The 288358-nt window shown below is 40.1% G+C and overlaps 6 protein-coding genes and 1 long non-coding RNA gene across 16 annotated transcripts in view; 4 read left to right on the top strand and 3 right to left on the bottom strand.

Annotated features, from left to right (window-relative positions):
• Nucleotides 1-20933, top strand: part of FAM162A (family with sequence similarity 162 member A) — a 28242-nt gene extending 7309 nt beyond the window's left edge. For both annotated transcript variants that reach the window (XM_047735295.1, XM_047735294.1), the window contains 4 exons: nt 11839-11961; nt 14345-14453; nt 17980-18088; nt 20672-20933. In XM_047735295.1, coding sequence (XP_047591251.1) covers nt 11839-11961; nt 14345-14453; nt 17980-18088; nt 20672-20764 — 434 coding nt within the window. In that variant the 3' untranslated portion in view covers nt 20765-20933. The remainder of the gene's footprint in view (nt 1-11838; nt 11962-14344; nt 14454-17979; nt 18089-20671) is intronic.
• Nucleotides 20934-23693: 2760 nt separating this feature from the next.
• Nucleotides 23694-26770, bottom strand: WDR5B (WD repeat domain 5B). Of its 2 annotated transcripts, none has more exons than XM_047735293.1 (2): nt 25120-26770; nt 23694-24789 (listed from the first exon to the last, which is right to left on the bottom strand). In XM_047735293.1, exon 2 carries the CDS (start codon nt 24717-24719, stop codon nt 23724-23726), a length of 996 nt encoding a protein of 331 aa, XP_047591249.1. In that variant the 5' UTR covers nt 24720-24789; nt 25120-26770; the 3' UTR covers nt 23694-23723. The 2 variants fall into 2 exon arrangements, with proteins under 2 accessions (XP_047591249.1, XP_047591248.1); XM_047735292.1 differs by having other exon boundaries at nt 23694-24790; nt 25124-26770.
• Nucleotides 25430-52515, top strand: LOC125103606 (uncharacterized). Of its 2 annotated transcripts, none has more exons than XR_007128449.1 (2): nt 25430-25477; nt 49664-52515. It is a non-coding gene; the product is annotated as an uncharacterized LOC125103606 (long non-coding RNA). The 2 variants fall into 2 exon arrangements; XR_007128450.1 differs by lacking the exon at nt 25430-25477 and adding an exon at nt 45073-45315.
• KPNA1 (karyopherin subunit alpha 1) lies at nt 32336-99175 on the bottom strand. Its single transcript, XM_047735291.1, has 14 exons — nt 98990-99175; nt 75177-75310; nt 60502-60609; nt 58745-58844; nt 56700-56794; nt 49789-49920; nt 48416-48504; nt 47981-48080; nt 47215-47378; nt 46371-46449; nt 42418-42543; nt 40629-40756; nt 36219-36397; nt 32336-34919 (listed from the first exon to the last, which is right to left on the bottom strand). Exons 2-14 carry the CDS (start codon nt 75303-75305, stop codon nt 34732-34734), a joined length of 1617 nt encoding a protein of 538 aa, XP_047591247.1. The 5' UTR covers nt 75306-75310; nt 98990-99175; the 3' UTR covers nt 32336-34731.
• Nucleotides 99176-113093: 13918 nt separating this feature from the next.
• On the bottom strand, nt 113094-144148 carry PARP9 (poly(ADP-ribose) polymerase family member 9). 2 transcript variants are annotated; one of them, XM_047735287.1, is made up of 11 exons: nt 143981-144148; nt 141449-141550; nt 140391-140427; nt 137910-138760; nt 135269-135493; nt 133948-134166; nt 131086-131146; nt 126082-126471; nt 120187-120323; nt 119365-119539; nt 113094-113897 (listed from the first exon to the last, which is right to left on the bottom strand). In XM_047735287.1, exons 1-11 carry the CDS (start codon nt 144146-144148, stop codon nt 113518-113520), a joined length of 2745 nt encoding a protein of 914 aa, XP_047591243.1. In that variant the 3' UTR covers nt 113094-113517. The 2 variants fall into 2 exon arrangements, with proteins under 2 accessions (XP_047591243.1, XP_047591244.1); XM_047735288.1 differs by having other exon boundaries at nt 126082-126462.
• DTX3L (deltex E3 ubiquitin ligase 3L) lies at nt 144147-154724 on the top strand. Of its 2 annotated transcripts, none has more exons than XM_047735289.1 (5): nt 144147-144330; nt 145811-146022; nt 148450-150003; nt 150967-151184; nt 154501-154724. In XM_047735289.1, exons 1-5 carry the CDS (start codon nt 144147-144149, stop codon nt 154568-154570), a joined length of 2238 nt encoding a protein of 745 aa, XP_047591245.1. In that variant the 3' UTR covers nt 154571-154724. The 2 variants fall into 2 exon arrangements, with proteins under 2 accessions (XP_047591245.1, XP_047591246.1); XM_047735290.1 differs by having other exon boundaries at nt 144204-144330; nt 145894-146022.
• A 5040-nt stretch (nt 154725-159764) lies between these two features.
• LOC125103429 (protein mono-ADP-ribosyltransferase PARP14-like) lies at nt 159765-287766 on the top strand. 5 transcript variants are annotated; one of them, XM_047735282.1, is made up of 17 exons: nt 235770-236003; nt 240960-241093; nt 241840-241873; nt 253480-253722; nt 256216-256452; nt 260496-262798; nt 263684-263920; nt 264446-264667; nt 266788-266866; nt 270219-270368; nt 270677-270739; nt 271077-271244; nt 274752-274958; nt 278110-278709; nt 279989-280122; nt 283575-283749; nt 284647-287766. In XM_047735282.1, exons 1-17 carry the CDS (start codon nt 235817-235819, stop codon nt 284934-284936), a joined length of 5463 nt encoding a protein of 1820 aa, XP_047591238.1. In that variant the 5' UTR covers nt 235770-235816; the 3' UTR covers nt 284937-287766. The 5 variants fall into 5 exon arrangements, with proteins under 5 accessions (XP_047591239.1, XP_047591240.1, XP_047591241.1 ...); XM_047735283.1 differs by lacking the exons at nt 235770-236003; nt 240960-241093; nt 241840-241873; ... (3 more) ...; nt 263684-263920; nt 264446-264667 and adding exons at nt 159765-160007; nt 171503-171634; nt 172717-172952; ... (1 more) ...; nt 184503-184739; nt 185700-185921; XM_047735284.1 differs by lacking the exons at nt 235770-236003; nt 240960-241093; nt 241840-241873; ... (3 more) ...; nt 263684-263920; nt 264446-264667 and adding exons at nt 159767-160007; nt 182338-182454; nt 184503-184739; nt 185700-185921.
• The last annotated feature ends 592 nt before the right edge of the window (nt 287767-288358 follow it).

Raw genomic sequence — 288358 nt, 5'->3', positions numbered from 1 at the left:
AAAAAAATTAAAAAAAAAAAAATCTTTCCATAGGACATGAAAAGGGAACATTCATTGTTCCCCAGAACCAAGCTGTTTCTCCCAGCCAGGGTCATGGTAGTTCCTGGCCTTCTGGTACACTAGGAAAAGAGAAGGTGGTTGGGCAAACAGTCTCATAGCAGCATAGTAGGATCAACCTGGTGGGCTCTGATCATTCATTGTGAGATAGTCAGATAGTGGTCTTTTACCCATGAGGGGTAGTCAGCTGCTGTGGAAGCTGGAGGAGGGATGTGAAATAGAGCCTTTTCCAAAGGGGATGAGGAGGTAAGTCAACTGTAGAACAATTGACAGTGCATGTCGTTAAGTACTGAGTAGTGTAGAAGTCTACATGCTCTCGTAAAATCTGAAAGTTGGGTATACAACTCTACGGAGATTCCAAACTTGGAATGTAGTGAGTTATATGTTATTGATCTGTAGAAGTTAGAAATAAAACAGAACTTCTTTTCAGTAAATGAGTTGTTGAAAAGAGGGATTTTGAACTCTGCCAGAGACCAGTATTGAGTTCTGGAGGTACCCTGGTCATCCATGTGACCTGTGCTCCAACAGGGACTTCCACTGATTGTGTTGAAGAGCAGTGATTCTCAAACATGGCAGCACATTAGAATCACTTGGAGAATTTTAAAAAATATTTATGCCAGACTCCTACTCCCAGACACTGGGATTTAATTGGATGGCCTTGTGCATTTTTAAAAATTTTTTTTTAATTTTTAAAAGAATATTTTTAGGGGCGCCTGGGTGGCTCAGTGGTTAAAGCCTCTGCCTTCGGCTCAGGTCATGATCCAGGGTCCGGGATCCAGCCCCGCATTGGGCTCTCTGCTCACAGCAGGGAGCCGCTTCCCCATCTCTCCCTGCCTGCCTCTCTGCCTACTTGTGATCTCGTCTGTCAAATAAATAAAATCTTAAAAAAAAAAAAAAAGAATATTAAAAAAATTTTTTTTTAATTTTAAATTTAAAAAAATTTTTAAAGCTACTTTGGTGATTCTTCTATGCACAATTTGAAATTCACTTTTCTAGAACTTTGGTGATTCTTTTATGCACGATTTGAAATTCACTTTTCTAGAACACTGCTGCTTAAACTTTAGTATGCATAAGCATCAGCTTATTAAAACATTTCCCTAGGCCATACTCCAGGAGATTCTGAAGGTTTGGTGTGGGGTCCGAGAACTTGAATTACTAAGAAGCTCCCAGCTGAGGCTGAATAAATAGTACTGTTCTAGACTTTAGAATATGTGGTATTAGTCTCCACGTTTCTGGCACATAGTGAGTACTTGTTAACTGTTGAATGAATATGGGTATCTATTTGCTTCTCAAAATTTAATGTTCATATGAGTCATTTGAATGTCTCACTAAAGGGTGTATGAGCTTTGCAATTGTCAGGATAAGCATACCTTTAGCTTTGTCCTCCTGAGACTTACAACTGTTCTGATTCTCAAAACAAAAGTAAAAAATACAGACTCAGATTTTGTATGTCTGGGGTGGGGGCCAAGAATCTGCATTTCTAACAAGCTCCCAGGCAATGTCAGCCACATTTGAGAATAGCGAGGTGTGACAAGATACATACCAACATGTATAATTTTCTCATCTCCTTTCTACCAGTGCACATTAGTCAGATGACCTTCATTTTCGTCTACCTTGGATTGGGCACATTCCCAACTATACCCTATTTTTTTCTTTTTCTGTCTCATTCCAAAAGCATATTGGAGTGCAAGTGAGTGAGAATGACATTTTAATAGAGATAACATCAAATTCTTGCTAATTTTAAAAAAGAATAAATATCAAGTAAATAATAAAATATTTATAAAACATGTAAAAAGTAAAAACAAGATATACTAAATAGTCAAGTACTCATGTTGTTTTTTTTTAAAGATTTTATTTATTTTATTTGACAGATAGAAATCACAAGTAGGCAGAGAGGCAGGCAGAGAGAGAGAGGAGGAAGCAGGCTCCCCGCCGAGCAGAGAGCCCGATGCGGGGCTCGATCCCAGGATCCTGGGATCATGACCTGAGCCGAAGGCAGAGGCTTAACCCACTGAGCCACCCAGGCATCCCAGTACTCATGTTTTTAAAAATATTTTTATTGGGGCGCCTGGGTGGCTCAGTGGGTTAAAGCCTCTGCCTTCGGCTCGGGTCATGATCCCAGGGTCCTGGGATCGAGCCCCACATCGGGCTCTCTGCTCAGCGGGGAGTCTGCTTCCTCCTTTCTCTCTGCCTGCCTCTCTGCCTACTTGTGATTTCTGTCTGTCAAATAAATAAATAAATAAATAAAATTTAAAAATAAAAATAAATATTTTTATTTTGGAATAATTTTAATTTACAGAAAAGTTGCAAAGATAGTACAAGAGTTTTGTATATTTCTCACCCAGTTGCCCCTAATGTTAACATCTTGTAAAACTATAGTGTATTTGTCAGAACTAAAAAATTAACATTGGTATATTACTGTCAGCTAAAGGACAGACTTTATTCGGGTCTCACTGGTTATTGTACTGATATCCCATTTTCTGTTCCAGGATGCCACATCACATTCAGTTGTTATGTCTCTTTAGCCTCCTCTGATCTGTGACAGCTTCACATTTGATTGTCATGATCGTGATACTTTTGAAGAATACAAGTCAGATATTTTGTAGAATGTCTCTCAGTTTGGGTTTGATGCTTTCTCATGACGAGACTAGGGTTATGGGTTTGACGACAGAATAACTAGCACAGAGGTCAAGTGTCTTTCCGACGGTACACAGTATCCAAATGATTTATGACTGGTGATTTTAACCTTGGTCAGTTTGTTCCTTCCTTGTAAAGTTACTGTTTTTCTCTTCCCATACTCTGTTCTTTGGAAACAAGTCCCAAAGTCCAACTCGTACTTGCCCACAAGGGGAAAGGAATCCAGGAGGAAAGAGAATCTACTTGTATTTGGGATTTTTTCCCAAAAGACAAGATTTGTCCCTTCTCCCCTCATTATTTATTCAGTTATTATTTATATTAATATGGATTTGTATCTTTTATACCTTAAGTTGTAATCTATTACTACATTATTTTGTTGCTAAAATTATTCCAGGTTAGGCTGTATCAGATCAGCTCTTATGTCCCTTTGCATGCCCCTATCCAAAAACATTCTTGTGTTTTTTGAATATTTCCTTTCTGGCATTACAGGGTATTCTAGATTCATCTCATATTCTCTCTGCTTCAGCCTAGAACCAGCCATTTTTCTCCAAGGAGCCCTAGTTCCCTTTATTAGATAATGGTATTTAGAAATCAAGATCTGGGCACTGAGTGTGCTTGTTCCCACTGAAGTGTCACTGATTCCAGGCCCTCCCACTGGGTAGAGCTAGGAAATACATGTATGTATACTAACCCATGTGTACACACATACTTAGGATTATGTCTGTATCTGTCTTACATTTATCAACTCTCTATACACATACATACATACAAATAACATGTAACCTATAAATAAATATGTTTATATATGTTAATAAACAGCAGTGTAAAACTGTTTATTCTGAATTCTCTGACTGATCCAGTGCCTCATTCATTCTAGCCTTCTCCCCTTGCTTTTAGAACTTCTTTCTCTGGGCTGCCATTATCTACCACTTACTTACTTATTTGTTCAGTCCTGGAATACTTGTAAAGTAGTTTCAGATTGTTAACCCATACTCCTATAAGAAGCAGATTGCCACCTAGAGTGCAGTGTTTATGTATAGTTCTTTTTTTCTTTAGTCTTAAAGTTTCTGGTCAAAAGGATGTTTCCAAAGTTAACTTAGGTCAGCTTCTTTTTTCCCACCTTAAAGGTTGTGGGGTTAGGTCCTGTTATACATTTCTAGTACAGTTTGATACATTTGTCACAATCTGTACTCCATTCTGGGATTCTCCCAACATCCTGCTTGATACTTAAAAATTTGCATATGTTAAAGCTGTCTGTGATATACAGTTTTATGAGTTTTGACAAATGCCATGATTTTATTTTTAAGCAGATCATTAGGGCCTTCATAGTTAGCAATGTACTTAAAACACACTAGGCAACTGGTCTTCACACAGGTTATAAAACACTAAATTAGATCATCTAAAAGCCTCTTTCTCCCATAGCATTCATTGAACCTTGATTTATCAATTCTAAGGTCACATCACTGATGATTCTCTCCAGGAGTGTTGAAAGATTCTGAGAAAAAAAGCATCTCCACCTCTCTGCACTGTCCATCATGAGGTTGGAAAGGCTTTTTATGGAAAGGAGGGGGCAACAAGGCAAAAGCCAGTACTTGAACCAGACTCATCCCATTTCAGTCTCCAGCTACTGGGAAAACCTGTAAGATACTGGTTTTCAAATTGTGAGGCCCCAGAACAATAGTAGCAGCATCACCTGGGAAACTGTTAAAAATAGGAATTCTCAGGTTCCAGCCATACTCACTGAATCAAAAAATCTGGAACTGGATTCTGGTAATCTATTACAAGTCCTCTGGGTGATTCTGAGGCACAATAAAGTTTGAGAATCTCTACACTAGGTTAACCAGACATTCCTCAGTCACATCCTTAGAGGCAGGAGTGAGGGTTCGTCTTGACTTCCTGTTAGGGCCCTGGGCGATCCAGAACCAGTCAGCCTGGGGCAGGCTGCAAGTGCAGCCATAGGGTTAAAGGGCTGTTTCTCTTTTGGTTTGTATGTTTGTTCTTAATTGTGATCCACCAAGGATGGAAAATTTCTGTCTTGGATGTCTGAAGGGCAGGATATTTCTTTGAGACAGAAAAAGGAAGTCCTTAATGATACTAAAACTTTTATGTGCTTTTATTTTTTTGTAATTGCAAAATAACTGAAATCACAAAGTACTTCACAATTTTCTTAGTGATTTCAGTTTTTTTAATTATTTTTTACATTTGTTATTTCTAATATATATAATATGACTATATTTGCATGTTTAAATTAACCTTTATTCTTTAGGGAGGTAAAAATTATTGGCATCCAGTATGAAGTTGTAGTAAGAAAAAAGTTGGGAGATATTTCTGATCTAGGTAAACCCCTCATGCCTTCAAGTCCTTAATTTCACCTCTACTCCAGATACTTCAATGACTTCAAATCTTACTCCCCTTACTCTGTTCCAGTCACACTGGCCTCCTCTTTGTGATTCCTAAAATATACTGTAGGGCCTTCGCACTTAACAGTTGTTTCTGTTTGGAATATCCTGCCACCAGGTATCTGCATAGCTAGTTCCCTCACTTCCTTTGACAGTGGCATTCTCAAAGAGAGCTCACCCTGCTAGTCTACCTAAAATCTCATACACACACCCCATTCCAAGCACACAAACTCTTCTGCATGTCACGTTCCCAGTGTTCATTTTCTCTCTCGGTCATTTATTGTCTAACTGTGTGTGTGTGTGTGTGTGTCTGTGCATATATGTATATATGCATGTATGTGTGCATATGTATGTATATTTTCTCTCCAGTAGAAAACTTAAGTTTTACTAGCATAGATTTTTATCTTTTTGTATATTGTTTAGAACAATGTCTGATACATAATAGGTACTCAGTTATTATTTGTTGAATGAGTATCTCCAAACATGCATTTATGTGACTGATAGTAATTAGGGGTACACGATAGCATTTTTGCCTTGTCAGTATTACCCAAACTGACCTGAGAGGCATCTTGTCTTCTCTCCTCCTAAGCTGTCTCTGTTCTAATTAAGGGGGATGGAGAAGGGCAATACCTAAGGAAATAATTCCTGATTCTTCTTGCTTCCTGTGGACCTTGCAGTTCACTGCCAGTTAACCTTATACCTTTCTGTCTCAGTGCCTGCAGGAAGGGAATGGGGCAGGCTGGTGCAAGATGGGGACTTGTAGGTCACAGTAAATACAGGGTTCTCTGGGGAGGATGAAAAAGTCCTGGAGATGGATGGTGGTGATGGTGTACAACAGTGTGAATATACTTAATGCCACAGAACTGTACACTTAAAAATGGTAAAAATGGTAAATTTTTTGTTATGTATATTTTACCACAATTAAAAAAAAAAACAAACGGGGGCACCTGGGTGGCTCAGTGGGTTAAAGCCTCTGCCTTCGGCTAAGGTCATGATCTCGGGGTCCTGGGATCGAGCCCCGTGTTGGGCTCTCTGCTCAGCGGGGAGCCTGCTTCCTCCTCTCTCTCTCTCTCTCTCTCTGCCTACCTCTCTGCCTGCTTGTGATTTGTTTGTCAAATAAATAAAATATTAAAAAAAAAAAAAACGAAACATAGTGGTTCTGAAAGGGTAGTATCAAATCATTAGTAGCGGCTTCACCTAGGAACTTGTTAGAAATCCAGATTCCCAGCCTCCACCCCAGAACTGTTGATTCTGAACAAGCCATTCAGGTGGTTCTGGCACACACTGACGTTTGAGACTCACAACATTATAGCATTTTGTTTTAATCCCAAGAGTTATGAAGAACTGTTGTAAAGTTTTATAGAATATCTTCATGCCCTGGTAATTGCATAAAATTACCTTGGTGAGAAATTCTGACCACTCTAAAGGTAAAATTGAAAAGTGCTATGGAAATGTTTTGAAAATTACTGGTTTAAGTCATGCTTCAAAAACAAACTGAAAATATAGAGGACCTGCCGTGTTTTAAGCATCTTGCCAAATGCTCTCACAGTTGTTTTTCCAGTTATCCCTCAGATCAGTGCTGGAGCAGTAAATACTACATTATCCACATTTAAAATGAGGAAGGAATCAGAGATGATTACACTGCGATTCATCTACTTTCTTCCTGGTGCACACTTAGTCACTAGGTGGCAGTGGTGGCGTGGTTACCCAGACTGGGGTAAGGCCTTCTGGGATTACAGACTTAGAAAATGAAATAAATGTAGCCCTTTATGAAAGAAATCAGATGACAGATAACCACAATCTTTATAAACGTGTTCCAATTTCCAGTATGTAAGAGGACCTCTGAAAATCCACTCCTATATAAAAACAATGAGGGGTACCTAAGTGGCTCAGTCGGTGAAGTGTCTGACTTTTGATTTCAGCTCAGGTCATGATCTCAGGGTCGTGGGATAGAGCCCTGTATAGGCTCGGTGCCGAGAGCGGAATCTGTTTCTCCCTCTGCTCCTCCCCTGCTCACACACACACGCTCTCTCTCTCACACTCTCTCTCTTACTCTCCAGTAAACAAATCTTAAAAAAGTAAAATCAATGAAAACACTGCCAAAAATCCTTAAAATCAAATTTTTTCAGAACTAGGAAATAACCAGAGGCTTGACAATCTGAGTAGCATTTACCCCAGAAAAATGACTTAATCATGGTAAGAATAGCAAAATTTATAATAGCTTTAACAGTTTCTGTCACCTGTCAGCTTCCCAGTAGCTTGAAAATGAATAGCCTCTCAATGAAAACCTGCAGTTCTAGCAGGCACTGAAGAGGGCAGAATGGATTTGGAGCTCCCTAAAGTCCCCCGCCCCCAAGAATTGTTACAATTAGCTTGTCTGGCACTTCCCTGGAAATTCCCACTCCCCGGGCTTGCCTGTTTTTCACCTGACTCAGCTAATTGAGTGGAAACAGCTTCTCCCCGACCCACCCCAGAGCATGCTACAACAGGCACATGAAGCCCTTTGGCAAAGGCTGGCAAACTTCTTGGTGGAAAGCATCAGAGGACATCTCTGTCCAATGACTAGGTAACCACTAAGCTAATACATCATAGAATAGAAGGGAATATAGATTAATGGAACAGAATTGAGAGTCCAGAAATAAACCCTCACATTTATGGTCTGTTGATTTTTCTGTATTGTACCAAAATAATTCAACAGGGAGAAGAATCGTTTGTTTTTTTTTTTAACCAATGATGATAGGAAAACTGAATTTTGAAAACCTGCAAAAGAATGGAGGTGGATCCTTACATAATATACCAATATTAGCTCAAAATCGATCAGATCTAAATGTTAATAATAAAACAATAACATTCTAAGAAGATAACATAGAGGTAAGGTTTTGTGACCTTGTGTAAGACACCAAAAGCTCAAGCAACAAAAGAAAAAAATGGTTAAGTTGGACCTTGTCAAAATTTGGAACATCTTTCTGGGATGATGAGAATCTTTTGGAATTAGATGGTGGTGATCAGTACACAATTTTGTGATTAAGCTAAAAATCACTCAATTGTATACTTTAAAAGGACGAATTTGGGATGCCTGGGTGGCTCAGTCGATTAAGCATCCAACCCTTGGTTTCAGCTGAGGTCATGATCTTAGGGTCACAGGGAGTCTGCTTTAGATTCTCTCTTTGCCTCTCCCTCTGTCCCCCCCCCAATTAAATAAATAAATCTTTTTTTTTTTTTTTAATGAATTTTAGGGGTGCCTGGGTGGCTCAGTGGGCTAAGCCTCTGCCTTCAGCTCAGGTCATGATCTCAGGATCCTGGGATCGAGCCCCACATTGGGCTCTCTGCTCAGCAGGGAGCCTGCTCCCCCCCGCCACCGCCTGCCTCTGCCTGTTTGTGATCTCTGTCTGCCAAATAAATAAAATCTTTTAAAAAATGAATTTTATGATACAGAGTTACATATCTATAAGTTATTTTAATCTTTATACAAATATAAACATATGTCCATATAAAGTCTATAGAAATATCTTTTAAATTGAAAAAAAGTGAAGAAATCATGTTTCTCACCAGCTTTGGGAAGTCTACCTCTAACCATATTTTATTCCTATTCCCCTTTTGCCTCCCTTTATTACTCTAACTCTGAAGCTACAAAGATAATCCAAGTTGGAGTTTGGAACTGCAAAGGTACAGACTATTTGTCTATTAACAAATGGATTTCAAAAACTACTTGAACTTTCCTGTGAGCTTTTATCCACATAGCTGTGAGAGCACATTCTTGTTGCATTGAAGGCAAGTCTTGGGCATTCCTTTTTTGGTTACACGGAACATCAGGCAGTGCCAGGACAGTAATCAGATTTATCACTGGTGCCTTTCCAACTTTCTTTTCTGTTCCATTGTACTTCATAGCGCTCCACTTTTTCCATATTCTAGGATTGTAGGGCAATTCTGATTCTGAATCCTATACCAGCCTTGGTCTCTCCGTACCATGACTCCCATACTTAGAATCCCCCCCCCCTGCTTTTCTCTCATCCTCATCCAAACTATTTTTGGCTGTCTGTGCTTTGAAATCTGATTAATTATGACTGATTTAAAATTTTTTATGCTAAGGCTGAAGGTGAAAATGGCTAACAGAAACTAAATTTTTTTTTAAACATTTATTTTTATTTTAGAGAGCATGAGCAGGAGGGTCAGAGAGAGGGGGAGGAGAGAATCTCAAGCAGACTCCAAGCTGAGTGCAGAGCCCAACACAGGGCTCAATCTCATGACCGTGGGCCAAAACTGAGAGTTGGATGCTTAACTGACTGTGCCCCATAGCCCCCGAAACTAAGTTCTTAAGCATACCTTTGTTTTAAGAATGAATTAATTTCCTAGTTTTGCTCACTGAGAAGGCATGGAAACAATGACAAACTCACTAATAATGAGCCTTCCTAAGGCACCTCTAAAAATACTTCCTCTTTAAAGGAACCAGAGCACACTAAAGGAATGTCTGATTCCAAATCAGGGGCAAGAAGCATTCAAAATGAATCTGGAATGTCATGTCAGAAAGTAAGGAAGGTATCAATGATCACTGAGCACATGTTGAAAGTACTCAGGAGCCAACATAGAAGGGTCCCTAGTGACTAAAAATGGGATTATCTGAGCATCAAAAATAAAAATGACTCAAATGTGCTGGGGAACATGTGTTAAAAATGCAAGAGTTCCTTTTGTTGTTGTTATTTGTTTTCTTTAAAGATTTCTCCACTTAATCCGAGAGAGCACGCATGTACAAGCTCATGTATAGTAGTGGGGGGAGGGGCAGAGGGAGAGAATCTTCAAGCAGACCCATCCTTTGCTGAGCATTGAGTTGGACATGGGGCTCAATCCCACAGCCCATGAGATCATGACCTAAGCCAAAACCAAGAGTTGGAACCTCAACCAATTGAGCCACCCAGGCCCCCCACCTTTATCTTATTTTTAAACAAATTATCACCTGTGGAGGTTACAAGGAAAGCAATCCATTAATTTGAAAACTGGCAAATTGGAAGAACCAAGCATTTATTCCACATTTATTGTGGACTTTTACCTTAGGATAATCAAATAGTTAATGTAGAATATGACCATTTTACAGTCCATTTTGAAATAATAGATCTAGGTAACATCATCAATGTCTGCTAAAAACATCAAATGAAAGGTCAACAGTGGTGGTGGTCTTTATAAGGTATGAGGAGTCAGACTAATACAGTTGGATCAGTACAGTAGGATACAGTAGGAATACACAGTACTGCCTATGGCATAGTCTTGCTAAAAATTCAAAATCTGATGAAGCCTCAAAAATCTGTTTATAAGGAAAAGAATTTAGAAGAATATGTTGAACAACATCAAGGGGACACCATCAGCAAAATCCCAAAAGAGAGAAATTCTGTAGAACTAATGACCTAGCTTCTTCAACAAATGACAGGAAAGGAGGGGGAGACCTACACGGGACACATCGACCATATTCAGTGTGCACCTATTTAGAGTAAGCCAACTATTAAAAAAAATTATAAGCCCATTGGGGAAATTTATTATTTGATCATCACATGCTAATATCAAGGATGTAATATTTTTAATTAAGCTAATGTATTCTGGATAATGGTTTTTTGAAAAGTTGATGTTTTGAGATGCATACTGAAGTATTTTTAGGTGAACTAATGGGATATTTGGGATTTGCTCTAAAATAATTCATAAAAGGTTGCCTGGGTGGTTCAGTCAGTTGAGTGTCCAGCTCTTGACTTTGGCTCAGGTCATGATCTCAGGGTCGTGAGATTGAGTCCTGGGTTGGGCTGTGTGCTCAGCACAGAGTCTGAGGATTCTCTCTCTTCCTCTCCCTCCCTCTCTCCCGACTCTCTCTCTCTCTCTCAAAAATAAATAAATCTTTAAAAATAAAATAATCTAGTTGGGAGTTAGGGGGTTCAGATGAAACCATATTTATTGGCTTAATTGTTGACACTGGGCGGTAAGTACATGGAGATTTATAATACTGATCCCTATGTGTATTTAGATTTTCAAAATTTATACACACACACACACACACACACAGTTTTATACAATTTTAAATATATAGTTTTAAAATTTTACACAATTCATGACTACACCTAAAGTTGATTTCCAGTTGGAGAATTACAGCTTGGGTGGAAGAAGGCTTTCTAGAGCCATTTGCTGGCCATTACAGGCTACCCAGAGTTTACCAGAGTAGTACTGGCATCTTGGCATCTGGTTTAACTGCCCAGGGCTATAATATGTAATATTTCCACCAGAACCATTGTCATGACAAGATACATGTGAGAAGTACTTTTATAAAACTTACAGCTGATAAAATGTTTATAGTATAAATTGCTAACGTATAATATAAACATGTATAGTTTAAAACAGCACCAAGTATCATATCTTAAATATGTTTGTCTTACATAGAGAGTAGTATATTCACGTTTTAAATGAGTTAATTTTTTTTTTTTTTTAAAGATTTATTTATTTATTTATTTGACAGAGAGATCACAAGTAGGCAGAGAGGCAGGCAGAGAGAGAGGAGGAAGCAGGCTCCCTGCCGAGCAGAGAGCCCGATGCGGGGCTCGATCCCAGGACTCTGAGATCATGACCTGAGCCGAAGGCAGCGGCTTAACCCACTGAGCCACCCAGGCGCCCCTAAATGAGTTAATTTTTTTAAGTGAAATATATATTCTGTAGGCATTTTTCATTTTGAGACATTAGATTTTCTTTCTCTGAAACATTTCTTTGTCTTTTCTAGGAAGTTATTTTAGGTTATATGAAAGAGGTGCTTCCTCATCTCTAAGACTTACCAGAAACTCTGATTTGAAGAGAATAAATGGATATTGTGCCAAGCCACAAGAAAGTCCAAAAGCTCCAGCCTGTAAGTTTTTATTCATTTTTCCAGATATGGATGAAGCAGTTCCCAAAGAGTGAAACAACTTGGAATCAAAAGACCCTAAAAGACAGGTTGTTCCAGGGGTTCCTACGTCCTTCCCTATCTTGTAGTCCATGCCTCCCAGATTGTACTTACATTGGCTCACGTGAAGCAGTGCTGTCTTCATTTTCCTCGTCTGTCATTTTTACCTCTTATTTCCAGGGTTAGATTGGAGCTTTTTGTTGGAGAATAGATGCACCAAAGTAAATAGAGATCTCGAAATGGTCTTTTAAGGAACCCCAAAGATGAATCAAATTGGGAAACGGTATTTTAGGTACAGTAAAACTAGGGCTAGCCTCTGGGTTGGGCATTAATTTCAGCCATCATTAGTCTTATTCTTAAACACTTGTCACTGTCCACTGTGGAAACAAGGAGTATTATATATATACTGTAGGGTCCCATGAGCTATTTGCTTATTACTTCTTCATGGGAGTATACTAGCGTCAGGCAGGTCTTGGTAAACAGAAAAGAACTGTTCTCAAAGAATATTTATCAAGAGCTTAAAAATGTTTATACCCTTCAACCTGGTATTTCATTTCTGGGGATCTGTTTTCAGGAATAATCCCTATATATGGAAAAAAGCTCTGAATATAAAGCTGTTCCCATATTTTATATATAATAGGAAAATGAGAACTGATCAAAATGTCAGATAATCTGGGAATGATTAATCCGTATGTTAGATCTACTTGATGAGATTGTGCAGCTGTAGGAAATGGTGCTTATAAATACCATGTACTGGCATGGGAATGTTTGTCATAATGTCAGTGAACAAATCAGGATACAGACTTCTATATCGTGTGTAAGCGTAGCATGATAGCCATATAAATATGTAGATTTATATAAAGAGACCTATAAACCCCCATACTTATGGGGCTAAGACTTAGGAAACACTACCAAAATAAAAATACAGTGATTCTGCTATGGCAGGAGAATTAGGGATAGTTTTTATCGTCTTTCTTTTACATCTGTACTTTCCAAATTGTCTTTAATGTACTTAAAATGAAAACAAAAAACAATAACTATAGAGCTGTGCTAAGTGCTGGAAGGGTTAAAAGATAAAACTAGAGCAATACTATTTCTATACTTTTAAACCTCTTTTCTCACGTTCAGTTTTTTATGGATTTTTCTCCTAGGGACTTTCCAGCTCCTTTGCTGTTGCCTTCTGATTAAACAAAAAGAACAGCACAAGCAAAGGTGTGGAGGTGGGCATGAGTGTGTCATGTAGGCAGCAAAGTCAAGGAGATGGTCTGTCTGCAGAAGATGTAGGCAGTACATGGAAGTTGGATGAAATTATCTTCAGGGTCCCTTCTAATGCTAACATTCTGTGACTCCCTAACTTTTTCTTTTCCTTCAGTGACATCTCCTTTTTTTGAAAGACTTTCTCTTACAGTCTGTGGTTGTGTGCCTTTCTTATTCATCTCCCTCTTTTGCCACTGCATTTTCCTCTGCTGCCCCTTTTTCCTGTCCCCTCTCTTGGGTCTTTATCACCTTCACTGGCTCTCCCTTTGCACCATTGATTATCTCGACTCTGACTTCATTAATGAGACCTATTCAGATGGCATAAATTTAGACTCAATATTATATAAAAAGACATACATGCTTTTTCCTTTCTCTAACTGGTTCTTTCACAGTCTCTTTATCTTGGTTAACAGTACTGCTGTTGTCTTATTCACGTTTGAGGTTCTTCTTTGATTCCTTCCTGGTCTTAATTTAATCAGCCTCCAAACCCTTTCAGTCATCTTCAGATAGACTTTTTTGTCTCTGTTCCTACCGTTACAACTTCAGTTCAGAACATATCACCTCATTCTCTTTACAGCTTCCCATTTGAACTTGTTGCCCACTCTATTCTATCCTTCTTTTCTCTCTTCCGTCTATTATGCAGATTAATCTTCTAAAACATTAACTTCTTCCTTGCTTCAAAGTGTACAGTGGTTCCCAAATCAGGTTTAAAAAGCGTAGCCTGGCATTCAAGGACTCTTGTGATCTTATTTTACCTTATAACCTTTCTCTTTTTCTACTGAAGTCAAATAAGCTTCTCATTTTTCCCTTCTTAGTTCATCTTTACCTTTACGTTTGTTTCTGGTGTTCTTTCAACTTTCAATGGCTAGGAAATATTTTTATTTTACCTCAGTCCCCACAGAATTTTGGAACCTCATTTGAGAAATGAGGCATCCTAAGAAATCCCATTTGAATAAAGCTCAAATTAGCTCAAGGTTTCTCAATGTTTCTGTTTCACGAATAGCTAAAAAAGCACAAATAGCATTTTTTAATTGCTAAATTTGAGAGTCATAACCTCAAATAAGATACCTTGTCTTGTTTTTTCTCATAGACACTTATAGCCACAGAGTGCCATTACACAAACCTACAAACTGGGAGAGGAAGATCCTGATATGGTCAGGCCGCTTCAAAAAGGAGGATGATATCCCAGAGACTATCTCGTGAGTGCTGAACATAGGGGTTATAAGCAGCTTTTCTTCCTTGCTGATTTCAAAGGCAAAACATTTCCTTTGAATTTGACTAAGAACTTTCACCAAATTTTAGAACAGTTGTCACATCTCAAAATGTTTCCTCTTTGGCAAGTACCTGCAATAAAAACAGTGCTGGAAGATCTTGTATCTCATTGATACGCTGTGTTGTGCCTACTGGAGAGCTGTCGGGTACTCTGAAGTCAATTGACTGATTTCTTTCCTGAGCTACAGGAATGTGACTAAGCAGTGATGTTCACTGTTCTTAGCTTATTTTTAATCTGGGTGTATCAGGTGCCATTGACAATAATTAATAGTTATATTCTATAAAATCCACTCAGGTATTCGACAATACTTGAATAAAAGGTTATTTTTTTATTCATAATAGCATAAAAGTATTTAAGAGTAACATATTCTCTTACTGAGATCCCAGAAAGCATGCTTTCCTGTCCCTCTCACCAACTTCCTTAAACCCAGCCCTCCCAGGATCCTGGACTTTTTCAGAGTCTGTGGACGAGTTTAGATTCCTCAAACCCAGGGTTTCTCAACCCCAGTGCTATCAGCATTTTGGGCCAGATAGTCTTAGTTGGTGGGTGCTGTTGTGTACATGGTAGGATGTTTAGTAGCACCTCGCTTGGCCTTTTCATTTCCCAGATGCCAGTAACACTTAGTGAAAAAGGTCTCCAAACTTTGTCAAATGTCCAGTTGGAGGACAGAAAAAAAAAACCTGATTAAGAACCATTGCTCCAGCCTGATGTTAAAGACCCTGACTGGTTTGCATCTTGGCCAAGAGAGATTCTGAGAAGCAGGTGCCATCTCCCCTGTGGGGCACCATCCTCTTCGGAGATAGGGACTTGGGACAAAGCTCCTAGACATTTCCTTCTGGTAAGAACCTATTCCTTGAACTTCTGGCTTCTGGTTTCAAGGCATGATTTTAGATGATCTGAGTTCTTTCAGGGTTATCTTTTCCCAGGAAGAGAAGTGTTAATTGCTTTTTTTGTTTACAATGGCTTTAACAGCCATTCTACTTCTGCCGGTCAAAATGACAGTGTACTCTCCTGGAAAATAAGAGCAAGCTGGAAATAACAATGATATTAAGGTGTTTTTTTTTTTTTTAATATTATTTATTCATTTGAGACGGAGGTACAGAGAGAGAGAGCAGGAGCAGGGGAAGAGGCAGAGGAAGAGGGAGAAGCAGACTCGCTGCTGAGCAGGGAGCAGGACTTGGGGCTCCATCCCAGGACCCTGAGATCATGAGCTGAGCTAAAGGCAGATGCTCAGCCAACTGAGCCACCCAGGCACCCCTGATATTAAGTTCTTGCCTGTGCTTAATTTCTTCCTCAGTATTCCAGGAAAAGACAAACTGCTGCATACCCATGGCCCTAATAGGTGCTATATAGATTTTTGCCACGGAATACCTTCCTCAGTCTGCCTTACGGGTGGTTCCAGGATCCCCCTCAAGCCTAACATATTACCTACTGAGTCACCCTAGAATGTTCTGCTGTGAGCCTGGGCAAGTGTTCATCCTTATGCCGGTAGTTCTGAACAGGCACTGCTTAACTTGCCCATTCTGATTGCTTCCTATAGAATGGAGGGCAATCTCATGACCTTATTTAAATGTATTTTACTTTTATAATGTAAAATATTTTTAATGTATAATACTTAAAAAAAAAGATTTATTTGACAGAGATCACAAGTAGGCAGAGAGGCAGGCGGGCAGGGAGTGGGGACAGGGAGCAGGCGCCCCACTGAGCAGAGAGCCCAACACAGGGTTCCATCCCAGCACCCTGAGATCATGACCTGAGCCAAAGGTAGAGGCTTAACCCACTGAGCCACCCAGATGCCCCTAATACTTATTTGTTTAAATTTTTTAGAGAGAGAGCACGCTGGCGTAAGAGCAGGTTGGGGAGGGGCAAAGGGAGAGAGAGAATCCCAAACAGCTTCCAAGTTCTGCGAGGAGTCCAACTCAGGGCTTGATCCCACAACCCTGAGCTCATGACCTGAGCCAAAATCAAGAGTTGGCTGCTTAACCGAATGAGCCACCAGGTGCCCCTGAATGTAAAATTTCTAATGAAAAGTAAAATATATTACTTTTCAGGAATATCGCAGCACTTTAGTTGGAAATGCCAGTTCACATAAAATACTGTCAACGTGGATAGTTTGTGGTTGGTGGACTCTCAGATGCTCTTAATAGAGCAATCCATTGTCCTTAGCAATTGTCCCTGGTTCCTCTCACCCTGCTGCAGGCCCAGATTCAGTGCCTGGAGAACATGGCTGCCTCCCTGGGTCCCCTCTTAACATCACAACATCTATCCTTTCAGGCTTCTCCTACCACCTGCAATGCCTGGACCCTGTACCTCCTTCCAAGCAATTTTAAAGTACTTTTTCCCTCCTGATTTGAAAAGTATTGTGTGTTAAAAATCTTGGGGTAAAAAGAAAGAAGGAAGTTAGCACTTTAATCCCATCATCTCGAGACAATCACTTCCTATCCACACCCTTACTGAGTAGGCTGGTGCTCTCTCAAGGGTCCATTTGGAGGATCTGCCCTGAGGATCTGCAAGACTCGTGTAACAGAACCACAACTCACTGGCTACAGACCAACTCACAAGGGTGCAGTGGCCTTCCCTTTAGACTCTCCCTTGGTGGACCTCTTGACTTCCACACAAGAACAATAATCCAACCCTCAATTTTCTGTTAGGGCACACGGGTCTCTATTCAGTGGGCAGGTTCAAAGAGGAACTTTCCAAAGAACACAGCCTCAAGTTCACTGTCATGCAATTTCAGCAAAATGTAGTTAAAAGGTAAACACTGAGGAAGTATTGCTTAAAGAATCTTTTTGCTGTTTCAGATAGTCTCTGGAATCTATACCTGGTTCTAAATTTAAGTATTAGATTTAGATTATTAAAACTATTCCTATTCCTGCTTCAAGGCAGAGAGCGAAAAGTTAGGTATAAAGATCATATTGTTTGACTTACTCCCACATTTGTTTTCTGAACTGTGATTTGTGTTGAAATGTACAAAACTCATGAAGTTCATTGCAGTATCTCTTATTATTAAACAATCACTGTATCATGTAGCATCTTCTTAAGAACCCCCCCGGGAGAAACAGCTCCTGTTTTCACCTTAGCATTGGCTGCTAGTGTGAAACTTGGAAGCCAAAATTGGCTTCCAAGCCAATAGCAAGCATAGAGTAATACCCCTTGCCTTTTTTCCCCCTTTGTTCCTCGATCCACTTCCTGTCTTCATGCTTTCTTCTCTTTTTCTTTAAGTTTGTGCTATCTTACTGGATTTTATTAATAAGTTTAAGTGAGTTGTGAAAATGCCTCATCTTCCCCCTCACATTCCCCCAAATCCTGCAAGATTTCCAGGCCTGCATCTTTTTTTTTCTATTTGTGGTACCACTCCATTTCTGATTTGTGCTACACAGAGTTTTATTTCCTACTGGCAACTTCAGAAAGAGAAAAGTTAACTTTCCTTCATAATCTCATTGTGTTATTAGGTTTGAGATGCTTGATGCTGCAAAGAACAAGATCCGAGTGAAGGTCAGCTATGCAATGATTGCCCTGACAGTGGCAGGGTGCATCTGGATGGTTATTGAGGGCAAGAAGGTGAGCACGGACTTCCTCTCTGCCGCTGTTTTCTACAAAGGATCTACAGGAAATCGGGGGTTGACCCTTTTATTTATTCTCTTGAGAAGAGAGGGCTACTTTCTACATGAGAAATGATAAGAAACAAACAGTGATAAGAAATGAGGCACAGGAGGGGCAAACCTGGGATGTCATGCCTGGGGATAAATAGCAAATCCTAATTTTGGCAAGATAAAGGACTAAATTAGTTTCACACAAAGTAAAAAGAAAGTGTTTAGTTATCACAGATGTCGTAAGTAATGTGAAACCAGAAAAATGTCCGTGGTGTATCTAATGATGACACCGGCATGTCTGTACAGCACTCCCAGTAAGTGAGCGTCTTTATCCACGCTCCAGCTGCCTTAGCCCTGGTGAGCATTCTAGTCACTGCTCTGGACTTGAAGCTTGGCCGCACTGGGCCATATGTGTAAGGACAATAGCTCCTAAACAAGTACATAGGCATTCAAGTCTAGAAATCTTTGTTTTAACCTATCATTAATTGAATACTCACTGTCTTCTAAGCACTTGGCTTTTCTTTCATTTGAACCTCACAGCAGCATGACAAAATAGGTACTATTATTAGGACCTCATTTATAGATGAGGAAACATAGCTAAGAAAGCGCTGCTAATTTGCCCAAGGCCACACATCTCAACGGCAAAGCCGCAGTTTGAAACTAGACCTAACTGAGGTGATAGTAAAATTGCTCCCACTTATCAAGGGCTCATTATACAGCAGGCACTGTTAAACTCACCACAGTATCCTAAGAACCTAAGCAGTAGGTTCTCTTATTATCCATACTTTATAAAAGAGGAAACTGAAGCTTAGAGATACTAAGTCATTTTCCCAAAGTTACATAGCTGGATAAGTGGCAGGATAAAAATTTAGAGCCAGGGACGCCTGGGTGGCTCAGTTGGTTGGACGACTGCCTTCGGCTCGGGTCATGATCCCCGGGTCCCGGGATCGAGTCCCACATCGGGCTCCCAGCTCCATGGGGAGTCTGCTTCTCCCTCTGACCTTCTCCTCGCTCATGCTCTCTCTCTCAAATAAATAAATAAAATCTTTAAAAAAAAAAATTTAGAGCCAAGTTTGCAAGTTCCCAAACTCTCATAATATCTTGTGCTTAAAATATAGGGGTTTTTTATATGCAGCAGCAATGGTCAAACCCTTATTTCAATACCATGTCTAATTTTATATGTCACAGCTTCCATGTGCAAAGAGATGTCTTGTGTCTATTATCAGATATTAAAAAGGTTCTACCAACCTAGCAGTAACTGACTTCCCTTATCTCCAGTGAGTGCAGAGTAAAAGGAAATGAACTTCTGGCTCTCTTCAGACTTCAGGAGTGGAAAATACTGACCAGTTAGACTGACCTTTTGGGAGCATGAAAGACAAGTGTGCAGGACGGGGTGAAGCTCTTTTGACATCTCTATTCTCCCGCACTTCAGATTTTCTTCTGGCTTCCTCTTTGACTTCTCATGCTTAGTTCTCAGACTGAAACTTACAGAAGCATGTGGACAGGACATAGGGACTTCTAGAGTTCCAAGAAGTCTGCATTGCTTTTGTATACCTGATTATACTAATCTGAGTCTAAATACTCTAGAAACGAGTTACCCCTTGGGAATTCTAGCCTTATCTAATGGTATATACCATGAACTTTAAGAGAGTTTCTCTCCTTTACATGCCAGGAAACCATCTCATTTGTTTGACGTGGAACTATCCATTCCTTACAAGTTGGGAAATGCTACTAGAGTGGAGAACTTTTAGACTTAGTGCTATTTAAAAGAGAGGAATTAGCCATTGTATGTTTTGTCCTCACCATCAACTTACCATTCCCTTTCTCCTCTCCCTTCCCATACCTAATTCTTTATATGTAAAATTACACAGATATAAGAAAATCCCACCTTATATATAGGGTGCTAGTTTCATTTATTCGGTATGAAACTTTGGAAACTGGTCTGCTTATGTAAGCTTTACAAGCATGTAACAGGTCACATGGAGGGAAACAAGGGAAGAGGATGGTTGGCTCTCCCCCACTGCAGTTTACTGTCAAAGAATGGAGTAGTGCGATATAGATACTGCGGAGACTCATTAATCACAGTATTTGGTAAAGTCTGGGATCCCAAAGCTGAATATTTTTGGTAAAAGAGGAATAAGGAGTTAGAAGGGTATGAAAGTATACAAATGAGTTGGGGAAGGAGAAATGGTAGCAATAAAGAACAGGGAAAGGGAAAAAAAAAAGGATAGAAATGGAAACAAAAAGGTATTCAATACTAAAGAGCGGAAAAGGGAAAAGATAAGGGAAGAAATTATAAGGGAAGAAGCTAGATTTAAAGAAATAGGCCAGAAAAAAAGGTAGAGGGTATGGCATTTCTCTTGTGCTTGACTGGATGGGCTATTGGACTGTGAAGTTCTAGAGGAAGCAGAAGGCACACAGAGGGGGCTTCCGTGCTCAGTGTGCCCACAGCAGAGCATTTTGGGACTGCACTGGCTTAGTTAATCTGCTGACATCAGTGTGGGGTAATGATATCCTCCCCAAACCCTTTTTCAAATTTGTTTCATTTTAGGCTGTCAAAAGAAACGAGTCTTTAACAAGCCTGAACTTAGAAAAAAAAGCTCGCCTGAGAGAAGAAGCAACTCTGAAGGCCAAAACAGAGTAGCAGAGGTATATGTGTTGGCTGGATTTTGAAATTGCAGGAATAATGTTGCAGCAATTAGCCTGTATTTAAAAATACGGTATGAGGATCCATTTCATGAAAGTATGGTTTGCACAGATTTGTAATTTCCCCATTCCTGATATAGTGGGACAAATAAATTTCTTTAAAGAAACAACTTGTCTATATTTTTGTGGCTGTGATCTAGGTTAAATGCAGCCTTTCAGCTTTTTGGAGGAAATGAATGAAAAATGGGGCAAATTATTTAAACCTTAGTATTAGCTCTTTAGAGAGTCAGATACCATATCTTTAATTTCCATTACCAAAGTGATTTTCTCTGCAGAAGCTAAATGGCTTGTAGTTCTATATTTCTGTGTATTCATTTCTAGAGAGATAAGGAAGGCCGGCTGCGTACACTGCCTAGGTGCATCTTGTAGAGCTAACCTCCCCAAATGTGGTGGTGCTTCTGAGAGTCCTGCAAAGCAGCCTGGTCAGACTCTTCCATCTTTGGGCATGCTGACAGACAGAGGCTTGTCAGAGAGCAGTCTTGTAAAAGGTTCCTGTAAGGTGATGAGAGTGGTCTGGCCACAAGTTTCTGAGAACTCTGAAATCCCAGCACCATGAAGTTGCTTGGGGCCATCAGTCACCTTTTCTACTCCATAGCTTAGAATTCCCAATTGGTCCTTTTCCTTTTGCCTTTACACTGAATTTCTCAATGATGAATATCTTTCAAATACATTTTCTTACAAGTTTTGAAAGATAAGCATTTGCACGTGGTTATATACTTCATTTACATTTTGGGATGCCAAGCCATTTCATTTTAGATATTGGATGCTGGATTCTATTTTAAGTATTTCATATATTCTCACATGCCTCATATTAATGGATGACATGGACAAGTTTGCATAGCCATCCCAACCTGTCAGTTGTCTCCAGAGGAGTATAACCGATAGAAAGTAATATATGCATCTGCATTGGAACTTGACTTAATAAACTACTAAGTGAAATGGAATATACCACATTTGATTTCATTATCAGATGATGTTGGTGATGTCTCTTGATACACTTTTAGAGTAATTGGACCTTAGCTTTCTAGATACCAACTTCTTTGATTTTAACCTATTTCTTTTAAAAATAAGTACTTTTTCTTCATAGAACACTATCATTTTTAACTTCTAAATAAATATTTTAAAGTGTTATCTTGGAGATTTATTGTAAAAAAAAAAGTTTCATTAAACCAAATGTTACTGTACAGCAAGAATTTTCAGGATCATTTTTCATTTTGTCTCATTCTCCTACTCAGTTACTTAGAATAACTACTTCTTTATGGGTTAAATATAAATTTCTTGGCCAGAATTTTGGACTTGTCTCTGTCCAATCCAAGTTTTCTCACTACCGTCACATAATACCTTCTTGACAGTCATTCCTTATTAATAACTCTAATACCTTATATTCCTCAGAACTTGTGAAGCAAATCAGACTTAATGAGTGCTATTTTAAGATACTAAAGAATACAAAAAAAAAGGCAGTTTACCCGTTACTTTCAATTATCATTTTACTATTTTTTGCTTAATTTCTATATTTTTTTCACGTTTATCATGTCTCTGTAGGTAAAGTGGGCAGAAACCATTCCCCACTTTTTATTTCCCACTATAAGCCCTGTCTGAATAAAGTTAATACACAAGCCTATGGTCAGATACTTTTTTAATAAACAAAAATAGTATGGGGACATGATTCCAAACGTTTATTGAAAGTAGGCAAGGAATGAATATAATTCATTGTCATTCATCAAACATTACCTTAATCCCTTATATATATAAATACTGAGAATACAAAATGAGTAAAACATACTTCTTTACAGAGATCATAATTTATGGAAACATAGCCCATGAAACGGCTACAATACAAACTGGTAAAAGATATATTCTGAACTTTATATAACAGTCGCTATAGAAAGAAAACCTAACTCAGCTGTCAGTTGTGGTTCCAGTCAAGCAGGCAGTGCTGGTCCACAAAGTGGTGATTTCTGTTTGAAGCATGGAGTTACTAGGAGTTACTAGGTCAGACACATGGTGAAAGAGAATAGCCACACCATTTAGACATTTAGTTTGCTTGATAATCATGAGGCACAGTCTGACCGGGGTAGTGAGAAGTCCCTCAGCAAAATGCCATTTATAATGTTTTGGTTTACTTTCAGTTTTTATCTCGATACAAAATTTAAGATGTTAACAGAATGAACCAATGACTTATTTTTCCCAGTTTGTGGACTTGATTTCATGGAACCATTTCATGTGTGAGTAGCATCTGCCATATATCTCCATTCCATCACTATCCCAGGATTATGTTCTTAACTCATCTGATCTCCCAAATCAGGAGCACTCGAGTTATGCCAAACCCCTCACTTAATCAGTCATCCTGTTTTGTAAACCTTACTTTCAAATATTTCTCAAATACACTCAGAGGAACAGAGTGGGAACCTATTCAGGAATAGACATGAGTTAATACCAGACCTGAAGATTAAAAGTCAGAAGCCCTAAGTTCTAGACTTGCTTTTCCAGTTGTCTTGCTTTGTAAATTTAGGTTATAGGTCTGAAATCTTTTAATCTAAGACAATGGGTTTTTTGGTTGTTTTTAAGATTTCATTTATTTGTCAGAGAGAGAACATGTGAGTGAGCACAAGCTGGCTCCCTGCCGAGCAAGAAGCCCAATGCGGGACTTGATCCCAGGACTCTGGGATCATGACCTGAGCCGAAGGGAGGCACTTAATTGACTGAGCCACCCAGGCATTCCACCACAACCCCCCCCCCTTTTTTTAAAGATTTTATTTCTTTATTTGTCAGAGAGAGTAAGACAATGTTAAAAAGAAACACAAAACCATACCAAAATTAAGAGAAACCATCTTTTTAAATACCTTTTTTTTTTTTTTTTTTGCCAATTTGGCTCTACTAGTTGATTTCTAAAGGGTTTAGTAGTTACTCATCCACAGTTTAATTGTTTTGTCATTTCCTAATGCTGCTGATGCAATGATGTTTTCTGTAGGATGACAAGCTGCTGAGATTACAACATCTGTATGACCTTGTAATTTCTGTACAATCTCTTTAGTCTGAAGGTTCCAAATGTAAACCAGATTATCTTCTGATCCAGACACAATCCATTTTCCACCAGTAACTGAAAAATTGGCAAATATGCAGTATTTCTCATTCTTATGACCAGTGTATGTTTTCAGACATCGACCTCTGCTATAATCCCACAGTTTAAGAGTATTGTCCAAAGTTGCAATTAGAAGATATCTTCCGTTTGGAGAAAATTTTACAAAAGAGATAGGAGGGTTATCATCATCAACAAGTGTTTTTAAACACTGACCTGATGCAGCATCCCAAATTCTACAGACACCATCATAGCTACCTGACACAATCAAAGACCCACTACAATTAAAATGAACAGCAGAAACTGGGTCAGAATGAGCAGACAAAGTCTTAAGGCACTTTCCTGTTTTCACCTCCCATATTTTCACACTCTCATCAAAAGATCCTGAAATGATGAGATTGGATGGTGGATTGAAATTACAGCAAAAAACATAATTACTATGCCCCTTCAGCGTTTTCAAACATTTTCCAGATCTCACATCCCAAATCTTTAGCGTCTTATCATCTGAGGCAGAAACAAGACGACTGGAGTCTGATGACCAGGCAACATCTGATATTTCCAGATTGTGACCATGAAGTGTTTTCTCATACTTTCCATCATAGGCTCCCCAAATTATAATTACTTTGTCAGCAGAAGAACTTGCTAGCCATTCTCCATTAGGACTAAACTTAACCGATGATACTGCTTCCGTATGTCCCACGAGAGTAAATTTAAGAGCATAGTTTGGTTTTTCAGACATTTGCTTGTTCGGGTTGGCTGATGAGGGAAGGCCCAACTCTGCTGCTCTAGCATCCCCTGCCTCCTTTGTCCCCATGGTTCTGAAGCTCCCAAGTCAGTAGGTTAGGTAAGCGTCCGGCCCTGAATCAGGAAGCTCGATATTCTTTCTGCCCAGCAAAATGAAGATAAAAACATCAGCCTCAAAAATTAATAGCCTTTTAGTGATTATAATTTCCGGACTGTCTTTAAACTTCTCTATACAATGATTCAGCAGCACGGCTTGGACCTCTTTTTTCTCACTTCCTCCTTTGTGAACAAATACTTGATAAAAACATTAAAAGGGTCCAATGCGCTGTCGGCAAGTGAGGTATGTTCTGGGTATTTTGTGAACGTATAAAGCCGTGCAAAGTGAAGAGAGGCGTAGGTGACCTACAGGAAGTATTTTCTCACTTCCCCTCCCCCTACCCCGAAACGTTTAGAACACTAAGCAAGCCTACCGTAAGTCAGAGAGACTTTCGGTACTTGAGCATGAATGAATCACCGGCTTAAACAAACGATTTCAGAAGGTTAAAAAAAATAATAACGACAAACAAAAAAACCTGCGTAAGCATCATGAACTGTGGTCCGGCGGGCCGGTGGGCTGCAGCCGGAAGATAAACACTGGAGCACACGTCCGCGTCAATCCTACCCAACCGGCAGAACAGCGGAGCGCAGGGGCACGCCAACTTCGAGCTGAGATGACCAATGGGAGAGGTCGGCCTGCGCTTGCGCAAAGGAAGGCGCTGGCGTTCCTTCCGGTCTTCTTCGCCGGAGGCTGCCGCACGCAAACGCAGGACTTCCTTGTTTGGCCTGTGGGTAGGTTGACTGGTCTTATCCCAGACCTGACTGACTAGCGTCAGTAGCAGTGAATGTTTCAAAGAACATTCATTTCTTTTTGGAAGCCGTGTCACAAGAAATAACTGAATTTTCCGATTCCGTTAGTGGAAAGTTAGCTCACATTTGGCACTAGCTAGTCGTCGAGTCCCCCTCCCCAGGCGCCGGTGACTGAGCATCGGCTTCACGGGCGGCTTCTGCTCCTCTCCACTCTTGTGGTACAGAGCTGGTGGCGTGTACTTGAGATTGCAGATAGGCAAGGGGCAGCTTGACTGAATTTATGCCCAGATTGTAAAGCTTCTGGTTTAAAAGTTTGGGGTAAACATTTCGGGAAGGAATGTGTTGTGGGCCTCCAGAAGCCAGTGCTTAGGACGTGGTAGTGCCGGGGAAACGAGCAAACGTTTGTTTTAGCATTTCCTTGCGCTTTCTTAAACTTTTTAAGAGAACAGGTCAAATCTGCATAGGTGCTTGAGACCGAAAAAGAGAAGTTGGTGGGACGTGGTTGAGAAATGTGTAAAGTTATCTCGTAATTGGCTGTAGAGAGTCTGAAGTTTTAAGACCTGTTTAATGGCCCTGAGAGTGCTATGTAAAGATGTATGCTTTTCAGATATTAAGTTACGGTCTTTAAACAAGAATAGGTTTACTGCGGTGTCTGGTTCGGTCCCTAGAGCATGCAACTCTTGATCTCCGAGTCTCGATTTCAAGCCCCACCGTGGGCGAAGAGCTAACTTAAAAAAAAAAAAAAAAAAAGTTTACCAAAAACATTGGAAGCCTGATGAATTTCTACTTACTTGTAATTGCTCAATAAAGAGTGCTCAAGAATGTTGTTGTTTATAAGGTTTCCCCTTTCGCTGAGCTAAAGTCTAGAGGCAAGTATCTCTTTTGCTTTTTTTTTTTTTTTTTCCTTTTTAACGTAAGCTCAAGAGTTAACGTGCTATACCACTTAGCCAGCCAGGCGCCCCGCCGCAAGTATCTCTTAATGATGTTTTCTGTTAGCCAGCAGTTAAAAGCATTTGGGAACGAATTCTCTTAGCCTATATTTATTAGGGATAATTGAAAGTCTGGCCTTTAAATGAGGCACAACGACATAATTAAATCACCTATACCAATCGTATAATAGTATAACCTCATTACCTTAAGACCCTACTACTCTAGTTTGGAATTTGGACAGGAATTGGACAAAAGCTTCAGTCTTAGGTAGTCCAAATTAACGGTGTAATAACGAGATGCTGGAAGTAGGAAGAGGATCTTTTAAGTGGTTTGGAACATCCATTTATATACATTAAATTAGGATTCTTCTTAGATTTTTTTTTTTTTTTTTTAATTTGACAGATAGAGATCACAGGTAGGCAGCGAGGCAGGCAGAGAGAGAGAGGAGGAAGCGGGCTCCCTGCCGAGCAGAGAGCCCGATGCGGGGCTCCATCCCAGGACCCTGGAATCATGACCTGAGCTGAAGGCAGAGCCTTTAACCCACTGAGCCACCCAGGCGCCCCTTCTTAGATCTTTTTTTAAGGCAAGGCCACCATGGACCTTTCCCTCTAACATTTGAAAAAGAACTTTTCCCTTTTATGTATCTCAAAGGTCAGTTGTTACTAAACTCTGCCATTTCCCTCTCCTTTCTTCCTGTTAGCCTGAATTGGTATGATTTTTACTAGGAAGCTTAGAAACACTCTAAAATTCTGCATCAGTTGAGACTATTTTCATTTTTATTGACTATTAAAAAATAAGGGCGCCTGGGTTGGCTCAGTGGGTTAAAGCCTCTGCCTTTGGCTCAGGTCATGATCCCAGAGTCCTGGGATGGAGCCCCGCATCGGGCTCTCTGCTCAGCAGGGAGCCTGCTTCCCTGCCTACTTGTCACCTTTTCTGTCAAATAAATAAATAAAATCTTTAAAAAGAAAAATGAAAGTGCTATAGAGAACAAAGTGTAGGCTTTGTTTCAAAGATTTTAATTTGTATTTTTCCAATAACTGTTCTATACAGGAGAGTAAAGAAGGAAATTAGACAATTTGTGATGTGAGGGCTAGGACGGGGTGTTGGTGCTGGGGTATGTTTTAGTAACCCACTAGAAATATCACACGAATGAGAGGAACAGTCAAGAATGTCTTGGTAGGTGGCGCTTGGCTGGCTCAGTCAGTACAGCATGCCACTCTTGATCTAAGAATGGTGAGCTCAAGCCCACATTAGGGGTAGAGTTTACTTTACAAAAAAAAAAAAGTGTTGATAGGAATAACTAAAACTTTTTCTCCAGATTTTCCCAGAATGTGAAGAAATTTCCACTATTAAAATCCATTTCTAGATGTCAGAATTTTTTGTTTACAAATAGCATCAGGAATTTGTGTAAAGAAATTAAAGCTCTGAATATAAAATCTTTTTATCGTGTTCTAATATGTAGTCCTGATACTGTAGTCCTTATAAATTGGGCCTAAGAATTTTGTGGCATAGTCCTTGGGAGGAGGGGAACATCAGCAATGTGGAGTGCATAGGAGTAGGAAATACTGGTATGAGTAAACCTAAAGTGGCAGAAACCATAATTAGAGCTTTGCATTTGCTGCTCTCAAGCAGAGTTCCTCACACGGTCCTGTTTTTAACTATTTCTATTTTTGCTGTTCCTAATCTTCACCAGATAGGTGATTTGGAAGTTTCCCTCTTTGTAGAAACCAATTTGTTTTCTTTAGATTTCCCACAAAACTTTTAGAACTTAAAGTCTCAATGGTTGAAAGGTTTATTTCCCTTCCCCTCAGTCAAGTCTGCAGATATTATAAATAGAAATGCCACAAGTTTAGGTCATTTTGGTTTTTAATTTTTTTGTAATGTATGTCAGGACTGAGATTAAGTCCTATTTTAAGGACTGTCTTGACTGACTCCTTTCATTGCAATTTCAGTTACCAAATACAGTCCTCAAAAATCAAGCACAACAGAACGATGTATAGTTGCTTAGGACCATTAGCAATTTAAATCTATATAAATCTAGTTGGACTAAATACGGAGTGGTGCAGAATTTATCTAAACTGAGACCTTTCTAAAGTGAAGGGGGAGACACTAAAATAATCAGCTGATGTTAATTGATCTAAAACCCGGGACTATACCTAGCAAACCAGTATAATCACTGACTTTTGGAGGCCTCTCCTCAAATCACAACTTAATTTTGGAAAATTCTACACTCTTTATATGGTGATAACCCTGTGCTCTTTCCCCACCACTGTAGTCTCCTGGGTTTCTATTTTCTCCTCACCCAACACTAAATAATGCTAGGCACAAGTGGTTTAGATAAGGCAGTGATCCAAACTGTGGATTTCCATGGGCTTCCTCAGGTGAAATGGGTATATAAAGGAATTTAGAGAGTAATTCTATTCTCTGGAGAAACATTCAAGATCACAGATAGGACCATATATTGACTTTAAAATCAAAAAAAAAAAAAAAAAAAAAAAAAAAAAAAAAAAAACTTTTTCAAATTGGCAAATGAAAAAAAGGGCAACAGTCATCTATGCTAGCTTTAATAAATTTGTAAACTCAGCCATTCTGTACTATAGATGGCAGTGTAGTCTGCAGGAACTAATTCTATTTTAAGATTCTCTTTTCAGAAAAAGTACCTGGCCAGTAGAATCAGCAATACATACAATAGTAAAAATGTTTAAAAAAAAAAAAGGAAAACACACCCTATTTAATAGCCTAAGGCAACCACTGCTTCCACATAAGTTGGATATAATTGACAAAGTTGTTTTTCTTAACTTTAGGATAGGTCAGAAGAGATTAATGTGCTATTTTTGATAATACAAACACATGGGGTTGATTATATAAGTTATCCTGTAAAATATATCCATAACTTTTCACAGAAGGCGTAAGGTTTTTTGTTTTTATATAATGAATTGCTATGACAGTGTCTTGCTTTTGTAAACTAAAGGTCAAATTAATGTCCTCCTGAAAGATAAGCACATATAAAACGTAAGTTGAGACACTAAGTCTAAGAGCTGTTAATTTCTGGCTTCAAACAGCAGCATAAAAGAATTCCTTTGAATTGTCTTTTGTAACCAAGTACCCTTTACTGATATCACATCGATGCATATTCCTTCAGTCATTTAGTATTTATTGAATAGTCTACTATGTGCAAGGCACTCACCCATGGCCTGACAGACCACATTCAAGTACAAAGAATCATCAGGTCCATTCCAAATCAAAGCGTTAAGAACACTTTGAACAACAACATAGAGTGGTCATAATGATGAAGTAAGCAGAACATACTCAACATACATTAAAAGGTGATCTTTCTATCTTTTGATTTTCCTGGGGACAGTACTCCTTTAGGAAGTCAGCTGTGTTAAATTCACGTCCATGGATGGCACTGCTTTCTAAGGCAGAATTCTTCATTCCAAAGCCTTTCTTTCACTTTGTCAGTACCTTCTACATTTGAGTTTGTTGAATGGAAACATGTTTACCCATTATGCTACTAAACTCAAAATCTATCATTTGCATATATTTTTTTTTGACTTCTGTTGTTTTGTCAGGTTATATACAGAATTTTAGCACCACAGAAGGGAAAAAGAAGTTTGGGCTGAGAAGCTCTACTTTACCAAATTATGTAACCTAAAAGCAACTTCATACCTTAGTTATTTTAAGGGTGCTCTTGAGAAAGAGCCAGAAAGACTGGTCTGACAAAAAGCTGAACCAGCTCTGGCTGTTGTGTAAGTCTAGTTCTGGGAGTTCCTGGCCCAGAACACCACCTCCACCGTGACTGCTGCTTTCTTCCAGACACAAACTGCATAGCTCTGTCCCACCACTAGACAGTGTCTGAGGTTATGACCTTGGGGCAAAGTAAACTCTCTTAAGTCTTGACTCTGTCACCTGTAGTGACAGTTATCCACCTCAAAGGCAGCTGGAGGATTAAAAGAGAAAAAATGGAAGCCCTTACCCAGGCACCTGGCAGAAAGACTAGATGCCTTTTTGACCTATGGCAGTCTACCCATAATCTTTTCTTCTTGCCCCACACTTCCAAATTTTATACCCAGTAGCAATTTGATATTGTTAAAATTAGCATATATTTGCTTTATACTTCATGACACATTTCTGTGATGTCCTGGTACTCACTGCTATTACCTATCCTTTTCTGAAATAAAGCATATTACAGAATACTCTCTACGTTAGCGTAGACTTATGGTACTGGTGTCCCATCTGGCCTTCCACTAGTTGAACTTTAAAAAATATATATATATATATATATATATTTTTTTTTAAGGAATCTCTATTCCCAACATGGGGCTCAAACTCATGACCCTAAGATCAAGAGTTGCATGCTATACTGACTGAGCCAGCCAAGCACCCCATGAGAAAGCAATTTTTTTTTGTCCATCTTTTTCATTTTTAAATTGTTTTTAAAGTAAGATAACTTTTGAGTAGGCGCCACACCCAGCGTGGGACTGGAACTCAGGACCCTGAGATCAGGAGTCACATGCTCTACCCACTGACCCTCCAGGTGCCTGATAAAAACTTTAACTTTTGATAGAGAAATGTAGCCAAAAATATTTCCCAGGTTGGCAGATACGTACTTACTCTTCTCACCTAACAACAGATGAAAGTGACTGTTAGTTTCAGGTAGCAAAAAATTCAGATTCGAGACTTCATATATAGATAAGTACACCTGTTTCTCAAATGAGCAAATTTTGGAATGTAGGAGGTAGAACATAGTATATAAATATGAAAAGCAAACAATGCCCCTTTCTAAAAGTGGATCCCTTTTCTTCACTGAAAAATTCTTACACATCAAGATTTCATATATATATATATATATATATATATATATATATATGTATCCACAAGCCCTAAAACATCAACATGCAATGACTTGCCTATTGATAGAAAAAATGTCACAAAACTAATTAAGCAAGAAAGAAAAATCTTTCAACTTGAGAAAAACCCTTTTATAATGCAAATTGTAATGCAAATTAATTGAGGGATTATAAATAAATGTTTGTTTGGCACTGGAAAGTAAATTCAAAGTTGCCTGTGAGTGGCCACATAAAACAGGATTTAACTGACAAAATTTGGTTTCTAAAATATGTTACATACTTTTTTCCTCATGCAAAATCAGCAACAATCTGGAATAATAATTCAAATTTGCTATGGGGTAATTGTCATTGCTTGTATTTGTGACAGTATGAAAAAGTGGCTCAGAGCCCATTTAGCTTTATCTGGCACAAGACAATCCTAGGGCAGTAATTTTCAGAAACAGTGTAGCTGACAAAGGTTTAAAAAGGCGCCCTACGTAGTGACAAGAAGAGGAGTTAAAATGTTCCACAGAAAACTCTCTCCTTAATCTCTTTTCCTTTTCTGGTATTTCTCAATCTAACCATATCTACCCTGCTGGTCCTTCAAATACAGGGTGCCTTTATATCCTAAATGCTTTCAGTGCCTTTTTTCCTCCACCTAAGTTTTCATTTCAAAGAATATACTTTGAAAATGTGGAGGAGGAAAAAGGGAGGGGGTGGATAATCAAGCTACTTTCCCCCCAGATTAGTATATATTGCAGAAGAGTTTTCTTGTGTTGAAATTAACACAGTTCTGTAATAGCTAACATCTTAGTGATAGGGTTTCAGTAAATGCAGTGTAAATTAATAGAATCTGCCAGCCAGAGAACTAAACTTAGGACTCAGTTACCTCCTAAAGTCTCATTTCTGTAAACAAAAGGGCTGCTTTATCAGTTCAAACTGTTATGCTGGGATTTAACTTTCAGTTAATTCCAATTTTTATATTAAGAATATTTTATTGCAAAAAAAATTTAGCTAATCTCTCATGAACTTCCAGGACAGGAACAAGATAAATTCCTGTTTTCAATAGAAAACAGACCAAAATAGTTAAATGGACTTTAATGCATTCACTGAGACACCTGCAAATGCAAAACTCCCGATGTACACTCTTCTTACTAACCCAGGGAAACAACTTGGTGTGCTTTATCCTTTTTCCATTCAAATTGGTTTACCAAAAATGAATTTTTAAAATTATCCAGCAGAAGGTACATAATTTAAAACATCCTAGAGAAATGATGTGTTACCAGTGATGTACAGGTTAAAAAAACTCAGCCACAAGAAAAATCAAAGCTAAAAACAAGATTTTTACTATGAATCAGTGCTTCTATTACCCTTCTGAAAGAAGTTATATTTTAATGTGATGTAAAGGCAAAATTTAAAGTCTTTCTTTAAATTAACCACCTAATTTGTCCCTAAAATTACAAAGAATCAAAGTCTTTTACAGGTCAAGTGCAGTAAACTAAAATGTCCTTTCAGCACAAAGCAGCACTAGAAAAAGTTATAGATGGGAGTTGACTAGTTTTGCAGTGGCTGCTCCATCAGTAACAGGCAGACGGTATCCATCCAGAGCACAGACACAACTACAGACTAGATGCGAAGAATGCGTCACACACTTGGCTGATAAACGTGCTTTGTCTTTGTATCTTTCTACTTTGAATGAAGTGGACTTTTTTAAAGTTTAAATCAGGTCACCTAAGTTGGCTGTTTAAATAACAACATGATGAGGTATGAAAGCTCTGAATATCCCTAACATTCAGCAGGATTTACCAGAGATGCTTAATAACCTGTCAGGGGAACTTCCAAAGAGTTACATTTTGGGGTTATAATGAATTCTAGAAGAGGACAAGATTAAAGAGGCTTAAAAGGATATTTCTCTGAAACAGAAGTGAGCAACTTTTCCTTCAGAATTCATTTTGAACAGCATATCAACAAAAAAATCTTCTCTGATAGTGTGTCCCAACATTGAGCCAAGATGGCCAACTAGCACCAAGAAGTCGTATTGAACTCAGTTGCAGTTCTCTTGGCAATTAAGCTTATATTTTCATTCCAGTCCAAGCACAAATGTGGATCACTGAAGACAGTACTGGAAGCGCCATTTGCAGATACATTGCAGTTATCATTAAATGAGCCAGAAGGTAGAAACTTTTCATTTTATGGGGCAACTTCACTGGGCAGTGCTAGTAGATGAAATGATTAGGGAACAATGAGGTTATTTAAAAAAAAAAAAAAATCCCTGCCCTTATTTGGGTTGAACAGGTCATGTTGAGAAGATGTTTATTTGTTTAAGAAAGGATGCTACATTAAAAGGATCATGTGTGTAGCATGAATACATTAGAATCAAGCTGCACTGGGCTATGAAAAAAGGTTTCCCTAACTAACCTTTAAAAGTATGTGTTATCTGCCAGTCACAGTGGGGAAAAGCACCTAGGGTGAACTCCAATTTAATGAGGACCTTAATCAGGACCACAAAGCCTGAAACATTTGTTTTAATGCAGAAACACAGCCTCTAGTCACACTGGTTGAGTCTGGGGAAATTGGAGGGATTTTTTGTTTTTGTTTTTGTTTTTTTACCTTTTTACTGAATTACAGGATATTGTTTTGATTACTAAGGATTCTAAATCTTCATACCAGAATTAAAACTGAACCACTTCCAAATCTTAAGACACATAAGACCAAAGAGAAGCAATAGCCATACAAATTAATGTGCCCCTCTCCTTTCTGCTCTAAGGGAATCTTCAAACCAGTATCACATTTAAGAGTCAAAGTGTTAATTCTTCAGCATTCCTGACAACTAGAAAGCACATTCACTGAAGGCTGAAGGTGAGGGAGCGGATGGTTTAACTTTAATATCTGTGAAGAATGGCGCCAATAGAGGAAAGAAAACCATCCAGTCTCAGTAAGGATTAATGCAAATTTGGCTAGAAAAGCCACCAGGTAATCCAAGGGTTCACTGTGGAAGAACTCACGAGAAGTACTCTGAAGTGTACACAACAGGTCTAAACATCTCCCCTTGTTGCAAGTAGTTGTGTGAAATTCAAGATAAAGGTTTAGTCTCATCTTTTAATATCAGTGTTTTTCCCCACTTTAAAGGGAATGAGGAGGAGTCCTCTTTTTCCCCCACAAAGACAGGGAGCCACATTAATATGTGTATAATCCCATGACTCTTATAATATATAAGTGCGGATCTCCAAAGCCTAGGGATTTTCCGTGAGAGTGGGCCGTTCTGGTTACCCTTTTTATTAGAAGGGTATTCCACCACAGAGAGCCAGAGGTTTTCCAGATGTGTGTAAGAGAGCAGGTGCGCAAGGCAAGCAAATGAGCGCAAACAGTATTATGGAAAACATTTGAGAAGTTAGCTCCATGAGGACTGTAGGCTCCACAAGAGGACTTGACTGGGTAGCCTGGTCTGACACAGGAACATGAAAGCAGAGTATTGCTTCAAAGCTGGAAACCTTCCATAGGAGCCTCACACTGCTGGAAGATGTACTGCTGCTGACTAAGGTCAACCTGGGGCGCAATGCTGCTGTCCTCATCCTCGGTCCCAAAGTAATGCTCGATAAGATCAAAGGCCTTCTGGTAGATCTCCTGGTTTTCATGACTCTGTAAGAACTCAATTTTATCCAGACCTAGAATGAAGAATAAAGAAGAATCTGTGTCTGTGTACATATTTATTTTTTGTATGTATCTGTTGGAAATGCCAATGAAACTGTATTTTGCCATGCCTCCTTATTGTAAAGGAAGATTTTCTTCTCTATATCTTGTGAGTATTTTGTAACAGCATAGAAAGTGTCAATGGGATTATATCTGAATGCTCGTATTACAAAATGACATCTTAAACAATGCAAGCAACAATCAGTCCCCAGAAGCAGCAATTTCTCTAACAGTCTTCACACATCATCCAGTGGCTAAGGCCAGTAGCAGAAGTGTTCCTTTTGACCTGTATCTATGACCTAATTAATTCTTGGCTCTAATCCTAAATTCTGAGCTATCCAGTATGTCAGCAAATGTATATAATACCCTTAAAATAGCCAGAGTCAATTTCTACTGCTTAAACTAAGAAGTCCAACTAGAACAACTAGCCAACATATTCCCTTTACTAAGTTTAAGCCCATCTGAGCTAGGTTTTTCTTTTACTTAAGTAAGCAGCCATAAGCAACCTAATCACTATAGCCATACTGGAAATAAATGTTAATATTGCTCAAAGAAAAAAATACATATTCATACACATCGCCATGTTAAAAAATATATATACTTCAAAAAATTAAGTTATTTCTGTGGAGAAATATCTGCAGGTAGAGGAACTGTAAGGTTTTTTTTTAATGGTAATTTGTTAGAAATCACTTTGATACAATCAGTTCTGTATTATCTGATAAACGGGAAGACAAACATACCCTATGATCCCTAATTCCAACGTTAGGAATAAACAAACTCTAGAGTAGTGGTTTTCAACCCTAGGTATTAAAATCACTTAGGGAACTAAAACCTACATAAGTAAACAAGTAACCAAGTTAACACTGAGACTGGAAGAATGAAGAAACCAAAAGGCAAATAGTGACTCTTCAAAATGAGACCTCTAAACCTTACAAGAGAAAAGGAGTAGAATCCGGCATCATCTACAGTAGATGCAGATGTTCTTGAGGCTCAGATGGACTAGTAAGAATATAAGAGCACCCACAAGGGCAAGCAGAGTCTAGGAACTGGGAATATCCTTTAAAGCTCAGTGTAAAAATGGCTAAACTGAAGGGTACTCACTTCTCTGTACAATTAATGCATATTCTTTTCTAATCATTCTACCTACTAAATGTTATTATTCATAAGAGAATAAATTTTTCATATGAGTTTGTGCTCATGGACAGATACGGACAAGTCAGAAAACCAAGAAGAAAAATATAATTTCAGGACATCTACTAAACACTCTATCTTACCATATGCTTCTTCAATCAAAGCACAGTAAGGGTTAATGCCAGTGCCGTTCCTTTTGGCTTCTTGTTCTCCAAGCCTCAGGATATTTTCCAAGCCATTCAGGGCAACCTGTACAATCTTAGAGTCCATGACCGTGAGGAGATCACAAAGTGGCTTGATACAACCAAGTTCTACGAGGTACCTAAATTAATACAAAGAACAATTTAGTCAAACAAAGCATTCAATTTCATAAAACTTTAATGAAGTAAGTGGGTCATCCTCAAACTGGAGAGATAAAAATAAGCATCCATTCAACCATATAGGCCACATCTTACCACAAAGCTACCAATAAATGAAACAAAACCAATTCTCTAACACCATCTCCACTTTTCCCCCTCCACAATTACTGGATTCCAAGAAACTGAATACCCTCTTACTCTGAATATGAGCAACTCATCAAAACAGTATACTTCTGACTAATTTCATCTTTGTTTCTGTAGAACCACACCTCTGAAACAGGGGCTAAAGGCACGAGAGGCCCAACAGGCCAATTCTATTTTGTACAAAGATCTCTTAAAACTCCAAGAAAACAAATAACTCAATTTAAAAATGGGCAAAGGATATGAACATACATTTCACCAAAGATCTGATGGCAAATTAAATATGAAAAGATGCTCAACATCATTAATAAATGTCATCAGGGGACTGCAAATTAAAACAGTGATACCACACCTATTAAAATGGCTAAAATGCAAAACAATGGACAATACCAACAGCTGACAAGAATGAGGGGCAACAGGAACTCTCATTTTCTTGCTGGTGGGAATGTGACATGGGATAATCACTTTTGAAGACAGCTTGGCAGGTTTTTTTTATAAAGCTTTCTGTATAATCCAGCAATCATACTGTGGACATTCACCCAATTGAGATGAAAACTTAGGTACACACCAAAACCTATACACAGATATTTATAACAGATTTATTTGTAACTGCCAAAAAACCAGAAGCAACCAAGATGTTCTTAAACAGGCTAATGGATAAACTGTAGTATATCCAGACAATGGACTATTAGTCAGTGATAAAAAGAAATGCACTATCAAGCCATGAAAAGACATGAAAGAAAACTTAAGGACATGCTAAGTGTATGAAGGAGCAGTCTGAAAAGACTCCACACTATATGATTCCAAACACATGACATTCTGGAAAAGACAAACTTTTATAAAGACAATAAAAAGTGGGGTCCCTGGGTGGCTCAGTTGGTTAAACATCTGACTCTTGATTTCAGCTCAGTCCTGTGCCGGCTCCACCCTTGGCATGGAACCTGCTTAAGATTTTTTCTCAGCCTCACCCCCTGCCCCTCTCCCTTAAAAAAACAAACAAACAAACAAACAAAAAAGTATAGTGGTTGCCAGAGATAATGAGCTGTGGGGGTAGAGGACTAGTGAGAAACAGGTGAAGCTGACGGAATCATACTGTAGAACTATTCTTTTTTTTTTTTTTTTTTTTTTTTAAAGTAGAACTATTCTGGGGCGCCTGGGTGGTTCAGTGGGTTAAGCCTCTGCCTTCTGCTCTGGTCATGATCCCAGAGTCCTGGGATCAAGCCCCAAGTCGGGCTCTCTGCTCAGCAGGGAGCTTGCTTCCTCCTCTCTCTCTGCCTGCCTGTCTGCCTACTTGTGATCTGTCTGTCAAATAAATAAATAAATAAATCTTAAAAAAAAAAAAGTATAGTAGAACTATTCTGTAGAATGCTACAACGGTCCTATTTCTACCATTCCAATACCTATAGAATTAAACAACACAAAAACTGTATACAACACAAAAAGTTTTCAGCTCTCATCATGATCTCAGGATCCTGGGATCAAGCTCTGCACTCAGTGGGGCATCTGCTTCTCTGCCCCTCTCTACCTTCTGCCCCTCCCCTTACTCGCACTCACTCTCTCTCTCACATAAATAAATCTTTAAAAAAAAACAAAAACCAAGCCTATTTTACGATTATAAATGTTAGTTACAGATTTGAAAAACAGAAAAGCATAAAGGAAAAGTACACAGAGATTAACCACCACTATTATATCCTACTATTGCTTCCTCTGTGTCCTAATTAAATACACCTACCATTTTCCCTAGTTACCTTGGACCTTCCTTTTCCTTGCTACTTAAAGCCTGCCAGCAAGTCCTGCAGATCCTTCTTTCCTGTACTGAGACTTGTTATCTCATGCTACAACTATTACGTTAATCCTGGCCATACACTAACTACTGTAATGGCATCTTAATTGCTCTTTCCTCCTCCAAAATATTATGTTCTTCATATTACTCTCAAGGCTAAAGACACTGAGTCTTCCCAATACTCAAGTCGAAGGCCTTCTGGGGCGCCTGGCTGGCTCAGCGGTTAAGCTTCTGCCTTCGGCTCAGGTCATGATCCCAGGATTCTGGGACTGAGCCCCCATCAGGCTCACTGCTCAGCAGGAGGCCTGCTTTCCCTCTACTACTCCCCCTACTTGTGTTCCTGCTCTCGGTCTCTCTCTCTCTCTCTGTCAAATAAATAAATAAAAATCTTAAAAAGAAAAAAAAAAAAAAGACTAAGGCCTTCATCCCAGTTTCCAAAGCCCATCAATTACTTAATTCCTCATCTTGCAAAAGAACAATTTATAGTAGGGTGCCTGGGTGGCCCAGTTGGTTGAACATCTGCCTTCATTTCTGGTCATGATCTCAGGGCCCTGGGAAAAAGCCCCACGATGCGCTCTCCACTCAGCAGGGCATCTGCTTGTCCCTGTCCCTCTCCCTCTGTGATAGCTCTCTCTCTCGAATAAATAAAATCTTTTTTAAAAAAATTCTTTTTTTAAAAAAGCTTTAAATCTTTAGGCTAAATATAATCAAATGCTAATCTACAGGTTCTTAAGAATGACATTTATTCTTTAACCTAAAATTATACTTAACCTAAAATTATGAATATTGCCTAAGTTACTCTAGTTGGTTCTTGGATTTAAGTCTTGTCTACTCAATAAGAATAAGCAAATCCACACAGATGTCTTTTATCACTGATAAAGTCAGTTTATTTTCTATAATTTGGACTGTAATTTTTTGTAATATTTTTCAAGATAACTCTTCATCTGGTTAAGAAGAAACTGCTAGGAGATTGATAATGAACTTCATTAATATAAACAGCTATGCTGAATTTTAAAAAGGAATAGTGAAGGAGCCTTTCTGTTCTTCTCTAACAAAGCAAAATACCCCTGAACACTTTCTGATGAAATCTACCACAGTATTTTAAAAATGTTTTAAAAATATGTGTATAGTTTAACCACTTCAGTTAAGAAACCATATTATAACTTCTACAGTACTTCTACTACCATTACTGGGATAAATGTCATTACCAGTGATGGCATAATCATAGTACCCCAGAACCAGAATCTTAGGAGGTTAAAAAAGACCTTAATCTCATACAAAATGCCTCTGAAGACCACTTAGTCTTCCTTGAAAACCTGTCCATGATGAACTTTACTAAAACAGCTATCTGCAGTGTTAATTTATTATTTTAGGTACACAGTTACCTTCTCTACCTAATCAACTTCTGAAATGTTAGGACTACCTTTTACATTCCTACAGAGACCTAAAAATTAGTATTGGTTAATTAGTACCAACACTTAACCCACAAAGCAACAATACAAGAAGCAGCTGTATCGTTCTGATAGTATATATAAAGAAAGGGTTATAACTTCATGTTCATTTAAAAGCACCTTCCCCTCATCTGAATTCCCCATAAAGAAAGTTAAGGCAGGCTAAGAAGAGTCTAAGTTCCATTTTTTCTCTTCATCATTAATCTTTTAATTGAAAAACTGAATGTCCATAGTTTAACATTTAATAAGTATATGATGTTTTCTTTGAGGAACTGATTCCTATCCATATTTATGCCTTCTCTAGCCATTAAGATTATAAACCACCCAAGGGGCCATTTAAGTCTCAAGCTACTACAGCTCTCTCCCTTTACTGAACATTACAGGAATTTAGGATCCACTGACTCTAGTGAATTTGGCATTTTATTCTCAGATATACCTCTCTTACAAAGTCTGATCGAAATCTATTAAGACATCTAAACTAAAATAGCAAAAGTTAAATACCAAAGTTGGACTCTAAGGACTCTACTAACCTTCTAGACTACCCAAGATTTTTCTGATCAAAAAGCTCCAGATTAGGCTAAAGCCACCCCATCAATACTTCTTTTCTCTCAAACCTCAACTGTGCCTTACTTCTATTACCTTGGAATTTATAGTAGGAATTATTTCAGCAGGAAGGAATGGGAGAAAAATTAAATACACATTTGAGTCTAGTTATGAAACTCAGAACAATCTTCTAAGAGGTTAGAGAACTGAGCATTCGTTAACTAGCAGACCTGATTTTTCCTTTAATTTACAAGATGCTACCTAACTAGTACTTACTTGATCTGTTCAGCTGATCCTCCAGAAGTTGCATTTGTGATGGCCCAAGCTGCTTCTTTCCTTGTCCGAAACTCAGCAGTCTGTAATATACTAATGAGGGCTGGAAAAATGTTGGCATCTATCACAGTCTGAAATTAAATGCAAAGGGAAATTACAAATTTCAAAAATGTTCATGATGCTAATTATAACTTTATAGCTGGCTTCACTAATGACACCCCTCCCCCTGTTAAAAATTAACTGGAAGGAGTTAAATTCGCTTACCCATAACCTTTCAACCATACTTGGTATCACTGGTAACACTCCCTGGAGTCTGGGATCTTATAATCTCTTAGTTTTTCCTTGAGTTCTTTTCTCTTTGATTGTCCTCTCTTGTTCCACCCACAGTAATAAATTATAAAAGTTCAATTTTCTGTTCCTCTGCTAGTGTCATTTCTTTCACAGCATCCAACTCTGACACATGTATTGTAACCCTCCAGTCCTCACTTTTGGGTGCCCCAGCCCATGGTGGCCAACAGCTTGCTTTAGATCTGCTAACCACTTTAAACCTCATCCACCATCTACATAAGGTCTCCTCTCAAACCTCTTTTTGTATTTACAAAGGCTCTTTCTGTATTTACTTATTCTAAATATTATCAGTCACTAAGTCTCCTTTACATTCTATATTTAAAACATCCGGATCCTATTCCAACCTACCACCTCCCACCCAGATTACCAGCATAGCCTGTAGTTGGACAGAGTACTTTCACTCACTTCCCCCTCGTATATGAATACTAAACCAATCTGCCTCATTTTTCTCCTAAGTTCAAAACCTAAAATGGGTTTTGTATCATTTCCTCTACCAAGAAACTGAGAAATTCTACATGAGAGCCTGATAGTAGCAGGCAATCAACTATAGCTTAAACCACCTCGTATGTACTGTTAATAGCTACCAATCTCAGTCCCTGGCAGCATTCTGGGGATGACTAACCATGCTTTTTTTGTTTTGTTTCCAGTTTTTATTTAAATTCTAGTTAGTTAACATATAGTGTAATATTGGTTTCAGGAGTAGAATTTAATGATTCATCAACCACGGTTTCCTGATCAAGAACTCTGTTATACTGGTAAAGAAAGTCAGCAAAGTTAGTGGAAAGATACTTCATCTCGATCCTGTCATTTACTAGGGGTGTCCTTGAGCAAATCACTTTCTCTGATCCTCAGTTTCATCCTTAAAAGAGAATACTGGAAGAGATAACCTCTCTGATTCCACTCAGCTCAAAGTCCCATAGGTCTGTGTTTTATCTTTCATAACCAGTTGTTTAGCCTTTCTTAGGACCTATGGTGACCTTCAGCCCACTGCTGGCTTTATCTTCCACTGGGGTTACTTTCCCACCTAAAAGAAGAATAAAATGAAAAGGCAGATAACCATTTAGAGAAAAATGGGTCCCCAAAGGTTTTATAAAAAACTGAAATTGCCCAATACATGGGTCTACTAGAAAAAAAATCTTATTTGGCAAGAGTAAAGTCAAGCTGTTTAGCATAAACATCATCAAAACCTTTCGAAAATGTAAGACACTATCTGTTGGGTCTCGGCAAATCATCAAATATTGAAGGCAAAGGGAAAAAACCAAAGTTTCAAAAGTCTGAACTTTTGTAAGGTAGGTTAAAATTTTAAAAAAAAGTAAACAAGACAACAGTGTTGGAAGTTCATGGTCTCCAAGGTAGTAACGAAAAAAAAATTTAAGGCTAACTGAAAAAAACCTAAAACCTAAAAATAAAAATAGAAGAAAAAAGACAGATGCTATGGGATTACCTGAATCTGTGCTCTATTTCCAGCTGTGATATTAGATATTGTCCAACATGCTTCCTTTTTGATAGATTCCTTTGGGCTACTCAGCAAATGCAATAAACTCTGCAGAGCTGAGCAATTCAAAATTACCTAAACAGAAAAGTTTGAAGCTTACTCTCTATTGACCAAACAGAGGTAAATTTTTAAGAATAATATAAGCAAAGAAATAATGTCTCCCCTTGAAATTTTAGTAAGAAATAACTTTATACATGTAAAAAAGTATTGGTGCCAATAAGTATTAGTTTCTAAGATTATCAAAGCAGTTTTGTTATACACATTACAATAGTATAACTGCTACCTCATAAGGCATAATAATGTATTAATCCTTCACCTTCCTATCCTCATAGGAATGAAAAAGTCTTTTGGGTGGGTGAATAGATCAAGTGGCCAGAAATTCAGAAGTGGTCTCAGATTTTTAAGTCTTCTGGTAACACTCTACCTGGTCGTCAATCAACAAATACCCACTTACTAAAGTACACCAAGTGCTTCAGAGGACAGAAAGGCAGGATATGTCTCCAGCTTTCAAACAGCTTACAAAGGGGAGGGAGAGTAAGACAAAGACACATGAAGGAGATCTAGTCTACCAAAACTAAACTCGTTAAGTTACAATGACTGAAGGAGTACATGGTAGGCTCAAGAATCAATCACTGAGTAACAGTAAAAGAACAGGCATCTAGTCCAGAAACTAATGCAGGTCTTTATAAGGAATTAAATATATAATAAAGTTCCTCCAGAGGTTAACTAGTTGAAAGACATTCTTTATTTTTAAAAAGTACTTTTTAGAAAGTCCAATTCTTAACCCATTACCAAAATAAACCCACAACTAATTTAAAGAGTACACATACAAACACACCAAAAAACAAAGAAATACCAGTAAATAACTGGTTTGGGGATAGTAAAGGACTTTACAAGCATAAAAACAATGGATGAAATTACAGGGGAAAATAAAACTTCATCAAATATTTGCATGTCAAAAAAAAAATTAAAACGCACACTACATAATGTAAAAAAAATTTTCAACAGATAAAAGGATTGCTGTCTTTAATATGTAAACTGTTAAAAGAAACAATTTTAATAGATTACCTCCCTCACAAGTAATGAAAGAAATGCAAATTAAATGAAGCCATTTCTGCCTAATACAGCTCAAAAAATAATAAAACATGTGGTTAAAGAAACACAATTTTAACAGTATAAAATATATCACAAAGCAATTTTTTAAATGCCAAAGATGTGATTTAGAAAATACACATGCCAAAAAAATAATAATAAACCTGTCACCAGTTAAAGACAATACCCTCGGAGTGATCAGGAAAAAAGACTTTGTGGGGTTGGGGGAAGTGCCTTGAAACACAGATAGGATTTCATAAACAAAGAAGAGGGAGGACACAGCAGATAAGAAAGGCTGGCAATGAAAAAGTGCTGAGACAAGCTACCACAAAGTACCAAAATAAGGAAAGAATAGAGCAGTAAGGCTTGATTAAGGAAGAGTTCATTGACCCCAAAATTAACAGTAGGCTACAAGAAAGAGGTTAATATCCTGAAGTACAAATCCTTTTGTCTTTCAAGATTCTTTATCCCATAATCATTAAAGAAGTTCACTGTTTTCAGAAGGTAATGTGAACAAGGTTGTTGTAGGAAGGATTAAACTATTACTAGGAAGAGTCAAATGAGAGGGGTAAATGCTGGGGAGACTAGGAAGATAAATCAGGTAGGTAAGCAGTGACCCTTGTGTGTGAGAAAACATAGACCAAACTAAGGTAATTAGATGAAGATATTGAGACACTAAGAATCAACGAGAGATGGAGACACCATATATGAATGCAAAGTTTCAAAGGCGGGGGCAGTTGAATAGTTACCTCATTAACTGAAATGGGAAAAAAAAAAAAAAAAAAAAAAAAAGACTTGGAACCAGACTTCTGGGGGGGAAGAAGATAAACTGTGAGAGATACAAATGTGAGACACACAAGCAGAAATATCTAATAGGCTATTGGAGATCCAGAAGCAGTACTTGAGGGACATCAGAACTGGATGTATAGATACAGAACTTCCTTCATTCAGTAATTTTTGAGTCCTTCTATATTGTGCCAGGAACTATTAAGACTACAGAAGGACAAAAATGAACGAGACTGACACCACTCCCTCTCTAGAAGCTCACAATCTAATAATTAGGCAGTTAGGATACAGTGTGGCATGTGCTATGACGGATGAAACAAAAGAAGGCACACCTACCTTAAGAGTCTGGTAGCAAACAAAGCCTCTCAGAGAAAATAATATTAATGGGAAGACCTGAAGAATGAGAGGACATTAGTGGCAGAGTGTGGATTCATGTGCGGGAGTGGTTAAGAGCAGGGATGGGGATGCAAGCCTATGTTTGGTGCAGAGGGAAGCAAGTGTGTGTTAAAACTTAGGGCTGAGTATAGTCCTAGTGAATTCAAGGAATAAACATGGCAAAAGCACAGAGCAAGGTATGGGGAGGGAAAGACAAACTTTTTATGAGTAGCAAATAAAGGACTACAGAGGCAAAAGCTTCCTTTCCATTCCTGTACCCCAGCAACCCAGGTCTCCACAGAGACAACCAATGTTATCAGTTTCCTGCCAGAGAAATTTTATGCAAATATAATCAAGGATATATGTTGGGTTTTTTCTCTTCTCCTCCCTGCCTCCTTTTATATAAATAGTAACAGATTCTATACACTTTCTGCCTATTTTTCTTTTTAAATGATGTAACCTAGAGATATCTCTGTATCAGTGCTTAAGAGCTTCCTCATTCTGTTGCACAGCATTCCATTAAACAGGTGTGCCACATTTTAAGGGATCTCAAACACCCTCAAAGGACAATAGGGGACCATAAAAAGATTTTAGGTAAGAGAATGACCTGATGAAGTTTGCATTTTGCAAGCATCCTTCTGGTGATACAAGAATGGAACAAGAAATGTCTGAACTAAGCATTGCAAAGGATGAGGAGGGATGGCACTTAATGACTAATGAGAGAGCTAATGTACAGGTTTTGGACATGGTCAACTGTTGGTGTCCTCATTCACTGAGGGCGGTAACATAAATAAGCAGAGGTCCAGATATACCAGGGAAAATAATGAGTTCCCTTCTGGACAGCATAAATTTAAAGTAAGTATTAGAACTGGAAGACACCTTCAAGTACAAATCAAAATTTTAGGGATTAGAAAAGTGCAGGCATTAAATTGCCTTCCTGCGAGTCAGGACTGGCTAAGCGCTAAGGCGAAAACCTGAGTCTGAGTTCTCAATCAAGCTGCACCAGGGGGATGGCTGAAGTTATAAATAAGATCAATGAATATCCCCTTCAGGGGATAATCCCACAAACAAGAAAGAACAGGAAAAGGAGCTTACTAAGGAGAAATGGTCAGTGAAGCAGGAGACCCAAAACACTTAAACACCATGGAAGCCTAGGAAAAGAATGTTAAAGACAAGGCCAAAGCATATGAGGGATAAAGAAAAATACTTAGAAAAATCCACTGTGAATATATCTTGATACAAAAGCTGAATGGAGTGGGGAGGGGTGACATTAAGAACAAGGAAGACTCCTCATCACATTGGAGATTTACCATGTGCAGAGAAAAGGAAGATATTAAAGACGAAATGAAGATGACAGAGAAAAGATGTTACTCAAGGCTCTGACAAGAACCACTTCAAGTAGAAGCAGTAGTGGGAAATAAACTGAATAACCAAAGGGGAACCCAAAACTGCTGTAATAGCAATAGGTCAAAATAGAGCCAGTGAGGGTACTGAAAGTAGCCAAGGCAACCTTTTTAACAAACATTAATGAAACAGTGTCAATTCTCCCTAATAACATGGAGTTAAATACTCTTAATAGTAACATAACCATGGGGTTCAATGTACCGTTTCTGAAAGAAAAAAAAAAAAAAGTTACCATTTATTCATACCTGCGTCTGAATATCATCACCTGTGACAATGTTTCCCACAGCCCGCAAAGCAGGAGAAACCACCTTATAATCATTATGCCTGCAACCATAAAAAGAAATATTAATCCAACAGTTCTATCCTTAGTCTCTTTTCTTTAGGGCTGAAATCTAAACCAAATAATACGACGTAACTTTAAAGCACAAAGTTACCTGTCTGTGGTGGTTCTCAAGGGAACCCTGAGAGGATGGGTTTGGTATTCCCTGGGAGAGCTCTCTCTGCCTTTATTATTTTTGGATAAAAACTACAAATCTTAATAATCTTTCCCAAGTATTCTATCACCTGGATTATAAGATTTTCCTCTCATTAATGTAGTTTTCACTTCCTCTTTACTTTAATTTAAACGGGGAAGGGCAGCAGAGGGTGAGGGAGAGAAAACTTCAGCAGCCTCCATGCCCAGTGCACAGCTCAACGCAGGGCTCATCTAAACACCTTCAGATCGTGACCTATGCCCAAATCAAGAGTTAGACATTTAACTGACTGAGCCACCCAGGTGCTTCAGGATCGACTCTTTTAAGTGGCAATATGCCTTTTGCTATCTATCCTGAGGCTGGGCTCAGGTCATTAAACATTAATTACACAGATGAGAGTTTTCCAAATGTTCCTGCTGAAAGACTGTTCACAGCAAAAGAAAGAGCTGTTCTTTATATAAGCCTCAAAACAAACAGACTAGATATCAATATAAGTAACAAAAGAGAGCAGCCCAAAGCACAGTAAATCAGTATAACGTATTAATATTTATCAGTATCTAGAAAACTAATAAACTAATACAAGGACAAAAGAAGAGACACGCTTTAGATATCTTACATCAACAGCTCCACAAGTCTCCTACATACTCCAGCATCAATGACGGCTTGGATTTTATCATTAGGTCCATCCGATAGATATGAGAGGGCCCAGCAGGCATCAGCCAGTACATCAGTGTCACTGACAAATAATAGCCAGGAAAGCACATTCAGACAGGGGGAAACCTGTAAGGGAAGATGATATGATAATGAAATTTAGCAGAATAAAAGCTAGAAGTGAGGAGAGAAACTCCAAAAGGCAATCAGGCACACAGATGGTAACTTCTGGGGTGATTAATACTTCTAGAAATGAAGTAGCAAATGGCCAAGTGGCATTTCCATCTTTGGGAATGCTGTCAGTGCCTTGCAATTTACTTTGATGAGGTAGTCAGAGACTAAGGAAAATAATCTCAAAGACTGAAGTATATACCAATTTTCAGAGTGAAGTTCCTTGTTGAAACACACTCTTTCTGGACCAAAGAGGTAAAGAAACTTTCACAAGTGGTAGAGCTAAAAAAATTTTTTAGATACTTTGCTATAAATAAAAAATGCTAGGTTTTAAGATTAATTTAGAGCTTTTTATGGTCAGTGAAAATTTATCCCAAATTAACACCAAAAAAAAACAAAAACAAAAACAACAAAAAGCCCTATTTCTCCAGAAACAGATAAAATTCTAACATTTTAGATTTTATGAAAAATTATCATCTCTTTCTGTTCACATTAATATTCACTGCTACATTCTTTTAATTGTACTTTTTCTGCTCATTTCCCACAAGCATAATCCTTACCTTTGCAAATTCTGGAGGTGGACTTTTCCCTCTACAGAGATTAGACAAAGCCCATACTGCATTCCGGGTCATGGTCAGGCGGTTTTGCTTTGAAAATAACCTATAAGTATAATACAATGGTAAACTATATAATGGACATTAATTTTCTCCTAGCATACGATAAATATTAGAGCTACTGATCAACACATGTCTTTAAATAGCTTTTCTCTAGAACAATAAAGCTGAATTAATTTTAACAGCACTAATCCAGAATTTTGGCACTGGAGTAAGACAGAATGCCTGAAGAAATGATCTGAACAAGTTAGTAAGAAAGTATCTGTAATAAAAAAATAACAACAGAAAATCCAAAATTATTTCTAAAGATGCACTACTTTCTGAGAAACTTCCATATTTTTACTACTCAAAAAATAGTAATAATAATAGAAATAAACTTACTGTAGAAGAGGGGGAAGAATATTGCAGTCTAAGACATAGTCCCTGCACATGGTACTATCTCCAGCAATGTTGCCAAGAGCCCAGACTGCCTGCGAAAGAATTGTTCATTAATGATAGGTTGTGTAGTATAATTCTCTCAGAAAAGATGTCAAAACCACCACAATAACTCTTTACAAAATTATATAGTAATTAATCAACATACACATAAGCACTATAAATACTTCTAATAGAAGTTCATTATCAGGGAATCAAATGAAATAGTTGTGGGACTGAGGGAAGAAGATCAATCATATTATAAACTGTATATTTGACCAGTCATGGTATAAACTTATTAAAGGGAGGAACCAGTTCTTATATACTCAGCTGATTAAAAATGTATTTTAAGCTTGCTTACAAAAGAAAACAGTGAACAGAGATTTTAAAAGCAATCAAAATGCGGAAAGCTGTCAAACTTCTGGGGGTAATGGATATATATCTTGAATATGATGATGGTTTTACAGGTATATACATACGTCAAAACTTATCAAATTGTACTTTTTAAATAAATGCAGTTTTCTGTAAATTATACCTCAAGCTGCAGAAGAAAATCATACTCATTTAGCAATGATTTATATTTATGAATTTGACAAAGTTTGCAATAATAAAAAATTCATGTTTTCCAGGTCCTTTTCTACTCAAATGTGGCAAAGACCTGCTCCTTCCATCAACACTAGAGATCCCCACAAGTAAATGCTCAGTAACTGCTTATATGATCTAAAAAGTATATAGGGCTGGGGTGCCTAGGTGACTCAGTCAGTTAAGCATCTGACTCTTGATTTCAGCTCAGGTCCTGATCTCAGGGTCTTGGAATCCAGCCTTTCATCAGGCTCCACATTCAGCAGGGAGTCTCTGCCTGGGATTCTCTCTCTGTCCCCCCACCACCCCCACCTTTCCTCCAACCCCTGCCCTTGCTCATGTGCTCTCTCACTCTAAAATAAATAAATCTTTAAAAAAATAAAAAGTATATAGGGCTCGGGGTGGCTGGCTGGCTCAGTGAGTGGAGCATGCAAGTGCTGATCTCATGAGTTCAAGCCCCACACTGGGTATATAGAATACTTAAAAAATAAAATCTTTAAAAATAATAATAAAATTAAAATAAAAAGTATATAGGAATTTTTTTAAAATTCAGGGTTGGAAGGGGAAAACGGTTTTATGTTTCCAGAAGAGATTCTGCCTACATTCACTATGAAATTTTCCATTTTGGTTTAGATTTCTAGAATACTCCCTGTGATGAATCATGGATTATCAAGGCCAGGTGGTGAAAGAGGCCCTGAATGTAAGACCAAAGGAAAAAATGGTATTCTTTCATCTGCTTCTCTGCTTCATTTTTTTACCTGCTCCTGGACATCTTCAAACTCTGAGCTGAGCAACTCTATGAAGATAGGCACAGCTCCTGCCTGAATTACAATCCGCGTCTGAAGAGAATTTCCTGAAGCAATATTTGTCAATACCCAAGCTGATTCAAACTATAAAGATAAAAATAATTTTATTATATTATGAGCATTTAATAGCTTGTTTTTAGCTATAACAATAAGGTTTTCTGTATGTGAAGAAAAGAATCTGAAATCAGTATTTACACACAATCTATCAGATGGATTCTGTATCAATTTTAAATGGAGAATTCCCAGTACAAAAACCTTGACCTAGAATATTCAGTCTAAAATTTGGCCTAAAATTTCAGACCAAAGTAGAGCTGACATAATACATAAAAAAAGAATGAGGGACTGCTTCATATGCTGCCATAAATGATCTCCCAAGAAACAAATGAAAAAAAGGAAAAAAAAAAAAAAAGCCTAATAGTGTACATTAAGATAGGATCATACTGTATTTTCTAAAAGGGTTAAGAAGGAATATATGCATTAATTTACTTATGGTACAGAATATCTCTGGCACGAGTCATAAGAAACTGTAAATACTTGTTAACTACATGGAAAGGTAAGGGTGAATGGGAAAGAAAATCTTATGTATCATTTTGGCCTTAAACCATGTATATTATCTAATTTAAAAAAAGTAAATAATTTCTATAAGATGGACAGAGAAAAGTGGAGAGGATCTTAATGGAAAATGTGTAAGACACAAGGACAGTGAAAAAGGCCAAAGATATTTTAAATGATAAGTGAGCCAAAAGGAGCTAACTGGCATTCAAATAGAAATGGCAACATTAGAGCATAAGAGCTGCTGACAAATGAGAGGGCTCCAAACTAAAGTACAGAGGTAAGATTTTTTTTAAATTATTTTTATTAACATATAATGTATTATTTGCCCCAGGGGTACAGGTCTGTGAACTGTCAGGCTTACACACTTCACAGCACTCACCATAGCATATACCCTCCCCAATGTCCACCACCCAACCACCCTCTCCATACCGGAGATAAGATTTTTTAAAAAGAGCATTCTTTAAGGCTGATAAACTGGTAAACAGAAAGTATGAAAGAAATCATGGCCAACAAAAAGTACAGCATTTTACTAATCTGTCCATCTGTGCAGTAATTTGACTCTACCCTAAAATGGAGAAATCCAAGAATGAACTCATAAATTCTATTTACTTAAAAGAGTTCTTATTCTTACTAAACTTTAGTTTTGTTTCCTTATTCTGTTCTATTTAGCATTTAATAAAGCACATACACAGAAAAAAATTCAGTGGCATGTCCCTTGAATGAGAGATCAGTAAAAAGTCACTGAAAGAGCTGTGACTCTTCTAAAAGAACTTTTGTGTCAACTGAAAGGCAGCTGTCATATGGAAAACTAAATAATCAATCATTGGATTCGGGGGAAGGAAAGCAGAAGACATGGAAAGACAATCTGATTATCATAATCCAAAGCATGTGAATGATAGCAAATTCACAATAGTAGATGCCTAAAGAAGGGGACGTTCCAAGAAACCTATGAAAGTGATAAATACAAATGAGTACAGAGGTTAGGCAGCCTAACTGGACAATGATATTACAGTAGCAAGGAGGTCCAAACCAGGAGCACCACAGTTAAAGGGAAAATATTTTCTTTTTGATAAGTTTGTTAAAAGAGAAGTTCAAGAGACTTCTAAACACTGAATATCATAAAATAAAAATTCTATTACATACCATGTTCATAACTGAATCACTCCTGAAACCCATGCTCAAAGCCTTTTCAATCTGTCTGAATTGAAACCTTACATTTGTTCAGTACTTTGTATTTTCAAAGCATTACTCACATATGTTTCTCACAACATCCCAGAGAAGTCTGGCTTTGGTAGTTTATGAATGAGGAAACTATCAGAAAAAGGGCCAATAATCTATTTATGTTATGAAGCCATTCAGAGAACTAGATTACAGCCTCCCAATAGAGTATGCTTATGAAGCCCAGCCACAGTCTCGTCTCAGACACACACCTGTAACATTGACAAGAATCTTTCAATTCCTTGAGTTTTGCTATCTACGCAAGAAATTTCAAATAATGATATGCGGATTATTTAGGGGATGCTAAAAAGAAAACAGTTTACCTAAAATGCAGTTTCTTTTGCTTTCTAGGAAAACTAACTAGCAGAGTTAAAACTTGGAGACAGATGATGTGAATACAAAAGCAAACCTTCCTACCAGACGGCAGGCTCCAAGTTGAACAAAGAGTCATGAGATACTGCAGAGACCAAGTCAAAGAAATGACAACTGTGAGGAAAAGCTGTGTATGAAGAATGAGTGAGATGGGCATACATACCAGTCTCTGTCAAAGAGAAAACAGACTGCGATGAGATTCTAATGTAAATGAAATGACAACAATAACCTGCATGGATAAAGGCTTATTAAAGAATTACCAATGAGATAAAATTAGAATAGTCATTGCTGTCAGGAGAGTTGAAGCTGCTCTCTGTCTTATGAGATTTAGTACCAGGAGTCTCACAGGAAGTGAGAGGGAATTCCAGATGCTACTTAAGAGAATGAAATGGAAAAGCAAAACAGAGTGAAAATGAGTAAGAAAACAGAGAGTAAGTGAACAGGGATGGAAGAAAAAGGGAAATTAGGCTATCTCAGCAAAAGAAGAATGTACCAGAGTCATGTTTATTACTAAGAAGTACATAGTGATGATAATCTCCGAAAGCAAGATTCAAGGCCTCCCCTGGTAAGAACAGAAATCAGAAAGCATCAGGGACAGAAACAGATGAGTACCTTATAACCAGAGAGCCACTGAAAATCATATTCATGCATGAATAAGGCATTCTCTCTTTCACACGCACACACACACACACACACACACACACACACACACACAGTGTTTACTTTGATGTTTACCCTGTAAAAACTCATCAAGCTGTACTTGTGCAATTTTCTATGCCCATCTGTGTATTTATGTAAAATGTACATATGTAGACAGGAGAGAGGAGAGAGGGAGGAAGAAAACTATCCCCCCCCCATCATACAGGCCCCTGTTAATAAAGTGCTAAAAGAAATAACTTTCGAATGTTGTTTAATATGGATGTTTTTTAAAAACAGGATGTACTTCAAACTAACCTCTCTTTCAGACTATTGCCGTCATTGTGTTGTTAATGTTTCGGTCTTGGGTCCCAGATTTGAATTTAACATGCAAGAGAGCTAGGAAATGTGAAAGTCCAGAATTTGACAGCAAAAACGACTGCATAAGGTTATGAGAGAAATGGCCAGAAAAAGTAATTTAAGTAACCATGAGACTCAAAAAATTGGTAACATGATGAATAAAGCCTAAGAAATGGCATCACCTGAAGTAAATAAATGGCAGCCAAAATTACTATGATCCTTACTTCCTCTTTTTTGTTTCAAACTACTATGTTTTTTAATGTTCCAAGAATGGTACCATGCAAGGAAAACAACCTGTCATGCTGTGATTACTTATAAATTGTAACTCCACTATTATTTTTCACTGTCCAGACTTGCTAAAGAAGGCTACAGTTGAAATCTGAAGGTCACACTGAAGATTTGAATTTTCTCTCTTCCCTTTCTTAGTCTCTACCTTCTGGTGCTCAGTTCCTTAAATAAGGAAAATGAGAATCCAAAGCTGAAGTACTTCTGACCTCCTATCAAGTTTCCCACTCCAGGTTGAGGTACGCCTGGTTCCCTTTCTCCATTTGGATCAGGACTCTGTTGCTGGCCACTTTGCCGGGTCCACTCTGGCTCCTAGCAAATGCCAGGCTCACCTGGAGAGCAAGTGAAAAGAGAGGCTCACATCAGAAAAATAAACCCAGATATCAAACTCTGCAGAGAACATTGCCTGAGTCATCTGAGCAACCTTTCAAGAAAGGCAGAGGGATCAATGAGGATGGGAAAAGGCACAGGAGGATGAAGGCTTACTGCAGTTTATCACATTAAGCTTTTATATGGGACAAGAAAGGCAAGAATGGGGAAACTACGCCAATTTAATCTAAATTTACAATTTTAAGAGTACCTAATGAATGGAACTAGGATGCAATTTACTTACTTCTAGCTATTTTCATAATAAGCTTCCATAAGAAGGTGTGAGAATGCAACATCTCAGCACTACAAAGGACAGTACAAACACGCAGGGCCTAGACTCCAAAACAACAACAACAACAACAACAAAGCAGGCCCAGGGAATACACCATAAGGCAGACCAATGTCATATTAAAGGTTGAATTTGTCTGAGGCCTACATGTCACTGAACTTGAGAATGCTCTTAGCTAGATGACATTATTTGCTGCCAAAATCCTAGATTCCACCCCTGTTCATCTCATTTGAAGGCAAATGAGCAAAACAGGCATCATCTCCCTATTGTGAGGTACCTCACTGATTCAGGCATAAAGAGAGCCAGAACATAAGTGAAGTGAGCCTTCACTAGGATTCACAGTTTTTTATCTATGGAATGAAGGGATTGAGTTTGTCCACAGGATTTATCAATGAGATAAGCATAAGCTATTATTATGACTATATATTATTACACTCTTTCTGAAAGAGAATTGGCAAAAGCCCCATTCCAAAAACACACTATTCATATTTCTAGTAAGCAGGTAGGAGAGTATCAGGAACAGCTTACATCCTAGTGCTCTCCAAAAAGATAGAGGAAGGAGTGCCCTCCAAGCTTCCCAGAGCATGTCTAATTATGTGGCACAAAGCCGCCTGGTTCTCCCTCAATATATGTGTTCCTTCTGTTTCTGGAGTGGTTGACGTTAGCCACTAATCACACTGGAGAAAGAATACCATGTTGTACTTGAAATGTACGCAAGAAGAAAAGCTGGAGATGATGACCTTTAGATAATAAACAGACTGGGTATTTCTCAGTCTTTGGAGAACTAAGTTGAAAATCATAAGATGCTCACTTCCAGAGGAATCTTTTCTCAATCTTTCAGCCTAATTATTAGTTTACACAAGGGTGGAATCTGAGAATTTAGATAGAAGCAAATTAGAGATTTCCAAAGGCTTTCACCTTCAGAAGATCCAAGTTCTAAGATTACAGAACCAAAAAGATGTAAAAGTTACATGTGTAGCCAGGAGAGGGCACTGTCTGAGAAAACATACTGCACTCTTTGGGGTGCACTGGAAAATGCAGAGATGGGGAAAAGCCCATTTCTCCTTTTTCATTTTAGGCCAGCGAGGTTATACCATCATTCTTTAAGAGATTAAGGAACTGGACCTCTGTGACCACCTATTAGAAACTGCTAGATCCAGGAGTAAATTCAGTATCACTCAAGTACTCTCATTGTCAGAGATAGGATACAAACGTATTTTCACATGACCAAAATGGTAATTTTCCCTACCTCCCTCTTCCTACAAAGCTTTTCAAATGATAAACTGCAGTAAGGCTCTTCATTTGGTCCCTCTGGTTCTCTTGGCAGGTTGCTTAGGGCTCAGGCTCAGTACTCTGCAGTGTTGGTTGTCTGGATTTCCTTTTTTTTTTTTTTTTTTCCTGATAAAAGTCTCTTTCCTTGCTCTCTAGGTGAGCCTGATTATTTTTCAGGTGTCCGACGATCCTGGCCTTAGATGGGGACCAGAATCACAATCCAAGAGGCAGCTAGCAAAACAGAATCTTAATTCAAATGAACTTGGGGATTAGTAAATGTCAAGCTGGAGAAGAAAAACTGATGGGACTTTGAAGTACTCTACCTTTTCTGGATTTCTTGTTTTTCTTCTGGAAAGAACTCATCACCGCAACAAAGAGAGTAAAAGGAGGAAAAAGGTGGGATGGGAGGAAAGGAGAGAAAATATCAAGACAAAGCATCAGGTCTTATGAATCATCTGCAATCCTCTGGACAGTAAAGAACCTGGGAAGAGGGGTTATTACCATTTACAAAAATGCCCCACTCCCTACAGCCTTAGAGAGTAAGGCAAAAAAGAACAAGAAGGTCAAAAGTTATCTTTAGGATTAACTTGTTATTGGCAAATTTACTTGGAAAGCTAACCTCATTTGTGATCTATCCTGCACCTAACCCATTTTTATAGTTACAGTCTCTCTCCAAAGGGCCTGAGCCCTTCAGATTAGATCCTACAGTAAGTGAGAATTTAGATATCACTGGTACTGGTTAAAGAATAACGCTGAAACTGATACAACGGGTTACTCCAAGGAAGCATAGCTCCTGAAAAATTACCAGTTTACTAAAAATCCAACTTTATTCAGGAGAAAAACAAAACCAAACCGTATTTTAAAATTTCTAGGTAACCACTAGGATGAGTCAAGTTGACAGCTGGTTCTTTTTACTATGAAAATTATACAATCCAGAAGTTGCAGAATTTCCTCCTAGAAACCCTATATAATACAGTACTGACAGACTAAATTTACCTAGCACCGATCACCAATATTCACGACAAAGCTATCTGCTTGTCAGCTCTTGCGGGGAAGGGGAAGGACTGAATTAGGACCAGGTTTGGGGATTAGTGAGTCTCTAACCTAGCCCATGTTACAAAGCCTTGCAAAGCCAACAAATACAATCTAAAAATTCTTCAATACCAAATTTTACATAACCCACACTTAGGTTCTACCTGTAAGGACTCCTCTACCACACACAATTACCTATTAAATAAGTATTATCCACAATCACCATAAAATAATCTTTCTCGTGACTAAAAATGACAAGAATTCTGAAGAGTAAAACCAGGGCCTAGATGTTAACAAAGCTACCAAAGCTGCTTGCAATGTGGTTGTCAGGAACACCATATCAAAAATGAGCCCCCCCATGTCAAGAATGAACTCCTTGTATAAATTAATATAAGTAACAAATCTGTATATAAATTTATATACAAGCTTGCAAAGGGAATTAAAATAGGAGGCAAGAATTGAAAATAGTTCGCACCTGCAGTGTACAGTTCTCTTTTCGTTTGAGGAACTCCACAAACCTGGCCACTACTCCTGGTGTGCTGATGACTTCATCAATAGGAGGATTAGGTTCTGTCTCCCCATAAGATGAAAGGAAAGAAGAAAGAAGAAAAAAAATCTGGTTCAACGTTTTTATCAACCATTCAGAAAACACAACAAATAAATTTAATGATGGTAATAAAGATGAAGTAGTTAAAATGCCGGATTACAGAAATAACTTATAGGAAGAACAATAACCTGAAGTTGGCAGGGACAGAGCAGGATTGAGCAACTGAATTTTTTAAAAAGCAATTTTAAAAAATTTACAAGACTTTACAGACAAAACCTAAAAACAGTACATGAAGAGAAGTTCTAGGGAGCTAATTGGGTGCAAATATAGTGAACCATTACTGTGCCATGACTAACAAAATAAGCAATGCTATCTTAGAGTGCACTCCTGGAATGTGTAGTCTCAGGACCAGGAAGGCAACCTCTCCCCACACCTTACAGTAGTAAGAAAACATCTGAAGTACTGTATTTTAGTTATCATATTTTTAAGAGGAATGGCTGGCAAACAACCCAGGCAGAAAAGCAGTAGAGAGCAATGGAAGGTCCTAAAAAGCCCCATGGTGTGAGAAAGGCAGTAGACTCAGCATGCTGAAAAGAGACAAGGGGAATGGGGAAGCTGTACATGATAATGGCCTTCAAATGATTAACTTGTCTCACAAAAAATATAATTGTTATGTCACACACAATTTTATTATGTCTATATGTTATAGAGTTTCTTATTCCAGGTCCCTCAAGGGATATATTACCACTTATGAGTCCAAAAAACAATACCTGTGTGTGCGTTGTTAATTTAATGTCAATATTTACTATTGACATTTTAATGTGGTTCAGAGTTCCACAGTTCTTTTTACTTGTCCAGAATGGCAAAGTTATCATATTCTAGTCTACCCCTAATTATACCAAAAAGAAAAAAAAAGGTAATTACCCTGACCACCAATAAATCCATTCTTAAATTTCATGATAAAATGACAACATTAAAACCAACAATTACTGATCTTTCAACTGATATTTTATAAGTTTTCCTTGGGGCACCTGGCTGGCTCAGTTGGTAGAGCGTGTGACCCTTGATCTCAGGATTATGAGTTCAAGCCCCATGCTGGGTACAGAGATTACTTAAAAATAATAAAATCTGGGGTGCCTCGGTGGCTCAGTGGGTTAAAGCCTCTGCCTTCGGCTCGGGTCATGATCCCAGAGTCCTGGGATCAGGTCCCACATCAGGCTCTCTGCTTGGCGGGGAGCCTTGCTTCCTCCTCTCTCTCTGCCTGCCTTTCTGCCTGCTTGTGATCTCTGTCTGACAAATAAATAAAATTAAAAAATAAAAATAAAATCTTTAAAAAAAACAACAAAAAAAGTTTTTCTTAAAAAAAAAGTTTCTTTATCTGAATTAATATGAAATACTGACTCCTGTTCTTATCACTTTAAAGGTCTTTTCTAAAATAGCCCAGAAATGAAAAGAATGCTGCTTTCTGGTCCTGGTAAGATTGCATAAAGAAATTCAGAAGTTAGCCATGGCTCATAATTACATATGTCTTTATGTGTCCTTTTATTTTGTTGATAGACACATTCCAAAGCAATTTATTTGTGATATGAAAAATAGATTATGGGAAAGTAGTATTTTTTTAACTAAATGAAAAGAGACACAGTTGACCTCTGAACAATACAAAGGTTGGGGTGCCAATCCCTGCACAGTCAAAAATTCTTGTATAATTTTTGACTTCTCCAAATCCTAGCTACTAATAGCCTACTGTTGACAGGAACCCTCACCAATAACATAAACAGGCAATTAGTACATATTTTGTATGTCTAGTATTATATACTGTATTCTTACAATAAAGTAAGCTAGAGAAAAGAAAATTATTAAGAAAATCATAAAGAAGAGAAAATACACTTATAGTACTATACTGAATTTAATGAAAAAGACCTTCAGCCCTGTCACTCAGGGGCCAACTGTACTTTAAGATACTTAGAACTCACCTTTTGAAAGCAATTTTCTGAATTTCTGTGTTGCTGAAAGCTGTTGCTCTGGACTATTGGAAAATATCATTTCAATCATGTCAGAAGTAATAACACCACCCTGGGAACACAAACAAAAGCAAATTTATAAAATTTTAACTTTAATTCAAAGGAAAACAAAGACAGTATAGTTGTGGCCACATTATTAAGTTAATCATATTTATCTAGAGGAGTTACACAAAGGTAAGATAATCTTTACACGAAGAAAATGTCTGAGATGATTAATAATGTGATGAAGCCAAGTACTTTGTCTATCATTAAGAAGCTCATGACAGGGACGCCTGGGTGGCTCAGTTGGTTAAGCGGCTGCCTTCGGCTCAGGTCATGATCCCAGCGTCCTGGGATCGAGTCCCACATCGGGCTCCTTGCTGGGCAGGGAACCTGCTTCTCCCTCTGCCTCTGCCTGCCTCTCTGTCTGCCTGTGCTCGCTCGCTCTCACTCCCTCTGTCCCTGACAAATAAATAAATAAAATCTTTAAAAAAAAAAAAAAGAAGAAGAAGCTCATGACAATAAGAAAGTAATCTTAGTAGTAAATATTAAGACAAGGCATTTACTACTCTTCCACCCTTGTTCATCACTCACTTGGTTGGTCCTTGTCATTCAGGTTCTGAAAGGCGGCTCCTTAAGACCTCTAAATCTACAGTAGCAGTTCCATCTCTATATCACCCTACTTTAATCCTGTCCCAGCCCTTTTCACTATCAGATATTTTTTCTCAGTTATGTGTTTAAGGCCCAGGCTCCTCCAGTATAATTTAAGCTTCTTGAAAGCCGAAGACCCAGCCCATCTTCCCATTCTATCACTGATGGTTGGCATATAGCAGATGCTCAACAAGTATTTACTGAGTGAATATAGAATAGTCTTGTATGAATCACAGATTCTAGCTACTATCAAATTCTACTGACTCAAATTTATTTAAAATTTCTATTTTCTTTATTAAAACTTTTCAGTTTTCCACTATTTTCTTGCTTTGTTAGAACTTTTCCATTTTCTACAACCCATCTCCAGTATTAGTAGTTAACCTTCTAGGTTAACCTTCAGGGTGACTTGTCATAATGAAATAAAGTTCTTATCATTTCATGAAGGGTTAAAGTCAACAAGATGGACTGTTACAAAATGGGTTATAATAGAAAACTCCAACAGCTGTGATGTGGAATCAATTTTTTAAATCATACAAACATGCCCAATTTGATAAATGAATAGCAAACTGGAATTTCCTTTAAAGTATCCCTTGTTATTTAACTTTTAAGGATTAATTTTGTAATTATATTTTTTAAGTTTTAATAGCTGAATTAATCTTCATAATTTAGTTAATTCTGTTTAATTGCATGTTATTCAAACTATAACAAACATCTAATGAACCATGAGATTAAGTATATGGCTTCTTTTTAAAAATGAAATGCCGAGGCGCCTAGGTGGCTCAGTGGGTTAAAGCCTCTGCCTTCGGCTCAGGTCATGATCCCAGGGTCCTGGGATTGAGCCCCGCATTGAGCTCTCTGCTCAGCAGGGAGCCTGCTTCCCTTCCTCTCTCTCTCTCTCTCTGCCTACTTGTGATCTCTGTCAAATAAATAAAATCTTAAAAAAAAAAAAAAAATGAAATGCCAAGTACTTTCTATAACCATCTACTAACACCTTTTTAAAAAACCAAAGTAGCAAGCTACACCTCCTTGTCTTCTTCAGAAAAACACTAAAAAAGAGTTCTTTTCATTATCTTACTTACTGGTGCCATCTCCATGTTATTAATCTGAGCCTCATGGAAGCCTCCATCTGACATAACTTCTTCTTCTGTTTCTTCCTCTGCTGTAGCAACATTTCTTCGCTTGAATAACTGAAAAACAAAAGACTGTGACTCAAGTATTCTAATACAAAGAAGTCCAACATGCAAACACTAGGAACCCCATTTAAAAGGCAGGAAGGATGGAGTTTTTTGAAAATCATTTTAAAACTTCTAAAGGCTGTGCCACCTTTGACCTTTCCTGATGAGGAACTATTTCACAATTCTCCAATCTTATAATCTAAAGAAATTAACTATCACAATATGCTGTTACCAACATTTGATGTGATAAAATTACTAAGAGAAGCCTGACACTGCATGACACATAAAAAGGGTAAGGTTGAAAAAGGAGTTAGGGTATGCCTGGCCATTCCCCTCTTTCCTCTATGTTAAGTTGGTGATAGTATAGTCTTACCAATACATTACGGGAAATGATAAAAATGATGTCAAAATGACTTAATACTCCCTCTTAACCCTCAAAGATTATGAACTGAGACTTCCCGACCTTTCCAACCTGCCCAGCAACGAGTAATAACAAGTGACCACTGCGTGAACACTACCTTTAAAGCATCTATTAATTTGTGTAGGCAAAGAATAGTCCCTTCCAAAGGCAGCCCACTAAGGTGCCTTCACTCTATCTTTAAATAGAAACAGTTCACTTTTTCAAGCAATGATGGAGTAACAATAATTTATCCTCTCATCCTACACAACTCTAAAAGCAGACAAAATCTATTAAATACTGGGTTTTAGCTAATAGGTAACAGGCAGCCCAGGCAGTGATCCTTCAGAAAAGAAAAGAAATAAGACTGGCCCTAAGATTAGCTCAGATTATTGCCTGGACAGAGTTTCCAGGCTGTAGCATAGGGAGGGGAAAACCCAAGCAAGGCCTACAGGCTCCCTCAGCTGAAGAGACAGAGTTTAGAAATGAGGAGGCCAAGGCACCTAGAATCCATAGGTAAAGTAATGAAGAGAAGAGATCAACACAGAAAGAACTCTTAAGGCTCAGCAGAAAATTCCCCATGAGTATTTAGCTTCTTACTACAAGCACAGGTGTATAAGGGAAATACAGCTGGGAAAGGAACCACCTCCAACAAACATGCAGAATAATTTTGGAAGTTATATGGGTCAAGTATTATTCATGTTTCAACCATACAATAAAAAAGACTTCCTAATATATATAGGGCATTTAGTAGAATACTCAGAAGGATACTGATTCAGAAGTGAGGCTCAATTAGCTCTAGGTTAAAGGGTATTAAAAATCCAGCCCAATGAAACATAAAAACAAACTGGTTACAAGTAATTTACTAAATCCAAAGATAAATTCAGAATTACATATATATTAAAAGATATAAGAACTCTAACAATAAGCAAGGTAAAATTCACAATGCTTGGAATTAAACTGGAAACTACCAAGCATTAAAAAGCAGAAAAGACTATCCATGAGGAAGGAAAAATAAATAAATAATCAACCAATCAAAATCACCTAGAAATGACAAAAACGGTAGAAATAGAAAAGAACACTAAAATTGTTGTTATAAATATATTCCACATGTTCAAAAAGTAGAAGTATAAACACCAGGAGAGACAGGAAGAGATAAAAGGACTGAGCGAATACCTAGATGTGAAAAATACAATTTTTCAGGTGAAAAGTACACTGGGTAGGATTAACAGCAGATTATATATTGCAGAAGAAAAGATTACTGAATTTAAAGACATAGCAATATAAACACTCCAAAATTAAAGACATGTTGGAAAAAAGGTGAGAAAATAGGTACAAAATGTAAGTCAGCTGTGGGACATCAAGTGACCTACTATACAGGTACTGGAGCCCTAAAACTGGGGTGGGGGAAATATATTTGGAAAATGGCCAAAAGTTTGTTGTTTTTTTAGTTTCAAGTTTTTATTTACATTTCAGTTAGCTAACATATAGTGTAATGTAGCTTCAAGAGTAGAATTTAGTGATTGATCACATATAACACCCAGTGATCAACACAAGTGCCCTCCTTAATACCCATCACGCATTTAACCCATCCCTCCCTCACCTCCCTCCATCAACCCGTTTGTTCTCTATAGTTAAGTGTGTTTTATGGTTTACCTCTCGTTTTCCTATGTTCACCCATTTCGTTTCTTAAATTCCATATGAGTGAAATCATATGGTACTTATCTCTTTTTTAAAGATTTTACTTATTTATCAGAGAAAGAGAGAGCATGAGAGCATGGGCAGGGGAAGCGGCAAAGAGAGGGGGAGAAGCTGACTCCCCGCTTAGCACAGAGCCTGACACAGGGGCTCAATCCCAGGACCCTGAAATCATGACCCGAGCAGAAGCCAGACACTTAACCCACTGAGCCACCCAGGTGCCCAGTATTTATCTTTGACTGGCTTATTTTGATTAGCATAATACACCCTAGCTCCATCCACATCATGCAAATGGAAAGATTTCATTATTATGGCTAATAGTCCATTGTATAGAAATACTAGTACTTTTTCCATAGGCTCTTTCCATCACTTGGCTATTGCTGATAACGCTGCTATAAACATCAGGGTGCATGTATCCCTTCTGATCAGTATTTTTGTATCCTTTGGGTAAATACCTAATGATGCAATTGGTAGATCCTAGGAAACTCCACACTGTTTTCCAAAATGGCTGCACCAGTTTGCTTTCCTACGGTGTAAGAGGATTCCCCTTTCTCACATCCTCACTAATATCTGTTGTTTCCTCCGTTACTAATTTTAGCCATTTTGACAGATGTGAGGTGATATCTCATTGTAGTTTTGATTTGTCTTTCCGTGATGATAAGTGATACTGGGCTTCTTTTTGTGTGTCTGTTAGTCATCTGGATTTAGATGTCTTCTTTGGAAAAATGTCTATTCAAGTCTTCTGTCCATTTCTTAACAGGACTGTTTTCTGGGTGTTGAGTTTATAAGTTCTTTACAGATTATGCATACTAACCCTGTACCATACATGTCATTTGCAAATATCTTCTCCCATTCTGTAGGTTGCTCATTGTTCCCTTTGCTGTGCAGAAGCTTTTTATCTTGAAGTCCCAATACTTCATTTTTGCTTTTGTGGGAATTCCCTTACCTCCAGAGACATGTCTAGTAAGAAGTTGCTACGACCAAGGTCAAAGAGGTTGCTGCCTGTGTTCTCCTTTAGGATTTTAGTGGTTTCCTGTCTCACATTTAGGTCTTTCAACCATTTTGAATTTATTTTTGGGAATGGGGTAAGAAAGTGATCCAGTTTCATTCTTTTTGAATGCTGCTGTCCAGTTTTCCTAACACCATTCGTTGAAAGGACTTTTTTCCATTAGATATTTTTTCCTGCTTTGTAGAAGATTAGTTGACCACAGAGTTGTGGGTCCATTTCTGGGTTTTCTATTCTGTTCCACTGATCTACTATCTTTTTTTTTTTTAAGATTTTATTTATTTGTCAGAGAGAGAGAGAGAGCGTGCACACAAGCAGGAGTAGCAGGCAGAGGGAGAAGCAGGTTCCCCACTGAGCAGGGAGCCCAATGCAAGACTCAATCCCAGGACCCTGGGATCATGGCCTGAGCCGAAGGCAGGCACTTAACAGACTAAGCCACACAGGCATCCCAGTATCATACAATCTTGATCACTACAGCTTTATAATATAACCTAAAGTCCACAACTCTGATGCATACAGTTTTGCTTTTCTTTTTCAAGACTGCTGTGGCTATTCAGGGTTTTTTTGTGGTTCCATACAAATTTTAGGATTGATTGTTCTACCTCTGTGAAAAATGCTGGTAGTATTTTTTTTTAAATATTTTATTTATTTATTTGACAGACAGAGATCACAAGTAGGCAGAGAGGCAGAAGCAGGCTCCCTGCCAGGCAGAGAGCCCGATGTGGGTCTCGATCCCAGGACCCTGGGATTGTGACTTGAGCCGAAGGCAAAGGCTTTAACCCACTGAGCCACGCAGGCGCACCAATGCTGGTGGTATTTTGATAGGAATTGCACTAAATGTGTACATCGCTTTGGGTAGTATAGACTTTTTTTTTTTTTTTTGGTAGTATAGACATTTTAACAGCATTTGTTCTCCTAATCCATGTGCATGGAATGTCATTCCATTTCTTTGTGTCCTCTTCAATTTCTTTCAAAAGTGTTCTATAGTTTTCAGAGTACAGATTTTTTTTTTTACCTCTTTGGTTAGATTTATTCCTAGGTATCCTATGGTTTTTGGTGCAATTGTAGACGGGATCAATTCCTTGATTTCTGCTGCTTCACTGTTGGTATATAGCAATGCAACAAATTTTTGTACGTGGGATTTTATATCCTGCGACTTTACTGAATTTGTGTATCAGTTCTAGCATTTTGGTGGACTCTCTGGGTTTTCCACATAAAGTATCATGCTGTCTGCAAATAGTGAAAGTTTGTCTTTTTCCTTGCCAATCTGGATGCCTTTTATTTCTTTCTGCTATCTGACTACTGAGACTAGGACTTCCAGTCCTATGTTAAATAACAGTGATGTGAATGGACATCGCAGGTCTCATTCCTAACCACAGAGTAAAAGCTCTCAATTTTTTCCATTGAGAATATTAGCCACAGGTCTTCTGTATATGACCTTCTGTATATGATGCTGAGGTATATTCCTTCTACCCCTACTTTGTTAAGGGTTTTTATCATTTTACTTTGTCAAATGCTTTTTCTGAATCAATATTGAGAGAATCATATAGCTCTTATCCTTCCTTTTGTTAATACTGTGTACTGCATTGATTGATTTGTGAATACTGAACCACCCTTGCAGCCCGGGAACAAATCACCACTTAATTGTGGTGAATGATTCTTTTAATGTATAGTTGGATTTGATTTGCTGGTATTTTGTTGAGAATATCTGCATCCATGTTCACCGTGATATTGACCTGTAATTGTCTTTTTTAGTGGGGTCTTTACTGGTTTTGAAGTTAAAGTAATGCTGGCCTTGAAGAAGGAGTCTGGAAGTTTTCCTTTCATTTCTATTTTTTGAAACAGTTTGAGAAGAATAGGTACTAACTCTTCTTTAAATGTTTGATAAAATTCCCCTGGGAAGCCATCTGGCCCTGGACTTGTGTTTGTTAGGAGATTTTTGATAACTGATTCAATTCTTTGCTGGCTATCAGTCTGTCAAGTTTTCTATTTCCTCCTGTTTCAGTTTTTGTACTTTATATGTTTCTAGGAATTTATCCCTTTCTTCCAGATTGCCTAATCTGTTGGCATATAATTTTTCATAACATTCTCTTGTAAGTATTTGTATTTCTGTGGTGTTAGTTCTGATCTCCTCTCTTATTCATGATTTTATTTGGGTCCTTTCTCTTCTGGATAAATCTGGCTAGGGGTCTATCAAGTTTATTAATTTTTTCAAAGAACCAGCTCCTGGTTTCAATGATCTGTTGTACTATTTTATTTCTACATCATTTATTTCTGCTCTACTCTTTATTATTTCCCTTCTTCTGCTGGCTTTAGGCTTCACTTGTTGCTCTTTTCCTAGCTGAAAAAAGCAGGGAAAAGTTAGATTGTGTATTTGAAATTTTTCTGCTTCTTGAGGTAGGCCTGTATTGCTACATAGGTCCCTCTTCTGATCCCTTTTACTGCATCCCATAGTTTTCGGACTGTCATGTTTTCATTTTAATTTGTTTCCACATAGTTTTAATTTCTTAAGTTTCTGGTTGACCCACTCATTCTTTAGCAAGATGTTCTTTAGCCTCTTATGTATTCGTGGTCTTTCCAAATTTTTTCTTGTAGTTGACTTCAAGTTTCAGAACACTGTAGTCAGAAAATATGCATGGCATGATCTCAATCTTTGTGTACTTGCCGAGGCCTGATTTCTGACCTAGTATGTGATCTCTTCTGGATAATGTCCCATGTGCACTAGAAAAGAATGTGTACTATACCACTTTGGGATGAAATGTTCTGAATATATCTGTTAAGTCTATCTGGTCTAGTGTGTCATTCAAAGTCATTCTTCGTTTCCTTGTTCATTTTCTACTTAGATGATGTGTCCTTTGACATAAGTGGGGTGTTAGAGTCCCCTACTATTCCCGTGTAATTATCAATGAGTTCTTTTATGTTTGTTACTGTTTTATATGTTTGGGTGCTCTGAAGTTGAGGGCATAAATATTTACAATTGTTAGACCTTCCTGTTGGATAGACCCCTTTATTATGATACAGTGATCCTCTTCATTTCTCTTATAAGCAACATGTAGATGGGTCTTGTTTTTTTAATCCATTCTGACACCCTATGTCTTTTGATTGGAGCATTTAGTCCATTTACATTCAGAGTAATTATTGATAGATAAGAATTTAGTGCCATTTTATTACTTGTTTTGTCATTGTTTCAGGAGATTTTCTCTGTTCCTTTCTAATCTTAGTTGACTTTGATCTTTCTTTCCCAAAGAGTCCCCTTTAAAATTTCTTGCAAAGCTGATTTAGTTGTCACAAACTGCTTTAGTTTTTGTCTGTCCGGGAAACTATCTCTTCTTCTACTCTGAATGACACAACCTTGCTGGATAAAGTATTGCTGGCTGCAGATTTTTCTCATTCAGCATGTTGAATATATCATACCACTTGCTTCTGGCCTGCCAAGTTTCTGAAGACAGATCTGCTGCTAGCCTTATTTGTCTTCCCTTGTAAATTAGGGACTTCTTCTGTCTTAGCGTTTTAGGACTTTTTTCCTTACCTCTGTGTTTTGCAAATTTAACTACGATATGTCTTGGTATTGGCCTGCTTTTGTTGATTTTGATGGGAGTTGTCTGTGCCTCCTGGATTTAGATGTCTATTTCCACATTAGGAAAGTTTTCAGCTATAATTTCCTCAAATAAACCTTCTGCTCCCCACCCCCACTTACCCTCTCTACTTCTGGGACTCCTATGATACAAACATTATTACACTTTACGGAATCACTGAGTTCCCTAAGTCTACATTCGTGATGTAATATTTTTCTTTCCCTCTTCCTTTTAACTTCATTAATTTCTATAATCTCTCTATCACTTATTCATAGCCCTGCTTCTTCCATCCTTGTGGTCATTACATCCAGTTGGCTTCAAATCTCCATTATTACATTTTTCATTTCAGCCTAATTTTGGGGGGCTTCTATCTCTATAGTAAGGAACTTCCTAGAGTCTTCTATGCTTTTCTCAAGCCCAGCTAACATCCTTATGATTCTTCCTTCCAATTCTAAATCAGACATACTATTTCTATCTGTATTGATTAGATCCCTGGCCATAACTTTTTCTTGTTCTTTCTTTTAGGATGAATTCCTCTGCCTTGGCATTTTGTGTAGGTCTTTGTTTTCTGTGTGTTAGGAAAGCCTGTCATGTTTCCTGCTCCTATAAGTAATGACTTTATGTAGAAGAGGTCATATACTGTCCAGAGCCTGGCACTTAGAAGTGTCTCTGGTATATGCTGTGTACACTCTGCTGCTGTGTTTTGGCTGCTCTTTTCCTCAGGTCAGTCCTCTGCAGTTTCTCCTTGCCTGCAGTGGGGAGTGTTTGGACCTTGGCCAGAGTGTGGTGAGTTTTAACTAGATGCGGTCTAGTCTGGTCTGCTTGTTAAAGACACTTAATGCTATTTCCACTAGAGCCGAAGCTTTGCAGAACTCTATGGTCAGCAGACATGTTGTGTGCAGGGGTGTGTGCTGGTCTTCTGGAGGAGGGGCCTGCTACTCTAGGGCTTGGTGTAAGCAGTTTAGGCCACTATTGTTGGCCTGTGCTGCTTACTGAAGTGAGTTTATGCTAAGTGAAGAGGGAGGAAAATGGCGTCACCCAGCTCCCTAGTCCCCAGAGAGGAGAGTCTGCATATACCACTATCCAGGAAGCCATCCCAGAAGAGCAAACAATCTCCCCTCATATGTCCCAGGCATCCCTCAGCTTGCTGCTTTCACCCTGTGTGTGTTCCAGCCATCTGTCTGTCTGGACGGCAGTGCACCTTGTAGTCTATCCCAAGCAGGCAGTACTGAGTTTTGAAACTCCAAACTTTAGGGACCTGGCATGGCATGGGCCTGTGCTGGTCTTCAAGGGGAGGGTCTCACTGCACCGGGACTGATGCGGGTTTGTCCCAGAAGGGCAGTCTGCACCAAAGTGCAGGTGCATGGAGTTTGAAATAAAGCACAGTAAAAAGCCAGTGTCCAGGTTAGTCACCCTCAGCAGGTGTCTCTGCACCTATGATGAGGGGTAAGGGAAGGAAATGGTGCCCACTGACTCTTTTGTCCCTGTCACCGCTCCCAGATGAGCTCCAAGATTGGGGAACCATCTCTCCCGGTGAGTCCCAGGGGATTCTAAATATTAACAATGAACAATCAAAAACTGAAATCCAAAAGATACCATTTGCAATAGCATCAAAACTACACAATACTTAGGAAGCAAATCTCACAAGAAAAACTGCAAATCAGGGCACCAAGGGTAGCCCAGTCAGTTAAGCGTCTGACTCTTAGTTTTGGCTCGGGTCCTGATTGTAGAGTCATGAGACTGAACACCATGTCAGGCTCCATACTCAGCAAATAGTCTGCTTGAGATTCGCTCTCTCCCTCTGCACCTCCTTTCTCTCTCTCTAATAAATAAATCTTTTTAAAAAAGCAAACCTACAAATCCCTGAGAGATGATACAGGTCTAAATAAATGGAGATGTGGTGCTTATGTATGTATGTGCTCACAAGAGGAGCAAATCAAAGTCTCATACACTGCTGATGTGCAGATAAAGTAGTATAACCCATTTTAGCAAACAGCTGAATAGTGTACACACCTACTATACAACCCAGCCATTCTCCTCCTAGATATCCATCCTGGAGAAATGGAAATATACATCCATACAAAGAGCTGTCCATGAATGTTCAGAGCAGCTTTACTGATAATCACCCAAATCTGGAAACTATCGGAACTGCCATCAACAGGTGAATGAATAAACCAATCGTGGTTTTATCTTTACAAGATAGCTACTCAACAAGAACACGAATGAACTACTGATACACACAACATAAATGAATCTCAAAATGATTAAGCTGACTGAAAGAAGCCAGACAAAATAGAATATATATTGTAACAGTCATTTATGCAAAGTAATCAGTGGTTACTGAAAACAGAATAGAAATTGTTTGGAGATAGGTGAGGGGTGGGGAAAAGGTACTACAAAGATATACCAGAAAAAATTTGAGAGCAATAAATATGTTCACTATCTTAATTATGGTGATGGTACATATATCAAAATTTAACAAACTGTACACTCTATTGTATGTCAACTAAACAGCCATAATGTTTAAAAACATTAAAAAAAACAGCTGAAATAAACTGCAATACATCTATTTTAACACTATGAATTCCTAATAATTGCAATACATCTATTTTAACACTATGAATTCCTAATAATATTAAAATACACACATTCCTGTTCCCTTTGGAGGATGCTAAGAAACCAACTCATTATTTTGAAAATGAGGAAATAAAGAAATTCAAGTATTTCTTTTTCCTCATATGATTACTAATTAAGAAAAACTAAAAACTGCAGTTTGATCAACCTCTTGGATCTTGCTTTTATGCTGTCAGGGAGGTCTAGAGCAGTAGTTTGTCTATGGCTAATTAATATCCACTACTGAAGCAAGAGTCTCCTGAATACACTACCTAATGTCCTGTGGAAGATGACTTTTTCCAGTTTGGCTAGAAGAACAGGCACTATTCTCAGCACTGTGCAAGGGCCAGGCAGTGTTCCCTCTAATCTATCATCTGTGGAGGGCGGTTTCTCTAGCCTTGTGCAGTCTCCTCAAGCACATCTGCTGGTCAGTGCTCTGCTGAATATTCAAAGAAAAACTCTGAAGATCTCCAGGCTTCTTTCTCTATATACAGTTCTCTCCCTTTTAGTATCCCCTCCTGTGAATGGATGACTTGATCTCGTCTGACTCTCAGCTCTGTCTCTTCAACTCAGGAAGGCTGTGTTCTTTAGTTCCCTTCCCTTGTGTTGCGACTTGGAAACTCTCTTGGGCAGTAAGGGGTTAACAATCATAGGGCTCTTCTCATTGGTTTCCTATCTCTAGAGATCATTGTCCTTCACTGGTTAATGTCTTGAACTGCTGTTTCATGCATTTTGTCTGATTATTTCTAGTTTGTTTCAGGTAGCACGGTAAATCTGGGCCCTGCTATTCCACTTTGACTGGAAGCAGAAGTCCTCCAAGTGCCCTTTCTAATACTCAATATATCCCACTTACGGCTAATGGGAGCCTGTTCAAGCTATCTCCTGAGTCTATTCAACATAAGCTTTGATAATCTTAAACCTCCTTGCTCTATGTTATGAAAAAATACTACACATTCACCTTGACTATTCCCTATCTCTAATCGAGAATCAGTTGTTTTTTCCAAGAAGCCTTGATCCCTTGAGAGAAAAATTCTCTAATGGCCAATATCTCAGGGTGCTCAAAGTGCTCAGTGGTGTAAGGTATTTTGCTATTTCTAAGCCTTTCTAGGACAGAACTGGGTTTTGTGTGTGTATGTGTATTTCAAGAAAATACCTCATGAATCCCTATTGATATTACCTATTCAAATTTATCTAACTTCTTTGATTTTATACTTTTATTCTTTCTTAACCTAAAAATCTAGGTTCCTAATATTAACATAGTTATTTGCTATATCCATATACAAATATACATGGTTTCTGGGGCGCCTGGGTGGCTCAGTGGGTTAAAGCCTCTGCCTTCGGCTCAGGTCATGATCCCAGGATCCTGGGATCCAGCCCCGCATCGGGCTCTCTGCTCAGCAGGGAGCCTGCTTCCTCCTCTCTCTCTGCCTACTTCTCTGCCTACTTGTGATCTCTGTCAAATTAAAAAAAAAAAAAAAAATCTTAAGAAAAAAAAAACAAATATACATGGTTCAGAATCAAAATCAATCTTATATGATTACTAAAGCAGTTGAAGATTTGTTTATACTTCTTTTTGTCCTTAAAATACTGCCCAGTAGAGAAAATTAATTATTTGCCACATTTTAAAGTGTATTAAAGTATTGCCTCTCTGTGTGGTTTAGCCACAAGCATGACACACAGGGCCATTTAATTCCTCGTTTATTTTTAAGGATTTCTTCCTTCATTATTACTTCTTTTTGTTTCACAATTACTTAAAAGCATTTGCATGACTCCAAAATCACACCTAGTAACTAAAATTACATCCCCTGTATTGCAAAATTTACATCCATAAGTAGTGGTCTTTAATACGGCAGGATACAATTATGATCTGTAATACAACTGCTGATCAACAACTAGAATTTGAAATTGGAAACACCATACCACGTACCTTATAAGGATGATGACATGGTAAGACCTGAGAAATACTCAGCAGAGGGAAGTCCTAAGACTACAGCTATCCAGCCAGAACAGAGGATTAACGATTCTGACTGGTGCAAGAGGACAAAAAATGTAGGGTGTAGGTCTCCAGCAGAAAAAACATAGAACTGAGAAATTATCTGAGAAGTTTAACCACACAGAAAATTAGATAAAAATTATTTGAAAGAGCTGTAGAAGAGAATTGAAAAAACAAACAAACAAAAAAGACAGCTAGGAATATGAAGCCAAGCAGGTAAAAAAATCAGACAACTCCAGTAAAAACAAAGTATAAAGAAAGGAAATGTAACCACAGTATGCTATTCAGTTCAGCAATAATACTTATGTACTGTAGTATAACTATACTGAGAATACAAGCAAGGGAAAAGTAGTGTAAGAGCTTAAATCTTCACCTACCATAATAGAACATCAATAGGTAATATTTTAAATTCATAAATAAATAGTCAAGAGATTGAAAGTGGTTTACCTTGGGAATGAGACCAGGAACACTGGTGGTTTGGTTTCAAGTACTACAGTAGTATTTAATTGTTTCAACTGTGCATGTCTTACTCAGAGAAAAATAGGTTTTTTGTTTTGTTTTGTTTTGTTTTTTTAAAGATTTTTATTTATTTGTCAGAGAGAGAGGAGAGCGAGCGAGCACAGGCAGACAGAATGGCAGGCAGAGGCAGAGGGAGAAGCAGGCTCCCCGCCAAGCAAGGAGCCCGATGCGGGACTCGATCCCAGGACGCCGGGACCATGACCCGAGCCGAAGGCAGCTGCTTAACCAACTGAGCCACCCAGGCGTCCCAAAAATAGGTTTTAAAAAAGAAAAAACTGGGGCACCTGGGTGGCTCAGTCGGTTAAGCAGCTGCCTTCAGCTTGGGTCATGATCCCAGAGTCCTGGGATTGAGTCTTGCATTGGGCTCCCTCCTCAGCGGAGGGTCTGCTTCTCCCTTTCCCTTTGCTTGTGCTCTAATAAATAAAATCTTTAAAAATAATAATAAAAAAGAAAAATCTGCCAAAACAATCATGATCTATACACCTTAACTACAGGCTACATGTTAAGTGAACTTGTCAACCAAGTTAATAAATGTGGAAAGTTGCCTGTCCACAAGTTTATCAACTTGCGCACTTCACAAAATATTTCTTTTAACTAAAAACATCAAGCAAACCTCCATTCATCATCATAATGGGTTTTATGAATTTTTCAGCAGCACTAGGTTACCTATTCACTCTGAATTAACAAGAGTCTGCTTAATGCAAATTTACAAGTACTGGCTTAATCAGAATGACACCAACTAGTATAATTTTTGCCAAAAATAAATTTTAGATTGGTCTGTAAGGGCCAAATGGATAGAGGTCATTTATCCTCTATCCATTAAGTGCTCTATCCTATAAATGTTGCCTAGATATAACAAAAATTAAATGCTAGTCTGATAAAAGGACAGCCCTCAAAGATGCAGTTAGTTATCTTTTGAGCACTTGGCAACATCAACTCCTGTGCTACCCTCACATCTAGCTTGTCAGCTGGCTTAAGCCTGTGACTTTTCCCGATAAATGACAAAGCAACGTGAAAGATAAACAGTACCTAAATGAATCTATATTTTACTAATATTTACTATTTTACAAATGAGGCATCAAATAAGTACAGTTATGTTATTAAGAAGCCTGACTACTTTTACCAGTTCTCTCTATATAATAAAGGTTGAAATAAAAAAATTAAGATTTGAAATAGAGCAATATTCCAGAAACTTATCACAGAAACTTATTAAAGCCATAGTATAATTTCAGATCTCATACAATGAACACGATAGAATTTCAACTACAAATATTTTCAGTTCAATATATGGGGCCATACTTGCCAGTTGATATATTAAGGATACAGAGCATTTGTCTTCAGGTAAGTAAGTGAATACGAAAAATTTATTTTATTCATATAACATGACATCACCTATCACCAAGAAGACAATAAAATGAACACTGTTAATAGCAGAGGGTCATTATTACATCTTCAAATGGCTTTATGCCAAATATGATGCATAAGCTGGTGGTTATATTCAGACCTACACTTGGGCTCATGTGTATATATTCATGTATTCACATATGGGAATATGAATATGTAACAATGTTATTATGATTTCTGAAGTTTACCTCCACAATAGAAGCTACTACAAAAGTTCAATGAAAGGTTCCACTTCAAATAAGACATAGAGATGAAAAAAGAGATAGTAAGAAACCCAGAGAAACTCATCCTTTTATGAATAAGTGATAACTCTTAATTTACCACTTAATATAAACTCCATTATAATGTTATAAATTCTTTGCCCCAAAAATAATAGTATAATGACAGTGTTTGAGTCAAACATCTAGAGCCCTAACAAAAAAAACACTGGGGTTGTAATGTACTCTTGGACTTTAACTAACTGGATTCTGCAGTGCAGTGTTACCCAAAAGAACAGTGTATTTTGAGACCAGCTCACTATAAATGCAAAATATTTATGACAGATTACTTTATTTCTCATGTATGAAAAATTCTGACTCATTCATTTGTCTTTTATGGAGCTTTTGTAGCATGGGGATCAAATGGTCCTTCCAAGTTCAAAAGTCTCTCCTTATGGGAGAAAAAAAAAAAAGTAACCTAAGTGTCTTTAAATTTCTTTGCCAAAAGGGATATACCATTCATTCTAGGCATTTTAGGAGGAAGGTAAAGTGACAGTGACTCCCAAATCCTCCTGTAGATGTTCAGATATTGTCAGTTAAAAATGACCAAAAATGTTTTAAAAATAAACAAATCAATGTCCTAATGAATCATACAGAATTAATTTAGGGGTAAAAAGACATATTCCTTGAGATTTTTGTTTTAAAATACTACATAATAAATGTAAAGACAGACACGAAGCAAGCAGAACAAAATACTGACAATTACTGATTGCAAAGGAGAATTTATGAAGTTCACTATTAATTTTGTATGTTTACAAATTTTCATATTAAAGATGATAATGAAAAATAGCATTTTACTGATTACTTGAGAATTCATTAACAAACATGCACATAAAACTTAAGCAAGTTGTAACTTTAAAAAAATAAAATACACTAAAAACAAACAGGCTGAAATATTAAACAGTGGTTGTATTGGAAATATGAGAACCTGAGAGATTTCTTTATTCTTGACTTTTCATCACTTCCTCTTCCCCATTCCCCAAACACGTTGATTTTATGACAGGGACATATATCTACACACATATACATATCTAACAAAATCAAAATTGAAGTAGTTTCAGGCTTAAAATGGAAAATTTAGTTCTTTAAAATAAATTAATAAGGATAAAGGATTTACCTGCTCTTCTCTTTTCTGCTTGCGTAACTGCAATCCCTCTTCCTCCCTCCTTCTGCGCATCTCATCAGGATTCAGGGACTTATTTTTATAACTTTTCAAGCGAAAGTTCTCTTTTCCTGGGGTAGTCATGATTTCTACAAAAATGAGAAAAAGGAAAAGAACAAATGAGCTTGGCTTATGGTAAAGAGTTCTGTTATTCTAACAGCACAGCTGAATCGTTACTTTTTTTTAGGAGATTTATTAAAGTGTGCATGTCAATAGCTTTCGTATTTTCACATCTATGTGCAAACCATTACCACAGTCAATTTTTTAACGTTTTCATCACCTCAGAAAGAAACTGTGTACCACTTGGCTATCACTCCTCTCCAGGACATTTCATACAAACAGAATCATACACATTATCTTCCGTGCCTTGCTTCTTTCACTTAGCGTATTTTTAAAGTTCATCTATGTTGCAACATCTATCAGTAGTTTATTCCTTTTTATGACTGAATACTACCCCATCATATGGATATACCCCATTATATTTTATATCTACTCATCAACTGATAGACATTTGGTTCTTTCCACTTTTTGGCTATTATGAATAATGCTTCCATAAACATCTCTGGACAGGTTTTTCTGTAGATAAATGCTTTTATTTTTCTCAGGCATATACCTAGGAATCAAACTGTTAGGTCACATGGTAACTCTGTTTAATCATTTGAGGAACTGTCAAACTATTTTTCCAAAGTGCTGCGCTACTTTACATTCCTACTAGCAGTGTAAGGGGGCTGCCATTTCTCTATTATCACAATTTTTGATGTCTGCTGTCCTTTCACATATTTTCTAACTGTATATCCTCCATAAAAAGTCAATTCAGATTCTTTGCCCATTTTTAAATTGTCTTTTTTTTCTTTTATCATTAAGGTTATAAAAATCCTTTATATATTCTAGACTGAAGTTCCTTATCAGAGTGGTGCCTGAGTGGCTCAGTTGGTTGAGCATCTAACTCCTGGTTTCAGCTCCTATCATGATTTCAGGGTCACGGAATCAAGCCCTGCATCAGGCTCCCTGCTCAATGTGGAGTCTGCTTCCCCTTTCCCTCTCAAGTGCTCTCTCTTTAAAAATAATGGACTGCTTTTAAAAAAAAAAAAAAAAGTCCCTTATCAGATATACAGTCTTTAAATATTTTCTTCCACTCTACGGGTTTTCTTTTCACTTTCTTAATGGTGTCCTTTGAATGGTGTCCTTTGAAGGAAAACAGAAGTTTTTCCTTTTGATGATGTACAAATTAATCTATTTTTGCCGTTGCTCATGCTTTTAGTGTCATACTTTGGGATTCTTAACCCTAAATTTCCTTCTAAGAGTTTTAAAGTTTTAGCTCTTACATTTAGGTCTGTCATCTACTTTGAGTTAATTATTATTTATGGTATGTGGTAAGGGTCCAACTACATTATTTCACATATGGCTACGCATTTGTTCCAGGTACCATTTGTTGAAAAGACTATTCTTTCTCCATTGAATGGTCTTGATACCCTTGTTGAAAGACAAATTAACCACATCTATGTGGTTTTATTTCTCAACTCAATTATATTCCATTGATCTCAACTCAATTATATTCCATTCCAACTCAATTATATTCCATTGATTCCACAGATATATCTGTATGTATATCTCTGTGCTGATTCCACACAATCTTGACTACCATTTTTGTAGTAAGTTTTGAAATCCCGAAGTATAAGTCCTCCTATCTTAGTCAAGATTATTTTGGCTCTTCTAGACACCCTGCAATTCCATATGATTTTAGGATCAGTTTGTCAGTTTCTATAAAGAAGCAAGCTGGGATTCTGACAAGGACTACACTGAATCTGTAGGTCAACGTGAGGAGTACTGCCATCTTAATGTTAAATCTTCCAATCCACAGACAGGATATTTTTCTCTTAGATCTTCTCTAGTTTCTTTCAACAAATATTTTATAGTTTTCAGTGTTTTATAATTATTTTGTTAAATTTTTTTCTATTTTAATTTTTTTGATGCTATTGTAAATGGAATCTTTTTTCTTGATTTCACTTTTGGATTGTTCATGACAAGTCTATAGAAATACAATACATTTTTGTATACCAATTTTGTATTCTGCAACTCTGCTAAACTTGTGTATTAGTATTCTAGTATTTTTTAGTGGATTCCTTAGGATTTTCTAAGTCATTTCATACAAAATCATATCATCTGCCAGAGACAGTTTTCTTTCTTTCCAATCTTGAGGTCTTTGTGTATTTTTCTTTCTTTTCTTTTCTTTTTTTTTTCTCCAAAATTGCCATAGCTAGGACCTCTAGGTAGAAATGGAGAAAGCAGGCACTCTTGTCTTATTCCTGATTGTAGAGGAAAAGTGTTCAGTTTTCCCCATTAAGTATGATGTTGTCTTTGAGTATTTCCTAGGTGTCTTTATTCATGTTGAAGAAGTTCCGTTCTAGCCCTTGTTCTTTGGGTGTTTTTTATCATGAAAGGGTGTTAGATTTCATCAAATTTATTTTGTGTCTATTATGAGAACAATGTGACTTTTGTTTATTTCCTGATATATGTTATATTAATTGGTTTGTGCACTTCACACTAACCTTGCATTTCTGGAATATTACGCCACTTCGTTGTGGTGTAAAATTCTTTTTATATGCAATGAATTAGGCTTGCTAGTATTTTGAGGATTTTTGTGTTCATCTTTATAAGGTAAAATCTGTAGTCTTCTTGTGATGTCTCTGGTATCAGGGTAACATTAATACTAGCTTCATAAAATAAACTGGGAACTTTTCCCCCTCTCAGTTTTTAGGAAGAGTTAGCATTAATTCTTCTTTAAATGTTTGGTAGAATTTAGCAGTGAAGCCATATGGGTCTGTGCTTTTCTCTGTGGGTAGCTTTATGATTAATCCAATCTCTTCACTTGCTATATAGGTCTATTCGGTCTGTCTATATAAGTCAGTTTCAGCAGCCATCTTTCTAAAAATTTGTCCATTTGGGGGGCGCCTGGGTAACTCAGACAGTTGGGTGTCCAACTCTTGGTTTTGTTTCAGGTCTCATGATCTCAGAGCTGTGAGCTCGAATTCTGTGACAGGCTCCATAGCAGGAAGTCTGCTTGAGATTCCCTTTCTCTCCTCCTACCTCTGTCCCTCCCTCCCCCTTGTGCTCGCTCTCTCAAAAATAAATAAATAAATCTTTTTCTTTTTTTTAAGATTTTATTTATTTATTTGACAGAGAGATCACAGGTAGGCAGAGAGGCAGGCAGAGAGAGAGGAGGAAGCAGGCTCCCTGCCGAGCAGAGAGCCCGATGCGGGGCTCGATCCCAGGACTCTGAGATCATGACCTGAGCCGAAGGCAGCGGCTTAACCCACTGAGCCACCCAGGTGCCCCTAAATAAATCTTTTAAAAATTGCCCATTTTATCTAAGCTATGTAATTTATTGCCATGCAGTTGTGCACAGTATTCCTTTATAACCCTTTCCATTTTTGTAATCCCAGTAGTAATGTTCCATCTGTTATTTGTACTTCAAGTAATTTAAGTCCTCTTTTTCTCTATGTAAGTCTGGCTAAAGGCCTACCAATTCTGTTAATCTTTTCAAAGAACCAGTTTTTGTTTCCTTAATCTTCTCTATTTTTTTCTATTTTCTAGTTCGTTAATTTCTACTCTCTTATTTCCCTCCTTCTGCTTGTTTTAGGTTTACTTTGCTCTTCTTTCTCCAGTGACTTAAGGTGGACGGTTAGTTATTGATTTGAGATCTTCTTTCTTTATATAAGCATTTATTACTTGTGTTAGTTCCCCTCTAAGCACTGCTTTAGCTGTATTCCATGTTTTCTTAAGTGGTAACTTCATTTTTACTTATCTCAAACTATTTTTTGATTTCTCTTTTCATTTGTTCTTTGACCTACTGGTTATTTGGAAGTATGTTAATTTCCACATATTTGTGAGTTCCCCAAAGTTTTGTTAGTGATTTCTAGTTTCTTTCCACTGTAGCCAGAGGACAACTTTTGTATTATTTCAATCCTTTTAAGATGTTTTGTGGCCTAGCAATGGTTTATCCTGAAAATGTCCCACATTCACTTGAGAAGAATATATATTCTATTGTGGCTGGGTGCTGGTGGTGTTCTACAGATGTCTCCTAGCTCTAGCTGGCTTGTGGTGTGGTTTCTTTGGTGATCTTATGCCTAGTTGTTTTGTACATTACTAAAAGTGGCATAGTGTAGTCTCCCAACCATTACTGCTAAATTGTCTATTTTTCTCTTCATTTCTGTCAGGCTTTGCTTCTTGTATTTTGGTGCTGTTACTAGAGCCATATATATTTAAAACTTTTACCTTTCTAATGGATCGGCTCTTTCATCCCTTTCTCTCTAGTGACATTTTTTTGTTTTAAGGTCTACTTTTTCTGATATTAGTATAGCCACTTCAGGTTTCTTGTGGTTTTTGTTTGAATAGATATATTTTCATCCTTATACTTACAATGTATTTGTATCTTTAAACTTAAAGTATATCTATCTCTCGTAGAGAGCATATAGTTGGACACTCTGACATCTCTGACTTATATTATACAGTTTAATCAATTCATGTTTAATATTACTTACATAGTTGATTTATGACTGTTTTTTCATTTTCTATGTGTCTCATGTCTTTTTTGTCCCTTTACCACTCTTTGACTGTTTTCTTTTGCATTAAGTGACTATTTTCTAATGCAGCACTTAAATTTCTTTAATGACCTTTTCACTGTATTTTTTTGTTTTGTTTTTTTCCCCCTAGGGGCTGCTCAAGGGCTTACGATACACATTTTAACTTTAGACTTACAGCAGCTTCAGACTTATACTAGCTTAATTCCAGAAAGATATAGAAATGTTGTGCTATATAGTTCTATTGCCTTTTCCTCCATTTGACAGCATTGTTGTGATATATATTACATTTAATGTTACAAATCCAACAATGCATTATAATTATGACTTTAACACCTATAGTCATTTTCTTAGTTTTACATAGCCTTGCCTCCACTCACCTCCTATGTGCTGCTATTGACAGATACATTACAAATACACTACGTTTCTACACCTTACAGGCCCAAGAACACATTATACATATTTTATTTTATACAACTTTTCTTAAAAGATTTATTTATTTATTTTAGTGAGAGAGAAAGAGAGCAAAAGCTAGCACAAGCACAAGTGGCATGGGGAGAGAGAGAATCTAAACCAGACTCCATGTGAAGCACAAGCCCAACACAAGACTCCATCTCATGACCCTGATTGTGACCTGAGCATAACCAAGAGTCACACACCTAAACAACTGCACCATCTACACACCCCCAAAACTGCTTTTTAAATCAGTTTAAAGTAAAAAGAAGAAAAAGATACTATATTCTTTTATTCTTATATTCGTATTCTTATATTCTTTTAAAATTACTTTTACTGGTACTCTTTCCTCATATGGATTCAAATTACCATCTGGGATCACCTGCTTTCAGCCTAAAGAACTTCCTTTAGCATTCTTGCAAGGGTCTGCTAGTAATAAACTCTCTCAGTTCCTGTTTATCTGGGAAAATCTTCATTTCACTGTCATTTTAAAAAGAGAGCTTCGCTGGATATACAGAATTTTTGGTTGACTGTATCTGTCTTTGAGTGGTTGGAATATATTATTACACTGCCTCTGGCCTCCACTGTTTCTGCTGAGAAGTCAGCTATTACTCTTATCTGGGCTCCCTGATAAGTCAATTCCTTGAAGAGATTAAGAGCTATTTTCTGACAGGCTTTTCCCCCTAACTACCCAACCAAATCTCTGAACCAGAACCCCAACGTAGGAGTCCAGACAACAGCACACTTCTCTGAGAGCTACCCCCCTATAGGAATGGAGTTAATTTGTTTAGGGTAGGCGGCAGCCTGAGGTCTTACCAGCTTGTCTCTTCTGACGTGGAATCACCACCTTAGAAAATAGAAAAGATATCTATTCCCCAGTACTCCCACCAGCTCTGCACCCAGGTAGAGCCTCTGTTCCACAGTGGGGACTGGACAGAAGACAGTCCTCTGCCTCTCCACCACATATACCCAGAACTTAGCCTAAGCACCAGGCAGCTAGGGGTAGGACAAGAAATCCTGATATCCTGCTCCTCCCAAGAAAACCTTCTCTCCAACTGGAAGCTCTTCATTTACTGTATGCCCTAGGATCACTTCTAGACGATTTTAATAGTTGTTTTTCAAGTTTCCCCCAATTTTACTAGGGAGTGAGGCTGTAGAGCTCCCTGTACTGTCGGGCTGGAATTCATAAAACAATTATTTTTAAGATGATTTTACTGCAAGCCTGGATTGAGAATCATTTGATTTATAACGTGCTATGTTGCAACATCTATTTTACCTGAATCTATTAACAAACATACAAGGCAAAATTATTCTCATCCTTTACAGTTAAGGATTCAGGATGCTAAAAAAGGTTAAGTGACTCGGCCAAGGTTACACACTTAATACAAGACACAGCAAGGATATGAACCTAGGTTCCTGATTATAAACCTGATGCTCTACTGTTATGGACTGAACTGTGCTCCCTCCTACCAACTATGTATTGAAGCCCTAAATTCCATAATGACTACATTTGGATACATGGCTTTTAGGGAGGTAAGTAAGGTTAAATGGGTTTATAACAGTGGGGTCCTGATCCAGCAGGATTACTGTCTTTACAAGAAGAGAAAAAGACACAAAGCAATATCTTCCCCCATCTCCCCCTGCCATGTATACACAAAAAAAGGACATGTGAGGAAAGATGGAGAAGGTAGTCATCCACACGTAAGGAAGATAAGCCCCACCAGAAACCAACCCTGTTGGCACCTTGATCTTGGACTTCTAGGCTCCAGAACCGGGATAAAATGAATTCTGTTGTTTAAGCCACCCAATCTGTGTTATTTTTTATGGCTGCCCAAGCAGACTAATATATACACTTAGTGGTATTTTGTCAGATTGAGCTTTATCAGACTGAAAGGCAGAGGAAATGCAGATGAAAATTTGAAAATAATTATGAAGGAATCATTTAATAGTGCTGAGAAATGATCTAGAGAAAGAAGCTAGATTCCTGAAGAAAGCAGTATTTTGGCTCTGAAGTATCACAGTATAGCATTATAGTAGCAGTGTGACAATGATGACCCAAGTTCAAGAATCAGAAGTTTTAGGTCAAAGAAAGGAGAAAGACTATGGCAACAGGGCAAGACCTAGATAAAGTTTAACAATACCAAAAACAACTGGGCTTCAGTAACTGCAAACCTGTACTCAACATGGAGCGGGAAGGGCACACAATTAAGGGAAGGCAATGTCAGGAATACACATATACAGAGAGAAAGAGTAAATGATAAAACAGATGGAGTTAAACGTAAAATGAACAACTGAGGAGTGGGGGTGAAGGGTAAAAAGAGGACCTTTGTACACTTCTTGAAACTCCTATAAGCTTGAAATTACCGCAAAAAAAATTTTTAACTAAAAAAAATTTAAAAGGAAAGAAATGCTCATAAAAAACTACTATTTACTTGCTTCCTTTTATTACAGTGACATAAGAAGCTAGCCCAGAGAAGAGGGCTGGCCTCGAAGTCCTGTTTTCAAATTTACTTCTCAGCACAGTGATGTAGAAAAAATACTAAATTCTGTGAGCCTTGGTTTCCTCATTTGCACAATGGGGATATTACCTTCTAAGGTGAAGAGAAGATGAAAGCATACTCCCACTGTCCAGCCCATACATAGCTCACACCTGATATTTGTGTAATGAAGAAATGGCTATAAATAGCTCTAAAGGTTCAAAAAAAAAAATCTCTTCTGACTAAAGTGATGGGGTATAGCTCCATAAAGGAGATGGTGTTTCAGCTAGGTTGTGAAGGATAAATAAAATTTCAGCAGTTGAAGTTAAAAGAGAAAGACCCACAAAATGTGAGTACAAATTAAAGGACAGACATTAGAAAATACAACTGATGAAGAATAGCAGTAAGTTGATTTGATTAGAAAAAATGCTCTTCAAAAGTACACAAACATGAGAAAAACAAGCACCTATTTTCTTTCTCTTTTTGCTAAACTGCAGTATCCAAGAACTCACAAATGACTCTAATGCTCAAACTAATAATTTCTATCATCCATATAGTGCATTGGTGCCTTTGAAATATTCTTCCCTTTTAAATTACAGAAAGGCTCACGTTAAAAAAACAATACGGAAGGGTAGAAACAGATAAATGAAAATGTACCCCCGCCTAAAGGTAACCACCATCAAGCTCTCTGCATAGCCTTTCAAAAACTGGTTATACTACTATAAAACCTTTTGGTTTTTGTTGTACACTGATGGGAAATTATAAACACAATTCTGCATTTTTGCTTTAACTCTGGACAATCTTCCATATAATGCCTATAGAGTTAAATTACTTTTAATATACTAATTTTTATACCAAAATGACCAGACCCTAAACATCACTGACCTTTAAGCTTGTCTCCAATTTTCTATTACAAACAATGCTGTAACCAGTATTCTCCTTCGTGTATTTGTACATATTCTGCAATTATATCCAATAATGAATTCTAAACAGTGGAACCTAAGATCTAAAGTATGTGCACTAAAAATTTTGGCAGTCCAAGTATGCCATAAAACAATGTGTTTAGTGTGCCAATGTACACCAGTGAATATGAGTGCATCAGTTCCCCACCACCATCACTGTTAACTCAAGACTGATTCAAACTTTTCCACATTTGACTGTATCATACGTGAAAAAATGCTTCTCATGAAAACTACTTTCATAATACTAAGATGTTATATATGCTTTTTTTTTACTTTCACGCCTAAGCTTTTCAGAAGCTTTACTACATGATGACTTCATCACTCTGACACCTAATAGAATGTGTGCTGTGTATTTCTGTTCTAAAATTTTGTTTTAATTTCTAATACAGTAAATAGTAACAAATACAAAAGAGCAACATAAACAAAAGTTCTCTGGGGTCCTCAGTAAATTAAGAGTGTAAACAAGTTCCCAGGCCAAAAACTTTAAGAACCCTTAATCCAGTCATTTTTGGTTTTTTGAAAGATTTATTTGTCAGAGACAGAAAGAAAGAGAGCACGCACGCATAAGCAGGGGAAGCAGCAGGCAAAAGGAGAAGCAGGTTCCTCGCCAGGCAAGGAGTCTGATTCAGGACTCGATCCCAGGACTAGGGGATCATAACCTGAACTGAAAGCAGACACTTAACTGACTGAGCCACCCAAGCGTCCCCAATCATATTTGTCTTAAGGAAAAAATAGTCATTAGAGATTCAGATAACATTCTAATCATAGAGTGAGGAAACTCAACATCTTTAAAATACTGTCTTCTTGGTCAGGAATTAAACATGTATTTACACTTATCTTTTTTATTGCAATGATAAATGTGAAATTTCCTTCCAATATATTCTAATTGGCTACTGTCTATATATGAAAAAATTACTATACATAAATTTTTTAATCCAGCCAGTGAATTAAATCAGCTACTGAATTCTGTTTCTGATATTTTCAGCTGACACTCTCAATATTTAATATCTCTAAATAATTGTAACTTCTGCCTCCTCCATTCTAAAGTTAGTATTCCATTTCACTTCCTATTTAAAAATATTTAACTAGTACTTCCAGGACAAAGTTACAATGTTAATTAAGCAACAAAGGCTAGAGCAGGCAATTTTATCTCATTTCTGGCTTTGATCTATGTCTAATATTTTGTTAACTAAACATGATACTAGGGTATTTTTTAAAAGTCAGGTTTACTAAGGTATTATTTATAATTTACATAAAGTAAAACAACATTTAAGTAAATACCACCACAAACAGAGAATATTTTCTTTACTATGAAAAGTTCTATCAGGTCTCCTTCTAGTAAATCCACTCCCTCTCCAACCCCAGGCACTTAGTGATTTATTTTTGTCCCTACAGTTTTGCATTTTCCAGAAAGTAAAATAAATGGAACCATCCAATATGTAACCTTTTGAGTGTGGCTTCTTTTAGTCAGTATCAACTAATTTAATATTCATAATGTTGTTTTATCTAGCAGTAATTCATTCTTTTTATTGCTGAATTGTATTCCACTGTATTCCACACTTTATTCACCACTTGATAGACATTTGGGTTGTTTGCATTTTCTGGTGATTATGAATATGCCACTATAAACTTCAAATACGGTTTTTGTATGAACAAGTATTTTCATTTTTCTTGGTAACAACCTGCGATGACACTGCTGGGTCATATGGTAACAATATGCTTACTTTTGTAAGACTGTCATACTGTTTCTCAAAATGGCTGTACCACCATGCATCCCTACCAGCAACCCATGAGCTCCAGTTGTGTTGCACTGCTGTTCTGAGATACTTTAAAAAAAAAAAATGACATCTACAGACAAAGGGCTGATATCAAGATCTATAAAGAACTTCTCAAACGCAACAGTCACAAAACAGATAAACACATCAAAAAATGGGCAGAAGACATAAACAGACACTTCTCCAAAGAAAACATACAAATGACTAACAGACATATGAAAAAATGTTCATCATTAGCCATCAGGGAAATTCAAATCAAAACCACATTGAGATACCACCTCACACCAGTTAGAATGGCCAAAATTAACAAGACACAAGTGTTGGAGAGGATGTGGAGAAAGGTGAACCTTCTTACACTATTGGTAGGAATGCAAGTTGGTGCAGCCACTTTGGACAACAGTGTGGAGATTCCTTAAGAAATTAAAAATAGAGCTACCCTATGACCCTGCAATTGTACTACTGGGTATTTACCCCAAAGATACAGATGTAGTGAAAAGAAGGGCCATCTGTACCCTAACGTTGATAGCAGCAATGGCCATATCGCCAAACTGTGGAAAGAGTCAAGATGCCCTTCAAAAGACCATGGATAAAGAAGATATGATCCATCTATACAATGGAGTATTATGCCTCCATCAGAAAGGATGAATACCCAACTTTTGTATCAACATGGAGAGGACTGGAGGAGATTATGCTGAGTGAAATAAGTCAAACAGAGAAAGTCAATTATCATATGGTTTAACTTACTTGTGGAGCATAAGGAATAACACAGAGGACATGAGAGGAAGAGAGAAGTGAGTTGGGGGAAATCGGAGGGGGAGATGAGATGAGAGACTATGGACTCTGAGAAACAAACTGAGGGTTTTGGAGGGGAGGCGAGTGGGGGGTTGAGTGAGCCTGGTGGTGGGTATTAAGGAGGGCATATATTGCATAGAGCACTGGGTGTGGTGCATAAACCAATGAATCTTGGAACACTGAAAAAAAAATTAAATTGAAACAAAAAATGACATCTAAGTACCAGCCATCCATACCTATTTTACTAGGTTTTTAGAAGATTTTATTTATTTGACAGAGACACACACAGCAAGAGAGAACACAGCAGGGGCAGTGGGAGAGGGAGAAGCAGATTCCCCACTGAGCAGGGAGCCCAATGCAGGGCTCAATCCCAGGACCCCGGGATCATGGCCTGAGCTGAAGGCAGATACTTAATGACTGAGCCATCCAGATGTCCCTATTTTACTAATTTTTAAAAGCTGAAATGTGTGTTGAATTTTATCAAATCACTTTTTGGTGGTTATTAAAATGATCAAGTTTATCTACTCTGACATATTAAATATGGTGAGATATTAATAGATTTCTTGATATTGAAAGACTGATTCTTTAAATAAACACACTTGGTCATGGTGTATCATCCTTTTAAGCTCCGTATTAATATTTTCTTAAAAACTTCTACACCACAAATCAAAATCACAATGAAATATTACCTAACACCTGTCAAATTTGTATCAAAAAGATAAGAAATATCAAGTGTTGGAGAGGATGTGGAGAAAAAGGAACCCTCATGCACTGTTGGTGCAAATTCAAACTGGTGTAGCCACTATAGAAAACAGTATGGAGGTTCCTCAAAAATTAAAAATAGAATCACCAAATGATCCAATAATTCCACAATGGGGTATTTACCCCCAAAAAAGGAAACACTCATTTGAAAAGATATATGCACCTGTATGTTTATTGCAGCATTGTTTACAACAGTCAAGATATGGAAGGAACCTGAATGTCCACCAATGAATGAATTAAAAAGACATGGTGTATATATACACAATGGAATATTACTCTGCCACAAAAAAAAGAATCTTGCCACTTTGCAACAACATGGATGTACCTAGAGAGTATTACACTAAGTGAAATAACTCAAAGACAAATACCCTATGATTTTACTTATATGAGGAACCTAAAAAACAAGCAAAAAAGCAAAACCAATCCAAGAATATAAAAAACAAACTGGCGGTTTGCCAGAGGGAAGGGGAGCAGGGGGATGGGCAAAAGAAGTTAAGGGGAGCGGGAAACACAGGCCTTCAGTTATAGAATGAGTAAGTCACAGGGATGAAAGTACAGCACCCTTCTACAGAATATAGACAATGGTACTCTAATAATGTTATAAGGTGACATATAGTAGCTACACTTAAGAGCACTGTACAGGTATAAAATTATAGAATCACTACGTTGTATACCTGAAACTAATGTAACATTGTGTGAACTATACTTCAATTTTTTAAAAACCCATAAAAGAAAAATTTCTAGTATCCATAATTTCCAGGAAAAAGAAAAATTTCCAGTATTCACAAATGAGATTGATTATGTAAAATAACACCCTCCTCCCCACCTTTTTGTGGAGGACAGGGTATCTGTCACATTGAGGATGTTTTGAAAAAACATGTGGGTATGATTCCAATTATATGACATTCTCAAAAGGCAAAACTATGTAAACTGTTAAAAGATCAGTGGTTGCCAAGTGTTTATAGTGGGAGGGATGAAAAGCAGAGCAGAAAAGATTTTTAGGGCACTGAGAAACTATTCTGCATGATACTCTAATGGTGGATACCTGTCACAATATATTTGTCAAAACCCATAGATGTACAACATGAAGAATGAATATAAACTTAATGTAAACTATGGACTCTGGATGATAACAATGTATCAGTGTTGGTTCCATTAAAACAATTGTACCAAGCTGATGCATATGTTGATGATGGGGAAGATAGTGGGATACATGGGAACTCTACTTTCCACTCAATTTTGTTATGAACCTAAAAGTGCTTGAAAATAGAAAGCCTATATTAAAAAATCTTAAATATGTATTTACTCATATTGTAACCAAGATTGGTTGGTTCCCCTCCTTGTGGGTTCAAGAGGGGATTTGATCTGTCACGTGGGAGAGCTTTTTAAAAAACAGACACCTCAACTGTCCTTCCAAAGAATTTGATTAGTAAGCCCGAGGCACATACTAGGTCTCTGGTGTTTTTTCTTTCAAAGATTCCCAAATAAATTCTGATATACATCTGCAATTGAAAAATCCTATAGGGGTGCCTGGGTGGCTCAGTGGGTTACAGCCTCTGCCTTCGGCTCAGGTCATGATCCCAGGGTCCTGGGATCGAGCCCCACTTCGGGCTCTCTGCTTAGCGGGGAGCCTGCTTCCTCCTCTCTCTCTGCCTACTTGTAATCTCTGTCAAATAAATAGATAAAATCTTAAAAAAAAAGAAAGAAAGAAAGAAAAGAAAAACACTATAAAGGAGCAAAATCTTTACCGAAAAATAACGCAAGATACAGCTGAAATGTGGGCTTAAACTGGATTGAAAGGAACTTTGGTAACAAAGAAATGAAACAAAATCTACAGAGGATTACAGGAGAAATAACAAAGTAATAGTATGAAAATTTTCCTAATCAAATATTTTTATATTATCACTTAGACAATTAAAAATCCTAAATTTCTGTTAATAACTTTTCAAAATACCTTCTCAAGAACAATGGCTTCTCTAAAGCCATTATGCCTAATTTTCCATGTTTTCTAGGGAAATAAAGCCAAGAAAGCAAAATATTAAAAGCCAGATGCAAACTTGGTGGTAAATATAAATGCATTTCTCTTCCGAAATGAAATCTTCCACTTCCTCCTTCATGTTCATTTAGTTATCAAATTTTCCTTATTAGTCTATCCAAAGTGTTTGACTTTATCTGCTCCTGTGTATTCTCACTGCCACCAGTCTAGTCTGGGTCCTTGTCAACCCTATATCCACAGAACTGCAAGAATTCTAACCCACCCTTCCTTAACCTCTGGCTCTCTGCTCTTCAAGCCATCCTTCACACAGCTCTCTATTAATCTCAACACCTTTTTCACTGTATTACTTCAATGCCTAAGGATCTAGGAATGAATCTTTAGCACATCTTAAATCAAATTTGAACTTCTTTGTCCTACAAGATCCCTTGGCCTTGACTGAGTCAATAAATACTCTCTCCATTCTACATCAATCTATACCCAACACACTGAATGTATATCTTTTTATATTTTATTATATTCAAGATGGTACATATTTAGGGTGCTGAGTCAATCCACCCAGTCCGTAAATCACAAACACACACTAAAAATTCTGAATATTTAACATTCAACATATTCTTTGTGAAACACCATGAAACGCTAATACAGTTAATTTACTTAATCATATAAACCAAGCATAACTGTATTAGAAAACATGACCACAAGAAAGTATGACTACAAAATAAGTTATGGACCTATAAATATAAGCATAAATAAATTTAAGTATAAAAAGGTTTTAATATCATTTGTGACCATTAATTACTCATTTGCCACCAACTTTTTTTTTTTCAAAGATTTATTTATTTATTTATCTGACCGAGAGAGATAACAAGTAGACAGAGAGGCAGGCAGAGAGAGAGAGAGAGAGAGAGAAGCAGGTTCCCTGCTGAGCAGAGAGCCCGATGTGGTACTCGATCCCAGGATCCTGAGATCATGACCCGAGCCGAAGGCAGCGGCTTAACCCACTGAGCCACCCAGGCGCCCCGCCACCAACTTCTAATCAAATGGTAGCAGGTCCTTTTAAAAGATTTTAATAAATTAGAGAAGAAAAGTAAAATTGAAAATATCCAACCCATTTTCTTTCCTATAAAATAATTCAAAGAGTTCCTTTATTTTAGTGACATTCTAGTGGGGGCAAAGTCTGAAAAACATTGCCTTAAGTCTCTCCTATAAGACATCAATGCTGCAGACATGATTCACTGTACCATCTCTGGTTACATCTTAGAGCTCTAACCCCACTAATCTAATAGAAATACCTACTTTCTTTCAAGTCCCAGCTTCAAACTTTCTTCCACTGAAAAACTGGCTATAACCTCTGACCCTAATATTGACCTCACCTTCCAGTATCTCTAGGTTCCTAACTTGCAGTGTTCTCCAAAGACCTTCTCAATAGCAAAACATTTAAGGGTAAATATTTACTAAGGATTTTAGAAACCCATACCCTAGGATTCAGTAATTCCACTTTTGGAATATATCAAAATGAAATAAAATTAGCAGTAAGTATAAGACTGTTCACTGCACTATAATTATTAGTGAAAAATTGTAAACCTAAAAATTCCAAAATGAGGATTAAGGAAATGACATACTGAGAAATGAGAAAAATAATACAAACATATGAAAAATCTGGATGTTGGGAACAAAAACCCAACTTATATTATTCTCTATATCTTTAAAAACACTCATAATTTAAAGTGGTATATAAAAATTTCAAGAGCAAGTTACTATTTTTCTCTATCTTCCAAATTTTCTACAGTAAGCAATATACTATTTATACAATAAGAAATACTTTCAAACAGTAGAACTGAAAGCATATTATTTACTACAGTGAAGCTTCCCAGCCTACCTAAAACACTGAAAACTGTGTTCTTCACTTTTGGCTAGAATTTTATCAACTCAATGTTTTGCTATTTCATCAAAGTTCTGATTGAACACTTTAGGTCTTAAAAAAAAAAAAAAAACTACCTCTTCCTTTATATGTAGTTGGATTTTTTTATTTTTATTTTTTAATTTTTCTTTAAAGATTTATTTATTTAAGAGAGAGAAGAGCACATGGATGGCTCAGTAGGTTAAGCATCTGCCTTCAACTCAGGTCATGATCCCGGGGCCTGGATCTGGCCACTTCAGGTTCCTTGCTCAGGGGTGAGTCTGCTTCTCCCTCTTCCCTTCCTCATGCTGTCTCTCTCCCTCAAATAAATAAAAATCTTTAAAAAGAGACCCCACAACTGCATGCCCAGGGGGGCCAGAGGAAGGTAAAGGACAGAAGGAGAGAATCCTGGAGAGAGCAGACTCCTCTCTGAGTGCAGAGCCTGAAGCGGAGCTTGATCCCAGGACCCTGAGATCACGACCTGAGCCAAAATCAAGAGTCTAACACTCCACTCACTGACTGAGCCACCCAGGACCCCGTGGATTTTTTTTTAATAAATCTTTCCCCAAAATGGTGTAATGCGTGTAAAGCGTTCCTTCATGTGAAAAAAGAAAAACTGCAAACTTGCCTTAATCCAATTCATATTCATTACTGAAATTAATAAGTTCTGTAATATATCTATCACATGGGCACTTATGAGGGTTTTCACATTTCAAATTAAGCAGCACATACAGGATGTAACTTTCTTCCTAAAATATATTAACTCAGAAATACATTAACAAAGCTCAGAAATTTTAATTTGTTAAGATTTTAATTTTAAGGGATGCCTAGGTGGCTCAGTCGGTTAAACAGCTGCCTTCGGCTCAGGTCATGATTCCAGGGTCCTGGGATCGAGTCCCACAACAAGCTCCTTGCTCAGCAGGGAACCTACTTCTCTCTCTCCCTCTGCCTGCCACTCTGCCTGCTTATGCTGTCTCTCTCTGTCAAATAAATAAATAAAATCTTAAAAAAAAAAATTTTTATTTTTAAGTAATCTCTACACCCAACATGGGACTTGAACCCACAACCCTCCAAAAAGCTGCACATTCCACCAAGCAAGCCAGCCAGGTGCCCCCCAGAAATTTTAAATTTTAATCTTCAATATTAAGCATAGGACTAGGCATATAGCAGTCCCTCAAATGTTATGAAAAGAATGAACATTCCAGAATATAAAGTTTATGTATTAATGTAGTATTGTGTTTCAAATAACTCAAATTTAAAAAAAAAAAAAGTCTATATAAAGAAATAAAACGGTAAATATGGTAGACCGATCAACACTAAAATTTTAACTTTTTTTTTAAAGGAATGACCCACGGGATAGAAAAGGAAACAATCACATATAAGATGTCAAAACCTTGTCAGAAACTATAAAACAGATGGTCAAGTGATATTATACTAGCAAAGTGGAGAACTCTAAAGCCTAAGCACCTGCAAAGAAGCTGATTCACACTGTCCACAAGCAGGAGTCCTCATAGGCACCTCTGAAGGGTTAGGGAGGACAAAAACCAGAAGGTTAGCTGGAAGCCTACAAAACAGTCATCACAGCCAGATTTCCTCCCCCACTTCTCCAAAGTAGGCAACCATCCCTCCTCTAACCCTACAATTGTGGAGCTTACTCTGAAGAAACCAAACTAAAGAGACTTCAAAATGGAGGTCTCCAGTACAGGTAAATTGGGAGTGATATGCCACAGAGAAAACAGGATTACAAGAACACAATGAACAGCGAGATCTCCAGCTCCTTTTCTAAGATAAGTTCTCAAAACATAGCAGCCAGGTGTACATAACCTCCCCTCAAGGGACTGGAGGCTCTCTTTCTCAAGGAAACTGACCAGCCCAAGAAAAAGACCTAATAGTGTCCCCTCCTCCCATAAATGACCATCTTTAATAAGCCGCACCTACAGAATTTTCAGTTCAGTTTTTGGCACTTCACTCTTAAATATGAATGGACAGCCATATAAGATTATGGCTGGGGAAAACCTCTATAGAGAAAAGACCGCAAGAGAAACAACAAAAAAAGGAACTTAGAAGAAACAGAGCAAAGAGGGAAGAAAAAACAAAACTTAAAAAAAAAAAAAAACTATCATTAAAATCTTCAAAAGGATTATAGTGTCCATGAAACAATATAAAGATACTATAACAGAATGAGCTCTAAAAAACAAAATGTAGATAGAAATCAAAAACTCAATAGAAAGGTTGGAACATAACACTGAGGAAATTTCTTAGGAAGCAGAACAAAAAGACTAAGTGATGGAAAGAAAGAGGGGGGAAAAAGAAAATTAAAAGAACAACCTATGAAGGGTGCCTGGGTGGCTCAGTCAGTTAAGCATCTGCCTTCAGCTTAGGTCACGATCCCAGGGTCCTAGGATCAAGTCCCCCATCAAGTTCTCTGCTCAGCAGGGTGTCTGCTTCTTCCTCTCCCTGCCCTTCCCCCTGCTCGTACTCTTTCTCTCCCTGTCTAATAAATAAAATCTTTTTAAAAGATTTAAAAAAAATAAAAGAACAACCTATGAGTTCCAATACCCAAATAATACAAATTCCAACAGAGAACAAAAGAACTGATGAAGAACATACTATCAAAGAAACAAGGTATCAAATTTAGAATATCCATTCAATGAAAGAAACTACAGACAAAATTAACAGAGACAATATCTTAGAGAAGATATTTTCCAAGCCTAAAATCAACAGACCACTCAAATTTAACCTCCACAAGGAACTTCTGCAAACCAAAAAGAAAGACAGCAACCCAAAGGAAAAAGAAACTAAGGGCAAAACAGTTTTCAAAAGGGAAAACCTGAATGAATCTAAGAGGTGCTCAAACTCATTAGTAATCAGAGAAGGTAAACTGAAGCAATGAGACACCTACTTTATATCCATCAGACTGGCAAATACTATAAAGTTGAATAAAACCAAGTACTGACAAAGATGTGGGCAAACAACACCCTCCTGTAGTTCTAGTGAGCACGTAAATTAGTGCTCCCTTTCTATGACCCAGGAATTCCACTCCTAGGTATATACCCCAGAGAACTTTTCACACAGGTCCATAATAATATACAACTAAGAGTATACTTACTACAGTGTATTTCTGATGCCAGCAAGGTGGGACAGAAAAAAATGTGGTAGATGCATATTATGGAATTATATACAACTATATGTACACAAAACAGAACAGAAAGAAAAAAAAAAACAAACAAAAAACAGAAAGGTCTCCAAAACAATGTTGAATAAAAAAAATAAGAAACAGAACAAGGTCTACAATACATAAACTAAATACATACACACAGACACAAAACACAACATATTTCACAATGATTCAATGATTCACATATAATCAAGAAATGGATCAATCACAATGCAGTGGATACCTGCTAAAAAGGGCAATGGGGAAGTAGGGCTTAGAAATGGAAGGAAAATTTAAAGAACCCTGTACAGCCTCATGATAGTACATCAAGAACTGAGAAGCATAATTAACTTTAAAACCCTTTTTACCTAAAGTCCAAAAAATAATAAAAAATGTTTTTCCAGAACTAAAGGACATAAGCTTCCAATTTGTAAGCATCCATGGAGTTCCCTTAAATTAAACAAAATAAAACCAAAAAACCCTACCTAGGCACATTATCATTCAATTTCAGGGGTTAAAAATAATATCCGAAAAGTTTCTAGAAGATGGCAAGGTCACAAACAAATAATCAGAATAGTTTTAGATTTCAACAGCAACAATGGAATGCAAGAAAACAAGCTATGACTTCCAAACTTTTTAAGCCTACCATTTTATACCTAGCCAAATTATTGATGAAATGGTAAGAGAGAATGGAGATTTATTTCAATCATGCATTCAGAAAGTTTTTACTTCCCAGGTATCCTTTCTCAGGAGGCTAAGAAAATATGGGAAATAGAAGACCCATTATAGAAGAGAGGCAAAGAGAATTTTAAGAGTGATGTAAAGAGAAGTTCCAGGGTAACAGGTGGCAAGTAGGCCTAGAAAATAACCAGTCCAGACAGCAATAAAAGCACGGCAAGTTCCAGGACAGCTATCTCGGGAAATGAAGGGAGGGTAAAAAAGGTATTAACTCTTGGAAAAACACCAACTGGTTAACAGAAGAAATGACATCCTAATAAAGTACATGGTGCAACTATGAATATTTACATGGCTATAATACTGTAAACATTTTGAATATTGACTTAATAAAGAACTATGCCAATTATATTGGGAGGATGGGAGAGGCAATGTGTACAGAGGAGAGTCAACAGGTAACGCCTGAAATTGCTATATCAAGAAAAAAAACAGAAGCAAATTATTAATATGAAAGTAAACAGCTTAAAAAAAAAAAAAGAGAGAGAGGAAGGGCACCTGTGTGGCTCAATCATTTAAGCATCTGACTCTTGATCTCAGGGTCATGAGTTCAAGCCCTGCATAGAGTTCCACACTGGGCATTGAGCCTACTTTTTTAAAAAAGGGGCTGGCGGGGAGGGTAGGCTCTAAAAGTGCAGGGGCTGGGACAAGGGACAGTTGTTTTTCATATAGTATTCTAATTAAAAACCTGCATTTTTTTAATGGCAATATGGCAAGGACTTGAACAGTCTTTCCTCCCCTGTTAGCAAATTAGATCTTCACAGTATCATTTCCTGATGCTAAAAGAACTACACCTAGTTTGTTCTGCTCTGGAGAGTGAACTGCAAACTAAAACAAAAATCAAGCTTCAATGGTTGATGTGAACATAGTACAAATAGCCCTGTCTGAATTCCAGCTCCATCACATACTATGTGAAATAGGGCAAGTTACCTAACCACCCTGTACATGAAACTACCTCCTCAAAGTGGTTTTGCAAGGATAATTAAGTGAAAATACTTAATGTAATGCCTGATCCATCAATAGATGTTAGTCCCTCATGCTTGTCTTTCTGTTCCCTAGCTACAAGCCCCCATTCTGGCCCCAAGCTGCCTTGTTGGTCAGAATACAGAGACTCATGGACAACTCAGCACATATCCCTCCTCACGCTGGAAAATCAATCACGATGAGTAAGCAGACTTATCTTTGTATATGAAGGGCAGCATTATTCTTGTTATGTGAAGAAGATTATCCCTATTATCCACATTCTGGATTACTGCCTGCTTTCAAGAACGGTCCTAATTAATCTACTACACTAGGTCAGAAACATTTTATCACCTCACAGTCCTTTGTGGAGTTGTAACAGCTTAAAAACAAAAACAAAAAACAGAACAGTAGGTCCCATCAGTCTTCATCCCTGCTCTTCCACTGCAGGGTCTCAAAATTTTCTAATGCAGGCCCCGCATTGGCCAGGGGCCACCTCCTGCTTATCGCAGCAAGAACAGAATGAAATCAGCCCCAATCAGCTAATTGAATTGTTTACCATGTCCAACGTTTTCTTCCATTATTATGGCTGAATTCATAATACCTGCAAAGTACAGCGATCTTATAACAAAGACTTTGAGTAACAGGGAATTCCCTTTATCACTAGGTCAGTCACTTTTACTTGCATGACCCAAAGTCTTAAAACTGATTTTATACAAAGTATTCTCACATATTTCTAAAAACAATCTGACAGACTTAACACAAACATCATAAATCATCATGACAATCATTAATTTAACAAATACTATGCTAAAACAACTGAAGCTAAAAACAAGGTATAATCCTTAATCTCAAATGAAAAGGGAAAAGGTAGAAACTAAATTGAGAGCAACAGAGAACAAAGAAAATAGTCCAGGAAACAACTGACAGAAATTCCAAACTATCTGGTATAGTTTATAACAGTTGAGGCTAAAGAAAATTATAAAAACAGGGGCGCCTGGGTGGCTCAGTCATTAAGCATCTGCCGTGGGTTCAGATCATGATCCCAGGGTCCTGGGATCAAGCCCCACATGGAGCCCTACATTGGGCTCTCTCTCTCTCTCTGTCAAATAAATAATATCTTAGAAAAAAGAAGAAAGAAAATTATAAAAATTGGACACAGCTCTGAACCGCCTGATAGCCAAAGTGTAAAGAGCAAGAGGAGGGCTTACAAAACACAAATGACCTAATAAAATCAGTCACTTGTTTAAAATAAAAAAAGTGTATCAATCTGTCTTAAAAAGAATTTGTCTCTAACTTATCTACTTTATAAAGACCAATAAATAAATGAGAAAGTGTCCTGGATGGCAATGAAAATTTTTTTTTGTCCTTTATTCTGTACCAATCCTAGATAAAAGCCAATGCCGGTAATATTAAATCACAGGTCTATGAAGAGGACCTAAGTAACAAAATGCAAGATACTGACCAGGTGAGGTTTTTACTTCTGTCATTTAGTTTATTCTATGTTTTTATATGTTTTGTTTCTCTACTAGACTGTAAATTCCTCAAGGCTCATGTCTCATTCCATCTGAACTTCCTCTGCTGTATACTAGAGTAAATTACAGTTTCTGCTCAATTATAAAGACTGATAAAATGCCATGCAGTTAATACATATATTCATTACATTAGATTATCATTTCCATGACATAGTAAAGTGTTTTGACCAGGTCTGTGTCCCTAGTCTCAGCACACACTCAGTAAGTATTCACTGAATGAACATTAACAAAAAAAAAAAAAAAAAAAAGAACAAAACATGAAAGAAGAGGAGAAATTTTTATTTATTTAAGGAATAATTCTTAAAATGGCAGTAATCTTCGGTTCTAAGGCTGGTTCCAACAAGAGCTACATAACCTTATGTAAGTTACTTCTTTTCTGGCCTTCAAAGTTTTATCGGTAGAATCAAATAAATTAACATCTACTTCAAAGTTACCATGAGGATTAGATGTTTTACTATACCTAAGGGATTCAGCACAGTATCTGGAAAGGAGGGCAAATGTTCATTCCTTTCTCTCAAGTCCTCCATCTTACAATCAGGTATACACAGTGCCCTCCAAGAATAAATGATTTCAGTAAAACTACAGCAGACTTCATTATCACTTTCCTTTGAAAAGTTAAAATTAAAAAAAAAAAGTTAAAATTTCATCTCCTCAATTTTTAAGGGGAAATAACTCCTGGACCCGTTTCAAAATATTACAAACACAAGAACAAGTTACTGTCAAGAAAGAGCCTTGAAGCAACAAGAGAGGGGAAAATCACTTACTCATCTACTGAGAAATAGGGGTTTTGAAGGAACTGTTTCTTAAAGGAAGAGGGGACGGGGAAAGTTAAGAATAGAATTTATTAGCATGTTCTAGAAAAATAACTTCAAAATTGTTTATTCCGAATTTAAAACCTAAAAAACCCACGATTCTGAAATCTTTCCCTGAAAAGTGGCACATTAAATACTTTCCTTCCAAACGACTTCCCTGACTCCAGTCATCCTTGGGTTTTCTCCTCCCATTTTGCGCTTCATCTCATACTTCGCTGTTTCCCTCGCATCACCTCTTACACTCTGAGCAGACGAAGTTCAGTCATTCCTATAATTACCACACCCCGGTCAGCCGCTTCAGGCCCATGTTGTTATGACATCTGTAAACTGCAGTCGTCCCTCTCCACCCCCGCCCTTCTCCCTCCCAAGCACCGGCTCCGGCTCGGGCTCTAACTTGTGAATTCCCGAGACCGTCCCTTCCAGCCTCGATCAGGATTTCAACCCGCGTCCCCCGCTCCCTCCTGCCTTAGTCCCAGCACTCTGAGCTGCCCACCCCCGCCCCCCGCCCGCTCACGCCCGGCCGCGGCGCAGACTCAGCGCTCGCCTCCTCTCCGCCCCGCTGCCTCGGCGCCCCGCAGTCCCCAACGCCGCTTCCAGCCCCGCCGCCGCCCCGCCCCGCCTCGCCTCGACCGGCGTTCCCGAGGGCGAACACACCAGCGCCCCCCACCCCCACCCTCCCCTCCGCCGGCCGCGCGGCCGTTAGGACAGCCGGGCCCGTGACGCACCGACGAGCCGCGAGCGCTCGGGCCCTGGGACCCGAGCTCGAGCCGACCGGCGCCCGCCCTCGCCCCGGGGCCTCTCCCGGGTCCCGCCGAGGACTGCCGGATCCGCCAGCGGGAGGGGGAGGGGCCGGAGCCACGGGGCCCCGCACTCACCAGGCTCAAGGCAACCGATCCCGGTGCCGATGCTGGGGTGAGGCGCTCGCTCGCTTGCCGGCCCGCCGTACCTCTCCCGCGCACAAGCTCCAACAGCCGGCCAGCGCCGGTGCTCACCAGGCCTCGCTCTCCGCCGTCGCGCACCCAGCAGTGAGACCCAGCTCAGCGGGCGTTCGCAGAGCGCCTGCGCGCGGGGGTGCGCCCGCACGCCTGCGCGTTTTCTTCTGCTGCCCTGCTGCAGAGGCTGCCGGGAGATGTAGTTTTCCACCCGTCTTTCACTGGAAATCCTAGAGGCTAGGGGGAACCAGTGAACAACCGGGGATCGGAGGAGCTTCACAGTCAACGGCAAAGGTTGCAGAAACACGGTGGAGTGACCACAGGACGGTCCTTAGGTTGAATTGCAAAGTTATGTCTACAAATCTGTCTTCACAGCTCTTCCTAGGTGAATTGATCCTCGCCTCACCTGCCTATAACTAGCCTCTAACAGAGCTTGTACCTAGTACACGTTTATTGAGTGAATGATGGAATAAATGAAGGCTGAGGGAGTATTGCAAAAGGTCAAAAGTCAATGCCTCGTGTCTAAGGCATTCACAGGCAGCACGTGTGAAGAGGCTTCTGGGTATTTTGTTGTTGTTGTTCTCTCCCTTCCCTTTTGCCTGATAATGTATGAGAAGTATCAAAAATAATTAAGAAATTAAATAAAACATAAATCGTTGCTTCACTCACAAGTGCTCGCAAACAAATTTTGAGCAAATAATTGTTACCGTTAAATTTGATGGAATTCTTTTTGAACACTGCTTTCCAAAGAAGAAGGACTGAAGCCAACCAAACAGAGGTCACAGAATAGAAAGTCTCACATGTGACATGGTTTATCAGATTGATTTAAAATACTGTCGGAGAAGCAACGTGAAAGAAATCTGGTAGCTTAATTCATTTACAAGTGTGGGAGGGAGGACCACTCACTACCTGAATCCTAGGCTATGAAATATTCATTTGTCCTGCATCTCTTCCTGCAGCATCAGCATTCTCCATTGGTGGATGGTATGTTTTTTAGGATGAATTGAGTGTGAGCAAGGGGACTGGGGAAAGGCAAGGTGTTCTAAGGGAGAAACCTGGGGGCAAGTATACCTGACCACAGCTAAACCGGAGAGATCACTTTATTCCAGTCAGAACTAGGATTATTCAGAGCTGGGCTTTGGTCTTTGTGAAAACTAGTTTCTTTCCAGTTCACCTTTACTCCTAGCTGGGGGCCTTCTTCCTTGGCCCCACCTCTCTTTCTGGGCCCAGCTTCCTCAGCCCCATGAGACAGCCAAAAGCTCTACTCAGTTTTTCAGCCACTGCTTTCAGACTTAACAATCACCTCAGGTGGAAAAGTGATGCAAATGTCAGGCTTTCCTCTTATGGTTTCTGTTTTCTTCCAGATCTGGGACACACAAGTTCTCGCTGCCTTGGTGGCTCCTCCATGCCTTAGTGTTTTTATATTTTGTCCAGTTATTCTCAGTGCTGGGAGGATTTGCTCGACAACAGTAGGCCACTGATGAAGCAAAATTCTTATATATATGTTACTTCTACAAAAATGTTATCATACCGCACAACATTTTATTAGTGAATATTTCTCTGACTTTATCTTTTTGTAGTTTGAGAAATTTTAAAATTGTAGAAGAATAACTTTGCTCTTACAAACAATACTACTATGAACATTTTTGTACACATTTTTGTGTGTATAAAGAAACTGTTAGATCCTAGGATACTACATCTTTAATTTCACTAGCCGTGGTAGGCAGAATTCTAAGATGGCCCCCATGATCTTTGTCCCCTAGTGTTGTGGTATTAATCCCTACCCCTCAAGTGTGAGTGGGACCTTTGACTTAATTCCAACCAATAGAACATGGCAAAGATAATCGGATGTCAGTCCCATGATTACATTTCATCTTCTCAGACTGGGACTAGACATGCTCCTACTGGGCTTGAAGAAGTGAGCTGTTATGCTGTGAGCTGCCTAAGAAGAGGGTCACATGGCAGGGAACTACTGATGGCTTCTGGGACCCGAGTGCCTCCAGCTGACAGCCAGTAAGAAGCCAGGACCGTCGGTCCTACAACCAGGAGGAAATGAATTCTGTCAACAACCTTAGAGAGTTTGGAAGCTACTCTTCCCCAGGCAAGCCTCCAGAAGACAGCCTGACTTATACCTTGATTGCAGCTTTGTGAGACCCTGAGCAGATGAAACAGTCAAGCTGTGCCTAGACTCCTAGGACACAGAAACTGTGAGATAAGATGTTTTAAGCACTAGGTTTCCGGTAATTTGTTACACAACAGTAGAAGACTAATATACTAATTACTGCTAGATGATTTTACAAGGTGGCTTTCTCAATTTATACCCCACAAGCAATATATTAAGATTCTCTTCTCTAAACATCTTGCTAACATTTGGAAATGTCTGGCTTTTAAAAAATTTTTCGTCAATCTGATAGATGTAAAAACAAATAATAGTATAATTATACATATATGTTATTACTTTAATATAAAAACATGTATTTACTTGAATTTATATATACTGTTATATTTCTTTTCTGAAGCATTAATGCTGTCACTTAAAATAGCAATAGGACTAGGTGAAAGTGGCAACTAGTAATAACAGGAAGACTAAATATAGTCAAGCAAATATCATATGTGAGAAAATTAAAACAATTTTTGAAAGAGGGGGAGGGGCAGAGGGAGCGAGAGAGAATCTTAACCAGGCTCCATGCCCAGTGCAGAATAGGACATGAGGCTTGATCTCACAATCTTGAGATCATTATCTGAGCTGAAATCAAGAGTTGGGCATTTAAAACTTTTCTGACTTTTTTTTTTTTTTTAAGATTTTGTGTATTCATTTGAGAGAGAGAGAGAGCACATGCACAGCACAAGTTAGGGTAGGGGGCAGAGGGAGAGAGAGAAGCAGACTCCACTGAGCAGGGAGCCTGACACAGGGGTTGATCTCAGGACCCTTGGATCACGACCTGAAGGCAGACACTTAACCAACTGCGCGACCCAGGCACCCCAATATTTTTATAACATGATATCTTTATGTTCTTTTCTGTCCTCTGATACAGCAATTTATTTTAACTGTTTTAACTCTTTTTTGCATATTTAAATTTTGTGGGCTATATTATTCTATATTCTTTTTATTTCTTTTCAGTGTAACAGTATTCATTGTATTATTCTATATTCTTAAGGTACATAAATGTAAGAATTTTTTAAAGGAGAATGTAATAGAACAATAGAACTAATTAAACAGGTATTACCTATATTAAATAAAAAATAACAATTTTTTTTCTGTTCTAGGATACAATGGGAGTTTTTTATTCTTTATTTCCTTTACAATTAATACTTCTCTGAACTGCCGGGAGCCTTTAGGAATCTTTCTTTTTTTACATAATAGTTAAAGTGAATACGTATTCTCTCAATGAAAGCGTTTGAACACAGAATACTTAGGATTTTATTTATTAGCACAGCACATTTCTAAATTGTAAGGTTTTGTTTCCAGCTCCCTAAAGTGTCTACCTACTTCATATCTACAGACTTGCTTTGGTAAGCCAGATGTTTGTCAGTGAGATTCTTTGCCTCTTTAAATCAACCATGTAAGTTATCCCTATCCAAAATGCTCATTGTTCTAAAAACATTCTGAAGCACATTTTATGTCATCATAAGTTAAACCTCTCTTTCCTAGGGAAAATTATTTTGAAACACAAAAGTAATTTAAACTTGTGAAATTGAAGTTAGCTTCCAAGTAAGTTTACAGTTTCAGTAAAGACATTCCAAACGTTCTGCTAAACTTGGTTGCCTTTTTTTAGGGACTTCTTTTTTCCTCTAAGATTTACTTGTTTATTTTAAAGAGAGAGAGAGAGTGTGTGTGTGCAAGCAAGGAGGACGAGAAAAGGGGAAGGGAGAGAGAGTCCAAGCTGACTCCTCCCAACAGGGCACAGAGCCAGACACAGGGCTCCATCTCAGGACCCTGAGATCATGACCTGAGAGGAAAGAAAGAGTTGGGTGCTTAATCAACTGTGCCATTCAGGTGCCCCTCTTTAGGGACTTCTTAAAAAGTTCTGAAATAATTTATTTCCCCCAAAATTCATCTTTTTCTTTTTATCTGTTGGAGTTTTGACTCAATCTAACATAACACTGAATAACTCAGGTGCAGTTGGTTCATCTTTTACTAGATTCCTCGTGCCCTCTTCAAGGATTGTCAGACAGTTTTAAAGAACCAGCATGTTTATTTCTGTTTCACTGTAGTTCTCTCCATTCTCATCCTCAACATATTTCCAAATTGAAGCAATACATTCTTCTTGTTTCATACTTTGAAAATATGATTTTATGGCAGGCCATGATTTTAACATGTTTTCTATGGCTAGCAACAATGATAGTCATCTTTTATATATACATATATTATATATATATATGTATTCGTATATATGTGTGTATATGTATACATATATATGCACATATATATGTATGCATGTATAAAATGTGGTTTTATTTATTTACTGACTTATTTTTTTAAGTAATCTCTATACCCACCTTGGGGCTTGAACTCACAACCCTGAGATTAAAGTCATGTGCTCTACCGACCAACCCAGCCAGGCACCCCCCATTGACAATCATCTTGTGGGCCCATGTTTCAGGTAGCTATCTCCTTCCATTTCTATAAAGTCAAAATTTAATTAAATGCTTCTGCACATTTTGAGGAAACTGAAATGACCAACTACTTCCATTATGGAAACCTCTGTATCCCAGGTAAGAAAACCACACCTTTTTTCTTTCTTTCTTTTTTTTTTTTTTTCCTGGTAGTGTTGTGTATAAGGTGTTATGCAGATGAGATTGTTTCATTTTCTTTGGAAGTTTAGAGACTGAATAGAATTTGTCAAAATTAACATTTGTACTGAAAACAGATAAATGAGCCAAGTCTACTTTGTCTTTGGACAAAATAGAACACCCTTTGTTTTGTGTGTGTATGGTTTCATTTAAAATCTTAATCAACATTAGGAAGCCAATTTGAAACTCCCATTTTTCAGGTCAAATTGCCTTAGGAGCTAGAGGGGAGTTTTATATTGCTTTGAATCAGGAAATGTAACCTTATTCAGTTCCATAGAGCAGTCAAAGGTACCATACATGCGTGCGCACTGGTTCATGGGACACCCCACGTTGATTCCGCAGCTGCTATTTTCAGCTGAGCATTGGTGTCTTTGAGAAGCTAAAAACTTTTGACTGATTCTGGAGTCCTTGTCTCTCTTTTCCCAGATTTGGAAGATGCGGTCTCCATATGCGCTTTCACATCCTCTTCTCCAGAAGTGCCAATCCGAAATTCTTCTCTGCGTAGTGTGCAGTATGCCCTATTTCTGTTTGTTCCCTCCCTAATCCAGTTATACTGTCTTCCAATGGTCATCAACATTACAGAGTTGTTTAGCTTTCTTTTGCAGTGATGTCTGGGTCACGCTGCTGCCGCTATAACCATTCTCATCTTCACTGTGGCCGCCCTTATAAAACATGGTCACTACATTGACAATGTTTAAAAAAAATTCATCTTGTATGAGGCACAGCAGTTAACCTACAGGCAAAGCCAAAGATAGACTGCTGATGCTTCTGATTACAGTGCACTTAAACTGCACCCTTAACTCAGATCCCTCAGAATGATTTAACAGTGGATGACGAGGGGTGCCTGGGTGGCTCAGTGGATTAAGCCGCTGCCTTCGGCTCAAGTCATGATCTCAGGGTCCTGGGATCGAGTCCCGCATCGGGCTCTCTGCTCAGCGGGGTGCCTGCTTCCCTCTCTCTCTCTCTCTGCCTGCCTCTCCGTCTACTTGTGATCTCTCTCTGTCAAATAAATAAATAAAATCTTAAAAAAAAAAAAAAAAACAGTGGATGACGATTATCATAAACTGCAAACCATGGTTACCAGTATCAATGGCCAGGGGGAAAAACACCAGCAGTAACTACAGACGTCAGAGAATCTATGCTTTATCTATTTGACACTCAAAGCAGGGTGGTTGCTTTCAGGCCCTATTTTTTGGGCTGTCGTACGGATGGGTTTTGTACTTTCCCCCCAATCTTCCACACCCATCATAGATGAGGATTCTTTGTGTGTCCTGCAAGGGTTTCCCAGGATGTGGGAATTTTTGGAACCAAAACCTGGAAAGACAGGTAAATCAGGACACTTGTCACTCTTCCCTACCTGTATTGAAGTCAAACGAATTCACTTCATCTAGCTGGTATCCCCATTCCCCAACCTGATATGAGTACTGGCAGATAACTTTCATCTGCTCCCTTTTCTGAAGAAGTATAGTCCTCACAGGAGCCAGCTTGCTAGAAGGCTCCTACTCCTACCCCCCAAGGATGGAGGGAGGCCAATAATTGACATCACTTCAAAAGACCAGCTGTTGTTACAGTGTTCAACTTAGTTTAACGGTGCAGTTTATGCCCTAGTGATTTCCTTCGGGATTATACTGAAGCTCATCTTCAGCTAAAACCATACTTCTGCTAGCTTTCCCCCTTGCCCTTTGCTGCCTTTAACCCCCTATTTCTGAAAGCAGTCCCCCAATAAGTCACTTGAACAAGAATCCCCATCTTAGGCCCTGTCTAGACCTAGAACAAGATCCAAATTTATGGTTTTCCATGTTCTTAACCAGTTGTCTAAGACCATTTATTGAGATTGGTCCATTGTTTTCCCAGAAATCCATAGTTTTTACCTCTGTCATTCATATATCTACACACTCTCAGAGCTCTATACTGAGAAAAGTATGTATGTAGTCACATGATACTCAGAAAGTGAGAAGAACTAGTGAGCAAAAATGTTAGCATCAATTAGCCAGTTTGACTTGACATGGAAAACTTGGATAAGAAATCAACTGTAGGGGCGCCTGGGTGGCTCAGTGGGTTAAGCCGCTGCCTTCGGCTCAGGTCATGATCTCAGGGTCCTGGGATCGAGCCCCGCATTGGGCTCTCTGCTCGGCAGGGAGCCTGCTTCCTCCTCTCTGTCTGCCTGCCTCTCTGCCTGCTTGTGAACTCTCTCCGTCAAATAAATAAATAAAAAAAATCTTAAAAAAAAAAAAAAAGAAAGAAAGCAACTGTATTCTGTATCATGTGAATTCTGACTTTTGAAGATTTTTTTTTATTTGTTTGTCAGAGAGAGTGAGAGCACAAGCAGGGGGAGTGTCAGGCAAAAGGGGAAGCAGCATCCTGGCTGAGCAAGGAGCCTGATTCAGAACTCGATCCCAGGACCCTGGGATCATGATCTGAGCCAAAGGCAGATGCTTAACTGACTGAGTCACTCGGGCTGAGTTCTGACTTTTATTTTATTTATTTTTATTTTTTTAAAGATTTTATTTATTTATTTGACAGAGAGAGAGATCACAAGTAGGCAGAGAGGCAGGCAGAGAGAGAGAGGAGGAAGCAGGCTCCCTGCTGAGCAGAGAGCCTGATGTGGGGCTCGATCCCAGGACTCTGAGATCATGACCTGAGTTGAAGGCAGCGGCTTAATCCACTGAGCCACCCAGGCGCCCTGAGTTCTGACTTTTAAATGGCACTTAGCTTCTAATTGAAAATATCTGCTGCAAAATTTTATAAATGTACCATAAAAATATTGACACCATCAAACCTGCAATGTGAAAAGTTACGTCATTGGGGCGCCTGGGTGGCTCAGTGGGTTAAGCCGCTGCCTTCGGCTCAGGTCATGATCCTCAGAGTCCTGGGATCGAGCCCCGCATCAGGCTCTCTGCTCGGCAGGGAGCCTGCTTCCTCCTCTCTCTCTGCCTGCCTCTCTGCCTACTTGTGATCTCTCTGTCAAATAAATAAGTAAAATCTTTAAAAAAAAAAAAGTTACGTCATAAATATTACAGAATATATAATTTTAATAGTATATAATATAGTATATATCTATAGTATATAATTTTTGTAATATACAAACTTGAGAGATATATTTCTCAAATAAACATATTTATAAATTTATATGTATTTTATATGTATTAAACTAATATCTATTAGACAGAGAGAGATATATTTGAGATATATATGTATGTGTATATATATCCAAGTATTCTCAAGTTTCTACATGGACATAGGTCTGTTTTGGAGCTTTCTATTCTAGCCAGTTGGTCTGTTTGCCTATTCCTCCACCAATAACACATCATAATTACTATAGATGTATACAAGTCATGATATGTTATAGTCAAATGACCTCTACTTTGTTTTTCTTCTTTAAAATTACCTTGGCTCTTCTTGAGCCTTTAGATTTAAGATAAATTTTAAAATTGCTCCATCAATTTCTGTGAAGAAAATGTTATGGTTTTGATTGAAAGTGTATTGATAAGATTTATTTTTGGAGAATAGAGATCTTTATTATATTGAGTCTTCTTTTTGATGACAATATAGTAGAGCTCTCCTTTTATTTAGGTCTTCTTTAATGCCTTTGAATAACATTTTGTGATTTTTTTAACGGAAGTTTTATACATCTTTTGTTAAACTTATTTCTAGCCCCTCTATTTTTTTGATATTGCTATTGTAATGGTAAAAAAGTCATTATATTTATTCTCATGTATAAGGATGAAATTGACTTATTTAAAACTTCTATTTATAACCTTACAGAATGCTCTCGTTCATCCTAATAATTTGTCTCCAGATTTCCTTGGATTTTCTATAGACAATCATATTTCTTGTGATTAATGACATTTTTATTTTACCACCACTAGTTATGTTTTTCATTTGTTCTTCTTTACTGTGTCGAATATGTGTCCTAACTCATTGCGGAAGGTTAGTGGTGATAGAAAACATCTGTTGTCTCACTCCTGATTTTGTAGGGAATCATTCTAATGTTTTACCATGAAATATGATGCTTGCTCTAGGTTTTCAATATCCTTTTATGAATTGCTTATTAAGTGACTTTTCTCTGTATATTGAAGAGAGCATACTCTTTAATACACTTATATGGTTCTTAAATAATCATTGCATTTTTGAAATAAACCCAACTTGACCATGATTTACTTATTTATACAGAACTGAATTATATTTATTAATAGTTTGAGATTTGAGCTTTGTGCATCTATTTACATAAATGAATCAGTCTGTATTTTTCTTATAGACACTGGTTGTCTATTTTTGCTATCAAGTTTAAACTAGCCTTGAAAAATTCACTGGGGAATGTTCTCTCTTATTTATTAAAATTTCCCATGAAGATTTAAGATTTTATATGAAATTGGAATTATCTTTTCTTTGAAGATTTGGTAGAAGTCACTAGCAAAATCATCTTAGCCTGTTGTTTTGTTTACTTGGTAGGTAAAACTTTAATTGCTAATTCAACTTTTTTTTAAAAGATTTTATTTATTTATTTGACACACAGAGAGAGATCACAAATAAGCAGAGAGGCAGGCAGAGAGAGAGGAGGAAGCAGGCTCCCTGCTGAGCAGAGAGCCCAGTGCGGGACTCGATTCCGGGACCCTGAGATCATGACCTGAGCGGAAGACAGAGGCTTAACCCACTGAGCCACCCAGGTGCCCTGATTCAACTTATTTAATAGACATTAGAAAATTCAGGATTTCTAGGGGCGCCTGGGTGGCTCAGAGGGTTAAAGCCTCTGCCTTCAGCTCAGGTCATGATCCCAGGGTCCTGGGATCGAGCCCCACATGGGGCTCTTTCCTTGGTGGGGAGCCTGCTTCCTCCTCTCTCTCTCTGCCTGCCTCTCTGCCTACTTGTGATCTCTCTCTGTCCAATAAACAAATAAAATCTTAAAAAAAAAAAAAAGAAAATTCAGGATTTCTAGGTCCTCAGTCAATTGTGGCAGCTTGTATTTTTTTAACAAAATCTCTATTTTTTCTAAATTTTCAACTTATTAGCACGAAATTATTTCTAGTATTATCTGTTATCTTATTACCTTTAGATCTCTAATGTAGTTTAGTTGCATCCTTTTTTTATTCTTCAAATTCTTTACTTGACCTTTTGTTTTTCTTTACCAATCTTACCAAAGATTTGTCTATTTTTAAGAATCTTTACAAAGAGACAGCTATCGACTTTTTTATTTCTCTCTGTTGTATGTTTTTGTGTCTATTTCATTATTTTCTGTTTTTAACCTTTCAAATTTACTCTGACTTTCTTAAGTTGGATGCTTAGCTAATAATTTCTACCTTTATTTTTTCTTAATACAAGCTTTAAGTTTATAGATAATTTAAACACTATTTTAGCTTTATGTCACAAACTCACCCACAGGCATGTGACCAACTCAGCCTTCATGTCTAAGCTCCATCCCTGCAAACAGTCACCCTTTGGCCATTCTTGATGCAGACTGTGGGATAATCCACCTCAAGAGGACAGACCCAAGAAAGGGACTCAATTTAGGCCATGGAAATAGACTTGGAGCTGTTTAGGCAGGAAATTGGGGGGTTCCAGCTACCTAGTAGGTGGTTTAGAAGTGAAGTATGCAGGCTTCAAATGGATATATTCTCTTGACCCTATAGACTACTCACTTTGTAAAGATGAGAAAACCTGGAGGAAGGCCAGAGTGGGGTCCTCTCAAACTAGAGGTTCAGGTCAGGGCCTCTTGTCCATATCCAAAGACAGTACTGTATAAGACAGGAAGCAAGCTTTTTTCAAGAGGAAGAATGCTGCCACAGAAATCAAATAAGAAAAAGAAATAAAAGTTATCCAAATTGGTAAGGAAGAAGTAAAACTTCAACTATTCACAGATGATATGATATTATATATAGAAAACCCTAAAGACTCCACTAAAAAACTATTAGAACTGATAAATGAATTCAGTAAGATTGCAGGATACAAACTAAATACACAGAAATTCACCTAATTTCTATACACTAATAATGAAGTATCAGAAAGAGAAATCAAGAAAACAATCCCATTTGCACTTGCATCAAAAAGAGTAAAATATTGGGATACCTGGGTGGCTCAGTGAATTGAGCCTCTGCCTTTGGCTCAGGTCATGGTCTTGGGGTCTTGGGATCGGGCCCCTCATCCGGTTCTCTGCTCTGTGGGGGCCTGCTTCCCCCTCTCCCTCTGCCTGCCTACTTGTGATCTCTCTCTCTGTCAAATAGATAAATAAAATCTTTTTTTTAAAAAAAGCAAAATACCTAGGAATAAATTAAACCTAGGAGGTGAAAAACCTCCATTCTGAAAACTATAAAACGCTGATGAAAGAAATTGAAGATGACGCAAACAAATGGAAAGATATTCCATGCTCGTAGATTGGAAGAACAAATACTGTTAAAATGTTCATACTCTCCAATGCAACCTACATATTTAGCAATCCCTATCAAAGTACCAACAGCATTTTTCACAGAACTGGAACAAATAGCCCTAAAATTTGTATGGAACAACAAAAGATCCTGAGTAGCCAAAGCGATCTTGAAAAAAAAGAGCAAAACTGGAAGTATCACAATCGCAGATTTCAAGATATACTACGAAGCTATAGTAATCAAACCAATATAGTACTGGCACAAGAATAGACACATAGATCGATGGAAGTGAGTAGAGAGCCCAGAAATAAGCCCACAATTATAAGGTCAATTGATCTTCCATAAAGGAGGCAAGAATATACAATGGGGAAAAGTCTCTTCAACAAATGGTGATGGGAAATACTGGACAGCAAAATGCAAACAAATAAAACTGGACTGCTTTCTTCTAGCATACACAAAAATAAACTCAAAATGGATTAAGGACCTAAATGTGAGACCTGGAACCTTAAAAATCCTAGAAGAAAGCATAGGCAGTAATTTCTCTGACATTTTTCTAGATATGTTTCCTCAGGTAAGGGAAATGAGGGCAAAAATAACCTACTGAGACTACTTCAACATTAGATGCTTCTGAGCAGCTAAGACGGTGGCATAGTAGGAGGACCCTATGCTCTTCTTGTTCCTAGAGCACAACCAGATGACTACTTTAGAATATCTGTAAAAATGACAGAACAAATTGCACAACTAGAGGGAGAGAAGAGGCCACATCGAGGAAAGTATGAAGTGCAGGGACATGGTGTGGGAGAGAAACAAAATAAAAAGCTTCTGCATGGCAAAGGTAACAACCAACAAAACTTAAAGGCAACCTACAGAAAGGGAGAAGATATTTGCAAATGACACATCTGATACCAACTCAGGATCTAAAATATATAAAGTTGCAAATATATACAACTTAACATCCAATAAAGCAAATAATCCAATTTAAAAATGGGCAGAAGTCATAAACAGACATTTTCCAAAGAAGACATACAGATGACCAACAAACACATGAAAAGATGCTCAACATCACTTCTCTGGGAAGTGCAAATCAAAATCACAATCAGCTATCATTTGTATCTGTTAGAGTGGCTAAAATCAAAAACACAAGAAACAATTTGTACACCTGAAAGTCATATTATATGGTATGTTAACTAACTGAAATTTAAGTAAAAACTTAAAAAAAATTTTTTTAAAAACACAAGAAACAACAATTGTTAGCAAGGACGTGGAGAAAATGTACCCTCATGCAACGCAAATTGGTACAATCACTGTGGAAAACAGTATGGAGAACAAAAAAAGATAACAGTATGAAGGTTCCTCAGAAGATTAAATATATAATTGTCAAATGATCCAGTAATTCCACTATTGCCAAAGAATACAAAAACACCAATTTGAAAAGATATATGCACGCCTAGGGGCGCCTGGGTGGCTCAGTGGGTTAAGCCGCTGCCTTCGGCTCAGGTCATGATCTTAGGGTCCTGGGATCGAGTCCCGCATCGGGCTCTCTGCTCGGCAGGGAGCCTGCTTCCCTCTCTCTCTCTCTCTCTGACTGCCTCTCTGTCTACTTGTGATCTCTCTCTGTCAAATAAATAAATAAAATCTTAAAAAAAAAAGATATATGCACGCCTATGTTCACTGCAACATTATTTACAATAGTCAAATTATGGAAGCAGCCCAGGTGTCCATTGATATAGATGAATGGATAAAGAAGATGTGGTGTATATATATACACAATGGAATATTACTCAGCCCCCCAAAATAATGAAACCTTGCCATTTGCAACAACATGAATGGAGCTAGAGAGTATAATGCTAAGTGAAAGTCAGTAGGAGAAAGACAAATACCATATGATTTCACCTATATGTGGAATTTAAAAAACAAAACAAAACAAAACAAAAAACCAATAGAAACCAAGAAACAGACTATATCACTATACAGAATAAACATGGTTACCAGAGGGGAGGTAGGTGGGGTTGGGAAATAGGTGAAGGGGATTTAAAAAAAAAAAAAAAAAAAAGGAGAAAGAACACTGGTTACAGTAAGATAAGGCAGAAGAAGTATTCTATGCAAAGAGAAGAGGGTCAGGAAATTTGGGGAATATAGAGAAATATGGGTTTCAGAATAGGCAAGAAATACCTGGTGAGATTTGCTGGCCTCTATATTGTAGAACTTTGATGTAAAATTTGGGCAAAGTCACAGAGGATTCAGCCTTTATAGTACTATTCTCTGCATCTCTCATTCACATAACTCTTATAAATACTTTAGGTCTCAGCTAGAGTTTCACTTTCTCTTCTTCCTCCCAACCCTTGATTAATTTATCCCCTCCCTCTTATATTTTTCCAAAGAATCTGTACTTTCTCTTTTGTTATACTCAATCACATAGCTGTCTTTCTGATGATTCAGGCTGAAAGCTTTCTGAAGACATTTGTCTTGTCCTGCATCATATCCCCAGCATCCAGAAAGTGACTGAAACTCATCTAGTGATCAAGAAATATTTGATGAATTAATAAGTTGGCCTTGGGGCACCTGGGTGGCTCAGTTGGTTGAGCGTCCGACTTGATTCCAGCTCAGGTCTTGATCTCCTGGTCCTGGGACTGAGCCCCACGTCAGGCTCCATACTCAGGGAGGAAAACACTTGAGATTTTTTCCCTCTGCCCACCCCCTCGCACTCATACACACACACTCTCTCTCTCAACAATAAATATATCTTAAAAAATAAATAATTTGGCCTCATGATGCTTGAGTGGTTTTTCCTGATATGGTCGAATCCAAATAGGGTATCAGTAGAATATCAGCCTTTTGCTGTCCTTCCACTTGGAATAATGTCATTTTACGCAGAAATTTTCAAAGCCAGTTACTCAGACAAAGGTTGTGTATTTTAATATCTAAAATGCTATATAAGATTTTCTGGAAAATCTAAAATCACCCAAGTGTTACACTATCATTTGAAAAAGCTTGGATTATATACTAGAAATTCCCCCTTCATCATATGTAAAACATTTTTGCTGTTACCTATAGTAAAACAGATGAAAGGACAATTTGAAGGAGAGCGAACAGACCTGAGAGTGTTTGGGTTGGGATCTACCCACCCCAATCCCAAGAGGTAAAGACAAAGATGAAAGAACCAAGATGCTAGTTTGTGCTGGGTCTCTTCAATAACCCAATTGGTCCATACAGACAACCCATCTGACCTATTCAAACCACTCTGTGACTCACTACTGGTCATTATTTGGAGAGTTCCTCCAAAGCAAGCACATGGCACTTGTTTAAATGATGTGGAATTTAGTCAACAGAGCTACTCCTTGAGAATCTTGCTCTAGGCTGCTGTGAAGACAGCATCCTTGGTCTTGACGAGTAATCCCGTGGCTGTACACAATCCTGGCTACAAGTCCACAAATACTGGGGTATAGCCTGAGTGTTACTAAAGATAACAAAGGTTTCGGGGCTGGAGACATTGTCAACCACACTGTCATGGCAGTCTGTGTTCCCAGGACTCAATGGTGGGGGAGTGATCTGTAACTGATGACCCTGACAGAAGGAGCCTGTGAGTACTTCAGCTTCAAACACGTATATCAGTTCGTCTGTGGCCGATGTTTCCTTGACCCGGTATGCTAGGTTTTTCAGGCTCTTGGTAAAGTATATACCAACTCCATATTTTGGGTCTGAGAAGAGAAAAAAAGTTAAAAGATTATTAGGATCTGATGAATCGTATTGCCTATGTGGGTACTACTATGTAATCTCTCTCTAGTCCTCTAAATAATCACCACCTCCTGGTCTCAAGTCCCTGTCTGCAGCAAAGACACCTAAAGTTGTCCTACTGAGACAAATTATCATTGATATCATCAGCCTAATAACAGCTTACATTTATATACCTACTTCCTTTTTTATTTCCCTTCCTCCCTATTTTTTTCTTTATATTTACTTCGGATTTAACCGAATATTGTTGCAGACTCACGAGCAGCACTAAACAACAAAAGTTCAATGTAAGTAGATATGTAATTTTAAATTTTCTAGTAGCCACATAAAAAAGTAAAAAGGAACAGGTAAAATTAATTTAGTAATTTTTATTTAATCTGTGTTATCCAATATGTTACCATTTCAACTTGTAATCAATATAAAAAATTATTAAGGAGATATTTTACATTCTTTCCTTGGGTAGTGGTCTTTAGAATCAGCGTATATTTTGCATTTACAGTCTATCTCAATTCAGATTAACCATGTTTTAGGTGCTCAATAGCCACATGTGGCCAATGGCTACCAGTTGGACAATTCAGCTCTCGGGCTTCTAGAATAACTAAGACATGATCCCTGTTCTCAAAAATTCACAAAGGGAAATCCCCACATGTAAACAGGTAAAGTACAGCACAGTTTTATGTGGAGAGAAAATATTTTGAGATAAAAATCAAAGATTTCTTTCCTGGAATTTTCATCTTGCTCTTGGTTTCTCTACCCATTGAGTTCTTGCTACTCATTATATTGGGGCAAAAAAGATAAAGCTTATAACAAAGTCAACTGAATACACACACACACACACACACACACACATTCAATTATATAATTTTTAAAAAACTTTATTTTAGTACAACAGAGGGAGGAGCAGAGGAAGAGGGAGAGAGAGGCAGAGAAGGAGACTCCCTGCTGAGCACAGAACCCAGGATCATGGTGGGGGGAGGGCTCGATCCCAGGATCCTAAGCTTGTCAGATGAGCCAAAACGAAGAGTCAGAGACTCAACTGACTGAGCCACCCGGGCACCCCAGATATCATATATAATTATTATTTTTTTTTAAAGATTTTATTTATTTATTTTGACAGAGAGAGATCACAAATAGATGGAGAGGCAGGCAGAGAGAGAGAGAGAGGGAAGCAGGCTCCCTGCTGAGCAGAGAGCCCGATGCGGGCCTCGATCCCAGGACCCTGAGATCATGATCTGAGCCGAAGGCAGCGGCTTAACCCACTGAGCCACCCAGGCGCCCATATATAATTATTTTTAATCAAAGCATAGATTATGGTCTTGAAAGGTTTTCTGGGAGAGGAAAAGGGTTTTCTGAACCAGAAGTCTAAAAAACTAAAGGATTCAGAGCGTGGAGTTTATGCCATATGTAACAGAGGAGAGAAGGATAAAAGATATTCTTAGAATAGTTTTCTCACTTCAAAATAAGTAAAACTTCTTCCTTCCACCTGGTGGAAAGATAAGAATCAGAGAGGACATGACTAGAACTGTTGGGGATTCTGAGAAGGGACTCACTTCACTGCCCCACTCCCTCAAGAGAGCCTTAGGAGTCAAGATAGGGCAGAACAACAAGAATCTCAGAAAAACAGGGAGTAGGGGACTTCCAGAGTAGAAGGAACCATTGCCTGCTTCTACTGGGTGCAGCCCCCTCAGCCAGTCAGGCTGCTAAATGGAAAGCAGCGATGGCCAGGGAAGATGTCCACAACACGTGAGGACTGCCACACAAGACCTTGCATTTCAGCTTGGAGGATGTGCACACTCAAACATTTCCCGCTTTGCAGGAGGGGCACAGACAATGGCCCTTGATATGAAAACCGGAGTGCCCTGTGAAGACATTGAGAACAAAGGGCACCATAAATTTAAACATAGGAGGGCGCTAATGACCAAACCCCAGGGTGGTTTTTCTAGCAGAGGACATCAGGGGACAGAGAACAGACAGATGCAGAACCAGACCATTCTCTCCACAATGCCTGTCCCATCCTCTGAAGCACTCTTAGAAGAGAAGAAGGAAAAAAAAAAAAAACTTGCAGGAACTGAGTTTAAACCCCCAAAGGACTGAGAAAACTGAAAATGACTGATTTCATCTTGAGCTGTCAAGATGGGATTTTTCCACATCTGTGGACATGGGGGCAGGAAAGATAGGTAAAATTCCATTTTAGAGCTAATAAGGAAGATAGACTCCATAGCTGAGTTGTGTGGAACTATAGATTTTTGTACCTGTTGGAGTTACAGATGCGGTAACAAGGGAATGTAGGACATGTGGGAGCAGAAAGCGACTCCCTGGGTGCTGGCGTGAGGGAACGTGTCAACCAGGAGATGCCATTTCAGCTGTGTCTGGAAAAAGGAATAGGACTTTGCAAGGCTAAAAAAGGGTGAGGGGGGAAGGCATTCCACATGCAAAGGCATAGAGGCATGAAATATCCAGCACATTTAGGAAACTCTAAGCAGTTCCTGGCTGACATGTGGATGAACACAGTGAGTGATGAGGGGGAAAATGATGGGGGAGCAGGGGAGCCTAGGTCCTTACATGCTCTGCCAATGGGGTTGGAGTTTTACCTCGCAGGCAGCTAGGTAGGTAGATATTAAACAGGCATGTATGTTTTTAGCACGACAATTCTGAAAGCAGAGAAAAGGATAGGTTGGATAGGGTTGTGGTTTTGAGGCAAGAAAGGACCTGGTCATCTTCTGGGCCCAGGGGAAGAAGAACAAAGGCAACAGGAATAGAGAGGTGAGGCTGGGCTGAGAATGTTTCAAGAGGGAACCAGCAGGGCTGTGTGACTGCCTGAACCTAGAGTAAGAGGAAGGAGGAATGGAAGAAGATAACGTTTCCAGCTAGGAGACCTCATATATAGATGGTGATGGTATTAGCCAGGATAGGCGGTATGGCGGGGGGAGGGTAAGGAAAAAGCACCTATTTCTTAGGGAAAAGTATGGCCAAGGAAAAAGTTCAGCCCAAGGTGCTTATGGAACATCTAGGCAGAAATATTCAAAAGATGGTTGGAGATATGGACTTGCAGGTCAGGAGAGAAGAAGGGGCTTCAAGTTACAGGGCCTGACTTACAGAATGTGCTCAAGAATGAATGAATGAATGAATGAACCCAATAAAACACATTGCAAGCATGGAGGCTCCTTCTTGCTACATTTGGGCAAATTCTGCAAGCAAGAGATGAAATCAGAACTGGCTGGAATGTAAGCCAAGACAGAAAAAATATATATAAAGCTTCATTCATAGAAGCCCACTTTGCCTATAGTTAGCCGTCTAAATTGACCGAGAATCCCATAATTGGGAAACTTGCAGGGGTAAAAAAGAAATAAATAAATAAGGCCAAGAACCTTTGTATTTCAAATGAAAACTAGGTTAAAAAAGAAGAGTTGCAAAATAACTTCAGCGGTGATAAAATGTCTCCTGGGTTTCTCAAGCACCTTTGGTTACGCACTCTCACCAGTCATGTTGGCTCAAGTCCCATTATGGACAATATCTCCCCAGTGAATCTATTATCTGAATCGCCTCAGGTAGCGGCTTTAAGCTAAGAGCTAGGGATGTGGACAGAGCACTGAGGCCAGTAGGTAAAAGACCAGAATCTTGAGGCTTAAAGACTAGATGGAGACAAGACCTTTGGCTGGGCTTTGAAGACACAAACTTGACCAGCAGTAAACAGGCTTCATGCCTGCTAAGGTTTTAAAGGAACTGTATTGCTGAAGAAAACTGTAAGCCTGGCTGTCAGTAGCCTGAGAGCATTCTAGTCCCTGAGGCAATCCACGGACCCCTGATAGGCCACAGGCTCCAGTGGGTCCAGAAATGACCAAAGATGGCAACGTATAGGGAAGATTCTTCCCAGAGTGCCAAACAAGGGTGTTAATCCACTCCCAGAATACGGTCTTCACTATCCCTGTCCAGCGACATGGGGTTAGTGGTATGGACCATGACTTTCCTTCTCCCCTATAGAAATGGGAGTGTTTTTGGTTTTGTTTTTAAAGCGCTTATTTATTTTTTGACAGAGCGAGAGAGTACAAGCAGGGGGAGTGGTAGGCAGAAGGGGAGGAAGAAGCATGTGAAGCTTCCTCCCAGGACTCTGGGATCATGACCTGAGCAGAAGATAGACACAACCCTCTGAGCCACATAGGCATCCCTAGAAATGGGAGTTTTTCATTGCAGTTTTCCTGCTCTTCCTATCATTATATAATGACTGGGTTAGGGCAATTACCTTGCTTTTAAGCTTTAAAAGAGGACTTTCTGGACTCGAGGCTGATGAGATAGGATGAGACTTTGGGGCTGTCTTCCTTGGGAGGTGATGTGTGTGCCTTTTAGGAAGAAAGATGCGTGCAGATGTCAGGCAATTTGCAGCATCTGCCACAGGACTGAAAAGAAGGCACTACTGGATTTGATAAATAGGAGGACAGTGATGGTCTTAGTGAGAGTAGTTTACATAGGGATGGGAGCAGGGAGTGCAGAGAAGAAGCCAGTTACGACGGGTTTGGGAGCAAACAGAAGTTGTGAATTTTTAAGACTTTAACCAATATCACTCTTCTGGCTACACTCAAAGACTTCTTTTCTTGGTAGGGATCCATTTAAAAATTTTTTACCCCTAGGAACTTCCCACGTTCAGTTTTTACTCCAGGTATTGTTTCTCTCTGGGGGCAAAGAGATGATTTCCAGACCCGTTGCTTTCTAGAAATCAAGACCTGGAATTGGCTTCACAGCAAGGATCATGCTACATATTTTGAAAGGTAAAAATCAAGAACAGAATCAATGGATCAGGCAAAATCAAGCTGTATGGCTAGTATCCTCCATGATTATTACTAAACTTCTTTGCCTCCTTTGGAGAGATCTAGAGGGGGCAATACAGCAATTAAGTATGCAGTATTGTTGTACAACTGAAAAGAGATATGGAAGCTACACACAGTAGAACTCCCATAGCTGAAAAGGATCTTAAAGGATGGTTTACTTCACCTGCCAGATGCTATCTAATTCATTCACTAGCAGGCTACAGGAAATGAAGAAGATGGAAGAGAAAAGAGCAACTTTATTAAGCTTAGGAAAATGCCCTTTTAATTAAGGGATGAGGTTTGGTAGTGTTGATAATTATTTTGTGGAGCTAAAAAAAAAAAAAAGCTTCAGGGTGCTTTTGGTAGATAAGACACATAACCACAGAAAAGAGAAAAACAGTGAACTGTACATCTTACCGCAAAAGCTTTCATCAGCATTAAAACCATCAGCAACAAAACAAGAAGGACAAACAAAAATTATGACCCTTTCCAAATGACTCAATCACTATATCCCAGTTGCCAGAGTTCCCCTCACCAAAGCAACAAATACCACAAATGGTGAGTAATCTGCTACGGTCTGCTCACCACTCCCCACATACAGAGACCCCGAAGATGAGGAGCTGACACCTACCGCAGGGTACCGAGTACATTCTTTGAAAGCCAACTCTGCATACATCTTCGCAGAACTGGAAAGGAATTTGCTGAAACAGCCTGTGGCTCACAGGCTTCCCCTGTGTTCTCTCTCCCATCATTTTCTTCTTTTTTTGGAAGACAGCCATGAGAACCTCATTGTCTATTTTCTCCACCTATGACCCAAGGATATGAAAAACTGAAAAAAAACTGGGAAAAAAAGTGAGAAGCGCAATGTATGTTGCTTGATACTCTGCTTCAAAGAGAAAGGTGTGTGTATTACTAGGCATGCAACTTGCTTTTCATATAAAGTGTTTTAAGAGTCCTCCTGGCTCCCACCCCTCTCCTACTTTGACTTCTGGCTCTTCAAAATTCCCTGTCCCTTCTTTGATAAATCCATGTAATAAAAATTCACTGAGTGAATCCCTACGTGCCAGGCACTGGTAACAAAAGGGTCAACAGTGTAGACAGTCTTTGCCTTCTTAAAAGTTCATGGTTTAACAAGAGGTAAAAAGTAGGTGAACAATTATAATACAGTGTAATAAATGCTATTCTATTTTTTTTTTCATACTGCTTCGAGATAGGCAGACAAGTTTATCCCTGAGGCTTGATGGGTGCTTCTGTACCTCCTACCATCATTCCTATCTCCTGATTCCAACTATACACTTTGTGTCTGCCCACCCCTGCCTGACTTTCAGTCTTAATCCTCCAGGTCCAGGTCAATGAGCAGCTGGCCTAGAGTCCTCAGCAGCTGAGTTTTTCTCTCAGTTACAGAACCAAATGATAGCAAGATGAGTAGAATCCTTCCCTCAATTAAGTATACCTTTATAACCTGCAAACCACAGCTCTCAAACTGTTTCTTCTGAGCCTGAATTTCCTCCGTTGAAAGCTTTAGGCATTTCAGAAATGTATTCTTTTTCATTTCATCCTGGTTTGGGGGTTGCCAATTAGTCCACTGCCCTAAAAATGAATAACATAAAACTTTGTCTCAATGCTCTGCGAGAGGAAAAAGAAATTATAAAGAAATTTAATAAAACAAATTAAAGAAATTTAAAGAAATGGATTAGCCAGTTTAAATTGTATGCCTTATATGTTTAGGACATGAAAGGAGAGTACAGTATAACAAGAAGGCATGGGATAGAAGAGGGGGTTAATAAATTTGTCTTCACGTGATTTAGATCACAAGAAAAAAGAGCATTAGTATATACTTCCCCCATCGATGTTGTAAGATAATGTATAAGTATGTTGCTAATAGGAAATGCTTATATTTCTGGCCAGGATGCTCATCAACAAAAATACACAGGCATAATAAAACATTAAGGAATGATGAAAAATAGTATGACATTTATATAAAACTTAAAGATTTTCAAGAAGATTTCATATCTCAACTTCATTTGACTATTACAACACTGCCACTGAAATAACTAACATACCTTGACAAAAAAACAAAATTAAAACTCAGAGAAGGGGCGCCTGGGTGGCTCAGTGGGTTAAAGCCTCTGCCTTTGGCTTAGGTCATCATCCCAGGGTCCTGGGATCGAGCCCTGCATCAGGCTCTCTGCTCAGCAGGGAGCCTGCTCCCCACCCCCACCCCGCCTCTCTCTCTGCTTGCCTCTCTGCCTACTTGTGATCTCTGTCTGTCAAATAAATAAATAAAATCTTAAAAAAAAAAAAACTCGGAGAAGTTAAGTGACTTGGCTGATATCACACAGCTAATATAAACCTGGTTTTCACCAGCGCGCTCTGCAAGTGGAAAGGCAGAATATTTGGTACATACATCACTCACATGCACCCAACCACAAAAAGCAAACTTTGGAGGTTAAGAGTTCATGTTCTGTCTTTCCTCCCTTCCTTCCTTTCTTCCTTCCTTTGTTCCTTCTTCCGTAACTTTCCTACCTTCCTTTTTAAATTCAAGGGACAACCTGTTATTGCCTACCAACTGCTTGTTGGAATAAATAGACACATGTGTGAACAAACACAAAACCCCAAAAAGACTTATTTTCTTTCAGTTTCTTTTCTTTTCTTTTCTTTTTTTTTTAAAGATTTTATTTATTTGGGGGAGAGAGAACATGCTCACATGAGCAGGGGGGAAGGGCTGAGGGAGACTGATGCAGCACTGGATAAACCAATGGAGCCACCCAGGCACCTCTCAGTTTATTTTCAGTTTGACTTAAACTCAAGTAAACAAAAATGACATAATCCCCAGCACATTATTTAATTGAACGTGCTCAATCTAACCACAGAAAGCAGATGATAAATCCAAAGAAATTCACTAGAGGGGAAAAGCTGTAAATCTGGAAAGCAGGGGGAACAAAATTCCATAACAGAGAAATTTCAGAGGCAGAAAATTTCAAAGGAGGAGATTATAAATTAAATCTCAAGAGCAACAGCCGACATATATAAGATATAGTAATAGAGTTCAGCTCACTTGAGTTCAGCAACCATTCGCTGAGCTCCTATTACCTGCTGGCACTGGGTTGGGCACCTGGGTTGAGCACTGCAGACTCAAAGATCCATAAACTCCTGCTGTCAGAAGTGCTCCCCAGGAAGGATTACAATAGCAGCATAGAAGAGGAAACTCCTAACTTCCATATTTAAATTTTATCGCCCTGATGGATAGCTGACATTCCTTGTAGTAATAACTCACTGAAAATGTATCTGTTTTACAAAAGACCTCAACATGAGGCACAAATCTATCAAAATCCTAAAGGAGAGCATAGGCTGTAAGCTCTTCGACATCGGCCACAGCAACTTCTTTCAAGATGTGTCTCCAAAGGCAAAAGAAACAAAAGCAAAAATGAACTTTTGGGACTTCATCAAGATCAAAAGCTTCTTCACAGCAAAGGAAACAGTCAATAAAACCAAGAGGCAACCCACAGAATGGGAGAAGATATTCGCAAATGACACTACAGACAAAGGGCTGATATCCAAGATCTATAAAGAACCCAAACTCAACACTCACAAAACAGATAATCACATCAAAAAATGGGCAGAAGACATGAACAGAACACTTCTCCAAAGAAGACATACAAATGGCTAACAGACACATGAAAATATGTTCATCATCACTAGCCATCAGGCAAATTCAAATCAAAACCACATTGAGATACCACCTCACACCAGTTAGAATGGCCAAAATTAACAAGACAAGAAACAACAAGTGTTGGAGAGGATGTGGAGAAAGTGGAACCCTCTTACACTATAGGTGGGAATGTAAGTTGGTCCAGCCACTTTGGAAAACAGTGTGGAGATTCCTTAAGGAATTAAAAATAGAGCTACCCTATGACCCTGCAGTTGTACTACTGGGTATTTACCCCAAAGATACAGATGTAGTGAAAAGAATGGCCATCTGTACCCCAATATTCACAGCAGCAATGGCCACAGTCGCCAAACTGTGGAAAGGGACAATATGCCCTACAACAGATGAATGGATTAAGAAGATATGACCCATATATACTATGGAATATTATGTCTCCATCAGAAAGGATGAATACCCAACTTTTGTGTCAACATGGATGGGACTGGAGGAGATTATGCTGAGTGAAATAAGTCAAACAGAGAAAGTCAATTATCATATGGTTTCACTTACTTGTGGAGCATAAGGAATAACACATTGGGAGAAGGAAAGGAAAAGTGATTTGGGGGAAATCGGAGCGGGAGACGAACCATGAGAGACTGGACTCTGAGAAACAAACTGAGGGTTTTGGAGGGGAGAAGGGTGGGAAGTTGGGTGAGCCTGGTGCTAGGTATTAAGGAGGGCACGTATTACATGGAGCATTGGGTGTGATGCATAAACAATGAATCTTGGAACACTGAAAAAATAAAATTAATTTAAAAAAAAAAGAAGAAAAAAGAAAATGTATCAATTTTGTTAACTAAGGTCCCAATCTGGTTGAGAGAGAGTAAGCGTGTAGGAGCCTCTGAAACACAGCTGTGGAATTATATGCTTAGTCATCGACTATCAACAGTGCCATCTTGCACCAGAACCAGGTACTTAACAGGACTAACTGTCAATAGCTGGGAGAATAGGTCAACCCTATGAATGCAGTTAGTTTAAAGCAATGCCACAAGATTTACAGAACAGTGTTTCTTTGTCTCTTGTTCTCTTGGGAAGTGTACTCTTGTGTCCGTTTAAATATCCATAGTCATTACCTTTCAAAGCTAAGTAGAAATCATAATCTTTGGTCTCATTCTTGTGTATTACTTTTGAATACTATTTCTTTATGTTCAATGTTTTTAATTTTTTTAAAATGTTTTTTATTTATTTGAGAGAGAGAATGTGTGTGTGTGTGTGTGTGTGAGAGAGAGAGAGAGAGTCCATTTTTTTAAAGGTTTTATTTATTTATTTGACAGAGAGAGATCACAAGTAGGCAGAGGCAGGCAGAGAGAGAGGAGGAAGCAGGCTCCCTGCTGAGCAGAGAGCCTGATGTAGGACTAGATCCCAGGACCCTGAGATCATGACCTGAGCCGAAGGCAGAGGCTTTAACCCACTGAGCCACCCAGGCGCCCTATCCATTTTTTTTACTGTTTTTTTTTTTTTTGTCACCCAGGTGCCCCTCTTGTGTTTTATTTTTGTCCATTATTTTACTTACTGTAAACTCCCACTCACTTTGACCATGTCTGCCTGAATTATTTTTACAAACACAAGGTGAAAATGAGGTGTCCTTTGAAAATTTGCATCTGAATTTTTGTACCAAATCCATGATGTTACAGTGAAACTGACCTTATCTTTGCTAAAATCTTTCAAGGCTCTCCCTTGTTTCAAGAAAAACTCTGAAATCTCATGGAATTTATTAAGTCTTTCCTAATCTAGACCCTGCCATGGTCTGATTGCTTGAAAGTATCTTTACTTTACTAATTTCTTTCTATTCTTCATTCTCCATTTATGACGCCTCTTCTGAGAAGGCTCCCCTTGACCTCCCAAGTCTGGGTTAGGTGTCTAAACTGGTATTCTAAGACCCAATTCCAATGTCTGTGTGGGTAGGAGGGTTTCCCATGTATGCAACCAAGCCATTCTGCTACTATCTACCCAAGGATAGAATCAGATTTCTCAGGTTAAGAGTTCAGTCCTACAGGACTGCTCTCTCTCTCTCTCTCTCTCTCTCTCTTTCACACACACACACACACACACACACACACACACACACTTCAGACACCAGTCAAAAACCAGGTTATTACCTGTGCTTCTGGCTGACTAGCTACAAACTGAAGGTTCCAATGACCTTCTCCTTGGATTTCAGACACTGGTTGCAAGTTCAGGTTGTTACCTGTACTTTTGACTGGCTGACTATACATCAGAGGATCCCATGATCTCCTCCTCGGATTCAATTTATTTGCTAGAGCAGCTCACAGAACTCAGAGGAACATTTTACTTACCTGATTACTGGTTTGTTATACAGGTGTATTACTCAGGAACAGCCAGACTGAAAAGATGTATAAGGCAAGGAAGGAATGGGGAAAAGGTGTGGAGTTTCTGTGCTCTCTCCCAGCAAATCACACTCTCTAGCTCTCCACATGCTCACCAACCTGAAAGCTCTCTGAACCTGTCCTTCTGGATTTTTATGGAGGTATGTTACCTAGTCACAGCTGACTAAATCATTGGCCATTGGCAACTGATTCAACCTCCAGCCCCCTCCCCAGAGGTTGCACTGGGGGATACCAAAAGTTCCAATCCTCCAATCACAGGTCGAGTTTCCTGGTAACCAGTCCCCATCCTTAGGTGCTTTCCAAAGTCACCTCCTCAATGTAACAAAAGACAACTTTATCACTCTCCACACTTAGGAAATCCACGGGGTTTGAGAGCTATAAGCCAGGAATGTGGAGGAAGACCAAATATATATAACAAATATGTTTGGATCATATGAATGAAGAAATATATATTCTAAATCGCAACATCACAGTGCCTGTCCGAGATGCTCCCACAGAACATTTTCACCCTCTTTCATAGCTAACCTGCTCAGTATCCTCAATTAGATTTTGAGTGGAAACAATGTCCACCTTATGAGTGTATCTCCAGCACCCACCACATGCTTGACAGATATCATGGATACAATATACATTAGTCAAGTAAATAAATGAAATAAGCTTCTGTTTCCCAAGCCGACATTTGCAACAGTGTAATTTTCCTAGTTAGCTTTAGGGCCATGTCGAAAAGACTTCTCCAGACCCAAATTCCCAGTCATTGTGATGATTTTTGCCCCACTGAATGGGAGATACTTGAGTGTACTTCACACCATGAATGAATAATTTACTGTGATGAGAGAGCTCAAAGGAATTTCAAGATTCCTAATGCTGCCAGCAACAAATACGTAAATGCAATAAAACTCAAAGAAATGAATTGATCAAGTGGAACGTGTCTATATTTGAACGATCCATTTGTGGAATTAGAGATGTACATTTTTCCCCAGAGCCTGGGCTTGTGTAGCTGGAGGCTTTCCATTTAATTGCCTCTTAGGCAATCCATGTCATCATAAGTAAATCCAATCACGTGCGTGCACGTGAGTGTGTGCATTGTGTGTGTGTGTGTGTTTTCATTTACTAATTAACCTTGCTGGTAGAAAGACAGCCAAAAAACGGTTATAAAAGGTTACAGCTTAACACAGAACCAGCATGGTCCGCTCTCTTTTCCATGCTATCTCTGACCCACATGCATGCAGACGTCCTCACACCCATAAGGAATAGTTTGCAAGAGCTGACTTTTCAACTTAAAGTCACTCACCTGACAAGCTCCAAAGGGCTAGTTCCTTTTTTCTTGCCACTTCCTCTTGAACTTCACACAGCATATGTTCAATGTTCATAACGGCCTCAATGACGTCAGCCTGGGCTCCTTTAATCTCTAAAATTGCCTTTTCTGGACTGATAATCTCTGAGATAGAGACCCTCAAGGTATTCTGAAGCCGAGTCAAAATGTCATGTTCTTTTTTCCCAAGATAGAGGATAATATTATTCTCAATGATATGGTGGTCCTGGGGGGTCAGTATCCTTTGGATCCATGCTTGGGCCTCCTTCATCTTTTCCAGGTTGGATCCCATCAGACTGATGGCAGGAGACTTAGCTTGGAGCCCATTTTCTCTTTTCTCCTCTCTGGCCAACTGGGGGACTGAAAAGACTCTCATAAACATCCACAGAAGGCAGGTGGGTTTTAAACCAGGGCTGAACAAAACACCAAGGCCAATGTTTGTCCAGAGGACATTATGACCATTGCCAGCGGCAGCAGCTTCAATGAAATGCCTAGCTCTGATTGCTGTGTCAGATATGAAGGAAATCTAAATGTATGGTTTACAGTCTCCTTGAGAGCAGAATTTAGCCTGTGAGGGGTTGGTTTTATCATGCCTCGCCCCTGCTATGTTGCATTTGTCAGTTCACAGATGAGCTCACCTTGTGATATCACCATGGATGTTAACAACAATTATAGGCATGCCTCAGAGATGCAGGTCGGGTTCCACACCACCGCAATCAAGTGACTGTTGCAATAAGGCAAGTCAAATGCATGTCTTGGTTTCCTAGTGCATATAAAATTTGTGTCTACACTATACCGTGGTCTACTAGGGGTGCAATAACAATATGTCTAAAAACCAATGTACCTACCTTAATTTAAAAACACTCTGTTGCTAAAAAAAAAAATGCTATCATCTGAACTTTCCATGAGTCATAATTACTGAACACAGATCACCATAACAAATACAGTAATAATGAAGAAGACTGAAATATTCCAAGAATCATCAAAATGTGATATAGAGACATAAAGTGAGCAAAGGCTGTTGGTAAAATGGCACTAGTTGGCTTGGTTAACGCCGGGTTGCCGCAAACCTTCAATTTGGAAAAACAAAACAAAACAAAAAAACCCAGTGGTATCTGTGAAGCACAATAAAACAACGTACAATAAAATGAGGTATGCCTTTGTGTCCTGCTGAGATTTTCCTCAACCTCTTGCTACTATCGAGTTTGAAATCAAACATCTCTGAAAGCCATAGAGCTTAAAGGGCAAAAATTCCTTTTGAAAAATATGTACTTCTGATTATAAAAATAATACATTTATTTTGGAAAAATTAGAAAATTATCCAAGTTTAATGAAAAGAAGAAATACCCATAACCTCATTACCTGGGATTCCTTTTGATTTCATATCTGTATGTAACAGGACAATTTACGTCTCCACAGAATTTGCAGCTTAGCAGCTTCTACTACTTGACATGGTATATCCCAGCAGAACAGGCCATGGAAATTGTTTCCAACCCACCCATGTGTATAAGGAGCAAAGATATATATAAAGAATTAGAATCTCTGATGGATTAGGGTAACTCTCAACTCAAATTGCAAAAAAAAAAAGAAAAGAAAAGAAAAGAAGAAAGAAAGAAAGAAATTGGGGGGACTAGCTGAGAGGAAATTCATAGGTGAAGTAGTATCCAGAATATATAAAGAATTCTCTCGAATTATCAGGAAAAAGGAAGAACCTAATACTCAGCTGGACAAAAGATTTCATAGAAAAGGAAATACAAATGGCCCAGATATGTGTGAGGAGATGCTCATCTTCATTGACAATCAGGGATATGAAAAATTATCCAACAGATCAGCAAAAAATAAGTCTAACAATATTAAGTGTTGTGGAGGATATAGAGGAATTGGAACTTCTGTATGTATTTATGATGGGTGTAAAACTGGAACAACTACTCCCATAATTATGTTCTGTAAAGAAATTTTTGTATGTGTGCATCAGGAGATATATACAAGAAAATTCACCTTCTCCTTTAACAGCAAAACCCACTGGAAACAACCCAAATGTCTTTCAGCATTGGAATATTTTTAAAGCAATGAAAAGGAGTGAACTTTAGCTATTTGGATGAATCTCAAAAACATAAGTATACGGGGATATACAACATAAGGGGAAAAGTAAATTGAACACCTACTATATTCTAGGCATTTCTAAATGCTTCACATAAATTATTCTGTTCACTCCTCACAACCTTATAAGTACTATTAACAGCCTCATCTTACAAATGAGGAAACTTATTTAAAGTTATTAAGTAACTTGCCCATGGTTAAAGGCCTAGTAAATAGGAGCCGTGGAGCTACTAGGTATGGGCAATCTGACTCTAGTACTCACATAATTCTGCCTCCCCATAAATGATCTGAGGTTAGTAGTGGTAATTAGCATCTTTTCCCCGATGGAATAGTTGGGTGGTACCAGGAACTCTGAAACAGTACCAGCAGAGAGACAGAAGGAAGAGGGTCTGAGTTTAAAAAAAAAAAAAGCCAATGTTTTGGACAATGAAGTGACAAGAGTTTTTAAACTGGAGACATAGGGATTTTGTTTATGTTTATTTTTTAACCCTTGTTCTCCCTGGGAGTTTAATATTACTTTTTAGGAGAAAAGAGAAGCAATACATGGTGATACTTCATTTACCCATCATTACCGGGGGGAAAAATTGTTCCTCTGGGAAACTAATTTTTCAGATCACTAGGGATACACTTCTAGCACCAAATACCTTAGTTAAATATTTATGAGTTAGATTACTTAGTTTATTAGTTAAATATTTATTAAATATTTCTCTTTTTTTAGATTATTTATTTATTTATTTATTCATTTGACAGATAGAGATCACAAGTAGGCAGGGGCAGACAGAGAGAGAGGAGGAAGCAGGCTCCTGGCCGAGCAGAGAGCCAGACGTAGGGCTCGATCCCAGGACCCTGGGATCATGACCTGAGCTGAAGGCGGAGGCTTTAACCCACTGAGCCACCCAGGAGCCCCTATTAGTTAAATATTTCTAATGAAAACACATTTCCCTGCCTTCCTAAATAGTTCAGCTCTTCCTTGATAATCTGAGATCATTACCATTAACCATCATTAAGGTCAATTATTGTCCTGTGCTATAATTATAATTCCATTACAGATGTTCTTTAAAATGACCAAAGTAAATGGTAACACGTGGCACTATTATTTGGACTAAAAACAGAGACATTCGGGGTGCCTGGGTGGCTCAGTGGGTTAAAGCCTCTGCCTTCGGCTCAGGTCATGATCCCAGGGTCCTGGGATCGAGCCCCACATCGGGCTCTCTGCTCAGCGGGGAGCCTGCTTCCTCCTCTCTCTCTCTGCCTGTCTCTCTACCTACTTGTGATCTCTATCTGTCAAATGAATAAATAAAAAAAAAAATCTTTAAAAAAAAAATAAAATAAAAACAGAGACATTTGTGTGTTCTTTTTCCGTATTAGCCTCACCTAAAACTCCTGTCTACCTTCCCTTGGTTCAGTGTGGTTCCCCCCACATGCACCGCATTTGTTTGCTTCTAGGCATTTTCTTCACATTGGGTGCCCCACCGCAGCAGCTTGAGCCACTGAAAATCTGCCATCCTCAATAAAGCCCAACTTAGACCCACTTGTCCAGGAAGCTACTCTCGATCTTTTTAGGTCAGAAGGACTCTGCCTCTTCTGGGTAGTTTGTCCAGGTAGTTTCTTCCCCGGGGTAGTTTGTCCATCCTCTCACTCATTATTCTTTGGCCTTCATTCAAGCTTTTGCAACAGAACATTTTTACATACATAATCTCTATTTATGCTGACAAAAGTCTGTCTTTATCATCATTTTACGGATAAATAAAGAGGTTCATAAGAGGCACAGTGACAGACCACAGTTCTCCAAGTAACCCCTCCTTTGTTTCCAGCACTGCTGGACCATGGCCCATCTATAAGTGAACTGTTCTGTTAAAGGGTATAAGCAAATCATTGTGACCCTAGTGGGAAATACCCCAACAGTTTCTATTCCTCACTGAATGTCTAGTGTTCTTGACATTTATAGACTACTGTAGATCAAAAGACCACTTCACAAGTACACATCCTTGTTGTCATGAAGCAATTACAACTCCATCAACTCCAACTCCACTAAAGGAAAGGAGTTACATGACACAGTTCATCTTTCTCCCACATTGGCCATGGTTAGTTAAGTCCAGGGATCCCCGAACCTAGCTCGACAGCAAAACTGACTAGGAGCTACTGAAAAATACACATGCTTGGCCCAGATCCAGAGGTCCTGAGTCAGAATATGTAGAGTTGGGGGCCATACATATTTTTGTTTGTTTATTTGTTTGAAGTTTCTATTATGATCCTAGTGATTCTCAGGTTTGGGTAGCATCAGGTGAATCCATTTATTATTATCTGGTATGACTGAGATGTGTTTTCTAAAATGACTCATTTAGATGTGACCCTATTCAGAGCAGAAAGAGTAACTGGCTCAGTCAGCTTATGAAGGACAGAACTTTTTCTTAAAGAAAAATTATAGAGAGCTATCTGTGAAGTAAATAGCCACACTGTGGATTACCCACTGCGGCTTAGCCTCTCTCTATTCATATCATGAAACTGGACTGGGCAAAAACAGAATGATGTTCAGACGCCAAGCAGGTTAGTATCCGAACAGGAGAAAATATATTGGGCTTAGTTCTTCCTTTTGCCCCTTCTATTAGTTAAGATGATGAAGAGGATGAGCTTCTGGTGAGCAGACTCTACTTCTATTTTTTTTTAATTTTTAAAGATTTTATTTATTTATTTGTCAGAGAGAGAGCACAAGCAGGCAGAGGCAGAGAGAGAAGCAGGCTCCCTGCGGGACAAGGAGCTCCATGCGGTACTCGATCCCAGGACCCTGGGATCAAGACCTGAGCCGAAGGCAGTGGCTTAACTGACTGAGCCACCCAGGCATCCCACAGACTCTACTTCTAGACCCGGGAATTTCTTACTCACCATTGTAGTTACTGAAACCACATAGCTTGAATTTAGTCTTTTCCATTTCAGTGCTGAAAGCCTATAAGAAGCAAAACAGAGCAGAGTCATAAGTGGGGCTTTTAGCCATAGTCCTCAAAATCCCTCTTCCTACCTGCACAAACCACACCTGGCCTCATCCACTCTGTCAGTCTCCATCCCCATTGCCACAAATCTATAGCAGTCTTTTGGAAAGTCCTAAGAAACAGCGATCACAGCACCAAATCGTGTAGTACCACGATCTATTAGAACACCTAGGGGAAACAAGTATAGAAAAACCAGACAGAAAACCGAAATCTGGTCTTAAAATAAAGAGAATATATATGTATATTCCAAGGCAAAATATAATCATTCATTCATTCCACAAACATTAATGCTCTGGTTATTGCCTGTGAGGCACTGAACCAAGTCTGCAGCCACTTCACTGGAGAAGACAAAACTAGGCAGGTGCTCTTGTAGTTAATAAAATGGAAATTCATTTGAAAAAGATTGTTCTGCAGCTTCGCCTTAGCCCAGGGCCTAGTTGATGCAACACACAGCACCTGTTTTTGTTATCATTGCCTAGGGGAGCCCTCAGATTGTGGTTGATCTTTCTATGTTTTTTGAACTGCCACGTACATTTTTGTTTGTGTATTGAAGAGAATGAACCTTCTTTTCTACAGGCAGTTCATTCCCCTTGTAGGAAGATGGTCCTTCCTGAGCTGTTCTGGAATGTGCCCGGAGCACCTACCTGGGCCCACCGATCGATTGATCGATTGAGCTCTGCTTTAGGGAGAACTTCATTTGCAAGACTGGATGATTCCCTGTGTCTGGAAAGTGAGCTACTTTACGGGGTAACTGGCTTATAAGTCTGTGGGAGAGACACCCTGGTGTCCTGGAGCTGGCTGACATGGGCTAATGAGAGCTCACTGTGGGCATCTCTTCCCAACTCCAACTCCAGAAATGTCAGCAATGAATATCAGCAAATGCTACAAACTTCCTTGTGCCTAGTCAAGCAGCAAAAGGAAAAAGAACCTTAATACTTGTTCCAGGAGAGAGCAAGCTGGAACAAGAATAAGTTCGTTTTCTTGTTGGGAGAGAGAAAATGGCAACCATCCACCTGGAGACAGGCTGCAAGGTGGAAGAGAAAGCAGTCAGAGGACTATTGTTCAGAGCCACTCTCTGCCAGGCACCGAGGAAGGCTCTTTATACCCGATACCTGGACCCACGCCTGGGAGGCTGTGCTAGCACTTGGATGTTGCTATTGGCAGAATCAGAAACCTGTCCTGAAAATTTGTTTTAAGTCACTGTATCTTATTTCATTTCCTTTTTAATTGTTCCTTAACATCAGAACAAGTTCCTTCTCGAAGTGCCAGTTAAGTGAGCATAAAGCCCAGAGATGGTACGTTAAAGGCAGAACTTCACAGCACTCTATACTAATTATGCTGAATATATCAGGGTCCTTTTCACATGTTAGAAACTCAACTTAATCTGCCCACTCTAAAGCAAAAAGCTGAGATGAACTGAAAACTAAAGCAGCTGGACACACAGATCTCTGCATTCAGACACATGGACACACGCCCCTACACACTGGTCCCTCCCTTTTGTATCAGACCACAACTGACCTCCCTCTGCGGTCACCCACAGAGAAGTTAAACAATAGATTGAATTTGGGGGCAGTACTGGGGACATGGCAAAAGTAGTAAAAAATAACTCTGCTGTGAAATAATTAATAATCTAATTAGGAAGAAAAGATAACAAACGGGTCACTTGGTTTCCGCTTTAGGTCAGCACTCTGTGAATTACAATTCATTATAGCTGATGCAACAGCTAACCCTGACGGAGGGCTTCCCTGCATGCCTGGTACTGTTCTAAGTGTTTTATGTGTATTAACTCATTTAATGCTCACAACAGCTCCATAGGATGGTAGTTATTATCCTCACTTTATTCTACTTTTTTTTTTTTTCCAAATAAGCTCTGTGCCTAAAGTGGGGCTTGAACTCATGACCCTGACATCAAGAGTTTCGTACTCTACTGACTGAGCCAGCCAAGCTTCCCTACTATCCCACTTTAAAGATGAAGAAACTGGAGCACGGAAAAGTATATTAACTTGCCCCAAGAAGTTGATCAATCAGAGAGGAGAAGACAAAGAATTTGTTTTAAATATGTTGGTCTAAAGATGACAATGGGATAACCAAGTGGAAATGAGACAGGATTAAGTGTATGGGTCTGAAGGTGGCTCAGAAGACAGGACTTTGAAGAAATTGTCAGAATACTTGTGTTCTCAGAGCAGGAGAGAAGACAGAGGAGCAGAGGACCCCCACACTGAAATGAGAAGGTTGCTTATCTTTGAGGAGCAGAGGGGAGAATAAAGGCCAACAAAGGAAAAGACAGAATTTAGGGAGCAGGGTGACATGGCTGTTTTAATGACATTCTTCACTAGGTCAGAGGTGAGCAATTAAAAAAACATTAAATTCACCAAGTTAGAACATCACTGTGCTGTACAGTGCTTAGCTCATGTCTTACATTGGAGATACTACACAGATGTTATGGAATGAATGAATGAATAAATGGGACATTCCTTTCCTTTTTTTTTTTTTTTTAAAGATGGATAGGTAACAGAATGCCACCTTTCTTTTTTTTTTTTTAAAGATTTTATTTATTTATTTATTTGTCAGAGAGAGAGAGAGAGCACACGCAAGCAGGCAGAGGTGGAGAGGGAAGCAGGCTCCCCGCCAAGCAAGGAGCCCGATGCAGGACTCGAACCCAGGATCCTGGGATCATGACCTGAGCTGAAGGCAGTGGCTCCACCGACTGAACCACCCAGGCGTCCCTGAATGGGACATTTCTAAAATATTATCTTACCATGTAGGTGTCCAGTTCTTTTGGAAAGATCACAAACTTTACATTTAATTGCTTTTTCAAATGGCATTTGGCAAAAGCTAAAACTTCATCAAACATAATCTCGGCTGCTACACTCTTCTGTATACCAAAGTTTCCAGTCCCAAGGGCAGGAAAGGAAATAGAAGTTTTATTTAGTTCAAGGCATTTTTCCAAACATTCCTTCATTGCAATTCTCAGTATCTGTAGGAAAAACAGATCAGCCTTTGAGTCAAAATAAAACTTTACTCACCTCTCGATCCTGCCCACATCTTACAATGCCCACCTCTATTCTCCCTTAGGGTCATGGCTCCTTAGAGAGCCTATGACAGCCACATGGTTAGATGATGAGAAACACAAGTCATTGAGGGGTCTGTTTAGGTGCCATGGTTTCTCCCAGTTTATATAGCCTTGTTCATCTCCCCCGGACTGCGAGCCAGTTTATTCCCATTTACCTGCTGCTTCCAGGTTGAAACAAAGAGCTCTCAGAAGTTTAATAAAGGAGACAGAGGGAAAAATAAGTAAGCAGTTTTATCCAACATCTTTAAGATATGTCCTAATGTCCTATGTAATTTCTTCTCAAGAAGTGCTAATGTATTTGGCAGATTTAAACTTTACATTCAACATTTCAACATCCAAACTGAAGTACAGGAAAGTTGTCTGTGGAAGGGCCTTGGAAAACTGGGGGGTAGAGAGTGACTGGAGGGCCTTAGTCCTGTGACTAGAGGGCTCTTAGTCAAAGAAGGCCCAGAAATGGTGACAAAATAAAGATAAACAAAGGCAGGGAAGGAGACTCTTTCCCTCTTTCCACATTTGAGTGGGTCCCTCCACTCTTTAATGTGTATATTTTATGTATCTTGGGTGAAGAGTTGGCCAGAAAGCCAACTGGGAAGACACCACAGGGGATAGATTTACCTGGAGCAGTACTGGAAGGGAAGTCCCAGGTGCCCCTGGCACTTAACTGATGCAGGGGAATACGGAGCGGCTGAATTCCAGGTCCATTTAGGGAAAGGGCAACAGGGTCACAGAGGGGTGAGGTGAACAGATGTGTAGACTGAGGGAACCTACTCTTTCCAGGTCTGTTCGCAGTACGCTTGCTTAAAATTTAGACATGAGTTGGGTAATGTTTAAAATTAAATTTCTTAAGTTAACTTGTGACAACAATGCTTTTCCTGTATTTCAGAATGGTAGAAAATGAGGACTATCTCACTTATCAAATTTTCATAAATGTAGTGACATGATGGAAATTCAACAAAGACTATGTAGTCTACAGGACTGCATAAAGATAAACTTATGTCGAACTTACCTTAGTCAGTTTGTGATGTCCTGAATGCAACAACACATGGTATACGTACTGACAGGACAATTGAAATCCTCCTGTGACCAGTACCAACTGAGACTCTGGTATTTCAGTAATTTTTTCATTAAATTCCAATTCCATTTCATTTCCCGCTTGTTGTAGAATTGATATTGACACATCTCCAAATCCCAAACCACAGAGCGGATTTACAGAATTAACAATTACATCCGTCTGAAAAGGAAAAACAAAAAACAAAAAACAGAGGATTCATTGTTAAATTACTTTTTCTTCAATCTTTAGTTTGCTGAGGAGCTTTGAAAAATACTTTTGAAGATCGTAAATTCACAAGACATCTTTTGTTTGTGTGTTTGTTTTGCACAAGGTTATCATTTAGCGGTGGACAGAAACTCATAATTTCATTTGATTGCCATGAGTCATTTGTCCTATTCAGAAATTAGGTGTGGATAAGACAGTTCTGACTGCAAATGTCTGTCAGCCTCTTGCTGCTTTATACCCCCCATATTCCAAGATTCTGGGCATTCCTTGTGATTTGTTTAAACCTTCATCAATACATGGTTTCATCCCCTCCCCCAGTGCTATCACTTTTTGCTATTTCTGTGTGGATTTTCTGTTTGGTTTAAAGAGAGTGGAAATAAAATTTCTTGGGAAATTTCTACCTCCTAATGCTTTTCTTTTTTAAAAAAAAGCAGTACACGGTCAAAGAAAATACAAATGAGACAAAAAAGTCTTCAGTGGAAATAGGCCTCCCTATTGGTGGGTTCCCTGGATGCTCCACGCACTCACCTGTCTGGAGGGCAACCACTTTTACCAGTTCTTCATCTGTCCCTTTGGAAATGGACTGCATACACATGGGCTGTGTTTTCAGTAGTATCGCCTCCTAGTTAGCCCTCAGGCCTGGGCTACAGGGGAAGGTCTCCTTTTGCTTCTGCCCCATGCTCAAACACCCCTAAGTCATCCTGATTGCTTTGGTTCCCTTTGAGGGCAACCCAGGTACTTCTAATGGACGTTAATGAATGCTTCACTTCGAAAGTGCAATCAGAATTTCCAGTTTGGGGGCACTGGCACCCTTGAAAAACTTTAAGGTTCTCAATGTTGCTGGCAACAAAGAAATATAATAAAAGTTTAGTTAAAGGGTAAGTTATTCAACTAGGATGTTTCCATTTTAATTTTAAAGTGGTGTATTAATGACTTATCGAATCAATGTTTCATCCTGTGGGGTCCCCTGTCTTCTTTTCTAATTGTGTCTTGTAGAAAATAAGTGGTATTTTGGGGTGCTTGGTTGGCTCAGTAGGTGAAGTGTCTGCCTTTGGCTCAGGTCATGATCCCGGGGTCCTGGGACTGAGCCCCACATCTGGCTCCCTGCTCAGTGGGGAGTCTACTTCTCCCTCCCCCTGCTTGTGTGTGTGTAAGTGCGCGCTCTCTCTCTCTCTCAAATAAATAAATAAAATCTTAAAAGAAAAAAAAAAGAACAAGAAAAGAAGTGTCATTTTTTCACTTATGATGAAGTCTATTTGATTGTGGCCATAGGAGAAACTTAAGAGTGACAACTCTGATGCAGAAATAAGAAGAATATAGCCTTATATTCTTTCTCTTCCCTGCTGCCCCCTTCACTTTGGCATCAATAATTTGCTGAACACCCAGATGCATGCTAAGCTGGGCCCTGTGGCTACAAAGATGAACATGCCTTGATTCCTAGCCTTAAGGTGCTCTGCCTAGCAGGAGAGTTGCACCAACCCAGAAATCCCCAAGTTCACTGTTACCATGATTCCCTCCCCTCCTTGCCAGGGCTCTGGCCTTGGTGTTCCATAAGCGCTGGCTAAACCCTAACTTGCCCTTTGTATTCTCTCCAACCCCTGACAGAGAGCAGTATACGAAGTATACAACTTACAGCTCGACCTAGATCTCCTGACTGGTCCAGTCCATGATTTTCAGGCTCTTACCACTTTTGTGTCTCTCTGATCAAGTCATTCTAACCACCCAGTTCATACCCATCATAACTTGAGGTCAGATTCAAACTCCTAGCTTCTGAATTAATCTTTCTTGGTCCACTGCCTTACACTCTTGTCATAAATTGACATACTCTTAAATACCATGAGTTCATTTTTTATTAAGACTTTTTTGTTTACTCTTGATAGGTTGCTTCAGAAATGTTCAGATGGTTTGTTTCCCCAATGGGATTTTTTCAAATCGAGAATTTTTTCTTACATAAAAGAAGTCTAATTGATTTTAAGTTCTTTGGAATCGAAGCTTGTTCTGTTTCCTCCTGGTGCCCAAGAGTAGTGGCAATAATCACCATTTATAGTTACCATGTGCCAAGCTCTATTCTAAGCACTTTAGGTGTATTGATTCCAGCTCTTTGATACACGTGATCTTATTATTCTTATTTTACAGAGGAGGAGACCAAGGTCCAAAAGATAAAATGACTTGATTCAGATCACCCAGTTACAAATGGCAAAGCTAGCATTCAAACCCAGAGGGTCTCTCTCAAGTCCGTACTCTTAGCTTCAACAACATGCTTTCTAAACAGCATCTGAAATAGTACATATTTTTTAAAAAATACCTGATAGGTAATAAACAGTTCAGGGACCTCCTTTGGCAGTACAAGAGGACAGAAACAAAGACGTACCTCCTGAAGCTGGATGTAACCCTGGACAATCTGGAGAGTCACATTGTTCACAAGAACTGTCTTGAAAGGAGGGGTGGCTTCTTCACTCATCCGGGGGGATCCCAGCTTGTTCGTCCTTAAGATTACTTCTGAAGCATTTTTAAAGGCAACAACAGTAGGGTGCTCATTGCTTACCAGGTGAATTTCTTTCAAATTAGTGGCCAGTTGCTTCCCTTGGTAATAAAAGCTGATTGTTTTCACAATGATCTCTGTACACAAGTCCAGAGGGAACTGGAAAATCCCAGAGCTGAGGGCTGGAATTGCTACTGTCTCAATGTCTGGATTGTAAAAGGTAACATAATTCAGAATACTTATAATGGCCTTCTGCAGTTTATAGGCACATGTCTGATAATCTTCCGCTATCCACCGAGGCCCAACAGCATGGATAATTAATTTGCAGGGAAGTCTCCCTGCTTTTGTGGTAGCTATTTCACCAACTGGTATTTTACCAAATCTGGAAACTAGTCTTCTGCTCTCCTCTTGGATTTCAGAGCCCCCAGCTTTCACCAGGGCTTGAGCCAGGCCTCCCGCATGAATAAGGTCTCCGTTGGCTGCATTCACCACAACATCAACGGCATGTCTGGTGAGGTCGTCCTTCCAAACAGATAACTCCAGCCCAGGAATTAGCATTTCTCTGAAGACTTGCAGAGACTCACTGTTCCCTTCCACGGATGGAGAGACCAGGGTACAGACACACTCAAATTTATTCTGAAGGACTTCACACAGCTGACTCTCATTCTTTTTTAAAATTGTGAAGTCACCGTGATTAATGGGAATCTGCCAACCGTGGTCTTCCTCAGGAGTGGCCATCTCTGGAAAATGAGAGAAGATAAAAAATAAAGAAATGAGCGTGGGTTCCTTTGAAAAGGATGTCATTCCACTTCACACCAGAAGACCGTTTCCCTTGTGCAAAAGTGAGATGATGTTCCTCTCACCCCCTTCCCTATCCTCCTTTTCAACTGGACGTATAATTTGACCGAGGATATACAAGAGTTTTTCATGGTAGGTCACCCAAATATATACGGAGGTTTTATTCATAACTTGTTTGCTTTTGTCATTGCCTCGGTTTGGGGTTCTTTTAGAAGCAGACTCTGAGATGAGGATTTGAGGGTCAGTTTACTTGGGAGGTGATCCTAGAAAACACCAGGGGTGGGTGAGGATGAGGAGGGAGGAGTGGGAAAGACAGGACAAGGAAGGAAATTAATAAAAGGTGTGTTACAAAGCAAATGAAGCCTAACTCCACTAGGGGGCAGTGCAGATCACATGTCTCATAGCTATACCATCAGCAGGGTAAAAAAATTGGGGCCTATTTTTCCAACTGCCCATCAGTCACTGGGCTGGTCCAGCAAGTGTGTGGAGCACTGATGGGGCTACAGTAAATAATTCTTCATCATACTGAAGTTTCATGGCACAATTCTGGTGGAATTAAAACTGACTAAAACTTATTTTTCTTGCATGTGGCCGACAGGAAGGTGTGCTACTTGGACCTACTCTCCCACCCCAATGTAGTTACGAAGGGGCAATACAGCTAGGCAACAGCGTCCAGTGGTTAGTCACTCGGTCTATTTCTGCTTTCCAGCCAACGTCACGCTATTCTCAGGGGTGGCCCTCATCCATGGCTGAGCAAGGCCATTCATGTTCAATGTGGGACTCCAGAAATGAGCGCTTTTGGGCTGGCAGAGCTTTGTCAAGTTTTCATTATGGTCTGATGGCTCCACGTGCCCAATCTGGTTTCTTCTCTTGTCCTTTCACTATAAACCTTGTGTACCCCCAACTCCAGGTCAGTTTATGCTTCTTGGAGAACCCACCCTGTGACACTGTATTTCATGGAGCTTAGGGCATCATTATTATATGCTACTTCGAGAGGAAAAACTATGCCAATTAAACCATGGCACTCTACGGACTGGCAGGGAGGAGTGGCCCTATTTCAGAGATGCGAAAAAACTGGGAGTCCTGAAATAGATAAAATGGGGTCATTAATGACATTTTACTTCAACTTCCATTTCTAATCTAAGCCACCTAGAAAGATCTCTGGTGGCCTCAATGACCTAAAAGAAGCAGCAGATGGACAGAGAGATCCAGCTGACCCACACTCTGGCTGAAAACCTCAAGTTGGTCACCAACTTGATTAGGTAGGTTCCATTAGGCTCATGGAACCCTTGTTAGCAAAGGGACATCAGAGAGTCACATCTTCTGGCCTATATCAGCTCTAGGGCTATGGGCAAAAGATTATCACATTGAGTGGGCAAAAGCAAGGATCAGTGGGAGTGCTGAGAGAGCACATCTGTGGGTGTCCCACTGCCCCTGAAGCAGTCTCCTTTATGCACTGGGTCCCACAACACCCTGCAGTCACACACCTGAGCACCTGGGGAGCGGGGCAGACATTTTGCTTCTATATTACCCTTTCAGAGCTCCTCTGAAACAGGAGTGAGGTGATCCTACCTGATTTCTCTTGGTGAGCCACTGCTCCATAGGAACTCTACAAGAAATAAAAGCAGTTTTTAAAAAATCGCAACGGAATGACTACAGAGTACTGATAGCAAATACAGCCTAATAAACGCAAAGCTACAACAACCCTGCAAAAAAACACTAGGTTTCAGGGGGAAGGGGAACTCAGGTTTGATCTGTGTACCTGACAGACTTGAAATACTCAATGTCCCAGCAAACAGTACCCTGCCCTTCACTGGAGGCCAGTGAGCATCTAATTCAGGATGAGATGAAGAGTAGGAGATTAACACTTGAAAAGGCCCAAAGGTCACAGACCAAAATGATCCCAAACTCTCAGGTTGGCCTTCAATCTCCAAAGGCTTGTGGGGTTTCTCTGGACAGAAGAGGAGACAGGGGAACATGAACCTCATCAGCCATACCTCCCCGTCTACCAATAGGACCTACTTTCAATTGCTTATTTCAAGACATAAGCCTGAACGTGGAATTTTCCATTTAAACAAATGAGGTTCCTTTTCTCTATTTCCTTGTTTTCATTCCTCCCACTCCTCCTCTTATCCTGCAAAGGCAGAATTGATGAGTAAGTAGACATAATCAAAATGACACCGAGGTCACATTTTTTTTTAAAAAAATCACCTATCCTCAAGTAGACTCTGTTGCTTACATTAGCATATTCTTTTTTTTTTTTTAAAGATTTCATTTATTTATTTGACAGAGAGAAATCACAAGTAGGCAGAGAGGCAGGCAGAGAGAGAGGAGGAAGCAGGCTCCCCGCTGAGCAGAAAGCCCGATGTGGGGCTCGAACCCAGGACCTGGGATCATGACCTGAGCCGAAGGCAGCGGCTTAACCCACTGAGCCACCCAGGTGCCCCACATTAGCATATTCTTGATTTCCCATCTCCCACATGGTGCACAAGAAAAACTGTCATTGGGTTATTCAAACCAAAGAAGAATTACAAGTACAACTAAAGACCCCAGGTTTCTAGCTGTTACAGGAAGAACTCTTCGTTTGTAGACCATGGTTCATCATTTATACATACTTAACGTTTGCTTACCTCAGGAAAGTCCATTTTCCAGGTCCCTGGGGTCTTTAAATGTTTACAATCCGTTTGGCGTTTCCCAGTGTAAACTGTTATTCCCAGTATGGTTGCCTGCTTCTAGGAATGAATAGAAAGGATGCAATAAGCACGGGCTAGTGTCTTTGGGAATTTGGTAAGAAAACACTGTAGGGCGGTGCCTGGGTGGCTCAGTGGGTTAAAGCCTCTGCCTTTGGCTCAGGTCATGATCCCAGCATCCTGGGATGGAGCCCCGAATCGTGCTCTCTGCTCAGTGCCTGCTTCCTCCTCTCTCTGCTTGCTTGTGATCTTTGTCTGTCAAATAAATAAATAAAATCTTAAAAAAAGAAAGAAAGAAAAGAAAACACTGTGGAAAGAGTAAGTACAATTTCTGATCTTGAGTAGTTTTCAGTTTCATTGGTGAAGTTGCACACATTGTTTTTGCTGCTGTTGCTGCTGTTTACCTTCCATCCTTTACAAAGAAGATCCCCTTGAAACCGTTCAGAAAAGGAAAAGAGCTATGTGGACAAAAGCAGGGAAAGCTTTAGGGAGGAGCTGAGGGCAGAGCCAGGCTTGAAAGATGGAGCAAACTTTTTATGTATCTAGGAGAGGAGGAGAATACCAAGAGGTACTGAGCACAGCATTAAAAGGTTGGGGGAGGGCTGGGTGTCTCAGGTCATGATCTCAAGGTCCTGGGATTGAGCACCCCATCAGGCTCCCTGCTCAGTGGGGAGCCTGCTTCTCCCTCTTCTCCCACTTTCGCCTCCAGAGGGCACTGCTGCTTTCACAAAAGGAGGATAAGGTCGCGGTCTGCTTGGCTGTGGGCGTCCAATGGGCTTTTGTTTTAGATGCGGTTGCACTTGTTTTTTCCTTCAGACCTGGGGATGTTCCTTGAAGACCCAGGGAGAGACTTGAGCATGGGGGCAGCAGTCATTTAACCCTCCCAAAATAAAAAGGAGCATAGTGCCCCATTCAGTCTCTTCTGCCTTTTTTTTTTTTTTTTTTTTGAGAGAGAGAGAGAGAAAGCATGAGAGCAAGCACATGGAGGAGGTGCTCATAGACAGAGGGAGAGAGAGACTCTTGAGCTTTGGCCACGCTGGGCTCAGAGCCCCACCTAGGTCAAAAGTCCAACTCACCAGCCGCCAAGATAAATCCCACACCTGTCTCTAGGCTATGCTTCTCCTGATCCTCAATTTTCCACTCTCCTGAGCTGAGATCAAGAGATGAAAGCTTAACTGACTGAGCCTCAGGGCTTCCCCTAAATCGCTTTCAAATATGCCCTTACCCTCCTTTTGTACTGACACCATTTCATTTCAGGGCCTCAGAGCCTCTTGCCATATATTCTTCTTAAGGATTGAAATGTATTCAATTTTACATCTTATTGTTTGAAAAGTAGAATATTTACTGCTTCAAATTTAGAAAAACTTGAAAGCCTCCCTCCTACCTCCCTCACTACCTTTCCCTCCCAGATGCAGTCACTGTCATTATCGTCTCCTGGATCCTTCCAGAGGCATTTTTTACACACAAGGTAGCATCTTTCACAAACTCTGCTGCATCCTGCCTTTCTCACATCATGCATCCTAGAGATTTCTCTGGGTAAAGAGCTTCTTCATTCTTTTCACTGCTCTTCACATTCCATTGTTAGATGCATTCTAGGCTGTTAAACTTCTAGGTCCCCCTATTTATGGACATTTAAGGAGTTTCCAATCTTCTGCTATTGTAATAAAGGCTGTAAAGAACAACTGTGTACACAGGTCACTTCACACAGGTGTTAACCAATGAATGGGCATACACTTTTAAAAATACGGCTACTAAAACACTTGAAATAACATACGTCCCTCCTCTTCTATTTCTATTGGTCAGCACTGATCTAGACCCTTCCTAGGTCCCCTATCATTTCCTCCAAGACCAAGTGCTCCCTCTCTGCTTCAGATCACAGGGATTCTAGCCCCTCCAACGCTCCCACCTCTCATGCTTTTTGACATTCTGCTTCAAACTAATTCTTGGAGGCCTTAAGAGATTTTGCTTCCTTACTCACAAGTCCGCTTTCCTTTACCAGCCCCCGAGGGCAGGCCTCTGCTCTCACCTTTCCTCCCTAAGACACGGGGGCGGGGGGGGGGGGGGGGGGCACGGTTAGCCAAATCAAGGCAAGATCGGAGGAAATTCCTGAGAGCCAGTCTAAAGGATAGGGTTGGACGGAGGTCACTGATGACCTATGATAATGCAGGTGAACGAATTCAAATTTTAAGACAAATGTGAGTGCGTTTCACCTGAATTCAGAATGTGAGTTACATTTTCGTTGCAAATAATAGTAACAAGGAGAAGAATGTAAAGAAATCATAAACACAGGAGACACTTAGTTTGACTTAGACCTCTGAGCCGTCCCCATCCTCACAGGGGGCAGGGGGTCCTGGAAACCCGCTTCTCGTCCGCCCCCCGCCCGCCGGAGCCCGCAGGAGAGAAGCGGCAGCGACAGCGGCCACCGCCGCCGCGGGGCGCGGGTCAGGGGCCCGGGGGCCTGGACCTACTCACCCGGCGGACCGCCGCAGGAACGGCGCTCAAGGGAGGAGGGGAGCGGCTCTGCCTGGCGCGGGGAGGGATTTCGGGGAAAGCGAAACTGAAACTCTGAGGGCCCAGGACTGCCGAGCGCGGGTCGAACCCGCTGCCCCCCCACCCCCGGAGCCAGACGCCCGGAGCCATGGCCTCCGCCCTCTGCCCGCCGTCCCCGCTGCTCGTGCGGGTGTCCGAGTCCAGCCGTCGAACACGCTGGAAGCTGGAAATTTACTTCCAGAGCCAGCAGTCCGGCGGCGGGGAGTGCACCGTCCAGCCCCTCTACCACAGGGACCAGCGCACCTTCCTGGTGAAGTTCGCGGAACGGGCAGGTGAGCGGTGGGCCGGGGCTGCGGGTGCCAAGGCGCCTGGCCCCGCGGGATTCCAGGCAGACCCAGCTCCTGCTGACCTAGGAGAGACGGCGGGACAAAGTATGGCACCGTCTGATGGGGCCAGGACCCGGGGGCTGCTGCTGCCCAAAGACACAGCCCGATGGGGAGGGTAGAGCCCAGAAGTGCCCAGTCGGCGATCTGGTCTGACCACATTTTAAAGTTGATGCTTTCCGGTGTCCTCACCCTAACTCAAATTTCTCAGCTCTGGGAAGGACACCTTTCCCTCCCGCCAGACACCGGTAAACTCTTGTCATTTAGGTATTCTATTTTTATGTTTTAATTACTCCATTGACTTGTTTTTGAGAACTACATAAGTGATATATGCTCACTATAGCAAAGTGGGAAAAGAATAAATAAAACCATCTGGAGATAAACAATATGACATACTTCTTTGCAGCCTTTTTTCTATGACTGTCAGTCAATCAACATATATTTACAAAATTCTGAGGCTATACCTTTGATTCCTGCTTTTTTCACTTAACTTTATATAATGAGTGTTACTGCATACCACTGCAATGGGAAACTGGGGACGATTTCACATATGTGACTTTTAAAGAGTGTATTCCCTTATCATGAACTTTTCATTTCTACAGTAAAACATAAGCCAGGGCACCTGGGTGGCTCAGTCAGCTAAACATCCACCTTCAGCTCAGGTCATGATCCCTGGGTCCTGGGATCCAGCCCGCATCAGGCTCCCTGCTCAGTGGGAAATCTGCTTCTCCCTCCTCTCCTCCCCACTGCTCATGCTGGGGAGCGTGCATTCTCTCTCTCTCTCTCTCTTAAATAAATAAAATCTTTAAAAACAAACAAACAAAAGCACAAGCTGTCCACATTAGAGTTTGAATAGTTCCTGCACCGCTGGTCCCCAACCCACTATTCCAGGATGCAGGGAACTGCCTTCTTGGGAAGCTGCTGAGGCAGGGTACAGACACATGAGGAAGAGGTTTATTTAAAGTCTTTCCTGGGGCGCCTGGGTGGCTCAGTGGGTTAAGCCTCTGCCTTTGGCTCAGGTCATGATCTCAGAGTCCTGAGAGCCGCATCGGGCTCTCTGCTCATCGGGGAGCCTGCTTCCTCCTCTCTCTCTGCCTCTCTGCCTACTTGTGATCTCTATGTGTCAAATAAATAAATAAAATCTTTAAAAAAAATAAAAATTGGGGTGCCTGGGTGGCTCAGTGGGTTAAAGCCTCTGCCTTTGGCTCAGGTCATGAACCCAGGGTCCTGGGATCAAGCCCCGCATCCAGCTCTCTGCTCAGCAGGAAGCCTGCCTCTCTTCCTCTCTCTCTCTCTGCCTGCCTCTCTGCCTACTTATGATCTCTGTCTGTCAAATAAATAAATAAAATCTTAAAAAGTAAATAAATAAGTAAAAATAAACATAAAGTCTTTCCCATGTGTATGTGTGTCTATAATGTCTCCACCAAAGCTAAAGAGAGAGTCTTGAAGAAAGAAAATCATCAGATTATGGTTGAAAACAAACTTGTGACTATTTTTCTGGAACCCACTAAGAATCCAGTGGAGAAGAATGCAAGACCCAGAACATCTTTTTTGCCACAGTCACAGGAAAGGGTGAGGTCTGGTGAGAAGCATCAAAACGAAGAACATATTCCTAATGTTATGGATTCCTGTCTGCAAAAGGTAAGGTTTGAAAGAAGGAGTTGGGAGGGGTATGTTCCTGCACCTTCCTCTCCGTTCACCATACCTTTCACTATTGATCTGACCACCACTAAGTACACCATGATGTACTTCGGAGGCAGGCCCTCTTCTGGGCATGGGGACACAGAAGTGAATACAATAGACAAAGTTCCTGCTGGGTGGGGAGGCACACAGAAAGACAACAAGCAAGTAAACAAAACAAAAGAAACAGTTTCAGGCAGTGATATGTGCTAAGAAGAAAATAGGATAGGGTTTAGCCTTAGAGGGTGACAGGGCCAAAGTGAGGAAGGGGAAGGAGTGGTGCTGCTTCTGACCAGAAGTCAGAGACAACTTCTCTGAGGAGGTAACATTTGGCCTGAGACTTGAGTGATGAGATGGAGCCAGCCTTGTAGTCATTTGACAAATGAATATCAACTTCCTGTTGTGTGCCAGGCACGGTCACAGGAGCCGGGAATATAGCCAGGATCACAGACCCTGCTTTCAGGGACCTTACATTCTAGTGAGGGAAACAGATAACAATAGTTTAAAAAATAGATATATAATAAAATGTTTGTCAGTGATAAGTGCTAGGAAGAAGAATAAGACAGGATAGATGATAAACAGTGACATCATTGTTTTATTTTTTTTCAGACCATTATTTTAAACAAGATATCAGGAAAAACCTCTCAGATGAGGTACTGTCTGAGTAGAGACATGAATGAAGTAAGGGAACAAGCTAAGTGAGGTAAGAATGTTTGAGGCAGAAGGAAGCACAAGTGCAAAGGCCCTGAGACAGGAGCTTCTATCCTGAAGCCCAGGGGCTTCAAGGAGGGAGACTATTGTGGCTAGAAGGCAGGAGGGGAGGGAGAGAATGACAGGAGAGGAACTTGGAGAGGTAGCCAGAAGTCAGATCTTTGGGGGATGAAGGCAGGGACTTTGAATTTTAACTTCAATCTTAGGGGGTTCATCTGATGGTTTTGAGCCAAGGGAGTGAGGTGATCTGGTTTATACTTCTGGAGGCTCACTTTGGCTGCTGTGTGGAGGACTGAGTGTAGGAAGGGGCCAAAGTGGAAACAAAGTGAGAGCCCAGATAGGAGGGTTGCGGCAGGAGGGAAGCAAGGTGACAGGGGCTTGGACTCTGGGTGGTCCTGATGGAGGTGTGAGAGGTGGCTGGATTTGGGCAACATTTGAAGGATGATCTGGATGAAGGATGTTGTATGCAGAGAAGTAGCATGTACAAAAACCAGAGAAATCTTGCTTTTCTCTTACATTCAGTATGCATCTGTCCTTTTTAGCTTAATCTGGTGTTTCTGTCCTATATTCGAGCTTCTAAAGGTCAGGACTTAGAGGGCCCAGCAATACGGCATGCAGTTAGGTATTTAGTTTTTTTTAAAAAGGGGAAGAGGACTAAAGATGAGAAAAAAGCAGCAAATACGAAAACAAATCCTTTTCCCTTGAAAAGGCTCCCCTTGAAGCTCATAGGCTCTTTTGAGAACCGTAGCAACTTTCCCAGAAAGCCGATGTACCTTCCCTCCACCCCATTCCCCAATAGTGGACATAGAGGACAGCTCTAGAATCCAGACTTTGTGTCCACATCACTTTTTAAATATGCTCATGCCCAGGCTCTACATTTACAACAAAATCTCTAGAGATGGACCTGGGCCTTGGCTTTTTTGTTTGTTTGCTTTTCTTTTGTTTTAATTCCCCAGGTTATTCTAATAGGCAGAACGAGCTGGGAACCTCTAGGCTATAGCCTGCTGCATTCTCTGCCCAAAGGATTTGAAAGCAGTCAGCCTCTGGTTGTTTCTCTGGTCTCTCGACTTTGTCTTTTTTTTTTTTTTTTTTTCTTTAAGATTTTATTTATTTATTTGAGAGGGAGAGAGAGCATGAGGGGGGGGAGGGTCAGAAAGAGAAGCAGACTCCCCACCAAGCAGTAAGTCCGATGTGGGACTCCATCCTGAGAGTCTGGGATCATGACCTGAGCCAAAGGCAGTTGCTTAACTAACTGAGCCACCCAGGCTCCCGAAACCTAGGTGGTTTTTTTGTTTTGTTTTTGATTTCTTTTCAGTGTAACAGAATTCATTGTTTATGCACCACACCCAGTGCTCCATGCAATACGTGCCCTCCATAATACCCACCACCAGGCTCCCCCAACCTCCCACCCCCCACCCCTTCAAAACCCTCAGATTGTTTTTCAGAGTCCGTAGTCTCTCATGGTTCATCTCCCCCTCCAATTTCCCTCAACTCCCTTCTCCTCTCCATCTCCCCATATCCTCCATGTTATTTCTTATGCTCCACAGATAAGCGAAACCATATGATAATTGACTCTCTCTGCTTGACTTATTTCACTCAGTATAATAGACTTTGTCTTGATAAGAGACTGGAGGACTGACGTCCGAGAGATTTTATTTGTTCCTTTTAAAATTTCAGATCTTTCTTAGCGTCACAGCGGACCTGAATTGTAAGCTGTTCTCTAAAGAGCAGAGGGAACACGTAACCACTATCTGCCCCAAGGTCAAAAAGATGGAAGGGGACGATGGAATTGAGAAGGTGTGCGGCACCTTCAGAGATATTGAAAAAATATATCACTTCTTGAATAAGCAACTCCAAGAAAGTGGGTGCAAATTTGAATCTTCCCCTTTGACAATGGAGAGGAAGCCACTCCATCAGGAGAACCAGAAGAACAGCTGTGTTTCTCCCTTGGAAACAAAAACCAAAGCAAAAGACGAAAGCAACCGTCTTGAAATTCCCTTGCCTTTCTTTGAGTATTTCCAGTATGCCTATCCTGATAAGATAGACTTGATACAGAAGAGATTTGGTGTAAAAATTAAAATAACAACTCAGAAGAGTTCTCCGAATACTGTCTATTTAGACTTCACCTCCAATCCATCAAGTGATCTCCAAGCCGCTAGAGAGTCTTTTGTCAGTGAATTTCAGAAAACCGTGGGCTCTCTGGAGCAGAAATGTGTTGCTTTTGCAGACAGTGAACAGGCAAATGAGATCAAACAGGAACTGAATCAACGATTTACAAAGCTCCTTATAAAGGAGAAGGGAGGAGAATTAACTCTCCTTGGGACCCAAGATGACATTTTCGCTGCCAGATATTTTTTTGACCTAAAAGCCTCTGAAAGTCTTGTCATGGGACCTGTGAAAATATCAACTCCCACATGCCTGATGAATAGAATTGAAGTTGACACGGCTCACTATATGCTTGTAAAAGCTGAATTACTCCAGGAGATGATAGAGTTAGAAGAAAAGTACAATACTCGTTGTGAAGTTTGGGGAGACAGTAAGAAAATCCACATTCTCTTTGAACCTAAGGACAAGGAATTCGATCTGTCTGCCCATGCTTATTCCAGTTTCATAGATGCCTATCAATATGTGTCAAGTCAGCTGATGAGAGAAGTTCTTTCACTGAAAGCTCTGGGCAAAGAGAGAAAGCACTTACATCAGAACGAGTTTGCAGATGACTTCAGGGAAAACCATCCGCATGTACACTTTGTACTAAATCAAGAGTCAATGACTTTGACTGGGTTGCCAAATCACCTTGCAAAGGCAAAGCAGTATATCTTTAAAAAAGTGGGAATGTCCCTGTTAGCTGGAGATCAAAAGAATGCGGACCAAGAAACACGCATGGACATTGATAGTAATGACTCAAAAATAGCTCTCTCAACATTCCAGCACTCTGCCAGTTCTGGGGCGTCAGGAGAGGAGAAGGAAGAGGACATATGTAGCATCTGTATTGACATCATTAGTAACAAACAAGTGCTATCGAAGTGTAAGCATGCATTCTGCACCTCTTGTATCAACAAAGCTTTTTCCTATAAGCCGGTCTGTCCTGTGTGCCAGACTTCCTATGGTATCCAGAAAGGCAATCAGCCAGAGGGAACCATGACTGTCACCGTCCTAAGAGACTCACTTCCAGGTTATGAATCCTGTGGCTCCATTGTGATTACTTATAATATGAAAGGAGGCATACAAACAGTAAGTGTTTCTGAGGTACATGCATTTCTTTTCAATATGCTAGAATGAGCAGAGCAAGAGACTGTCTTGGTGCCGATTACTGAATATCCCAGGGAATTATTTCCATGTATATTTCCATGTGCAAGGGCTTTAAATGGGAATAAGAATAATATCAGGATTAAAGGCAGCAATGTTTGCTTTTAATTTAGGTATCTTTTGTGTCTGTTAAGGCAGAGAAAGAGCGGGTGGTGATTTTGTGTTAGAATGGGGGCAAGTCAGGGGCGCCTGGGTGGCTCAGTGGGTTAACCCTCTGCCTTCAGCTCAGATCATGATCCCAGGGTCCTGGGATCAAGCCCCACATCAGGCTCTCTGCTCAGTGGGGAGTCTGCTTCCCCTTCTCTCTCTGCCTGCCTCTCTGCCTACTTGTGATCTCTCTCTCTCTGTTCAATAAATAATTAAAAAATCTTAAAAAAAAAAAAAAAAGAATAGGGCAAGTCAGAAGATGGATAGTGTTTCCAGCATGAATTTAGGCAAAGAGAGAAATATGAATTATTGGGAATAAGAGCAAACCTCCAAAAAAATTTTTTGTTGTTGTTTTTTATTTGCTCTATCTGCAAATAAGCACATCTATCTGTACAGTAAACTTTATTTTTTTTTTTTTTTTTTTTTTTTAAATCTCTGACGTCACCTCTGTTACTATTTCTTGGTCTCCTTTTTTCTTCTTTCTTTCTTTTTTTTTTAAGATTTTATTTATTTATTTGACAGACAGAGATCACAAGTAGGCAGAGAGGGAGGCAGAGAGAGAGGAGGAAGCAGGCTCCCCGTTGAGCAGAGAGCCCGATGCGGGGCTCGATCCCAGAACCCCGGGATCATGACCTGAGCTGAAGGCAGAGGCTTTAACCCACTGAGCCACCCAGGCGCCCCTGTACAGTAAACTTTAGACTTGGGAGTGTTTTCATGTGTTATTTTCTTGTCTTCATACAGAAAGAGCACCCAAACCCAGGAAAGAAATACTCTGGATTACAACGAAGAGCTTACTTGCCTGATAATGAGGAAGGAAATGAGGTTTTGAGTCTGCTACGTAGAGCCTTTGATCAAAAGCTGATTTTCACAGTGGGGGATTCTCGAATGCTAGGAATCTCCAATGTCATTACATGGAATGATATCCACCACAAAACATCTCCGTTTGGGGGACCACAAATGTGAGAAACTTCTGAAATATAATGATTGTTAAACGGGATTTAGAGGTTGTAAAATATGGCAGTTTGAGAGGGTGTGGCTAGAAGGAGACTTTATAGCAGTGGCATTGGATACAGTATTTTTTGAAGTAAAGTTGACTACAATGTTACATTAGTTTCAGGTGTACAACAGTTGATTTGACAGTTCTGTGCATTAACTCAGTGCTTACCACGGTAAGTGTAGTTACCATCTGTCAGTTATTCTATAACTGGAGGTTTGTATCTTTTAGTCCCCTTCCCCTCTTTTGCCTATCCTCCCAACCTCTAGCCCCCTTCCCCTAGCCACCACCAGTTTGTTCTCTATATTTATGAGACTGTTTCTGTGTGTGTGTGTGTGTGTTTTGTATTTTAGGTTCCACATATATGTGAAGTCATATGGTTTTGGTCCTCTAACTTATTTCACTCAGCATAATAACCTCTAGGTCTATCTATGTTGTTGTGAATGGCAAGAACTCATCCTTTTTTGTGGCTTAGTATTATTACATTATATGGACCATATGTGTGTGTATATACACACACACATATATACATACATATATAAATGTATATTTTATATATATATATATATATTATATATGTAATCTTCTTAATCCATTTATTTATAGATAGACACTCAGGTTGCTTCCATAGCTTGACTATTGTAAATAATGCTGCAGTAAACATCGGGGTGCATATATCTTTTAGAACTGTGCTTTGATTTTCTTTTTTTTTTTAAAGATTTTATTTAATTTTTTGACAGAGAGAGATCACAAGTAGGCAGAGGCAGGCAGAGAGAGAGAGAGGGAAGCAGGTTCTCCGCTGAGCAGAGAGCCCGATGCGGGACTCGATCACAGGACCCTGAGATCATGACCTGAGCCGAAGGCAGTGGCTTAACCCACTGAGCCACCCAGGCGCCCCGGTGTGCTTTGATTTTCTTTGGGTAAATACCCAGCAGTGGAATTACTGGATTATACAGTATTTCTATTTTTGCTTTTTTGAGGAACCGCCATCCTGTTTTCTACAGTGCCTGCACCAATTCACGTTCCCATTAACAATACATGAGGGCTTTTGCACATCATTGCTAACACTTGTTTCTTGTCTTTTTGATACTAAGTGTGAAGTGATATCTCATTGTGGTTTTGATTTGCATTTCCCTGATGATTAGTGATATTGGGCATCTTTTCATGTGTCTGTTGGCCATCAAGTGATTCCATTCATTTTGTGATTCCATACAAATGTTATGTCTTCTTTGGAAAATGTCTATGCAGATTCTCTGCTCATTTTTAAATCAGGTTATTTGTGGGTTTTTCGGTGTTGAGCTACAATGAGTTCTTTATATATTTTGGATATTAACCTCTTATCAGGTTTATTGTTTGCAAGTATCTTCTCGCATTTAGTAGATTTCCTTTTTGTTTTATTGCAAAAGCTTTTTAGTTTGATGTAGTCCCAATAGTTCATTTTTACTTTTGTCTCTCTTGCCCAAGGAGCATATCCAGAAAGAAGTTGCTAAGACCAATGTCTAAGAGATTACTACCTATGTTTTCTTTGAGGAATTTTCTGGTATCAAACCTTACATTTAGGTCTTTAATCCACTTTGAATTTATTTTTATGTCTGGTTTAAGAAAGTGGTCCAGTTTTATTCTTTTCCATGTAGCTGTCCAGTTTCCCCAACACAATTATTGAAGAGATTGCCTCTCCCATTATATATTATTATCTCCTTCGTGGTAGATGAATTGACCATATAAATGTGGGTTTATTTCTAAGTCTCTGTTCTGCTCCATTGATCTAGGTCTGTTTTAGTGCTGGTAGCATGATGTTTTGATTACTATAGCTTTGTGGTATAGCTTGGAAATCTGGAATTGTGACATTACCAGCTTTGTTCCTCTTTCTTAAGATTGCTTGGCTAATTGGGGTCTTTTGTGATTCCATACAAATTTTAGGATTAAGTGTTGAAGTTCTATGAAAAATACTGTTGGTAATTTGAGAGAGATTGCATTGAATCTGTAGATTGCTTTGGGTAGTAGGGAAATTTTAATAATAGTAATTCTTCCAATCCATGAGCATGGTGTATTTTTTCATTTGTTTGTGTCATCTTCAATTTCTTTCATCAAATTTCAGTTTTTGGAGTTCAGCTCTTTCGCCTTCTTGATTAAATTTATTCCTGGTTATTTTATTCTTTTTGATGCAATTGTAAATGAGATTGTTTTCCCAATTTCTCTTTCTGCTTTGTTATTAGTGTATAGAAATACAACCATTTTGTAATATATAAATTTTGTATCATGCAACTTTACTGAATTCATTTCTTAACTACAGTAAAGTATTTTGAGAGATGCTATTCTGGAATGATAATATAAAGCAGAAATATTGGTTCTATCACCTTCTACCCTCCAAACCACAAAGTGTCACACAGTTACTAAATTTTGCATTAAAGGGAGGGAACTTCAAAATATAGGATGAATGGTATCTAAGGTGATTTAATTTGGGGTTTCCTGTCTGTTTGGAAGATAGATCCTAGCAATGTTACTTACTTTGCCTTCTTTTTTTTTTTTTTAATTTTTTTATTTTTTTCAGCATAACAATATTCATTATTTTTGCACCACACCCAGTGCTCCATGCAATCCGTGCCCTCTACAATACCCACCACCTGGTGCCCCCAACCTCCCACCCCCCACCCCTTCAAAATTCTCAGATCGTTTTTCAGAGTCCATAGTTGAGGGAAATTGGAAGGGGAGGTGAACCATGAGAGACTATGGACTTTGCCTTCTTTTAAAATCACCCTTTATTTTACCCTCCCTTCCCAATGGTCCATAAAGATCCTAAATTCACTTGGCCAGTAGTACTCTAGGAAAAGTCTCAGTTAATGGTGGTGGAAGTTGTATTATAGGTAATCCAATTGTCTTTACTTGCTCTTTATGAAATTCAAACAGAATGCCTCAAACCCTTAGTGTCCAAAAGGGAATGTGCCCTGAGAATTTTGAAGATTTCCCAAATTAGAAAATTCTCCTGTAGAATATGATTACCCTCCATAATATATAGTGTAGTATGACTTTAGGAGAGTCACTGCTTACCATGAGGTGAAAATTAAAAACAAATTCTTATTGGAAGGCGGATCCTGGGCAGAGAGCTAGGCTTACTTATCAGCTAAATGACTCACATCTGCACACTTACAAGTGATTGTAATTCATCCGCTTGCAGTCTTGGTTTTGAATGTTTGCAACACTGAATGTTAATGTCAGGGATCTACTGTACAGATTCCTCAAGACCGTTTGTGAAGAAACTAAGGAGCTTTTTCCTTCTGCAGGTATGGCTACCCTGATCCAGATTACCTGAAACGTGTCAAATGGGAGCTGAAAAATAAAGGAATTGAGTAAGAAGACCACTGGAGGGATGTCTTGAGCCAAGCTTTAAAAATACACAGTTGAAGAAACACTTTTTAAATTATTTCATCTTGGGGCGCCTGGGTGGCTCAGTGGGTTAAAGCCTCTGCCTTCGGCTCAGGTCATGATCCCAGGGTCCTGGGAATCGAGCTCCGCACCAGGCTCTCTGCTCAGCAGGGAGCCTGCTTCCTCCTCTGTGCCTGCTTCTCTGCCTACTTGTGATCTCTGTCTGTCAAATATACAAATAAAATCTTTAAAAATAAATAAATAAGTAAATAAATAATTTCATCTCAATGGGGCACCTGGGTGGCTCAGTCAGTTAAGCATCTCCTTCAGGCTCAGGTCAAGACCCAGTGTCTGGGATGGATCCCTGAGTCAGGCTCCCTACTCAGCAGGGAATCTGCTTCTCCCTCTCCCACTCCCCCTGCTTGTGCTTGCTCTCTCTCTCTCTCTGTCAAATAAATAAATCTTTAAAAAATTTTTGTTTGCCTCAAGAAGTGTTCTGTGTAAGAGTGAGAATGTGCTAGTCTATCATTTCTGGAGTGTTACTTTTAATAGAAGATAAAAGCTCCAAATATTTGTGTGATTTTGTAGGTGTTAGGCCTCATTCTTAGGTCATCTTTGGTGAGGATAGAGGGAGTGCTGTGGTTCTGAAATCATATTCTGTGTTCTTAATTTGAAATAGTAGCTGTCTATCAATCCTCTTTTTATTGCCATCTCTGAGGTAGACTTTTGGTTTTTTGTTTGTTCCTTAAGTACCCTAAAAGTAAAATCCTAGTGTGAAGGGGGCCTGGAGGGAGGGGCTTTGGTTATGGAAAAGTAGAAACACACATTTCCCTCCCTCCCTCATGGCCAGAAAAGTGGCAAGAAGCAGAGATTGGGCAACCTTTGGTAATAAGTGGAGTAAGGCTATTTTTCACAGTACAGAGCCTGATACACAGTTGGTGCTTCATAATTTTTTGCTGCCTGCCCAGGCTGCTAATAGCTCAGCAGAGGGATATATGTTCCCTAAATCTTTGACAGAGGCTAGAGTTAGGAAGCCATTTCTGGAGACCTCACCACTGATTTGGAAAACTTGAGTTTCTTACTCCAGAACACTTAGCCTCTGAACTCTCATCTCTGAACGTTGATTAGCCTCTAATTTGCCCTTGCTCCCTCCTGACTCTTAAAATCTGCTGTACGGGGTGCATTTTCCCTGTCATACTAATGCTACCAAAAATGTTCCTGAACATTTTTTCCCTATGGATATTACTGTACTTTTTAAGTATTCCCTGCTTCCAGTTCAACAAATAAATTAGTTTTAGTTTCCACAGACCATCATTTCCTCAGTGGTGTAGCCTCCACCATAGTAGTTTTTCCATGCTTTTTACTAAAAAGTCCCACCAAGTCCTGTTTTCGCCCTTAAAGTCTCTCCATGATACTCTCTGTAGACAGAGACAAGGTTGTAGTTGAGCCTACTATTAGGGATATATAGCATGTCAAAACGCACTTTTAAGTGGTTCCTTAAGTCTGAAGAAAATCATACTAGCAAATTATTTGGTTATCCATGTCCCAGCCCCTCACCAAAGAAGATGAAAAAGAAGTCTTTTTCTTTTCCTAAAGATACACATACACACATGTCTGCATTTGTTAATCAGATGGTAGTAGCTAATATTTATTATGTCCTCTTTATATTTTGTCCTCTTTATAAGAGCTTTATATCTGTTAATATTATCCCCATTTTGTAACTGAAAACTGATGCATAGAGAGGATAAGTACGCTGAAAAAGGTCACATAGTTTATAAGTAGAAGTGCTGGGATTTGAAGAAGATAGTCTGGCCCTAAGGCTTCCCCTGCACAGAGTTTCCCTGCCTCCTAGAGGGGACTTCTGCCTGGAGCTGGCTGAGGAATTCCCATGTTTTTGTGTTTCTTTCAGAAATGCATTCCTGCACAGTACTCAAAGTAGATTTTTTCCAAGGACGTCCTGTATGAAGAATTTAAAAACCCAGAATCTTTTCAGATTATACATTTAGTTTTTGGTGATTCATTAAAGTCTTTACTGTTATGATGGTTTTGTGTCTAGATCTTTTAGCTGAATTTGCTTCAGAAAAGCTACAGTCTGGGTGCTGCCAAGTTCCAGATCCTTGGCTGCAATGTGTGTACAAAGGAAAGTTTCATGGTGAGACTGGTTGGTGAGCCTTTGGATTACTGCTCTCACTCTGTGGAAGGTATTATCATCTGTATCTGCTTTAAATAGGGGCACCTGGGTGGCTCAGTCAGTTGAGTGTCTGACTCTTGATGTTAGTCATGATCTCTTGGTTGTGGGATGGAGCCCCAAGTAGGGTTCCAAGCTCAGCAAGGAGTCTGCTTGTCCCTCTCCCTCTGCTCCTCCCCCTCCACCCCCTGCTTGCTCTCTCTCTCAAATTAAATAAATAATTAAATAAAATCTTACAAAGAAAGAAAGAAAGTTATATCCATATAGGAACAGATTGTCTACATTCCTCCCTGTACTTCTTCTTTCTCTTCCCTTAGGATGAGACTCTGGGAGTTCTGTACACCACCACCAGTGTACAGCAATATACCATGTGAGCAGATGTTTGCTGTTGTAGTATCGCAGTAAAATGTAATAGGATTGACTTCACTACCATCAATTTCAGCTGTGAAAATCACATTCCTTAATATTTTTTCTCCTTAACACAAAGGGTATCATAAGATAAAAGTAGGCTACAGGATTCATCTCTTCTCTCCTTCTAGAGAAAACGGATGCCATACCCTATTAAATAGCATTTGTCCCCTCCTTGCTCCTAGAATTTCTTTTTCACCTTTCCAACATCAGTGCTGGATTACCCAGACGGCTCACTGGGTACCAGCAAATCAGGGCACCTTCTCTCCGAAGGAAAAAGAAATTAAGATATTTGATGTTTTTCTAAAGATAGAAGTCTTCTGCATCCAATTCCCATGTGTGGGTTTTCCTTCCATACATCCAACCAATTCTCTTGCATCAGTCGGTAAAGTGTCCGACTCTTGGGTTCAGCCCAGGTTGTGATATCAGGGTCATGTGATCGAGCCCCATGTCGGGCTCTGTGCTGCTTCATATTCTCTCTCCCTCTCCCTCCACCCCTCTTTCTCTCTCTAAAATAAATAAATTAATTTTAAAAATATTTTAAAAAGTAAAAGAGAAACAATAGCTCCAATCTCATCGTTTCTCTGAAATATGCCTTCAGTCACTCCCTGATGCCTAGAGCAAACTTGATCTTGGGTCAGAATCACTGGAGAGCTCAATAAAACACAGAATGCTAAGATCCATGCCCCACCCCCTACCCCCACCAGTTTCTAACCCTGTAGATGTGAGATTGGGCCCAGAATTTGCATTTCTGATAAATTCCTGGTGATGCTGATGCTGGTGGTCTGGGCACCACATTTTCAGGACCACAGGTCTGGAACATAAAGTTCAAATGACACACAGTATGGCCATTAGGCATTTCTCATTCTATTTCACTCACCTCGTGTCCCTTCCTCTCCACCAAGCCCCTACAGTCCACTCACACCAGATTACCAGTTTCTTCTGGCCTTTGCTCTACCTGTCCTTTCTAGACTACCCCTCTGCCTCGTTCTCCGCTTAGAAACGTCCTACTCTTCATTCTAGGTCTCACTGGAATGTCACTACTATGGAAAATTTCCTTCAATATTGTCTTCAGATTTTGAATCCCTTATTTCCTTGTGTTCCTAATACTTATACATACCTTTAATAATGCAGGTGTGATATCAAAATCCACCACCTTGAGACTGCATAAGCTCCATGCTATGCCCTGATTGCTGGTTGAGTTCTGCCCTGGAAAGTACCAGCAAGAGATAGGAAGGTAGGGGGTGCTAGTGGGAACTTATGTGGGAAACCTACTTCCCTTGCTGTCTCCAAAAAGCAGCCATGGCTCCCCTGGAATGGCTCTCTCCTATGGGTAAATGGCTCTTACCAGGTTTGAAGCCACCGCCTACGCCCCTCTGGTCAATTTAGTAGTCTAACCTTTAGCACCTTTAAGCCACGTGATTAACTAAAACTTCTTTTGTGTGTCTATAGATGATGCATTGTTTCCTATAAAGACTTGGAACTAAATCCTCTTGCACAACCTCCTGTGCCTGCCACCCCCCATACACAGCTTTGGAACACCTTGATAATGTCTGTAGTTGCCACCATTGAGTCTGCATGCAATCAAGCAGTGCTACAAACCACTTTGCTTCCCTTTCTACTCATTAACTGCCCGAAATTTTCTTAATAAAGAAACCTCTAAGTTGATTTTTGGGCGAGAGTCAGCCTTCTCCCCAGGAGGCCTCTTGAATAAAGCTCATACTCCTTTCCAACCGCTGAACTTGCCCTCAGATAAAATGTTCAGTACATACTCTTTCCTTTCCCCTTTAGTCTAGAAGGGAAAGGAAGGGGAGGGGATAGGGGAGGGGAAAGAGGAGGGGGAAGGGGAGGAGAAAGGGGAGGGGGAAGGAGAGGGGAAAGGGGTGGGGGAAAGGGAGGGGAAAGGGAGAAAGGGAAGTGAGAAGGGGAGGGGGAAGGGGAGGGGGGCTGTTTCACTATTTCTCCCAGGTTTCTCTTAGCCCTTTGCCTCCATTTACAAAGGTAATTCTTTTATTAAACTCTCATCAGTTACCCACGTTGAGTATACAGGTTGCCCAAACTACTTTTCAAAAGTTCGCCTTTATTGCCACTTTGCTTTTATGCCAAACCTCTGTTAGTACCTGTTTTCATTTAGGGAAAGAAACCCAAAGAGTATTTCAGACTTTGCGTCATTTAATCCCCATGATAATATGAGGTAGCTATGCCTACTGACAGATTTAATTGACTGGGGTTACACACCTGAAGACTCTCAGAGCCCAGAATTTGGACACAAAATTTGACAGTAATGTCTGTCTCAAATGGATGAGATAATCTTTTTTTTTTTCTCTTTTAAGATTTTTTTGACACAGAGACAGAGGGAGAGAGAGAACAGGAGCAGGGGGAGTGAAAGAGGGAGAAGCAGGCTTTCCCCTGAGCAGATGATGCAGGACTCAATCCCAGGACCCTGGGACCCTGACCTGAGCTGAAGGCTGAAACTTCTGAGCCATCCAGGAGCCCCTGGGTGATAGAATCTTGGGCAGCTGTTTTTGAAGTCTGAAAACCTAACCTAGGGAACAGTGATTTGCAGAGAAAAGAAAGTGAAAGGAAAGGCACAGACCAGTTGGGTGGGGCTGAGGCCCCTTGAGTGGAGGAGTGGAGCTGGGGAGGACTACACCCTGCTCCCCTGGGCCCAGATGCAGGAAGCCTGACACCCCACACTCGAAGAACTTGCTCAGGAACTGGTGGCTGTGTCACTGTGTACAGAGCCTAGGAGATCCGGAGGCCTAGAGCGTGAGGTCCGCCTCAACTGGCAGCATGTCCGGCTGGCTGGTGTTCTTGGTTAGAGAAATGGTGAGCAGCGCCATGGGTGGGAGTGCGGAGGGCGGCGTGGGACACTGCAGGACTGGGCTGGGGGAGACCCCACAGCCCTCTAACCCCCTGTCCCTGGGAAGGAGCTTACCACCCTGACTTGTCCAGGTAGAGAGTAGAGTGCAGGGCATCATTTTCCATGGAATCTTTGGTCTCTTTCCCCTTCACTTTTAAAAGTTCCTCATACATTAGGGATAGTCATCTTTTATCTGTGATATATGTTATGGCTATTTCCTTTCAGTTTGTCATTTGTCTTCTGAGTTTGCTTATGGTGGCTTTTTCTCCCATACAAACAGTTTTTATTTTTATGGTAAAAACTTTTTAAAAAGATTTTATTCATTAATTTGAGAGAGAAAGAGAAAGCATGAGGGAGGCAGGGGCAGAGGGAGAGAGAGAAGCAGACTTCTGGCTGAGCAGGGAGGCTCAGTCTCAGGACCCTGAGATCACATGTCCTAATGCTTAACCCACTGAGTCACCCAGGTGTGCCCCATTTTTTTTTTTTTTTAGTAAAATTTACCAATATTTTATTTTATTGCATTTGGAATTTTGGTCATATTTTAATAACTTTCCCCATCACCTGGGTTATGGTCACCCATTTTATTTGTAATGGTTTATTTTTCACATTTAGATCTTTGATGCATTTGAAATTTATTTTTGTTTATGATTTGAAGCATGGATCAAATTTTATCTTTTTTCCAAATGGGTTTCCAGTTGTCACAACACTGTTTATTAAAAAGATTAGCACTTTCCAAGATACCACCTTTATCACTTACTAGATTTTTATATATATATAATTTGACTTTTTCTGGAACTTATGTTCTATTGACATGTTTATTCATCTGTTGCAGAGGCTTTATTATATATTCTAATGTCCGGGCTAGTTCCCCTAAGAGCTCTTCCTTCCTGCTGTTTTCCTAGCTATTCTTGTCTGCTTATCTTTCCTTATGAACTTTGGGACTGACTTCTGATTTATGATCAATGGCATAAAAAGCTCACTGAGGTTTATATTGGATTTGCATTAAATTTATAAATTATAGATAGCTGACATCTTGAGATGGTGTTGAGATGTTCTAACCAAGAACAAAGGATGTCATTTCTTTTTTTTTAAATTTTTAAATATTTCTTTATTTGTCAGAGAGAGAGGGAGAGAACACAAGCAGGGAGTGTGGCAGGCAGAGGGAGAAGCAGGCTCCCCACTGAGCAAGGAGCCTGATACTGGACATGATCCCAGGAAGGGACCATGACCTGGGCCAAAGGCAGATGCTTAACCAATTGAGCCACCCAGGCATCCCAAGGATGTCATTTCTTTGTTCAGGTTTACTTCTGTGTCTTTAAGGAGTGTTTATAGAGGTCTTTCCAAAGTAGTGGAGGAGTAGGAGACCTTAGTTTTCATCTGGTTCCAGTAATTCAGCTAGATAGCTATCAAATCATTCCAAATACCTGTGAACTCAATTGCTGATCCAAGAAAAGAATTGCTATAATTCTACAAATAGAAAAACAATAACTTTCTGCAAGGTAGAAGTGCAGAGAAGTGAATTTCAGGCAGTATATCAGAAGATAGACCTTGGGGGGCAAGAGCCTCCATAAGGTGGCTACCAGCAAGTGATATAGGAGTGGAGCACAAAATTGGAACTTTAAGCAGTCTGCTCTGGTGAGGGACATCCCTGTCTTCAAACTACTCAGGGGGCAAAGCAGGTGTAATCCTGGGTGGGACAATGGGTCGCAGGATCCCTGAGGTCACAGAAAGACCCAGGGTGCCCGAGGATGACATAGCTTCCAGGTACTGGCACAGGAAAGCCAGCTACTAACAGTGAGCCCAGGAGTGGAGCTCTCAGCTTGGGGTTTCCATAATCTGCAAACCATGACACAGTCTAGCAACCGATTTCTAAGCAGGGGCCCAGAAAGTGGCAGAACCACAGTGAGATGCTGCCCCCCCCCCCCCAACCCAGCAGCATCGTGGGGCAAGCCACAGGAGAGGGTTTAAGGACTCAAAGCGGGGTCACGTGCCTGAGATAGAAACATTCTGTTATAGGCTGGGTGAGCATGGAGTGCAGCTGGAGACCAAGGAGACAGGATTGAGTGACTGCTTTTCTCTGAAGGCTCACTGAGGAGTGGGACCCTGAGCTCTTGGCTCTGGAACTGGAGATTGGGAGGCTGCCATTTTCGTTCTCATCCTCCAAAGCTGGCAGAAAGCCTTCAGGGAACAAAACCCCTGCATCGACCAAATGGGAGCGAATAACTTAACCTGGCCATGGCAAGGACGGTACAATTCCACCCAGGGCAAAGGACATAAGATTCAGTACAACAGTCAAAGATCAGGAGAACTTCTAGCTAAGACCAAGTTTACCAATTACACAGAATTGCAAAACTCCAGCACTAGGGGAAAATAGTATATAAAATTAATGTTTTTTTTCCCCCTCATGATTCTTTAGTCTTTACATTTTAATTTTTTTCTCTTTCCTTTTCAAATGATTTCTTATTTTATCAGCTTTTTAAAAAAAGTTTTTAGGGGCGCCTGGGTGGCTCAGTGGGTTAAGCCGCTGCCTTCGGCTCAGGTCGTGATCTCAGAGTCCTGGGATCGAGCCCCGCATCGGGCTCTCTGCTCAGCGGGGAGCCTGCTTCCTCCTCTCTCTCTGCCTGCCTCTCTGCCTGCTTGTGATCTCTCTGTCAAATAAATAAATAAAATCTTTAAAAAAAAAAAGTTTTAAAATTTTCATCTTGACAGTTATATTCTATCCTTTCATTATATTTAATTTTATTTATTTGTATATAGAGATAGATTTTTCTTTACAATTTTGGGATGTAGTTTCTTTCTTTCTTTCTTTCTTTTTTTTTTTTTTTTTGAAGTACAAGAGATAATTTTTTTTAACTGTGGTAAAATATATATAACATAAAAGTTACCATTTTAACCTTTTCTAAATGTATAGTTGTATGGCATTAAGTGCATTCACAGTGATATGCAACCATCACCATCATCATCTCCAGAACTTCATCTTCCCCATCTGAAGTTTGGAAAGTACTCTAATTCCTAAACACTAACTTCATATTCTCCCCACCCCCCCAAGCCCCTGGCAACCATCATTTTACTTTCTGACTCTATGAATTCGACTACTCTAGGTATCTCATATAGATGGAATCGTACAATATACAGTTCTTCTGTGATCGAGTTATTTCACTTGGCTTCATGTCTCCAAGATGCATTCATGTTGTAACATGTGTTAGGATTTCTTTCCTTTTTAAGGCTGGGTAATATGAAAGTTTTCCATTTTGGCGAAGTCCAATATTCCTTTTTTTTTTTTTTCTTTTGTCACTTGTATGTTTGGTTTCATAAATAAAAAACTATTGCCTAATCTAAGGTTACACATGTAGTGTCTTCTAACAAAGACACCAAAATAAATCCAGGATATAATGTATTGCTCTATTCTTTTCACCTGTCCTATTATATCCTCTCTCTCTCTATTTTTTAAAAATTTTCATTTAATTTTTTTCAGTTTCAGGTCTCTTCTGATTTATTTAGTGTATATTTCTGTGGGCTCATTGTTGTCATTTTAGTATTTTGTTCTCCTGTTCATCTGTTCTCTGGATAGAATGAGAAGACAGAAAAACTCACCTCAAAAAAGAGAAAAGAGACCAAAAGGCAGTACTGACTGCCAGAGACCTAATCAGTTTGGATATAAGTCAGTTGTCAGAATTAGACTTCAGAATAATGATTATAAAGATACTAGCTGGGCTTGAAAAAAGCATAGAAGACACTAGAGGATCTCTTTCTGGAAAAATAAGAGAACTAAAATCTGATCAAGTTGAAATTGAAAAGGCTATTAATGCAATGCAATAAAAAAATGGAGGCTTTAACTGCTAGGATAAATGCAGCAGAAGAGAGATTTAGTGATATAGAAGACCAAACAGATGGAGAATAAAGAAGCTGAGGAAAAGAGAGATAACTACTTGATCACAGGGGGAGAATTCGAGAGATAAGTGATACTGTAAAGTGAAACAATATTAGAATAATTGGGATCCTGGAAGAAGAGGAGAGAGAGGGGTGGGGCAGAAGGTATACTGGAGCAAATTATAGCTGAGAACTTTCCTAATCTGGGGAAGGGAACAGGCATTCAAGTCCAGGAGGCACAGAGAACCACCCTCAAAATCAATAAAAATAGTCTACACCTTGACATATAATAATGAAGCTTGCAAATCTCAGAGACAGAGAAAATCCTGACAGCAGCTCTGGACAAGAGATCTTTGACCTACAAGGGTAGAAACATTAGACTATTCACAGAGACCTGGGAGGCCAGAAAGGAGTAGCATGATATACTCAGGGAGCTAAATGAAAAAAATATGCACCCAAGAGTACTTTATCCAGCAAGGCTGTCATTCAGAATAGGAGAGATAAAAAGGTTCCAGGACAAGCAGAAATTAAAAGAATTTGTGATCACTAAACCAGCCCTGCAAGAAATATTAAAGGGGATCCTTTAAGTGAAGAGATAGCCCAGAAGTAACACAGACCAGAAAGAAACAGAAACAATACACAGAAACAGTGACTTCACAGGTAATACAATGGCACTACATTCATATTTTCAACAGTTACTCTGAATGTAAATGGGCTGAATGCCCCAATCAAAAGACACAGAGTATCTGATTGGACAAAAAACAAAACAAAACAAGACCCATTGATATGCTGTCTGCAAGAGACTCATTTTATTTATTTATTCTTTTAAAGATTTTATTTATTTATTTGTCAGAGAGAGAGCACAAACAGAGGGAGCAGCAGGCAGAAAGAAAAGCAGCCTCCCCACTGAGCAAGGAGCCCAATGCAGGACTTGATCCCAGCACCCTGGGATCATGATCTGATCAAAAGGCAGACGCCCAACCTACTGAGCCACCCAGGCATCCCAAGAGACTCATTTTAGATCCAAGGACACCCCCAGATTTAAAGTGAGGTGGTGGATACCATTTATCATGCTAATGGACATCAAAAGAAAGTTGGGTAGCAATCCTTATATCAGACAAATTAGATTTTTAAACCAAAGATTGTATTAAGAGATGAGGAAGGACACTATATCATAATTAAAGGGTCTATCCAACAAGACGATCTAACAATTGTAAATACTTATACACTTAACATGGGAGCAGCCAATTATATAAACCAATTAATAACAAAATTGAAGAAACTGGATGATGGACATTAAGGAGGGCATGTGATGTAATAAACTCTGAATTATATAAGACTGATGAATCACTGACCACTACCTCTGATACTAATAATACACTATATGTTAACTAATTGAATTCAAATTAAAAAAATGTTTAACGTTTTCTTATATAGAGTATTTCTTGTTAAGTTTGTTTCTAAATATTTTATTCATTTATTTATTTTGCTATTTTACATGAGGTTTTTCATTCACTGTATCTTCTGTGTATATGAATGCTATTGACTTCCTTTCATTTAAAAATTTAAGGTATAATTTACATACAGCAAATTCATACTTCATAGTGTACAGTTCTTTGAGTTTTTGACAAATGCATACAATCATGGAATAATCACAAGATATAAGATATACAAAGATATAAAGGTATAAAAAAGAGTTTCATCACTCCCCAAATTCCCACTGGTTCCTTTGTAATCAACTTCTGCACTCAAGGTGAGTCCCTGGCAAATAGTGGTCAGATTTTGGTCCCTATAGACCATGCCACAAGTGGTCTTTTGAACCTTGCTGCTTTCACTTAGCATAATGCAATTGAGTTTCATCCATGTCGTTGGACCTATTGCTAATTTGCTATTGCTTTCTAATTTAATTCCACAGTGGAAATCAAGAGATGGACACTTAACTCACTGAGCCACTCAGGTGTCCTTACTTTTGGAGTGTTTAAAGTTAACATTTTTAACCTATCGGGGGCTAATATACTGCGGTTAGGTGTTGATTGTGAAGTATGAATTTATATCTAATTTTATTTTCTTCATAATGAAAACTAACATTCTGAACAATATTTATTAAATTATGATTCATCTCTTCACTTTCTTATTCCTCTTAATACTTATGTTAAGCTTTTTGATACATTAAGGTTTATATCTGGAATTTCTATTTTACTTCTTGTCATATCATTTATTTTTAATTTAGAACTACTTAGCTTTATAATTACTACTTAAAATTTTTTTTTAATTGAGTGGAGGATATAGAAAATTCCCATATACCACCTGCCGCCCCCCCAACTCCCCCATTATCAACATCTCACACAAGAGTGGTACATTTGTTGTAATTGGTGAATCTACATTTACCCATTATTATCACTTAAAGTTCCTAGTTTACATTAGCATTGACTCTTGCTGTTGTACATTCTTTGAGTTTTGACAAATGTTTAATAGCATATATCCACCATTACAGTATCATACAAAATAGTTTCACTACCATAGAAATCCTCTGTGCTCTGCTGTTTATCCTTCCCACTCCTCTAATCCCTGGCACCCACTGATCTTTTTACTGTCTCCATAGTTTTGCCTTTTCCAAAAGATTATATAGTTGGAATCATATGTTAGCCTTTTTAGGTTGGTTTGTTTTACTTAGTAATGCATATTTAAGTTTCCACCATGTTTTTTCATGGCTTGAGAGCTCATTTATTTTTAGTGCTGAATAATATTCCATTGTCTGAATATACCGAGGTTTATTTATCCATTTGCCTATTGTAGAACATCTTAGTTCCCTCCAAGTTTTGGCAATTATGAATAAAACTGCTATAATCATCCATTTGTAGGTTTTTATGTAGACATAATTTTTTTAAAAGATTTTATTTATTTATTTATTTGACAGAGCAAGAGAGCACAAGTGGGGGAGCAGCAGGCAGAGGGAGAGGGAGAAGCAGACTCCTTGCTGAGCAAGGAGCCGGATGTGGGGCTCCATGCAGGGCTCCATGCAGGGGTTCATGAGGGGATCAATCCCAGGACTCTGGGATCATGACCTGAGCCAAAGGCTGACACTTAGCCAACTGAGCCACCCAGGCACCCCTGTAGACATAAATTTTTAACTCTTCTGGGTAACTACCAGCAGCATGATTGCTGGATTGTGTGGGAAGAATATGCATAGTTTTGTAAGAAACTATCAAACTGTCTTGCAAAGTGAATACCATTTTCATTCCCACCAGCTACGTATGAGAGTTCCTATTGCTCCACATCCTTTGCCTGCATTTGGTATTATCACCATTCCACTAGGTGTGTAGTAATATCTCATTGTTTTCCTAATTTGCATTTCCCCAGTGACATATAATGTTAAGCATCTTTTCATATGCTTATTTGCCATCTGTCTATCTTCTTTGGTGAAGCATCTATTGAGTGATGGGGTCCATGATCAAAGGAGTGAGACTGATACAAAGCAAAGGTCAAACAAAGCTTTATTTCACGCCAGCACGGAGAATCAAACTGACTGGCTGGGGCCATCTCTTAGGGAGAGAGCGACCACCCCCAGCTTCACAGACTAGCTTTTATTGAGCAAAGGCCATGTGGTTGAGCCTGGCCAATGAGATTATCTCCACCTGGCCTGACTCGTCCTTGCATTCTGGGCTCTGTTATCTCTACCTGACCTGACACGTCCTTGTATTTGGGCTCTGTTATCAGGGACTGGTCGACCATATTGGTCGACCAACTTGCTTTTAAGTAAGTTCCTCTCGGGGATGGGGGGCAAGGTCAGTTTAAGTTTTACTGCACAAACAACAAAATGGCTGTTTAACTGAGATGGAGTCACTCTGGCTAAGTAGGTCACTACATTGAGGTCTTTTGCCCGGTTTAAAATTAGGTTGTTTTCTTATTGTTGAATCCCAAAGGTCCTTTATATTTTGGGTAACAGTTTTTTATTAGTTATGTCTTTTGCAAATATTTTCTTCCAATCTGTGGAAAACGCATTTTAAGGTGTAGCATGCCGAGTCCCTCATCATTTCATTTGGTATTGTCTTGTTTTTTAAAACACAGTTTGCTTTCATTTTGTCAAATTTTATAAATTACCACTTAACTGGACTTGAATTAAGGGATTTTATATATTATAATCTGTAATTTGCAGAGTATTATCATTTGTAATATATTTATGCAAGGCCAGAGACTATTGAGACTATTTTTGCCATTAATATGTAGATATTCTCTTAACGTGATCTCATATATCTTTATCTATATTTTCTCTAAGAATTAATTTATTGATTCTTTTTTTTTTAAGATTTTTATTTATTTATTTGTCAAAGAGAGAGGAGCTAGAGTGAGCACAGGCAGACAGAGGGGCAGGCAGAGGCAGAGGGAGAAGCAGGCTCCCTGCCAAGCAAGGAGCCCGATGTGGAACTCGATCCCAGGACAGTGGGATCATGACCTGAACTGAAGGCAGCTGCTCAACCAACTGAGCCACCCAGGCGTCCCTGATTCTTATTTTTTAAAAAAGATTTTATTTATTTATTTGACAGAGAGAGAGATCACAAGGAGGCAGAGAGGCAGGGAGAGAAGGGGAAGCAGGCTCCCCACTGAGCAGAGAGTCTGATATGGGGCTCAATCCCAGGACCCTGAGATCATGACCCGAGCCGAAGGCAGAGGCTTAACCCACAGAGCCATCCAGGCGCCCCGATTCTTATTTTTAAATAACAGTTTTGTTGAGATATAACTTACATGCCACAAAATTCACTCTTTAAAAGTGTACAATTCAGTGGGTTTTCGTATATTCAGTGTTCACCACTGTCTATTTTTAGAAATTTTCATCACCCCAAAGAAACTCCAAGTGCATTTGCAGTCACTCCCCTTTCCCTCCTCCCCACAGACCAGTAACCACTAATATACTTCAGTCTTTGTGAATCTATGTATTTTGGACATTTCAGATAAATAAGATCATTTAGTATGTGGTCTTTTGCCACTGACTTCTTTCACTTAGCAGGTTTTCAGGGTTCATTAATGTTGCTGAATATATCAAAACTTTGTTAGTTTTTATGGCCAAATAATATGCCATTGTACAGATATACCATTTTTTATTTATCCATTCATCAATTGATGGACATTTCGTTATTTCCACCTTTTGACTATTGTGAATAATGCTGCTGTGAACATTTGTTGTCTCAGTCAACTTGGATTGCTGGAACAAATACCATAGACTTGGTGGCTTAAACAGCACTGATTTCCCATAGTCTGGAGGCTGGAAGTCTGAGGTCAGGAAGTCAGCATGATAGAGTTCTTGGTAAGGACCCTCTTCCTGATTTGCAGATGACCCCTCTTGTTATTTTCTCAGATGGCAGAAAGGGAGCTCTAGTCGTTTCCTCTTCTTATAAGGACACTAGTCCTTTCATGGGGGTTCCACTTTCATGATATCATCTAAACCTAATCACTTCCCATCTGACCCCATCTCCAAATACCATCAATCACATTGAGGATTAGGATTTAAAACCTGAATTTGGGGGACACACAAACATTCTGTCCATAGCATTTGTGAAATAGTTTTTATGTGGACATATGTTTCACCTCTATGGTATATTCCTGTCTGAGTGTAGAACATCTGGATTATATGGTAACTCCATTGCAAAAGTGTTTTCCTAAGTGGTTGTACCATTTTCTATTCCAGCAAGGTATGAGGTTTCCAGTTTCTTCACATCCTTGTCAACACTTGTTATTGTCCATCTTTTAAAATTTTAATTATTCCAGTACATGTGAAGTGTTAGCTCATTGTGGTTTTGATTTGCATTTTCTTAATGATGAATGGTGTTCAACATTTTGTTATGTCCTTATTGACCATGTGTATTTCATCCTTGGAGAGGTGTCTATTCAAATCCTTTGCCTATTTTAAAATTGGATTATTTGGGTTTTTTATTGTTGAGTTTTAAGTGTTCTTTATTTAGATTACATGTCCTTTATCAACTATGCTTTGCAAATCCTCTCTCCCTTTCTGTGAGTTGTCTTTTCACTTTCTTGATGGTGTTGATGATTTAAAAAATTTTTCACAATATGTGACTATGGTATTTGTAAAGAAAGTTTTTGTTATCTTTTCCATTTTTATATTTATTCTCATTTCTTTTCACCACCTTATTTTGATGACTAGGAAGTATTCTGAGAAATATATCAAATAGGAGTGGTAACAGAGCACATTTTTAGTTTTTGTTTTATTTCCTCTACTTCTAAGGAGAGTGGCTGTCCTGTTTCCTTTTTTTAAAAATTGTGTTATGTTAGTCACCATAAAATACATCATTAGTTTTTGATGCAGTGTTTCAAGATTCATTGTTTATGTACAACATCCAGTGCTGCATGCAATATGTGTCCTCCTTAATACCCACCACCAGGCTCACCCATCCCCCACCCCCTCCCTTCCAAAATCCTCAGTTTGTTTCTCAGAGTCCACAGTCACTCACGGTTCATCTCCCCCTCCGATTTCCCCCAATTCACTTTTCCTTTCCTTCTCCTTATGTTCTCCATGTTATTCCTTATGTTCCACAAGTAAGTGAAACCATATGAGAATTTACTTTCTTTGCTTGACTTATTTCACTCAGCATAATCCCCTCCAGTCGGCAGGAAGCAACAAATGTTGGAGAGGATGTGGAGGAAGGGGAACCCTCTTACACTGTTGGTGGGAATGCAAATTGGTGCAGCCACTTTGGAAAACAGTGTGGCAATTCCTCAGAATTAAAAATAGAGCTACCCTATGACCCTGCAGTTGCACTACTGGGTATTTACCGCAAAGACTGTCCTGTTTCTTCACTGTGAATACTATTAATTTCTGAGTTCAGAGTAAGTCTCTTTATCATACTAAAATTTCCTTTATTTCTCTTTCAAGGGTTAAAAACAATGAAAAATGGAAGTAATAATCTCTGTTCTCCTCATAAATAGCTACCCCATACCCAATCTTCTTTATGACCATGCAACATTTTTATTTTGGTTATCTGTAGATTGCCCTTTCGTTATGCAGTAACAGAAACTTCTTTCTTTTCAGTGATGATTGTAGCACTAGTAGTTTATGTCAGTGGATGAGCGTCATCATTTATTGTCATGGTTGTTATTTTTTTTCCCTGTGATTTGGTGAGTAAAACTGATTTTACAAAGAATAAGGTATTACTTAATGCAATAATTTAGCCAGAATTACTATTTTCTTTCTTTCTTTTTTCTTTCTTTCTTTCTTTCTTCCTTCCTTCTTTCCTTCCTTCCTTCTTTCCTTCCCTTCTCCTTCCTTCCTTTCTTCCTTCCTTCCTTCCTTCCTTCCTTCCTTCCTTCTGCAATGAGTGAAATCTATTTTCTTCCAAAGCATTGAAAACATCAGAAAGTAAGATACAGGCCAAATCCTTTCAAATCTCAAATCAGATGTAAAACTAACATCTTAAATGTTTCTGTCTCTCTAAAAATTGCTAAGTTGGAAGACCTCATGCAAAAGTAATGCTTTTCAGAAGAGTGGATAAAACGAATGAATTGAAAGTGGATGAAACAGATGAATTTTCAAAAGACCATTCACGAGCCTCCCTTTTGGTTGCATTTCACAATATCCAAGACACCATGATGGAGAATGTGCTCTCTGTGCTTATGGAGTTGATTAGTGGCCTGTCAGAAGCCAATGGTTACTTCAGTGTGGAAGTAATACCCAATATTAAAGTTGCTGTCATGACTTTTCTCAAAAATACTGGTAAGGCAGACAATATCTTTTAACCTTTCATTGCAAATCGTGGTTGTATCCTATTTTGAGATTCCAGGCATCCCACAATGGGTTTTGTTTAAAAGTTGTGCTCTTTCTAACTCCCAGTAAGATGATTGCAAGGGATAACATATTATCACTTCTGATACTACCCATAACTAGCATTCATCAGGTGCCTTGCTCTATGCTAAGCACTGTGCTAAGCTTTTACTTAGTTCACTCTCAAAACATATAGCACTATGAGAAAGATACATTATTATTTCCATTTTATAGATGAAGAAGTCTAGGTTTTGAGAAAATTAAATGACTTGTTTTTAGGCACAAAGCTAGTAAGTATTTGAATCAGAATTCCAATTAGACATTCTGACTTCTGACTTCTGGTTTCTTTCTTTCTTTTTTTTTTTTAAAGATTTTATTTATTTATTTGACAGAGAGAAATCACAAGTAGGCAGAGAGGCAGGCAGAGAGAGAGGAGGAAGCAGGCTCCCTGCTGAGCAGAAAGCCCGACGTGGGGCTCGAACCCAGGACCTGGGATCATGACCTGAGCCTAAGGCAGCGGCTTAACCCACTGAGCCACCCAGGCGCCCCTGACTTCTGGTTTCTTAACCACTGTGAATATACCCTCAAATTTCCCATGAACTTAATAGTTATAGGAATTTATTTTTATGATAATGACATGTCCAAATAGAGACCAAGCTATGGTAAAGTAAGAGCGGGAGAAGGAAATTAGATTTAGGAAACAATATTGTATTATAATCATCATCATTATTATTATCAGCTTACAAAGTGGTTGCACATACTTTATTTCATTTAGAATGGTAACTGTCGATCCATGTTCCCAAAATGGTCTTAAATGGAGGCCACTGTTAATGATAGCTATGTACTCATGCACTCACAGTAAGCAATGTGGGATAGGTTGAGGTTGACACTGAAATTTAACTTTATATAGAAATTTAGTATCTAAATTTTAATTCTTAGTTATAGCCTCTAAATCAAATTACACTTCAAAATCTGTTTTCTTTTTTTGCTATGAAATGAAATTATAGTACCAATAAACTGATTTTTATTTGTAGGTGTCAGGACATCTGTTAATGCTTGTGTTGGACACAATAGAGTTCAGCAATTTGAGATTTTCCCAAGGCTTCTGGAACTGACAAGAACCATTAGGGTTGAAAATCTGCCACCTCATATTAATAATAGTTAATAACAATTTTCTTTGAAAACTCCACAAATGGAGGAGAAGGAGTAACCAATGTGCAGCTTTTCCCAGAGAAGAGTTCAGCCCTGGTTGAGTTTTCTGACTACAAAGGTAATCAATTTCTCTTCTTTCTTGATGTTTACAGTTATTATTACCCATTTCATAGACAAATGAAGTCAGATTAGAGGCCACACAAGCGCTTAGGAAATCCATCAAAGACACCCATTCTTACTGGAATTAACTCAGGCTTTGAACAGTTCTCTGTGAAGACCAAGCCGAAAGAATTGTTTTTTGTGCAGTAACAAAAAAACAGACAGCAAAACTTCTCTTGACCTCAATTTCTTGGTAGTTAGCTGCTTCTTTTCTTTGTTTCCCTTTGCAGGAAAATTTCTCAATTGAATTTGTCATTACTCATCCCCATTTCCTCCCCTCTTATTCTTTCTTAAATCCATTCTAAAAAAGGCTTTTACTCCATCATTCCACCAAAATTATTCTTGCCAGTGACAAGAATCATTTATTGCTAAACTCACTAGCCACTTAGCAGTCCTCATTTTACTTGATCTCTTAGTAGCGTTCGACTTAATATTCAATGGCTCCTTCCAAATGCATTTTCTCCACTTGCTGCTAGGATGCCACACTTTGGGTTTTTTGTTTTTGTTTTTGCTTTTGTTTTTGTACCTCTGTAGCTGCTCATTCTCATTCTTTTTTTTTTTAATATTTTATTTTATTTATTTGATAGAGAGAGGGCGAGCACGTGCACGCACGCATAAGCAGGAGGGGCAGCAGGCAGAGGAGAGGACAAGCAGGCTCTCTGAAGAGCAGGGAGCCTGATGAGGGATTCCATCCCAGGACCCTGGGATCGTGACCAGAGCAGATGCTTTACTGACTAAGCCACCCAGGTGCTCCTCATTCTCATTTTTTCCTCATTTACCTTCTTTTCTTCAGCTCTGAAGGTAGAGCTCACTTCCTTTCTTCTTTTTGTCTTCACTCAGTTCCTGGGAGGTTTAATGGCTTTAAATACTGTCTATATATCCATGACTCCCAGTTCATATCTGCAGTCAATACTCTCTCATGAACTCCAATGTCTACACTCACCGCATACTAGACTTCTTCACCTGGTTGTCTAAAAGTATATGATACAAATATAACATGTCCAAGACAAAACTCCCCATCCTCCTCACTCTATGCGACCAACCTACATTATCCACAGGCTTCCCGATTTCAGTTGATAGCAACTTCATCCTAGTTGCTCAGACCAAAACCTGGGAGTCTCTCATATTCCATTCCCAGTTCTTTAGGAAACCCTGTTCACTTTACTTTTGAGATGTATTCAGAATCTGATCACTCCTCAAGGAAGACAATAAGAATTTAGAAAATTAAAAGAACCATTTTAAAGGTAGTAACAATCTCCCAAAGAACTTAAGCCACAAAACAGTTTATATTTTAGATAATATGATGAAATAAATACCATTTTTAATGGCCATACTTCACTGGCACACCCCCTCCCAACTATGATCTTTAGGAAGAGTTGATGAAGCCAAGAAGTATCCCTGAAAATACAGGTGGGGATAGAAGACTTGTTGGGGGGTGGGGAGTGCTAGGGAATGAATGAGGTCAAGAGAAGAGAAGCAGAAATTAGGATCTTCCTCACGTAGCTTTGAAGGAAACCAGTCAGTCAGGAAAGCCAGAAATTGAGATGGTCTCTGGAGAGAAAAGAAGCTCAACTTTCAATAATGGTTTAAGAAGCTAATAGTCTTAGGACTAGACTAAAATAATATCTGATTCTTTATACAGCGAGGAATTGATAACATTGGACATTTTTTAGTTGGTACTTTGTAAAAAGACAAACATTTGGTATCCCTCACTTAGCAGACTTCTACATTTAAAACTGTTTCATTCTTGGGACTCATACCAACCTCCCAAAGTTGCAAAATATGAAGGCCCATCTCTCTCCACATACTTGCCACCTGAGCCTGAAGAGTATTGACATCTGAAGAGCATTTTTTTTTAACAGTTTTTTATGGGTATACTCTGGTAAATGGTTAATAGCTAAGCATATTCAGCACCTCTGGAGTTAACAGGGTTGGTTGAGAGCCTCAGTCTGCACTCCAGCCATTGTGAGCTGAAGAAGCCAGCAGGGGAGGCAGGGTGATATAGAGTGTAGTGCAACAGTTTACAAACTTCTCGTAAACCACAATGCACCCTAAATAGATATATATAGTTTATATCCCAACCCATACCTGTTTTGCAAACAAAAACATTTGTTGCAATTTGGAAAAAAAGTTCTGCTACAACATGCATTTCTTGCTAGGGAACTGATGTACTCTATTTTCGATTTTATTTTGTTTTGTTTTTGCTTGGTCGGGTTTTGAGTTTTGTTTTTTGTTTTTAATTTTTTGTAAGATCCTTAAACATTCATATTGCTGTTATAGTCATTAGAGGTTGGCTTTCAGCAATGACTCTGACACAAAGGGTGGGGGGGGGAGAGGTTTTAACCTTATCCCTGCTATCTCCACTAGCCAGCCTCTTCAGGCCATCCTAAATAAGCATGCAGTCTGTGTTAATTTTTTATTGCTGCATACCAAAGTTATTGGCTTTACATAGCAAGCATTTATTGTCTTATACTTTCTGAAGGCCAGGAATTTGGGGGCGGCTTAATTGGGTAATCCTGGCTGAAGATCTCTCATGAGGTTCCTATCAACCTGTTCATCAGGGCTGTAATCATCAGAAGGCTTGATGAGAACTGGAGGGTTTCTTCTACCTTTGCTCACATAACTGCTGCCAGTGGCTTCAGTTCCTTGCCACTAGCGCGTGTCCGCATGGGTGTTCATGACATGGCAGCTGGCTGCCCCCAGACTGAGTTATCTGAGGGGGTGCGGAGGGCTACAAGTGCCTTTTGTAATCAAGCCTCTGAAGGGATATAGCATCACTTGTGCCATATTCTGTTGGTCACAAAGACCAACTCTGATACAATATGGAAGGAAACTATTCAAAGGCATGATTACCAAGTGGTAGGGATCATTGGGTGCCATCTTACTTACACAGTCCAAGAAAGTACAGCTTCAAGACAAGTTCCATTTATCACCCCCTACTTCTAGGCAGATTGTCACACCTAAGCCTTCTCTATCAAAATAGAGCACCACTGGCCTTTAGAATCCCAAAGGTATATATTTATTTATTTTTCATTTCTTATTTTGAAAAATATTTTATTTATTTATTTATTTATTGCTTATTTATGAAAGAGAGAGAGAGAGAAAGAAACAGAGAGGGGGAGGGGCAGAGAGAGAGGGAGAGAGAGAATCTTAAGCAAGCTCTGCATTGAGCATAGATCCCAATGTGGAGCTCAATCTCGTGAGCCCAAGATCATGACCTGAGCTGAAATAGAGTCAGAAGCTTAACTGACTGAGCCACCCAGGGACCCCCAAAGGTATATATTTAAATCCTTCTGTAATTAGCTGGATAACAATGGCAACATTACTTCCTTATTCTCTGTTTCCTCATTTAAAAAGTGGAGATAAAATCTATCTCACAGGGTCACTGTGAAGATTAAATTAAGTAGGATAATATTTGTTAACTGACACATACCAGGTATTCAATCGATGAAGATATTATAATTATCAAAGTAGGAAAGAATGGAAAACACAAGTTATTAATTTGATGAGAAATGATAGATATGAATTGTGCTTTAGATAGCTATATGTCTCAGCTGCTACAGGGTCAAGTATTATTACTAAGTGGTGTTTGAATAGTTCACTGTCCTTTGTTTTGATGTTGTTATGACTTCTGACAAAAAAGTACTGTAACAAACTATTTCTACAAGGTACCATGCACTGGAAATAGACTCGTGAGTTTCATTTAAAAAAAAAAAATGCCCCCTGCACCTCTCAAAACACAAAATAGTTTAGATGTAAAATCAGACCACTAAGTGATTGTCCCTCTTCTGCTTGGCTGCAAACTCACTGTTCCCCAAGTTGACTCATTCTACCTTAGGATAGTACTAATCACCAAAAATAAATAAATAAATAAATAAATAAATAAATAATAAAAAGAAAAAAAATAGCATTGTATGGAGCCCAAACATATTTTACTTACTATCCTTGCTCTTCCTTTTAGGGTTGTAGAAATAAATCCTTTGTAAGATAGTCCTTCCGATGTTTAAGGGTAACTATTGTGTGTGGCTCCCTGCATTCCATCCTACCTAATATCTGTACTTCTGCAAGTTAAATATATTCAGTTCCTTTTTTATATCTTCAAGTGATATGGCTTTGAATCCTTTTACAGCATCAGTTTCCCTCTTCTGAACACCATAGCTAGTTTTCATAATCCCTTTGCAAAGTTTAGCACCTTGAACAAAATACGCCAGGCATTGCCTGTTTTTACCAGTGAGAAGAATAGGATTATTATTCACCATACCTATTCTTGTTATTATGTTTTTCTTATTATAGCCCCAAATCTCATCACTACCCATTTTTAAATGAATAGACTTTATTTTTAGAGCAGTTTTAGGCTTAACAAACATTTAAACACAAAGTAAGGATAATTCTTCCTGCCCCCAGTTTCCCTAATACTAAGATATTGGATTAATGATACCTTTGTTAACAATTGATGAAAAGTATCGCTACATTATTATTAACTAAAGTCCATTATATTAGAGTTCACTCTTTGTGTTGGATGATTCTCTGGGTTTTGACAAATGCACAGGGTTGTGTGTCCTCAGTAACAGTTGCATATGGAATAATTTCAGTGCCCTGAAAAATCCCCTGTGCTCCAGCTATCCCTCCCTCCCTCCCTCCTCCAAATTGCAGGCAGCCACTGATTTTTTTTTAAGATTTTATTTATTTATTTGACAGAGAGGGATCACAAGTAGGCAGAGAGAGAGAGAGGGGAAAGCAGGCTCCCTGCCTGGCAGAGAGCCCGATGCAGGGCTCAATCCCAGGACCCTGAGATCATGATCTGAGCCAAAGGCAGAGGCTTAACCCACTGAGCCACTCAGGTGCCCCAGCCACTGATATTTTTAATGTCTCCACAGTTTTGCCTTTTCCAAAATGTCATGTAGCTGGAATTATATAATATGTAGCCTTTCAGATGGGCTCCTTTGCTTAACAATAGGGATTATATTTTTCCATGTCTTTTGGTAGCTTAATAGCTCTTTTCTTTTTCTCTGAATAATATTCTGTTTTATGGAGGCATCATGTCCATTATTTATCCATTCATTTATTGAAGGACATCTTGGTTGCTTCTAAGTTTTGGCAATAATGAATAAAGCTCATGTGCAGGTTTGTGTGGGCATATGTTTGCAAATCATTTAGGTAAATACCACAAAACACAAATGCTAGATCCTATGGTAAGAGTATGTTTAGTTTTGTAAGAAACTACCAGACTGTCTTCCGAAGTGGCTGTACCATGTTGCAGAATTAGAGTTCCTGTTGCTCCATGTTCTTTCCAGCGTTTGGTGACTTTTTTTTCTTCTTAAATACAGCTACATCACTGTTGATTTATACAGAATTTGTCATCAATCAAAATCCCTTAGATATTTTTGTATGACTTAGCTGCTAAGCCACATTCTCTTTCTCCCAAACTTGTGCAGTTACTCCTTGGACCTCGCTTAGTGCTTTTCCTTCCTTTTGATGCTTCGCCAGATGTGCCAGAGTCTCTTTTACTTATTAGGTTCACTCACAGTCCAGCTGCTATATATATATTGCTATGAAGGACTCACACAATCTTCTCCAGAGGGATTGCCTTTAGCAGACTAAAGGTCTGGAGTCTGGAGGTGCCTGGGAGTTTACATTCATCACCCAACCAGGATGACCCATAGACAATGAACTGATTGGTATGCAGGTGCAAAAACACAGCTCCCTGTCTCAAGGTTGGGACAACACCATGATGTAATTTGTATACTCCAGAGTCCTTGCAGGATCAGGCAGAAACTAGTTTTACTTAAACCACATTCTCTGTCTTTATCTCTCACTTCCTACATGTTTTTCCTGAGGGTACAACTTTAATAATTCAATTGCACATGAATCCTCGTCTCAGGCTCTGCATCTAGGGAATCAGACCTAATTTTATTACTTTTTTTTATTATTACTGCACACAATTGTTTTTGATGTTTTTAGCTATTGTAACTATTAAAGAATAGTATTGTATTTGCTTCTTTTTAAAAAAGATTTATTTATTTTGAGAGAGAAAGAGAGCACCCATGCAGGGGGTGGGACAGAGGGAAAGACTCTCAAGCAGCTTCCTTGTTGAACGTGGAGCCCATGGCAGGGCTCAATTTCACAACCCTGAGATCATTACCTGGGTAGAAGGCAAGAGTTGGATGCTCAAACAACTGAACCACCCCAGTGCCTCAATATTGTATTTATTTCTAAAAGTTCATTTTTTAAAAGATTTTATTTATTTATTTGAGAGAGAGAGAGAGAGAGAGAGAGAGTGTGCACAAGCAGGTGGAGGGGCAGAGGGAGAAGCAAACTCTTTGCTGAGCAGGGAGCAGATGGGAGGCTGGATCCCAGGTCCCTGGGGTCAAGACCTGAGCCCAAGGCAGATGCTTAACTAACTGAGCCAACCAGGCACTCCCTAACAGTTCATTTTTAACTACTCATGCATTATTTTGTGTATTTATTGAATCTTTAAGAGCCAGGTTTTTTTTTTTTTCCAAAAAAAAAAAAAAATCACCTCTCCAATATTATAATGAATGTCAGTGGGAAAATCAGATTGATTGTACAAACCTTCACTGCAAAGTAATTATTAATGGAATAGATCTATTACATTAGGTGAGGATTAGCTCCATTGCATTCATGAATACCACATCATTCACTGAGCTGTTTGACAGTGGTACCATTTTAGGTAGACATACTGTATTTCAGAGTCTCATTAGTATCAGGATTTCTTTCTTTTTTCTTTATTAAAGATTTTTGTTTATTTATTTGACAGAGAGACACAGTGAGAGAGGGAACACAAGCAGGGGAAGTGACAGAGGGAGAAGTAGGCTTCCTGCTGAGCAGGGAGCCCAAAGCGGGGTGTGATCCCAGGACCCTGGGATCATGACCTGAGCCATAGGCAGACTCCCAATGACAGAGCCACCCAGGCACCCCAATATCAGGATTTCTTTTTATGCCAAAGATTTTGTCTGAATACTTGCCTTTTGCTTTTTATTTTTTAGTGGTGGACACCTGCTTGGGCTAAGAGCCTGTCTTCAGTGAAAGGCCCATCTCTGTTTCCCATATGATGTGACTTTGGTCGTAGCCTTGTATGAAAAAGAGAAGCCACTGAGAAAGTTGCCAGCACCATTTCTGGTGGCTCTGGATCCTTTCATATGAAGATCTTGCAGAAGAAGCATCACCTGATTGAAATAAATTATAAAGGGACAGTGTCCCTGTGAGGTAACATGGCCCCAAGTCAGCTGTTAAGGAGTTAGAGGTTTCATTCAGATCTGTGGCCACTGAACTCAAGGAAGAACAAAGATCAATATAATCAAGACCTGGAATGAGGATATTTCTAAAGACTTCTGCCATATCTTTTCTAAATATCAAGTCACCAAATTGAATGTGAAGTCAGTGCTATGGGAAGACATAAAAAACAGCAGAGGATGATGGGATTTGGATTGAGTTTGATATATTCAAGAAGATCATGATAACAGGTTGTTTGGAGGAGGTGAAAAGAATTCACAACAATTAAAGACACCAGCCATAACACTGAGAAGGAAAAAACAAAATTTGACAGGGAATGTGGCTGGTTCTTTTCTGGTCTTCATATCAGTGCTTTGGAAGAGTCTGTACCAAAGGAATTCTCGGGGTGGGAGTTCATTAATCATGCTTGCACCAAACATACCAGAGTCCATGCAGGAGAGTACAAAGAATGAAATTCCTGAGCTAGCGAAAAGGACTGTTCAAGAAGGGCATTCCCAGTTCTTCCGGGGTTTTCTGTTTTTTATAGAAAGTAGAGTGTGGAAAATTCTCTAACATTGTTTTGTTTTAAGCAAAGAAAACTCGTAACCTTTTTGAGTTAGGTCAGGCATGAAAAGTACATTTCATTTCATGGATTACTTAGCACTGAGAGACAGTTGTTTCCTGGGGCTCTGTGTTGACTAAGACTCTGAAACTAGCTGGATTGATTGAAAAAGAGTGTTGATACCAATTAACATCTGTCACAGGTGTGGATGATGAGGTATAGGGGGATGGGGAGGTGATGTGCACCATGTTTTTACCATGGGTAAGTGCGAAAATACAGTCAGATAGATCAGCTCCTCTTCATAGTTTCTCTGAAGAGCAGAGTAAAGGATTGTGCCTTCATCAGCTACTAGTTTGACTACTAGTTTGAGTAAGTGGTTTCATCTCTGTACACTGGATTTTCTCTTTCCCCCAGGAGAATGAATTTTTCTGTACTGGATGATCTGTGATGATCCTTTAAATTCTAAAACTGGCTGTCTCGGGGCACCTGGGTGGCTCAGTGGGTTAAAGCCTCTGCCTTCGGCTCAGCTCATGATCCCGGGGTCCTGGGATCAAGCCCTGCGTCGTCTCGTGGGGCTTTCCGCTCAGCAGGGAGCCTGCTTCCTTCTCTCTCTCTCTGCCTGCCTCTCTGCCTACTTGTGATCTGTCAAATAAATAAATAAAATCTTTAAAAAAAATAAAATAAAACTGGCTGTCTAGAAGTCAAAACTACAAACGCATTATGCGTAGAACTGAGGGGTGTGTCTTAGTTTGGGTTCCCCCAGAAGAGAACCTGAAACAGGATTCAAGTGCAAATGATCTAAATAGGGAAGTAAAAGATACTAATAGGCTGTGTTACCAAATCAGTTACCACTTAATCTCACTGGGAAAATTCAGAGTGAGTCCTACCTGGGAGGCACGGTTGCTCCCTGGTTTTAAACGAACTGTCAATCATTGGATGAGGGCTTGAGCGGGTGGGAGGGTGGCTTAATTTACCTGCAATTCCTCTCTGCTGCACCTGCAAGCAAAGCTGGCTTTGGCACTGCAGAAGGTCTTCAGACAAGAAATACAATGGGAGGGGGCGCCTGGGTGGATCGTTGGTTGAGCGTCAGACTCTCGATTTCAGCTGAGGTCATGATCTCAGGGTCATGGGATTAAGCCCCAAATTGGGTTTAGCACTGAACCTGGAGCCTGCTTAAGATTTTCTTTCTTCTTCTCCTGCTCCTCCTCTATCTCTAAAAAAAAAAAAAAAAAAAAAAAAAAAGGAAAGAAATAAAGACAGCTGGAAATATGACCAGAGTGCCCTTAAATTGTAAGAGCCAGGGGGTATGAACAGGGTCTGCTAAGCTAGAATTGGGGAATAAGTAAAAGAGCTCACAGGCAACTGGAGTATTAAATACAGTATACTAAAAAAATTGTGGTAACAAATTATTTGCTTTTGAATCTTAAGGTTGGATTATGAGTTGAGTTAGAGAGGTGTGGAATCTAATAGCTATTTTCTGTTTGGAAACCTAAGAGGAAAGTCTCCAGATAGTGTTGCCTGGTAATTATTTTTACTGTTTTCTCCACAGTCCAAAGACCAAGTCAGCGGGAAAAATTGTCTTGCGGACGGAGATGAGATAGCCTCAGCCCAAACCACAGAAGGTCTAAACCTCATATTAATGGCTGGAAATGTTATTAATTTCCAGGTAAGTGGCGTTATTGAGCAAATCCAACAAGAAACACTGGGGTCTGATTCACTGATTCTATGACTTAAGGTCACAACAGACCCCACAACAGACCATTTTGAATTTTATCTCACCCAGTTAGTGGTACAATCTAGTTAAGATAGAAATTCCATATCCTTATCTTATAAACGAGGAAACTGAGGTCTTTTCACCACATAGTCTGTTAGGTTGATTATTAAACTCTTTTCATCCCTGTCAGGGTACTTATTCTCACCATTGGATGGTGCCATATAAACTTTGGAGTCCTCTAACTCTTCTCTGAGTTCCTTTCTCTATCCAACTAGTTTCCCAGCCTCCTCACACCCTCTCTCTTGTATATTCCCTTTCATTTTCATTGTCCTTCAGCATCCCTAGTCACCTCTCTTACCCTCCAGCCTGCCCTCTCCCTAGCTGTTTGACGCATGTTCATCAGGTGCTTCCTCCTGCCTGTATCAGAAAGTCCAAAAAATGAGAGCTCTCAGAGTCTTCCACGGCCTGGCCCCAAATCTCTTTCCAGCCCTGTCTCTCACCATTAGCACTCTCTGTTAGCTAAATTGGACTACTTTCTGACCTTTCTCAATTCTATTTGTTTTCTCAAATATTCACCCACCCAGAATCCTTATTGCTTTCTTTCTCCCTGTCCCAGCTTCATTCCTTATCCTTTTTTTTCCAAGATTTTATTTATTCATTTGAGAGAGGGAGAGAAAGACACACAAACAAGAGACAGAGACAGAGAAAGCACAAGCAGGGGAAGAGGCAGAGGGAGAGGGAGAGGCAGACTCCCTACTGAGCAGGGAGCCTGATGTGGGACCTGGAGATCATGACCTGAGTGGAAGGAAGACACTCAACTGACTGAGCCACCCAGGTGCCCCATCCCTTATCCTCTTTGTAAAGACTTTACTAAGCAGTCCAATCTAAAGGATTCCTGCCGTATTTGAAATTCTATAGCAATTACTAATTGTATTTTTTAACACAGAGTTTCTTTCGATTATCTTGAACTGATTTAAACATTAAGAATATTTTACTGTTTTACATGTTAATATATTACTTCCCCAAACTGTGTAGGAATTAGTAAGTAGAGAGTGGGGTGAAGGTGGGCTGGATCTTGTTTTTTTTTTTTTTTTTTTTTTTTTTGCAAGCTCATTGACTTTTGTCCCTGCGGGGAGCTTCTCAGGTCCTAAGATTAGTTTATGTTAAGTAACCTCATATAAGATTGAGGTGGACCCATGAGAGTGAGAAATGAAACTATTAAGTGGCCCAATGACATAAAAACCTTTTAATTTACGATGAAGAAGTACTCCCCAAGGAATCAGAATACTCAAAATCCACATGATCAAAGCATTCTCCCCTCCAAATTTGAATATGAAATCAGAATAAATGGAGTTGGATGAATTGAATACTTAATATCTATTGGCATCATGTCATGACCCCATCTCACCAAAGGGATAGCCTCAGCAGGCATTGGAGAACTCTTGATACTCCTGGACAGGCTTGAGGGGACACTGCCTACCTTCACCTCAATGACTTTCCTTTATCTAGGCCTTCAGGGCTGATCAGACCCCACCCCCCTACCCTTCAGACGGACCCATTCTTTCTTTAGGTATGTTAATAAGGTCAGAACAATTACTCTCAGTTCCTACCAGCCGAAAAGCAACTCTTTCTTCCAAGGTCTCTCTCAACATTCTGTGTTTTTGTCTCTGTCTGTCTCACTGTCTTCCTCTTTCTGCGTCTACCTTTCATTCAGATTCTCCTTCTTTGTCTATGGTCTCTGATTTGCTCATTTTCATAGCCCTACTCCGACTCATCACATGTTGACTTGACTTTGGTGGGTGATGTATTTCCTTTATTTCTAAGTTTTGGGGCTCAACTCATTATAGTAATAATAGATTGTGAGCCCCCCAGGGTAGGGTTGACAGGTCAGTATGACAGGCAAAACATGTCTTATGCATTATCCCACAATACTTGGCAAGTCGTAGGTGCTTAATAATTACTGATTCAATCTCTAACAAAATGTTGCTGTTTTCCTTAAGGCCCATGTGATTGTCAACACTGTTTCCCAGACACTTCAACTTGGAAATGGACCACTATCTCGGGCTATTTTGCAGAGAGCTGGTCCAAAGCTCCAGGAAGAGTTGTATGCTGTCAAGCAGGGAACAGTGGAGAAAAGAGGTAGCATATTCATAACAAGTGGCTGTAATCTGAACTGCCAAGCTGTCTTCCATGTCGTGGCACCAACTTGGGACAATGCAGCAGGGCGCTCTCAGCAGGTAGAGAAAATCCTTCATTCTCTACTTCATTGGTAGCTTTGGTAGTCTTCTGGCACTGTAGAGATCTGTGGTTCTCAAGCAAAGTGAATGTATTCCCCAGGGGACCTTTGGCTTGTTACATCGGTTACTGATCAAGAGGAAGCGGGGGCCAGGGATGTGGCTAAATGTCCTACAATGTATACATCGGCCTCCACAATGCAAACTTTTCTGGACAAGGTTGAGAAACCCTAGTATTGATTGGACCTTGTCCATTTATTGACATCTTTATTACGTTCTGTAGACAGTCCATCATAGCTACCAGTGATTTCAGAATAATTGACCCTTGAAAGTAGTAACCATCCTGGGGTTCTCCAAGAATGATATCTGAAATTAGTGTAATCATCCTTCAGTATGACAAGATGCAGCCAAAGCTGTGGTGAAGAATGAGGGGTCATTGCTCTTCTTTTGATGACTTCTCACCTCTACTCCCAACTTTCTTTTTTCAGAATATGAAAGTAATACTAGTATATTGCAGGAAATACAGAAAGTACAAAGACCAAAATAAAAATTATAATCCGGCCACCTGGAAATGAATGTGGTTAACATTTTATTGTATTCTCTCCAGGGCAATTTTATGAATACATATTTCTTAGTTGGGATTCCCTTCCAGACATTTTTTTAATCCTGCTTTTTAAAAAAAATTAACAAACATTTATCCAATGTCCATAAACATTGCTTTTAATTGCAACAAGACACCATTGTTTATGTAGCCATTCCCATACTATTGGAGCCTCCTTCCTGCATGAATTGCAATTTCTCTGGAACATCCTCTCTCCTCTTGTTTTCCCTTTCTGACTCCCTAGACCCAGACAAAGCCAGGAATATCAGAGGAGACCTAGTCACAGTTGCTGGAGCCATAGCTCTTTCTGCTTCCTGCCAGCTTAAGCCCTAACTTAGATGAATGTATTTTGTACATTTCAGATCATGGCAAATATAATCAAGAAATGTTTGGCAACTGTAGAAGAGTTATCTTTTTCATCCATCGTATTTCCCATGATTGGAACAGGAAATTTGAGATTTCCCAAAGCTATTTTTGTTAACCTAATCCTTTCGGAATTGTTCGAATTTAGTAGCAGAAGCTGGCGGAAAACCTTACAAAAAGTTTACTTGCTGGTACATCTAGGTGATGATGAAATCCAGCAGGTATGGTTACATATCTCTTCTCATCATTCTGACAAGTGAACCTAAGTGCAACCAGATGTCTTTGTGGATCTGTAAATAATAATGTTTTCACTTCCCTGTCCATAAGTGTTGGTTGCTGTGGGGGGGGGGTTGTCATAAGACTTTATGAGATAATGCTGATAACTCATACAGTCCTTCCTAGACAGTTTAGCAAGAGATAAGATAATTGTACTTAAATTCCTAGGAGGAAGCCGAAAGTCATTGGCATAAAAGTGGCCCAGACATTTTAACACTGACTGAATGAAGCCCAAGTTATGGCTCTGTTTATAGAGAAAAGACCAAATAAGAGAAACCTCAAGAATTTAAGGGTTTTATGGATAGAGCACAGCCCATCTATAGAAGTCTATGAGGGTCTAAAGCTAGAAATAACAGTACAGTATTCGGTAGCAGAGAGGCAGTCAAAGCATATGAACTAAGCACTGAGCCCCCTACACCAGCCTTGTAAATGTTGACCTAGAGCTGGTTGGCCCAGTCTGAGTACCAAAATCTTGTTCTCATTCTTGAAAAGTTATATTGATTTTATAAATTGTGCATAGTTATAGCAAAAATGCAAACAGTATAGAAGTGCAAAGAAGAAAGGTACACATAGGTTTAAATTCCGGTTTTGCCACTTAAAGGTTGAGGGAGGCCACCTCTCTGAATTTCGGTTTTATTGTGTGTCAAGTGAATGTGACAAGAACACCTCTCAAACTCGATGTGGAAACTAAGAGAAGATGTATTTGACGTGTTTTGTGTGGTGTCTAGCATGTAGCATGGCTCAAACCTGGTTGCAGAAGTAGTTATTACCTTTTGGTTATCTGACTTTAAGGGCTATTGTTACAAATTACGAACATTAGCACTTTAAAAAGATAGCAAATATAAGGTTCTTTTCTGAGTTCTTAGTTACTCTCAGGCGTCTGGGATAGAATTGTGGTCTTCCCATGAAATAAAGGAAATCAGCACTGGTATTTATTGAGAAAATGCCTAGGTTCGATGGCAATCCTGTAATGAAAAAGTCTCTGGGTAAGAGGAAATCTAGGGAGAACTATTGTTTCTAATTGATGTCTGGTGATCAGTACTACAAAGAATTGGATTAATATATTTACAGAACATTGTTGTAGTCAGTAACTATATTTCTTTCTATTTCCAGGCATTTTTAGAGGAATTCACTAAAGGGTTGTATGGAAATCCCAACAAGGACAGGATTCTCACAACTGAAGGTAACCAAGGTCTGGCAAAGTTGTTCTGCTCAGAAAATATTTTGCTCTGCCTAGTGGTTCTTCAGTGGTAGCTGACATCAATAGAAGGAGACAAAGTTAATTCACCTGTGGGACAGATCAATGATGAAGGAGGTGTTAGAGCATGTTCCACTGTCTGAGCACACAAAGAATAAGTTATATGGATACGTGCTGCCGCACCCCGCAGCCTAGGGTGGGTCATGTCTGGTGAGTCCAGAGAAAAGACCCAGAGACACCAATGGCGATACAGGTCTACTAGCAGAACTATGTGCAGGGAGTTTGGAGTGGCTGACTGGATATAGCCTCCACTGCCAGGATCTACACACAGCAAGTTTTTATATCTTAGCTACTCACCCTAGCAACTGTTAAGGACCTGTCCCCCTCCTTGCACGGCCAGCATTTCCAAGGAGATCAAGGCCTGCCTCTTGGACAGTCATCATTATAAGAGAGATATACAGGGCTGGTCACCTCCCCCCATACCCAGCCCCTGACCTTGAACACTGAACAACATACTTTTCTGCATGTTCTGCTTGGTGGGAATATAGAGGGAGGACGGGATCTCTACATTTTCAAGACTGTGATTAACGGGGGCCTTTGGGGTATGCTTGCACAAACTAGCAATCCAGCGTGTACCATACCAGATGTGAACCAAATCTGGTGAGGCCAGAGTTTCTCAGATATGCTAATGAAAGATAACTGAGGATGAAGGAGGGGGGCGGTGGCCTGGGGTGATAGCAGCGACCGCCCTGCACCTTCCTTGATCATCCGCCGTGCGCTGCTTCACCTGCAGCAAGATTCTATCACAAAGTAAAGGCCTACCTGGGGCTGCTGTGGGCTGAGTCCACGGAGGGGGACTCCCTGGACAGGCTGGGTCTGAAGCACTGCTGTTGCCTCTACATGCCATTGGCTCACGTGCTTATGATCAAGAAGCTGTGACCCTGCAGAGGTGACAGTGCTGTATCCCATCCACCATGCTGACCACAGGCAGCTGGGTCTTGCCCAGAGTTCATTCCATGGAGGGGTGGGTAGCTGAGAGCAGTGCCCCCCCTCCCACAGCCTCCTGGGCGTGTGTCCTCCGGCTCTGAGGGAACCATCCAGTAAAGGTCTTGAAGAACCACACCCCCACACACAGATAACTAAAATGTGGATGCACACTGAACTCTGATTGCTTTTCTATATATATAATTTAATCTATACAGTGGCCTCCCGGGTGGGTGATTCTCTTGCCACTGCATCACATGGAAAAGGAGACTGAAAGGGACGAATAGAAAAGGCACAGCTAAGTTATAAAGCCTCAGAGCGGACAGTAACATTATGCCAACACGGTAAGGCTGATCTCCTCAGAGCAGCCTTGATCCTGTTATGCCAGAGAGATGCGAAGCCACAGGAAAGCTCCTATGTGAAGTTAGTGAGCTGTTATTTAACACTGGACGGGGGTGCCTGGGTGGCTCAGTTGGCGGAGCATCTGACTCCTGATTTCAGCTCAGGTCATGATCTCAGGGTTGTGAGGTCGAGCCCCACATTGGACTCCATGCTGGTGCAGAGTCTGCTTGAGATCCTCTCCCTCTGCACCCCGCCCCTGGCCCCCTGCCCTGCTCCAACATGTGCATATGTGCTCTCTATCTCAAATAAACAAATAAAAATAAATCTTCCCCCCAAAATAATTGAACAAATGACCTCCACACCGAGATCATTTCCCTTTTCCGCAAAATGGAAGTAAAAGAATCACCTGAAGGGACATACTTTGTCATAAGACAAATAAATTCTGGAGACCGAATGCACAGCATAGAGCTGGAGTTAATAATAATGTTCTGTATTTTCGAAGCTCACTAAGAGAGCAGATCCCGGGCGTTCTCACCACTCGCACGTGCACGCACGCACACACACCACACTCCCCACACCAAATGGTAACTGTGGGAAATGATGGGTGTGCTATGAGCCCAATTGGACAATCATTTCATAGCGTACATTCACGTCGAGAGTCACATTGTACACCTTAAATATTTACATTTCTTATTTGTCATAGTTCAAAAAAGCTTGAAAAAAAGTTTCCCAGGGACATGAGCATGATATGAGGGGACCCTTGGCCCTCTGTCCTCCCTCATGCCTTTCTCATGAGGCTGCGGCAACTTTTGCAGACAAGCTGACGGTCCAGTCAGGTGTTCCTGCTTCATCCTATCTAACTGAGAAATTGATCCTCCTCCTGCCACGAAGCTTTATTTTTTCATTTCCTTAAAAAAGAAAACCCATCCAGGCACGGTACAGTTTGGGCTTGTGTAGGTGGGAAGAAAAAAGACTGGGAAGAGAACAGTGGCCCCTTGTTGTTCATTCTCCAGCTACTCTTTGGTTTGCTTGCTTTTTTTTCAGGGGCCTTCAGCCCTATCTCCAGCCCTGGAATCATTTCATATGGAATGAAAATCGGTGCAATTACTTTCCAGATTGCTACTGGAGATATTAGCAAAGAAAAGGCAGATGTGATTGTAAACTCAACAACAAGAACATTTAATCTGAAATCAGGTACTTTATTTAAGCAATGTACGTGATTGTAACTATTAACATGACTCATGTGTGGGAAGGAAATTGTGGCTAATGTTGCCCGAGTAGAAGAGTGTTGCTGGACATACGTAGGCCCTGGAATCAGAAAGACCTGGGTTTGAATCCCAGCTCTGCCACTTACCATTCTGTGGCTTTGGAACAATCACTTTATCCCCTCTGAGCCTCAGTTCCTCTGCCTGTCAAATGTTGATTTCCCGGAGGATTAGATGGGGCACAGCAATGTGCAGATGAGGTGGGAGCCATGCACTGGACTTAGTCTAGGTTAGCTCTCATCCCTTTTCTAGCTCTGAACCATCAAAATTCCACACTTCTAATTTAGTAAGTTTGTTTTATTTTTATTTCCCTTTCTATGTAACTGAGTTGGCACTCATATCTCACTTCTTATAATCTTCCTTATGTTACACTGACCCAGAAATGAAATTCAACCCCTTTTTCTTGATTTTTGCTGGAATGTCTGAACACCTCCAGTGAAGGAGCATCTTTGAGCATGTCCTCCCCACATGTCTATTTGTGTATAACTTGCATACATGTACTCTCATGTTAATATACTTTTATTACAAAGTATTAAATTTTAAATTAAAAGGGTAAGATAAAACATAAATAGAAAGAGAAGTTTCAATATTTTCTAAGCTGCAAAATACTATAGCACTTACTATGTAGGAAATGGCTATGTAGACTATCCATCCAATGTATTGGTCATTCACAAATGCAGACATAAAGGACATTCAATTATGTAAAATGTGACAGGTTGAACATAGGCATTTTTACCTGCCTTCTTTTAAAATTCCATTAAAGCGACAGTAAAGGAAATAAAAGGGTGTAAACCCAAAAGGAAAAAGAGAGCTGGAGGAAAACCAATAATGAACAAGACACAGTAGTGTATTTTTAGAATATGAGAAGAAGCTAGCCCGTGGTGAAAACTTAGAATATGCAGGAGAGAATGGTAGTCCCTAGAGACACAGAAGTTGGAGCAGCAGGTACCTGGGAAGGCAGGGGACAAGGAAAAGATGGAAACAGAATCAGATGCAATTCTGTATGAGCAACACTTAGACCCCTTTATTCTATTCTCCATCCATCTGATGCCCCAGTAACTTCCCTTGGTCTTCCCTGGCCAGAGATGGGAGGTTTATTCTGTAGGGAAACCAACCAGAGAGATTCTGGACTCAGAACAGCAGGCACAGGTGAGATGAGAGTGGGAGCTAGACAGTGTTCAAGTGAAAGCTTCCTTACTGAACAGTGAGGTCCAGCCCCGTCCCCGTGCAGCTCTCAGAATGGCAGACGGGTTTATGCCCTCCGAGACAGGAGATTGGAGGATCCTTCTGGAGAGAAACCGGCTGCCCTGAAGTCTAGTATTTACCGCCTGCTTACCTTACACTAAAGCCTCCTGGTTGGCAAGCCTCCTTTCAGAGTGCTCCCACACTCACTCTGAATAGGAATGGACTGGTGAGTGTCACCTGATAATTGAGGAAAATCTCCATTCTTGCAAAGTCAGAGACCAAAACAAATGCCCCCAAAAAGGTATTTTTTAAAAAGAGACAATTCATAACACACATATATAATCAAGGAGACCTAGATAGATGATAGATAGGTAGATAAATAGATATAGATTGATCTTTATAATGATAAATGATATAACGATAAAATAACTAAAAATTATTCAGTGCTTTCAGTGGGTCAGATTCCGCACGAAGCATCTTTTATCCATTGTCTCTTTTAATGTTCAAATAACCCATGTTAGGGGAGTAGTGTGCCAGACTCCATAATAGTTGAGGAACTGACTAGTCCCATGTTAGCTAGTAAGTGGCAGAGGTGACCCTAACCCAGGCTGTCACATGCATAGTTTGTGCTTCCGACCGCTCAATCCTGCCTTCACCAGCAAGAACCAGATGGTGAAGCTCCAGCCTCGACTGATTCACAGGACTGAAGGCAGCCCGCTGTGTGTCTCCCTGTGAAAAAACAACACGAAACCACGAAAACCACAGAACTTCTGTGGAATGCTCAGTGGTGTTTCAGTTTTGAGCTCCATGCTTCTCATTAGTATCCGAACTTTCATTTTTATGTTTTTCAACTTTATGAAATAATAAGGGTAGAATGCAAAAAATTTCAAATAACTGCAAAAATATCCCTGTACAGATAGAGCCTGTAGAGCTCCAGACACAGGGGACTGTCCACTGTTGGGCAGTTCCCTCACACTGTAGCTCAGAGTGTTTATTACTCAGCCTGAATGAAAGTTGCTATGGAAACGGTGGTTTTTTTCTGTGGGGGGCATCAATGAATTATGCACAAAGGGGTGAGCTGGACGAAAGTCTAATGTACAAAAGCTATAATCATGCATTGCATTTGAACTAATGCTTTTTATTTTAACTAATTTAAATTTATTTTAATTAATTAAATATTACATTTAATTAACTTAAAATAAGTTTAATTTATTTTAATTAATTTTAACTTAATGTTTTTTTTCTTACTTAGGGGTGTCAAAAGCAATTTTAGAAGGTGCCGGACCAGCTGTGGAAAATGAATGTGCTGTACTAGGTATGGTTACATGTTACTTTTGGTTACGACCCCTAGGAGATTAGAGGGCTAAGAAGACTATAATAGGACCTACAGGAGGAGTAAGTGGTGAGCACTTTGGAAAGAGGTTGATTCTCTGGGAGAGCAGATCCAGGGGGTGTGACTTTATGGCTTTGGGAAGTAGTCCTTCCTTTCACCATCCCACCTGTCTCTTCCTAACTATTAAACAGAACCCAGGCCTGGCTCCTAATAGTCCAGCCTCCACCACTTACTGAGGGATCCTGAGCCTGCCATCTGATCTGTAAGAGCTTTGTTTCTCTTATCTGTGAGCTGGTTCTGGGTTCTACTAACCAGGCAGGAGTATGGTAATGGCTTCCTCGCGGGTGGGTGTGAGCATCAGGACAATGAACAGGAAAAGTTGCCTAAAGTGCTGTATAAGTCACATTTCTCTTTCCCCAACCTTGTTCTACTTGTGATAGGACATCGTCTACCTGACGTGAGTCAGGGTGGAATCTGGGTGGGTCTGAGGTGCTCTAGGACACCAATTCTCCAATTCTTGCACACCACCAAATGCACTGCTTTTCTCTCCTTGAAAAACGAATCTAGCTGAATAAGCATAGACATTGCTCTTCTGGACAACAGCTTAGGGGTTAAGAGGTCTGGACATTGACCGCTTGAGTTCAAATCCCAGGCAATCTTTGCTGTGGACCTTACCTTTCTGAGCTTCTGTTGAATCTGTGAAATGGACAAAATAGTACCTACCAATAGCCTTGTTTTGAGGATTGAGTAGACCAAAGGAGGTAGAGTGCTTTTGAATAGCACCCCACATTCAACAATGTAGTTGTCGAGTTAAAGAATCCTGGTTGTACAGAAAATGAGCCTGGCACAGTCCCAGCGAGTGAAACCAGCTAGATGGAGGGAGGCTGAACTTGTTCAAAAATCATCACAGCTTTCTTCAACAGCAGCTGCTTTCATGGTTCGGTGATCCTCTTGCCGCTTCCTGTAAGTAACTGCTGTGTGTTTCCTTTTCTTCCCCTTGCTCTAGCTGCACAGCCTCACGGAGATTTTATAGTTACACAAGGTGGAAACTTGATGTGCAAGATAATAATCCATGTTCTCGGGGAAAATGATGTCAGGAAAACGGTCTCCACTGTTCTAGAAGAGTGTGAGCAGAGGAAGTATACTTCTGTTTCCCTTCCGGCCATTGGAACAGGTTTGTAGCCTCTTATCAATCCAAGATTCTGAATCATCCGCATTCCCTTAGACTTCGCCTCACTGTTAGTGAATTCGTTGCTGATTCCAGGCAGCGATAGTGATGTAAATCAGAGAGTGGGCCAACTTGCAGACCCGGAGGGCCATCTCTGGGGCCTGTGCCTCTTTAATACATCTTTAATCTTTATTGTATGTTCCCCAGGTATCTTTGCATGTTTGGCCCTTAACATCATGGTGTTCTTACTGTTCATGTTTTTCCTTTGGGTGATTTGTTTGCTCTTACTGTATCCGTTACCCTTTTTGCACTGACTCTCAGATCAGCATTTTTCCTTCCCCCGATCTCCTCTGGCAGATTTCTGTTACCAGAGGCTTTATAGCAGAATCCAAACTCATCCTCATCATCCCTTGCAAACAGCCACCTTTCCTGAGTTGTCCCATTTTCTGATCTCCTCCTTCGGTGGTGCTACGATGCTCTGGCTATCCTGCCAGCTTGCTTCTTTGTGCCCCCAGACCTCACAGTCAGCACATTCTACTAAGTCTTCTCCCAGGGGTTATTCAGTGTCAGCCTTGCTTCTGGCTTCCAAACCTTTAATACGTCTGCTATTGGGTTGACCGCAGCATCTCCCACTGGCTCTCATTCATGCATTTATTAGATTGAAAGGCTGTTTCCCAGGCCCGCTGCAAGTTCCTAGGCATAAAACCATGAGTAGGATGCAGTTGCTTTCCTTAAGCAAGAAGCTCGGGTCCATCCCACTCCCAGTTTCTAGGAAAACTTTTCCTCCTCATCTCTATCATAGCATACAATAATTTGCTCTTAGTTGAAGGTGATGCTAATAACCAGTTCCCTGATTCATTCACGCTCAGTCACATAAGCTTTTTAAAAGGGCCTGGGAGGGCCCAAATAATGCCACCACATGATCGTATGATTAATAAAGTTTCAAAAGTAAGATTTTTTAACCTCTGTGGGTCAGGATCACTGTTTCTTCTCACTTTGACTTCTCAGACTTTTCCTGACACTGAGCATTGGAAAGGCTGTGAGCATTTTTGGAATATAGCTAAGGAAAGTTGATGTAGGAATATGGTTTTTCAAAATTTCAAAATTTATACTTTATTGTGATTTCTTTTTTGATTATAAAGAGTCCCTTTTATACATAATTTTGTGTTTTTATTTTGTGTTCTTTTTCTGAGATGTATAAATTTTAAACCCTACAAAACCTAGACCCACTCATGACTCTTAGTTTCCCCATTTTGCAGATAAGAATTTGAAGTATTAATGTACAAGGTCACATAGCTAGCAACATAGCGAAGATCAAACCCAGGCAGCCTGGTCTGTACATTTCAACCTTTACATTGTTTTTTTATGTTACACTTTTTTTTTGTTACCATTATGCTCTTAATTACTATACTGTTAGCTGCTACATTCTTAACTCTATGAGCTATTACTTCTATTATCACCCCAATTGTATACAATTGAGTAAATTGAAGTTTGGAGGTGTTGTGGGCTGAGTTATGTTCTCCCTGCCAAATTTGTATGCTGAAGCTGTGATTCCCAGTACCTCAGAATGTAACTATATTTGATGAGAGGGTCTTTCAAGAGATAATTAAGTTAAAATGAGGTGATTAGGGTGGTCCCTAATCCAATATGACCAGTGTCCTGGTTAGTTGGGAGATTAGAACATCCACAGATACAGAGAGAAGACCATATGAAGACATAAGGAAAAGACAGCCATCTACAAGTCTCAGAGAACTCAAAAGAAATCAGTCTTTCCAAAACCTCAATGTCAGACTTCTAGCCTCCAGAATTGTGAGAAAATACATTTGTGTTGCCTAAGCCACCAATTACGGCAGTTTGTCATGGCCTCCCTAGCCAACTGATATGAGAGGAATTGAATGACTTAGCCAAGATCCCACAGCTAATCAGTGGAGAGCCAGGACATGAACCCATTTCTTCTGCACCCGGATCACATGCTCTGTTCTCTGCGCTGCCAGTGCCCTACAGTTCAAGACCACCAGGAGCACACACTATGAGGAACTATGCAGCATCTCACCAAGAGGTCATTAAGGACTATTAATAGATCTGAGCTTGTGCTGGGTAACTTTGTGGTGGTCTCAAGTACATGGGGTTTTGCTCTGGATTGGATTCTTTGAGGAAGCAGGCATGGTTCAATGATTGGATATCTTACCTGGAAGAGGCGAAGAAAATGGCCAAAGTTGTGATTATTAATGAAGTAGCACTTGCTCCTACTAGTTAAGATGGGGACTGTTTGGCCATTTTTGTGGTTTGGATAGTGTTCATGTTTTTGCCTGTGGTCAGACATGATTATTCAGTGGTTGTGCTGGGCTAAATTGATCACAGCCACAGAGTGGTTACATCAGATGATATTCTTTTTTTTTTTTTTAAGATTTTATTTATTTATTTGACAGAGAGAGATCACAAGTAGATGGAGAAGAAGGCAGAGAGAGAGAGAGAGAGAGGGAAGCAGGCTTCTTGCTGAGCAGAGAGCCCGATGTGGGACTCGATCCCAGGACCCTGAGATCATGACCTGAGCCGAAGGCAGCGGCTTAACCCACTGAGCCACCCAGGCGCCCCATCAGATGATATTCTATGAAATTGTTTGTGTTCAGCCAGAGGACACGAACACCCAGCTAGGAGTGCCAGATCCATTTCTGGCTGTCGGGCTGCTTGCTTCTTTCTCAACACCAAAAACCACGTTTGCCAGATCTCATCACTTGACTAACACCAGCTAAAGCTTCTTTTAGTCACTTAGAAAAATGTTTCTTTTTCAGGAAATGCTGGAAAAAACCCAACCACAGTTGCTGATGATATGATCAGTGCTGTTATAGACTTCGCACAGAAACATCCCATCCCATCATTACGAAGAGTTAAAGTTGTCATCTTTCTATTTGAATTGCTACATGTATTCTATGACAACATGAGAAAGAGAGAGAAGTCCGCATCACCTGTCCTTCAGCCCACACGCTTCGAGACTGCATGTAAATGATCCTCTTCAGAAAATCATGTGGTTATCTCTCCTATCACTTAGCAAATGTGTAGCTATTAATGCTCATTGTTTTATCAGTTTTAGGATTCTACAGATAGCCTCCTATAATATGTGGGGAAATACAAGAACTATGGAATGCAGCCTCCTATCTGCTGATTATTCTGAGGGCAGAATCACTCCTGGGACGCAGGAATAGCAAAGGAATGGAAGAGAATAGAAATGAGGAAAGCAGAAGAGGGGGATGGGCTTTGAAAATCCTAAGCCAGTTACCTCATTATTTAATTGTGGATTAGTATCGCTCCTCAGTGCTCCTTGTAGCTATGAACCAGCTGACTGATACTCATTTATTGATTATCCACCACTAGACAAGTTAGCCTGACAATGGAAGCAGATGGAAGAAGGGAGTGGTCAGGGTCATTTGGTTGTACTACTTCCCGAGCAGGCAGATTCCTAGTTTCTTCTCTGTAAGATGGGTGTTTATGCATAATGTTTAAGTATCTATTGATCTGCTCCTCTTTCCCCATTTTGAGGCTTCTGTACTGCTGTGAAAATAACTAGAAAAGCAGCTTCCTCTTGCAATCACGGTTTTTGCCCATTTTGGGCACTCACTCATAGAGCACTGTGGGTTTTACTAGTGATGAAGTACACCTGTCATCAGCAGCTGTCTCTAAACTGGAAATTATTGCCTGACCCTGCCAGTAAGAATTTCAGTTCTCTCTAAACTTACTGATAACTATTCAATGTGCCTTCACATATAGCACATGTAAGAGCTACACACACACACACACACACACACACAAAGTAAACAAAAATAGCAGTTAGATCTGTTAATATTCTTGCAATAGCAAGTAATAGAAAATCCAATTTAAACTGGCTTATGGAAAAATGGAATTAATTGACTCACATGACTATAAAGTCCAGGCATACCAGGCTTCAGGGCCAGTTTGATCCAGGTGCTCATATTATATAATCTATATATAGATTTCTTCATCTCTCTTCTTCATCATCTCTTCTTCATCTGAATTTCTTCATCTCACACTCTCTTGTCAGCTGTGTTGTCTTTGTTCTCAGGTTTCACATGGTTAAAGATGGCAGCTAACAGTTTCAGGACCATATGCCTACACGGTCAGATCCAATAGGAAAAGGTATATCTGGGGGTAATATATACTCATCACAGGAATGTGATGCCTGGAAACAGAGCTGTTCACATAAGGCAGAAATTCCTTCTGACTGAATCAGCTTAGGTCATCATTGCAGCTAGGGAACTGGAGTTATACAAATCAGCCAACCCAGAGTCACATGCTCTATTCTTGAACTGAAGGGGATCACTCTGAAGCAACGAGGAAGAGTTGTTCACCAAAGGAAATTCAAGATGCTTTTTTTTTTTTTTTAAGATTTTATTTATTTATTTGACAGAGAGAGATCACAAGCAGGCAGAGAGGCAGGCAGAGAGAGAGGAGGAAGCAGGCTCCCTGCTGAGCAGAGAGCCCGATGCGGGGCTCGATCCCAGGACCCTGAGATCATGACCTGAGCCGAAGGCAGCGGCTTAACCCACTGAGCCACCCAGGCGCCCCTCAAGATGCTTTTAACAGAAGAAGGGGAAGAGGCTGCTGGACGGTTAAAAATAACACATACCTACTAGAGTACCTAGGGATATATAAATTAACATTTCCCCCTTCGGTCCTTGCAGAAGAAAATTTGTATTTAAATACAAATTAACTGGTTCTTCCACTCCCTGCTTACACCAAGAATTTAAAATGACTTCTGAAATTTAAAAAACAGGAAGGGGTACCTGGGTGGCTCAGTCAGTTAAATGTTCCAATCTTGATTTTCCCTCAGGATGTGGTCTCAGGGTCATGAGATGGAGCCCCAGGTTGGGCTCTGCCCTGGGCATGGAGCCTGTTAAGATTCTCTCTCCTTCTCTCCCTCTGCTCTCCCTGCTCATTTCTCTCTCTTTAAAAAAAAAAAAAAAAAAAAAGGAAAGAAAAGAAAGAATAAGAGACAAGCAAATAAAAGATAAGTAAAATGAGCAGACCAGTGACACAATGAATGTCACTTGGGGCAAAACCAAACAACAACAAAACTGCCTTACATAATCTTTGTTGTTAGATGAAAGGAATAATTCAGATAAAATGTCAGATAACAAGTTTGTTGGCAGAGATAAACTTGGATTTTAGTAAGAATTTATCATGAGGATTTTTTTTTTTTTTTTTTTTTTTTATCATGTGGACTTCTTTAAAGAGAACTTACAGAGGACAACTTGGAGTTTCATTTGAGCAAATGATACACAATTGCTTTTCCAAAGCACGTTTAAGCTATTCATTGATTCAGAGCACTGTTACTGGGCACGAATTGAATATCACACTCTAGAGACACAGATTTGGGAGTCATGTAAATAGGTGGGAGTTGAAGTCATGGAGTGTGGCTCCAACTATCCATGGAGACTATGAAGGTGGAGAGAATGAAGCTGAAGGCAGAGCCAGGATTCTTGGTGTGTCGTCCCACCCCTACCTGTGAAGAGGAAACTAAGGCAGGCTGCACAAGGAGAGGTGTAGGACGGCATTTACCCCAAACATCAGGAATGGGAAAGTAGATTGAGCTTTATCTTTTAAAAGAGATTTATAGGAAAAGCACTCAGGAAAGTGCCTGGTACCTGGTAAACACTTGAAAAAAGGTAGCCATCATGTTACCGCCGATGAAGCACTGGGTTGAGAGTCACTAGAACACAATCCTTTTCCTTCCTTGGATGGTGGCCTTCCACGTAACATTGGATATGTGAGTACTCAGCCTTCCTGGAGCTTGGCTTTCTCATCTCTAAATTGTCCAAGGACACCTTCTGTCCACAAGCAGAATAAGTAGCACAGTTTGGTGTGGTTTAAGGGTGTGATTTAAGTTGTTCATCTCAAGAAAATACCTTTGTCTTTAAACTTTTCTCCCTTTTTATTTTTATTTTTTAAAGATTCTTTAATTTTAGTTTAGAGAGGAAAATGAGAGAAAGAGAGAGAGAGTGCCAGAGCGGAAGGGTGGGGAAGGGCAGAGGGAAAGAGAGAAAATCTGAAGCAGACTGCACTGAGCACAGAGCCTGCCACTGGCCTCGATCCCATGACCCCAAAATCATGACCTGAGCTGAAATCAAGAGTTGGACGCCCAACTGACTGAGCCACCGAGGTGCTCCTAGGTCACTCCTTCTTTAAATACAAATGCCTCTAGGATGTAGAAAATATCAAGTTTAATTATTTTTTAAAGAATAATAACTATGTTTGTAAAGGATTCCCTAAAAGTGTTTTTACAACCTTTATTGTATTTTAAACTTGAAACAATCCGATGAGGTGACAAATAAAGCAGATTCTATCAGTTCCATTTTACAAAAGAGAAAATGAAAACTCACTCAAAATTGGTACTACTTGTTCCATACCTTATGGCTGGCCACAGCTTGAGGCTGAGCAGGTCTTCTGATTCCAAGCACTGGTATTTTCTGCTCTGCAACCTCATGACATGAAAGGAAGAGAGAGCCTAAAGAAAAACTTGACTTGCTTCTCAGGCTTGCCTCTGTATTTGGAGAAAAGAAAGTAGCAGGTTTGAGGAGTCTCTAAGACTCCACATTACTAGGCCAAAGCTTTGGAGGGAGTGGACAGTGGGAGAAGGGAAAGAATTTAATTTGCACAAACTACATATCCTGCTGTGGGAAACTTCTCCAGAAAAACTCTCTTAAAGTAGAATTTGAAGTCAGCTTCCAGATTAGGCTTTGATGCTTGCCTTTGTGAACAGAACTTCATTCCCTGGATGGTCTTGCTAAACAGGAAGAGAATACCTGATTGCTCTCCCAGCCCTGGATATCTTGCACTAAAAATGAGTAAATTCTGGCTTTGTAAGGAGAAATCCTTTGGCCTTTACCTGTGGTGTTGTGCCATTTTCTGATATTTCCTTCTCTAACACAGTCTGTCCATAGTTCTACTTGTCATGCCATCTCAGCAACTTGGTGTGTAGTCTCAATGTATTAGAAAGTTCTAGAAGCCATTGGAAAGCAAAGGAAAATTTTGAGCATCATCACCTTATGTGAAAGTGTTCACTTAGTATTTCTGCTGTTTTCTTTATATGGTGCTCTCTCTACTTTGGAAATAGAAGGTAAGGTATAGAACAATGTCTTTAAATATCTTTAACAAGGTAATCACATTTCAAAAGAAAAATAATAACCACAATAAATAAAACTGATAAACATGAAGACATTGATGAATTGGCTTTCATGTTTACACATCAGGTTTTTTTTAAAACTTTTTTTAAAGTGGGCTTCACACTCACTGTGGAGCCCAGTGTGGGGCTTGAACTCATGACCATGAGATTGAGCCCTGAACTGATATCCAGAGTTGGATGCTTAAACAAATTGAGCCACCTAGGAACCCCTACATATCAGTTTCTTATGGAATTAATTCCATAGAGCTTTCTGGGGAAATTATAATTTCAAGCTATAGTGAATGAAAGTATACCTAAATACTTGAGCTAGGTCATTAGTTAATATATGTCATATTAACATCAGAACCGTTCATTTCATCTGTGTTTACCAACTGAGAATGGATAAAAGCAGCAACTGAAATGTGTAGCTTTCTTGTTTTTGGTTTTGTTTTGTTTTGTTTTGTTTTGTTTTCTTATCCAAAAGACCAGGATTAGATGAATGTGAAATAAGAGCATAGGAAGTGCCCTGATTTTCAGAGATCCCTGGAAATGGATATTGTGTTTTCACCAAATGTTGACTTTTCAGGTAATCTTCCTGAACACTGGGCTGACATGAATCAGCAGCTATCCTGTGTGATTGAGCTACTCCCCGGACATTCAGAATATGACACCGTAAAGGACAAGTTCTCTGAGACTTGTCCTTCCTACAAAATAGAGAAGGTAATATTTTATTTAAAAATAACTTCTTTTAAAAAAATTACTTCTTTCAACTATCAAAGAACTACTAACATGAAAGCCATCTTTTTTAAAATAACACTCCTTCTTCCTTTGTACCTTACTATATTTATTTTAATTAGACTAACTCAATCTCCATAGACTTCAAATCTAATGGTTCATTCATTAACTGTAATAAAGAATATTCCCCAAAGTGACATTTATATGTTTGGATACTTTCACTTACAATTTACAAACAAACCCATTCAAACTGATTAAACAAGGAGAAATGTATTAGAAATGTCCAGAAGTAGGATGGTCTTTGGAATAGCTGGATCCAGTTTCTCTGGCTTTGCCATCTACAGGGTCAGCTTCATGTAAAGGCTGGACTCTCTTCATAATTGTAGGATGGCTGTGCATGGCAATCAGGGGGTCTCTGCTTCCTCCATTCACAACCCATGGAAGGGATACAACCACTGGATAAGAGTCCCAGGCTTTGTGTTGAGCGGAGCCCTCCAACCAGTCTATGTCCCAAGAGTGCTATTTGCTGATTGGCTTGGACCTGGGCTATCAAATGCCATCATTGTACGATCCCAATATGAGATTACCCTGATTGGTTAGACCCAATTAGGCTCCGCCCAATTCTCCACTTAGTGGAGAACTGTAGTGAGTCCAACTCTACCCTGACCAGCAGTTGCTGTACAATGGGGATGAATTAGAATGGATGTTCAGGGATTCTCACAGTGTTCACCATGCTGCATAAAAATTTTAGCCAGCAAAGTACAGGAGTTTATTAGAAGGTCATTATCATACCCTGTTATCAGAGCAGGGTGTGACATCCTAGTCATTTAAAAATCTGGCTGCTACTTCCATAAAACTGTGTACTCAACCATATTATAGCATTTAAGAAATTGTGCTTTCATAAGCTTTCATGTGCCTAACTCCCCCATTAGACAGTGGGGTTCTTAAAGTAGGAGTTGCATTCCCATTACCTATCCTGGTGCCTAGCATATCATAGGACACAATACCTACAGAATGAACTTTCTTCCTGAGAAAGAAAGAGAATCCAAAGAGAGACATTCCTGCAGAAAGGACAGAATTTAAAGGGAGGAGATACTTCATTGATATTAAAAGCTGTTGAGAGTATAAGAACCTTGTTCAATTGTGTTTACCCAATATCTGCAACTTTCTTGGCTCTTATTCTTCTTTTATACCCATGTAGAAACACCTCACTTTTGGATTAATTCCATAATATACTTTCTCTCCTGCTGCCCCTAGATAAAATCATTATTAATTCCTGGTTGCCAACCTCTGCTGGACTCTCCAGGTGCCTGGAATCCTTTATTGCTTCTTCCAGTCAACTCCTTCATGCATTCCCCTTTGCAAAATTTCAATACTCTGCTTGAGGTCTTCATCTGTCTCAAAACAATTTTCCCTCCTGCTTTTATTACTTGACTTCTCCTCAATACCTGCTATAGGTAACCACTCCATTCTTCTCATTTATGTATTTATTTTTAATTATTTACTGAAATTGAGGTGTAATTGACATATATTAGTTTCAGGTATATAATGTATTTTAATATTTGTATATATTGCAAATTGATCACCATAGCAAATCTAGTTAACATCCTTTATCATACCTACTTACAAAAGATTTTTTTTTCTTGTAATGAAGACTTTTCAGATCTACTCTCTTAGCAACTTTCAAATATGCAATTCAGTATTATTAGCATAGTCACTATCCTGTGTATTATATCCCCCTGACCTATTTCTTTTATAATTGGAAATTTGTACCTTTTGGCCCACTCTCTCATGTGTCTACCTGCACCCCTGCCTCTGGCAACCATCAATCTGTTTTCTGTATCTATGAACTTGGGTTTATTTTTGTGGATTTTGTTTGTTTGCTTGTTTTTGATCCAGCATATAAGTGAAACCATATGGTATTTGTCTTTCTCTGTCTGACTTATTTCACTTAGCATAATGCCCTCAAGGTCCATGGCAAGATTTTTTGCTTTTTCATATCCTGATAGTAGTGTGTGTGTGTGTGTGTGTGTGACATTTTCATTACCCATTCATCTATCAATGGACACTTGGGTTGCTTCCATATCTTAGCTATTAGGAATAATGCTGCAGTGAACATGGGGGTGCACACAGTTCTTCTTGAACTCTCTTCTTTTGTTTCTAGGACATCATGATTTTGGATTTTTTCCTCTTTCCCTAGACTTAGATTACCTGGATCCTTTTCTTTTGCTTTCATGGTCTGTGTGTGTTCTCCTAACCAACCCCTTATCACTCTGAGAAGCAGAGATTTTTTTACTTGTCTTTTTCCCCCACTAGACTGAAAGTTTCTTTCAGAGATCCAACACATGCTTCATTCATAGTAGATATTCAATAGATGATTACTAAGTGTATGTTAGATTCATTTTCTAGAAGGAAGGAGAACCAGTAGAGAATGATATATTGAAAAAAAGTTAAAGGAAGACAAAATTTCAAGGAGGGGATGATTCATGGTTTGAAATGCTATTGAGAGTCTAGAAAGAAATAGTCATTAGATTAGGCAGTTATGAGGTGATTTGTGACCATAATTAGAGCAATGGAAGAGAACTGTTGTTGGAAGAAGCCAATGGAATGGTTTTAGAGATCAGATGGACTTAAGGAAATAATTACTGAATGACTACAAATTTTTGAGTAGGAATTTGTTTTTAATTTCTTTTAATTTATTTAGATTATTATTATTATTTAAGTAAGCTACACGCCCAGCATAGAGTCTAATACTGGGCTTGAACTCACAAAGACCTGACCTGAGATCAAGAATCAGTGGCTATCTGACTCTTGGTTTTGGCTCAGGTTGTGGTCTTATGGTCATGAGATTGAGCCCCACCTCTGGCTCCATGCTCAGCATGGAGTCTGCTTGAGATACTCTCTCCCTCTGCCTCTGCCCCTCCTGCTTACCCTCTCTGTCTCTGTCTCTGTCTCTCTCTCTCTCAAATAGATAAATAAATCTTAAAATTAAAAAAAAAAGGAGTGAGATGCTTAACTGACTGAACCACTCAGGCACCCTTATTTATTTATTTACTTATTTACTTATTTATTTATAAAGGGGAGAGAGAGAGAAATGGGGGAGGAGCTGAGAGAGAGGGGGAGAGAAAGAATCTTAAACAGGCTCCAAGCCCAGTGTGGAGCCTGACATGGGATTCTATCATAACCCTGAGATCATGACCTATGCCAAAATCAAGAGTTAGACATTTAACCAACTGAGCCACTCAGGTGCCCCTTGAATAAGGTGCCCCTTGAATGTGAATGAATCTCCAGGAATTCCGGATAATATATATAGGTAAATGTCTTTATATAACTTATAAGTTCTATTATATAAAATAGATTATAATAAGCACTATTACAAAGTATAGATACTCTTAACCTAGCCTTTTCCTAAGGGCAGAAAGCAGAGATGCCTGGGTGGTTCAGTCAGTTAAGTGTCTGCCTTCAGCTCAGGTCATGTCTCGGGGTCCTGGGATTGAGTCCTGCATTGGGCTCCTTGCTCAACAGGGAACCTGCTTCTCCATATGCCTGCCATTCCCCCTGCTTGTGCGCTCTTTCTCTCTCTCTCACTCTCTGGCAAATAAATGAATAAAATATTTAAAAAAATAAAAGCAGAAAGCTACCTACTCTCTGAATTAATTGGCTGTTGATTTTGCATTTTCTTTTCTTTTTCCTTTTTCCCCTCCTCCAGTCCTCCTCCTTCTCCTCTAAATTGCTATTTTAAATCCACAACAAACACATTATACTGAGCTCTAAAGTCATTTTCAAAATATTTTGCTTTTTGTCATTTGTAGATTGAACGGATACAGAACGTATGCATCTGGCAGAGCTACCAGATAAAGAAAAACCACATGGACATGAAGAATGGCCATACAGATAATGAGAGAATTCTGTTCCATGGGACAGATGCAGACTCAGTGCCATATGTCAATGAGCATGGCTTTAATCGCAGTTATGCTGGGAAGAATGGTAAGGAAGCAAGTAATCTGGCTGACTAGAATGAGATGAATGAGAACTCTAGTGTTGACTATTCACACCCAAGCAGTGTAGAACCATAGATGGCAGCCATCTTGTCATTATCAGGGTAGAGTTCTTTGCGTTTCATCAGAAAGGAGGCTGGCAACCTTCAAGGCTAGAGGGAGTGAATTGTAGAAATGATGAAGAGTGGCTTGGGTGGGTAAGAACGACATTAAAAAAATGTGTCAGGTTTGGCATGGTTCTACATACTGTGATAATTTTCTGTTTTTAGAAAACCTTTTTGTCTTTCTCTTTATAGGAGCAGCCTATGGACAAGGAACCTATTTTGCTGTTAATGCCAAATATTCTGCTAATGATAAATATTCCACACCAGACAGCAATGGGAGAAAGCATGTTTATGTTGTACGAGTGCTTACAGGAGTCTACACATGCGGACATGCAAGATTAGTTACCCCTCCATCAAAGAATCCTCACAATCCCATAGATCTCTTTGACTCTGTCACAGATGATACACAACATCCAAGACTATTTGTGGTATTCTCTGATAATCAAGCTTACCCAGAATATCTCATAACTTTTAGGTGTTAAAAAATAGGTTTTTTTTTTTAACCTCTAAGAGATTGTTTAGTTGTCTATTTATAAGAACAAATTTATAGAATTTTTGTCTTTGCCTTTGGCTTGTTTATATAGATAAGAATGTCTCTGTGAGGTGCTAAAATGCTGAAAACAGCCTTTCAAAAGCGCTCTATTGCAATTTGTAGCATACCTGTTTTCTGAGCATATTGATGGGTGGAAGCTAAGAAATGCGGGTGACATAATTATAGCTACAACTATTCACAGACACCAAATGTGTCAAAGAACAAAGATTATTTTTGTCTAGCAGAGAAGAAATAAGACGCATCTCTTTAAAGCCAAGATGTCATTGCTCTAACAGAGCATGTTAAGACATCAAACTGTGCTGGGCTCAACTGTACTGTTAAATGAATAGGCTGCAAATGTGTATCTGTAAGAGCTAAGAATTTTGCCCCCCTGAAGAAATACTTAGTAGCATAGTTCAGCTAGAATGACTGAATCAAATCTGTTATGGAGTAAACCAGGTAAAAATGTGTTGTACCACTATCTGATACTACATGACAACTTACTATAAAATTTAAGGGCTTTGTGGGCAAGGAATTCAGGTGTGGCTTAGCTGGGTTATTCTGACTTAGGGTTTCTCCTAAAGTTGAATAAAGATGTCAGCAGGGGATGCAGTGTCCTGCAGTGGCTTGACTAGAGCTGGAAGATCTACTTCCAAGGTAAATCACTCAGATAGCTACAGAGTTTTTGCTGGTTGACAGAAGTCCTCAGTTTTTCTCCCCATAGTCCTTTCCAGGCTGCTTACATTGCTCCTGATGTGGTATTCCACAGCCAGCAATTCAGGAGAGAGACAGGCTGAAGCCATGGTGTCTTTTATGACCTAGCTTCTGAGTCATACTCCACCTTTTCCACAGCATTCTGTTGGTTCCACAGATCAGGTCTTTCAGTGTAAACAGGAATTACACAGGGCCTGGACACCAGTGGACAGAGATTGTCGGGGACCATCTTAGAAGCTGTATAGAGGGAAGGACTGATACACTGATGAAATGTTAGCAGTGAGAAGGACTCTAGAGGTCATCTAAGCCCACTGTCCTCTCATCTTTCTCTCCCCTGTCTGTACTCCCAGGGCAAAAAGCCCTCGAGTCTCTGCTTCACCACTTCTACGTCTTAAGGATAACTTATTCCATCCCAAGACAACTGTAACTGTTGGAAAACTCTTGTTTACACTGAGTTGAAATCTCTTCTTCTGTGTCTATTGCCTGCTGGTCACTGTCACCTTCTGGAGGGCACAGAGCATTTATCATTCTTTTTACAGATGGTGGCCCTTCAGATTCATCTCTTCCCTCTATTATACTAGAGTTAGGTAAATTCTTGAAATATTTAGCAGCTTATCCTGAAGCATTAATTATTAAGAGTTGAAGACATTTAAGACGTGTTTACATAATCATAAATAAGCAGTTGCACATTAAAAGGAGTACAGAGAAGTTTAAAGAGAATAACTCCCTTCACCATACTATATCACTCATAATTGCAACATTCAGAGGAAACCACTGCCAACATTCTTTTTTTTTTTTTAATATTTTATGTATTTGTTTGACAGACAGATCACAAGTAGGCAGAGAAGCAGAGAGAGAGGAAGAAGCAGGCTCCCTGCTGAGCAGAGAGCCTGATGCGGGGCTCAACCCCGGGATGCTGGGATCATGACCTGAGCTGAAGGCAGAGGCTTTAACCCACTGAGCCACCCAGGTGTCTCCCACTGCCAACATTCTTATGTTCTCTTCCCCCTTCTCCTTTCTTCTACATCCACCTTTAACGAAGTCAAAGTCACACTTTATTCAATTACTTAATTATACAATATTATATCTACCTTTTTCATTTAACATTATAAGTGTTACTCTCATGTTATTAATTTTTCCTGTAAACATCATCTTAATGGTCAAGTTATTCCACTGTATATTTTCCTTTTATGTATATATACATATAATTATAAAGTTTTTAAAAATGTCATCGTCTTTCCTTATAGTTTAATAATCCAATTTCCTTTTGTAACATATCTGTATTATTTCCCCCATGTCATTAAATATCTATCATTTTGATGGTTGCATAGCATTTCATTGTACATCTCTACATAAATGTCATGTCAAAGCAGGGTGCCCTATAATGCTAGATAAATGTATGGTTGGATTATGAGATCCAAAGAGCATAATCTACTTTCAGTGAGACACCACATCCTGAACTTCTTGAGAGAAAATACAGTCCTAGAGAGCAAAGCAAGTCTAAATAATTCTCTGTTTGTACATGGGCTTTGGCTCCCAACTCCAGTGTAGAATCCTAGTGAGCCAGGTTAGAACATAGAAGGACCCTTTTTACTTAGGTTAGGTAGGCTTTTAGTTGCAATGTAAACTGCTGTCTTCTGTCTCCTCCAATGCTGTTACTCAAAAACCCCCCAATTTATTTTGCTGTACTCCTACTTCACTATATGACATAGAAGTCTTGAGTATAATACATCCATGTTATTAAAGTTGTGATGGTTTCTTGAGGAACAAAATTAAGTCAGTCGATATTAATTTTACTTATTGATTTGTTGATTTATTTAATTTATTTATTTGACAGAGAGAGAGAGCACAAGCAGGGGGAGTGAGAGAGGAAGAAGCAGACTCCTTGCTGAGTAGGGAGCCTGATGCGGGACTTGATCCCTGGGATCGTGATCTGAGCCGAAGACGCTTAACCGACTAAGGAACCAGGTGCCCCCAGCCAACTGATAATTATACAGTTATTATAAATTCCACCTTCCATTAGTCTGAAGCTAAATGCCTTTGCATCCTTTATGTCCATCTCCTTCCCTGTTTGCTTGGCATTCTCCATCCATATTATTAGAATGTTCTTGATTTCTTTCCTAATAACCCACCATTTCTTTCCTAATAACCCACTAATTTCTGATGCAAATTAGAAATCTTTAACTTCGCTAATTACTTTCAAAATGGGTTTCTTTTGTATGGATTTCCAGAGTTCTGGCTGATGGTACCTGACTGATCTGAGACCAGAGATCCTGAGGTACAGCTCTGACCGGCAGTCAGATGGCTTACTGTCCCATGTATCTTCTCTCCTCTTCTCTCTTTACTTCTCTTAGCATTTTTCTCCTTCTCATTCCTTTCTTTCACCTCCAGTCCTTCCCTTCACTTGTGGAGGAATGAGGACACACGCTCTGCTTGGATGCATCAGAGGAAACATTTTTAAATTTTTTTCTTCATCTATGGTAGAGAAATAAAATCCATGTAGTATGTATGCGGATGTGTTAATTGGACACAGGGTCTGTGAATTCATTTACAGCTAGTGGGTTAATTATCCCAGTGCTGGTAAGATCGTTTACAGCTATGATCAATTCAATTTCTGCTCAATAGTTCATTTGAACAAATGCAGTTTCTTATAGTAAATAGGCTTTATGAGCTTAATTGATTAAAATATTCCATTTACAAGCTGTGTAGGAAAAATTCTTGCTGTTTCTCCTTTACTCTCCTTTCCATACTCACAACACTTCTGACACCAAATGTCTGCAGTTTTCCCCAGCCCTAAGCAATCTTCCGCAGTACTAGCTGGGGGGTCCCACAGTTTCACTCAATTCTGACACTATCTACTTGAAAATAATGTCAGATCCCACGGGTTAAGGGCTCAGCCCCACCGGAGTCTCACCTCCTCCTGTACTGCAAATGCCAACAGCAAATCCCAGGTGGTTCTCTGTACTTCTGACGGACTATGAGTCAAGGCTATGAACCCTTGTTCCCACAACCCCCTCCTTGGGTTTGATTCATTTGCTACAAGGGCTCACAGAACTCAGGGAAACACTTACATTCACTTGTTTATTCTGAAAGGCTATGATGAAGGGTGCAGATGGAGAGTTACATTGGGCAAGGCACATAAGAAGGGTCACATAAGAAGGCACATAAGAAGGGTCATGTTTTCTCAGGGCATGTCACTCTCACAGTGCCTTCACCTGTTCTTCAACTTGGAAGCTCCCTGTAGCTCATACCTTTGGGATTTTTGTGGATATTTCAACACGCAGGCAGTGAGTGATCATTAACTCAATTTCCAGATCCTCTGCCCTTGCTGGAGAATAGGGGATGGAGCTCTAAGCCTTCTAATCATGGCTTGGTCTTTTTCGTGACTGGCTCCCATCCAGGAAACCAGCAAAAGTCATGTCATTAGAACCAAAGATACACACCCAAGAAATTCCAAGGCATTTAGGAAGTCTGTGTCAGGAGGTAGGGTCAAAGACCAAATTTGAGAACAAAAGATGCTTCTAGTGGCTCTCATCACCTTTTAGGAGTTTTGAGCCAGGAACCAGGGACAGAAACCAAGATATAAAAATAATAAAGATATAAAACATAATATTTTTTATTATCTCACACAAGCTTTGGACTTTTCTGCCACTCTTAGTAAACATACAAAGGAAATCTTGTAATTAAACTCTCAGAGTGAATAATGATTTCAATTTTAATTGAAGTACAGTTTTTAATTGAAGTACAGTTGACAGAGAATGTTATATTAGTTTCGGGTATACACGTAGTGACTGGACAACTCTTTAGGTTATGCTGAGCTCACCATGAGTGTAGTTACTGCCTGTCACCATACAACAACACTATCACAATACCATGGACTATATTCCCCATGCCGGAACTTCTAGTGACTTAATTTTAAAAGACCTCTGCTTCGTCTCTCTCTCTGTTTGTATTACCTTTGTGGTCACCAGGATATAAATAACTTCTAAATTTCTTTTTCTTATCTCGTTAAAAAGGACATTTTCAACATAATAATTTATGTCTCCAAAGCCTCTTGTTGCCTACAATTACAATTCTATAATAAAAACCTGTTGAATAAGTAATTTTGACTTCCACAACATCCACCCCAACCTCTTCAATCCAAACCTTTTATGTGCCCTTTTATGTGCCTAATGTGCTCCTGTTTCTCCACACCCAAACCCAGTAACCCCTTCACCTCACAAGACCTTGTTCACATTCCACATAGTCAGATAGAATACACTAGAAAGGATTTTTATAGTACCAGAACAAACTTTCTGCAAAAGATTAAAAAAAGAATGAAAATTCTTCTCTGAGGGCCTTTGTAGTTTATAGTGCAGGATGGGGTTTCTTTCATACTAACTCCACTAAAACACCAAAGTACCTGAAATAAGGAAAGTACTCACCAACACAAAATCAACCACATAAATTGAACAAATCTGGGGGTCAACAAAAAAAAAATCAAAATTTTCTGTATAAATGAAAAAAGAGCCCCCTCCAAAAGGAATTTTAGAATCTAAGACATGTTAAGATAATAACACCTGCCTTGCCACTTTCCGGGATTAAATAAGATAATGCCAAAATTATGGTGAAAAAATAGATATTACAGTTTTAAACTAAAAATTGGAAGGCAAGACACAAATAGTACAAACTATAGAAGCAAAGTAAATATGATTGATTTCATTAACACTTTAAAAACTGAGGTTCGGGGCGCCTGGGTGGCTCAGTGGGTTAAAGCCTCTGCCTTCCGCTCAGGTCATGATCCCAGGGTCCTGGGATCGAGCCCCGTGTCGGGCTCTCTGCTCCGCGGGGAGCCTGCTTCCTCCCGTCTCTCTCTCTGCCTGCCTCTCTGCCTACCTGTGATATGTCTGTTAAATGAATAAATAAAATCTTTAAAAAAAAAATCGAGGTTCGCGTTTGGGTCTTCTGGCTGGCTCAGTCTGTGGAACGTGTGACTCTTGCTCTCAGGGTTGTGAGTTCAAGCCCCACACTGGATATACAGATTATTTAAAAAAAATAATAAAACCTTTAATAAATAAATAAAATTGGGGCTCAAGGTTAAGATTGAATATATGCACCTAATTTTGCTTCTTTCTCAAACCCTAAGAAAGCCTCAGTGGAGGGATTTAAAGGACACATAAGTCCTTAAGAACAGGGACAATAGGAGATGATAGCAAAAAGCATTTTAGAAGCTAAAAAGCAGATAGATCTGTGCTAATGACTATAGACAGCTCAACCTTAAGCTAGAAGTGGGAGGAAAGCAGAGACCCATCTGCTTTACCCTTGAAAGGCTCAGGAACTGACAACATCTGAGCCTCTGGAGCTGAGTGAAGCTGAGAAGAGCAGATGCTAAAATAAGGACAGGAGGAAAGCCATTCAGGAAACACTTAAATCCTCAGATACTCTCCCCACCCTCCTTGCCCAGGGTGACTACCTCTTACCTACCCCAATCTGGAGGCTATTTTCTGCAGGTGGTAAAAGAGAGAATCTCTAAGCTGGACACCAGGCACAGATGAGGTCTTAGGTGTCATAGCAAAAACAGAGGAGTTAGTGGTCAAATACTAAATCCTGAGAGGACATCCCTCCCAATGCCACCTTTCCATATTGGACTCCACAAACAACAGCAGCCAGACTTTTACTCTTCAGACAAGGATTGGACATTTCTACTTTGCACCTGTTATTGTCGAGAGGAAATTTTACCCTACAGATACTGACAGCAGAAATTCTATATTTTTCATTTTTGCTGTTAGACTTTTTAATTTCAAGACCTCTTTTAATTTGAAGACCTCTTATTTGTTTCTTAAATGTTCCTAGGGGAGGCTGGGTGGCTCAGTCAGTTAAGCATCTGACTTCAGCTCGGATCATGATCCCAGAGTCCTGGGATTGAGTCTCATATCAGGCTCCTTGCTCAGCAGGGAGCCTGTCTCTCCCTCTGCCTGCTACTCCCTCTGCTTGTGCTTGTGCTCTCTCTCTCTGTCAAATAAATAAATAAAAATCTCAAAAAAAAAAAAAGTTCCATGTGGGGCTTCTGGGTGGCTCGAGAGTTGGTTCAGCATCCAACTCTTGATTTTGGCTCAGGTCATGAGCTCAGGACTGACTCTCATTGTCATGACACCAAGCCCTGCATCAGGCTGTGTGTTCAGCGAGGCGTCTGCTCAAGATTCTTTTCCGCTGTTCCCCCTCCCCCTGTCCTCCTCATGCACACGTTCTCTCTCTCTCAAATAATAAATAAATATATATTTCAAAATATTCCTTGTAACAGAATTTTCTTTCCAATAATAGTTCTTTTTCTTTAAGTTTTATATTGAGTTAGAAGTTTTCCTTAAATATCTGAGAAACCTTGGTTATCTATTCTCAGAAGTCTAAAAAGCTATTGGAAGCTATGAACTAGTGAATGGGGCTTATCAACTTTGGGTTTCACTGCGTGTGCTTTGGTGGTCTGTACTGGGGAATTTAAAAGTTAATCAAAGTATAGCAATCAAATACAAATATATTTTAAGTAAAAAAAAAAAAAAACAGTAAACTTGGGGCGCCTGGGTGGCTCAGTGGGTTAAAGCCTCTGCCTTCGGCTCAGGTCATGATCCCAGGGTCCTGGGATCGAGCCCCACGTCGGGCTCTCTGCTCCGCAGGGAGCCTGCTTCCTCTTCTCTCTCTCTCTGCCTGCCTCTCTGCTTACTTGTGATCTCTGTCTGTCAAATAAATAAATAAAATCTTAAAAAAAAAACAACAGTAAACTAGATCTCTAATGATTACTAAATATATATAGCAAAGGAAATAATAAAAAGCTTAAATTTATAACAAAAACATAAAAGGTAATAAAATAGAAGAAACAATCCAAAAATGCATGAAGAAATTGAAAGAATACTATTTTTAAATGATTTGAACAACATTCATTCATTCAACAAATGATATTCATTGATTCACTCAACAATTATTGACCATATCTCTGACATTATTTTAGACACTGGGGAATCTAACAATAAACAAGACAGATAAAGTTCCTACCTCCAGGGAGCACATAGTCTGGCAGTTGAGAGAGACATTAAAGAAATACTTACAGAATTAATTAGTCAAAATTGCAATAAGTATTAGAGGGGAAATAAAGGGTGCTATAATATGTACTTAACTGAAGATTTAACTGAGTCTGAGAAGTCAGGGGAGGCTTTCCTGAGGAATGAAGGAAACCAGAATGTCACCCAAAAATATGCCCTTTGACATAAGAATTATCTTGAGCTGAAGGCAATTGAGCAGCAACAAGTACAAGAAACTCTCTACTTTCTTCCCTATTTGCCTAAAAACAGGATATAAATTAACAAAGGTTAACCCTCTCCTCTCTACCAGAGATTAAGAAAACTTAATCACTGGAGACAATGTTAGACCCTTCTCAGCCTGGAGCCACCCCTAGAGACATCTACACAACAAATTTTACTAACTAGTCTTTAGCTACCATTAGTTTCCCATATATTTGCCTTCCCATGATTTACTATTTATAGATACTCAGAGTCTTTTTCCTTTGTCTTATTACTTCTCTAAAAATTTATCATTCCTTTGCTAAGATGCTGTATAAACTCAAATTCTAACCAAACCTTTGAGTTACTCATCTCTGGGGACACCCACGCGTGACATTCATGAGGCACAGACTCATGCCTCAACTCAACATGGTATGTTATTGGATTCAGGTGACCAGCCAGGTCATGATGCTGGGGTCGTGAGATCTGCCCATGTTGGGCTCTGTGCTCAGTGAGGAGTCTGCTTGGGATTCTCTCTCTCCCTCTGCCCCTCTGCCCCATGCTTTCTTTCTTCCTCAATCAATCTATCTTTAAAAAACAAAAAAGACCCATACTTTCTCTCCAAAAAATTTGATTCTCCAAAAAATTCCAAGCAGATTGAAAGTTGAATACTTAAAAGTCAAAATAAATACACTCTCATGTATGTGAACAGACTAGCACTAGGAGAAATCACTTTCTGACTATTGATGGAATAGAAAAAAAGATGGACAGTTTCATTACCTAGATAGTTTTAGCTTTGATGGCAGGAATACCAATAAAGCTGAGATTTACAAATTCAGAAGAATGGAGACAATATTTGTACATAAACACAGAAGTTTAATAACTAAAAAGTATGAAGAGCTCATATAAGTGGGTAAAAATACCAGCTGTCCATTACACAAATGATTAAAAGACAGTTCATACAAGAAGAAACATGAATTTATCCATGATTTTTGAAATATTCAGTCAACCTTGTTGGTAAAATACCTGCAAATTAAACTTACTGTGAAGTTGCATATTATACCTGAAAAAGAGTAAGAAACACTTTTGAGAAGTGACAGACCCCCCAAGCCTGCAAGGCTTCGAGAAAGCAGATATGCTCATGCATAAATGATAGCAATGCAAATGGATTCCATTTTTCTGAGGGGCAAAATGCTACTTTATTGAAAGAATCATAAGTATGCCTAACCCCTCACCAAGTGATAGAGTTTATCCTGAGGAAATAATGTTTAATAAAAACCAAAAGTATACATATACAATGTTTATTTTATGACAATAAAATACTGGAAGAAAGGGAAGATCCCAACAATACAGAAATGTAGAGGTTAGTTGTGGTATATCAAGATGCTGTACTCTAGCAACACACTAAAAATGTTAAATATGAAGATGATACAGGAAGTAGAGAAAATTTGGTTAAATCATGTTACGTAAAAGGATGAGTACTAAATTGTGTATACATACCTGTCATAACTGTTATATGACCATGAATATGTATAGGTAAATGAGGCAAAAGGACAGAATAGGGAACATTTCTAGTTGGGTTCAGATCAACAGACTTCTAGTGAATTATTCTGTAAGGTTGTTAAAACTAGATTTTTAAAGAATTTCAATTTTTATAATGACAGAAAGATTTTCTTTGCAAGACATTTCACGAGCTTGTAGAAATACAGGAATTTGCTGCCTGCTTAACTACACAGATGGAAGGAAGATGGTTTTTCCACTTAGTTATGTGAAACTTAACTAAAGTTATGTTTCCATAGATAAAGGGTCAGAGGTAAACGATGGTCAGAATGGCTAACCCCACTTCAGGAAAATGTTCTATAATGGAGGAAAAATAATTTTCCCTCTACCCTTCTGAGTTCTTAGCTGAGACCCCTGCAATATAAGATTAGCACGAGAAAAGCAAACAGAACTTTATTAACGTGTATATGTCATGTATACGTGGGAGATAAGGAGGGAGAATGAATAAGTGCCCCAGGTGGCTCAGAATTCAAATTTAAATAATCTTGAATAGGGAAAGGGGTTGGGGGGAATGTAGATCTCCTAGAAGAGAGTAAATGACTTATTTAGAAACAATGAATGGGCCCTTAGAAGAACAGATGGGAGGTATGATAGATTGTGGCAAAGTTTGTCTGGGTGTGGTGGTGACTTCTAGTTCTCCTGTGAAGTCAATCTTCCCTGGTTGATGACACTGTTGGGAAGAGGTTTATGACAACTGAGTTCCTCTAGGAGGATCTGTCTTTAGGTAGATAAGGGGAATGCAGAGAAAGTGCCTCCCTGCGTTTACTGTTTTACAAATGTTCAAAACAATCAATATACCAAAGCAGGATGTTTTGGGAGTGGTGTGTCCTGAATTCCTCCAGTCCTATTTTGGGGTGGCATGTTCTGCTACCCTTCACTTACAGCTGAGAATGCTAGCACAAAGGACTGCTTTCTAGTTAGTGAGGAACTGTTAGGTCCTAGCCACTGCCAGAAAGTAATTTGAGAAGTGAAACTGCAGTGGATAGAATTGTGTCCCCTGAAAAAAATATGTTGAAGTCCTAACCAGCATATCTGTGAATGTGACATTTGGATACAGGATCTTTGCAGATGTAATCAAGCTAAAATGAATTCATATTGGATTACAGTAGGCCCTAACCTGATGACTGGTGTCCTAATCAGATGATGGGGGGGGGGGGGGGGGTGGGTGCCTAGGTGGCTCAGGGAGTTAAGCATCTGACTCTTGGTTTTGGCTCAGGTCATAATCTCATGGGTCATGGGATGGAGCCCCACATCCAGCCCTGTATTGGACTCTGTGCACAGCAGGGCTTCTGCTTGAGATTCTCTCCCTCTACCCCTCCCCCATCTTGTGCATGCTCTCTTTCTCTCTTTCTCTCTCTTGCTCTCTGTCTCATAAAAATAAACCTTAAAAAAAAGAAGAAGACGGGACTGTGGGCACAGGCAGATACTGGGCGAACGTGATAGGACCATGGAGGCAGAGATGGGAATGATGCAGCTGTGAGCCAAGGAATGCCAAGTCCTGGGGGCAAACACCAGAAGCTTGGAGAGAGGCACAGGAAGGTTCTCCCTCAGAGCCACCAGTAGGAGCCAACCCTGCTGACACCTTGACTTCAGACTTCTGGCTCTAGGACTATCAGAGAATAAATTTCTGTTGTTCTAAGTTTAGTTTGTGGTGCTTTCTTACAGAAGCCCTGGGAAATCGAAACAGGGACTAAATATGTATAGTCTGGTGGAAACACTAACTAAAACAAAAAACTGGCTGCCGCTGACTCCTGGCTTCCAAGGCAGCAGTAAAATCCATGGTTCATTGTTTTTAGGAAAGCACCTTATATGGAGTCCCACCCCCGTCATAGGAGTTGGTAAACTTTGTCCTGCAAACCAGATCCAGCCCACCCCCTGCAACCTAAAAATGGTTTCTACAGTGTGGAAACAGGAACCAAGAAGCAGATTTCAATGTGGACTTTCTCTGGAAAAATGCAGCCCTTTGGAAAACGATACATTGGGCAGGGTTCTGGACCTTCCTGCAGTACATTGGATGGGGAATTAGGATATTTTACTTGGTTATTAAGTGAAGAATAATTCAAACAGAATAAAGGACTTGGGAACTGAGAGTAATGACTAGCTCACAGTAAGCCCAACCAGGGCGATGAGTTCAAGTAGAATGGACTCATCTTTGAGAAAAGGAGATTCAAGAAGATGATGAAGTCTTCCATGGAGTTTCAGGAGGATTTTATGAACATCTGAATTATTCTAAAGTTCCTGGGTATGTGGCCAAATTCTGGGCAAAGTTTGTGTCAACTCAAGGCTATGAGTGTATTTGGAGGTCCGGCTGTGAACTACATATCCATGGCTTTTTATTTGGCTGAGTTTGGATTTGATATCTCACACTGCTCACTGGACTTGAAAAAAAATTTTAAGTAATATTACTGAGGATGCAGGATTTAATTAGAAAAAAAAAAAAAGATTTGGATGTTGTGTTGTCAAAAGCCACTTTTCCTGTGTCTTGTGATTTAACTATAAGAAGCTTGTAATCCCAGGTGATCATGTTATATTTTAAGTATACTTTGAAGAATATGGTTTAGTCTAATTGATTTGACAGGAACATGCTTGTGTAGAAAAGAGATATCCTGCTATTCTCAGAAAGGTCTGCTTGCAAGGGTGGTCCTGGCTGGCCTCAGAAGTTAGATTCAGGGAGGGCTTCCCCAATTCCTCACTGATAAGAGAATTGGCTAATGGAGTGTTTGAACTGTACAAGCATCATGGCTTGTGCTGAACATCTGCTCTCCTTCAGGGTATTTGGAATTTTGGTGCAGGCTTGGCAGAAGGTGACTACATGAACAGCTTCCCCAAAAACCTGGGGCACTGAGTTTCCAATGAGCTTCCTTAGTAGACAACATTTCATATGCATTTTCACAATTCAATGCTTGAAGAATTAAGTGTATCCTGTGTGACCCATTTGGGAGAAGACCCTTGGAAGCTCTAGGCTGGTTTCCTTAAACTTTTTCCCATATATCTTTCCCCTCTGCCAGTTTTGGTTATACCCTTTCTCTGTAGTAAATCCCAGCTGTGAGTATGACCACATGCTGAGTCTGCTAAGTCCTCCTAGAGAATTACTGCACAAATGGGTTGGTCTTGGGGACCTCCAACACAATGTTACCCTACATGCACTTACGTCGTATTTCTGTCTGAAAGTTTACACATGTAAATCGTAGTTCTCAGTTATACTTTTTCCTTCATGAAAGCCAGAAATATACACATTTACTCACAAAATTAGGTGAATGAAGGTTCTGTGGTTAGTACAGAAGACAAAGGATAGATTTGCAGGGATAACTATGGAAGTAACGATATCTACTATTAGCCATTTTCATAGAGCTGATATAAACTGGAACCAAGAATCTCTAACCAAGAATTCCAGTATGTTTTCTTTTTCTTTTTTTTTTTTTTAAAGATTTTATTTATTTTATTTGACAGGCAGAGCGGGGCGGAGCGGGGGGGCAAAGCAGGCTCCCTGCTGAGCAGAGAGCCCCGCTGCAGGGCTTGATCCCAGGACCCTGGGATCCTGACCTGAGCCGAAAGCAGAGGCTTTAACCCACTAAGCCACCCAGGCACCCCTCCGGTATGTTTTCTAAGGAGATCCAGGAAGATGGCTTCACCTCACCACTCCTCATCACCCTTCCCTGCCCTCCACCCCAAACAAAGGGTGGGATACAGCTCAAGCAATGTAACATTATAACATTAGATGCTTATATTTTTTTTCTAAAGAGACTTTAAGTCAGTGGTATAAACTTTGTCTTTAAAAAACTAGCAAAAGAAGAGCAAATTAAACTCAAAACAAGTCAAAGAAAGGAAATAATAAAGAGGAGAGCATAAATCAGTGCAACAAAACCAGGAAAAGAGTAGAGAAAAAAAAATCAACAAATCTGAAAGCTAGTTTTTAAAGAATATTAATAAATTGATAGACCTCTAACAGACCTCTTAGCAAAAAAACTAAATATAACAGCATAAGGCGCCTGGGTAGCTGAGTCGGTTAAGCATCTTGCCTTTGACTTAGGTCATGATCTGGGGTTCTGGGATCGAGCCCCACGTTGGGCTCCTTGCTCAGCAGGGAGCCTGCTTCTCCTTCTCCCTCTGACTTCTCCCTGCTGCGTATGCTCTCTTTCTCAAATAAATAAATAAGTATAATCTTTAAAAAAATTACAGTATAACTCAAACTTATGAGTCAGGAACTATATAATGCTATTTATATACTTATCTTTTTATCTTACATAATCCAGAAAACAAGGTATCCTGATAAGTAATGTTATACCTATTTTTAAAGATGAGAAATATAAGATTTATAGATTTTGGTCAATTTGCCCAAGGTCACATAAGCTGGTAAAATCCAGAATTAGTCTTGAACCCAAGTTGTCTGACCTAGATCTTAACTATCATATCACCCTAACTCCTAATACCCTGAAGACGATTCGGGGTGTCCATCCTGATACCCATTTTAGTAATGACTAACTTTTTTTCCTAGCTGCTAGGAATATCTGCTGCTGACAGGTCACAGCTGCATCCCTCATTGGAAACTGATCTGAGCCTGTGGAGACTTTCCTCTCCCAGAACTGGATAATGCAGAGATTCAAAGGAATTACTTCTTTCCTCCATTTGAAACAATTACAAAACCTCTCTTAGTTCCAGAATTCTTCATAGGATTGTTTGAGGCTTTAGTTGCAACTACATTGTAAGTCAGTTTCTCCCTGTGCCCAGATCTGCCTTCCCCAGTTCTTTGCAGATGTATTTCCCGAGGGTGCTCCTTAATAAACCTTTGCATTCAATCCTCAGTCTGAGTTTGCTTCCAGGGAACCAAATTAAATCTCATATTGTGGTTAGCTCCTCTTTTCAGATTTTATTTATTTATGTATTTATGTATTTATTTATTTATTTAGAGCCCACATAGGGGGAGGGGCAGAAGGAGAGGGAGAGAGAGAGAGAGAGCGAGCGCGCGCGCATCCCAAGCTGACTCTGTGCTGAACAAGGAGCCTTACCTGGGGCTGGATCTCATGATCCTGACATCATGACCTAAGCCAAAATAAAGAGTCAGATGTTTAACTGACTGAGCCACACAGGTGTCCCGGGTTAGCTTCTCTTTTTTTTTTTTTTTTAAAGATTTTATTTATTTATTTGACAGAGAGAGATCACAAGTAGAGAGGCAGGCAGAGAGAGAGAGAGAGAGAGAGGGAAGCAGGCTCCCTGCTGAGCAGAGAGCCCGATGCGGGACTCGATCCCAGGACCCTGAGATCATGACCTGAGCCGAAGGCAGCGGCTTAACCCACTGAGCCACCCAGGCGCCCCCGGGTTAGCTTCTCTTAATAAAATTAAGTAACAACAGTACAAGTTAACCCCATTATACATTATGGGAAATAATCATATGTACTTACTTTCAAATTGTTCAGAAAAAAAATGTTCTTTGTACTATTCTTACAACTTTTTGGTAAGGTAAAAATTATTTCAAAATAAAAAACACCTTTGAGATGTAACATTTTCAGGCAAACAGAATGAGAAAGTTCACCATTCACTTTTGAAAAGAGTATTGTAAAAGGTAAGTGTCTACTTTAGGAAGAAGAAAATTGAATGAAAAAGAAAGGAGAGGGAGCTCTTAATTGAAGATGGCAGAGAAGTAGCAGGCCGAGACTACTTCAGGTAGCGGGAGATCAGCTAGATAGCTTATCTAAAGATTACAAACACCTACAAATCCAACAGGAGATCGAAGAGAAGAAGAACAGCAACTCTAGAAACAGAAAATCAACCACTTTCTGCAAGGTAGGACTGGCGGAGAAGTGAATCCAAAGCGACGGGAAGATAGACCGCGGGGGGAGGGGCCGCCTCCCGGCGAGCGGTGGAGCAACGAAGCACAAAATCGGGACTTTTAAAAGTCTGTTCCGCTGAGGGACATCGCTCCAGAGGCTTAACCGGGGAGAAGCCCGTGCGGGGTCAGCGTGGCCTCAGGTCCCGCAGGGTTACAGAAGGATCAGGGTGTCTGAGTGTCGCAGAGCTCACAGGTATTAGAACGGGGAAGCCAGCTACAGAGACAGAGCCAAGGAGTGACTCTCAGCTCGGGGTTACCTTGAACCGGTCGCAGGCTCGGTCAGCTCGGAGCACGGCCGGAGGCCAGGGTGGCGGGAGTCATTGGGCGCTGTTCTCTGGGGGCGCACTGAGGAGTGGGGCCCCGGGCTCTTGGCTCCTCCGGGCCGGAGACTGGGAGGCTGCCATCTTCATTCCCGCCCTCCAGAACTCTATGGAAAGCGCTCAGGGAACAAAAGCTCCCGAAAGCAAACCCGAGCGGATTACTCAGCCCGGCCCCGGGTAAGGGCGGTGCAACTCCGCCTGGGGCAAAGACGCTTGAGAATCACTACAACAGGCCCCTCCCCCAGAAGATCAGCAAGAAACCCAGCCAGGACCAAGTTCACCTACCAAGGAGTGTAGTTTCAATACCAAGGAGAGCAGCAGAATTCCAGAGGAGGAGAAAGCAAAGCACGGAACTCAAGCTTTCTCCCCATGATTCTTTAGCCTTGCAGTTAATTTAATTTTTTTTTCTTTTTCAATTTTTTTTCTTCTGCTAAATTTTTTTAACTTTTACCCTTTTCTTTTTTAACATTTTTTTTTATTTTTTTTAAAGATTTTTTTTTTTAAATTTGTCAGAGAGAGAGAGAGAGAGAGTGAGCACAGGCAGACAGAATGGCAGGCAGAGGCAGAGGAAGAAGCAGGCTCCCCGCCGAGCAAGGAGCCCAATGTGGGACTCCATCCCAGGACGCTGGGATCATGACCTGAGCCGAAGGCAGCTGCTTAACCAACTGAGCCACCCAGGCGTCCCTCTTTTTTAACATTTTTAACTAGTTTATCTAATATACATATATATATTTTTTCCTTTTTATACTTTTTCTTTATTGGTTTTCTTTTTTAAATTTTTTTTTCTTTCTTTCTGAACCTCTTTTTATCCCCTTTCTCCCCCCTCACGATTTGGGATCTCTTCTGATTTGGCTAAAGCATATTTTCCTAGGGTTGTTGCCACCCTTTTAGTATTTTACTTGCTCCTTCATATACTCTTATCTGGACAAAATGACAAGGCGGAAAAATTCACCACAGAAAAAAGAACAAGAGGCAGTACCAAAGGCTAGGGACCTAATCAATACAGACATTGGTAATATGTCAGATCCAGAGTTCAGAATGACGATTCTCAAAGTTCTAGCCAGGCTCGAAAAAGGCATGGAAGATATTAGAGAAACCCTCTCAGGAGATATAAAAGCCCTTTCTGGAGAAATAAAAGAACTAAAATCAAACCAAGTTGAAATCAAAAAAGCTATTAATGAAGTGCAATCAAAAATGGAGGCTCTCACTGCTAGGATAAATGAGGCAGAAGAAAGAATTAGCGATATAGAAGACCAAATGACAGAGAATAAAGAAGCTGAGCAAAAGAGGGACAAACAGCTACTGGACCACGAGGGGAGAATTCAAGAGATAAGTGACACCATAAGACAAAACAACATTAGAATAATTGGGATTCCAGAAGAAGAGGAAACAGAGAGGGGAGAAGAAGGTATATTGGAGAGAATTATTGGAGAGAACTTCCCCAATATGGCAAAGGGAACAAGCATCAAAATCCAGGAGGTTCAGGTGGGAGGTTGGGGGCACCAGGTGGTGGGTATTGTAGAGGGCACGGATTGCATGGAGCACTGGGTGTGGTGCAAAAATAATGAATACTGTTATGCTGAAAAAATTAAAAATTAAAAAAAAAAAATCCAGGAGGTTCAGAGAACCCCCCTCAAGATCAATAAGAATAGGTCCACACCCCGTCACATAATAGTAAAATTGACAAGTCTTAGTGACAAAGAGAAGATCCTGAAAGCAGCCCGGGAAAAGAAGTCTATAACGTACAATGGTAAAAATATTAGATTGGCAGCAGACTTATCCACAGAGACCTGGCAGGCCAGAAAGAGCTGGCATGATATATTCAGAGTACTAAACGAGAAAAACATGCAGCCAAGTATACTATATCCAGCTAGGCTATCATTGAAAATAGAAGGAGAGATTAAAAGCTTCCAGGACAAACAAAAACTGAAAGAATTTGCAAACACCAAACCAGCTCTACAGGAAATATTGAAAGGGGTCCTCTAAGCAAAGAGAGACCCTAGAAGTAGATCAGAAAGAAACAGAGACAATATACAATAACAGTCACCTTACAGGCAATACAATGGCACTAAATTCGTATCTCTCAATACTTACCCTGAATGTTAATGGGCTAAATGCCCCAATCAAAAGACACAGGGTATCAGAATGGATAAAAAAACAAAACCCATCTATATGTTGCCTACAAGAAACTCATCTTAAACCCGAAGACACCTCCAGGTTTAAAGTGAGGGGGTGGAAAAGAATTTACCATGCTAATGGACATCAGAAGAAAGCAGGAGTGGCAATCCTTATATCAGATCAATTAGATTTTAAGCCAAAGACTATAATAAGAGATGAGAAAGGACACTATATCATACTCAAAGGAACTATCCAACAAGAAGATCTAACAATTTTAAATATCTATGCCCCTAACGTGGGAGCAGCCAACTATATAAACCACTTAATAACAAAATCAAAGAAACATATCGACAAGAATACAATAATAGTAGGGGATTTTAACACTCCCCTCACTGAAATGGACAGATCATCCAAGCAAAAGATCAACAAGGAAATAAAGGCCTTAAATGACATACTGGACCAGATGGACATCACAGATATATTCAGAACTTTTCATCCCAAAGCAACAGAATACACATTCTTCTCTAGTGCACATGGAACATTCTCCAGAATAGATCACATTCTTGGTCCTAAATCAGGTCTCAACCGTTATCAAAAGATTGGAATCATTCCCTGCATATTTTCAGACCACAATGCTCTGAAGCTAGAACTCAATCACAAGAGGAAATTTGGAAAGAACCCAAATACATGGAGACTAAACAGCATCCTTCTAAAGAATGAATGGGTCAACCAGGAAATTAAAGAAGAATTGAAAAAATTCATGGAAACAAATGATAATGAAAACACAACGGTTCAAAATCTGTGGGACACAACAAAGGCAGTCCTGAGAGGAAAATATATAGCGGTACAAGCCTTTCTCAAGAAACAAGAAAGGTCTCAGGAACACAACCTAACCCTACACCTAAAGGAGCTGGAGAAAGAACAAGAAAGAAACCCTAAACCCAGCAGGAGAAGAGAAATCATAAAGATCAGAGCAGAAATCAATGAAATAGAAACCAAAAAAACAATAGAACAAATCAACGAGACCAGGAGCTGGTTCTTTGAAAGAATTAATAAGATTGATAAACCCCTGGCCAGACTTATCAAAAAGAAAAGAGAGAGGACCCAAATAAATAAAATCATGAATGAAAGAGGAGAGATCACAACGAACACCAAAGAAATACAGACAATTATAAGAACATACTATGAGCAACTCTATGCCAACAAATTTGACAATCTGGAAGAAATGGATGTATTCCTAGAGACATATAAACTACCAAAACTGAACCAGGAAGAAATAGAAAGCCTGAACAGACCCATAACCAGTAAGGAGATTGGAACAGTCATCAAAAATCTCCAAACAAACAAAAGCCCAGGGCCAGACGGCTTCCCGGGTGAATTCTACCAAACATTTAAAGAAGAACTAATTCCTATTCTCCTGAAACTGTTCCAAAAAATAGAAATGGAAGGAAAACTTCCAAACTCATTTTATGAGGCCAGCATCACCTTGATCCCAAAACCAGACAAGGATCCCATCAAAAAAGAGAACTACAGACCAATATCCTTGATGAACACAGATGCAAAAATTCTCGCCAAAATACTAGCCAATAGGATTCAACAGCACATTAAAAGGATTATTCACCACGACCAAGTGGGATTTATTCCAGGGCTGCAAGGCTGGTTCAACATCCGCAAATCAATCAATGTGATACAACACATTAATAAAAGAAAGAACAAGAACCATATGATACTCTCCATAGATGCTGAAAAAGCATTTGACAAAGTACAGCATCCCTTCCTGATCAAAACTCTTCAAAGTGTAGGGATATTGAGGCACATACCTCAATATTATCAAAGCCATCTATGAAAAACCCACCGCAAATATCATTCTCAATGGAGAAAAACTGAAAGCTTTTCCGCTAAGGTCAGGAACACGGCAGGGATGTCCATTATCACCACTGCTATTCAACATAGTACTAGAAGTCCTAGCCTCAGCAATCAGACAACAAAAGGAAATTAAAGGCATCCAAATCGGCAAAGAAGAAGTCAAACTATCACTCTTCACAGATGATATGATACTATATGTGGAAAACCCAAAGACTCCACTCCAAAACTGCTAGAACTTGTACAGGAATTCAGTAAAGTGTCAGGATATAAAATCAATGCACAGAAATCAGTTGCATTTCTCTACACCAACAACAAGACAGAAGAAAGAGAAATTAAGGAGTCCATCCCATTTACAATTGCACCCAAAACTATAAGATACCTAGGAATAAACCTAACCAAAGAGACTAAGAATCTATACACAGAAAACTATAAAGTACTCATGAAAGAAATTGAGGAAGACACAAAGAAATGGAAAAATGTTCCATGCTCCTGGATTGGAAGAATAAATATTGTGAAAATGTCTATGCTACCTAAAGCAATCTACACATTTAATGCAATTCCTGTCAAAGTACCATCCATTTTTTTCAAAGAAATGGAACAAATAATCCTAAAATTTATATGGAACCAGAAAAGACCTTGAATAGCCAAAGGAATATTGAAAAAGAAAGCCAAAGTTGGTGGCATCACAATTCCGGACATCAAGCTCTATTACAAAGCTGTCATCAAGACAGCATGGTACTGGCACAAAAACAGACACATAGATCAATGGAACAGAATAGAGAGCCCAGAAATAGACCCTCAACTCTATGGTCAACTCATCTTCGACAAAGCAGGAAAGAATGTCCAATGGAAAAAAGACAGCCTCTTCAATAAATGGTGTTGGGAAAATTGGACAGTCACATGCAGAAAAATGAAATTGGATCATTTCCTTACACCACACACGAAAATAGACTCAAAATGGATGAAGGATCTCAATGTGAGAAAGGAATCCATCAAAATCCTTGAGGAGAACACAGGCAGCAACCTCTTCGACATCAGCCACAGCAACATCTTCCTAGGAACATCGCCAAAAGCAAGGGAAGCAAGGGCAAAAATGAACTATTGGGATTTTATCAAGATCAAAAGCTTTTGCACAGCAAAGGAAACAGTTAACAAAACCAAAAGACAACTGACAGAATGGGAGAAGATATTTGCAAATGACATATCAGATAAAGGGCTAGTGTCCAAAATCTATAAAGAACTTAGCAAACTCAACACCCAAAGAACAAATAATCCAATCAAGAAATGGGCAGAGGACATGAACAGACATTTCTGCAAAGAGGACATCCAGATGGCCAACAGACACATGAAAAAGTGCTCCACATCACTCGGCATCAGGGAAATACAAATCAAAACCACCATGAGATATCACCTCACACCAGTCAGAATGGCTGAAATTAACAAGTCAGGAAATGACAGATGCTGGCGAGGATGCGGAGAAAGGGGAACCCTCCTACACTGTTGGTGGGAATGCAAGCTGGTGCAACCACTCTGGAAAACAGCATGGAGGTTCCTCAAAATGTTGAAAATAGAACTACCCTATGACCCAGCAATTGCACTGCTGGTTATTTACCCTAAAGATAGTAGTGATCCAAAGGGGCACGTGCACCTGAATGTTTATAGCAGCAATGTCTACAATAGCCAAATTATGGAAAGAACCTAGATGTCCATCTACAGACGAATGGATAAAGAAGATGTGGTATATATACACAATGGAATACTATGCAGCCATCAAAAGAAATGAAATCTTGCCATTTGCGACGACGTGGATGGAACTAGAGGGTATCATGCTTAGCGAAATAAGTCAATCGGAGAAAGACAACTATCATATGATCTCCCTGATATGAGGGAGAGGAGATGCAACATGTGGGGTTAAGGGGTTAGGAGAAGAGTAAATGAAACAAGATGGAATTGGGAGGGGGACAAACCATAAGTGACTCTTAATCTCACAAAACAAACTGAGGGTTGTTGGGGGGAGGGGGGTTGGGAGGGGGGTGGGATTATGGACACTGGGGAGGGTATGTGCTATGGTGAGTGCTGTGAAGTGTGTAAACCTGGTGATTCACAGACCTGTACTCCTGGGGATAAAAATATATTATATGTGTATAAAAAATAAAATTAAAAAAAAAAAAGGAAAGGAGAGGGCTTCAAAGACAAATCATTAAACATGTTGTTCACTCTAAATTAATATTGACTAGTTTCAAAAAGATTAATTTAATCTTTTAGGGATGCCTGGCCAGCTCAGTCTGTTAAGTGTCTGCCTTGGACTCAGGTCATGATCCCAGGGTCCAGGGATCCAGTCCCGCATTGGGAATCCTTGCTCTGTGGGGAGTCTGCTTCTCACTCTGTCTCTGCTGCTCCCCCTGCTTGTGCTCTCTTTCTCTCTCTCTGACAAATAAATAAATAAAATTTTTATTTTTTAAATTTTTTAATTTGTTAAAAGATTTTATTTTATTTTATGTATGTATGTTTGTATGTATGTATGTATTTTACCGAGCCACCCAGGTACCCCTAAATAAAATCTTTAAAAAATAAATAAACTTAAAAAAAATAAACAGTTAACAATAACAAAAAGATAGCAAGATAGGGATAAGTTTTTCCAAGGTTTGAGAGATGTATTGATTAACTTTAGACTGTTAAGACTGAGACCTGCTAAAGAATAGGTATAGAATTTGTGAATTCAAACCAAATGGAGAGTGGAAAGGAATAAAGAAAAACTATCAATCTAATATGAAATAAGAAAGAACAAAAAGCAAGGAATAAAACACAAGTTATTAAAAACTTGTAAAAAAAATGGTAGGAATAAGACCCGCTGTATTATTTATAATGTCTCTACATTTATATTTACTAATTAGAAGAAATAGGATTAAAAACAATGCAGCTATATTCTGGTAATGAGAGATATAATTAAACTAAGGACATGGAAGTAGGTAGTTCTAGAGCTGGTTCTGTAGGTAAATAATGCCATCAAGAGCTTAGGCTCTTTCTATCTCTCCAATATGCCCTTCTCAATGTTTCTAAGATATTGGCCTTCATGGTTACAAAATGGCTGCAGCATCTCCTAGGATCACATCCCACATGACAACATCTCAAAAACGAGGGAAAAAGGATTTCTCCTAAGTGTCTCTTTATGGAGGAAGCATTTTCTAGGACAGACAGCATACTTCCCCCTGTATCTCTTGGCTGAACTGGGTCACATGGCCATCTTTAAACCAATCCCACTAGAAGGTAACCAGATGACTAAAACTGGCTTATCCCACCCACGAGTCAAGTATGGGTCTGAAAGAGCCTGTACTTTACCTGAGCACTTTGCTGCTGAGCATCTGAAAAAAACTGAAGTTCTCCTAACAAGGAAGGAGTGATTGTCTTTGAGTAATTAACTAACCTTCTCAAAATGTCTGTCACACTCTGCAAGGACTAACCTAGTTAACATAGTAATAGCAGTATCAGTATAAGACAAAATGGACTTTAAGACAATGAAAATCAATAAAGAAGAGAGGCACACCATGAAGAAAAGGAACAATTCACTTGGGTGATATAAACACCTTGAACCTATACGGCCTTAAATTAAGCAAAAGCAAAGGAAGATAAGCAAAAAGTGGCAAAATTACAAGGCGAAATGGACAAATCATCCATCACATATGAGAGACCCCGTTTCCCCACACCCTCACTACCTTGGCTTTGTTACTGAGATCACACAGATACGCTGTGGTTAGCTCAGCCTGGGCTAGAACCGGACTTAGATGTAGGAGACAGAAATAGTCTCTGCCCAGAGGAAACTCTAGGTGGGAGAGATGAGGAAGGGCAAGGCCAGTGAGGGATACCGCTGTGAACTGTGGGCAGCCAGCATCGCCAGCAGCCGGACAATGGGTCTGTTGCCCTGAAGAAGGGATCTCAGCAGAAAATCCCTATGCAGGTATAGCATCCTGTCTTTAGCCTGGGTTCGTATCCCAGCTCCACCATTTACTAGCTGTGAATTTGGGGCATATATTCAACCTTTCTGTGCCTCAGTCTCCTCACAGTAAAATGGAGTTGATATTAATTTTCTTAAAGTTTGTTGTATTGATTGTTACACCTTAATTTTTTTACTACATTTGTCACTGTTTTGTGATTTCAGTTATTGCTTTTATTTCTTCCAGAGGCAATTTTTCAAAAGTAATGGGTAGATTAATGAAAGTTTGTGTGGGTGATTAATTGGCTGTAGGAATGAAGGGAAGCAATCAGCTTTAAAATCTATTTGACTTTTTATAGGACCATCAGCATAACAATTATACTGAGGTGTATGTTTGGTGCTGGGTTGGGGGGGACTGAATGTGGAAGGGTATCCTGACTGCTCTAGTTTTAAATAATACCTCTGTTGGGAGAGAGTACAGTCTTCTGCCAGAAACAGCTCATACTGGCTCACCAGAACTGATTGCTAAATTTTCAGAAGTTTGTGAAGAGTTATTAACCACCATTATTCAGAATTACAGTTGACCCTTGAACAATACAGGGATTAGAGGTGCCAACCACTCTTTGATCTTTTGTCAAAAATCCACGTACGGGACGCCTGGGTGGCTCAGGTCATGACCCCAGGGTCCTGGGATCAAGTCTGGGCTCCTTGCGCAGCAGGGAATCTGCTTCTCCCTCTGCTTGTGTGCTCTCTCTCTCTCTGACAAATAAGTAAAATCTTTAAAAAATCCACATATAAATTATGATTCCCAAAAACTTAACTAATAGCCTGCTTATGAATAATATAAACAGTTGATTAATATACATTTTGTACATTAGATGTGTTATATAATATATTCTTACAGTAAAGTAAGCTAGAGAAAAGAAGATGTTAAGAAAACCATAAGAGAAAGTACATTTACAATACTATACTGTATCAAAGAAATCTGTGTCTAAGTAGATCCATACAGTTGAAACCCATGTTGTTCAAAGGTCAACTGTAGAAATAGATTATATTTTAAAAAATAATAAATACTGAAAATTCATCACTTCCTAATTATTTTACTACATTTTATTATTGTCTATACTCGAGTTCTTTCTGTCTATTGTATCCATATGGTGAAGGACTATATAATGGTGTTACTGTTCATCTCTGCTCAATTCTGCATTCAGAGTTGTCACATCAGGAACACAAGTCAGCCATCATGGGGATATTTACACCATGGAATTGATAAACACTGCGCATCAGGAGGGCTTGACTTACTGCTTTGTTAATTGTCTAGACTTCAGAAACCAGTGGAGAATATCTTAATAAGGCAGATTAAATTTAAATGTGTGTCATGTCTGCAGCCATTACATTTTAAAGAACACAAATGAAGAAGTATTCTTCCAGCATTTGAAAACCATTATCCAATTCAGCAAAGAAGGAGCTCATGTCAGTGACAATCAGAGGAGCTCTGACATATGTCTTCATTGTTTCATTTTCATCCCACTTAATGTAAATAACTAGCATTTATGTAAGAATTACACTCATTCATGATTGCAACCATAGTTTGGCTACAAATATGAGTTGGACAAAAATCTTTGAAACATTCTGTGAGGATCAGTTGGTTCTTTGAAATTTATAATAAAAAGTATTGTATATTTCATTATTTGCAAATTTTGTGCTATACAACCTTTATATCCAGAAAACGTATAATAAACAAAAACATATATGCAACTTTTTTTCTCCAGAGAGCTGATTGTTCAATATTTAATAGCATGTCACTCATGCTGATCACGTGTGGTATGATATGGGAGTAAAATATTATATGTTCTTCTTTGTAAATATGAACTAGATTGTACTTCTCTGAGTGTTAATGCCTGCCTTGAGACACAGGCATGTGTGTCTGATTCAGTGGCCAGGAAGGACTGTTGCTTTGTTTTATTCTTTACCTCTCCCAAACTTGGAAAGATCTAGACTACTCTGGACTCTTCTGCAGAATCCTCCCTCCACTTCCCACCCAATGATAGTATGAGTGAGTCTAAATGATTCCCGTTTGGGAAAATGGACCATGAAGAATCCTTATGCTGGCGGAGGAGTGAAGGTATTACAGACTTACCCCATGGAAGCTTGAAGAACATACAGCATCATGGCGCGCCTGGGTGGCTCAGTCATTAAGCATCTGCCTTCGGCTCAGGTCATGATGTAAGTGTCCTGGGATCCAGTCCCGCATCAGGTTCCCTGGGCTCCCTGCTCAACGGAGAGCTTGCTTCTCCCTCTCCCACTCCCCCTGCTTGTGTTCCCTCTCTCACTGTGTCTATGTCAAATAAATAAATAAAATCTTTTAAAAAAAAGAAGAAGAAGAAGAACATACAGCTCCTGAAAGGGACCTGAACACAGGGAAGAAGGCCAGAAATGGGGTGTGTCCATCAGGTGACTCCACCAGAGAACTGAACTTGGAGTGGTAGCAGAGTGTTACCACTGAGGGTGGTTTGCCTTACTTCTGAAGTCACATCCTATTTTAGGGGACCGGGCCAGGAGTTCCAGAGCAAAGTGGAAAGGTGGGCACGAGGTCCTCAGAATTAACGGATTCAAGACAAATGGGAAAGCTACCCTTCCCTTCCCCTCAAAAAACAAAACAAAACAAAAAAACCCACTTCAAATGGGAGAAATCCTGGTTTGTAGAGAAGTTGAAAGCAGCCTGATGCTGGGTTATAGAAGTTTGTAGAGAAGCTGAACAGAGAAATTTAGAAGAAATAGAGAAAGGGAAGTTCAGCCTAAAAATGCTTGTTATATCAAGATCAGCTGTTGTTATGTGGGGGTGTTGACGAGGGAATGAGGCAGGACAGGATGAAAACAAAAGCAATTATTTGGGGTCTTAGAATTTCAAATTCTAGGTACATGGTTCTGGGCAGCAACCCAAATATTGTCTCCCTAGGGAGTGAAGCTCTGAGGGTTTTAAAAACAAAATGTGAAGTGTTGTATATGTTGTTTACAGAGAATTTTGGTTGGTGTTGGCGGCAGAAAACTAATCTTCGTTAAACATAATTGGTTGCTAAGGTCCTCTCTGAGCAGAAGTCAGTTATGTAGGAAGTTATAGGTGTTAATGCAGAATCCTTAGAGCGTTTGCTGTATGGCTTAGTTCAGAAGTTCACGATTCCATCGGGTGAGAATGTGCATAAGGCCCAATTCCTAAATGGCTGTCCAGTTCCATTTAAAAACCCCTAACATAAATGACACCATTTCATTTCATCTTTCACAGGGGGACACGGCCAGTTCCCAGGTCCTGAGTGGACATTTGCTTCACTAGAAGGAAATGGGGTTCAAGAGGCAGACACCCATTGCAGATGGAGAATTGAGAGAGAATAAGCACACAGTGGGAGGGGGTAGGGTACCAGTTCAGCAAGCGAATGGTGACAAAACCATTTAGGAGAAAAGACAAGTATTCAAATACTTCAGGGACTGATGACAAGCAGCAATTTGCTTTTTCTAGAACTTTCTTTGCTTGGTTTTCAAGACCTGCCATCCTTATCCCCTGGTAACTCCTTCCCAGTCCCCCCAGGGTTGAAGAACAGGCTGAGCAGGTCTCACACATTGCCAATAATTAAGTAAATTCTTGAAAGAAATCCAGAAATGGCCAGATAAAACTTCCACTATAAAGATTTCCGTTTCCCTCTATTTCTTGGAAAATGATAATGCGAGGAGAAAGATAAACTGCTCAATTCTGGAATCTCAAACTCTGGGGAAAGGAGGGTGCTGATATTAGCTGTGGCTTGGGGTGAGACTCCCTGGGGCCATGGGCCACCACTGCGTGGCTGAGAGCCATGGCTGGCCCTTCCATGTCATCCCTGCCTCCCCTACTGGGGTCCAGGGTGGTTTGGGCTGGATGATATGCGCCACCTGCAGGTAGAAAGCTGGCGTCAGGGGGAAATACCTGCGTTCTGCAGTATTACCCAGCAGGAGTAAAGCCCAGGCAGTAACCTCTCTTTGGCCTGGCTTTGGTTCTCTTAGAAGATAACGTGTAAGGTCCAGTCCTGCAGGGAAAGCAGCTCTAATTTAGGCTGCGTCTGAGACCACATCACCTCCTTCACAGAGCAAACAGAAGCCATCAGAGAGAAGTCCCATAACTTCTCAACAGCGGTCATTCAGAATCACCTGCTTCTGCTCTCCATCTCCGCCTCATTTCCAGGGCAGTGGGATAGTTGTTCCCACCCCACGGTTCATGCCTCCAGAAAGCCCTCCCACCTCCCACAACCTGCACCTTCCCTCTGCCCTTCACTTCGTTCCACCAGTATTCAAACATGCCTCAGACTCTTACATCCTAAAAATATCTTAAAAGCCAGAAAACAGAAACAACAGCTCCCTGATTCTATAACCCCATCCACTGCTGCCCAACTCCTTCTGCCCCTTCACAGTCATGCTTCTGGAAAGAGCTGACTATGCTTGCCTGCCTCCACTTCCTTCCCTTCCTTCCAGACCTCTGTCCACTGCCAGGTCCCTCTCCTCCCTCCCCACAGGGAGACAGTGCTTGCGGGTTCGAAGCCGGAGACACCTTCTCTCACATGATGAATTGGTAGTGTTTGAATGAAAGCTGCTCCTTCCCACTTGAAACACTCTTTTATGACAGGTCAAAGACACATACATTCCTAGCCTCTCCCACGTTTCTGGCCACATCTCAGTTCTCCCGTCTGGTGGATGCCACTGTTACCGAGCCAGTCGCTCCGAACGTCCATGGATAACCATGGAGGCATACTTGAGCATCTTTGCTCCCTGTCCACATCTTTCAGCAAGTCCTGCAGCTCTGCCTTCAGTACCGATTTGGAATCTCACTCATTCTCAGAAGGTTCTCCTCTGGTCTCAGCCACTGGGGACACTACGGTAGCCACATGGCTGATCTCCCTCCTCGGTTCTAGCTACTACACAGCAACCAGAGTGATTCTGTACCAGTCAGTTACATTATGGAAACCGCTCCCTCTTCTCAGCCCTCCAAGATTATCCTCTGTCTAAATTAATAAAGGGAAACCTCATTAAATGGAAACGGGAGGCCAGAAGGTAGAGCACTCATGCCATACCCCTCCATGTCAATCACAGGAAGAATCGACTATTATCAACCCCAACAGAAGAATCCTCAGGTGGAGAGTGTCATCAGTGACAAGCCCAAAGAGGAAGGAACTCAATTACCCTAGACTCAGCCAATGAGAAACTGCCATCACCCAGAACTCTCGGTTTTCTCCAGTAGAATTTCGTTGAAAACAACCCCTCCCAACTTCCTCCTGTTAGCGCTCAGCTTTGTTTGTTGGACTAACTGATTTTTTTTTTTTTACAGTAGTTTGCTACTTGTCCGAAATTGCAATTTTCTGCTAGTCCCAAAGAAACCTATTTTTGCTGGTAAAATAGCTGACTTTTACTTTTAGCGCCAACATCCCCATCATCTTTAGCGGTCAGGTTACATGTCACCTCCCCATAAATTCTCCCTGAGCTCGAACACCCAAGCCCCTCCTGATTTGTTCCAGGACCACCTGTATGTTCCCTCCAAGAGCACTTACTCCACCGTGTCCCCACAGCGTTGTGAGCTCAATGAGGGCAGAAACTGTGTTTGTTGAATCAATCCCAGGCGCAGGGAACCTAGTAAATATTCCATAAAGAACTGTGAATTACCAGTCCTCACCCCCTTTCCTTATTTTTGGACGTATAATAGTAACAGATCAGGAACAAAATGCAAAAGAAAAAAAAAAAAGCCAGATACAATTCTGATCATTACTTGGGGACTTCTTTCCACATGTAAAGAATCACAGTTTGACGAGCCGTTTTATTTTCTTGTAAAACGTTGCCCTGCGGCAAAAGTGAAGTTGTCTTTGTGTTTGCAGCAGGTGTTGTGCGCGGTCAAATACGCTGATTTCAGCTGTCATTTGGGGGACGAGGGGCACGCGGTGCCCGAGCTTAGGGACCCAAGTGCACAAACGGCGCAAGACCAGTTGCTTGGAGTGGCGACGACCAACCAGCCTTCGCCGTGGGCCAGAGCTGAAGGTGAGGAACTGCGGCGTGGGGGTGCGGGGTGACTAGTTCGAGGCCGGCACAGCTATTTACAGCTGTTGGCAGAAACTAATGCCAGGGGAGGAGTTTTCTAGGAAAGCGAAACCGAAACTTAAAGGGACAAAGTTTGCCGCACTCAGTGGGGCGGGTCGAGCCCCGGGGGCAGGGGAGCGGAGCTGAGGATGGCTGCGCCCGGCTCCTTCCCCCTGCGGGTGGAAGGGTCCTGGGGCCCCGACCCCCCGAAGAACTTGAGCACCAAGTTGCAGATGTACTTCCAGAGCGCGAGGAGATCCGGAGGCGGGGAGTGTGAGGTCCGCCAGGAGCCGGGCACCGCGACCCGCTTCCTGGCGTTCTTCCACCTAGACGCTGGTGAGGGGTGCAAGGGTTGGGGTGAGAGGGACAACCGGGGTCTTCCCGCGGGGTAACTTGGAACCCGCCGGGCTCCTGCTGCAGCCTTAGGGGAGGGAGGGCGCGCGAGGGGCGAGAAGCACTCCCAGGTGCTGCCGGGAGGTGGCGGCAGAACCGCGCAAGTGAGTTCGGGCGCCGACCCGCGGCGGACGGAGAGGAGCTGATAGGCGGCTTGCTTCACCTCCTTTTACGCGGCTGCCTGCCTGGAGCCTTAGCGGCCGAGTCGTTCCGTCGCAGTTGTTCTTCATTCTGTTAAAGCAGCTGTTCAGAGCTCCAAAGGTTGAACTCCAAAGGTTCCCTCACAGTTGTAAGGGAAGAGAAAGTTTCCAGGGAGAGTCACATTTCAACTGACTCCTGAGGGCCAGTTGTGTTGCTGACGGGGCGGGACAGGTGTTGGGGCCGGGAGTGCACAGGGCATCTTCAGCAACACGCAGGGCGCCCTCAGGGAGGTTTGGGTTGAGTGAGGACTTTGCTCATCTCCGAGTACAAGCAAGATCTGCCGACGGGGGCCTGGGAAATTTCAAAAGGCCAAGAGGGGCGGGGGACGCCTATATTTTAAAAATCTTAGGCATTCTGTTATTAAACCTCTTTCTTGTGAAGTGCTGGGGAGGAAGTTAACGCTAAGAAAAAGTTGGGTTGAGATGGTAGAGGGCCTTGAATGACACCATGAGGACTACGAAACCCCCCCCCCCCCCCCCCCCCCCCCCCCCGCTCGCATAGGCAGAGGAGAGACATGTCCAAGTACACCTTAGGGAGATAAATCTGGTTGAAAATAAGTACCTTGACTTCTGTTGGGAGAGATCCTGGAAATCACAACTTTTAGGAGATTCAGGTCATGTTTTAGGTGAGGACAATTGAGTCCTTGAGCAATGAAAATCAGCGTGGGGCTGGAAGATACGTATTCCTGTGCTGTTCTGGATTTGGTAACCGAGGTCAACAATGCTCTGAGAGAGAGGGACAGAGAGGTAGGGAGAGGGAGAGGCCCCCTTTCCTTTAGTTACTTTTTTGGTGGGGGACAAAAGGTATTAAGGAACGTATTAAGGAAGTTACGGGGATTTTCCCACAGGTCCTGAGGTTCCTCATGTTTCTGGGGTCACTTGGAGGAGGTGCAAAATTGCTTCCTAAAAGCATGTTGGGTGTAAATATAGAAAGTTACTGGAGGGCTGTGTGCTGTTGGTGAACACCCGGAATCTTTGCTGGAGGTGCGCTGGTACCTCTTCCCTCGGTGTCAGGGTGGTTCTTGGACTGGGAGCAGGGGTGACATTCTGAGTTGATGTGGATTGGGAGTTTTGAGCCCCCCCTTGCAGGCGGTTGAGCGGCTGAGTTCCCCACCCTCCTTGCTGTTGCCTTTAGGAGAGGGAAGATGAGTACCCACCCAATTATTATCTGCTGGGTCCAGACACCACCAGATCTGTAGTGAGAGGCCTGTGAGCTGCTGTTCCCAGAGGGTGTCCTTTTTCCTTTGGAAGCTCATAGGAAAGGATGTGGACAACCCCTGATCCTACCTTCCTGCCGCTGGATTTAGAGAAGCATTTGAGCCAAAGGAGAGGCAATGCGGCTAACCTGAGAGAAACTGGAATGCTCTAGGCAGAGATCCAGAAGGGAAAGAATGAAACCCAGGGAGGAGAAGGGTCCACAGCTAAGTGTGTTGAAGGGGAGGCCAGTTGGGGACAGGAAACCTACTACGCTCAGAGCCCTTATGAAAACAAAGTACCAGGTTTTCCAAGGACTAATTTCACCAAGGAATGCTCAGAAGGGCTGCTGTGCAATGTCAGCCATTTCCCCTGGATTTCATTTTCTTCAAGGAGTTTTACCACTTTGATTGCCAGCTGTCAACATCATAAGGGCTTGGCCCTTAGGGACACTTACTTCTTCTTTAGAATCCCATTATCCTCCCTGGTAGTTCTCAAATTGGGGGCACAGACCTCTCTGTATCTGACTCACAACAGACTAATCAGACCCAGTCCCGGCAGCCTCAGAGATTTTGGAACCCGGGGTGCGGGTGCGGGAATCCGTGCGTTTAACCAGAACCATGGTGACTCTGGTGTGCTAAAGTTTAGGAAGCCCTGTTGTTTGTTGCCAACACTGAGTGAAAAAGAAAAGGGAAATAATCAATAGAAAATACAAACAGCATAAAAATACCAGCAGCGCAAAGTACACTTTTGTGTTGATGATGTCCTTCTGTTCTAGTCCTGAATGCAGAAGAAATGGTTGTTCCTTCCTCTCATTGCCCAGCCCACCTCCCCCTACCTCCATCCCCAGGCTGCTCCAGCGACCTGTTATGGTGCCCCCAGCACAGATGACTCAGACTTAGAACAACTCAAAACCTTTTATGGACAAGGATCCTAGGAGGGGGGGTGGCAGGAAGTGCCTATTCAGTTTCAGTTTCCTACCAGAGAAGCTATTGCCCCAGCACAATGTGGCCAGAAATTTGCTAACAGTGATCCTCGTTCTCCCGCAGGGATTCCCTCCCCCCACCCACTCCTATGAAGAAGTGGCTTTACCAGGTGGGCCACCGTATAGTGCGTTCTTCATATGATTCATGTAGTTAGAATGAGCCCAGCAGCACTGCTATGTAGAAATAAGTGTATAGCTGGGCTGCCTGGGTGGCTCAATCGGTTAAGTGTCTGCCTTCCGCTCAGGGCATGATCCTGGGGTCCTGGGATCCAGCCCCAAATGGGCTCTCTGCTCAGCAGGGAGCCTGCTTCTCTCTCTCTTCCTCTGCCTTCCACTGTTCATGCTCTCTCTCCTTCTCAAAAAATAAATAAAATCTTAAAAAAAAAAATTAGTGTATGGCAAGCAGAAGTATTTGGAAGCTGTATCTTTCTCTTAAATAGTTCACTCAATTTCTTCGAAATCCAGTGTACATTGACTTAGAAGACGTTAAGCCCTGTTTTAGATGTGTGCTTTTATCCTCCTTTCGGGTCATAACTTGGCTTCTGTTGATTGTCCGTCTCTTTGGGATAAGGGAATCCATCTCCTCTTTAGGTAAAGTTGAATGTCAGTGGTCTGAGGTTGGTGCAGAAGGGAGACTGTCCACATGGGGAGGGGTGGCTGGACGTCAGAGTTTCAGCTCTTTTTCCTTCCAGATTCACCTTGTCTTGGTTGCGGGTCACTTACCCCTATTGCTACTGTCTGCTCTCTCGAAATCCTGGTGCCCTGTGTGATTGTGCATGATCTCAGATCTTTTGCGTTTAGATGCCTGGATAAGACTCTCCCAAAGTCTAGGGGGATTATAAAAGGAATGCATCACAGAAGCCCAGGACTCTAGACCAGTTGGCTTACAAAACTTGGCTGGTTCTCAGGCTTTAGAGGTCTTATTCAGTCCTCAGTCCTCCCACTAGCTTAGGCCAGCCCCTCAGGAGTCCGTGTGAAAACATCTGCTATCTCGTAAAAAAGACTGAAAGTAGAGTCTGGTGTTCCTTCTCATATTGTTTCTGGGGCCTGTTTCTAAGTTAGCAACCGGTGAAGGCCTCACTTCTCCTACCCTTTCATGGATGAGTGAGGTGGGAAAGCTCTTCCAACTCCTTCTTAGGGAAGATTCCCTATCTCCTCCGCCTCTCATACCATCCGCACCGGAATGCAGCATGGAGCCCAGCATTCATGTCAGAGTCACGTCTGGGAGCAGCTGGGCACTCTCAAAGGTTCACCTTCACCCTGAACTCTTTGCACCCTCCGTGTTGACCACGCCTCCTCCTCTAAACTTACTCACCACCACTTCTCCATGGCCTGGGATACACTGATTTTACTTTTCTCTCTCTGGCTGCTCCTGCTTGTAATTATAAATTTACGTTTGCATAGCCCTTGTGGGTGTTATAAAACTCATTCGCAGACACCTTTTAAGGGAGGAAACTGACTCAAGAAGTTAAGGTAGTTTCTCAATGTCACTCATCTAGTTTTTTGGCAGAGTTGGAATTCAAATCCCAGTCTTTGGACTCTATGTTCACTGTTCAGTTTTTTCACTACAACCCAGCTGCCTGCTATGCTAATTCTTTTTTTTTTTTTTTTAATCTCTCCCATCCCTTCTTTTCTACTCCATTGATTATTGGATGTCAGGCTCTTACCATCCTACGTTAAAGAGCTGAATGAAATACCTTTTTCACTAGGCTCCTAGCCATTGTGCTCATGGTCACTCAAATCACCTTCCTAAAACTCAGCTTTTTTTTTTTTTTTAAGGTTTTATTTACTTATTTGACAGAGAGAGACACAGCAAGAGAGGGAACACAAGCAGGGGGAGTGGCAGAGGGAGAAGCCGGCTTCCTGTGGAGCAGGGACCCCGATCCAGTGCTTGATCCCACGATCCTGGGATCATGACCTGAGCCGAAGGCAGATGCTTAACTGACTGAGCCACCCAGAAACACAGCTAAGTCCCTGAAACATAGCTTTCATCATGACTTTTCCCAGCACCCAGTCTTCACGGTTCATCATGAGACATGCTTTGATTATTTTTCTTCACTTGTAGAATAAATATTGTTACCTTTGTTAGTACCTACTGAGCATTATATACTGTACGAAGTCCTTTATAATGTTTGTCAATTTAATCGATGTAACACCTATATAAGACAGTGTTCATTAATTATTTGCTAATAGACAAGAAGACTGAGGCTTTGCAAGTAAGACTTACTAAGGAACATTCCCAAGGGTTAAAAAAAAATAATAGGAAGGGTAAAGATGGGGTTGAAACCCATGTCTGCTTGCTAAACTTTTTATCTTTTCACCGTGTAAGGACTTACTTGGGAAACTGACCAAGCCATTGATTGAAAATGATGAAGCCCTATGGAAATCATGGAGTAATTTGGTGAATAAAGATTGCTTGACAGTTTCTTTCTTTCTTTCTCTTTCTTTCTTTCTTTCTTTCTTTCTTTCTTTCTTTCTTTCTTTCTTTCTTTCTTTCTTTCTTTCTTTCGTTTGTTTCAGTTCGGCAAAGAGTTCTGGAGACTAAGAACCATGAGTTGCTATGGCCAGGAATAGGAACATTCCAGTTAACTGTCCAGTTGCCCACAGCCCCAGAGGAAGTCCAGGATATCTTAGAGGGGGACATTCCAGCAAAGGTAAGTGAAGGCATGAGTAAAGGGCAGCAGGGTGTTCTGCCAGGGTGTGTGGGAAGGAAATCACAATATGGAGAAGATAGTGGGATGAGAAGTATAAATCAAATTGGAATAGAAAGCACCTGACAGATGTGGAGGGCGTGAAAGCAGTCATGAGGAAGATATGGGTTAATGAAGGAGGGGGGCACTTTTTGTTTGATTTTAGACGCGTTCTGAAAAGTCTGAATTTACAGATTATAATAAGGGTGGTTTGAGATGTAAATTTTTGGGTTTGGGTGATTTTAACCTGGAATTCACTCTGTTTTATTTGTACATCATTTTGAGGGGACAGCGACCCATACTACCTGTGCTGTCTCCTCGACTGTAAAATGGGACAGTAATCCAACCCTCGTTGGGTTGGTGGATCGTTGTGAGGATTAAATGAGACAATCTCTGTAAAGCAGAAGGCAAGGTGCTTGTTAATAGTAAAAAATAATTGTTAAATGGGGAAAAGATTTAGGTCTTATCCCATCCCCCAGGCACTTGGTGTTAATTGGGGTTTCAGTTATTTGTGACTTGTTTTTACCCATGATTCTTGGGCAAAGTAGATGCGACTCCATGTGAGGTGCGTTCAGTAGCATAAGTGCCAGAGCTCTTGATGATTGTTTCTGTGGACCTGATGTCTCCAGGTCCATCCCAGGGACAGCTTCTCAATGTAAAGAAATTATCAGTCATTTCTTGATGCTACTCTATTGTTTATTGGATTTCAGGAATCAGAGACCAAAGCACGTATCCAAGAACCAGGTAAGGGGAAAGAAACAATATGACTGATCTTCGCCAGCAGTTTTGCTTTCATTAAAGATGGCACTGGCAGGGCTCATAATAGTTCTGTTCTTGACTTCACAAAGCAGCGTGTGCCTAGAGATGCCATCTGCGTCCTCGCAGCCAGCTGTGCTGAGGGTGAGCATGGGGGGAGCCCCCTGAGATCTTCAGGCTCAGGTCCACAGCTCTCTCTGTGGGGATGGGGACACCTTGCAATTGAAGGGAGGCAAAGAGGTGCCTGGGAAACGGGAATAAATGGACTCATATTGCCCACCTGTGCCCAGCCAGCCATCGAGAAGCAAGGACGTATTCCGTCAGTGTGTCCTGTGTGGCTCAATTAGTTTCTGAGCACTGGATCTGGAGGGTGCCGTCCTCTGGGACCACAACAGGAGGGTGGGCAAAAGCTTCTAAGTGCTGAGTGCAGGATGTGGGTGCAGCAGCTCCTCTCATCCCATCTGCTGTAGGAAACAGCCTGCCACCTCGCAACTCTTGTGGCCTCTGCTGCTTCCCTAGTGTCTGGGTGTTGGCCTATAGTACCAACTGTCAGTTCCCGAGGAAGCAGTTTGTTTTCCTGGCTAAGCATCCTCTTGTAAGGGGGTTGGGGGAGATGGTGACCTGGGCTGAATGGCTGGGCAACAGAGATGAAGTGATTATGTATATCCAAATCTTAGGGAAAAGGAATTTCAAAAAAAATGTGTAAATTATTATCTTCTGAAATTGACACTGTCTTGAGAACATGTTTCAATTTTTGCAACTTTCTCTTTTCAAAATGGCAGTTGGCTTTACTTGGCAAACCGACTGGACAGGGATGCATGGATTGTTTTTACCTAACATGGAGGCACTATTCAGCTGTAGAATATAGGATGTGTGGTTTTCTTAAGCTCATGATTCCATGATTCAGGACACCTGGGTGGCTCAGTCAGTTAAGCTTCTGCCTTTGGCTTAGGCCATGATCCCAGGGTTGTGGGATTGAGTCCTGCATCAGGCTCCCTGCTCAGCGAGGAGCCTGCTTCTCCCTCTGCCTGCTGCTCCCCTGCTTGTTTTCTCTCTCTCCCTCTATGACAAATAAATAAATCTAGAAGGAAAAAAAAAATCTCATGATTGTTATAAGAACTATTTGTCTGTTTGGAATAACTCCTGCTTTCTGTTCTTCAGATATGGACCAAGCTCATGTAACTCCCAGTGTTCATGGGGACCCCCTGAATCCTTATCTATTCTTTAAAAAAATTTTTTTTATTAACATATAATGTATTATTTGCCCCAGGGGTACAGGTTAGTGACTTGTCCAGCTTACACACTTCACAGCACTCACCATATCATATACCCTCCCCGATGTCCATAACCCAATCACCCTCTCCACAATCCCCCTCCCCCCAGCAACCCTCAGTTTGTTTTGTGAGATTAAGAGTCTGTTATGGTTTGTCTCCCTCCCAATCCCATCTTGTTTCATTTTTTCCTTCCCTATCCCCCAACACACCCCAACTCTGCCTCTCAACTTCCTCATATCAGGGGGATCATATGATAATTGTCTTTCTCTGATTAACTTATTTTGCTCAGCCTAATACCTCTAGTTCCATTCATGTCATTGCAAATGGCAAGATTTCATTTCTTTTGATGGTTGCATAGTATTCCATTGTATATATATATGCCACATCTTCTTTATCCATTCATCTGTTGATGGACATCTAGGTTCTTTCCATAGTTTGGCTATTGTGGACATTGCTGCTATAAACATTGGGATACACATGCCCCTTCAGATCACTACATTTGTATCTTTAGGGTAAATACCCAGTAGTGTGATTGCTGGGTCTTAGGGTAGCTCTATTTTCAACTTTTTGAGGAACCTCCATGTTATTTTCCAGAGTGGCTGCACCAGCTTGCTTTCCCACCAACAGTGTAGGAGGGTTCCCCTTTCTCTGCATCCTTGCCAGCATCTGTCATTTCCTGACTTGTTAATTTTAGCCATTCTGACTGGAGTGAGGTGGTATCTTATTGTGGTTTTGATTTGTATTTCCTTGATGCCGAGTGATGTGGAGCACTTTTTCATGTGTCTGTTGGCTATCTGGATGTCTTCTTTGCAGAAATGTCTTGTTCTCTGCCCATTTCTTGATTGGGTTATTTGTTCTTTGGGTGTTGAGTTTGATAAGTTCTTTATAGATTTTGGATACTAGCCTTTTATCTGTTATGTCATTTGCAAATATCTTCTCCCATTCTGTCAGTTGTCTTTTGGTTTTGTTGACTGTTTCCTTTGCTGTGCAAAAGCTTTGATCTTGATGAAGTCCCAATAGTTCACATTTTTGCCCTTGCTTCTGTTGCCTTTGGTGATGTTTCTAGGAAGAAGTTGCTGTGGCTGAGGTCGAAGAGGTTGCTGCCTGTATACTCCTCAAGGATATTCATGGATTCGTGCCTCACATTGAGGTCTTTTATCCATTTTGAGTCTGTTTTTGTGTGTGGTATAAGGAAATGGTCCAGTTTCATTCTTCTGCATGTGGCTGTCTAGTTTTCCCAACACCATTTGTTGAAGAGACTGTCTTTTTTCCATTGGACATTCTTTCCTGCTTTGTCAAAGATTAGTTGACCGTAGAGTTGAGGGTCTATTTCTGGGCTCTCTATTCTGTTCCATTGATCTATGTGTCTGTTTCTGTGCCAGTACCATACTGTCTTGATGATTACAGCTTTGTAATAGAGCTTGAAGTCTGGAATTGTGATGCCACCAACTTTGACTTTCTTTTTCAACATTCCTCTGGCTATTCGGGATCTTTTCTGGCTCCATATAAATTTTAGGATTATTTGTTCCATTTCTTTGAAAAAAAAAATTGATGGTATTTTGATAGGGATTGCATTAAATGTGTAGATTGCTCTAGGTAACATAGACATTTTCACAATATTTGTTCTTCCAATCCATGAGCATGGAACGTTTTTCCATTTCTTCGTGTCTTCCTCAATTTCTTCCATGAGCACTTTACAGTTTTCTGAGTACAGATTCTTTGCCTCTTTGGTTAGGTTTATTCCTAGGTATCTTATGGTTTTGGGTGCAATTGTAAATGGGATTGACTTCTTAATTTCTCTTTCTTCAGTCTTGCTGTTGGTATATAAAAATGCAACTGGTTTCTGTGCATTGATTTTATATCCTGACACTTTACTGAATTTCTGTATGAGTTCTACCAGTTTGGGAGTAGAGTCTTTTGGGTTTTCCACATAAAGTATCATATCATCTGCAAAGAGTGAGAGTTTGACTTCTTCTTTGCCAATTTGGATGCCTTTTATTTCTTTTTGTTGTCTGATTGCTGAAGCTAGGGCTTCTAGTACTATGTTGAATAGCAGTGGTGATAGTGGACATCCCTGCTGTGTTCCTGACCTTAGGGGAAAAGCTCTCAGTTTTTCCCCATTAAGAATGATGTTTGCTGTGGGTTTTTCATAGATGGCTTTGATGATATTGACGTATATGCCCTCTGTCCCTACATTTTGCAGAGTTTTGATCAAGAATGGATGCTGTACTTTGTCAAATGCTTTTTCAGCATCTATTGAGAGTATTATATGGTTCTTGCTCTTTCTTTTATTAATGTATTGTATCACATTAATTGATTTGTGGATGTTGAACCAGCCTTGCAGCCCAGGAATAAATCCCGCTTGGCTGTGGTGAATGATCCTTTTAATGTACTGTTGGTTCCTATTGGCTAGTATTTTGGTAAGAATTTTCACCTCTGTGTTCATCAAGGATATTGGTCTATAATTCTCCTTTTGGGTGGGATCTTTGTCTGGTTTTGGGATCAAGGTAATGCTGGCCTCATAAAATGAGTTTGGAAGTTTTCCTTCCATTTCTATTTTTTGGAACAGTTTCAAGAGAATAGGAATTAATTCTTCCTTAAATGTTTGGTAGAATTCCTCTGGGAAGCCATCTGGCCCTGGGCTCTTGTTTGTTGGGAGATTTTTGATGGCTGCTTCAATCTCTTTACTAGTCATGGATCTGTTCAGGTTTTTTTTTAATGTCTTCCTGGTTCAGTTTTGGTAGTTTATACGTCTCTAGGAATGCATCCATTTCTTCCAGATTGTGAAATTTGCTGGCATATAGTTGCTCATAATGTGTTCTTATGATTATTTGTATTTCTTTGGTGTTGGTTGTGATTGCTCCTCCTACATTCATAATTTTATTTATTTGGGTCCTTTCTCTTTTCTTTTTGATAAGTCTGGCCAGGGGTTTTATCAATCTTATTAATTCTTTCAAAGAACCAGCTCCTAGTTTCGTTGATTTGTTCTACTGTTCTTCTGGTTTCGATTTTGTTGATTTCTGCTCTGATCTTTATTATTTCTCTTCTCCTGCTGGGTTTAGGCTTTGTTTGTTGTTCTTTCTCCAGCTCCTTTAAGTGTAGGGTTAGTGTGTATTTAAAGACCTTTCTTGTTTCTTGAGAAAGGCTTGTATCACTATATACTTTCCTCTCAGGACCGCCTTTGCTGTGTCCCACAGATTTTGAACAGTTGTGTTTTCATTTTCATTTGTTTCCATGAATTTTTTCAATTCTTCTTTAATTTCCTGGTTGACCCATTCATTCTTTAGTAGGATTTTTTTAGCCTTCCTGTATTTGAGTTCTTTCCAACTTTCCTCTTGTAATTGAGTTCTAGCTTCAGAGCATTGTGGTCTGAAAATATGCAGAGAATGATCCCAACTTTTTGGTACCGGCTACGACCTGATTTGTGACCCAGGATGTGATCTATTCTGGAGAATGTTCCATGTGCACTAGAGAAGAATGTGTATTCTCTTTTTTGGGGGATGGAATGTTCTGAATATATCTGAGATGTCCATCTTGTCCAGTGTGTCATTTAAGGCCTTTATTTCCTTATTGATCTTTTGCTTGGATGATCTGTCCATTTCAGTGAGGGGGGTTGTTAAAGTCCCCTACTCTTATTGTATTATTGTTGATGTGTTTTGATTTTGTTATTAATTGGTTTGTATAGTTGGCTGCTTCTATGTTAGGGGCATAGATATTTAAAATTGTTAGCTCTTCTTGTTGGACAGACCCTTTAAGTATGATATAGTGTCCTTCCTCATCTCCTATTAGAGTCTTTGGCTTAAAATCTAATTTATCAGATATGAGGATTGCCACCCGAGCTTTCTTTTGATGTCCCTTAGCATGGTAAATTGTTATTCACCCCCTCAATTTAAATCTGGAGGTGTCTTTGGGTCTAAAATGAGTTTCTTGTTTACAGCATATTGATGGGTTTTGTTTTGTTTTTCCTTGAAAGATTATTTATTTATTTATTTATTTGACAGACACAGATCACAAGTAGGCAGAGAGGCAGGCAGAGAGAGGAAGGGAAGAAGGCTCCCTGCTGAGAGGAGAGCCCAATGCGGGGCTTGATCCCAGGACCCTGGGATCATGACCTGAGCCAAAGGCAGAGGCTTTAGTCCACTGAGCCACCCAGGCACCCCAGGTTTTGTGTTTTTAATCCATTCTGATACACTGTGTCTTTTAATTGGGGCATTTAGCTCATTTACATTCAGGGGAACTATTGAAAGATATGAATTTAGTGCCATTGTATTGCTTGTAAGGTGACTGTTACTGTATATTGTCTCTCCTCCTTTCTGGTCTACTACTTTTAAGCTCTCTTTTTGCTTAGAGGACCCCTTTCAATATTTCCTGTAGGGCTGGTTTGGTGTTTGCAAATTCTTTTAATTTTTGTTGTCCTGGAAGCTTTTTATCTCTCCTTCTATTTTCAGTGATAGCCTAGATGGATATAGTATTCTTGGCTGCATATTTTTCTCATTTAGTACTCTGAATATATCATGCTAGTTCTTTCTGGCCTGCCAGGTCTCTGTAGATAAGTCTTCTGCCAATCTAATGTTTCTATCATTGTATGTTACAGACTTCTTGTCCCAAGCTGCTTTCAGGATTTTGTCTTTGTCACTAAGACTCGTAAGTTTTATTATTAGATGACAGGGCATGGACCCATTTTTATTGATTTTAAGGGGGGTTCTCTGTGCCTCCTGGATTTTGATGTTCCCTTTAGGGAAATTCTCTGCTATAATAATTCTCTACTATAATAAAATAATCTACTGTAATTTGCTCCAATATACATTCTGCCCCCCTCTCTCTTTCTTCTTCTTCTGGAATCCCAATTATTCTAATATTGTTTTGTTTTATGGTATCACTATCTCTCAAATTCTCCCAGTAGTTGTTTGTCTCTCTTTTGCTCAGCTTCTTTGTTGTCTGTCATTTGGTCTTCTATATCATTAATTCTCTCTCCTGCCTCATTTATCCTAGCAGAAAAAGTCTCCTTTTTTTATTGCACCTCATTAATAGCTTTTTAAAAAAATTTCAACTTGGTTAGGTTTTAGTTCTTTTATTTCTCCAGAAAGGGATTTTATTTCTCCAGAAAAGATTTCTCTAATATCTTCCATGCCTTTTTTGAGCCCAGCTAGCATCTTGAAAATTGTCATTCTGAACTCTAGTTCTGACATATTACCAATGTCCATATTGTTTAGGTCCCTAGCCGTTGGTACTTCCTCTTGTTCTTTTTTTTGTGGTGAATTTTTTGGCCTTGTCATTTTATCCAGATAAGAATATATGAACGAGAGAATAAAGTACTAAAAGGGTGGCAAAGACCTCAGAAAAAAGTATGCTAACCAAATCAGAAGAGGTCCAAAACCAGGGGGAGAAGAATGGGGGAAAAATAAATAAAATTAAAAATTATATATATATATGTATATATATACATATATATACACACACACACACATATATATATATAATTTTTTTATTATTTATAGATGAATATAACGTCTATTCATCTGAATAGAACAGAACAGAGCCACCCACTTGATTTTGGGTGTATTTTGGTCTTTTAGAAGAAACTACCTCCCAAAATTTTACAGAAAGGAAAACGTTTATACACACACACACACACACACACACACACACACACATAAATAAGGTAAACACAATTAAGGAATGAAATATGACTATAAAGATGAAAAATTTTTAAGAAATTCTAAAAAAGGAATTGATAAGATAAGTTGGTTAGAAAAAGAAAAAAGAAGAAGGGAATGTGCTCAGGCTGGGGACTAAAACAAAGCCATGTGCTAGATTAGGGTATATTTTGAGCTATTAGAAGAAATTATATTCCAAAATTTTTTAGGAAAAAAAAACCTATATGTATACAAAAAATTAAGGTTAAATACAATGAAGGGATAAAATATGACTATAACAATGAAAGTTTAGAAAGATTTTTTAAAGAAAGGTATTGTTAAGATAAACTAGTTAAAAAACATTAAAAAAAGAAAGAGGGAAAAGTTAAAAAAATAGAATAAGAAAAAAATAAAATAAAAAAAATTTAACTTTGCAAGACTAATGGATCATGGGGGGAAAGCCATGAATGCTATGTGTTACTTTCCCCTAGCTCTGGAGTTCCACTGTTCTCCTTGAGTTGGGAACTTGGTCTTGGCTGGATGTTTTTGCTGTTCTTCTTCAGGATGGGCCTGTTGTAATGATTCTCAACTGTCTTTGCCCAAGGCGAATTGTACCACCCGTGCCAGGGGCCAGGCTAAGTAATCTGCTCGGGTTCACTCTTGGAGCTTTTGTTCCCTGAATGCTTTCCTTAGAGCTTTGGAGGACTGGAATGACAATGGCAGCCTCCCAATCTCTGGCCCAGAGGAGTCAAGTGCTTGGGGCCGCACTCCTCAGTGCACCCTCAGAGAAAAGCAGTCAATCCCCTCTGTCTTCCTGGTCTCTGGCCACACTCTGTGTTCATCCAGCCTGTGACTGGGCATTTCTATCTCTGGTGAACAGCCCCGTTTGGAGTCTCCACACCCAGCAGATTCCTGCCATGCTGCTTCTCCCAGAGCAGCAAGGTGAGCCTCCCTGGATCTACCACTTGTGGGGTTCCTGCTTGAAGAGCAGTGGTCTGACTGTGCTTTGGATCATGGTTTAAGGTTACCCCGATCTGAAAGCTCACTCTTCAGCTCTGTCTCTGTAGTCGGCTTCCCTGCTCTGGTACCTGGCAGCTGTGCCACACACAGACACCCCCGATCTTTCTGTGACCCTGCAGGACCTGAGACCATACTATCCCCGCAAGGGCTCCACCCCTGCTTAGCCTCTGGAGCAACGTCCCTCAGTGGAGCAGACTTCTTAAAGTTCTGATTTTGTGCTCCACTGCTTCACTGCTTGCTGGGAGCCATCCCCTCCCCTCACGGTCTATCTTCCTGTCGCTTTGGATTCACTTCTCTGCTCGTCCTACCTTTCAGAAAGTGGTCGATTGTCTGTTCCTAGAATTGCTGCTCTACTTCTCGTCTATCTCCTGTTGATAGTTTGTAGGTGTTCAGAATGGTTTGATAACTATTTAGCTGAACTCCTGGGATCTGATGTCATTTCAGACTGCTACTCCTCTGCCATCTTGCTTCTGTCTCCCTAAATCCTTATCTATTCTTGGAAAATGCCTTATGCGCTGTACCCTCAAGCTCAATTTTAGACCAATGTGGTTTTATATTGGTACATTTATATCTGTACCATTTCCTGGGTCTAGACTTTAATCAAGTCTGTGTTTCTTATGGATTCATAGATTTTACCCTAACTCTGTCTTAACTGATTTGTCAGCACTGTTTCAGATATGCTTACAACACCAAGGATATTCTCAGGAAGAGCCATCCAGCCCCACCCCACTAATGGACTTTTCATTGTCCTGAGACCTTAGACTCATTTGCTGCCCTGTTTTTACATGACTCAGACTCCAATGATAGTATGCAGCTAGGAAGGTGGGCAGTCTTTAACAAAGTGTGTCATTGGCCCCTTTCAGAGATGTAAGAGGAGGTCCCTTGTTGCTTGGTTGCTCCAACCTGAATCCTGACTGTGACCCTAAGGCTAGGACTCTTGAAGTTAATTGGAATGGTGTAGACAGTTTTCACAACCAAGCAAAATCAGGGTAGAGGGTGTTTCCCTAATAGGTCCCACATTTCAGGGGTGAGGAGAATAGAGAATCCAGTGCTCTGAGTGCTCCAGGCATGCTGAAACCCTGGGTGTAAAGTTGAAGATGGGCAAGCAGTAGTCAGAGGAAGGACAGGTCAGTCAAGCCACACACCAACACCAGAGGATGTGAGCACTGAGCTAATGTCCTGTTCCAGGCTAAGCTGAGTTGGGCTGGGTCTGCAAGGTGGAAACCAACAATTGGAAGAACCCATTGAAGAGAGACATGCAAGAGCAGAGAGATACTGGTCACTTGTGGTCAGCAAATTCTGGCTTTTTCAACTCTACATTTCCACCCTGGACTCTCTTCTAAATTCCGGACCTTGTGTCTGACCTTACTGTTGGAAATTATGTTAGAGCCACCATGTCAAAACCACCTGTATCATCTTCTTCCTCAAACCAGTACCCTTTCTGGCTTCCTTATTTCTCTTGAAGTATACAACCAGTCTGCCCGTCACCTACTGGAAACTTTGATCACCTCTCTTCTTTTAGCCTTCATATCTGTTAGTCACAGAGACTTAATCTTTTTTTTTTTTTTTTTTTTAAGGTTTTCATCATCTGTCCCTCCCTCATGCCAGGCTGCCATTATTACCTCACAAATCCAACATGGCAGGAGCACCCTGCTTGGTCTCTCTGTATCTGATGTCCTTTTCCTTAAATCTGACCAGCCCTTTTTCTACTGCTAAATATCCTGTCCTTCTTATCACAGAAACCTTCCACAATTCACCCTTACTACTGACTACAAGGTAAAGTTCACACCACGTCCTGGATGAAGCCAACTTTTCTGGCCTCATTTCTTACATCTACACACAAGTGCTCCCTTGAGCTTCATTGGTCAGATCACAATTTCCTAAGGAGTCTGGCGCAGTCATGGCACTCTGCCTGTACTTCTGGGGTCCACAATCCCCTCTATCCCACTTCTCTATATCTAAACTCTAGAGAGCTTTCAAGATCCGCTCAGCTTCTCCTTTTCCTGAAGCCTTTCCAGGGCAGCCCTGTCCCCTTCTATGTCTCTCGGACTCCTGGCTGGATTGGTGCTGCCCTTTATTTGGCAGTTAAGCAAGCCTCTCTTGTGATGAAGCCCCTACTAGTCATAAAGTTATAAAACTATGTTGCTGGAAAGGCTGTTACCATTCAGTTCATCCAGGACTCTCTTGTAAAGAGACATGCCTGAGGTCATATGGCTAAAGAGTGGCTGAGTCAGGGGTTGAACTCAGACAACCTCACCATCAGCTCAGCAGTCCTTCAGCCTTGTCACACCTGTCTCATGGAATGCTGTATTATTATTGACCTTAAATTATTTTTTATTTGGCATGAGTGCATGGTGTTACATCTGCACAAAACAGGAGTATGTGTCAGGGTCACCTAACTGCTGTAACAAATACCCCTCCACATCAGAGGTCAGTGGGGTCAGCAGCTGGGGAAGCGGGGAGTCTAGACTGCTTCAGGAATCCGAGGTTCCTTCCATCTTTTGACAAGATTACTTTTGATATGCGGCCTCCAAAGTTACTGCCAAGGAGAGTGGAAATTCACATAAAGGAGATTTGTACTTGCCAGACGTGGAAGCGCAATTCACACTTCCACCCATATTCCATTAGCCACGTGAACTTGGCTGTGGGAAGTCTGGCAACTGTTGCCCAGAAAGAAAACAAAATGGATTTGGTGAGCGTGTAGCATTTTACTCTGTCATGATAAACATTTATAAAATGTCAGATCCTTTCATCATTTTTCTTGTATACCTCCATTAGAAAATCTATAAGTTTCTTATGTGATGTTTTTTGTATGCACCCCTCTCCACACCTCCAGTGCCTTGAACATAATAAGGGCCCCAGTTGAACAGTCACTCACAGAATGTCTGAAGATTATATCCTATGCATCCTGGTGCACTGGGCAAGCCTAGTGTGGAATTGACCTGATGCACAGATGGAACTCAACATAGGGCCAACGATGGAGGGGAATGGGCTGGCTGGGAGGATTGCTGATCCGTGAGCTTGATGTATACATACAGCTCTCTAGACCATTTTATTTTCTATATATATATATATATATATATATATATACACACACACACACACACACACACACACACACACATATATATATATATATATATATATATATATATATATATATATTCCTTAGTCATTCAGTGAGTATCCTTTCTTCTCTTCAGTGAGGAAAGCATATTACTTTTTGGAGCCTCAGGTGTTACGTCATCAGTCTCGCTCTCCTTTAGTGGCCCAAGCTGTAAGTCAGCAAACACTCTTGAGCCTCAAGTATGGGCCAGATGCCAGCAATACAAGGATGAATAAACATGTCCATTGCTTTGGAGAAACTGAGTTCCATAACTAAAATTAAGCACTTGTTGGAAGCATATGTCAAGGCGATGAAAGACTGTTTCCTCAGAGAGACGAGGCAGAAAAGGGCATAATAAAAACCAAACTTAACAATAATAGATGGTTACATGCTACATTTTATTTTTAACTAAATTAAGCGAAAAGCCTTCTCAGATCTTTTTTTATTTGACTTAGCCAAGAGATCGAAAAAGAAAGAGGACAGCGTCTTATGATAATTTGCTAAGACCATGTCAGACAAATATAACATCTTGCACCTCTTTTGTTCTTCTAAAATCAGATGTGTCAGAAGAAGTGGGTACAGAACTTTCTCCCAGTAGAAGATCAGAGAAAATGGAAGATACCTCAGCAGAATGTGAAAATACTTCCTTTTCGGTTGCATTTGAAAATCTCAAGGCAAATGTAACCGATATAATGTTAATTTTGATAGTGGAGAATGTAAGTGGCCTGTCCAATGATGCTTTTCAAGTGGAAGTATTACAGGATTTTGACGTTGCTGTAGTTACCTTTCCAACGCATGTGGGTAAGATCAAGTGATCCCTCATTTGCCAATCTTCTTTGCGCCCCACTTTGGGATTTGAGACACCTAGCTAATTCAATGTCTCTGAAAGCTTGACTTTTTCTCTTAATTCATTAAAAGGAAATTAATATAGGTTAATATAGGTGCTTTTTTATTTTGAAAGAAGCGAATTTGTTTTAAAACTAAATTCTGGTATGTTTAGTAAATCAGACTTCATCGTGTGTGTGTGTGTGTGTGTGTGTGTGTGTGAGAGAGAGAGAGAGAGAGAAAGAGAGATAGACAGAGAGAGAGACAGAGATAACACACCCAAAAAGAAATCTAAAGTCTAAGCTTATAGAAGTGATTCAAGCAGAAGAATCAGCATTTTCACATGCATTATCTCACTGGGAGAAGTAAATACTGATCTATGTTACCAAGCTGGAATTACTGGAATGCAATAATGCTGATAATGGCAGACACTCATCTAGAGACACTGTAAGTCAAGTACTACGCCAAGCTCATTACCTGTGTTAACTCATTGGTTCCTTTTAACAACCTTTTGACATTGTTACTACTCCCCATTTTACAGTTGAGGAGACAGAGGTGCAGAGATGCTAATAAATTCTTGGATTTGAACCCCATTGCCCACCTCTACATAGCCTCTTCCCTTACGTCCTTTTTTTTTTTTTTTAAGATTTTATTTATTTATTTGACAGAGAGAAATCACAAGTAAGCAGAGAGGCAGGCAGAGAGAGAGGAGGAAGCAGGCTCCCTGCTGAGCAGAAAGCCCTATGTGGGGCTCGAACCCAGGACCTGGGATCATGACCTGAGCCGAAGGCAGCGGCCTAACCTACTGAGCCACCCAGGCGCCCCCTTACGTCCTTTTCTATGTATTTTTCTTAGTACTTTCATGGTCATCCCGCATGCAGGAGAGGAAGTGTACGTGATGCAGGGAATGAGGGCTCTTCAAGGTCTGTGTGAGGAGTTATGTTCAGTAGGACCACGGCATTTTCTAATCTGAGCCCTTGCTATGTCATGGCTGTGGCAGGAGGATGGTGGTGAAGTCAGAATTCTAGCTCCACCATTTGACTAATTCTCAGAGTTTATCCAGTTACTCCCCTCTGTGCTTGACTTCTGTCCTCAATAGAGTGGAGGAAAAATGACCTACCTGATACAGCTTCTAAGAGGATTAGATGAAACAATGTGTGCAAAGCTCTTAGTATATCCCTGACATACGGTAAAGACTCAACGAAGGGAGCTATTCTTATGTCAAACCTATAATTATTTCTTATAAAGGAAAAACTAAGTGGACTTGCTTTTGTTCATTAATCGAAAATCTTGAACGCCCACAATGTGCCAGGCACTTGTTGAGGTGCTGTGAGTACAGGGATGAATAATTCTTGGTCCCTGCCCTTGAGGAATGCCTATGGAGCTGGAGACCCATATGTAAATGAAAAATGAAGACGCAAGAGAAGAAGCTGCCTGCTTCCACTGTAAGCGGCAGGCTGTGGGGAATGAGAGGAAAGGGGACCCAAACAAGGTGGCTTTGTTTATACTCTAGTGGCCCTAGTCTCCCAGGTCCCCAATACACTGTTGTTTCCTGCCACTGCTCTTCTCTCTGCAGGAAAAGTTTCCTCCCCTAATCTATCTGCTTAACTCCTCTTTATCCTTCAAAACTCAGATCAGCAGCCACTTAACTCTGGCAATCCTTGTGGGATTCCCACTATTTGTCTTCCTGACTCATCTGATCCCACAATGGGCCATTTGTGTGCTTTCAAGACCCCCACCCCTTCCTAGATGGTAAATTTTCAAGTACTTGTTATATTCATCTCTCTACCCCCAGATCCTTGCACAGTGCCTGGCTCCCCAGATCCTAGCACAGTACCTGGCTCATTGTGAGCCCACTATCGATATTTATTAATTTGAAAGAGATAAACAGTGTCAGTCCTGAAAGAGGAATAGGACAGGATTAAAAAAAAATCCAAGAAGGGCATTTCAGGTACAGGTGGTTATATATAGCGAGGCAAAAGAGAATAAGGTTTTCAAAATAATGACTAGTTTTTGTGGCAATAAAGAAAATAAAAGGAATGGCAGAGGGTAACCAGAGGTGATGTTTGGAAATTAGTTTGGAGTCAAATAGCCAACCAAGGGCATTTTAAGGCTAGCTAAGGGAGCCATCATAGGACTTGAGAAAGGAGGGGAGTGAGAGATTTGTATTGCAGAGAGAACACTCAGGTAGGACGTCAAGGTGGGTGGGAGAGAGCTGTGCCTGTAGGAGGGTCACAGCTCAGCGGCAGTACGCCAGGTAAAACGTTTACATGTGTGTTACTCTTCAGACCAGGAGTTGTAAGCGTGTAAATTCTCATATAGAAATGAAGACCTTGCCTCTAAAAATTGAGCACTTAGCTATCTCCTTTATCTCAGTTAATATTCAGACAGTTTCTTCTGTATAACATAAAAGTCTGATAATAATTTTCTGATGGATGGACAGATTGACTGATTGATTTTGATTTGTAGATGCTGTGAAATTTGTTGACAATTGTGTCAGGCATCACTTCGTGAAACAACTCCAGCTTTCTCCAAGACTTCTGGAAGTGACAAGAACAATCAGGGTTGAAAACCTGCCACCTGGTGTTGATGACTATAATCTGAAATGTTTATTTGAAAATCCTCAAAATGGAGGAGGGAGAGTTGCCAGTATTGAGTGTTTGCCTGAAGAGAATTCGGCTCTGATTGAGTTTTTTGACAAAAAAGGTAATATCTATGAGCCTGATTTTGTGAACCTACCTCACAGACTCTAAGCCATTTTAGCAGATCTTAACAGGTATCAGTTGAGTTCTGATGCATTTTATTTTTTAATTCATAAATTTCACTGGAAATCCAATTAGTAATCCTGTTCATCTGGGGTATGATAGTTAATGAGTCCAGTGATTTCAGCTTTGGAGAAGCAGGGCCCAGTTTTGAAAGATACAAGGAAATTCTCTCATGAGTCTCTGCCTATAGTGAAAACCCCGTAATTCTTACAATCTTTGAAATACTGTATTTAAGAAAAGATGATCTGTGTTTTAGCTGTATACTTGGTAGAAATTCTCAAGTTAATTCCAATAAGGTTGGGTAAAGAAATACTCAGAAACACATACACTTCCTTTAATGTATCACTACTTCCCCTTCACCTGTCAGTGTCACCATTCAGAAATTAATAGGGGTGGTCCAGTGGATGTCCGCTGCATTGTTCTTTGCGGCACCCCTGTGAAAACCATGTTCAGCTGAACCTTAGGGAAACACTTCTGAGGGTTTTGTCGATACTTGATTGCCACTAGATTGCCAGTTCTCTGAGGCACGTACAGTGTCAGGTTGGAGATTCCACTCGATGTTCAGAGGTGAAGGCTGAGGAGTGGGAATTAGGGGGCCAACCTCCTTAGGAAGAGAAGGAACAGTGGGTCTGGGACCAACAGGGGGAGCATAAGACACATCACGTGGTATTCTACCCACCGAAGATAAACTGCTCTGTGGGGGATCCATGGAGGAAACTCCCTTTGGCTTTGAGGAGTTGGGGAAACTGGGGTGAAGGTATGCTTTGGCTTAAAATGGAATGAAAGTTCTAGTGTTCCTTGGGCAAGGGGACAAAAGAGGAGCTTCTGTCACAATTTCTTTAAATCTCCCAGAGCTTGGGCTTGGGCCCAGGCAGGGAGCTCCATAAAGCTGCCTACTCTAGAAGTGAGCCTCCCGTTTATGGTGGGGCTTCAGACCTCTTGAAGGCCAGGGGCAGTTGGGTGTGTCCTCGGAATGTCTACATTACCCACATAGGACTAATAATAGGAACTATTTAATTGGGGTTGTTTTATGCAGAGCCACACATGTGAGCAGTAGGGCACTCTCAGAGGTTCCCTTTCATCCTGACCTCTTTGTACCATCTGACTACGCTGACCATGCCTCCTCATCTAAACTCATGAACTCTGTTCTCTCTGATCTGAGATACACCGATTTTCCCTTTCTTTCTTTGGCCTCTCCTTCTTATAATTATGACTTACATTTGCATAGCTCTGCAGGGTGCTGCAAAGTGCACTCACAGACCCTGGTCTGTGAGCATTGCTATTTAATCCCTGTTCTACGCATGAGAAACAGGCACAGAAAGGGCAAATAACTTGACTACGTTTACACAGCTAGTAAGTGACAGATCCAGGATTTGAACTTGGCTAGTCTGGCTAATCTATGCTCTTAAACTCTCCATTCTTTGCCAGTCATTTGCTCACCTGTCCCACCCCTTACAATGGGTTATTAGTAAGGAGGCCAACTGTAGTTAAAGCTGGATTAAAAATACAATTTACTTAGCAGTCTACATTTTATGTAGATTATTTGAGAGGAATAAGTTGAGCACTTACTCTGGAATTAATTTTGTTCAGTTTTACAAAATCTGATTCACAGAATCTTAAGGAAAAGAACTCTTACCTAATACCTACTCTAGGTAAGATCTTTTGCTGCATTTTCTGCTACAGTAGCTCACTGAATCCTAGTAATGCCATGCATATTGTAACTTTTTCTTGAAGATGAGGAAACAGGATGGAGAAGCTAAGGCACAGTAAGGTGACATCTGTGATGGTTCTTGAGTCAGAAAGATCAGATTTCAAATCCTGGCTTTGGTGCTTACTAGTTTTGTGATCTTGGGTAACTTACTTGATTACTTTACTTTATACATATATGTATATGTATATATATATATATATATATGTATATGTGTGTGTGTGTGTATATATATCTATATAGGTATATATATATATATATGTGTGTGTGTGTGTGTGTGTATATATATATATATATATATAGTTTAGAGAAAGAGAGCACAGGTGGAGGGGCAGAGAGTGAGAGAGGGAACCTTAAGCAGATGCCACACTGAGTGCAGAACCTGATGGGGGGCTTGATCTCACAATCCCAAGATCATGACCTGAGCTGAAACCAAGAATTGGACGCTTAACTGACTGTGCCACCCAGGCACCCCTATGTATGTTTTTACTGAAGTATAGTCGACACACAAGGTTACATTAGTTTCAGGTGGACAACACAGTGATTCAACAACTCCATATGCTCTGCCCACAAGTGTAGCCGCCATCTGTCACCCTACAGCGTGATCACAGTATCATTGATTCTATTCCCTATGCTGTCCCTTTCCTCTCTCTGACTTATGCGTTCCATAGCTGAAAGCCTGTATCTTCCCTGTCCTCGTTATCCATGCATCACAGTGGCTGCACCAATTTACATTCGACCGATAGTGCCCGAGGGCTCCTTTTTTTCCACATCCTCGCCGACACTTGTTACTTCTTGTCTTTTTTGATACTAGACATTCTGATTGGTGTGAAGTGATACCTCACCATAGTTTTGATTTGTATTTCCCTAATGACTAGTGGTGCTGAGCACGTTTTCATGCATGTCTGTTGGCCATCTGCATGTCCTTTTTGGAAAAATGCCTATTCAGGTCCACTGTTGGGCAAGTTACTTTAACCCACCAAAGCCTGTTTTCTCATCTGTAAAACAGGGCCCACATTACTACTTGCCTCAGAGGAATTTGTGAGGATCAAATGAAATTATGCCTGCAGTGTGCTTGGCACATCGTGGGTCCTAAGTACACATTAGTGGTCCCTGGTCCTGCCTAGGCTTGGAGCCTTTACAGAGCCACATTGGGAAGATCAGGCTGTGGGTCTTGGCCTCTGAAGGCCATGTTCTTTTGATGACGTCTGGCTCCAGGCCTAGGAGACAATCATGTACAAGGTGAAGTTATTTTTAAAATCTCTCTGCAAGAATGTTATTTTAATCCAAGTTGTTATTGGAATTCATTCTAATTCTCTTCCTTCCTAGACTCCCTGTACCTGTCTCATAACTAATACAAGGGGAAGAAGAGTACGCCCTCCCCGGCCACACACACACACATCCCACTGTAGGGACTGCTCCAATGGAAGTGGCAGGAGAGGGATTATAGCAAGGACAAGGGGGAGGTGCAGGACTTACTGAATCTGAGGTCCCAGGGGCTGGGCTCTCCAATGGCTGTGAGGTGATCTTGTTTGGAACCCCTGGTAAAAGGGGCAAGAGCATGGGCTTTGGACTTAGACAGACCCTGGCTCAAATCTGAGCTCAGTGATTTGTCCTTTACATCACCCTAACTGAGTTACCTAACCTTCCCTAGCCTCAGTTTTATCATTTGTAAATAGGGATGATAATAATCCTGCCTCTCAGAGGGCTGCTGGGAGGCTGAAATAAATAAATATATGGAAAGCACTTTGAATGGGTCTGACACATGGTCAGCTCTGATAATTATCGTTATGCTCCTCCTGTTAGAGGTATTAAAGGAATCTAAATCAGCTAGGAAGCCTAAAACTGTGAGACTGTACAGAAAACAGCAAAATAGCTTGATTCTTACATGAGCTTTGCTTTGGGCACCAGAATATTCTTTGCACTGGGGCAAACATTACCCCCATATTTGTGAACAAATTTTTATCTATTTATTAACCTGGTGGTGATATATTGGTGTTACCAGAAAACAGAAAATAGAATTTACTTAATGGAATTTCAACATAGAGTGATCTTGGTTGGAAAGGGTTCCATTAAGCAAGGGATAGCTATGTAGGATTAATAAAAATCAGTTTATATCTGAGCACTTTGAGAGTAGTGCTGCTTTTTAATAGCATGTTATAACATCGTAATTTTACAATCATTAGGGTTTTTTTTTTTCCCTAGGAGAAAAGTGTTGTTTTTTTTTTCACTTGAAACATGTAACACTGGGTTTACTTTATTTCTTTTCTTTTAAGTGTTACACACCATCATGACCAAGAAACTTGACCTCAATAATATGCCACTGTCTGTGTTTCCATACTACACCTCTTTGGGCACGGCCTTGTACGGAAAGGAGAAACCTCTGATCAAGCTTCCAGCACCATTCAGAGAATCATTAGATCTTCCCTTATGGAGGTTCTTACAGAAAAAGAAGCATCTGATTGATGAGATAAATGAGGAAGCGATACGTTGTCACAGTGATCTAATATGGTCCGAACTCAGATGTGAAGTTACCATCAGACCTGCGACCACATTATTCTGTCTAGGTAGACTGAGAATCAGGAACTGGAAGGAAGATGTTTCCACAGCATTCTCTAGCATCAGGTCCAAATATAAAGTTACCCCCTTTAAAGTGGATCCCGTAGTGTGGGACACCATAAAAAATAATGTAGGAGACGACAGGATTTTGATTGAATTTGATACCCTTAAGGGGATTGTAACCTTAGTGGGGAGATCAGAGGATGTACAGAACATTGAGCCACAAGTCAAGGAATTAATAGAAAGTACCACTCAAAAAATTAAAAGAGAAGAGCAAAGTCTAAAGGAGATAGTGGCCGTTTCTCCAGGAAGGTATTTTCTTTTGTGTCACAGAGATGTCCTTGGGCGTCTCCGCACCGAGTGCCCAGAAATGGAGATTTGTTATGATGAAGCCTCTCAGCACGTGTGGTTCAAAGGCCTCTACACAGACGTGTATAAAGCCAAGTGTGAAATACAGAAAGAGATGTGCACCATGGTTCAAAAAAGCATCCGGCTTCCCCCTGAGATTTTCCAGTTTTTGCAAAAAGGAGACTGTACAGAATTCTTGAAGTCGCTCTTCATGGCACAGAAAATTCTTGCCGTTTGTGAGCTAGAGGGTGAAACTGTTCTCTTAATCGGCTATTCCCCTCAAGTCCTGTTAGATGCCGAAAAACAAATGGTCAGTGCCTTCAGTTACAAGCGCATCAACATTGATGACCGGGAAGTTCTAAATGGCAAGAAGTGGAAAGCGCTCACTCACAGCTTGCATAAGAGACACAACTCCTCCTCAAAGACTGTAATAATCGATGAATTAATTTCAGAAACCAAAGCGGAGGTCATCATCGCGGGCTGTGTGAGAGAAGTGAATGAATCCTATGGCTCGCTTTTTGACTTTGTGGAAAAACACACGAAAATAGAGAGATTGATTAAAATAAAGCCTCCTGTAATCATTGATTATTTAAGGATAGAAAAAAAGCCATTCTGGCAAAAGATAAAGACAACAAATGTTCAGGTAATTTTCAATCTTGAAAATAAACAAAAGGGCATTTTACTAATTGGGCCAAAGGCCAAAGTCCTGGAGGGGGTGAACATCATCAGGCAAGCCGTGGATTCCGTCTGTATTGAAAGCGTCCATATCGATAGGCCATTGGTCAGCCAGTTCTTCCAGGAGAAAGCACAGTATTATAAAAGAGAGGTCAAACGGCTGTTTGGATGTTCCATTGACCTACAGGAGAATGGAGGGGAGGGGGAGGGAGGGGGCAGGGATGGGCAGAGCAGCTTGTCCCAGGTGGAGCTGGCCCCGGGAGTCTCACTGACCATGCCGCAGAGCAGCTTGTCTCGGGTGGAGCTGGCCCCTGGAGTCTGGCTGATGGTGCAGCAGGGCGACTTGACCCGGTTTCCTGTCGAGGTGGTGGTGAGCACCGCCAACGAGGACCTGCAGCTCTGCAGCAGCCTGGCAGCAGCTCTTTCAAAAGCAGCTGGCCCTGAGCTCCAAGAGGACTGCGACCAGATAGTGAAGACAAGGGGCAAGGTCCCCCCAGGCAGTGCCGTCATCTCAAAAGCTGGAAAGCTCCCGTACCGCCATGTGATCCATGCTGTGGGGCCCGGGTGGAAGGACGACGAGGACCTGAAGTGCATGCTCCTGTTAAAGAGAGCTGTAGAAGAAACTCTCTGTTTGGCTGAGACACACCAGTGCCGGTCCCTAGCCATCCCAGCCATCAACTCCGGAGCCCGGGGCTTTCCCTTAGCCCGGTGTGTGAAGGTGATTGTTTTGGCTATCAAGAAAAACTTCCAGTTTAAGCGGGACGGACACACCTTGAAAGAGATCTACCTTGTGGATATATCTGAGAAGACTGTCCAGGCTTTTGCGGAAACTGTGAAAACCGTATTTGAGAGTGCCCCGCCTCCGACGGGTCCTCTGCCCGGTTTATCACAGGCAGTTCAGCCGGTCTTGACAAACGTTCCTGGAAACAGACAGATTTCATTGTCCCAGGGAAACCTGAGGCTCCTGCTGGTGGAAGGAGATGTGCAGAATGCTACCGTGAGTGTCCCTTCTGTCCCTGCCTGTAGAGCCCCCGCAACTCCAGCTAGCCTATAGCCCAAGGCAGACTAGGACCCAGGGGAAGAACCCCCATGCTCTCCCTCCCAGCCTCGGAAGTGGTTTCCTCGAAGACTGGGAGGCTTTGCTGAGGCACTGACCCGCAGAGACCGGCCAGTCGATTGTGGGAATTGCAAGTGTACTCAGATCGTGAGGTTGCCAGTAAATGCAAAACCCCACGATACTATCTTACCTTTTGACATGTATACTTTTTCAGTGCCTTTATACCTGTCACATTTTGGCAAATCTAAGGTTAATTTTCTGTCACATTTGCTGAGGGCAGATACCAAAAAATTAGAGCATTTGATGTGGTCAGAGGACAGGAATCTTGTCAATGACGCCGAACCAGGGTGAACTATAGTCCTCCTTGGTGACCCAGGCCGTGCAGCTTTGAATATCACTTTTCACATTCCCTCTCCTCTCTTCTCTTGGTGTTTTAATCGATCCCAATTTAGAAAAGCTCTGTCCGATCAAACCAGTCTGCTCACAGCTCCAACCTCCCCGGTGTATCCCCTCCTCTATGACTGCCCTGCTCCCTTTGCCTGCTGCCCTGATTCCTGTTTCCCAGACCCCATAAGAGACAGCGGCCTCTGCACTCTTTCAGAAACCCTGTGCTGTTTATATCTTGCTTTTTGACAGCTCTCTGTCATCCTGGAGTGTTATTTAAATTAGTCATCTCGTAACCCTTTGCCTCGGGTGGTATTTCAATCTCTGAAATTAATCGTCATTGCTTCCCCCCTCTAGTGTCAAACCCAGGGGCTCAAATATAGTGATCCTTTGGTGAATGCTCTTTGTTAGTATCTGAAACAAATTGTTTTTGTCTTCAAGGTTGATGTTCTTGTCAACTCCATTCCCATGAATCTCAGGCTCAATACAGGACACCTTTCTCAGGCCGTTGTGACAAAAGCGGGGCCAAAGCTCCAGGAGGAATTGAACAGAGTCGGCCAAGCAGTGGTTGTTGGCATGGGCACAGTTCTCCGAACCAGTGGACACAATCTGCACTGCCAGAATGTGCTTCATGTAGTGGCTCCGAAGTGGAGAGATGGGTGCACGTCTTCACACAAGGTGGGGCCAAGTTCTAGATTCTCTGGGAAACTCGGTCACCCTTGGGACCCGCCTCTCCCTATAATGTAGGGTGGCCTCTGTCTGTCTCAGTATCAGCGGGTTCTACTACGATGGCCATTTCTTTCAGCCGTAGCTGACTTCGCCTGAAGACTAGTTAATAATATAAACTGATTACATTGCTCAATCATTATTGGGGCACAGAGAAGAGTTATTGAAGATGACACAGCTTTAGTGAGGATAGGAAGGTGAGGGCATGAAGAATGGAAAAGAATGAAGGATTAGAACAGTAGTTGCTTTGTTTCTTTCTTTCCTTGTTGAGTGAGTTTGAATCTTTTTAGAGGGTCTCTGATGTTCCCTTTTCCTTGTCTGCTGTGTGATTTTCTTTCCTTTTTTGACGGCCCTTAACCTCTTTTGAGAGGAGAAGAGCAGACAGAGATCATAGTCAAAGTTGCTAAATTCTTGTCCTTTTTGTTCTAACTCCCATTTCTAGGAGAGATGCATAAAGATGTGCTTTGTGCTTTGCAGGTCATGAGAGACATAATCAGGAAATGTCTGGAAATCACTGAGAACTTGTTCTTAAGATCAATTGCATTTCCAGCAATAGGAACCGGAAATCTGGGGTTTCCTAAAACTGTTTTTGCTGAATTAATAACTTCAGAAGTATTAAACTTTAGTAGCAAGATTCAACTGACAGCTTTACAAGAAGTTCAGTTTCTGCTGCACCCAAGTGATCACGAAACTATTCAGGTACAGTCTCACTCATTTCTGGTTATTTTGGCAGCCGAGCGCTAATGTTTTCAAATGTCTTGTTGGTTGGTCTATTACGTTGTTTCTTCCATGTATTTCCCGTATAGGAAAGTGAAGGAGTAGTGTAGACTAGTTGTAGCATGGGAAATATCAAGCAAATTTATGGATATAGAAAAAAAATTAACTTCTTATTAAGGAGAACTCCAAACATAAATAAAAATAGACAATGGTAGAATGAACTCCATTGTACCCATTATCGCCTTCATAATTATCAACCCATGGCCAGTATATTTCATCTCTATCTCTATTTATTTCCCTCCTTCCTATATTATTTCCAAACAAATCCTAGAAATACATTACCCATAAACAATTCAGTATTGATTTTAGGCAATAGGATTCTTTTTAAAAAGTAACATGACCACAATACTATTTCACACTTAAAATAAACTGAAAATCATTCCCTTATTTCCTCAGTTATCAAGTCAATGTTCAAATTTCCACTGTCTTACAAATGCCTTGTTTTGTCTTTTTTGTTTTATTTTTTTAGATTTATTTATTTGAGAGAGCGAGAGTGCATGCATGTGTACATGCGCTTGCACCAGGGGGAGGGGCAGAGGGAGAGGGAGAGGGAGAATCTCAAGTAGACCCCCCTGAGTGCAGAGGCTCCCCACCCCATGGGCTGGGTCCGATCTCATCACCCTGAGATCATGACCCAAGTGGAAACCAAGAACCAACACTCAACTGACCAAGCTACCCAGGTGCTCCTGCCTTGTGGAAACCAAGAACCCAACACTCAACTGACCAAGCTACCCAGGTGCTCCTGCCTTATTTTGTTTTTATAGCTTGTTTGTTTGAATCACAATCCAAATAAGGCCTGTACATCACAGTGGAGCTGACATCCCTCAATTCTCCTTTAATCTATAGGATTCCCTTCCATGTGAACATAGAAAGTTTAGTCCTTAATATAAAAGTTGTAGTCCTCTAAGTAAGAGGAAAAATGGTTGTGGTCCTGTAAATAATGTTAGGAGAATGTCAGGATGAGATGCAATTGAAAGGTATAGTTAGAATGAACTCAGCACATCCCCATGGGAGTAGGAGAGTTGGGACTAGAAATACCAGCACCATCTTCGGCTCTAGAGAGTCCATCAACCAACAGTCCACCTTTACACATGGAGCTTGCCTGCCTGCCAGCCAGCCTGGCCGCCCCTGGAATCCTGTGAGCCTGGGATCCTGGCTCTGTAGTCTCCACACCTCCCCCTCCCATTATTGGATCAATCTTTTAGCAGAGATGTTACTTATCCCCACCCCCCACCCCAAATCTCTCTTGCTTGTTTAAAGGAGGAAGAAAGTGATGATTTGAGGATGTCCCTACCAGGCAAAGAAATGGAATTCACAGGTTCATTAACCCTAAAATACATACACCAGCCTCTTACTTCAGAGAACACTACTCCCCAAGAGATTCCTCTCCTGGGACAAATAAGAAATAAAAAAATGGAAGTGGTTGCTGTCATTGTGACTGTCTTTCTCTTAACTACTGTGTTTTTTACAACTGGCAAGATACTTGCTCTTATTGATTATGAAACCAATACTTCGCTGTGGAAACTTTGAACCATACAAAATGCGTACATTTTTTTTTAATCGCATTTCATTGTAATCTTCTTTTATACATGTGCACCTTTAGAAGTGGGATTATATAGTGCAATTTCATATCATTCTTTTTTAAAATTTAATAGTATAAAAAGAGAATTTCCCTATTCCACTAACTATTCTTTGAAAATGGAATTCTCAATGGCTGCTAAACATTCCAACACACGGATATACCAAAATTTATTTAACCATTTCCCTGTTGGATTTTTAAACTGTTTTGTTTCTTCTCTGTTACAAATAGTGTGTAATGAACATGCTTGTATTTATAACTTTCGTCACCTATTTAATAGTTTTCCTAGAATGCATTTGTAAAAACAGAATTATATGTAGTATTTTCATAATTTCTTTGAGAATAACACTTTGAGAGTTGTTCTCTCCTAAGTATGTGTTCATGTAAGATCAAAATCCCTGATGAATCAGATTTATTCATCTACGGAGGACTGTAGTAGTCAAAACTGTCTTTGTATTTCCAGGCATTTTTAGATGAATTTGCCAGAAGGACGAATGGAAATTTTGTCAGTGCCAAAGTGCCCAAGGCCGAAGATGCACAAGGTTCAGTAAAGCTATGAGATGAGAAATTATTTCTAGTTGTTGAATAACTGTTCAGTGAAAGACAATAGTGAAGATTCTAATGAAAGAATCAGCTAGTGATAAAGAAGATATTAAATTATATCCCATACCCCTGAGTATGTAAAGCATTGGCTGGGCTCATGTGGTCTGAAGGGAAAGAGCAGATGGGTGAATTACATAATCTCTACAGTGGGCTTGTGAGTAGTGACATGGCTACCAGTGTCTAAGGATGATGTGACAGGTGTTTGCAGGAACGGGTACATTTAGAGAGACAACACTAACCAAATGCTTCTGCTGTGTCAGAGCTGCTCATGCTGCATTTGACTTTATCCAAACTCCTGCTTAGAGTCTGCTGAGGCTTCTTGAATCAGAATGAGTATGTTTCCCATCAAAGTTGGGGATTTCTGTCATTCTTTTTTTTTTAAATTTTTTTTAAAAAAATTTATTTATTTGACAGATCACAAGTAGGCAGAGAGGCAGGCAGAGAGCGGAAGCAGGCTCCCTGCTGAGCAGAGAGCCTGATTCGGGGCTTGATCCCAGGATCCTGAGATCATGACCCGAGCCGAAGGCAGAGGCTTAACCCACTGAGCCACCCAGGCGCCCCTCAGTCATTCTTTAATTAGTTTACCACACTAGTCTCTCTCCAGTGCCCCAATAACCTGAATGTGAAGTGTTTTGATAGCATTCCATGGGCCCTGGGATCTCTCTTTTTTTCTTCCTCTTCCTTTTTTCATCTCTTTTCTCTCTGTTCATCATGTTGGTCAATTTCTATTGACCCACCTCCAAGTTCGTGGACTCTTTTCTCTGTCCACTGCCCATCCAGAGTTTTTTTTTTTTTTTACTTCAGATACTGTATTTTTAAACTCTAAAGTGTCCATTTGGTTCCTTTCTTTATGGTTTATAAATTGTAAACTGCAGAGCATCCTCTTTTTCCATTCATTCCAGATCGTTTTCAGGCACTCGGCTGTGTTTGCCTTGACCTCAGTTATAACAGTTGCTTTAAAGTCTTTGTCAAGTAATTCCAACAGCTGGATCATCTTGAGATTGGTGTCTATAATTGAGTGTCTTGATTCTTGAGAACTGATCATGTTTTCCTGGTTCCTTACAGGACAAACCATTCTGGGTTATAGACTGGGCTTTTTAAATATTATGTTGTGAAACTTGGGTCCTATTAAAATCTTCTGGAAAATGGTGGTCGTTTTGTTTGTTTTAGCAGGTGGTCAGTCAATTAAGTTAATTCTAAGCGCTCTGTCTCACCTTCTGGGTGGGCAGCAGTTCCAATGTTAATTTAGTTCTCAAGGTCTTTGCCATGCAGCTTGGGTCTGTCCCCACATGTGCAGCTCCAGCTCTGTATTTGTACAGAGAATAGGGGCTACCTTCTCCAGCTCTCACCTGTCTGGGACTCCTATACTCTCTGCTCAAGGGAGCCCATTTTCTAGGTTCTCTGGCCAGAAACACAGGGTTCTCCGGGAGCTTAAACTGCCTGTTCATCTGCCTCATAATTTTGTGGGTAAGGGCTGCCCTTATGGACAAAGTGGAGAGACAAAGAGGGAGAGAGATAGAGAGCCACAGGTATGGCCCATGCACACACATACAACTTTTTTAAAAAAGAATATTTAATGCTGTGAAATATATCACATAGAAGAATGCTTAAATCACAGATATTGAAATCAGTTATGAAGCATATTTTTCTATATTAAACCTCTATCTTTTCTTAAGAAATAGAGATTATCATAAATAAAATTTTGTGTAATTTACCATTATATAAGCATATTAATAAATAGACTGATGTATACTCATGTAAGCACTATGACTTTCTTATTATGTGAATACCCTTTTTAAAAAAATGAACATATAATGTATTATTTGCGCCAGGGGTACTGGTCTGTGAATCGTCAGGCTTACACCTTTCACAGCACTCACCATAGCACATACCCTCCCCAATGTCCATTACCCAACCACCCTATCTCTACGCCCCCTACCTCCCAGCAACCCTCAGTTTGTTTCATGAGATTAAGAGTCTCTTATGGTTTGTCTCCCTCCCAATCCCATCTTGTTTCATTTTTTTCCCTCCCTATGTCCCACAATCCCCCGCCCTGCCTCTCAACTTCCTCATATCAGAGAGATCATATGATAATTGTCTTTCTCTGACTGACTTATGTCTCTCAACATAATACCCTCTAGTTCCATCCACATCATTGCAAATGGCAAGAGTTCATTTCTTTTGATGGCTGCATAGTATTCCATTGTATATATATACACCACATCTTCTTTATCCATTCATCTGTTGATGGACATCTAGGTTCTTTCCAGAGTTTGGCTATTGTGGACAGTGCTGCTATAAACATTCAGGTGCACGTGTCCCTTAGGATCACCACATTTGTGTCTTTAGGGTAAATACCCAGTAGTTAAACAGCTTTTTTTTTTTTTAAGAAAAAAATTTTTTTAACTCAGAGAGAAAGTGCATTGTGCACACAGGAACTGGGGAAGGGGCAGAGGGAGAGAGAGAGAATCTCAAGCAGACTCCCTGCTGGCATGGAGGCCCATGTGGGGCTTGGTCAGGCCACCAGGAGATCATCATCTGAGACGAAATCAGGAGTAAGACACCGAACCAACTGAGCCACCCAGGTGTCCCCACATACATGCTTTTCAGAGCATAAGGGCCCTTTCTTTTCATTCTTCCAGACAGAAAGACAGAATGCTTCTCAGAATTTTGGCTCCCTGTGGTGCCACCGTGGAGCTCTGCAACTGGGCTCATCCTGAGGCAAGGCCTGAGTTTAAAAAAGGAAAAATCTGGACAGTAATGAGGATTCCTTCTCATACTCTTCAGTGCACCTTTTTTCTAATTCTCTGGCTGCAAAGATAGGGATTCTCATGGCACAGTTCTGCAACTGGGGCCACTTTGGGGCAGTGCTGAGAGAAAAAGAGGGAAAATTTCAAGACAAAATAAAATGAGAAACTCTTCCAACCCCTTACCGGTGGCTTCTTCAAGTTTTGACTCCCTCTTCCAGTCTGTCTGCTGTTTACTTTTCAGATCTCGGTTAGTGGCTTCTTTGTATTTATTCTGCATTTTTAGTGGTAATTCTTGAGTGGGATAGGTGTGAGGAGGCCTGACATCACCTTGGCCAGCAGCAGAAGTCCACATTTGATACTTACTCTATTTTATAATCCTTTCTCAGAAACTGACCATCACTGGGGTTCAGAGTCAGGACTGGTTAAGGGCTGGAGATCGGAGGGGGAAGAAGTATGAGAGAAATGCATCTGTAGAGTGTGAGATCTGAGTCATTCTTGCTGTTGCTGACTTGTTTAGGGACTCCATTTCCTTTCTTCTCAGGTTTCCATGGGACTGTGTCCAGCCCTAATGTAGACGTGCATGAGATGAAAATTGGTCCCATCACCTTCCAGGTGGCCTTTGGAGATATCACTAAAGAAGAGGCTGATGTGATTGTAAATTCAACATCAAAAGCATTTAATCTCAAAGCAGGTACTTTACTTGTAGGATTTGAGTAGTGTTAATAGTCAACTGTCCTATAGATGCTATAGCCAAACTGGTTTCCCCAACTTTGGCTCATTAATAGTAATAATTTTAAGATTATTTTGACATGGTCTCTAATAATTGGTAATACATAATTTATAAATTTTTCTTCTTTCTTATCAGAAATACCCAGGTTATGGGATTCCTTTGATGATTAGGAAAGCTTTTTTAGATAATGAAGCAATCATTCTGATCCAGATGTACTATTCTGATTTTTTTCAATTCATGTTTGTAACCCTCTTGCTTTTCTCCTATAGGGGTGTCCAGAGCAATTCTAGAATGTGCTGGACAAAATGTGGAAATGGCATGTTCTCGCCTAGGTAAGGCACCATACTGTTTTTTGGTCCAAAATTGTAAGTAGTAGGTTGACTGTGGGAGGCTTTGGAAAGGCTGGGGAGAGTCTTGGGATTGGGGAGACAACACATTAATCTTAAAATCATACATTTGACCAAAGAATTCTAATCATAGACAATTAGAAGTGAAAAATAATCTCACACTTAAAAAGAAAAGATAAGAAAGATTCCTCAAAGACCATTATCTTAGGAGTCTCTTTTCACATAAAATGCTTTATATGGCAAACCAAACATTTTGCTTTCTAAACAATCAAAGAATGGATTCGGTATCTGATTTTGCATCTCTCTGTCTTGCGTCTCCCAGCTGAAAAGGGCAACAGTGATTACATAGTTACCGAAGGTGGATTATTGAGGTGCAAGAACATTGTTCACGTCATTGGCGGAAGTGACGTCAAGCAATCAATCTTCTTTGTTTTGCAAGAGTGTGAAAAACGGAAATATTCATCAGTTTGCCTCCCAGCCATTGGGACAGGTTTGTAACCTCTGGCTATCAAGATGTCCCCATTTCCTTCGCTCTGGTGCTATTAATATAGTCAATATATTCAATGCAGAGTCTGAGTCAAGGTGGCTTCTCACCCCAAGGCAGCCCCTAAGAGAATAAGCAAGGACTGTGGGTGGTTTAAGGAAGAGGAGAAAAGGAAAACTGAGGATAGTATTGAATATTAGAGTCCATTTGCTCTGTACTATGGGAGGGAAGAGAGAGGAAGGGAAGGAAGAGAAAGAAAGCCCATCATCTCTCCTTCTTATTCCTCTGTTTCTTTTTTTCCCTGTCCCCTACATTATTTAGTCTTTAACTCCCTCCTCCATGGAGATCATCAGAGCATCAGCTTGTACCTCCCAGTAACTGACTCTGAGATAAGTATTCCTGGCCCTCTCCTCACACCTCTTACACAGTTGGCTGTGTGAGTTGGCCTTAGGACGTCTCTGCACAGAAGCCTCTTAGTCCCCAGAGTCTAATGGGTTCTGGTTCTAATAGGTCAGAAATACAACTCCAACTGTCTTCTTTTCAGCCTACTTGCCTCTTTTGTTTTCCTCAGACGACATAACAGTTGTATTAAGTCTTCATATATAAGGATGGTGCTGTGGGTTTATCATGAGTAAGGTGACGCTCTTTGAGCTCTTTCCCCAGGAATCTGAGACATGGGTGTTGTTTACGAATTTCTGGTTGGTTTCCCCTCAGAGACCAGAGAGCGAGCTGGTCAAGGGAGCAGATAACTCTCAGACTTGAAGTGGAATGTAGCTGACTGGTCCCAGAGACAGCACTGTGCACTGGATTAGTGATTCCACTGCACAGGAATCTCTTTGAGTGTCTCACGCTCACATTCTAGGTCCTCCGAAAACAGCCTCGGTACATTTAACCAACCTTGTCACCTCAGCTTTCTTCTAGTCTTCTGTTATTTTAATTTCTGTAATTCTCTACTATTCCTCTTAGTGTCCCCACATGGAATGCTACATCTATGTTATTACTTTTATATTTCTGAAAGTATAATTTATAGTTCCTTTATGTTTTCATGCCCCTTGTGGTATTATCCAGTTTGGCAGTTTAGCCAGCATGTCTGTCTGCCTGTTTGTCTGTCTGTCTCTCTCCTCTCTGTCTTTTATGGACACCCTCTAATGACTCACCAGTCTCTGTCTCCATTGATTTTTCTCCTGAGCTCTGGTCTTGTGTTTCTACATAAACTTTATCTGGGCCAAGAAATCAGAAAACCCAAGGGTGACCCAGCCCTTCCCAAGAAAAACAAGGAAATGAGGCTATTTTAGTTTTGCATGCATATGTGATTGAGTATTTCTGGGTTATTGAAAACCTGTTGTTTCTTTCACTGACCTGGCTGCATTGCTGGTCTGCACAAATACATCAAGGTTAGCAGATTCTCCTTGTTTGTCATCTTTACTAATCTCTATCACCACTTGAGCTGCTCTTTAGACTAACGGATGAGGGAACTTTCTCCTTTAGTGGTGTTTATGAGTTGAGGTGGACTGCGATTGAGATGGCTTCTGGCAGTCAAAGAAGCCCTCTCCTTGGTTCCTTACACATACCTGCCTAGGGGGAGAGAGTGGGTGGTTAGTGATACTTGCCAGCACTTCAAGTTCAAAGCAGACTGTGAACTCCAAGTTCAAAGCAGACTGTGAACTCCAATTCATTGCCTTTCCCCCCAGACTTGCCCTTCCTCTTATATCTCTGGTCACATTAAAAACATCACTTTCTACCTAGAATCCTTGATTCTATCCTCTTGATCACTCCTATGTCCATTGGCTTATTAACTAATTTGATTAACTATTTCTCAAGTGGCTGCCATGTGCCAGGCACCGTGCTTAGGCATTGGGGACAGAAAGCTAAGAAAAGGGTCTAGTCCCCAAGGAGCACCTAGCCTACTGTGAGAGACAGACATGTAAACAACTTCAGTACAGCACGACTCAGGGTGTACACAGCAAGGTGTGTGTGTCGCAAAAAGGGGGAACCAGGTGGCCACTAGGTCCTAGTGACTTCACTTCCCAACTATCTTCACAGTCCCTGTACCAGACTCTTCATTCTGGCCTCTTCTCTTTGTTCGGCTCTCGTCTTTTGCCTAAACTTTTATTGTAGCCTCCTATCTAGACCTGGGCTCCCTGCTCCAGTTTCTCCTCCACATACCTCACCCCTGAATTTGCCTTGGAAAAAAAAAAAGGATCTCAAAAACAGATCTTTTCCCCTGAACACACCAGGCTGAACATACCACACCCCTGTTACATAGTTCTGTCTGCCATAGCCTTTTCCTCAGCTTCTCATACTTGATTGCTGACTACCTCTTCGTGCCCATATATCACACCCTTTGTGTTCTAAGTGACTAGATGAGAGTGAGCCCATGATGGGACATAGTAAATGTTGAGAGTGAATGAATGTATCTGAACTCTCCCATTTAAATTCTTCCAAAAATCGTGAGATAATCGTAGCTTTGCAAAGGAGAATTTCTCTTTTCGGGATTATCTAATCCAAAAAACTGAAGGAACCCTCTTGCTCAGTCTTGTATGGGATTTGTCTACTTTCACACAAGTGTCTACATAGCCAGGCCAAAGTGGTCTACTCTGATTTTGGCAGCAACTGTGGATGCCATCAAAAGGGAAATTCCAAGTGGGCTGTTAGTCTATCATACTGGGTTGGCCAGGGGACTTTGGTATTGCTCTCCATTGTCATTTGCACAGCTGCCATTTATTTGTATGTGACTGCTTCCATGGCTTTACATGGGAGTTTTCATGGTCTTACCTAGGCAGTAGACTTGAGAAACAAGATATGGAACATGCTGGGAAAAGAAAAAGACTTGCTGTGGTGACCACCTTGAACCCAGCAAATAAGCTAAAATCTCACTGAGTATGCTAGAAAAGACTTCCTAGAAGTTTGTGGATAACTGGTGTACAAAGAATTACAGATTATAACAGATAATTTAGAGCTCCAAGTGTCTTACAAAAATCAGCTTAGCTTGAATCAGGTCCCCAAAAACATCTGGAAGAATAAGGATACATGCATCTAGTCAGGTGACTATGAGCAAAGAAGAAAAATTATTGTTCTTTTTAAAGAGCATGAGATTAAAAAAAAAAAAAGAGCATGAGCTTTCAATATATATTTGCATTTTTTGCTTTTTATAGACCCTTGAGGACACGAATGAGCCAAAAAATGTTAATTGTACTTTGTAACACAGAGGAACACAGTGAGCGAGTGTCAGCTCGACAGAGGAGATACAAACATCAGATATCAAAAGTTAGATTTCCTGGGTCCTTTGTTCATTGTTGGGCTGTTGGCTTCCTGACGTCCTGGAATAGCAGCTCCCTGGTGCATCCAGGGCTTCAAAAGTGTTTGCTCATGCATTGCTAGAAAGGCCATCCTGTGACGATGAATGAGTTGGGCAGTGGGCATTCATTCTGTGAGGACTCAAATCCCCAAATTATTTCTCAGCCTTCCCAGTTGGGTCTCCCTCACCCCAGTTTTTATTATCTGCCTTTCCAGGAAATGCCCAAAAAGACCCAGAGGAGGTTGCTAATGCCATGATTGATGCCATCAAAGACTCTATCCAGAAAGGAATGCTCCAGTCTGTGAAAAAAGTTAAAGTTGTTATCTTTCTGCCTCACCTACTGGATGTGTTTTGTGACAGCATGAAAAAAAGAGAGGCATCTCTGGCTTCTCTCCAGCCATCTTTGAGGTCTAGATTGACACGTGAGTTGACCACTTTTTAATGAAATGCGTGTTCCTAATATTGATGTCATATGAGAAATAGCTAATCTTTAACAAACTGTCAGAAAGAGAAATTAAGAAAACAATCCCATTTACAATTACATCAAAAAGAATGAAATACCTAGGAATAAATTTAACCAAGAAGATAAAAGACCTGCACTCTGAAAACTATGAGACCTAATGAAAGAAGTTGAAGATCACACAAATGGAAAAATACACCATGCTTATGGGTTGTAAGAATTAGTATTGTTAAAATGTCTGTGTTACCCCAAGCAATCTAGACTCAGTGCAATCCCTATCAAAATTCCAATGGCATTTTTCACAGAACTAGAACAAAGAATCTTAAATTGTATGGACCCACAAAAGACCCCTAATAACCAAAGCAATCTTGGAGAAAGAAGAACAAAGCTAAAGGCATCACACTTCCTGATTTCAAACTACATTACAAAGCTATAGTAATCAAAACAGTATGGTATTGGCATAAAAACAAATAGATTAATGGGACAGAACAGAGAACCCAGAAATAAATCTATGAATATACAGATCTGCCTTCACTTACATTGGGGTTATATCTGATAAACCTACTGTAAGTTGAAAATGTCTTAAGTCAAAAATGCATTTAATACATCTCACCTATAGAACATCATAGTTTAGCCTAGCCTACCTCTTTTAAAAAAGTTTTTTTATTAACATATAATGTATTATTAGCCCCAAGGGTACAGGTCTTTGAATCGCCAGGTTTACACACTTCACAGCACTCACCATGGCACATACCTTCCCCAGTGTCCATAACCCAACCATCCTCTCCCTACCCCCTCCCCACTGGCAACCCTCAGTTTGTTTTGTGAGATTAAGAGTCTCTTATGGTTTGTCTCCCTCCCGATCCCATCTTGTTTCATTTATTCCTTTCCTACCCTCCAAACCCCCCACGTTGCCTCTCAACTTCCTCATATCAGGGAGATCATATGATAATTGTCTTTCTCTGATTGACTTATTTCACTAAGCATAATACCCTCTAGTTCCGTCCTCATCATCGCAAATGGTAAGATTTCATTTCTTTTGATGGCTGCATAGTATTCCATTGTATATATATACCACATCTTCTTTATCCATTCATCTGTTGATTAGCCTAGCCTACCTTAAACATACTCAGAACACATTAGCCTATTTTATAATAGCCTGTTTTATAATAAAGTGTTGACTGTCTCATGTACTTTATTGAGCACTTTAATGGAAGTGAAAACAGAATGGCTTTGTGGTTACAGAATAGTTGTGAGTGTGTTGGTTGTCTATCTTCATGATTGCTTGGCTGACTGGGAACTGTGGCTCACTGCCACTGTCTACCATCACAAGAGTGTGTGGCACCATATATTACTAGCTCCGGGAAAGATCTAAATTCAAAATTCAAAGTACAGTTTCTACTGAATGTGTATAATTTTCATATTATCATGAAGTCAAAAAATCATAAGTTGAACCATTGTAAGTTGGGGACCATCTGTGTGATCAATTCATTTATAATAGAGGAGCCAAGAATATACAATGGGGGAAAGGATAGTCTCTTCAATAAATAGTATTTGGATGCTTGCTTCAGCAGCACATATACTGAAATAAACAGTGCTGGGAAAACTGGACAGACACATGCAAAAGAATGAAACAGGATTACTACCCTATACCATACACAAAAATCCCCTCAAAATGGATTAAAGATCTGAAACCATAACACTTCTAGAAGAAAACATGGGGAGGAAGCTTCTATACATCAGGCTTGGCAATGATTTTTTTTTTTTATTTGACACCAAAGCGCAAATGGCAGAAGCAAAATAAACATACGGGACTACCTCATACTAAAAAGCTTTTGCATGGCAAAGAAAACCATCAACAAAATGAAAAGGCAACCTATGGGATGGGAGAAGATATTTGAAACTAATATATCTGATAGGGGTCAATAAACAAAGGGATTAATATATAAAGATCTCATACAGTTCAATAGGAGACAAATAATCAATAAACAAATAATCCGATTTTAAAATGGGCAGGGGCACCTGGGTGGCTCAGTCATTAAGCATCTGCCTTCAGCTCAGGTCTTGATCCCAGGGTCCTAAGATCAAGCCTCACATTGGGCTCTCTGCTCAGCAGGAAGCCTGTTTCTCCCTTTCCCACTCCCCCTGCTCATGTTCCCTCTCCTGCTGTGTCTCTCTCTGTCAAATAAATGAACAAAATCTTTTTAAAAAATGGGCAGAGGATCTGAATAGACATTTTTCCAAGGAAGAAATATACAGATGGCCAACAGACATATCAAAAGGTGCTCAACATCACTCATCATTGGGGAAATGCAAATCAAAACCATAAAGAGATATACCTCACCTGATAGAATGGCTATTATGAAAAAGACAAAAAACAAGTGTTGGTGAGGATGTAGAGAAAAGGAACCCTTGTGCACTGTTGGGAATGTAAACTGGTACAGCCACTGTTGAAAACAGTATGAAGGTTCCTCAAGAAATTAGAAATAGAACTACCATATGATCCAGAAATACCATTTCTGGGTATTTATCTTCAGGTGACAATAAAAGAAACTATCTCCAAAAAGATATCTGCACCCCCATGTTCGTTGCAGTAGTATTTACAAAACCAAGACATGGAAAAACCTAAGTGCCCACCAACAAATGAATGGATAAAGAAAATGTGGCATATATATCTATCTGTATCTATATACACACACATATGTAGCATTTATGTGTATATTACACACATGCACACAATGGAATATCATTCAGCCATAAAAAAGAAGGAAATCCAGCCATTTGTGATAACATGGATGGACCTAGAGGGTACTGTGCTAAGTGAAACAAGACAGAGAAGGACAAATACCGTATGATCTCACTTATATGTGGAATCTTAAAAAACAAACAAACTCATAGACACAGAGAATAGATAGGTGGTTGCCAGGTTGCCAGAGGCAGCAGGGGTGGGGTGGGAGATGAAGATGGGTGAAACGAATGAAGGGGGTCAAAAGGTACAAACTTGTGGTTATAAGATAAGTAAGTCATGGAGATGTAATGTATAGCATGGTGACAAAAAGAGAGAGGGAGGGAGAGAAAACAATAGCTAATCCTCCTTTCTTTTCTTTTTTTAGCATTTGTGGAATCCCCAAGTCGATTTCCACAAAAGCAGAATCCGTTGGTTTTGAAAAAGAAAACAGAATCAGCAAGTTTTCAGGTGTGTGGTGAAAGTGAAAAATGTATAAAAAATGTTGTCTCTTGGATACAGGATCTGATCACAAAGGAACTATGTCCTTACACCAACGAAGATGAGTGTATCAAAGATTTTAATGAAAAAGAATATCAGAAATTGAATGAGCTACAGGAGAACTTAAATATTGCCATTTGCTTGGACTGTAAAAGACCCTTGATTGAAGTTTTTGGAATTGGCAAAGATCTGACACAGGCTAGAAATGCAATTGAGGAAATGATCAAAGGAATGAGATTGGCCAAGGAACAGAAATCCCAGGCAGAGTTAATCAGTGAATTTATAGAATGGCAATATTGCAACAATAGTACTTTTCAGAGTTTTGACAAAATAACCAATCTGCAATTGGAGACTGCATGGAAGGCAAAGAAAAGGAGAACTGTTGTCAAAATTGATCATCAGAGCTACACAGTGGACCTGAGTACACACACGGCTACAGATGCAAAAGGACACAGTTTACTTGTTCAGCGCCTCATGAAATCAGAAGGTGAGTCAGATTGTGGGCTTGCTATCCATTATTTTACACCTCCTTTGGACTTAACACCATTTTGTAAATATGTTGAAATTGTATTCACGTAGATAAAATTGAAGCAACCCTTATGGAATGAAATAGAAAACTTGGTCTCTAAGCTAAGGAGCTTATGTCATGGACAGGGAGATGTAGCATGCGTGCACTCAACAGCCTGAGGACCACCTTCTTAATGGTGACCAGACCCAAACCTTGCATTTGTTCCTGTCTCTACAGTTTACATGCTTCCCAGAGTCAGTTCTGATGTGGAGGTAATGGCTGCTTCAGTCAGGAGACAGAAAGCCATGGGCTTTAAAGAAAAGTGGCCCAAGGTTTTCTAGAACAAAAGAAGACAGCCTGGTCAGAGTGGGCACTCTCTGTGTCCATGACTGATAACCCTGGGAGGATTGGGAACCTGTGGGATCTCCTCCCAGAATTTAATTCCTCCCCTGCTCTGAACATAAGGTTTCCTTAAGGCACACACCAGGAAAAAGACTTCAGATTCTCTGACTGGATCTGCCCACCATGAAGGGAATGCTTGTGCTGTGTAGATAGCCTTTCCTGCCTATGAACCACACAGGTCCTCCAAGGGAGACTAGTAAGTTGGCTTCCAGTATAGAATCTTCATTTCTTGTGAGATCCGTGTGAGTGAATTCTTCAGACTCTGAGCAACCCCAGGGAAAGGACAAATCAAGTATAATATTCTGTTCAGCAGAAGGGAAGGCAGAACTGCCACCACCTGCCACAGAGCCAAACCTGCCGTCCACCCAACCCTTAAGGATGCGGGGAAGAGTAATGACAGAATAGATGTGGAGGGCCTTGTGAGGGTGAGGAGTTCTGACAAAAATCCACACTTTTGCAACAAGACCATTGTAGGGAAATAATTTTCTGTTATTAAATTATGACAGATTAGAGACTGAACAGAATATGCAGCTGAGTTACACTACACAATTCTCAAATGTAAGCATGATTGAAACTTACTAAGATGCAGGTACCCAGGCTCCACTGCTCTGAGAGTTTGAGTCATAGATCTTTGGGTTTTTTTCTTAATAAGCATTACGGCTGCTTCTGCTGTCAGTTGTCCAAGGGCCACACTTTGAGAAACATTCTCCTACAAAGACAAGGAACTTCTTGAACACATGGAGTTAGGGGATTGTAAAGTAAGAACACAGATGATACTCGGTTCTTCAGAGCAGACCAGGAATGTGCGGATGGGCCTTCCCAGGTGTGTGGGAGTCCTCAAATGTCCTCTTTACAGTTAAGACCCCTGAGCACTGGAATGATATGAAGCAGCAGGATTTCTGTGTGGTAAAGCTCCAGCCTGGGCATGCAGAATATAACACGGTGGCAAGCAAGTTTAATCAGACCTGCTCACACTTCTACATAGAGAAGGTAAGCCTTTTGCTGACATGGAATTTTCTTAATGATGGAAATGAGTGGTATCATGGTCCTGGATGAATATATAAATACATTTGCATTAATTTCCCATCCCCCCGCTTTTTTTGGCTCAGAATTAGAATATTCTACGGTAATCAGATTTTAGGTTGTAGATTCTACTCCTATCACCATTATTACAGACATGTTAAGATGGAGACCCTGTCAGGTATTACAAGATAATATTAGATTGCCATATGATATTAGAATACTAAAACCAGGTGTTGACTTAGGAAGGAGCTGGTTAGTAATGATCTTGAAGAGACAGCTGGTAGAAGTCTTCCCAAGAGGAAGAAATTTTCCCCAGAGGAAGAACCAGTGAGTGACCCTAAAGAGGAAAGAAAGGGGAAGGTCCCCAAGAAAAAAGGAAAGTCTCTTCCTCCCGAGGAGAAGCCACTCAGTAGTGGACGTGTGGAGGTTGCTGGCAGCAAGACCAGCGGCTCCAAGAAAAAGGACAAGTTCCAAAAGTTAGCCCAGGAGGATTAAAATGGACATTCCCCCACCCAACCCTATAGAGCGAAATCACAAGAATCCCTGAAGCCAAGTAATAAAAAAACAAAGACAGAGCTTCAGGATTGATTTGGCAACTAGCAGACACCACAAAGAGACACACAGAGGCCCTCAGATCAGGATCGTGTGCTCCTGCCCTGCCATTCACAGATCAGCAGTGCACGCTTCCAGGATAAATCCAATAGTCCTTTCCTTTGCATCTCCCTTATTTTGGCAACTTCCTCTTTAAAAAAAAAAGAAGATTTATTTGAGAGAGCGAGAGCACACGCAAGTTGGGGGAGGAGCAGAAAGAGAGACAACCTCAAGCAGACTCCCTGCTGAGCACAGAGCCTGACGCGGGGCTTGATCCCACAACCCTGAGATCATGACCTGAGGCGAAGTCAAGAGTCAGACACTAAATCAGCTGAGCCATGCAGGCGCCCCTGGAACATTCCACTTTCAAACATCACTATTGCTCTTTGAAATTATGTGCCCATTTGACCTGTGGCAATATTATATTAATGCTTTCTTCTTTAACTAATTTTCCTCTCGTTATCCCGGTTATCTGTTTCTCCTCCAAACCCCTAATCCTAGCTTTACCCACATTACTTATATTTTGGTCTTCTGTCTCTGCACTTCACCAGGAAAAGTTTTTCCCTTCTTGGCTTCAGCTGTTATTTCAATGTTGATAGCTCCCAAGTCAATCTCACCAACCTGGACCTTTGATCAAGCTTTACAACATATTCCAGTGACCTATAAAATCTCTGCTTGCCTATGTAGCTGCAAATCAGTTTCTCTCAACCTAACCCATCATCTCACCATTTCCTTTTCCTTCCCCACTTCTGTCCTTGGTCCACCACTTTCTGAGTAAAGCTAGACATCTTTGGGTGCCTTCCCTTCATCCATCATAACGAGTTTGCCAGTAAGGCCTGTGTTTTCTCTCTTTGCAAATTTTTCTTACTCCCTATTTCTGACACCGCTCTTTATTTATGTACTTAAGCACATAATAACTCAAGAAGACTTGGCATTTCTTATAAAGATATGTATCATACCTTCAGATAAAATAAATAGATGAAGAAAATGGACCAAAAAAGAGGGAAGGAAAAATAAAGTAATATAGAGGTATTATCTATTTACAAAAATACACGAGTTCCTGGATAGTTACGAGAGGACCACAGGTTTGTTTCTGAGCTTCCTAGTAGACAAAGTGAAGAAGTAAACACCCAGCCTCAAGATTCACCATTTCTGTCAATCAGAAAACCATGTGCTCGGGGGACTCTCAGCCTTTCACAGTGCTGACACTACTGAGAGATTTGGCCTGTGAATCAGGTGCTGGAGAATATCTCCAAAATCAACCTCACAGTATATTCAGTATCATATTTTATACCATTGCTTTTATTTTTAATCCCTTCAAGCAAAACAATTCTGAGGTACCGAAACAATGTGGTTAAAGTATGTAGCACTCTCGTGGGCTGGTTCTGAGAAAGCAAATAAGTTTCATTTCAGATACCAAGCACAGTCATCTATCTGGTAGTGGCTGATTGGCCCATTTTGATGAGATGCCAAGTCCAGACTGAAAAGGACAGTTCAGTGGACCACCAATGTCTGCAGGGGGCCCTGGAGGCTTGCCATGTGTTAGGGAATTGCCAGAGAAATGTTTCACTGTTTGTTTGTTTTTTTTTTTTTTTGTAGTAGATCCTTCTCTCAAATAAAATCCTATGTGAAAGTCCAGTGTGTGAAACAGATAGACGTAAAGCTACTTACGGTACCTCTGTAGAAATCCTTAACAGTGTGAAAACACTAAAAATAGGTGGTTATTATCCTCCATGACTGTTAGGGCCTGTGACTAAGATTTTTAACATCCATAAACTTCCACATTGATGGAATAATTTTGCCACATTTGCCTTTCTCTCTCTTTGGGTTTTTGCTGAAGCATTTGAAAGTAAGTTGCAGATATCATGACACTCCTGAATATTTTAGTGCGTATCTCCTGAGAATAAAGACAGTCTCCTAAATAACAACACTGCTATCCCATATAAGAAAATTTACAGTAGTTCGGTAATATCTAATAGAATCCATTTTCAGATTTCCCCAACTGCTTACTTTCTTATAACTCGCCCCTCTCCAATAGGCCTTTGGTCATTCTGTCTCCTCTGTCTCTTCTGATCTAGAATGGCACTCCTACATTTTAAAAAATAATTTTTCATAATATTGAATTTTTAAAAGAGTTTAAGCCAGTTGTGTTATAGAATGTCCTATATTCTGACTCTGTCTTGTCTAGATTTTCTTTTCTTTTTTTTAAGAACTCAAGCAAGTTTGCTTATAGAGTCAAGATCTGTCTGATTCCTCCTGGGTCCTGCTATCCAGGACACAAGGAATTTCCACCACACAATGGAGGCCACTTCCCAAAGAGGATGGTCAAATCATGGACACTATGATCTGCAACCAAATCCCACCCCACCAGGACTCATGCCCCACTCTTCCAACTGGACCAGAGATTAATTTTCATTAATTAACTTCCTTCTGGACTAGATCCTCTAGTGCTTCTCCCACCAGTAGAACGTGGCTAACCAGGTGAACCAGTGTCCCAGAAGGACTTAGGAGGATAGAGGTCAAGGGACCAAGGAAAGTAGACAGCAACCAGAGCAGTCATTGAACTGAAGATAAAAAGCAGGAGTTGGGGAGGCTTGGTCAGATCCTAAACACTGTTTGCTCTCATGTGGTGCAGTAAAAGATGTTAAAAACTGAAATTAATATTCTTCCCAAGGTCTGCTTTTGTGAAACACTGGACCTAAAAAGATTTCTGAACGTAGAAAGGTGCCATCTGGCATTAATTTTTATTTATGAAAAATAATGGTCATATCTGTATCTTGCCAAAGGCTCTTGGCACCGACAGAATATTTCTCCTTGTTGATTTGCAGATTGAGAGGATCCAGAATCCAGATCTCTGGAATTGCTACCAAACAAAGAAGAAAACCATGGATGCCAAAAACGGGCATAAAAACAATGAGAAGCAGCTCTTCCATGGGACAGATGCTGACTCAGTGCCACATGTCAACCGAAATGGCTTTAACCGCAGTTATGCTGGAAAGAACGGTAAGGAAGCAAGTAATCTGGCTGCTCTGAATGGGATGTCGGCTGTGAGAACCCAAACTGGCGAGGGACAGTGTGGACTGATTGGGTTGTGTCCCTTCATGGTTGGCGGCCATGCTGCGGCCAGAGTTTCAAGGCTGGGCTTGTTATGTTTCATCCCAGAAGGACTGCCTGGATCTCTAGGATGGAGGAATGACATTTAAAAATTAAAAACACATGAAAAAAAATTTTTAGGAGGCTTTGGAGAGAAGAACTGAACATTATTTTAACCTTATTTGACGTATTGGGTCAACACATCAGATTATAGACTAAACTGAACATTTTTTTTTAACTTTGTTTTTTCAGTGTTCCAAGATTCATTGTTTATGCACCACACCCAGTGCTCCATACAATACGTGCCCTCCTTAATACCCACCACCAGGCTCACCCATCCCCCACCTCCTCCCCTCTAAAACCTTCAGTTTGTTTCTCAGAGTCCACAATTTCTCATGGTCCATCTCCCCCTCTGATTTCCCCCTACTCACTTCTCTCCATCTCCCAATGTCCTCCGTGTTATTCCTTATGCTCCACAAGTAAGTGAAATCATATGATAGTTGACTCTCTCTGCTTGAGTTACTTCACTCAGCACAATCTCCTTCAGTCCCGTCCATGTTGATATAAAAGTTGGGTATTCATCCTTTCTGATGGAGGCATAATACTCCATTGCATATATGGACCACATCTTCTTTATCCATTCATCTGTTGAAGGGCATCTTGGCTCTTTCCACAGTTTGGCAACTGTGGCCATTGCTGCTATGAACGTTGGGGTACAGATGACCCTTCTTTTCACTACATCTATATCTTTGGGGGTAAATACCCAATATAAACTGAACTTCTTAAAAATGTTTTTTCTCTTCACAGCTGTGGCATATGGAAAGGGAACCTATTTTGCTGTCGATGCCTGTTATTCTGCTAATGATACATACTCCAGACCAGACAGCAATGGGAGAAAGCATATGTACTATGTGCGAGTACTTACTGGAACCTACACACGTGGAAATCACTCACTAATTGTGCCTCCTCCAAAGAGCCCTGAAAACCCTACTGACCTGTATGACACTGTCACAGATTGTGTGCAGAATCCCCGCTTATTTGTGGTATTTTATGACTACCAGGCTTACCCAGAGTACCTCATTACTTTTACCAATTAACATCTGGGTATCCTTCCCAGAAGACATTGCTCGTCTATACATGCCAAGTTATAAAACAAGTTTTCGATTTTTTTTTCCTCTTAACAGCATTTGGTAAGATCAAAGGATCCTTGTCACTGAAATCAGACTTTCTTCAACTTCTCCTTCATACCTGGAATGAACCTATCTTAAGAGCAATACATTTAAGAATTTAAATCACATAACTTAGTTATAACAGTGTATTCACAACCGTGGACATCAAATCTGCAGAAGGAAAGAACAGGGTTGTAGTCTTGGGAAGGGGAGAATGTGTTATCTTAAAGGCAGAGAGCACAGCTATGCAATTTCAGCGCTGCTGTGAAGGAGACAGCTGTATATCACGTCGGGATGCCATATTCCTGTGAGAAGCACAGTATTACTGAGTGGGGAGGACTGATCATTTCCAGGCGGCCAGGGATGTTGTCTCTCTCTTTTTTTAATTCCTGGGCTGACATCTGTGCCTGATATAAATAGATGCTCCAGAACATTCCATAAACCAACTAAGAAAGAAAAAAATTAGTTAGACTCCGACCAAAGTAGGAGCCATCTCTTTAATATCCTTGACTTGTCACTTTGCCTTAAATTGAACAGATTCTGTGACAGGGAATTCTGTTCTTCACAAACTGCACCATGTGCAGTGGGACATGTGGGACAACTCCAGACTGGCTTCTGTGTTCTGTACAGTTCAGGGGCCGTGGTCTAGCTTGTGGCCCACGGGAACTGGGTCCCATGGACTTGTGCAACACAGCAGTTCTGGCTCCGACTGGTCCTTTTCTATGTTGACCCCAAATCTGCCTTCATCTAACTTCTGTTGGTGACAGAAATTAGATGACAGTGACAACAGTGGGATACTTCCAGGGTGAAACCCTTCTACTATGTTAAGATTAAGTGAGTTCTAGTATTATTAATATTTTCTTTGGCAGTCTAGCTTTTAATGATTTTAAAGACTTTAAATAAATCAGAGGAATTAAGCAGCCATATTGCTAATTCGCTAGCTCAGTATCTATTAAATAGTAGTGTTGGTTTTTAAAAAAATTTCCCCAGATAAATTTTAGATTCAGACACTGTTTATTGAGTGCCTAGATCGTACCAGGTAATATAATAGGTGCTTTAACTTATAGTATTTATATATTCTTCCAAACAATCCTGTCAGGTAAGAATTACATCCCCATCTTAAAGTTGGGGAAACTGACGCTCAGAGTACAAGAAGCTTCCTTGCCTGGGGTCACCTAGGTGGTAGCCCTTAGAGACGGAAACCCAATCCCGATTCTTGTGTCACCACTACACCACTACAGAGCATAGCCTTTAGGTTAATGTTACCATTTCAGGAACATCTCAGGTGATCTATGAATGACCCTCATATTTCCTTGGCTTTTTCCTTCTGGCTTTGGTTTCTGTTAGAGTCTCTTCATTTGAAGCTCTGTAGGCCAAGAGGCTAGAGCTGATGCCCAGCGCAGGTGGTGCGCTCGGACACTAGGGGGTGTTGCGAGGAGGTGAAAGGAGCTCTTCCTTGGCTGCTGTGAACTACTTGCCTCAAGTACAAGAAGTTGAGGGGACCAGAGTTCTGCTTCATTCACAGACGGACATCTTGAAATTTTTCTTGCTGGGTTTTGTTTTGTTTTGTTTTTTAATATTTATTTATTTTGAGAGAGAGAAAGAGAGAGAGGGGGCAGAGGGAGAGAATCTCAAGCAGACTCCCTACTGAGTGCAGAGACACCAGGCCCTATCCGACCTGAGCTGAAATCAAGCATCAGATGCTTACCTGCCTGAGCCACCCAAGTGCCACTGTTGCTGTTAGTTAAGTGGCTTGACAAAGACTCGTTATTGCTTGGGCGTGGTTCCCAGCCACTGGCCTCTGAGCTCAGCAGGCTTGACAATGAATGTAAGAAATAAAAGGAAGAGCAATGAGCTCTTGTTCTCCAGTGGTTTGGATAACTCAGGGCAAAGCTGAGTATCAGGGGTATTGCACCAAAGTATAATGATCCAGTCAGTAAATGTTATAGTTATCCTTAATCTAAATAAGTGTATGTCATGTACCTCCTTTTTGAATAAAATACTTGGAAAATATCTTTGGTGGTAAACCTCTTTATCCTTAAGGACATCTAGATACAGGAAAGCTGGATGATAAACACAGGCCACTGCTGATAAAAGACTACAAGAAACCATGAGAGCATCAGGGGGTGCCCAGAGTGTTAATAATATTCAGCTGAAAATGACAGTAAGGGTGCAGTACAGGTTTAGTTCAATAAATCTGAAGGGCAGATGGACTCCCACAGGAAGCTCCTGCTAAACCAAGCCCCATTCAAGACTGTGATGGGTCTTAGGGGTTTCCTCTAGGGTCAGAGATTTTTAAACATTTTTGGTATTTGAATAATCTTAGGTCCTTAGGTGTTTGCTGAGCTAGCAAGTTCTGGCCCACCCCAAAGGAGTCAGGTTCTGTAGCTCTAGAGAGGTGCCTAGATATCTGCATTTTCAGCAAACACCTCAAATGATTCTGATAATCCCGATACTCAGAACTGCCTATAACTTTCATGGCTCCAGAGACTTCTGCCTTCATGGGCCCCTTACTCATAAAAAGTGAAAAAGTATTAACAATTACATTTTTCCAACTCCACTGATACAAACATGAATGCAATGAAAGCTAGATTATATGGTTTTTTTTTTTTTTTTTAAATTCCAAAGAAACTAAAACATTTTGGGGCCGTGAAAAGCTCATGGGCCTTAGCCACTGTGTCAACTGGACAGGTTAGCCTTGCTGATGCCTGGACATGTTAGGTGCAATGCTGAGCTGTACTTTTTTTTTTTTAACTTTTTAAAAAAAAATTATTTTTTCAGTGTTCCAAGATTCATTGTTTATGCACCACACCCAGTGCTCCATGCAATACCTGCCCTCCTTAGTACCCACCACCTGGCTCACCTATCCCTCTACCCTCCCCTCCAAAAGCCTCAGTTTGTTTCTCAGAGTCCACAGTCTCTCATGGTTCATCTCCCCCTCCGATTTCCCCCAATTCACTTTTCCTTTCCTTCTCCCAATGTCCTCCATGTTATTCCTTATGCTCCACAAGTAAGTGAAATCATATGATAATTGACTCTCTCTGCTTGACTTATTTCACTCAGCATAATCTCCTCTAGTCCTGTCCATGTTGATATAAAAGTTGTACATTCATCCTTTCTGATGGAGGCATAATACTCCATTGCATATATGGACCATATCTTCTTTATCCATTTGTCTGTTGAAGGGCATCTTAGCTCTTTCCACAGTTTGGCAACTGTGGCCATTGCTGCTATAAACATTGGGGTACAGATGGCCCTTCTTTCCACTGCATTTTTATCTTTGGGGTAAATACCCAGTAGTGTAATTGCAGGGTCATAGGGAAGCTCTATTTTTAATTTCTCAAGGAATC

This window comes from Lutra lutra, chromosome 1 (assembly GCF_902655055.1).
Source record: "Lutra lutra chromosome 1, mLutLut1.2, whole genome shotgun sequence".
NCBI lineage: Eukaryota > Metazoa > Chordata > Mammalia > Carnivora > Mustelidae > Lutra > Lutra lutra.
Note: the sequence above shows the minus strand (reverse complement) of the source record. Positions and strands in the feature narration are given on the sequence as shown.

Coding starts and splice junctions, on each gene's coding strand:
- WDR5B (XM_047735293.1), bottom strand. CDS start 24,719: ATGGGGACAAAGGAGGCAGGGGATGCTAGAGCAGCAGAGTTGGGCCTT.
- KPNA1 (XM_047735291.1), bottom strand. CDS start 75,305: ATGACTACCCCAGGAAAAGAGAACTTTCGCTTGAAAAGTTATAAAAAT. Junction 46,450..47,214: donor AGACTTGTGGAGCTGTTGAT/GTAAGATATCTA, acceptor TTATGGTTGCAG/GCATAATGATTATAAGGTGG. Junction 42,544..46,370: donor GTGATGATATTCAGACGCAG/GTATGAATAAAT, acceptor TTTTCTGTTTAG/GTAATTTTGAATTGCTCAGC.
- DTX3L (XM_047735289.1), top strand. CDS start 144,147: ATGGCCTCCGCCCTCTGCCCGCCGTCCCCGCTGCTCGTGCGGGTGTCC. Junction 144,331..145,810: donor GAAGTTCGCGGAACGGGCAG/GTGAGCGGTGGG, acceptor TCTCCACCAAAG/CTAAAGAGAGAGTCTTGAAG. Junction 146,023..148,449: donor TGGATTCCTGTCTGCAAAAG/GTAAGGTTTGAA, acceptor TTAAAATTTCAG/ATCTTTCTTAGCGTCACAGC.
- PARP9 (XM_047735287.1), bottom strand. CDS start 144,148: ATGGCTCCGGGCGTCTGGCTCCGGGGGTGGGGGGGCAGCGGGTTCGAC. Junction 140,428..141,448: donor GGAAAATGGACTTTCCTGAG/GTAAGCAAACGT, acceptor TATTTCTTGTAG/AGTTCCTATGGAGCAGTGGC. Junction 134,167..135,268: donor GACATCACAAACTGACTAAG/GTAAGTTCGACA, acceptor TTTTTCCTACAG/ATACTGAGAATTGCAATGAA.
- LOC125103429 (XM_047735282.1), top strand. CDS start 235,817: ATGGCTGCGCCCGGCTCCTTCCCCCTGCGGGTGGAAGGGTCCTGGGGC. Junction 256,453..260,495: donor TGAGTTTTTTGACAAAAAAG/GTAATATCTATG, acceptor TTTTCTTTTAAG/TGTTACACACCATCATGACC. Junction 271,245..274,751: donor CCTCCCAGCCATTGGGACAG/GTTTGTAACCTC, acceptor CTGCCTTTCCAG/GAAATGCCCAAAAAGACCCA.